At 44.5% G+C, this 211,709-nt stretch overlaps 3 protein-coding genes across 3 annotated transcripts; 1 reads left to right on the top strand and 2 right to left on the bottom strand.

The window, feature by feature from the left end:
• Window positions 1–13,495: 13,495 nt before the first annotated feature.
• LOC309562348 (interferon-induced very large GTPase 1-like) lies at window positions 13,496–176,881 on the bottom strand (the record flags this gene model as incomplete). The annotated part of the gene is made up of 2 exons (XM_082266496.1): window positions 13,496–13,558; window positions 169,417–176,881. The coding sequence occupies one exon, from the start codon at window positions 176,879–176,881 to the stop codon at window positions 169,691–169,693; it is 7,191 nt and encodes a 2,396-aa protein (XP_082122622.1). The 3' UTR covers window positions 13,496–13,558; window positions 169,417–169,690.
• LOC309562347 (interferon-induced very large GTPase 1-like) lies at window positions 13,720–21,034 on the bottom strand. Its single transcript, XM_082266495.1, has one exon. The coding sequence runs from the start codon at window positions 21,019–21,021 to the stop codon at window positions 13,825–13,827; it is 7,197 nt and encodes a 2,398-aa protein (XP_082122621.1). The 5' UTR covers window positions 21,022–21,034; the 3' UTR covers window positions 13,720–13,824.
• On the top strand, window positions 35,273–36,625 carry LOC309562141 (putative nuclease HARBI1; the record flags this gene model as incomplete). The annotated part of the gene is made up of 2 exons (XM_082266267.1): window positions 35,273–35,694; window positions 35,803–36,625. The coding sequence occupies 2 exons, from the start codon at window positions 35,273–35,275 to the stop codon at window positions 36,623–36,625; spliced, it is 1,245 nt and encodes a 414-aa protein (XP_082122393.1).
• Window positions 176,882–211,709: the final 34,828 nt, after the last annotated feature.

The raw sequence follows: 211,709 nt of genomic DNA, 5'->3' as shown, positions 1-211,709 counted from the left end.
TTGGGTAGAATGCAGATGGATTAGAATGCCTGACTAGTTTTTACTGCTGTCTGTGTTCCCCGTTAGAGAGATTCACCCTCTCTATTTGTCCTGTTTACGATTATCATTTAAAGTGAAAGTAAAATAAAATCCTACATTTTGGGTTGGCCCCAGAATAGTAATAGAGTGAAAAGCTTCCAATGGTGACCTGGGGGACCCCAAGGAATTCCCTTAATTTGCAGGGATTCCCTATAACTTCCTGTCTTGTCTATGGAACAGAAAGTGAAGGTAAATCTCTCCATTTGGACAAAATGAACCAACAGGGTATACAACCCTCCCTTTCTCTATTCGAAGAAAAAAAAGTTTTGTCTATACTACTTAACCTGTTTTTTCTTTTTTTTTCACACATGTACCAGTCTTTATTTTTGGCAATAAGATTACTTAACAACCCCCCCCCCCCCCAGAACATTATATATTTTCTGAAAGCAGAGGCCCTGTAGAAAAAAAAAAAAGATGATTGCAAATGTTTATGTCACATGATATTACCGCAACTGTTTATTAAACGCAAATTCTCAGGAAAAACTATAATAAAAAGCGCTTCGCAAACTGTCAGCGCTATATAAATACTGTATAATAATAATAAACTGTCAGCGCTATATAAATACTGTATAATAATAATAATAAAATGAATTTCAGTGCAAATGCACACAATATAATACTAATTTTTAGTAAAATATAAAAGATGAGGTTGTGTCGAGAAAATAGATACCAAGCATGCCAAGCCTTAAGATTGCTTGCGCCTGTGATATTGCAAAAAACTACAGTACCCAAAAATCTCCATTGATGATGCTTTAAAAACCTTTCAAGCTCATCAGTTTACAGTTTTTTTTTTTTTTTTTTATTTAATATCTTTTTATTCAGAAAAAAGAACATAGTATTACAACGATATACAGTCATATAAACACTGAAAATAACAGTTTTTGAGAGTACAAGGTGACACAATTATGAGTCAGAACACCAGGATCACACAATCTATCTATAAAGGTATGGATGTGACGTTGTTTACTCGCCTGAGACCGAATCATGTAAGACATCAGTTCATCAGTTCAGCGTTAGCCAGGAGCTCTTGTGTTAGAACTACTGTTCTCACTCTGACGTTTGCGACAATACGTCACAAGTGTGGGGCGACCTTTCTTTACATATGCGTGTACACCCTGGGCTTGCGGTTGTGTACAGTATGTGTGCGGGGCAATGGGGGTTATGGCTATTTTCAAACTTTATTTAATACCCTGTAATATAATTAATTTTTTACTGTTTTTCATTTATTTATTTCTACTTGATTGCTATCACAGGGATTCATAAACACCTATGTGATAGCATTGGGCAGGTGACAAATACTCTTATTGAGACATTAGGGGGTCTGAAAGACCCCAATGTCCCCCCTACCTTTCACACTTTCCAACAGATCTGCTCAGTTACTGCCTGGCCAAAACAAAAATCGCAACCAAAAAAAAAAGGTCACACACACATATTTTGTTGGCTTTGATTACGGCATGCATTCGCTGTGGCATTGTTTCGATAAGCTTCTGCAATGTCACGAGATTAATTTCCGTCCAGTGTTGCAATAATTTTTCACCAAGATCTTGTATTGTTGATAGGAGAGTCTGACCACTGTGCAAAGCCTTCTCCAGCACATCCCTAAGATTCTCAATGGGGTAAGTTCTGGACTCTGTGGTGGCCAATCCATGTGTGAAAATGATGTCTCATGCTCCCTGAACCACTCTTTCACAATTTGAGCCCGAAGAATCCTGGCATTGTCATCTTGGAATATGCCCATGCCACCAGGGAAGAAAAAATCCATTGATGGAATAACCTGGTCATTCAGTATATTCAGTAGTCACCTGACCGCATTTTTTGGGCACATGCAGTAACGATCCAATAGGATCGTTACTGCATGCTTAGTTTAGTTAGCTGCTTAGGTAATTCCAGGTGTCAAACTTTTTTTTGGCCAGGTAGTGTATGTCCCATGTTGTACTGGGTATGGCTTTACTGGTCAGGAAATTATAGATCTGATACCGAAAGTGACAAAATCATCCACATGTCCAGTTTCTTGTTTACATGTGAGATTGAGGCATGGATATACCCCGCTCTGACACCGCTCTCCATCCTGAAGCCAGCAGATTCGGTGCTGGGCTCCCAGTATGAACCACAGGGGAAGGGGCACCGCCTGCTCTGGGAAAGTGATCGGCGGTTATACACCTACTTTGAAAACCGGAGCCAGCTAAACAAAACAGACAGCTGCAGTAGCAGCCATCAGATGGTGATCAACAGTTCACTCTTTGGACTTTTGTCGTACATCTAAAGAGCTGATCTAGTTATTGTGGACCCAGCATCAAAAATAGTTTTCATGTTACAGTTCAAAATGTATTCAGGCATTATCAAAGATCATGTGGTTGCAACATGGTGGGTCACCATTTTCAGGGTTTAAACAGGTGGTTAGAAAGAGACACACCGCCTCATTACTGCCTGTCAAATGCAGAGGGGTGGCAAGGGCTGTCACACATATGAATAAGCCTGGTCCAAGCGCACTGCTAGTGTTATGTCCCTGGAATGTTTTGCAACAATTTCCGATTAAGGTCAAAGGATGGGCTTCTGAGTTATTGCTAAAAAAAACTTGCTACACCTGATGGGGAGCAGGAAAACTCTCTCTTTCATCCAGTATGGACCTCACTACCTTGGTGAACCTAAATATGTACACCTAAGCAAGCCAGCAACGAGAAACCCTGGTTACAGTGTTAAGCGAAAATAGGCTTATTACCAGTGACATTTTCCATTTTCAAATATATACACAGATAAAAATAAAATTCAATTCTCTGGGTGAACTTTGAGACTAAAGCCCCGTACACACGTACCGAATGTCGGCCTAATGATCGGCCGCCTTTTCTCTGGTGCTGTCCTGTCGGCTGAAAAGTGCTAAAGACTGCACACGAATTTTGTGGGCCAACAACAGTCGACTGCAGAAGTGATGTCATGTGATGGTTAACTTTCCGTGTCTTTTTTTCTTCTCTGAGCATGCCCAGTCTTGCTCATCTGCTGTTAGTCGGCCGAATTCTGTACTGACTGGCGAACAATCGGCCGTTCTGGTGACGGCCAACAAAAATTTTATAGCCTGCACACCCGATTCTGTTCGGCCGAAAAGTCGCTGTCGATTGTCGGAAGCATCATACTAACAAGCCGACAATCGGCCGAGCGTTCGGCAGCCGAATATTTACGGCCGACAATTGCTACGTGTGTACGGGCCTTAAGAAACTGTTTGGGGAAGTTGAAATGAATTGTACATTTTCTGGTTTCCTATTTTATCCATTAAAATTGACAAAAACTCCTAAACCGCATTATTATATTTCACCACATGAGGTCACTGTTACATCAATAAACAGTATGTCAAGCATTTATTCTAACCTTTATTGATTTGATCGCTATCTATGTGAAGGAGGCCTTAGATTTACCCTCTTTCCTATCCTGTGAAATATGGTTTCATTCAGTTCTTCAAAACTTTCTCTGTCCTTATATTTCCAGAGGATCGGATTTACTATTTAGACACTCATGAAACAAAACATTGAATCACAAACATTTGAACATCCAAAAGGTCACTTTATAGCCTGATTTTCTGAATGTATTCAGCTGGATATATATTGTACAGTTGACTTATCTTACTTTGACCTGCTCCCTACCCATGTGTCTGGTAGGTGGGCTTTAACACTGAAATGCCACACATATGCGTCCATGAAGAATGGGTTTCTGTGCCGAGAGCGCACTCATCTGCCAAGAGGATAGAGTTTTCTGTGATGTTTTTTCTATCCAACGTTCTAGGCGTTTTGCTCTGTTTTTACCCAAAATGTATGATTGACATCCCATGTGAATATATCATCGGCAGCGCTGACTTTTGTCCTTAAAGCGTTTGTTACCCCAACACTTCTTTGATTTCAGACCTCTATGGGTTGATCATTTTAATTGCTATTAAACTATGTGGCATGCTTTCGTTCCTAACACACTACCCAGTCCATATCATATATATGTCATATATATAGTATCTCACATAAGTTAGTACACCCCTCACATTTTTGTAAATATTTTATTATATCTTTTCATGTGACAACACTGAAGAAATGACACTTTGCTACAATGTAAAGTAGTGAGTGTACAGCTTGTATAACAGTGTAAATTTGCTGTCCCCCTCAAAATAACCCAACACACAGCCATTAATGTCTAAACCGCTGGCAACAAAAGTGAGTACACCCCTAAGTGAAAATGTACAATTCGGGCCCAAAGTGTCAATATTTTGTGTGGCCACCATTATTTTCCAGCACTGCCTTAACCCTCTTGGGCATGGAGTACACCAAAGCTTCACAGGTTGCCACTGGAGTCCTCTTCCACTCCTCCATGATGACATCACAGAGCTGGTTAATGTCAGAGACCTTGCGCTCCTCCACCTTACATTTGAGGATGCTCAACAGATGCTCAATAGGGTTTAGGTCTGGAGACATGCTTGGCCAGTCCATCACCTTTACCCTCAGCTTCTTTAGCAAGGCAGGGGTCGTCTTGGAGGTGTGTTTGGGGTCATTATCATGTTGGAATACTGCCCTGCAGGCCAGTATCTGAAGGGAGGGGATCATTCTCTGCTTCAGTATGTCACAGTACATGTTGGCATTCATGGTTCCTTCAATGAACTGTAGCTCCCCAGTGCAGGGAGCACTCATGCAGCCCCACACCATGACACTTCCACCACCATCCTTGACTGTAGGCAGTGCTGTATCTTGGCCTAGGCCAACAAGGCCCAGGCCTAGGGCGGCACTTTGCAGGGGAACAGCAAAAAAGCTGCACCCTGCAAGGAAAAAAAAACAGCCTTCTCCTGGCTCCCACATGAAAAGGGTCTCCAGTAGCTTGCGCTACTCTTTTATTATAGTGCCAGTATTATGGGGCAAATTGGCCGGAGGGCAGGGTCCAGGAGGCAAATCAGTCTGGCAGCCCCATAAAGCGGTCACACTGCTACCTGCTGGTATGATACCGGCCGGTGAGGACATTCGGACAGACCGCAGGTGGCCGACCACACTTAATACAACTGGCCCGACGGCCGCCAATGCTAATAAGTGTGGCACTGCAGCCTAATGCTCCGCCTACCATCCTCCGCCCCCAGGTATGGCAGGCATCATGTCATTTACAATTTCTTAAAACATCCTTGTCCTTGAGCGAGAATACTGAATTGCATCATATAAAATTAAGACTTTTAATTGTATATGATGGCAATAATATTTAGGACCTGCTCACCTCATATGTGCTATCCCAATATGTCACTGGATTAGTAAGATTACTCCAATCTTATAAGAACTTGTGTTTGCTGCCACTGATTATTTCACTTATTTGCATATTGACTATGGACTCCCTATTTATTACACAAATAAGTGAAATAATACGATGATTACAATCATTGGCAGCAAACACAAGTCCAAATATCTTAAAAAAAAGGAGTAATCTTACTAATCCAGTAACATAAGGCTGTACTAATGGGCACTGATAAGACTGCACTGATGATCACCGATGAGGTGGCACTGATAAGCTGCACTGATGGGGGCTACACTGATAAGGCAGCACTGATATGCTGCACTGATGGGCACTGATATGCTGCACTGATGGGCACTAATATGCTGCTCTGATGGCCACTGATGAGGCGGTAATGGTGGATACTGATAAATTGCACTGATGGGCACTGATGAGGCTGCACTGATGGGCATGAGGCGGCACTGATAAGCTTCACTCATGGGGCTGCACTAATATGCTGCTCTGATGGGCACTGATCTGTTGCACTGATGGGCACTAATAGGCCGCACTGATGGCCACTGATGAGGCGGCACTGATGAGGCTGCACTGATGGCCACTGATGAGGCGGAGCTGATAAGCTGCACTGATGGGGATGCACTGATGGGCTGCACTAATGGGCATTGATGGAGCTATACTGATGGCCACTGATGAGGCCACACTGATATGCTGCACTGATGACGGTGCACTGATGGGCAGCAATGAGGCTGCACCGATGGGTGCTGATGAGGCTGGACTTTTGGGAACTGATGAGGCTGCACTGATGGGCACTGATAGTCTGTAGTTGTGGTCTGTGGTTAACAGATGACAGGGCGGGTCATAGACAGGAAGGGGTGTGGCCTTTACAGGAAGGGGTGGGTCATATTTAAATTAGGGGGTGCCCAAGTTTATTCAGGCCTAGGGCAGCACAAAGCCTAAATACACCACTGACTGTAGGCAAGACACACTTGACTTTGTAGTCTTCGTCTGGTTGCCGCCACACATGCTTGACACCATCTGCACCAAATAGGTTTATCTTGGTCTCATTGGACTACAGGACATGATTCCAATAATCCATGTCCTTGGTCTGCTTGTCTTCAGCAAACTGTTTTCAGGCTTTCTTGTACATCATCTTTAGAAGAGGCTTCCTTCTGGGAAGACAGTCATGCAGACCAATTTGATGCAGTATGCAGAGTATGGTCTGAGCACTGACAGGCTGACCCCCCACCCCTTCAACCTCTGCAGCAATGCTATTTTCCAAAGACAACCTCTGGATATGATGTGGAGCATGTGCACTCAACTTCTTTGGTTGACCATGGCGAGGCCTGTTCTGAGTGGAACCTCTCCTGTTAAACCGCTGTATGGTCTTGGCCAACGTGCTGCAGCTCAGTTTCAGGGTCTTGGTATTCCTCTTATAGCCTAGGCCATCTTCATGTAGAGCAACAATTCTTTTTTTCAGATCCTCAGAGAGTTCTTTGATATGAAGTGCCATGTTGAACTTCCAGGACCAGTATGAGGGAGTAATTGGCCATACACACTATAAGATTTTCTGAAGACATTTTCCTTTAGATTTACCAAAACCATATAATATGAGGTCAAGCCTAAACACTTTCAATTTGTATGCAATCTGGCAGGCCCTTGCACTACATAGAAAAGGTAAATCTGAAGGAAATCTAACCACAAAAGTTGGATAATGTGTATCCAGCTTAAGAGTCATCATAACATCAAATTTAACACACCTGCTCCCCATTCACACCTGAGACCTTGTAACACTAACGAGTCACTTGACACAAGGGATGGAAAATGGCTATTTGGGCCCAATTTGGACATTTCCACTTAGGGGTGTACTCACTTTTGGTGCCAGCGGTTTAGACATTAATGGCTGAGTGTTGAGTTATTTTGAGGGGACAGCAAATTTACACTGTTATACAAGCTGTCACTCTGTACTTGACATTGTAGCAAAGTGTAATTTCTTCAGTGTTGTCACATGAAAAGATATAGTAAAATATTTATGTAGCACCCTCCTAGATAGGTGCTAGGAAGCAGAATAGTTTGCTCTGCCTGCTTAATATGGGAGCAGCAGGCAAATCATAGTCTGCTCCATCTGCTTATCAGGGGAGCCTTTGTAACTATCCCAATGGGTTGGCACCAACAGTGGTGCATCCTGGGATATGTTATAAAAGCCAAGGGCACATGTGACAGGGTGTCTTTGGGTGAGAAGCCAGGTCCCAGAAGGAGGGTGACAGCTGTCCCCCCTCCTGTGTTTAATTTGGAATGTTGGATGAGAAGGCCGCACCCCCCAACCCCCCCCCCCCCCCCGTGGGGAGGGTCTTCTCATCAGAAATAAGTTAGACATGTGGTTCTCAGGTATATACATGCAGAAGTGTCTAATCTTTCTCTTCAGGTTGTTCATAACTGCTAGAGATAGTTAGTCAGGGTAATGTGTTTACCCACCAGAGCAAAATTTTGCTTGGTGGGGGGTGCATTGCTTTAAATGCACCCAAAAAAATTGTATTGTATTTGTACAGACCAAATGCTTATATTTTTCTACGTAATTTATGTACATTTGTTTTTCCCTTCCCCCTCTCGAGGTTTGTGGGATACTCCGCGGGTTTTGTCCAGTAGGGACTTTTTGTAGGGGGTGGCTGCCCCAGAGCCAATGGGGACATGGCTCATTTTGGTGGGGGTGGATGTAGCACCCTCCTAGATAGGTGCTAGGAAGCCAAATAGTTTGCTCTGCCTGCTTAACAGGGAAGCAGCAGGCAAATTATAGTCTGCTCCATCTGCTTATCAGGGGAGCCTGATCAGTAGTTATGCCTGTTGCATGTGTCCATGTGTGATTCATCTGGGCTGAGGGAGTGCCCCCACTGTATCCAATAGGGGAGCCTGTTGGACAGGGGAGGAAACCCAGCCAGTGACACACAGGCTTTGTAACTATCCCAGTGGGTTGGCACAAACAGTGGTGCATCCTGGACTATGTTATAAAAGCCAAGGGCACATGTTACAGGGTGTCTTTTGGGTGGGAAGCCAGGTCCCAGGAGGAGGGTGATGGCTGTATCTCCTCCTGTCTGTATGGAAGGTGGTCATAGGCGGTCGGCCTAGTGAGCCAGAAGTGTGGTGCTGAGTCAGGAGGTCCAGTGGATGCTGACAAGTGGACTTGGAGGCAGAGCAACCTTGGGAAAACAGTGTCTGTGAGTACCGGAATGCTTGTCAGGGGTCTGCCCAGGAAGGGGACCACTCCAGTGGAGAGTCAGTGGACAGGAGCTAGCACACACAGCAATTGAGAAAGGGGGTGCCAAGTTAGGACCCTGAAGAGAAACTATAACAGGATCATATTCTTTATCTTCACTTCAGTGGCAAGGTGAAGCAGCAGCCTTGCCGCACACTACAGCTAGTTGTCCTCAGATTTGTGCATAGTTCATAGTCGGAGTATCCCACTCATCCCTTCTCCTATGCCAGTTCTAAATAAAACACAAAAACAAAATCCCCTGGACTGTTCATTGTCTGAGCCAAGCATCTAAAGTTATACATTTTCATAGACTGTTGCTACGGGTAACCCAGGGGAATCCAGAAAGTGCAATTCTCTGCAGTCCTCTAGGGGGCAGTGCTACATTTACAAAAATGTGAGGGGTGTACTCACTTTTTGTGAGATACTGTACATAAGTATATATATATATATATATATATATATATATACACACACACACACACACACTGCTTATACACACACGTACAGAAATTCACACATGTATATAAGAATCTAGGCAAATGTTTTGTAACTTCTTGTACACCAATTAAAGGAACCCCCCTTAACAACAGGAATGAAGTATCGACTGTAAAAATGAACCCCATACAAGTCCCTGAAGTCTACATAGAAACGATACAAAGGGAATTATAATTGCAGTGTCAACCAGCAATTCAAAATGACAACACCTAAATCAAAAGGATAGAATTATATGTAATATGTAAAAGGGTGTTGCAAGGAGGTGAGGTGCTGGAGGAGCCTGGCAGAGTACGGATTTGTCCTCTGTCATTAACTCCTGGTAGCCATAATTTTGAAGCCTGTTCAGTGGCAATTCTAGGGAGGCCAGTGCCTATTAGTATTAGAGTTTTAAATGGCCATTTTGACACAGCAGTGATAGAGGTATAACAGGCCACATCATTTTAGAGAAAGTGGGAGGGAGTAGGGGCAGCACAATGGTCCCACAATAGCCATGAGTAGGCCTTAAGTGGGTTCCCCTTGGGGTGTGTGAGCTATTTCCCTGCTGTACACAACTGACATATACGCTAAAAACTTTGAATAGAAAGGGCTGGGGTTTGGGTTTCCCATGACAGAAAGAGTTTGGAGTTAAGGAGACTCCTGAGTGCGTGCTTCTGTTGGGTTACAACTAGGCCTCAGGCCTGAACAGCACAGGACAGCTAGGGCAGCACCATTTATAACACATCTACAGGATGTCTACTACTGCTGGATGTCTGGATGTAATAATTGTTGCAGTTTAGGTAGAGTTTAAAAAAGATAAAGAGGAGACTTTATATATGCCAGTGAGAACAATTCATAAACCTTGCTGTATAAAATTACAACATTTTATTGTTTTATATAGTAAAAACACCACACTTTAAAAAACATTTTTACAGAAACCTTCAAATAGTTTAGAGCTTGTGAGTTTTATAAATACATGCAATAGTTCATAGATGATCTACGCGTTTTGCGGGAGCGCTCTCTTCTTTAGAACCTTGTATATATTGTAAATACTCTACGTATAAAGCTCTAACTATAAACGAAAGAGGAAAAAAAAAAAAAGACAAGAATCAATATGAACATTATATATGAAACAGAAACAGATTTCTCTTTTATACATATTGTTCATATTGATTCTTGTCTTTTTTTCCTTTTCGATCATAGTTAGAGCTTTATACGTATTTACAATATACACAAGGTCCTGAAGAAACGAGCGCTCCTGCAAAACGCGTAGATCATCTATGAATGAATGCATGTATTTATAAAACTCACAAGCTCTAAACTAGGGGTCTTCAAACTACGGCCCTCCAGTTGTTCGGGAACTACAATTCCCATCATGCCAAGTCATGTCTGTGAATTTCAGAGTTTTACAATGCCTCATGGGATGTGCAGTTCCGCAACAGCTGAAGGGCCGTAGTTTAAGGATCCCTGCTATAAACTATTTGAAGGTTTCTGTAAAAATGTTTTTTTTAAACTGTGGTGTTTTAACTATATGAAACAATAACATGTTCTAAATTTTATACAGCAAGGTTTATGAATTGTTCTCACTGGCATATATAAAATCCCCTCTTTATCTTTTTTTAAACTCTACCTATACATATATATATGGGATGATGCCAATGTAAACTCAATCAAAAGGTGGATGCATGACATGTCACTTCTGCACTTACTAGAAATTGTTGGAGTTTCTCATACCTTACCTTAGGAACTTTGCACTGCCATATCTATGGTCTTTGTAACACCATGGCTTTGGAACCGTTACGTAAAAAAAAAAAAAGTTTTATTATCTTGCTACTCAAGTTTACCTCAAGTAAAGAAGAATAAAATGATAATGCCTCTGAGTCGTGTGCACCAAATGTAAATTGAGCACATCAACTTAATGTTTGCAAGCAGTCAGGCAACAAGTGTAAGTCTTATGCCCCGTACACACGTGCAGATTGTCGGCCAAAAAGATTCGGCCGACGACCGATCGGCCGATTGTAGGCTTGTTAGTATGATGCTTCCGACAGCCGACAGCGCACTTTCGGCCGAACAGAATCTGTCGTGCAACCATTAAAATTTTTGTATGCCGACACCAGAGCGGCCGATTGTTCGCCAGTCAATACAGAATTCGGCCGACAGACAGCAGATTTGCAAGACTGGGCATGCTCAGAAAAGAAAAAACACAGGGAAAGTTAACCATCACATGACATCACTTCTGCAGTCAGCTGTAGTCGGCGGACAAAATTCTTGTGCAGTCTTTTGCACTTTTCAACAGACACTACAGCCCGGGGACAAAAGACGGCCGATCGTTCGGCCGACGATCTGCACGTGTGTAAGAGGCATTACAATATGCTGGACTGATTGAGGCCACATAGGAGAAGTTAGGTTTAGCCAATACCTGGGGAATCTCCTGATAGCATCTGGTTCAAGAAAGAAGTGCTGGTGGCCAGTTATAGTGGGTCACGTGTCATTCATGACCGGTAGGGTTCCTCTAGTGCACCAGCTGTTTTTTCTGCGGACCTTGTCTTCCTGGCCCCAAGCATTAAATGTGACCACTCAAGAACTGAGCCTGAGCAGAGGCCTCTGAATGGAATGTATGAAGTACCATCTAGGCCAACAACCCAGATGATTATTTTTGTGATATATGACATATTCAATTTTTATTTTTTTATCTGGGTGTTGTCTTTTTGAATGACCACTGTTCACTGCAATTACATTGCGGACTTAAGGTTTAAGCTAGGTATGTCTACTTGGTATATATGAGATGTTACATTTTTGTTGTACCTAAAAAAAGGATCATGGGTCTGAAACTGTTGTACATTTATGTGATGCAAGATTGCTGAATACATTTACAAGGTGCTGAAAAACGATTGTCTATATTCTCTTATAAAAGAGGAGTTTGGGTTTGCTTCATTACTCTGTTGCCTGCAATATAGTGAATATACTCTGTTTATTTATATATATATATATATATATATATATATATATATATTTTTTTTTTTTTATATTCTGTACACATTTTATTTTTTGTGAGATAATACTGCATACTAAATACATGTTGATCCTGCCAGTTCCCATGTTGCAAGGCTTTCTTTACTCTTTTTACCAGGCTAACCAGAATGCATACCTTTGGCAACATAGGGAGTTTGCATTGCCTTGACTGTATCGAATGTTGTTAATCAATACATTATTGAAATTACTTTCCAAGTGACATTTGTATTAGGCTCTTCCCAACAACACACACAGGAGATCTCCATCTGTGTTTAGCTGTTTGACTGGAGTTCAGCATAAAACAGCTTAAAGAAAATTAAATAGAAGTAATCTAACACATAAAAAAAATAAAAAATAAATAAAAAGATTTTTGAGTTGTCCAAATGTATAAACTAGGGACAAGGAGGAGGAAGCAAAAAGTATCCAGGGATAAATATTTACAACCTGGGGCTGGAAGAATAACCTGGAAGCATCTGCTCTATGTATTGTAGGTCAGTGACTCACAAAGTACTAAAGAAAATGTATATTTATGGGACTGCCGTTGTTGGACTCTCCTCCTGAAAATACTAATTCACAGGATGTCATTGTTATCCATTGGCTTTAGTACTTTCCAAGAAACTGACCCACAATGAGTTCAGTCTGACTTTTCTGATCTGTTTGCTTGTTAAAAAGTCAATGGGGCTGATTTACTAAATGCAAATAGTCCTTTCACTTTGCAAGGGAATTTCCTCTGAGATTAGTAAATATGATGAAATTCTCTTTGCAAAATACCCAACTATGTGCAAGGAAATAAAAAAAAAAAAAAAACCATGATTGGATGATAGGAGTCAGCAGAGTTTCCCCTTATTTGCTTAAGCTAAGGCAAAGTTCCTTCACAAAATGACAATTCTCTTGCAAAGTAAACAGCCTATTTCATTTTAGTAAGCCAAACCCTAGGATCACAAAGCACTGAAGCCAGAGACAACCAGGCAACTAGCATTTTCAGAAGAAAGTCAGCAGTAGCGGTCTATATTTCTTTCAATATAGGTTCCTGTATAGCCATTGTCAATGAAGTAATAAACCCTTTCTGTGTCAGGTTTGCAATGGCAGCCTTTATATTTGCATTTATAAACAAGCCTTATAGTGTAAAAGCTCTTTTTCTAAATAAAGACAAAGACGGACATATGATTATTTGATATATATTTTTGTGCAAGTTATTACAGATCAATTAAACAAAGAAAAAAAAGGAGTATATAGGTCCACACTGATTTTGTTCTTTAAACTACTTAAAGCTAAAGTTTAGGATTGAATATTTTTGCATTGATACATTGGCCCAGATTAGATTGATTGGATGAGTTGGAGGGGTGACAATACTAACATTAGACCAAGGTAACTATGCAAAAAATAAAAATAAAAAGCATTCCTAAACAGCAGCTTTAATCAAAATGTTCTTCCTGAATAGTAAGATGATTTCCAGGTTTAAATATTCAGAACTGTTTTTGGTGGCAAATTATTTTTTTTCCAGACATTTTTCCACTGTGCAGAGTTGTATGTGAGTGGTAGTGAGCCGGAAACATCTTCTACAGTGTCATTCTGTACACTAATAGATCTACTGCTTTTCTCAGGTCTTCAGCCATCTTCAGACCAACTATCATGACCATTTCTATCTTTCTCCGTATATACAATCCATCTAATCAACTATTTAGGCTGCCTTTAAAACTTTCTGAGAGGTTTAACATAAAGTAAATCTCTTGATTGTCAGAAATGTCCATCCCATGTGTCAGGATAATTTTTACTGAAATTTACATCTTTTTGTTAAGCTCCTCGATTGCTTCCTGTTTTGTTATATTATTCCACGCAGATGGAATTGTCCCCCGCCCTGTAAATTTTAGGTTGTAATGGCTTTCAAAGCCACGTCGAAAGAAAGAAGTCACCCATTTCCAATAAGACAATGATGAGCTGTCTGGAGTAATAGACCAGGTATTGTAAGGATATCCACCATCTTTGTATGTTTTGTAATAAATATGTCTGTCTCCACCAAGCACATAACATATATCTGTACTAGATACAAGACTAGAACAGATTTCTATAGAAAAGTGATTTGTGTTTATCCATCTACCACCCTCCATAGCACGAGGGCGATGGTATTGAACACTGTGGTCTCCATCATGCTCAGGTAAAGTATTTGTACATACAGCCCCACAGAATGGACACTGTGCCCAGCACCCAGAAAACTGCTCAGATAGATTTTCATGAATCACTTCTACAAGATGGGTAGGGTCGCATTTGGAAAATATATCTTTGAGATTTTTCAACACAGTGTTCAGAGCTTTTGTCATTGCCTCCTTCAAAAAATCTATATCCGTTATATTCTGATATTTCACACTCTTGAGATCATTACTTGACAGCTTCAAATGACTTCCAAGCTGAGAGCAGAAAGTATCCAGCCATTCACTGATATCACCCCGTTTGTCATTGACTATATTAGTTGATTTGTTGATGGCCTTTAAAACAATGTTCTCAAATTCATCCAGTTTAGTGTTTAGAATTTCTGATATGTTCTTCTTGTCTTTACAATATTGTTCAACACACTTTTGAATAAAGTCAGTAATTGCAGATTTTGGATCATTGATATAATCTATAAAGTGCTGAAAATTTTCTTTCTCTGCCAGTGACCTGAGCAGACAGAATTCTAGTTTTGATCTGTTTCCATTCAAAGCTTGATGGTTACTCTTTACCTCCCCAGCCAAGTCTATTGCAGATTTCTCATCAACACCTTGCTGGATGACCTCTTCCAATTTAGTACACAGGAAATCTGCCAATGTTGTGATTTGTTTTTTCCCCTCACAGGAGATTTTAAAACTTTGCCAAAATTCATTTCTCTTACTTCCTAGGTAGACAAAGGGGTCATTAGCTTTTCTAAAAGCTTCAGAAATCCTGTGAAATTTGCGGGCTGCTTTCTGACACAAGAACAGTGATGCATAAACAGTAAATTTCTTCTTGAATTTATACTTTTCTAGCTGGTTGACTTCAGATGTTATTATATTCAGAAGTTCATGGAAGTACACATACTGATAATCACATTTTTCCTGCTGCTTTTTTTCTATGTATTCATCTATTCTCTTGTTTAGAATCTGTATTGTATGTTCTATTGCTTTTTTTTCATCATCTGTGAGCTTTTTTTGACTCCCATAAAACGTATGTTCGGTTGAAATATATTTAGAGAATTCTTGTAGTAAGTCAGTCCACTGATAAGACCGATGGATTGTTTCAGCAATATTGGGTTCATTATTAAAACGTTCAATAAAAATATTCTGTAAATCGTTTTGAATTGTTGGCGGTTTGCAAGTGTCTGTTTCTGCAGTGACTTTAGTGATCAGAGAATTCCACATTTTGTTGAATTTTTCTCCCAATTCCTCTTCAGTGACATTTTTTCCCTGCAAAGACAGGGCTAATTTCTTGCTCTCGGCTAACATTTCATCTTCATATTTCTCACTCAGTTTGTTTATAGTGTTTATGTTGTTCTTTGATCTAATCGACACATTGGCCTTTTTATGGATCTCGTCTATCAATTCATCTTTGACTGCAGCCACTCTCTTTTCTATGTTTACTCTCCATTGAACTAATATCTCTCTGTCCTTTTCACCATCAAAAAATGCCTTAAGCTCTTCTAGGACAGCACTGTGGATTTCTTCAAACTGCTTGTTTAGAGCCATTTTATCAACCTGCTTTATTTCATCCTTGTAAATCTGGTTGCTGATTGTTCTTTGAAGGGTCAACATGTGTTCCCTTAATTTCCATGTCCACTGACTGTATTTTACCTCCACCTTGTTATATGCAGCAATTTCAACTGAATTTTTGAAGCTGAATACAAAATTCTCATTGAGTAATGCATTCCACAAATCGTTTATTCGAGTTTTGAATGTAGAAATAGTTAAAATATTGTGTTGGCTTTCCTGTTTTCCTGATTCAAGTATGACCCGTCTTAGCATTTGAACATTCTGACTGTAATCTGGATTTGGGGGAGCCATGGGAGGATTACCTTCCCAGAGGTGGGCAAAGTAGTGAATATGTGTGTTTACATCAAATTTAATGACCTCGCTGAAACACGTGACATCACACTGCTCTTGCTGGGCAGCACACAATGTCATTTCATCCAGTTTTTCCTGAAACCGTCTCCTTCCCTCCATCTTTTTCTCTTTGGCTGTTATTTCTCCAACATTTTGATGAACAAATACACAACTGGGTTGTAGATTGACTTTCTTCATCCTCAAAAATGCTTGAACAGCAATCTGTAGGATGTCTTGCATTTCAGAAGGATTTTCCCCAAAAATGTTGATTAATGTCAAGTTACCCAAGCCAATAACAAACGTAGCAAGTTCATTGTCATGATTAAGTGCTGTTTTTTGTGAGCGCTCAACAGCTTTAAGTCCTTCTGTATCTATGACAAGCACATAGTCAAAGTTCATTTCCTGTCTGAGTTCTTTGTCAACCTCCAAAAGCTGCATAAATGCTCCTCTTGTACATCTGCCAGCGCTCACCGCAAACTGAAGACCAAACATAGCATTGAGTAAAGTGGACTTTCCGGTACTCTGTAAACCTAATACAGAGAGAACATACAGCTTTTTGTCTCCTAAAATTTTAATCAGCTCATCCAGAATGCCTCCAATCCACGTCACTGGTAAATGTGAAGCATCACCATCCACCAGCTCAACCGGATACCCTGAGACCATGAGATTAGCAGCAACTTTTGGTAAAGTGAAAGAAAATGTATCTTTTTTTGAAAAAGTTTCTAAAGCTTCATATATTTGCCCGATTTCTCTTAGAATGTGTTCAAGGCCAAAAGTTGAGACTTTAATTTCAACTGATAATTTCTCTAATTCACTCGTCAATTTTTCTATAGTCTGTTTAATTTTCAATTCCTTTTCCTCTTTTATTTTTGACCATTTATTGTGGTATTCCTGGTAGAGCACTGAAAGAGTTTTGGAAGACAGATCATCCAAATACATTTTAAACCAATGAAAGAAGTACATTTGTAAATCTTGGCTATTTGATTGTAGAATCTGCAGGAAAGATCTCATGAAGTCATTAAGGGAAAATGCCAGTTTAAGTTGTTTATTCCTTATATCCTGTTTTTTAGACTCAATGTTACTCCGATGATGCTCAATACTCATGTTACTTGTTTGCTTCAATCTAGTCAATTCTTTATCTTTCTCGCACCAATTATTCCAGAGATCTCCTTGTAAAGGCAGAAATTCCTTTTTCATGGCTGATACATTTTTTACTTTTAAGAATGACAGTAAAACCTCTGCTTGTTCCTTTCCCTTTTTGCACGGTTCTTTGTCTTCATCCACTACAAATCCATGTTTCCTGGCATTACTGGCACATGTGTCAAGTGAATATCTTTCCTTTGAAATAGCCAACAAAGATTGTATAGTTTTTGATATCTGTTGCAACATTTCTGCTTCATTTCGGTTTTTTATACCAATTTGTACTTTGGTTCCCCTATATGGAGGACTCTTCTCTTTGTCTGCACGCAGGCAAATTAGTGATTTTGAAGATTTTAATAGCCACTGTAACAGATCTTTTCCTTTTGCATCCAATTCAGTGAATAGAATGACAATGACTGAGGAAACTTCTTCTAAGAATTTCACTTGCTGGTCATGTTCCCTGGCATCACCATGTAGATTGGTGAATGCAATGCAGTCATCAAATGTGTCATCCTCTTTTCCACCTGGACAATACCAGGCAATCTCTGTCACTCCATTCATTAGAAAAGCATTTTGTGTGCCTCCTCTGCAATGTCTATGATATAATATATCATGCCTCTGTTTACTAATCAACCAGTTCATTACCTGTGATTTAGAGGTAGAAGATGGACCAAGGCGAAGGAAGGATATGATGGGAACCTCTGTTTCCTTAATGAACTTGTCAAAAGATATGCCACTTTTATTTTTCCACTTCTTTTTAACTTCCTGAAAAGCCCAAAGTGGGAACTCTATAGAACTTGTACTGGGAAGAGTTACCAAAAGTGGAAGAGCAAACTGACAAAATGAAAGTTTTGTGTAAAGATACTGTCTCATGAAATCATTAGCGCAATGGAAAATTGACATTTGGACATCCATTGGGTGAACAGGTTGTTCGCTGATTGGATTTTGCTGATCCAAATCTTCATTTTCATCATCTAGAAGTTGTTCTAAAAGATCATTTGTGTCCATGTTTTCTTCTTCTTGAATGCTCCTCACCTCTGCATGGACAGGTCCACTTTTCCATTCACACTGCACATATCTTGCACGATAGTCCAACATAAGTAATTTCTGCAGAAAATTAAGGGGAAGTTGTTTTTCTTCAGAAATGTGTTCTTCAACCAAAGAAGGCTGACAAATCTTATGAAAATCTGCATTCTTCATTTTTTGTGGGTAATATTTCTCAAGGTCCAGTCTCTTCAGCAGTAAATAAAAGTCTTTGTCTATGCTGCTGTAATCAGTTGTTATATCATTTTTAGTAGATGTTTTTTCTTCCTTGTACATATTATTCAGCTCAGTGGCAATCCTATTTTTTTCCAGTTCTATGTCTGTTGATTCCCCATAGCTAAATGCTCTGAGGTCTTTTTCTATTTTGTACCATTCATGTTCTGAATATTGTTTAATTATTTTATCAACATCAGGAGAAATAACTCCTGCCATGTGTTGCTTCATAAAATGTAGATGTTTTTTTTTCTGATCTAGAGACATTTCTTGGTATTCACCTACAGATGTCAGACCTGTGTACAGGACAAAAGCTTGAGCCCGATCAGTGCACTGACTTCTTATGCTTGTGTACTCCTTATAGGTTTCTTGCATCTGATGTTTTAGAAACTCTATTTCTTTGTATCCTAAAAGATTTTTAAAGTTGTAGTTTTGAATACAGTACCCAGAGTTGTTGGCAATACAAAGGAACAGTAATTCAGTGTCCATTTGATTGGTTTTCCTTAGGGAGCTTAGAAAGGAATGCAATGAAAGACTAATCTTCATTGTAGCTTTAATCTTTGCCTGACGTTGATCATCGCTGGATGAGTTTATATTGGTAGTAACTTGCAGAACTTCATCCAAAGAATTCTCTAAAATACCAAGAAACTCTTCAAAATCAGACACAATAACTCTCTCAAGCTCATCCTTGTCTGAGTCATATATCCATTTCATAATACGTGAAGCATTGGGAAAGTTTTCAATGGAATAAATGTGAGGCTCCACTAAAGATTTCATTAAAGTTTTTATAAGATTTGTGTCTTCTGTAGAATTGTCTTTGTATTTGTCAACAATACTTTCTAAAAATGCTTGCAGGTTTTTATCTGACAGACACATAATTTTCCAAGCACTGTAACTTCCTGATGTTTTACAGAGTTCTACTTTAAAGTCATTTAGGTCTTGTAAGTGTTTTTCTGCTTTATTCACATCCCAGAACTCCACACCCTGCAAAAATTTGTTTGCTTTTTCTAGAGCAATTGGTAAATTTTCTCCAATCATTTCTGTGGTGAGACCGGTTTCTGACCTGTAATGGTCAATCAAACATGAAGCAAGTTTTAAATTATCTGTAAACTCCTCCTTGTGATTTTCCAAAATAATCTTCCATACTGGTATCAGCTGAAATCCACGATCAATGACACTCCAGGTTTTGTTATTGGTTATTAAACCAGATTTCCACTGTGGGACAGAATCCGCCTCTGATGGGCCTCCAGTTTTAGTAACTGACAATTGAACATCTTTGTGAAGGCTGGATGTTTCTGAATTATGCACAGATCCCTGTGTATTTGTTTTTCCCCCCTCAATATGTCCTCCAGATCCAGCAAAACTGACACCCACATACATATTCAGTGATTCAGATGTCATCTTTTTTGCTTCTTCCATCTTGCTGCTCTCTACTCCTTCCATGGATGCCTTCCACCAGATTATCCCACCAAAATGTATTGGTCCAAGATTAGCATGTGAGCCAAACCTCTGGAAAAACTCTGAGCATTTTGTTGACAATATGGGTGAATTTGAATCAATTCTTAATAACTTTTCTATCTCTTGTAATGCATTTAGAGCAGAGGGAGAAAGTCTCAGCTGATCCCTTTTGAAGTAACATGATGCTAAAGGAATGTAATTATATCTGGTGGTGCAAATGTAGCTATGCTGAACTGACTGCTTGCTTGTGTGCTCAGACTCTTCAGATTTGTTATAGTTAAAACCAATATTTAGACCAAATCCCATGATACCTACAGAAATCGAACTACCTAAACTTAACCCGATTTTCTCAACTGTTTTATGAAAATCTGATTCTGCTTTCTGAGAGGTAAATTCTTTTTGCTCAAAAACAGGACTTTGTTCTGGTCCAACAAGTTTGAAGCCCTCTGGAATACACAGAAGTGGTTCACGTTTCTTAAACAGATCTTCTGCATTTTTGGTTTGGAAAATTCCTTCTAGTGCTAGGCCTCCAGATGAATGTTGGAGGACTTCTTCATCGATTACGTTTTCTTTTTTTGAATATGATTCCTCTCTGAGGTTAATCTGCATTTCAAAGTAATTTACAAGATCCAACAATGATTTCTCAGGGAATGCAGAGTATTCAGAAGGAACCCCCAGAATTGTCCACATTTCTTTTTCACAGTCTTTAACAAAGCCATCATTTCGACTTTTCCCTTCAGATGTCATTTTTTTTAACTCTGCTATTAGATTATGTGCTTGTTTATTTTTCTCCTTTATGCATTGGTTTCTCTTTTCTTGCACTTCAGCAATATTTACACTGCTGTCAGGTATATTAAACAATTTATGTAATGCCTTCTTTTCCCAGGGATGGCGAACCTTTTTCTCTATCACAGAGCATTCTTCAGGCTGAGTATAGTTTAATGATCGAATATTTCGTATGCCCAGACATTCTTCTATGATGGAAAGCCAGTACTCAGGATCCAAACCAGTCTCCTCCAATTTATTTTTAAGATCAGTATTGGCAGAGCAGCCATTGGATCCATGATCTGACATCTCTATAAATACAATAAAAAATATTTTAGGTAAATCAATTTCAGTTTAAATAAGTACACATTTCATATGTTAGAATAATTTGTCAATAAATTTAATTATTGGGTAAATTCACTCTTTTTTTAATCATTTTTTTAATATCTTTCCAAAATGCCCAATCATGAAAATACAGTACATCCAATAACTAAAGGAACCTTTTCATAAAAAATGAAAAGGTGATCTAAATCCAAAAGGCAGAGGTTACGGTAAGGTAAGTATAAATCTAACTTTTGATTTACTGGTATATTTTGGAACTACTAATATTAGATTATTTTTAAAGGGGGAGGAGGATCTGACAGTATCAGAGAACTTTTCGTTTTATTGCAAGGTCCATTTTAAATATATCTTAAAGCAGATCAAGGTCAAAATGTAAAATCATATACTCATTTCAAAATTATATTTTAATTAATTCAAGCCCACGTCTATTACTCTGAAAGATACTTTAAGTGGTTCTAAAGGCTGAAGGTTTTTACTTTCCCTCAACCTCCCCTAAAACGTATGTGAGCCCGATCTTGATCCTGCGAAGTACACGAGAGCAGGCTCTCTGCCTCCTCATTGGCTCAGATAGAGCAGTAGGAGCCACTGGCTTGTAAAAACAGAATAAAGAGGGGAAAAGACAGTGCCTGTCTAAGCATATTAACCATAGGAAATTCAGTAAAAAAAAACCCAAAAAATAAACACAGTATTGCACTCACATACACATAGATAAAACACAGCATATCAATATGTTAAGTGGAGATATCAATGGATGTCATCTTCTTAAGAATGCTATGATGGATATAAAACAATAAGAAAGAGGAGCGAGGGGAAGCACACCACTCTGTATAGTATTAATGAAAGGCAATGTACAAAAAAATAGGAGATGCACTCACATGAAGATAGTGTAACACTGACATTACTCAATGTGGCCTTCTGATAATTCCCAATAGAGATGTACGGAGGGTGGATACCTGGGTAGCAAGCAATTGTGCTGCAAGTAAAAATTACTTGCTAAGCTATTGCTAGACTTGTCAGGCTTCACAAGTGTGTTGCATTGCATGACTTCAGATCAACTTTCTTTGCAAACATTTTGCAAGTCTGATGGAGTTCTGGTTCAGTTATTTTGTGCAATAGTCATCCTACCATAGGGGTCACTGTGACTGAATTTTCATGCTGTAGACTTGCAGAGCACTTGCTCTAGACTCACCAATGCAACTTTGCTCTTGCTAGAGACTTTCCACGTAAATCTGCTACAAATTAGAAAAGTGTCAACTAGAACTTATGCTACAAGTGCTCTGCAAGTGTACAACTTGCCAGTAAAAATGTGCAGCAAGTTTACAGACCTACAATTCAATAGTAATGTACCGAACTGTTCGCCGGCGGACAGTTCCCGGCGAACTTAGCATGTTTGCGTTCGCCGCTACGGGCGAACATATGCGATGTTCGGTCCGCCTCCTATACATCATCATTGAGGCAAACTTTGACCCTGAACCTCACAGTCAGCAGACACATTCCAGGCCAATCAGCATACCTCCCTCCCACACCCTCCCACCTCCTATAAATAAGCAAGGGCAGCATCCATCTTAGATCATTTCAGTGTGTTACTGAGAGCAGGGAAAGTGCTGCTGCTGCTGCTGCTGCTGCTGTTATAGCTAGGGACAGTTATAGCTAGGGCTGGTATTTGAGTATGTTTTATATATATATATATATATATATATATATATATATATATCTATTGTGCACTGCAGTTACCTGCCCGCTGTGTGTGAGAGGCCACAGACACACCACAGACTGTACTGTGTGCACACCACACTCATTTCGGGTCGCACAGGCACAGTACCTTTTTTCCTCTGTCATAATTGCAGTGAGTGCTGTGTCAGGTCCACAGAGTGTACTGTACCCACTGCAGTGCACTGCCCACCACTAATATATATACGGTGGCACAGCATCTTGTTGCAAATTGAAAAAAATATATAATTTTTATTATTGCAGTTGCCTGGGCTGCCAGTGACTGTCAGGTCCACAGAGTGTACTGTGCCCACTGCAGTGCCACTGCGTGCCCACCCACCACTGATATATATACGGTGGCACAGCAGCTTGCAAATTAAAAATATATATATTTTTTTATAATTGCAGTTGCCTGGGTGCCAGTGACTGTCAGGTCCACAGAGTGTACTGTGCCCACTGCAGTGCCACTGCCCACTCACCACTGATATATACGGTGGCAGGCATGACTTTTTTTGGATTAGTGTCTGGGGGGGTCTAAAAAGCGTACCTGTGAAGTTTCAGCTCTGTAGCATGTCCAGAACCAGAGAAAAAAAAGATCATATAGGTGTAAAAGGGGTTCCCACCATCCCTGCTCTACTGAAAAATTATCTTTTTTTCTGGTTCTGGACATGCTACAGAGCTGAAAATTCACAGGTACACTTTTTAGACCCCCCAGAAACTCAATTAAACACACAAAAAAAAGTTCTTAAAAATTGTCATTTTTGATAGACAATTATTGAAAAAGTAAAAAAAAAAAAAACTTAAAAAAAAAAATTCTTTGGATTTAGTGTCTGGGGGGTCTAAAAGGTGTACCTGTGAAGTTTCAGCTCTGTAGCATGCCCAGAACCAGAAAAAAAGATCATATAGTTACAAAAAGGAGGGTTCCCACCATCCCTGCTCTACTGAAAAATTATCTTTTTTTCTGGTTCTGGACACTTTTTATACCCCCCCCCCCCAGACACTAAATCACACACAAAAAAAAACTTCTTAAAAATTGTCATTTTTGATAGAGAGCCAATTATTGAAAAAATTAAAAAAAAAAAAAAAACTTAAAAAAAAAAAATTTCTTTGGATTTATTGTCTGGGGGGTCTAAAAAGTGTACCTGTGAAGTTTCAGCTCTGTAGCATGTCCAGAACCAGAAGAAAAATTTGAATTTGGGCTAGGGTTAGGGCTATGGTTAGGGTCAGGGCTAAGGTTAGGGTAATTTTTAGTGCTTAGGGTTAGAGGGTTAGGGTTAGAGGGGTAGGGTTACTAACTCTAACCCTAAGTATCTCACCGTAACCCTAACCCTATCGACCTAACACTAAACCTAACCCTAACCCTCTAACCATAACCCTAACCCTCTAACCTTAACCCTAACCCTCTAAGCCTAGCCATAAAAATAACCCTAAACCTAACCCTAGCCCTAACCCTAATCCTAACCCTAGCCCTAACCCTAACCCTAGCCCTAACCCTAATTCGTAATTTGTTTCTGGTTCCGGACATGCTACAGAGCTGAAACTTCACAGGTACACTTTTTAGACCCCCCAGACGCTAAATCCAAAGAAATTTTTTTTTTTTTTATTTTTTTTTTTAATTTTTCCAATAATTGTCTCTCTATCAAAAAATGACAATTTTTAAGAACTTTTGTGTGATTCAGTGTCTGGGGGTCTAAAAAGTGTACCTGTGAAGTTTCAGCTCTGTAGCATGTCCAGAACCAGAAAAAAAATTAGTTAGGGTTAGGGTTAGGGTTAGGGCTAGGGTTAGGGTTATTTTTAGTGCTTAGGGTTAGATGGTTAGGGTTAGAGGCGTAGGGGTAGGGTTACTAACTCTAACCCTAAGTATCTCACCGTAACCCTAACCCTAGCCCCGAACACTAAACCTAACCCTTAAAGCCCAGTTCCTGTCCCATTTTGGTCGGTTCTGGTCTGTTTGCGGTTGTTTGCGGTGCGTTAAACGGGGAGTTTGGTCTGTCTCTGTGAAGCGGGCGTAACCCTTACACTACCTGATCGATACAACATCATACCTGATCGTATACACACACTGGATGTTTTAAAGCACGTTATTCCAAACAATTTAGGAATGTTAGGTGATTTATGCCCTTTATGGAATAAAACCCGACTCTGCGTCAACTATGTAATTTTCCATGGGAGTTTTGCCATGGATCCCCCTCCGGCATGCCACAGTCTAGGTGTTAGTCCCCTTGAAACAACTTTTACATCACTATTGTGGCCAGAAAGAGTCCCTGTGGGTTTTAAAATTCGCCTGCCTATTGAGGTCTATAATTTTAGGTTTGCGACATCACTACAATTCAACACTGCCACAAATTTGTGGCAAGTTATCCCTGCTATCTGGGTAGGGAGCTGCTCCTGGTTGATGGTCTCATCAGTGAATATAAAAATACAGTGTCAAAAACCTAAAACCAAAGGGAGAGTGGGCTGCTCTAAGTGTAGTATTATTTAGTATATAAAAAGATAAAGGATAAAATTTAGTAAGTAATAGGCAATGTACCAAAATTTTTAAATCGGTGGCATTATATTATTGGTTCCAATGGATAGTCAGTCCTGAATGATCATAGGTGAATAAGTGTGTAAACAAGCACTAGCATTCTCTCATAGGTTGAGAATCAGGAAAACTCACACTGGTGTGTATGATTGGAGGCCACTGTGGAGCGCGGGAAGCAAGATCACTGGCCAGAGGGCCGGCTGTCATGACATTTTGGGCGTGAGTGGAAGAAGCTACATGTTTCGGAGCACAGTCTCCTTTGTCAAGCATGCCCACTACAGTGTAAGCGAGTAATATATAGGGGAGGTGGGAGGAGTGTATGGGTGGGAGGAAGCACAGAGGGAAGGGACTACAGGAGGAGCCAGAAGCTAGATAGACAAGTGGCATACAATAAAGCATTGTGCACACAATAAAAAGCAGTGCATAAATAAATGTATATCTTTAAAAGGATAACATAATGGCAAATAATGAAGTGAAAAACATACAAGAAAGCATGCAAAACAATAATAGGCAGTGCATGTTTAGAATATTCAATATTAGAACAAAGCAGCACTTAGCGGAGCAGGCAGTTAGCAACAAAGTAAACAATCAAACCCTTAGTTTAAGCGCCGGTTCACATTACCGTGACGCTACTTCGGGTGGCGACCTCTGAGCGGCCGCCACGGACTTCATAACATTGAAGTCTATGGCGGTCGCCTCCTGGTCGCCCCAAAGAAGCTCCGGACCCTTTTTCTAGGTCGGAGCGACTTGTGTCGCTCCTATTAGAACGGGTCCGCAGCTTCCCTATGGGAGGCGACCTGCGGCGACCTGTGAGGCGACCAGGTCGCCTCACAGGTCGCCCTAGTGTGAACCGAGCCTTAGTCATAAAACAAATGGTGCAGCACCTCATGTAAACAATCCTATACAAACAAAAGATTATAAATTAAATATATTACCTAAACAGTGATTGTAACTCATCTCTGTGCATGCAAAAAAACTGAAATCAAAGCAATTAAAATGTCAGTTTTATCTGTCCCTTAAAAATACCTCCTTGTCTTCCACCTTAGTAAAGTGACTGTACCACATGCAAATATACCCTTTAGTGCCACTACTCCTCCACCAATGGATAATATGAAAACGTATATAAAAAAAAATATAAAGCTCCAGGTGAAATATCTATTGTTTCGTCATGCCATCCGGGCTTCCGAGTTTGGGACTTCAGAGGTCACGGAATCCACAATGGAAGATTTATTATCATATTCAGAACTCACCAAATTGGTAATAACATTTTATAGTCATCTTCAATAGGCGGGGACTAACCCATTTCTGAATTCCTATAGCAAGTGGCTGTTGTTGCTGCCTGGGCATTTCGAGGAGGGTTGATGTTTGTTTTCAGGATGTGATTAGTACTGCAGATCAATTAATAAATTTAAGTTTATTCATCATCTACACTATAACCCAGCCAAACTGGCTCGTATGGAATTTGGATCTGCTGCTGTTTGTTCTCGATGTGGACTCGCTGGGGTGGATCTGCTCCATATGTTTTGGAACTGTCTGGGACTAACTTCTGGCAGGATTTATTTTGTTTTTCTTTTAACATAAGATTATTCTTCCAATACCTCGGACCACGGAAGTTGAACGTTTAGTAAAAGATCTGTATGCTATAATACAAAAATATAAATCAACAGATATGTAAAAGATGTAAAAAATACTGTTAAGAATACTCAGACTAGTATAGTTCAGCACTTAGTCACATCCAGCAGCGCCCAATATGTCAAAACATATATAAGATCATATAGTCCTCATAAATGAGTAAAAAAATGTCTTTTAGCTTGATCAATGTTCATAACACAGCCAGACAATCCATATATTAGTGATCCCCGGTGTTTTGATGTATGTAATCCGGTATCAACCTTCACCACACCATACGTGACCCCCTGAAGAGTGGGCACTCACCAGAAACACTATAAAGATACGCCTGTAAGCATTGGTTGCTTGAACCCTTGACACTCCTGGATATCTCCGCCAGTACCAGATGACCTCCACATGCGTGCTCCAATTAAGGATCAGATCGTGTCATGAAAATAAAGATGGAGGCACAATAGTGTGATACCGTTTCAAAATTTATTGAACAAACCACTCCAAAGTGAACCCCCCAAATCCAATATGCTTACATTAAAAACAATTCTTTCAAGCACAAATGATAGTAACCCACTGGTTATGGCCAGCTCACCGCTGCTGCATGGTTATTTTCCAGCTTCCTCTATAGGTGAGATCTGGACCCCAGCCACGACTCTGTAGGGTTACCAAGGAAACAGCATGCCTGTGTTCTGACGCGTTTCGTCTGTTTTGACTTCTACTGAGGACTCAGGCATACTGTATACTGTTCCCAATTTATATACAAGGCAATTAGGACTGTTTCCGCCGCATTAAGTGGCGCTCCTCCCCCTAGGAGGAGCTCAAAACGCCGCAATTGCCGCCAATCTATCTACTTCCGGTATTCGCGATACCAGAAGTGACGTCAAACGTAAACAAAACCCTTTGGCCGGATGTCCAAGCATAATTTCTGGCGATACTATTTCCGCTATTACCGCTGTAACCACTTCCGGAGTGCTCACCCCGGATGTTGTTCCCTAATGGGACGGTACAGAACGGTAAATGTAGGCATGGTAATATTGTACCTTCCGCGGCTGGAAACTGCAGTTTGCATATTATTAATGCCCGCAATGCTTTTTAATGATCATTCTCACCGGGGGACAGTCCTAATTACCTGACCATATGAAAATACTTGTGCAATATTAAACTCATATATGCATTCAGTTTTCACTGGTATACTTCCACATCGTCCAGGAATATAATTTATATACATTTCAATGTCCCACATAAATAACTATGTACGGCAAAATCAATATATTAAAACCGCAATTCTGCTTGATTCTAAAAACACCAATTGCACATAAATAAAATTACATCAAATTACCTAAAAATATTAAAAAATATTAAAAATTATTAAAAAATACCAGAGATATAAGAGGTGTTATACCGCTTGATAAAACAATATAAATCACTCAATAAAATATTAAAAGTGGCGAGGATAAATGTATATTGTGCTAGTTAAGATAATCATAAAAATGGAGGAGGGGAAGGAAAAAAGCCCCTCAATAATTACTTAAAAAACAATTTAAATCCAAGTCCACGTTTAAACCATTCGGTGTTAAGCCATTGGTCCGGTATATCCATTCTGTCTCTTTCTTGGATAATTCTCTAACCCTGTTGGCACCATGCCAGGAGTGGGGCATTTTTTCAATCCCCCAAAACTTTAGTCCCAATGGGTCCCTCATATGTTTATCCCTAAAGTGTAAGGGGACACTGTGTTCTCTAAAACCTATACTAATGTTGTAGATATGTACTGCAATCCTTACACCAAGTTTCCTCTTTGTGCGGCCAATATAACCCATGCCGTATACAACATATGTAGACATGCACGTTATTTTTTCTTAATTTCAAAGGTCCTGCCATTGGCATTGGATGTTAAAGAAGTTAGTCCCTTAAAGTGCGTATTTACTTGCCGACGCGCTTTGCAGCGTCTACAGGCATAGAAGCCTGGGGTGTTCTAGAACATCTGAGGAGCCTTCGGCAAATCCAAAACTTTTTTCACGATTCGATCCCCAATGCTAGGTGCTTTACGATAAATAAAAATCGGGTTAGAGGGTAAAAAAGGTCCCAAGATTTTGTCCATTTTTAAAATGTTCCAATGTGCCTTAAAAACTTCTTTGAACTCCCGGTATTGTACATTATAATCTGTGATAAAACCCCATTGATGTCTGTCATTAATAACCTTTTCTTTGGTGGCCAGACACTCACTTTGGGGAATATCCAATACTTCCCGAATGGTTTTGTCTAGATGTCGTGCCTCGTAACCCTTCTCCAAGAATTTATCTTTAATAAAGGTTGATTGAGTCAAGAAATCCTCATCCTGTGTACAATTTTGGCGGATTCTAAGCATTTGTCCCTTTGGTATGTTTCTCAGCCACGTGGGATGGTGTCCACTTTGTATGGGTAGGTATCCGTTACGGTCTGTTGGTTTAAAGTATGCTTTCGTGTTGATTTTACCATCCACTAAAGACACACTAACATCAAGATAATTGATAGTGTCTCTGCTCCAAGTGAACTCCAATTTAATGTTCTGTGTGTTTGTGTTCAACTCATTCATGTAAGTCAGCAGAGATACTTCATCACCCGCCCAGAAAAAACATGTCATCGATATATCTTTTATATAATAACAACAACTCCTTCCTATGTCCAGCGTGGATCCTTCTATCTTCCCATTCTCCCATGAATAGATTGGCAATCAAGGGTGCAAACTTCGCTCCCATTGCAACTCCCCGTTTCTGTATATAAAGTTGGCCGCCATACCAAAAATAATTATGTGATAAACAATACTCTAAAACCATTCCTAAAAATTTCTTCTGTACATGAGGTAGATCAGTTCTCTGGCTCAAGGCCCAGTTTAATGATAAAATGGCATCTTCGTGCTGTATAATTGTGTATAGTGAAGACACATCTGCGGTAACTAAAAAAATATCATTCGTGTTTGGCAGGATCAAATCTTTTAAAGTGCATAAGAAGTCTTTAGTGTCTCTTAGGTATGCCCTCATTTGTGTTACACTCTTTTGTAAAAAGTGGTCCAAATATTCACCCGCCCTTGTTGTTACAGAACCTATGCTGTTCACTATAGGTCTGGCAGGGGGGTGAACTTGGTCCTTATGGACCTTGGGCAGTGTGTAGATAGTAGGGATGCGGCTGAAGCTCGGGACGAGATACTTCATCTCTTTCTTTGTAATTATTCTCTTACTGAAACCCAATTCCATCAAATTGTTCAAATCTTTTCTGTATGATAGAGTGGGATCCTGCTCCAGTTTGCCATATACTTCAGTATCCCCCAACATGTCCATCAATTGATTATGGTAGTAATTTTTATCCAAAATTACTACTCCTCCTCCCTTGTCAGCTGGCCGGATTATTACCTCTTTCTTTTTTTCTAGAGACTGTATTCCTTCTTGTATATACCTAGGGTTGGCGTTTTTGATAGGTTTGATCTTATCCAGGTCCTTGATTAATAGTTGCTTGAAAACATCGATAGTATGGTTCGATGTTTGGAGTGGGTTGAACAGGGAGTTATTTTTTAAACCACTATTCACTCCCACCGTACTGGATCTATTCACTACGTTAGATGTTCTATTCTGTGCTGGATTGGTATTTAAAAAGTACCTTTTCATATTGACTTTTCTAATGTATTTTTGTATGTCCATATAGACATTAAATTTGTTCACCGGTTTTTTAACACAGCATTTCAAGCCAGCATTCAGAATATTTATTTCTTTTTGATTGAGTTCAATTCCTGCCAAATTGTAGATCCCTTTCATTCCACTTCGCGTCTTCTTTTTCTGGACCCTTCGTCCTCCTCTACATCCTCTGTACGTTGATAACCCATTAGGTTGTTTCTCAATCCTTGTTGATATTGATGGTCCATCTCCTCTCTCGGTCCCCTGGGGTTGTTCCAATGTTTCCCTCTCCCTGGTCTCCGACCTCTTCCTCTGCCTCTTCCCCTCCAACCTCTCCATAAAAAAGGCTGCTGTTGATTCATTGCAGTATTCTCATCCGTTCTCAAAGGTTCAAATCTGTTGTATGTTTGAGGCCTCTGTGCTGCTTGCGCATATGATTGGTATGTATGGTTATCATTTACTCTACCCATTGCTTGGGGAGGGGGATTAGGTCTTCTCATAGGAGTTAAAGGAGTGGGAGCATTACCCGTTTGCTTAGGATTATCCTTCTTTCCTTTACCTTGGGCTAATTGCCACGCGTTTCCACCCGATGTGTATCCTTGGGTAGTATTGTTGTTATTACTTGTAGAGGGCTCTGCCTCTCTTCGTTGGGAGAATGTACTCGGATCCTGTATTCTTTCTTGTGATGGTATTTGCCATAAATAAATTTGATTCTGCCTAAAGTCATTCATGTCATGATGATACTTTTTGACTTTTTTCTTTTGTGTGTCCATATCTACCTTCTCCAAACGCTTTTTGATGTCCGCATTAAATTTAATAAGTAATGGGGAGTCTTTATGTTCTTCAAGTTCCTTCTGTATCTCTGATATTTTTTTCTCTAAAAGTATCATTTTTCTCCTTTTTCTTTTTAAAACCAATTCCTGAAGTTTAAGTCCTGCTTGATTAAAAAATTCTGTCCATTCACTGGTTGAGACATCATCATCGAGGCCGTCTTGAGGGGTGACCTCCCATCTAAGACTCCTCATAATTATTTTGTCTTTAGCATATTGCTCAAATGTATTGATGTCCCACCATGTTCTGACTTGTTTTTCGAGCGTATTGGCCAAATTATTTAAAATGCCTGATATGTCTATTGTGGTTTATTGTACCTCTAGATCTCCAAATATATTTTTCAGATCTATTTTTCTGTTTTTGAGGTATTGCACTCCCTCCATAGCTGCTAGGTGTAAGCAAATGTACTAAATGTAAGAAAAGTGGTTGAAACAAAGAGAGAAGATTCCAAACACTCGCCCAGCGCTTCTTATTAAAAGGGATAAAACCACACAATAGAAATAAAAGTATAAAACCACATAAAATTTGCTGATCGCAGCCGCTGTAATAAAAAGCAATATGTAAAAGATGTAAAAAATACTGTAAAGAATACTCAGACTAGTATAGTTCAGCACTTAGTCACATTCAGCAGCGCCCAATATGTCAAAACATATATAAGATCATATAGTCCTCATAAATGAGTAAAAAAATGTCTTTTAGCTTGATCAATGTTCATAACACAGCCAGACAATCCATATATTAGTGATCCCCGGTGTTTTGATGTATGTAATCCGGTATCAACCTTCACCACTCCATACGTGACCCCCTGAAGAGTGGGCACTCACCAGAAACACTATAAAGATACGCCTGTAAGCATTGGTTGCTTGAACCCTTGACACTCCTGGATATCTCCACCAGTACCAGATGACCTCCACATGCGTGCTCCAATTAAGGATCAGATCGTGTCATGAAAATAAAGATGGGGGCACAATAGTGTGATACCGTTTCAAAATTTATTGAACAAACCACTCCAAAGTGAACCCCCCAAATCCAATATGCTTACATTAAAAACAATTCTTTCAAGCACAAATGATAGTAACCCACTGGTTATGGCCAGCTCACCGCTGCTGCATGGTTATTTTCCAGCTTCCTCTATAGGTGAGATCCGGACCCCAGCCACGACTCTGTAGGGTTACCAAGGAAACAGCATGCCTGTGTTCTGACGCGTTTGGTCTGTTTTGACTTCTACTGAGGACTCAGGCATACTGTATACTGTTCCCAATTTATATACAAGGCAATTAGGACTGTTTCCGCCGCATTAAGTGGCGCTCCTCCCCCTAGGAGGAGCTCAAAACGCCGCAATTGCCGCCAATCTATCTACTTCCGGTATTCGCGATACCGGAAGTGACGTCAAAGGTAAACAAAACCCTTTGGCCGGATGTCCAAGCGTCATTTCCGGCGGTACTATTTCCGCTATTACCGCTGTAACCACTTCCGGAGTGCTCACCCCGGATGTTGTTCCCTAATGGGACGGTACAGATCAGTAAATGTAGGCATGGTAATATTGTACCTTCCGCGGCTGGAAACTGCAGTTTGCATATTATTAATGCCCGCAATGCTTTTTAATGATCATTCTCACCGGGGGACAGTCCTAATTACCTGACCATATGAAAATACATGTGCAATATTAAACTCATATATGCATTCAGTTTTCACTGGTATACTTCCACATCGTCCAGGAATATAATTTATATACATTTCAATGTCCCACATAAATAACTATGTACGGCAAAATCAATATATTAAAACCGCAATTCTGCTTGATTCTAAAAACACCAATTGCACATAAATAAAATTACATCAAATTACCTAAAAATATTAAAAAATATTAAAAATTATTAAAAAATACCAGAGATATAAGAGGTGTTAAGAAGTGTTATACCGCTTGATAAAACAATATAAATGACTTAATAAAATATTAAAAGTGGCGAGGATAAATGTATATTGTGCTAGTTAAGATAATCATAAAAATGGAGGGTGGGAAGGAAAAAAGCCCCTCAATAATTACTTAAAAAACAATTTAAATCCAAGTCCACGTTTAAACCATTCGGTGTTAAGGCATTGGTCCGGTATATCCATTCTGTCTCTTTCTTGGATAATTCTCTAACCCTGTTGGCACCACGCCAGGAGTGGGGCATTTTTTCAATCCCCCAAAACTTTAGTCCCGATGGGTCCCTCATATGTTTATCCCTAAAGTGTAAGGGGACACTGTGTTCTCTAAAACCTATACTAATGTTGTAGATATGTTCTGCAATCCTTACACCAAGTTTCCTCTTTGTGCGGCCAATATAAATCATAGATATATACTTTTATATCTATTGTGTGGTTTTATCCCTTTTAATAAGAAGCGCTGGGCAAGTGTTTGGAATCTTCTCTCTTTGTTTCAACCACTTTTCTTACATAAATCAACAGATGTAGCACCCTCACAAGTAGGTGCTAGGTAAACTATAGAGGGGCCTTGTCTGCTTATCAGATAGGCCTCGATTGTTTAGATAGGCTGTCATGTGTTCCCAGGTGTATCTGTTGAGCTTGGGGAGTCTCCCCACTGTGTCCAATAAGGGCTCCCGTTGGACAGTGGAGGAAACCTGACCAATAGAACAGCAGGGCTTGTATCTATCCCAGAGGGCGAAATATGCCGCAAAGCATCCTGGGAGGGGATATAAGTCTGAGGGGAGCACATGACAGGGCATCTTTGGCGGGAAGCAGAGTCCCAGGAGAAGGGTTACGGATGTCTCTCCTCCTGTCAGCGTGAGGAAGGAGTCCTGGGCGGTCGGCCTAGAGGACAACAGGTTGAGCTGGGCTGCAGAAAGAGATCCAGTGTGCTGAGGACCAAGTGGAGTTGTTGGGGCAGACGTTTCCAGGAAAGCAGTGTCGTGAGTACTGTAAACTGCCCAGGGGTCTGCCTAGGATAGGGGACCACTCCGGAAGGTCAGAGGGATCCAGGAGCCAGCTAGCCAGTAAAGGGGGCTTAGAAAGGGGGTGCCAGAGTCTAAGCCCTGAAGAGTTAAGAGTTGCAACAGTGATTACATGTAGCTACCTCAGCCAGGAGGGCTAAATGGAGCAGTACAAAAGACATTGTGTCACCAGGGAGTGTCAAAGTCAGTCAAGTGTTAACAGACAGCAAGTCAGCGTTAACTAGTGCCAGCTGGTGTTGACTGGCATTCAGCCAGCATCAAGTCAGCATCAAGAGGCATTTTTCTCAGTTGTCCTATTACTTTCTGAATAGTTGAGCCAGAGGAGTACCCCACTCATTCCCTTCTCCCATCCAAGTTCCTAAATAAATAAATACAAAACCCAAAGATGCTAGACTGTTTCTTGTCTCAGTGCTCACACTTGGAGAACATGCTTAAATGTGCTGTTATTTCTAGCGGTAACCCTGGCGGACCCACATCCAGCAACTTGGCTGGGAATTCTGCTACACAAAAAATGTATAAAAATACTGCATAGACTATCAAAGAAAGAGGATAGTCTATACCTATTCGATCGATCCAAAAAGAGGAAAATAAATTACCTTAGCATTAACCCAGCAAGATTTGTTTGGTGAGTAATGCCCAGTACACACGATCCGAAAATCGGGCGACGTTCCATCCGTTTTTTTTCGGATTCTAGCAGCTCTCAATAATATTCGCTAAACGGGAGAGGTTACTCACGATACGAATTTTCTCGGACGATAATTCTTAGCTTCCGGTATGCGTAACCACGCTGTAGCGTGTGAGAGGAAATGATGTAATGTGCGTGTGACCCCTCTAACCACGCCTTGAGTGCCTTCGTGACGAGCTGTTCAGATTGTTCGTGTGTTGCCGCGTTATTTCACTCGTTCCCTCGCACGTTCTGTCTGATACCTGCAAAGATGGAGGATACCAGCCTTCCAGTTGCTATGCTAGGCGTTCTGGCTATCCAGAACGTTCTCAAGCAAAAACAACAGAGAAGACGAAGATCGTGGAGTAAGGAATGGCTCCTCAACCGTTCTAAGTACTCACACATGCATCTCATCCGTGAGATTCAGGAGAACAATCCGGATGATTTCCGCAATTATTTAAGAATGGATGATGACTGCTTCCAGCATCTCCTGTCATCTGTCACTCCCCGGATACAGAAGCAGGACACAAACATGCGTGAGTCAATCAGTGCAGAACAAAGGCTGATAGCCACCCTGCGGTATCTGGCAACAGGAAGAAGCTTGCAGGACTTGAAATTCACAACTGGAATATCCCCGCAGGCCCTTGGAAAGATCATTCCTGAGACCTGCAAGGCGCTGATTACTGCTCTACAGTAGGAATACATAAAGGTAATTTTTCTAATTACTCTCAGATATTACCAATACCAACTGCAATTTTCTAAAATAATAGTTGTTAACCATTTTCTGTCGGCAGCGCACAGATTTATATATTTTTTCTATTTGTTTTTACAGTTCCCCGAGAACACAGAGGAATGGTTGGAGGTGGCCAAAAACTTTAATGAAATGTGGAACTTCCCAAACTGTGGAGGTGCGATAGATGGGAAGCATGTACGCATTACCCCACCTGCCAACTCCGGATCTTATTACTATAATTACAAGGGATTCTTTAGTATTATCATGATGGCAGTTGTGAACGCTAACTACGAATTCCTATACTTAGATATAGGTACAAATGGGCGCCACTCAGATGCCAGTGTTATTGAGCAAACCGAGTTCTATAAGCGCCTCCAGGACGAGACACTGAATTTACCAACAAATGCTCAGAATGTGGAAGGTCTCAATTTCGTTTTCATAGCGGACGATGCGTTTGCATTAGGAGAACATTTGATGAAACCTTTCCCCATGCGTGGCTTGACCACAGAGCAGAGGATCTACAACTATAGGCTGTCACGTGCACGCAGGGTTGTAGAAAATGCGTTTGGAATACTGGCCAACAGATTCCGCATTTTTCAAACTGCCATTAACTTGGCAATGTATAAAGTGGATACTGTTGTTTTGGCATGTTGTGTCCTTCATAACTACCTCCGCCGCCATGTACAGGGGTATGCTGCATCAGCACCAGATCGGGAAGGTGATAGATCTGGAATATCCAACCGCGAGGAAGGGCAGGAGTGCCTTGCTGGACTGACTTCTGTGGACCGAGTGCCTTCCAGGCTACCAACCCAAAGTGCTCGGCAAAGCAGGCTGGATTACCTGGCATATTTCAATGGAATCGGTGCAGTGAGCTGGCAGAATGACATGTAGAATGCTATACTGTATGTGTCAGAAAACATCTTTGCTACATGGTCCATTTAAGTTTGTACAGCTGTTATGTTATCATATGTGATCTTGTACTTGCCTGTTTTGAATCAATTTCTTGCATGTTGAAAAATAAAAGGGTGAAAGAAACTGCTCAAGTGTCTTTTCCATAGCGGGTACTTATGAGAAGTGACATTCGCATATACCACATTTCAATGACAAAGGTGTTTTATTGAAGTGAGGAATCATTGCATTTTTGAACCACTTTTATTCAAACACTTTTTTAAAAAAATAAAGGTTACATACATTATGTTCTTGCTCTGATTCTTTTCCAAAAAAAAAAATTTAAATAACATTATTCAAAAAAGTCAACATTGCACTATTTAGGTGTGGCTGTACATAGCATACTGAACTGTCAGGAGGTACACGATTGATGTCATATGCTTCGATTCATAGAATTGTGTTACAGCCATCTAGTTTAGTTTGATCAAACATTATCATTAATACACAGGACATGATATGGTCCCAAATGTAAATAACACACTTGTGCATTGGGAGTGTAGGCCACAGACGGTGCAATTGTGTCTATCCTACAAAATGAAAAATCGTATGAATGCACAATCCTCACAGACTGTTGCATCGTTGTGTTCTACTGGAGGGAGGAGCGGGAATGCCATTCCTGCCACCGGGAGAACAAACAGGTATTATTGATAGAAGCTCTCTCCGCTGGCAATAGTTTAAATGAAAAAAACTGACAGGCTGGTTGTACCCAAGCTCATCAATTGACCAACTTGCGTGCAATCAGACTACCCATAAATGATTTTACGATTGTTTGGTCTCTGCTGAACAGAGATAAAATGTAAACACACAATGTCCAGCTAAATGTAGACTTGAAAAAAGTCTGTCAAGGTAGGCAAATGGTGCTCAGTCAAGACCCCGTTCACACTGGGGCGACCTGTGAGGTGACCTGGTCGCCTCACAGGTCGCCTTCCATAGAGAAGCTGCGGACCCGTTCTAATAGGAGCGACAAAAGTCGCTCCGTCAGGGTCCGGAGCTTCTTTGGGGAGACCCGGAGCGACCGGCATAGACTTCAATGATATGAAGTCTGTGCCGGCCGCCCCGAGGTTCGTGGCGCTCGCACCGCGGAGGTCGCCTGGGGAAGTCGGATCGCCCCAGTGTGAACGGGGTCTCATTACAGTTGCACCTGCAAACCTCCCACCGACCTACCCAAAAAAAAATATAACAAAAAGAACATATTTTCTGGTGAAAAGCCAATCTCCATTGTTCGATATTTATATGTGCACAACATAAGGATCAACCACATATGGAGGGCAGTATTGCAAGGAGACCTTGTGCCTCTTCAACATTATTATTTGAAATAACAACATTATAACCTTAATGTTTTTGCACAACTTAAACATGAATTTAAAACGATATCATGTAAACTTTTAACTCCTCCCACCCCCCTTCAAGCTCCTATGTCGGCTGCCTTGTATGCCTACAATTTTGCAAAAATATCAATCGTATTTTGCAGTAAACACAATATAGAATTAGTTGCTTCCTGAATCTGGTGAACTTGATTGCAGCAGTGAAGCAAATCAGCAGACAGACGGGCAATAGTTGTTTGATTCAAACTGTGCTCTGTGTAGGAAGTAATACTAATTAATGGCCATAATATGCTTGATAGAACATAACAAACAGAAACAAGACATGATCATGTGACTTACGGGAGGATGATGCAGGCTCTGCAATGTCCACATGTGTTGGCTTCATGACATCTGTACCCACAATCTCCAAAGTGTCTTCATACAGGTTATCCATTTTGCTGTCATAACTGGTCCTTTCTTGAACCTCCATATGCTCTTCTGGTGTAGCATCTGCATTTCCAAATATAAGTTAATATGACAATATTACAATATCATCCATGTGAATACATTGTGGTTGTATAGGTACAGTTTAATAAAAAAATAATTAAAATACCAACCTTTAACACAAGACTCTGGCGTGCTTGGATCTACCATCGTTATGCCACTGTCCACATCGGTGTGGTCACCTGTTGATTTTGCATAGCTGGAATCACCCTCATGTAGTCTTCTTTTCTTGTGTTTTTTCTCTTTAAGAAATAAAACATAGGTTTAGCATTTTTCTAATGTGAATAAAAATATGTGGATATATGCTAGGGTACCTACTTTTAGTTTTGCAAATATTCACTTCTGTCTGCTTGTCATCATTTTCACATGTCTGGTTAGGATTGCTTCTTTTTTGCCTCTCCCTCTGTTTGGCTTTATCTTTATTTCCTGTAAGAATAAAAAAAAATAAAAATTTAGAGGTCATACATGTATAGACACAATACAGCATTTGCTGCAATCCAGTGTTTTTTAACATTAGATCCTACTAAAATGTATACTCACGTTTTTGGATAGTGAGATGGATTTGATCCAAATGATCATGTTCACGTAGTTTTAAATCGGACCATCTCTTCCTAACTTGATCCTTTGATCTCTCTACTCCATGCTTCTTTCTAAGGTATTCCAAAACTTTGTCCAAAATGGCATCTTTCCTGCTGTTGGGCCTCTCATATAATTGGAGCTTACAGTCATAATCATGCTTCTCCAGCAGATACACAAGATCGATCATCTCATCTCTGGACATAGCTGTTGCCTTTATCTTCCTCCCATATGTCCCTTTGCCCTTTGGTCTGGGCCCTTCTTCGTTCTCCTCTGCCATTTCGTGCACCTGCTGCCTTCCTACAGTGTCGCAGACAGATACTACGCACACAGAAATCGCTGCGTGAGTCAAAAAAGGAGGCGGAGCAACGTGCGTGCGCATGCTCACTACCGTACACGGCAGACCCGAACGATCTACCCTGATTGATCTGCTACATTATCGATCTGAACCTCGAACGAAGTAAGTGAACCTTTTTCATATGCTAATATTTCATATTGTATGTTGCCACACTGGCGTTGCTACTGCAGCTAGTAGACCTCAACGTCCGAAGTAACGGAATTTTTCATATGCAAATCTTTCATATTGTATGTTGTCACACTGGCGTTGCTACTGCAGCTAGTAGACCTCAACGTCCGAAGTAACGGAATTTTTCATATGCAAATCTTTCATATTGTATGTTGCCACACTGGCGTTGCTACTGCAGCTAGTAGGCCTCAACGTCCGAAGTAACGGAATTTTTCATATGCAAATCTTTCATATTGTATGTTGCCACACTGGCGTTGCTACTGCAGCTAGTAGGCCTCAACGTCCGAAGTAACGGAATTTTTCATATGCAAATCTTTCATATTGTATGTTGCCACACTGGCGTTGCTACTGCAGCTAGTAGACATCAACGTCCGAAGTAACGGAATTTTTCATATGCAAATCTTTCATATTGTATGTTGCCACACTGGCGTTGCTACTGCAGCTAGTAGGCCTCACGAATTATCTTTGTCTATTGGTCAGGATTTCTATACTCTGGTTTATGTTTAATGCTTCACCATAAGTTTGCATTGTTTGCATTGTACTTCAGTATCCGCCAACATGCTGTCTGAACAATTTAAATTTTATTTTGCAGTTACAATGACAGACAAGTTCACGAATCCTGAATTTCTGCAAAGATTCATCGAGATGTACAGGCAAATGCCTTGCCTTTGGCAAGTGAAGTCCAAGGACTATTCTGACCGAAATAAAAGGAATGACGCCCTCAATAAATTGGCAGAACTTTGCAAAGAAGTTTGCCCTAATCCAAACCCACTATATGTGCGTAATAAAATCTCCAATTTAAGAACTGTCTTTAAAAAGGAGCTAAATAAAGTTCGGGCATCCCAGAAGTCAGGAGCAGGAGCTTCTGACGTGTACGTTCCACAGCTGTGGTATTACGAAAGTCTTATGTTCTTGACCGAACAAGTGGATGCTCGAGCTTCCCTTTGCACCCTTTCCAACCCTTCCCCAGCCTCTGTAGAGTCGCCTACATCGGACGTTGAGTTTGATATTTCACAGGACATTCCACCCTCTCAGGTAAGTGATGGATAGTTTGGTAGTTTTGCCTTGTATGACATGCCTTTTTCAGAGGAGTATTTTTGAAATAGTTTACTTACATTTTATGGCCTGCATAATTTTTTAGGTACAAAGATGGGAATATTTGGGGTATTTAATGTTCTGATAATGGTCTTCTTTTATAATTATAGGAACCTGAGGATTTAATCCCTACGACTCCATTAGCACCACCAACATTGAAGCGAAAAACAAGGGGTCGCCTGGAGGATGCCACATCATTTTTTTTAACCAAAGCGACGTCAGCTCTACAAAAAAAGCAGGATGACCATGATGGCTTTGGGATCATAACCGCAAACAAATTGCGGAAAATGACTGATGAACAACGTAATTTGGCAGAGAGCTTGTTGCTTCAGGTTCTACAAAGGGGTGTTAGTGGTACATTGGGTGTCAAAACACATTTGGCAGACGATCCGGTCTCTACACCTCCACCACAGCCATTGCAACCATGTTCTCCAAGCATGCCATCCCATCCCATGCCATCCCATGCCATCCCATCCCATGCCAACCCATCCCATGCCATCCCATCCCATGCCATTCCATCAGCGGCCAACAAGTTGGCAATACCCATCTTTGGAAAGCCAACATTCCACCTGGTCGCAAGACTACACTTTTACACCATTGTAATTATTTCTAATTTATTTCAATGAGTTCTGTTTTATTGCACTTTACTAATGCACATTGTTTGGTTATACAGTAATGCTTTGTTAAATTTTTATTCAATATTAAATACATTTTTTCGTTAATAAAGATGTCTGCTTCTTTTGAATAAAATTTATAATATTCAGTACTGACACACCATAGAACATACAACATCATTAACATCTTTAACATAGAACATAGAGGAATCCACCATATATATATATATATATATATATATATTCGTAGGTATATGTGTGTGTATATATATATATATATATACACACACATATACAAATACACATACAATATACATATATATATATATATATATATATATACATACACATACACGTATACACACATATATATATATATATATATATATATATATATATACACATATACATATATATATATATATATATATATATATATATATACATATACACACACATACATATATGTATATATACATATACCTACATAGGCATATATATATGTATAATATAAAATAAGATATAGTATATATATATATATATATATATATATATATAAACACTCAAAACTACATATGTATATATATATATATATATATATATATATATGTGCATATGTATATATATATAGACATATACACATTCAAAGAAAAGAAAACTTCCTATTTCTCTTCTTTCTGTGGTTTACTTCCGGGTCGTTCTTTCGTTTCCGCTCATGCGCTGTCTACTGCTCACCATTTTTTTCGGACGAACAACATACTGATAATACGATTATCGTACGATGTGTTATAATACGATCAAAATTTTTATGCTTGCACGACCGGATAATATCGGGCGTACTGTCGTGATCGCCTCTCGTAAGCTGTGTACTAACGATCAGATTATCGTCCGATCTTTTCGCAAGCGGTTTTTTTCGCCCAATTTTCGGATCGTGTGTACGGGGCATTAGTGTCCAAAATATTAGAGAAAACCTCTGGGTTAGAATCCCAGAAAGAGATATGTAGCAAAGGCAGAAGTACATCTGTCCCTTTGGTGTAACCAAAAGGAAAGAAAAGACAAAAAAAGGGCTTTTTTTCATCTGTATGGACACTAAATTCAAAAGATTGCTATTTGGATCGTTCAAAACAAAGCACAAAGTCAAAAATACCTGTATTTCACACAGCCGTATATATTCCTTCCTTTCCACAAGAGGAATGAAAATGCCTGTGTGTAAAGAGCATATATAAGGGAGGAGATCCTCCCATTTTGAGTCGGAACAACTAATCAGAGAAGTTTAGCTCAGTGATTGTCAACTATTGCCTTATTTCGGAGGCAAACGCCTCCGACTGTCTCCCGCACTGTTACCTTGACAACCCCTGACGCTATACGTTACATCCGGGAGCGTCGGATGTCGGGAGATGGGCGTAAGTGCTAGAGGAGCAAACATCCGCCCACACCACACAGTGTCCCACCTGTAGGAGCAATGGAAAGCGCCGTGGCCCACCCAATGGGCGATAGCGAACGACAGGGGAAGTGGCCATAAAGGAAGAGGGAAAGAAAGAGGGATAGAGTGCACTGACACAGAAACCCAACTGAATGAAACCAGAGGAAGATGCCAGATGGGAGGCAGCACCAACCTAGGCTAAGTGCCCCAACCAGAAAGGAAGGGGCTACATGTGCCTGGTGAGATCTAATTGAGCTCTGGCACCTGTAAATTAATTCCCACAGGACCAGAAGAAAATTAGCCACAAAAATATCAAAAAAAAAAAAAAAAAAAAAAAAAAAAAGGTTCTGTATACATCTTTGCATCAACATTTTCTGCCACATCTCTTTGGTATCGTAACATCCCTTTCCCCGATTGTCAATCCCATTTGGGATTTTTTCAGTTTCTTTGTTTGTGTTTATGAAAAGAAAGAAATCTAAATAAACACCTCCAAATAAAAAAAAGCTCCAGCGAGTAAAATATGAGTATTTCTGTGATGTAAAAAAATTAGGCAAAGATAATTCATTTCAGGACTTTTTCCACCTTTAATGTGACCTATACAGTGCCTTGCGAAAGTATTCGCCCCCCTTGAACTTTGCAACCTTTTGCCACATTTCAGGCTTCAAACATTAAGATATAAAACTGAAATTTTTTGTGAAGAATCAACAACAACTGGGACACAATCATGAAGTGGAACGAAATTTATTGGATATTTCAAACTTTGTTAACAAATAAAAAACTGAAAAATTGGGCGGGCAAAAATGATTCAGCCCCCTTAAGTTAATACTTTGTAGCGCCACCTTTTGCTGCGATTACAGCTGTAAGTCGCTTGGGGTATGTCTCTATCAGTTTTGCACATCGAGAGACTGAAATTTTTGCCCATTCCTCCTTGCAAAACAGCTCAAGGTCAGTGAGGTTGGATGGAGAGTGTTTGTGAACAGCAGTTTTCAGTTCTTTCCACAGATTCTCGATTGGATTCAGGTCTGGACTTTGACTTGGCCATTCTAACACCTGGCTATGTTTATTTGTGAACCATTCCATTGTAGATTTTGCTTTACGTTTTGGATCATTGTCTTGTTGGAAGACAAATCTCCGTCCCAGTCTCAGGTCTTTTGCAGACTCCATCAGGTTTTCTTCCAGAATGGTCCTGTATTTGGCTCTATCCATCTTCCCATCAATTTTAACCATCTTCCCTGTCCCTGCTGAAGAAAATCAGGCCCAAACCATGATGCTGCCACCACCATGTTTGACAGTGGGGATGGTGTGTTCAGGGTGATGAGCTGTGTTACTTTTATGCCAAACATAAAGTTTTGCATTGTTGCCAAAATGTTCGATCTGACCAGAGCACCTTCTTCCACATGTTTGGTGTGTCTCCCAGGTGGCTTGTGGCAAACTTTAAACTACACTTTTTATGGATATCTTTAAGAAATGGCTTTCTTCTTGCCACTCTTCCATAAAGGTCAGATTTGTGCAGTATACGACTGATTGTTGTCCTATGGACCCCACCTCAGCTGTAGATCTCTGCAGTTCATCCAGAGTGATCATGGGCCTGTTGGCTGCATCTCTGATCAGTCTTCTCCTTGTATGAGCTGAAAGTTTAGAGGGACAGCCAGATCTTCGTAGATTTGCAGTGGTCTGATACTCCTTCCATTTCAATATTATCGCTTGCACAGTGCTCCTTGGGATGTTTAAAGCTTGGGAAATCTTTTTGTATCCAAATCCAGCTTTAAACTTCTCCACAACAGTATCTCGGACCTGCCTGGTGTGTTCCTTGTTCTTCATGATGCTCTCTGCACAGTGCAGGTGCATTTATACGGAGACTTGATTACACACAGGTGAATTCTATTTATCATCATTAGTCATTTAGGTCAACATTGGATCATTCAGAGATCCTCACTGAACTTCTGGAGAGAGTTTGCTGCACTGAAAGTAAAGGGGCTGAATAATTTTGCACGCCCAATTTTTCAGTTTTTTTGTTATTTGCTAACAAAGTTTGAAATATCCAATAAATTTCGTTCAACTTCATGATTGTGTCCCACTTGTTGTTGATTCTTCACAAAAAATTACAGTTTTATATCTTTATGTTTGAAGCCTGAAATGTGGCAAAAGGTCGCAAAGTTCAAGGGAGCCGAATACTTTCGCAAGGCACTGTAAACTGTACAACTCAATTGAAAAACAAACTGAAAAAATCCCTTCTAGAGGCAAACCATGAGAAAGCCTTGAGGAAATGTAAAGTCTTGCACTACTCCGAAGGCAGTAAGGCTGGCAAATTTTTAGCCAACTATCTCAGACAAAGCTAAACAAAAACAAATCTAAGTTGGCTTTCATTCTCGACCCTGAAACACGAATCAAAGTATTTCATCCTAAGCATATTGCTAATGCTTTCCAAAAATATTATAGGGATCTCTACAACCTGGCTAATGATACATCTATTTCCCTTCCATCTGTATCCAAGGAAGAAGTGGAAAATCTCAATTCCCCTATCACGGAAGATGAGATTCTAGCTGTTAATAAATCATTACCAGGTGCTGACGGGTTTACAGCTGAGTATTACAAAACTTAAAATGATGTTTTAACACCCCATTTCACTACATTGTTTAACCTAGCTGCCTCCGCAGAGTCTTTCCCTTCAGAAATATTACAAGCCACGATAGTAACTCTGCCTAAGCCTGGGAAGACTCTGGATTGCCCACAAAACTTTTACCTCATATCATTATTAAATTCAGATCTCGAAATGTATGCCAAATAATAGCTAACAGACTAGCAAAAACTACCTCAAACCTAGTCAAGGCAGACCAGGTCGGATTCGTGCAGGGTTAGACAGGCACTTAATGGCACTCGTTGCATACTTAATCTCCTATGTATAATTGAAATGCGAAAAATGCCGTCAGTGTTTTTAGCTATTGAGACTGAAAAGGCATTTGATCGGGTGCATTGGGGCTACCTACAAGCTACCCTGCACAGATTCAGGCCTTATGGCTTTGTCCTGTTAGCAATATTTGCACTTTATTCCACACCCTCTGCAAACATCTTTACATCCAATGTACTATCCGACTCTTTTCTGATCTTTTTTGATCATCCAAATCCTGACAGCAGCTCATATGACTATTGCATCACATTGGAAGACAAATAAAGCACCTAATGTCTAATGAAGTCATGAAGGGTGCAGACAAGTCATCAAATGGGTTGCTAGCATACAATTCAGATGCGGTCCAAAGATTTGATAATAATTGGAAAAGTTGGACAAGTTTATTCCCTTTAAGGGACACATATTCTAGTGTAAAATACAAATATTGATATGGGTTAGTTCGGTTTGGCCCTCTAGATTCCCTTTCTACTTTTCAATATGTTTTTTGAAATTCCAAAAACAAAGATATCATAACAAGTGTAGTATCAGTCTGCAAGGACTGGACAAAAACTTATTAAAGAGACCGAAACTTAAACCTAACACGTAGGTCAAATAACTATAAATAAACAGATGACAATCGGATTACAATAATATCCTAGTAAAGGTCAAAGACTTTCCTTATGAAATTTAAAATGGAGAGGGTTAACGACCCGAAGAGGGAAGTTGTGAAAATGGCCAAGGCCTAACCAACCCGACGTGGGTCCACCATGCCACCCCTATGGGTTCACACTGTGGACTAGGATACCCCATTAGGGATAATCGTAGACCATGACTGTGTCACTTCTCCCAACCCTGTCTAGAACCTTGAGTCTGGCACGCCAGGGATCAGGGAAAAGCATACAAGACAAAGAGAGGAAATAGATGTCTATAACCTGTATTTCATCTCAGCAGGATCTTGTGTTTATTTGTCCAAGACAATTGTAATCAGACCAGAATGTATCACCTACTGTTCACTACATTTTAAAAAGTGGGAAACAACAAAAAATATAGGCCTTCTTCACCATTAGGAGTAATGTGAAGAAACGGAGGGAAAACTAAGAGGAAAGACAAGAAATAAGAGGGGAAGAGGTCAGGAAAGGGCAAGGGGAAAGACATGACTTCCAGCTAGATCCATTTAGAGGGATGCATGACCCAGGTATGGACCTTAATAGGAAGTGCCCAGAGTTCCCAGATTGCATTAAACAGATGAACTCTATCTTTAAGCTTAGCTACAATTTGTTCCTGGGACATGATCCCGATTTTCCGCTTTGCTGTTAAATTGAGACTGAGGGTTTCCTCTAGGCACCTGCATTTGTATTTTTACCACCCAGAAATGTAAAAAAGATCAGGGTCTGAGTGTATTAAGGAATTTTGTCCACCCTGTTATTCAAGAGGACAATTATGGGGTCCTGAGAAACAGTTACCCATGTAACTTTCAGTAATATTTGGAAGAACTTGTTCAAATAATTTCTAATACAGGGACAGATCCACCATGTATGATACATGGAACCAACAAGATTGCACCCTCTGAAGCACAAGGGGGAAGCATCTGGGTAGATCCTGGCTAATCTCATGGGAACATAGTACTATCTAGTGAGGTTTTTGACATTTGCTTCTGTTAGAGAGATATTCGTGATACCTTTAAAGAAGTGTCGGAAAGACTAAAACCACTTGTCCGGATCTAAATATATTTCCAAATAAGACTCCCAGGATTGAGCGTAGGAAGGTATGTCCACTTTGTCTGCCAGGGAAGAATAAATAATAGAGATGCCTATCTTTTGATCCATGATATTGGATCACCATTGTTCATAAACTGTAGGGTTAGGGGGCATGTTTGTCCAACCAGACAGAGTGTAGGAAGTGTGTAATTTGGGAGACTGCATTTCTAGTTTACTAATATAATACCCTAAAGAGAAAGGACATGTATAGGTAAAGAAGAGACCTATTCTGAATAGTCATTTAATCACTCACCATTGGAATGCTAGAATGTTCATGCCAGGGGGAATGCCGGATTATAAAAATGTATGGCAGAGGGGCCTTGTGCTAGAGGTTAGTGAGGCCTGTTTGTGTTAAATATCACAAAGTGCCAGAGAGTGGGATGGAGTGGGTGCCAAGACAGTGGGTCTCAGTTTAGGAGGGCCTCACCGAAGGAAGTCAATCGTATGAAGAGGAATTGCCTGTCTCTCTATATAAACCCAATCAGGTTTGGGGCCCCTGGAGTATACTATAGAAATTTGGGTCATTAGCGTGGCCTGCTAGTATCACCACAAATTGGGAAGTCCCAATCCGCCTTGACTTTTCAGGTGAAAGAGAACTTCTTTAGCACAGCAATGGGCCTTTTTCCCACAGAGAAAGGTAATCATTTTAGAACCTTGTAAAGTATAATTTTTTTAATAGGTATGCAGAGGGAGTGAAAAAGGTATAATAGGCATGGCAGCAATGTCATCTTAACAGAGTTGATCCTACCCAGCCAGGATAAATCACACTTCAACCAAATTTTTAAGTCCTCTTCTAATTTTCGAAACATGGGAGGATAATTAGCTGCGTTTAGGTTGCCTATATTGTTAGATAATTTGATTCCTAAATATGGAATAGAGTCATAGGCCCAGGAAAATGGAAAGTAATGGTTTAGTTGGTCTATGTGTTTAGGAGGGACTGATAAGTTTAAAGCAACAGATTTGGAGACATTCACTTTAGGACCTGAGATGGAGCCAAAGTCTTGAAGTAGTTGAATAACATTGGGGATGGATATCAAAGAAGAGGTAATAAAGAGCAGCAAGTCATCCTGGAACAACGCACATTTGTGCTCCTAAGGTCCACAGAGGACCTAATGGAGACAGCTAAAGTTTCAATAGCAATCGCAAATATTAGCGGAGATAGAGGCAGCCCTGTCTAGTTCCTTTTTTTTTTTAAATAAAAATTTTGTTAAAAATGTCTGAGTAATGACCCATCAAGCAAATTTGTGCACTAGGAGTAGAGTATATTGAATGGATGATTCCCAAGAATTTAAGGTTAAAACCCAACCTCTCCAATATTTCAAAAAGGTAAGGCCAGGAGACAGAGTCAAAGGCCTTCTGAAGATCTATGGATAGCAAAAAGCCTTCCTGTGGGACCCCTCCATCCCAGTGGGAGTGAAGTAGAGAAATTACATCTATGGCTCTCCTAATCTAATGTCTGGGCCTTGTATCCCCGGGATGAAACCCATCTGATCTTTATAAATATATTTAGCAATAAAGCTCGATACTCTCATTGTGAGGACTTTTGTCATAATGTTGAGATCATTGTTAATAAGGGTAATCAGACGGTAGTTACTGACATCACTCACATCTTTCCCTGGTTTGGAAATAACGGAGACAAAAGCTGAGTTTACATCAATGCCCAGGGGAGCTCCATCCCAGAGAGAATTAAAGAACCGTGCCATAAAGGGGGCCAGGGAGGGACCAAACATCTTATAATAACAGACTGAAAAACCATCAGGACCTGGAGATGAGCCTGGTCTGAGTGATTTAATGACCTCCAAGACCTCCTCCGGCGAGATGGGATTCTCAAGAAGTTCCCTGTGCTTGCGTGTGATTTTAGGGAGAAGTAGGTCCCTGAGAAAAGCCTCCATTTTATGAGCAGAGGTGGGGGGGGGGGGTGGTATGGTCATTATATAATCTTGAGTAGAAAGCCTGAAAGGTTTCCATGATCTGAATGGGATTTTGGGTCAGGTCATCTGAGGCTGTGCAAATTTTGGGGGAAGGATAAGGTACGTGGTTTAGGGCTAAGTTTAGCTGCTAGTTTAGAGCAAATCCTATCTTTTTGTGAATAGAACTTGGCACCTAATAAATTAAAAAGAAATACTACCTAAAGGCTAGATACATACCCTCCCAACACCCCAAAGAACTCCTCTTGATATTGTTCCCACCCAAGAATGCTTGTCTTAGAGAAACATGTTATTCCACACTAAGGAATTTACCTCTTTCATGAATAGGATTGGCAGGTAAATTCTTGGTTTCCTCGAATACAACATACATCGAAAATGCCCCATTTTGCTAACAGACGGGAGATGGCAGAGCATGGAGATCCTCCCTTTTCTTCTTTTTTCTATTTTTTTCTGTTTCCTTTCCTCTCCCTTCTCCCCTTGTATTCCCTCCACCTCCCCCAACCCACCGCTTCTTAACCCACATATCCTTTAGCTTCATTACCTAATCACCACATATACCATACAGAGACAACTGCAGCTCTCGACAATATTCATAACAGCCCATGAGAACTTTAGCAGTTTGCAATAGTTTGTAGTTTGCAGAAGCATATTGCTACTCCTCTTGTTTTATTCTCAGCATTAGCTAGGAAGAATTGAGGGTAACTCTGATGGATAAATGAGGGATTTTAGGAGATCGGGAAGTTAGTCTCTCGTAAAAGTACTATGCCTGTCTTTAGGGTGTGATATAGTTGGAGTATTTTCCGTCTTTTTACCTAGGCATTAAGCCCCTGAATGTTATGGGAGATAATCTATAATTTCAGATTGTGAAATGTAGAGACATGGATCAGAGGATGGGGCAACGCAGGAGAGGGTGACATCTCACCTTCCTAGGACAAATCCCTTGGCAGAGTGATACCTCCACAGCGTCCTTAGTTTTACAGTCCTATGAATTGATGAGGAAGGAACTCCTGGAAGACCTTGAGAGGGGGGATTGGAAGGAGAAGCAGGAGGGAAACAGAAAGAAAAAAAAGAAGAGGGAGAACAAGGGAGAAAAACATTAGTGCACAGATAAAACCATAAATCCCAGAACCTGCCCAGGTTAGGAAGGGACCATCCACTTCCCACTTCAAACCCTGAGAAGGGTGGTATCCCTACAATAGGGGGACATTAATCTGACCCTGAGAGGAAAACATAAGCCCCTCAGAGACAGATAGAGGTGCATTGCAACTGCAACAGTCGCCCTGCCCTAAAAGATAACAAATAACAAAATATAAACAGAACCCTGTCCCTACAGTTAGGTTGAACATGGAGCCCAAACAGCACTCTCCACGTGGCTACCCAACACCAATGGACGACCCCATAAAACAAGGGGCCCCTTGCTACCGGCCGGGAGCGACCCGGGGAGAACTGCGAAGGCCCAACAAAAGAATTTGTTTAATCTATACATCAGATTCAGAAACTCCCCTTAACCTAGAAAGGAACCCCAGGCAATACTGTAAGAGAGATTCTAGTTTTTTTTTTTAATTAAATGTTATTGAATTTCAATCTGAGTTTTACAAACATATAAAAAAGAAAAGAGAGAAAAAAGATTTTTTCCCAATAATACACATTTTCAATATGCTTCACAAATAAACCCATCCCATCTCCCCCCCCCCCCTTCTCCCTCCCTCCCCCACTACTTCCTTATTATCTCCTTAAAGCTACTTCTACTTCTCTCCCAATTTATACATTTTTTTTTATGTTTTTAATAATGGTTGGATATTTTAATCTAAACTCCTTTCTCTGTAATTCTCCAATATTTAGGAGTATTACCTTCAACTATTCCAATTTTTCCTACATTCCTTAGTTACATCCTTAGTGGCTAGATATTAATTTCAGCTTAGTTGCTAGTTTTTTTTAAATTCCGCCCATTTTCCCCATTTTTTTTAATTATGTACAGTGGGTATTCCTCTTGTCTACTACTGGCATACTCCATATTATACACATAGTTTATTCTACTACACCATTCTATTCGATTTGGGCTTTCTACTTCCCCCATTTTCTAGGGATTGTTCCCTTTGCTGAGTTTAGTAAAGTTGGAACCAGGGTCTTTCTATATTGTTTTAGTGAAAGTGTTGTTTTGTAAAATAAGCAGACCCAGGGGTCATTAGGAATGACCACTTCTGTAATTTCACCGATGATTTGTCGCACCTTTATCCAATATTCCCTGATCTTGGGACAATCCCACCAAATGTGATACATTGACCCGATACCTCCACATTCCCTCCAACATTTGTTTTATCTGGTTGGTATTTATATGCTAGTACAGGTGTAATATACCATCTTGTCAAACATTTATAGTTCATTTCTATGGTACGTATATCAATAGCCGTGCAACTTATAGCCCTTAATACTGCGTATGATTCTTTTTTTGACAATTGTGAACCAATCTCTTTCTCCCATTTTGCAATAAATGGAGGTCTCTCCTGGCTCTGACCCTCAGTTAACATTTTGTATATTTGTGATATTCCATGTTTTAATCTAATAGTTGTGTTAAATAATTTTTCAATAGCATTTAGTGTTGTCTCCGATCTTATCGGCTGTGGTAAAGACTTCACAAAGTGGCTGAACTGGAGATACCTCCATTCATTCAGTTTCATATCATTAATTATTTAGTTTTAACTCTTGAAGTGACCTAATATCCCCCTTGTGAACAATATCTTTTAGTTGTGTGTTTCCTATCCAATTTCTGAATTTCCCCTTATTACCCAGTGGAAAATATTTTGTGCCTTTTAGTGAGATCAACGGGGAGTTGTATCCCCATTTTAACTGTTTATTAACCCTATCCCATATTTTATACACCACTCTTGTCAATTCATGTGTTCCTTGTGATTCTCTAAATTTTGGTGGAATCCATATTGTTTTGTGTAATTGTGTGTTATTCTGTGGACATTCAATTTCCATCTTTTCCCTACTATCCCTTTTGTCCATTTAATCATTTGTGAAATAATCACTGCCCTATAGTACCTTTCAATATCTGGTGCTGCCAACCCTCCCTGCGTCTTATCCCTTGTGAGAATCGCATATTGTACTCTGGGTTTTTTCCGTTGCCATATATATTTTAGTACCATGGTTTTTATAGTTCTAAAGAAGGAGGATGGTATGTCTATTGGTAGAATTGAAAACTTATATAGAATCTTGGGCAACAGAAACATCTTGACAACATTTATTCTTCCAACCCATGAGATTTGATTATTGGATCTTCTCCCTATATCTGTTTTTATTTAATTTAATAAGGGTATATAGTTAGTCTGATATAACTTTTCTATTTTCTAATCTGACCCTGAGAGGAAAACATAAGCCCCTCCGAGACAGATAGAGGTGCATTGCAACCGCAACAGTCGCCCTGCCCTAAAAGATAACAAATAACAAAATATAAACAGAACCCTGTTCCTACGGTTCGGTTGAACATGGAGCCCAAAAAGCAGCCCCCACGTGGGCGACCCCATAAAACAAGGGGCCCCTTGCTACCGGCCGGGAGCGACCCGGGGACAACTGCGAAGGCCCAACGAAATAATTTGTTTAATCTATACATCCGACTCAGAAGCTAACCTAGAAGGGAACCACAGGCAATACTGTAAGAGAGATTCTAGTTATTCAGTGGCAACATACAAGTGATATTCGAATGGATAGTATGGGGAAACCAAGCCCCATTTGTTGCAAAATGTGAAAAATTATCAACCGGTAAAATGTGTATATCAGTGGGCCCAAGACAATCCCCATCCTCCAGAGGAGCCTCTCCGGGATCATGAAATTAAACCTGGGTGGAACACAAAAGGAAAAAGTTAGTCAATCGTGAAGGGGGGAAAAATCCCCTAAAGTTCAGTTCCAGAGATGGCAAAACAGCACGGCAGTGTCCTCAGCCTGGATGTCTGCAAGTCCCTTGACTTCTTTGATTGTTGTTTCTGCCAGAGAGGAGTGAGGGGGTAAGGTGGAGAGGGCCTTTTTGTAGATGAAGAGCCTCTGTTAGTAGAAGGTAGGGGAATCTCTTGGGTGATCAGCCCCAGGTGTAGGAGCAAACGCTCGCCTTCCGAAAAGGATGAGAAGCCATACGCCTTATTCCAGTAAGAGAAATTCAGGATTCGCTTGTTCGCGTTCGCCACGGCGGGCGAACATATGCAATGTTTGGTCCGCCCCTATACATCATCATTGAGCAAACTTTGACCCTGTACCTCACAGTCAGCAGACATATTCCAGCCAATCAGCATACCCTCCCTCCCAGACCATCCCACCTCTTATAAAAAAGCAAGGACAGCATCCATCTTAGATTCATTCTGAAGCTGCAGTGTTAGTTAGAGCAGGGAGAGTGCTGCTGCTGAATTAATAGGGATTGGGAAATCGTTAGCTAGGCCAGTGTTCTGTGTCCACTCCGGTCCTCAAAGACTCATCTGCTGTAAGGACAGCGTCCTCACAGCACCCCAAAAAGCCCTTTTTAGGGCTGGTACATCAGTCTGCTTCTATTTTTTTTTAATATATATATATATATATATATATATATATATATATTGCAGTTGCCTGCCCGTGTGAGAGGCCACGGGCCCACAGACTGTACTGTGTGCACACCACTCATATCGGGTGGCACAGTACCTTGCAGATAAAAAATTCATTTAATTTTTCCTCTGTAATATAATTGCAGTTGCCTGCCAGTGAGTGTCAGGCCCACAGACTGTATTGTGCCCATTGCCCACCACTCATATAAGGTGGCACATTACCTTGCAGATAAAAAATGAATTACATTTTTTCTCTGTAACATAATTGCAGTTGCCTGCCAGTGATTGTCAGGCCCACAGACTGTACTGTGCCCACTGCCCACCACTCATATAGGGTGGCACAGCACCTTGCAGATAAAAAAATTCATTTAATTTTTCCTCTGTAATATAATTACAGTTGCCTGCCAGTGAGTGTCAGGCCCACAGACTGTACTGTGCCCACTGCCCACCACTCATATACCACTCATATAGGGTGGCACAGCACCTTGCAGATAAAAAATTCATTACATTTTTCCTCTGTAATATAATTGCAGTTGCCTGCTAGTAAGTGTAAGGCCCACAGACTGTACTGTGCCCACTGCCCACCACTCATATAGGGTGGCACAGCACCTTGCAGATAAAAAATTAATTTAATTTTTTCTCTGTAATATAATTGCAGTTGCCTGCCAGTGAGTGTCAGGCCCACAGACTGTACTGTGCCCACTGCCCACCAATCATATAGGGTGGCACAGCACCTTGCAGATAAAAAATTCATTACATTTTTTCTCTGTAATATAATTGCAGTTGCCTGCCAGTGAGTGTCAGGCCCACAGACTGTACTGTGCCCACTGCCCACCACTCATATAGGGTGGCACACCACCTTGCAGATAAAAAATGCATTTAATTTTTCCTCTGTAATATAATTGCAGTTGCCCGCCAGTGAGTGTAAGGCCCACAGACTGTACTGTGCCCACTGCCCACCACTCATATAGGGTGGCACAGCACCTTGCAGATAAAAAATTCATTTAATTTTTTCTCTGTAATATAATTGCAGTTGCCTGCCAGTGAGTGTCAGGCCCACAGACTGTACTGTGCCCACTGTCCACCACTCATATAGGGTGGCCCAGCACCTTGCAGATAAAAAAATGCATTTAATTTTTTCTCTGTAATATAATTGCAGTTGCCTGCCAGTAAGTGTCAGGCCCACCGACTGTACTGTGCCCTCTTCCCACCAATCATATAGGGTGGCACAGCACCTTGCAGATAAAAAATTCATTAAATTTTTTCTCTGTAATATAATTGCAGTTGCCTGCCAGTGAGTGTCAGGCCCACAGACTGTACTGTGCCCACTGCCCACCACTCATATAGGGTGGTACAGCACCTTGCAGATAAAAAATTAATTTAATTTTTTCTCTGTAATATAATTGCAGTTGCCTGCCAGTGAGTGTCAGGCCCACAGACTGTACTGTGTCCACTGCCCACCACTCATATAGGGTGGCACAGCACCTTGCAGATAAAAAATCCATTACATTTTTTCTCTGTAATATAATTGCAGTTGCCTGCCAGTGAGTGTCAGGCCCACAGACTGTACTGTGCCCACTGTCCACCACTCATATAGGGTGGCCCAGCACCTTGCAGATAAAAAAATGCATTAAATTTTTTCTCTGTAATATAATTGCAGTTGCCTGCCAGTGAGTGTCAGGCCCACAGACTGTACTGTGCCCACTGCCCACAACTCATATAGGGTGGCACAGCACCTTGCACGCATAGTACCACTAATCTAAAAAAAAAATGACAGGCAGAGGCAGGCCACCCCGCAGGGGCCGTCGTGGTCATGGTGCTGTGATTTCCTTTGGCCCTAGAATAATGCCCAGTGTTCAGAGGCCACGTACCCTGAACTCGAAAAATTCTGAGGACATAGTTGACTGGCTTACACAGGACTTCTTCTACAGCTTCCGCTTGGAACCTTGACGCACCATCCTCCTCCAGCTCAGCTTCGGGCACCTCTCAAGTTACCACTCACCCGCCTGCCGCCACCACCAACACTAGCACCACAGCTGCTTCACTTGATCTGTCAGAGGAGTTATTTACACATCAGTTAGAAGAAATAAATGATGTGCAACCATTATTGCCAGAGGATGTAGATAACAGGGATATGTCTCAGTCAGGCAGCATTACACACATGGACGTACAGTGTGATGATGATGATGATGTTGTACCCGCTTCTGCTTCCTTTGCTGAGTTGTCAAATACAAGTGAAGCGGTTGATGATGACAATGTGTCTGTGGATGTCTCGTGGGTGCCCGCTCGAAGAGAAAAAGAACAGGGGGAAAGTTCAGATGGGGAGACAGATAGGAGGAGGAGATGAGTTGGATGCAGGTGGAGGTCGTCGCAAGGAGCTAGTGGCACAGTCAGACAGCATGTATAGGCGCCCGGGGTCAGCCAGACAGCACGCCAATTAACGCACGCTGTTGCCACCACCAGAATACCGTCATTGCGAAGCAGTGTGGCATTTTTTTGTGTGTCTGCCTCTGATAACAGCGATGCCATTCGCAACCTGTGCCAAAAGAAACTCGTGGGAAGTCCAACACCCACCTAGGTACAACTGCTTTGCGAAGGCACATGATCTCACATCACAAATGCCTATGGGATCAACACATGATGAGTACAAGCAGCACACTAACTCAAAGCCACCATCCTCCTCCTGGTCCAGCATCTTCAGCCACGACAACCACTGCTGTCCTCCTTGCCCCCTCTCAACCACCCGCCACTCCGCCACTCCGCCTCTCACCTTAGCAGTTCTAGCTCAGCTGCCCACAGTCAGGTGTCTGTCAAGGAAATGTTTGAGCGTAAGAAGCCAATGTCACAGAGTCACCCCCTTGCCCGGCGTCTGACAGCTGGCTTTTCGGAACTCTTAGCCCACCAGCTTCTACCATACAAGCTGGTGGAGTCTAATGCCTTCAAAAAATTTGTAGCTATTGGGACACCGCAGTGGAAGGTACCCGGTCGAAAAAAAATTTCACAAAAGGCAATCCCCAACCTGTAATTTATTGTGGAAAAGGAAGTCATGGCATGTCTGTGTAAGATTCTGGTACCTTCGGTACCCTTCCAGCCCAATTCTTCCGCATATAGCTACCTGTCCCTTTAAATCTCGTGACGTCATCACTAGGCGCCGCTCTGAGCGGCTATTTCAATCGCCGGTTTTCACTCACAAGGTGTTCGTACAAACCGCTTGTTACACAGCCTTGTCTGACGCTGCCGAAGCCTCCAGCTATTTCCTGTATCTCGCTACGGATCCTGTATCTCGCTACCGATCCTTCTCCTCATTACCGGACCCCTCATCTCTCTAAAACCAACTAGTGATAAGTACCCCACAGGGGATTCCTTCCTATCAACTTGCACTATCTACTCTTGTATACTAAAGACTGTTGCCATCTATGCATTACTATTTCTATCATCTGCACTGTTACATAGATTGCTAGCTCTTAAGTCTACTACCATCTATATCCTTGCACTGAGTTAGCAATTCCTGTACACTTCATCTGCTGTCCCCTACCACCTGTTAATTGTACATGATTGCTAACCTATCTGCATACTATCTATCACCATCTGCTAACACTCCTGAACATTACTATTGAGTGCCTATCATTGCTATCACTACTCACGCCTGTCCTTTCAGCACATCACCTCTATACTATCGTATACAACCTATCACTCCAGGAACATCTTAACTGAGTGCCTGTATATTTGCATGCTGAGGCAGGCTGGGCCACAATGATGAGTCTGGAGAGTTGGATATGGTGATTCAACACATCTCTGCACGACTACTGAGTGGAAATTCTGCAGCTGCATATCCATTTCACTAAACAAACGCCGGAGCGTTACAGATTGTACGAACCCGAAAAAAAAAAAATGGATTCAGCAGAATTAGCCACTCATGTGTTACAACTAACACAAAAGGTAGATGCACTAATCCTTTCCCTTACCGAAGTGAAAAATGAAAATCAGACTTTGAGACAGCAGATAGCCCGTGTTTCACGGCTCACTGCTGTTCAACCTCGTGAGCCCAAAATAAACCCTCCTCTAGTGTTTACAGGTGATCGAAAAAAATTTAGTGAATTTAAAAACGCATGTCAATTGCTTTTTAATCTAAAACCTCGTACTTACATTACAGACCAAATTAAAGTCTGCACCACTATCTCATATTTGTCGGGTGATCCACGGGCTTGGGCAGGCTCTCTCTTTGAGAAAAATGACCCCCTTCTTAACTCCTATCCTTTATTTTTAGCAGAACTCTCTAGCCTATATGAAGACCCAAATAGGCAGAGTACTGCTGACAGCCAATTGAGGGCTTTAAAACAAGGAAGGAGACCTGTTGAAGACTTCGTAGCAGAGTTCAAAAGATGGACCCTTGATTCAGGGTGGAATGATGCATCTTTGCGAACCCAATTCAGTCTCGGGTTATCAGAAGCCGTTAAAGACGAGCTCGCCCGAGCGGATTTACCTGGCACTTCGGATGCCTTAATACAACTCAGCATCAATATTGACAGGCGACTGCGAGAAAGAAAGGCTGAGAAAATGGGAGTACCATTATCCAATCCTTCTCGGGTTTCGCCCGTTGACCCTACTCCTATGGAGGTAGGAACCATACGCCCACCATTATCGTCTACTGAACGAGCCAGGAGAAGATCTGAAAATCTCTGCATGTACTGCGCCTCCCCGGATCATTTGATAAGTGTCTGTCCCCTTGTCCGCAAAAAAAAGGGTGAGTGTTCACATGTCTTGCTGGGGGGGATTAACGACTTCTTTCTCTAATGCCTATCTTTTTATTCATTTGACCTTACAGTGGGACCACAATAGGATCACCACCAAGGCTATGATCGACACAGGATCTTGTGGGAACTACATTGACACTAGTTTTGTTGCTTTAAATAAAATACCTATTATTTCAAAATCTAAACCTGTCTCTGTTAGTTTTATTAACGGTATTCCATTATCTTCTGGTCCAATTACCAATCAGACACAAGCACTCCTTGCTACTGCTAACGAGTCTCATGCTGAGACCACCACTTTTGATGTATTACCTTCACCCCATTTTCCCATTATTTTGGGACTTCCCTGGTTACACATACATCAACCAATCATTGATTGGAAAACACGGACTTTAACCTTCCCCTCTCACTATTGCGAGACCACGTGTAACCTTCAATCACAAAAAAAAATCCTGTCCATGGTGTCAGATGAAATTTCACCACCACCATGTTATCAGGATCTATCAGAAGTCTTCCTTGAGAAAAATACTCAAGTATTGCCTCCCCATAGGGACTACGATTGTTCTATTGATCTACTCCCTAATAGTAAACTACCTTTTGGTCATGTTTATCCTCTTTCTCAGGATGAACTTTCTCATCTCAAGGAATAATTGGATGAGAATTTAGCGAAAGGGTTTATTAGACCCTCTACTTCTTCCACAGCTGCAGGACTTTTCTTTGTCCGCAATAAGGATTTAAGTCTCAGGCCTATTATTGACTATAGGCAATTAAATACTATTACGATAAAGGATCGCTATCCTTTACCTCTCATTCCCGAACTCATTGAACAAGTGCGCGGAGCTACCTACTTTTCAAAATTGGACCTAAAAGGGGCATACAACCTTATCCGAATCCGTAATGGGGATGAGTGGAAGACAGCATTCAGAACCAGATACGGATTATTCGAATATCTAGTGATGCCTTTCGGGTTGTGTAATGCTCCCGCAGCATTTCAACGATTCATAAATGACATCTTCAGAGACTTACTTGATGTTTGTGTTGTGGTATATCTGGATGATATACTCATTTATTCTCAGTCCTTGTCCGAACATGTAAGACATGTAAGACTTGTGCTATCCAGATTACTCGCACACAACTTATACGTAAAATTAAAAAAATGCCTATTTCATAAGGAAGAAGTATTATTCCTAGGATACATCATATCTAAGAACGGTATCAAGATGGATATGAGCAAGATATCATGTATACTGGATTGGCCTGTACCAACAACTCGTAAGGCATTACAACGATTCCTTGGATTTTCAAACTTCTATAGGAAGTTCATCAAGAACTTCTCTTCTATTGTGAGACCACTCACACAACTTACAAGTGTAAAGAAACCATTCAAATGGTCTGAAGAAGCAAATAAAGCTTTCCACTTGTTAAAATCAAGTTTCACTTCTGCTCCCATACTACGCCATCCAGACCCATCCCTTCAATACATCCTGGAGGTAGATGCGTCAAATATGGCTGTAGGAGCAGTTCTTTCCCAACGACCAACGGATACTTCACCACTCCACCCAGTTGCCTTTTTCTCTAAATCATTAAGTAGCCCAGAGGTGAATTACCCAGTGGGTGAAAAAGAGTTGCTTGCCATAAAATTGGCACTAGAAAATTGGCGACATTTACTTGAAGGTACTCGATTGCCAATACTCATATATACAGATCATAAGAATCTCCAATACCTTCAGACCAACAAGACTCTTTCCCACCGGCAGGTACCTTGGTCATTATTCTTCCTAAGATTCAACTTCCTAGTGACCTACACGCCTGCAGACAAAAACAAAAAAGCGGATGCGCTATCACGGCTAACCGAAGATAACTGCGCCGAAATCCCTTCACTTCCTATAATACCCCATGACCGTATTATTGGTGTTGTTCGTTCCTTGAAGGAAGAGATTCTGCACAGTATAGGACTGGATTCACCCCCACCACAACTAAGTGCTGATGCAGAGGGCTTTGTCATGGTCTTACCTTCTTGCTGTTCTCCTTCGTTTGACATGTGCTGGCGGCCATCTTGGTTTCTGGGTTTCTTGTAGCCTCCCACCCTGCGGCTCCTCCTTCCCACTGGGAGGAGCTGGATGCCTAGCTCTTATATATAGGAGGTCTGTGGCTTCAGTTCCCTGCTTGGTCCTCCTGTGTTCACATGCTTCTAAGACTGCTGCTGCTTCTGGGTCCTGTTCCTGGCTTCGTCTGACTACCCTGCTGGTTCCTGATCCTGGCCTCGTCTGACTACCCTGCTGGTTCCTGATCCTGGCTTCGTCTGACTACCCTGCTGGTTCCTGATCCTGGCTTCGTCTGACTACCCTGCTGCTTCCTGACCCCTGGCTTCGCAAAAGACTCTGCATCTGTTTCGCCTTCCGTTTGGACTTTTGCTTTACAGCTTGTTTTCAATAAAGCTTTCTTATTTTCACTTATCTGTTGTTGTACGTCTGGTTCATGGTTCCGTGACATTAGGACCAAGCCATGAATTCTGACGGTACAGGGCCATCCTCGCTACCCACGCTGGTTGCCAGACTTGATCAGCAGGATCACCTGTTGGGTCGGTTCGCCGTGGCGTTGCAAACCCTGCTTGAACGCACGGTACCACAGGCCATGAATTCTGACGGTACAGGGCCATCCTCACTACCCTCGCTGGTTGCCAGACTTGATCAGCAGGATCACCTGTTGGGTCAGTTCGCCGTGGCGTTGCAAACCCTGCTTGAACGCATGGCTCATTTCGCTCCCGTTGCCGATGGGTCGGTTGTCGCTCCTGGGCCCGCTCCTACTGCCGCTCCGGTTGTTGCGCCAGAGTCTACCCCGACACCTGTTGTTGCACCTGCGGTGTTTCGGGGTATGTCCGGTTCTGCCCCCCTTCCACAGCGCTTTGGGGGAGAGCCAACTCAGTGCCGAGGTTTCGTGCCGAGGTTTCCTTAACCAGGTGGGCATTTATTTCGAGTTGCTGCCACATGCCTTTCCTACTGAGAGATCAAAGGTGGGCTTCTTAATCTCGCTGCTCTCGGACAAGGCCTTGGCCTGGGCCAGCCCTTTATGGGAGAACAACAATCCGGTGGTTGCCGAGTTTTCCGGTTTTGTTGCTTCTCTTCGGAAGGTATTCGATGTGCCGGCTCGTGCTGCCTCTGCTGCGAAGCTCCTTATGTCCATCAGACAGGGTTCACGATCCGTAGCTGAATACGCCATTGAGTTTCGTACCCTGGCAGCAGAGGTGGGCTGGAATAATGAGGCTCTGGTCGCTGCTTTCTCTCATGGTCTCTCGGATGCCTTGAAGGATGAGGTTGCAGCTAAGGACCTACCAGTGGAGCTCGAGTCTCTTATTTCTTTCCTGATTTTGATTGACACCAGACTCAGGAAGAGACCTTCCTTTAAGGAGAGTCTGCGGAGGCCTCCTAACAGATTGGCGCCTACCTTTGTTGTCCCACCCGTGCCTCCCTCTCCTCCCACGCCTCCTGGGGATGACCTGTCTGGGGGTGAACCCATGCAGCTGGGGTTTGCTCGCCTGTCCGAGGGGGAGAGGGTACTCCGGAGACGCGAGGGCCGATGCATGTACTGTGGTCTCGGTGGGCATTTTCGGTTGGCATGTCCGAACCGTCCGGGAAACGCTCGCACCTGAGATCCTGTCGGGGGCAGATCTTGGGTGGAGTCTCCTCGTCCCCGGTTTCCCGTGTTGACAAACCACTGATCACTGTTGTCCTCTCCTGGGTCGGGGGCTCGGTGACGACCCAGGCGTTGGTGGACTCTGGTGCTGGTGGTTTGTTCATTGATAGTGTGTTCGCTGCCGCCAATTCCATTCCTCTGCAGGCTCGAGGTTCTCCTCTGGCTCTTGAGGCGATAGACGGCAGACCCCTTCTGCCGCCACACGTGACTCATGAGACCCTTCCAGTGGGGTTAGCCATTGGTGCCGTCCACAGAGAGTCGGTCTGCTTCCAGGTTATTTCGTCCCCACACTACTCGGTGGTCTTGGGGTACCCCTGGCTCCAGAAGCATAATCCGATTTTCGATTGGAGATCAGCCGAGATCCTCTCGTGGTCACCGCAGTGTGGGGCTAGTTGCATCCATGGGCCTGTCAAGTTGCTGTGTACTTCCTCGGACTCTCTGTTGCCCCCTGAATACGAGGAGTACCGGGATGTATTCGATAAGGTGCGCGCGGTTGCCCTACCTCCGCACCGCCCATACGATTGTGCCATCGAGTTACAATCTGGTGCCGTTCCTCCTCGTGGCAAAGTCTATCCACTGTCGGTAGCGGAGAATGAGGCCATGGAGGAGTACGTGAGGGAGGCGCTTTCACGCGGACACATTCGCAAATCCTCGTCCCCGGCAGGGGCTGGATTTTTCTTTGTGAAAAAGAAGGGCGGTGAGTTGAGGCCTTGCATCGATTACAGGGGTCTCAATCGCATCACGATCAAGAACGCTTACCCGATACCCTTGATTTCCGAGCTGTTCGATCGCCTTAAAGGGGCTACGGTCTTTACCAAACTCGACCTGAGGGCGGCATATAACCTCGTAAGGATCAAGGCGGGCGATGAGTGGAAGACCGCGTTTAACACCAGGACCGGTCATTATGAATCCTTGGTTATGCCCTTTGGGCTGTGCAATGCGCCCGCAGTCTTTCAGGAATTCATCAACGATGTTTTCCGTGACCTGTTGCAGCAGTGTGTGGTGGTCTATTTGGATGACATCTTGGTATATTCTGAGTCCATGGAGACCCACATTCTGGATGTCAAACGAGTGTTGCAACGGTTACGAGAGAACAAGCTGTTCGGTAAGCTTGAGAAATGCGAATTTCACCGATCCCAGGTAACCTTCTTAGGTTACATCATTTCCGCTGAGGGGTTCTCCATGGATCCTGAGAAGGTTTCGGCTGTCTTACAGTGGCCCCAGCCCAGTGGTCTTCGCTCCCTGCAGCGCTTTTTGGGCTTCGCCAATTATTATCGGAAGTTCATCAGGGACTTTTCCATGCTAGCCAAGCCTCTCACGGATCTGACCAGGAAGGGCAGTAATTCCCAGGTCTGGCCGCCCGAGGCCATCCGAGCTTTTGAGGCTCTAAAGTCCGCCTTTGTGTCAGCTCTGATTCTGTCGCATCCCAACCCTGGGTTGCCCTTTGTCCTCGAGGTGGACGCGTCTGAGACGGGAGTAGGCGCCCTTCTGTCTCAGCGTAGAACACCAGCGTAGAACTTCCTTGTGGGTTTTACTCCCGGAAACTGTCTTCCGCGGAGTGCAACTACCAGATTGGCGACAGGGAGTTATTGGCCATCGTGCAGGCTCTTAAAGAATGGAGGCACTTGCTCGAGGGTTCGGTGGTTCCGGTCCTCATCCTGACGGACCACAAGAATCTGACCTACCTCTCTGAGGCCAAGAGATTGACACCACGTCAGGCCAGATGGGCTCTGTTCTTGTCACGTTTTAATTACGTGGTCTCCTACCTACCTGGTTCCAAGAACATCAGGGCGGATGCCTTATCACGGCAGTACTCCGACCTGTCCAGGGAGGAGTCGATTCCGACTTCGGTCATACCTCCGAATCAGATCCTGGCCGCCATTCGCACCAGCCTGACCTCTCCCCTGGGTGAGCAGATTTTGGCGGCTCAATCTGGTGCTCCCTCTGGGAGACCCAACGGCAGATGTTTTGTGCCTGAGGAGTTGCGCACTCGGTTGTTGCGAACCTACCATAACTCCAAGACCGCGGGGCATCCTGGAAAGAATCAGCTGTCCTGGGCTGTTTCACGTCTGTTCTGGTGGCCTTCCCTACGTTCCGACATCGCCGCATATGTAGCGGCATGCTCCGTTTGTGCCCAGAGTAAGTCTCCTCGGCACCTTCCGTTGGGCCTTCTGCAACCCTTAGCCATCGGGGAGCGCCCATGGTCACACCTGGGGATGGATTTCATTGTGGACTTCCCTGCATCCCGAGGCCATACGGTCATTCTCATGATTGTGGATCGGTTTTCCAAAATGTGCCACTGTGTTCCTCTCAAGAAGTTACCCTCTGCAGGGAGGTCTTCCGGTTGCACGGTTTGCCCAAGGAGATTGTGTCGGATCGGGGGAGTCAGTTTGTGTCCAGGTTCTGGCGCGCCTTTTGCTCCCAGTTGGGGATTCATCTCTCCTTCTCCTCGGCCTACCACCCTCAGTCCAATGGGGCCGCAGAACGATCCAATCAGGCCTTGGAGCAATTCCTTCGTTGCTATGTCTCCGATCACCAAGACAATTGGGTTGACCTCCTGCCTTGGGCTGAGTTTGCCAGGAACACGGCGGTGAACTCTTCCTCTGGGACGTCTCCCTTCATGGCCAACTATGGGTTCCAACCTGCCGTGTTACCGGAGGTATTCTCTCCCCAGGATATTCCGGCTGTGGAGGATCACCTTTCCGTCCTACGTGCTTCTTGGGTACAGATCCAGAGGTCCCTTGAGGTCTCTGCGCAGCGCCAGAGACTCCAGGCTGATCGCAGACGAGCGCCTGCTCCTTCCTACCAGGCCGGAGACCGTGTATGGTTGTCCACCCGCAACCTCAACCTTCAAGTGCCCACTCCCAAGCTGGCGCCTCGCTTTGTTGGTCCCTTCCGAGTGCTTCGCAAGGTAAACCCGGTAGCCTATGCCCTTGCGCTTCCTCCTGGCATGCGGATCTCCAACGTGTTTCATGTCTCCCTGTTGAAGCCACTGGTGTGTAATCGTTTCACTTCCTCGGTTCCTCGGCCTCGTCCGGTCCGAGTGGGCAATCGTGAGGAGTATGAGGTGAGCAATATCCTGGACTCACGCCTGGTCCGGGGTCGGGTGCAGTTTTTGGTTCATTGGCGTGGTTATGGTCCAGAGGAGCGTTCCTGGGTTCCCTCCGCAGATGTCCATGCTCCTGCCTTGCTCCGAGCCTTCCACGCACGCTTCCCTCAGAAACCGTTCTTTACTCCGCGGAGGAGGGGCCGTTGAGGGGGAGGTACTGTCATGGTCTTACCTTCTTGCTGTTCTCCTTCGTTTGACATGTGCTGGCGGCCATCTTGGTTTCTGGGTTTCTTGTAGCCTCCCACCCTGCGGCTCCTCCTTCCCACTGGGAGGAGCTGGATGCCTAGCTCTTATATATAGGAGGTCTGTGGCTTCAGTTCCCTGCTTGGTCCTCCTGTGTTCACATGCTTCTAAGACTGCTGCTGCTTCTGGGTCCTGTTCCTGGCTTCGTCTGACTACCCTGCTGGTTCCTGATCCTGGCCTCGTCTGACTACCCTGCTGGTTCCTGATCCTGGCTTCGTCTGACTACCCTGCTGGTTCCTGATCCTGGCTTCGTCTGACTACCCTGCTGCTTCCTGACCCCTGGCTTCGCAAAAAACTCTGCATCTGTTTCGCCTTCCGTTTGGACTTTTGCTTTACAGCTTGTTTTCAATAAAGCTTTCTTATTTTCACTTATCTGTTGTTGTACGTCTGGTTCATGGTTCCGTGACAGGCTTCCTCTACTTTAACGACAAACTCTACATACCTCCTGGTATGCGTACAATGATCTTGGAATTATCACATGACGTACCTATGGCAGGACATATGGGTATGACCAAGACATTCAATTTGCTCACCAGGCAATTTTGGTGGCCTGATATGAAGACGTCTGTACAAAAATTTGTTTCCTCATGTGACATCTGTGCAAGGTCCAAAATTGACACTACAAAACCATCTGGTCTACTTTGCAGTCTACCAATACCCAAAGTTCCATGGGAAGTTGTGTCCTTAGACTTTATAGTAGAATTACCACCTTCCAAAGGATTTACTACCATTCTAGTGTCAGTGCACCATCTGACAAAGATGGCACATTTCATTTCTATTCGCAGACTACCTTCATCTAAGGAAACAGCGGAATTACTAGTGAAACATGTGTTCAAGCTACATGGTATTCCAAAGACTCTTTTATCTGACCGAGGTTCACAGTTCATCTCCAAGTTTTGGCAAGCTCTATGTCATATACTACGAATTGAGCGAAAACTTACTTCTCCCTACCACCCTCAGACCAATGGACAAACTGAAAGAGTCAACCAGTGCATTGAACAATATTTGCGTTGCTACACCTCATACCTACAGGATGATTGGGTGGACCTCCTCCCTCTGGCAGAATTTGCTTACAATAACGCAACCCACAGTACTACTAAGCAAAGTCCATTCTACCTAAACTATGGGTTTCATCCCACACTTCTTCCACCACGCATCCTGCCATCAAGTAACCCAGTAGCCTCTGACTATCTTACCCAAATAGAAGACTCTCTGGGTTTACTTAACACCACCATCTCTCATGCCCATAGCCAACAAAAAAGGTGCTACGACCTCCGTAGAAGACCTTCTCTTCAATATGCTATTGGGGATCTCGTTTGGCTATCTACGAAAAACTTAAGGTTAAAGATCCCCAGTAAAAAGCTTGGGCCTTTGTTTCTAGGACCTTTCCCAATTGAGAAGCTCATTGGGAGAGCTGCAGTTCAACTCACCTTACCGGCAGATCTTAAAATACACCCCATCTTTCACGTGTCGCTACTGAAACCACATGTTCCCAACCAAGGAATAAGACCTACCATCTCGCCTCCACCTCCAGTACAAGTTGAGGGCGGAGAAGAATTTGAGATTAAGGAGATTTTGGATTCTCGTATCCACAGAGGGAAACTCCAATATCTCATAAGATGGAAAAACTATGGACCCCAAGACGACACCTGGTTGGATACTTCTGACGTGCACGCTCCCAGGCTTATACGAAGGTTCCACTCCAAATACCCGGAGAGACCAGTGCTATAGGCCTTCCGGAGCCGGCCTTAAGGGGGGGGGGGGTACTGTAAGATTCTGGTACCTTCGGTACCCTTCCAGCCCAATTCTTCCGAATATAGCTACCTGTCCCTTTAAATCTCGTGACGTCATCACTAGCGCCGCTCTGAGCGGCTATTTCAATCGCCGGTTTTCACTCACAAGGTGTTCGTACAAACCGCTTGTTACACAGCCTTGTCTGACGCTGCCGAAGCCTCCAGCTATTTCCTGTATCTTGCTACGGATCCTGTATCTCGCTACCGATCCTTCTCCTCATTACCGGACCCCTCATCTCTCTAAAACCAACTAGTGATAAGTACCCCGCAGGGGATTCCTTCCTATCAACTTGCACTATCTACTCTTGTATACTAAAGACTGTTGCCATCTATGCATTACTATTTCTATCATCTGCACTGTTACATAGATTGCTAGCTCTTAAGTCTACTACCATCTATATCCTTGCACTGAGTTAGCAATTCCTGTACACTTCATCTGCTGTCCCCTACCACCTGTTAATTGTACATGATTGCTAACCTATCTGCATACTATCTATCACCATCTGCTAACACTCCTGAACATTACTATTGAGTGCCTATCATTGCTATCACTACTCACGCCTGTCCTTTCAGCACATCACCTCTATACTATCGTATACAACCTATCACTCCAGGAACATCTTAACTGAGTGCCTGTATATTTGCATGCTGAGGCAGGCTGGGCCACAATGATGAGTCTGGAGAGTTGGATATGGTGATTCAACACATCTCTGCACGACTACTGAGTGGAAATTCTGCAGCTGCATATCCATTTCACTAAACAAACGCCGGAGCGTTACAGTCTGGCACACAGTGTTGGGGCAAGGGTCCATCTGACCACTGATACCTGGTCTGCAAAGCACGGTCAGGGCAGGTATATCATGTACACTGCGCATTGGGTAAACCTGCTGACGGCTGCCAAGCACGGAATGCGTGGCTCTGCAGAGGAGTTCATGACACCGCCAAGACTTGCAGGCAGGCCTGCTGCCACCTCCTCTACTCCTCCTACTCCATCCTCTTCGCTAACCTCCTCGGCTGAGTCCTCTTCTGCTGCTGCGTCTTGCTCCACATCAACTGCACCCCCCCAGCTCCCCAGGGGCTATTCCACATCCCGGATACGACAGTGTCACGCCGTCTTGGGGTTGACTTGCCTGAAAGCAGAGAGTCACACCGGACCAGCACTCCTGTCCGCCCTGAATGCACATGTGGATCAGTGGCTGAACCCGTACCACCTGGAGATTGGCAAAGTGGTGTGTGACAACGGAAGCAATTTATTGGTGGCATTGGTAAGTTGACACATGTGCCGTGCAATGCACATGTGTTGAATATGATCGTACAATGCTTTGTGCATAAGTACCTAGACTTACAGGACGTCCTCAAGCAGGCCAGGAAGGTGTGTGGCTATTCTAGGCGTTCCTACACGGCCATGGCGCACTTTTCCGCGGCGAAACAACATGCCAGTGAGGCGCTTGATTTGCGACAGCCCGTCACGTTGGAATTCAACACTCCTAATGTTCAACCGCCTGCTCCAACAAGAAAAAGCCGTCAATGAGTATTTGTATGACCGGGGTGCTAGGACAGCCTCTGCAGAGCTGGGTATTTTTTTGCCACGTTACTGGACGCTCATGCCCTGTATGCTCATGCGTCCATTTGAGGGGGTGACCAACCTAGTCAGTCGCACCGAAGGCACCATCAGCGACATCATCCCATTTGTTTTCTTCTGGAGCATGCCCTGCGAAGAGTGCTGGATTAGGCTGTAGATGAGCGTGAAGAGGAAGAGTTGTGGTCACCATCACCACCAGAAACAGTATTATCGCTTGCTGGACCTGTGGCAACGCTGGAAGAGGAGTCTGAGGAAGAGGAGTCAGAGGAGGAATGTGGCTTTGAGGAGGAGGAAGACCAACCACAGCAGGCATCCCAGGGTGCTCGTTGTCACCTATCTGGTACCCGTGGTGTTGTACGTGGCTGGGGGGAAGAACAGACCTTCAATGAGATCAGTGAGGACGAGGAATGGGAAATGAGTAGCTCGGCATCCAACCTTGTGCAAATGTTGAGGGACCCTCGTATAAAAAGGCTGAAGGAGAACGACCTGTACTTGGTGGCCATGCTACTAGACCCCCGGTATAGGAAGAAAGTGGCTGAAATGTTACAGAATTACCGGCAGTCGGAAAGGATGCAGCAGTTCCAAAACAAGTTAAAAAGTATGCTAGTAGACAGCGTATAAGGGTGATGTCACAGCACAATGGGAATCTAACAGTGGAAGAGGTGAAAGTAATCCTCCTCCTACCACGACCACGCAGGCAATGATAGGACGCTTTACAGACGTGTTGTTGATGGAGGACATGCAGAGATTTTTAAGTCCTACGCATCGCCACAGCCCTTCGGGGTCCACCCTCAGAGAACGACTCGACCGACAGGTAGCAGACTACCTCTCCTTAACTGCAGGTATTGACACTCTTGAGGAGCGATGAACCCCTTTAATACTGGGTGTCACGATTCGACCATGCCCACGGCGACTAGCTAACCGAGACGTGGTAAACCGTGACTGGGGAGTATAAGGGGATAACGGAATAAAGAAATTTTCTACTACGTAATAAGATTGGCTGTGACACTTTCACAGCCTGCACTGCCTTTTGGTCACCACTAGAGGGAGACTCCACTCCAGTCCAGCTGGCTGACCACACACAGGCAGATACAAATCTTACATACAATCTGGTGCACTCTAAGGGTTGGGGAGCAGTCTAGCAATTACCACACACTACTAGGATTCCTCCAGCTAACCAACAAGCCAGAACCGCTGTGTTAATCACTCTTCCCACTGTCCCCACACCCACACACTACAAACGATAGCCTGCCACCACCCAACAGTTTGTCCGCAGACTGGTCTGCTGGGACACCACACACACGCAGATCTCCGTCTGGTGTACAATCTGCATGCAATCTGCCAACACACAGTGCAATTGCATACAGATTGGCATGTAGCGTAGATCAAGCAATTTAGGTACTAAAATGCAAAAAATCTCTCTAGAGGTATGAGTCCTAGCTTAGTACACAGAAGTCACTTATTAATTTTACAATTTAATATCCCGAAAGTGGGCAGTGCATAAAAAATATATACAAAGCAAAAGCAGTTACAACAAATACACAGAAGATAAAAAGACACACAATTGGCAATTTGCTATGAAAAAAAAAAGGAATAAAACAGAAATAAACTTTACCGAAGCTTATCCCGTTGGCAGAAGCATACCAGAAATCGTGCGGGAACTCCCCAGTTCAGAACTGGCTTCAAGGAAGAACAATGTGCAAATCTCTGGTTTCCCAATATATTGGAATATAGATGTGGGCTGGACTTTAGCCCTTGGCCAATCAACCCCAGGGGGGTTGTCCCCAGCTCAGCCCACAGAATGTTCTGTGTTCTGAATTGACCAAAGTTGAATTGGCCCAGAACGGCGCTGACTGCTGGGTCACGGATAGGAATTCTGACACCAGCGCATCGGTCTGATCGCGACAGTACCAAACACTGCCTGCCTGCCGCAATCAGGCGCCATATAACGGTTTTGTGCAATTCTCTAGGATTCAACACATGCTACAGACACAGACTCACATGTACTTGTAGCCCAATACGTAATCTATAAGAAGGAATTATTTTCATCTCTCTGCCACTAATATTTTAACTTTTATGAGAGATAAAATACATTCCTTTGATCTGATGATAGTAATACATGCTTGTAGACTGTTTGGAGCCTATGGCCGCCCCCTGCTGATTTCCGCAGCCAAGGTGACCAGCAGTCTTCTTTGAAGCTTCCCGGAAGGTGACAGCTTTTGTCCATTCGTATGGGAGGCTTCATTGGCATATAGGTGTCAACTCTATCTTAGGATGGCCCCTGTCTTTTCAGATACTAATAACAGGACACGTGTGTGTGTGTGTGTGTGACTGATACTAAATGAATTAACTCAAAATGACACTACATCTACAATTCACTATATATTTCTACAGATCACTCACTTCATATTTTGCTAACGCAAAGCTATTCTATATCTGACATTTATGTTACATCTCCCCTCTTCTAGATGACGCACAGCTGAGCCTAGACGGGTCAGCTAACGAGTCTACATGGAAGGTTCCCTAGGTTGGGGGGTGAGGGTTTCCCCTGCTGAAGCTTGGCACCGCTGACATTTCAGCCTGTCCCCTTGCAGATAGGATAGGGCTACCACACCCCTCTCTGATGGATCCTAACAGGTCTGGATCTGGATTGGCCAGCAGATCACCCTGTGTATGCACTTCATCCACTGGCCACTAACTACCTACTGAAAGGGTACAAGTGAATTTGTCATTGTGCGCTGTCATCATTCTCAGCCATTGGCTCCGGTCATCTGGTGGTGCTCTATTAGCTACCACACCCAGATGTTTGAGCCTGGCATAAGGCCGTTCCTGGGTGATCTGGACCCGGTTCCATGACCCGGGTACCAGAGCCTCCACCCTCTGACCTATCTCCCACACTTCTGCTCTGTCCTCCTCAGCCGAACGCCTGTCAGTGCAACACCTGAGTTCCTTGGGGCTAACATCAAATTTATCAACCGGTAGGTACTCAGTGTTGTCAGCTGCAGTTGCTGAGGTAGGCCCTGATGGAGCCAGATTTGCCCCATCACCCTGTAGTTTTCCCTCTGCAACACACAGCAACGAGTCCGCAATGGCAGAACTCGCAACTGTGGTGACAGAGGAGGTCACAGGAGACTGGACTCTGCAACCTGACCCAAGTCACAAACTTCTACTCTGGCCTTGGCCACACATTTGTTGGCACAACAACTAATTTCCTCCAGGCTGGCATCAAATGTATCAGCCTCTAGAAACTCAGTAAATAGTAGATAAATAGTTGCGCTAAGTATAGATCATTACATAAAAGTCTTAAAACATATCAAACAGCAGCTACACTAACCATATACTGACAATATGTGGGAATGATAAAAGATGAAAATATGTAGCGCTAAAACAAAATGTTAAAAAAAGTCCATAAACAGTTCATATAAAATTCCAGAGATCCCAGTGAGAAAGATGCACAGCAACCAATACTGAGTGAACCAGTGAAGTAGATCCGCCACCATGTAAAGTGCCAAAACACGCTTACCAGACAGATATAACAAGCAGGCATTCAAGCTATAGCTTAGCAAAGCTGCAGATCCCTGTCTCAGGGTCTTCATCTCAATCCAGCTCTCAGAGGGAAATCTCATGTATATATACCAAACGTCACATCAAATCAGGAACCACGCATAGAAAGAAGATATAACTCCTCATAGTGTAGTATGTAGTCATTTGACATTTATTTAAGCAAATAAGAATACAACTCACATTGAACAGGGGGTATCGGAGCGTATAAATGCCAACCTGCGTGGTTCTGGATCTAACCGACAAGATGGCCGCGGTTGTTCTCTACTGCGCATGAGCGTCCAGGCATCCAATCAGGAGTGTCCCAACGCGTTTCGTCATACGCAAATGACGTCTTCAGGGGCGTGGCCACGCTACTGTTAGGTGCCTTAATATAGCCAGAGGACAAAGGGGATTGGCCGGAACAATCCAGGAAGTGAGAGTTGCAACCAAATGCGCTCCACTAACCGGAAGAAAACAGAGCATTACCAACCAACGGAAAAAAGTTTTTTTGTTTAGGTTATAAAATTTTGTAAATAGATATGTTTTTTCCTGCACTGATGAGCACTGATGATGCCGCACTGACAGGCACTGATGAGGAGACACTGATGGGGTGGCACTGATGGGGTGGCACTGATGGGGTGGCACTGATATGCAGCACTGATGGGCACTGATAGGTAGCACTGATATGCAGCACTGATGGGCACTGATATGTGGCACTGATAGATAGCACTGATATGCAGCATTGGTGGGCACTGATAGGCAGCGCTGATGGGCACTGATAGGCAGCACTGATGGGCACTGATTGGCGGCACTGATGGGCACTGATGGGCAATGATAGGTGGCACTGTTGGGCGGCAATGATCGGCACTGATCGGCACTGATGGGGGGCATTGATCGGCACTGATGGGGGGCACTGATGGGCACTGATGGGGGGCACTGGTGGGCAGTAATGGGCACTGGTGGGCGGCACTGATAGATGGCAATAACGGCACTGGTGGGCAGCACTGATAGATGGCATTGGTGGGCAACACTGATAGGGAGGGCACTGGGGGGCTCTCTGAGCCCTGCTTGCCATCCCTGGTGGCCATGGTGGGCATCCCTGGTGGTCATGGGTGGGCATCCCTGGTGGCTTAGTGGCACCGCTCCCCCCCCAAGGCTGTACTGGTAATCAATCATCTGATTACCAGCACAGACCCCCCCCTGTGATCAGTGAGTAATTAGAAATACTCACTGATCACCCCAGCAGCAGCACCGATCCTCTTCTCTTCTCCTCACTGACAGGATCTGTCAGGAGGAGAAGAGATCGAAGCCGTTACAACGGCTCTATTTACATTACATGACGGCTGTGATTGGACACAGCCGTCATGTGATCAGGAGGGCCAATCACAGGGCCCTCCTGCCGAATGATGTTGCTCTGTGTCCGAGGGACACAGGCACATCGAGATCGCGCCGCTGCGCGTGCCCGCGGCGGCGCGATCTCTCTCCTTCTGAAGGACGTTCCGGAACGTATATTTACAATGGCCCGGGTGGGAGGTGGTTAAAAAGCAATATAGATGTCTAATATAACATTTAAAATCAACCATAGAGGATTATACAAATGCAAACACAGTATATATGATTATAAAAGACCCTAAAAACCAATATAAAAGGCCAGATAAACAGGAGATATAAAAAGAGAATAAAATATAATAAAAAAAATATAATAATATAATAATAGGTTTGAACCTTTATCTAGGGATATTGATGAACCAGAAACATATATGACTGGGTATCCTTTAGAGCGCGAGAGATTTGACCCTAATGATGGTGGTTGGGTGCAACCTTCCCACCATAATAACTATCAGGGACCCCCTCCCCCTAATTATGGTCATGTTAGCTATAATTATGGTCCCTCAAACTCTGATCCTTATGCTCATGGTGGGGCCAACAATTCTAACTATAATCAGTTTTTTCGCAAGGACACCCCCAAAGGGAAACGGGGAAAAATGTAAAAGAGGGACTAGAGGGGGGAGGAGGGTCAGAAAGAAAAAGGAGGCGATTCTGAAAGATGCCGGCCTTTTTAACCTGAGCTCTGCCCCCATTTCTAATGAAGCTAAATATGTCCTAAATCACGGATTGAAGTATGCACCACCAAAATCTCTTAGCAAATTTGATACTTTCATTGACCTGCAGAAATTTGTCAGGAAAATGAATATCAAAAGATATTTATTAACGAATCCTATCAATCCCAGAACGGATTATGTCATGGATGTTAAAACCACATCCTTTTCCAATGCCTCCACCTTTAACCCTCCAGGCCCAGTGGCTCCCTCTCTCACTGTGTTCAAAGAGTTGGTGGCCAAGGATATTGACTCCTTAAAAGTCAAGAATCCTGGGGCTAATCTTATGTTCAAAAAGGGTTTGAGACGCCTTAAAGAGAGAGATGATATCACTGTAAGGCCTGCAGATAAGGGGGGAGGCATTGTAATTTTGAACTCTACGGCCTATAACAAAGAGATGTGTAGATTATTGGCTGATCGCAATACGTATGAAGTCTTGCCAGGGAATCCCATGGTTAAATATAAAAACGAATTAACCACTCTGATTAACTATCGGTTTCTAAAGAAACTGCTTACAGAGAAGGAGAAACTTTTTCTGGTTCCTTCAACACCCAGGATACCAATGGCATACTATTTGCCTAAGGTCCATAAGGACCCGATTAACCAACCCGGGAGACCTATTATTAGCGATATTGATTCCGTTACCTCCCGGGTGGGTAAATATATAGACAATTTTTTACAGCCTTTAGTGGCCAAGACTCCCTCTTTTTTACGGGACTCCATGCAGGTCATAAACGAGTTGAATAACATCAGCTGGAAAAATTTGTATATCTTGGCCACTGCTGATGTCTCATCGTTATATACGATCATTTCTCACCAAGATGGGAGGGATGCAGTGGAACATTATTTAAAACAAGATATTAGATTTGGCCTGCAACGAGACTTTTTAATGCCCCTCCTCGACTTTGCGATGGGTCACAACTATTTTTGGTTTGACAAGACTTTTTATCGTCAGAGTCGAGGAGTGGCAATGAGCGCAAAATTTGCGCCCAGTATGGCCAACCTATTTATGGCCAAGTGGGAGGAGGATGTCGTTGTTGGTATGCCTGGGCCGGAGCTGGTGCTCTGGTGTAGGTACATGGACGACATCCTCCTCCTTTGGGATGGCGATCAATCATCCTTGGAGCTTTTCATGGCCTCTTTAAATGCGAACAATAAAGGCATTGTGCTCACCTTTGAGTGGAGCAGAGGGGAGATTCATTTTCTTGATTTAAATATTAGAGTGGTTGATGGGAAACTAGTCACCTCTACCTTTTTCAAGACTACTGACAGTAACGGATTTATTGACAATACCAGCTGTCACCATCCATCGTGGCTACGATCCGTTCCTGTCAGTCAGTTCTTAACATTAAGGCGTAACTGCTCTAGAAAAGAGGATTTTCTTAAGGAGGCTTCCTCTCTGAAACTAAATTTTTTGGAGAAAGGCTATAGGGAGTCAGATCTGGATGCAGCTTTATCACGCGCAAATTTACAAAGTAGAGAGGACTTATTGATTCCTGAAGTAAGATCAAAGGATGACACTTTTCAATATGCGTTTTTCTCCACCTACTCTACACAGCACGTTTCAGTTAAAAACATTTTACGCAGACACTGGCACGTGTTGAAGAATGATGGGGTTTTAGGCCCTATCCTACCTGAATTGCCACCTGTGATCTTTAGGGGAGTGCCCCCTTTAAGGTTGCAGGTGGCACCGAATATTCAGAACCTTCCTAAACTGGTTTCATTTTTTCAGGATATGAGTGGGTTCTTCCCGTGCAAGTCCTGTAGGGTCTGCAAACTGAATGTGGTGGGCAGAAGGAAAAGTGAGGAATTTGGGACTTACGTTAACAAGCATACTCATAAGATCAAACCCTTCATCACCTGTGCCTCCAGGTAGGTGGTGTACCTCATTAGGTGCCCCTGTGGTTTGGAGTACGTGGGACGTACCACGAGGATGCTTAAGGTACGTTTAAATGAGCATATTACCAACATTTTAAATGGCTTCCCAAAGCACAGTGTCTCCCGTCATTATGACACCTACCATAATAGGGATCCTACAGGCACTTTATTTTTAGGGATTCACAAGTACACAGCAAATTGGAGGGGCAATAATCTCACTAGGGGTGTGTCCAGGCTGGAGACAGCCTGGATTTATAAATTAAACTCTTATACACCACACGGGTTGAACGTGGAGTGGGATACAAATGCTTTTATAGCCAATTCTTAGGTTCCCCCCTCCTTTATTTTTTCTCTTTTTATATCTCCTGTTTATCTGGCCTTTTATATTGATTTTTAGGGTCTTTTATAATCATATATACTGTGTTTGCATTTGTATAATCCTCTATGGTTGATTTTAAATGTTGTATTAGATATCTATATTGCTTTTTAATAATATCATATGTGTGATTTTATCTTTTTGTGCAATTTTACTAGTGAAGATGTGGTTTCCGTTTTTAGGCACAAGATGGCGCTAGTTTTACATACTGCGTATCTCTGAGTTCTTACATATATTTATATAAATACCTTTTATCTTTTGGACAGCCCTCTATAATAATGATTGCGCTGCCTCGATGCCGATTTTATTGTTGGCTTAATTTATGTGTATTTATTTATAATATGAGATATAAACATTTCCGGCCCGTTGGTTGGTAATGCTCTGTTTTCTTCCGGTTAGTGGAGCACATTTGGTTGCGACTCTCACTTCCGGGGATTGTTTCGGCCAATCCCCTTTGTCCTCTGACTATATTAAGGCACCTAACAGTAGCGTGGCCACGCCCCTGAAGATGTCATTTGCGTATGACGAAACGCATTGGGACGCTCCCGATTGGATGCCTGGACGCCATGCGCAGTAGAGGACAACCGCGGCCATCTTGTCGGTTAGATCCGGAACCACGCAGGTTGGCATTTACACTCTCCGATACCCCCTGTTCAATGTGAGTTGTATTCTTATTTGCTTAAATAAATGTCAAATGACTACATACTACACTATGAGGAGTTATATCTTCTTTCTATGAGTGGTTCCTGATTTGATGTGACGTTTGGTATATATACATGAGATTTCCCTCTGAGAGCTGGATTGAGATGAAGACCCTGAGACAGGGATCTGCAGCTTTGCTAAGCTATAGCTTGAATGCCTGCTTGTTATATCCGTCTGGTAAGCGTGTTTTGGCACTTGTAAGATTCTGGTACCTTCGGTACCCTTCCAGCCCATTTCTTCCGCATATAGCTACCTGTCCCTTTAAATCTCATGACGTCATCACTAGGCGCCGCTCTGAGCGGCTATTTCAATCGCCGGCTTTCACTCACAAGGTGTTCGTGCAAACCGCTTGTTACACAGCCTTGTCTGACGCTGCCGAAGCCTCCAGCTATTTCCTGTATCTCGCTACTGATCCTGTATCTCGCTACCTGATCCTTATCCTCATTACCGGACCCCTCATCTCTCTAAACCAACTAGTGATAAGTACCCCACAGGGGATTCCTCCCTATCAACTTGCACTATCTACTCTTGCATACTAAAGACTGTTGCTATCTATGCATTACTATTTCTATCATCTGCACTGTTACATAGATTGCTAGCTCTTGAGTCTACTACCATCTATATCCTTGCACTGAGTTAACAATTCCTGTACACTTCATCTGCTGTCCCCTACCACCTGTTATTTGTACATGATTGCTAACCTATCTGCATACTATCTATCACCATCTGCTAACACTCCTGAACATTACTATTGAGTGCCTATCATTGCTATCACTACTCACGCCTGTCCTTTCAGCACATCACCTCTATACTATCGTATACAACCTATCACTCCAGGAACATCTTATCTGAGTGCCTGTATATTTGCATGCTGAGGCAGGCTGGGCCACAATGATGAGTCTGGAGAGTTGGATATGGTGATTCAACACATCTCTGCACGACTACTGAGTGGAAATTCTGCAGCTGCAAATCCAGTTCACTAAACAAACGCCGGAGCGTTACAGTTTTGGCATTTTACTTGGTGGCGGATCTACTTCACTGGTTCACTCAGTATTGGTTGCTGTGCATCTTTCTCACTGGGATCTCTAGAAACTCAGTCAGATTGGGTCAGATTTAAACCCTCCCTCGGTGGTCCTTTCTCTGTGATGCACAGCCAAGAATCCACAATGGAAGTACTCGTAGCTGCGATGACAGATGAGCAGACCACAGAAGACTTTTCCCCACACAGGGCTACAGGCACCCCTTGCTTGACCTTACTAGGAGATGCTGAAACACAAGTTGCCTTTTCACCAGGTGCTCCAGAGCATTCCCTTTCTTCACAAACAGTTACAGTATTAAAAACCTGCTCCCAGGACACCTTCATCTTGCCATCCCCGGCTGGCGGTCTTTCAGCCAGACCCCTGAACTCCTCCAGGCTGATGTCAACTTTAACAGCCTTGGGGGGCTGTCTGCCACAGATGACAGGGAGACAACAGGGTGAGGAGACCTCAGGCCCGCCAGACCAAGTAAACAAGGGTCTGAACTAGTTGGATCAGGCCCTTCCACAGACAGTTCCTCTGTAGCAGTGGGCAGGGACCATTTGGGGGCCAACTGGTGGGCCCCGGGAGTCACCATTGCAGCAGAGGTAAGGTCTGCATTGCACAGATCATGACATTTCACATCACATAAAACATTATTAGGTTTAGAGTCCATCACGTCTATAAGTTCTATTCCAGGCCTTGGCTCTGGAGACCCACTAGGGCTAGGGCCTTGCGCACAGTCATTAGCCCCTTGACCCTCCCCAGAGTTCCCATTGTGCACTGAGTCACCCAACAGTACTTTACATGAATCCGGGGCTTCAGGTGGAGATTCAGGTTCCCGGGGGGCTGAATTTGGCTCATAATGGGCTACCAACCATCCCAGGTCAGTGCCCAATAACACATTTGAGGGAATAGCGTCTGTTACCCCCACTTCTCTCATTCCTTTTCCTGCTCCCCAGTCTAGATAAACCCATGCTGTGGCTATGACTGGGTTGACACCCCCAACACCTTTTACAGTCATAGTCTTACCAGAGGTGAGGTCCTCAGGTTTCAGCATTCCAGGGCGCACTAATGTCACTTCTGCTCCAATGTCCCTTAGGCCAGTGGTAACTTTGTCACCCACAGTGACAGGCTGCAGATTATGAGAGAGCCCCCCTGCATTCCTGGAAGCACACAAGACAGCAGGCTCTGTGCTGATTTGCTGGGTAGATGGAGCAGCCTTCTTTCTCTCAGGACAGGACATGCTGAGGTGACAAATCTGGTTGCAGACAAAACATTTCCGGGCATCCACACCTGTTGGCTTGGCTCCTGGAGGTCCGAGGGGCTTGGCCCTCTGGCTTTCCCAAGAAGAGGGTACATCTGCTTTCCCTCCTTTCCCGCTGGGTGCAGTATTCCTCCTGGTGTCTGACATTCTGTTAGCCGCATAGGTATCGGTTATTTCCGCTGCTTGATCCGCCGTCTTGGGATCTCGGTCCAGCACAAATTGCCGGACCTCCAAAGGACATGTATGTAGGAACTGGTCCTTAATCATTAGCTCCTGCAAGGCGTCAAAGGTGCTTGCAGACAGTCCCTTTAGCCACTGCCGGAAAGCAGTGCGCAGACTACAAACAAGATCCCCATAGCTGTCATTAGGACTTCGATGCAATGTCCTGAAATGCTTGCGGTACACCTCTGGCGTGAGTTGGTACCGTTTAACAATGGCTTGCTTAATGGCCTCATAGTCCCTTCCTTGACTCTCTGGAAGACTCACAAGAACATCCAGGGCCTTGCCTCTCAGCCCTGGTGTGAGGTACTGGGCCCATTGCTCCTTGGGCAGGCAGTAACGATGACAAGTCCTTTCAAATCCCTGTAAGAAAGTGTCCATATCGCCATCTTTGTCCATGGTTGGGAATTTGTCCTGGGGAATTTTGCGTATTCGTTCTTCCCTGGACTTAGCGTTGCCAGCAGGCCTGTTCTGCTGCAGCTGAAGTTTTGCTAGCTCCAGCTGATGCTTCCATTCTGCTTCCTTATTTGCTGCTTCCTGCTCTGCTCGCTTATTTGCTACTTCCTGCTCTGCTTGTCGGCGCCGCAGAATGAACTCAACACGTAATGAGTCACTGACTGGGCCTAGCAGTTGTAGATTAGCCTGCAAGGATGATGACTGGACCTCTAGTTGTTCCTCCTGGACATCATTATGATCAACATCCGCTGGTGGGGAGGACTGCTGCTCCTCTGGGGCGTCATGAGTCCCATCCGATGACCCCATAGCAGAGGCTCGCTCCTTCTTGTCTTTCTCAGCCAGGGCGCATATCATCTGATCCTTCATCTGGCCCCGTGTGGTCGGGATGCCTCTGGTCTCACACAGATTCAGCAGGTCATCTCGGCTTTGCTTCAGGTAGCTGATCACCGTCTCAGCCATTTTGCCAAAATAAAAGATAGAAAAGAAAAACAAGAGGGGGTGGGGTGCAAATAGTCAAGCGTGTCTTCAACAAAACAAAAATTATGCACTGAGTGAGCTTCTGTAGGTCAGTTGCTTCTAACAAGCTTCCAACCTTTAGGACATGGGTTAAACAAATAAACCATGCACTAATGTACTAAGCAGATCCCACCGCTGCCACCAATCTGTCACGATTCGACCACGCCCACGGCGACTAGCTAACCGAGACGTGGAAAAACGTGACTGGGGAGTATAAGGGGATAACGGAATAAAGAAAATTCATACTAAGTAATAGGATTGGCTGTGACACTTTCAAAGCCTGCACTGCCTTTGGTCACCACTAGAGGGATACTCCACTCCAATCCATCTGGCTGACCACACACAGGCAGATACAAATCTTACAAACAATCTGGTGCACTGTAAGGGTTGGGGAGAAGTCTAGCAATTACCACACACTACTAGGATTCCTCCAGCTAACCTACAAGCCTGAACTGCTGTGTTAATCACTCTTCCCACTGTCCCCACACCCACACACTACAAACGATAGCCTGCCACCACGCAACAGTTTGTCCGCAGACTTGTCTGCTGGGACACCACACACACGCAGATCTCCGTCTGGTGTACAATCTGCATGCAATCTGCCAACACACAGTGCAATTGCATACAGATTGGCATGTAGCGTAGATCAAGCAATTTAGGCACTAAAATGCAAAAAATCTCTCTAGAGGTATGAGTCCTAGCTTAGTACACAGAAGTCACTTATTAATTTTACAATTTAATATCCCGAAAGTGGGCAGTGCATAAAAAATGTATACAAAGCAAAAGCAGTTACAACAAATACACAGAAGATAAAAAGACACACAATTGGCAATTTGCTATGAAAATAAAAAGGAATAAAACAGAAATAAACTTTACCGAAGCTTATCCCGTTGCTTATACCCGAAGCTTATACCAGAAATCAAGCGGGAACTCCCCAGTTCAGAACTGGCTTCAAGGAAGAACAATGTGCAAATCTCTGGTTTCCCAATTTATTGGAATATTGATGTGGGCTGGACTTTAGCCCTTGGCCAATCAACCCCAGGGGGGTTGTCCCCGGCTCAGCCCACAGGATGTTCTGTGTTCTGAATTGACCAAAGTTGAATTGGCCCAGAACGGCGCTGACTTCTGGGTCACGGATAGGAATTCTGACACCAGCGCATCGGTCTGATCGCGACAGTACCAAACACTGCCTGCCTGCCGCAATCAGGCGCCATATAACGGTTTTGTGCAATTCTCTAGGATTCAACACACGCTACAGACACAGACTCACATGTACTTGTAGCCCAATACGTAAGCTATAAGAAGGAATTATTTTCATCTCTCTGCCACTAATATTTTAACTTTTATGAGAGATAAAATACATTCCTTTGATCTGATGATAGTAATACACGCTTGTAGACTGTTTGGAGCCTATGGCCGCCCCCTGCTGATTTCCACAGCCAAGGTGACCAGCAGTCTTCTTTGAAGCTTCCCGGAAGGTGACAGCTTTTGTCCATTCGTATAGGAGGCTTCATTGGCATGTAGGTGTCAACTCTATCTTAGGATGGCCCCTGTCTTTTCAGATGCTAATAACAGGACATGTGTGTGTGTGACTGATACTAAATGAATTAACTCAAAATGACACTACATCTACAATTCACTACATATTTCTACAGATCACTTATTTCTTATTTCGCTAATGCAAAGCTATATATCTGACATTTATGTTACACTGGGTGTGCAGGCTTGTTCTGTGGCCTGAGCTATCCCAATTTGCAATAGAACTTCTGGCCTGCCCCGCTTCAAGTGTCCTGTCAGAAAGGACCTTCAGCGCAGCAGGAGGTATTGTCACTGAGAAGAGAAGTCGTCTAGGTCAAAAAAGTCTAGATTACCTCACCTTTATTAAGATGAATGAGGCATGGATCCAGAAGGGACTAACAGTGGTGGATGCATTTGACTAAAAAAGGCCGATGAGATGCTTTGGGCTAAAAATGGTCCACACGCTGTATTTAATCTCTGCATGCCGAATGACTTGCTTGACTTCTCCGCCACCAACTAGGGTTCAAGCCGCAATGTTTTAGTGCACTTTCTGCCTGGAAAACATTGCTGCAACAATACCTAATTTTTCGGGCATGTGTACATGCCTAATTTTTCTGGCCTCTGGTGCTGCACTGTGGCTGCAAAAACAAAACAAAAAAACGGCACATACATGTGTCAATTCCCCTTCGTGATCGTTACCTTGTTGTGGTGAAGGGGCTTGCGTATCACAATGAAGCGATCACCTCTATGAGTGTGTTGGCAATGTTGGCACACCCCAGATGATAAGGTCGTTGCTTCATTGTGAACAGACCAAAAGTGATCGGCTGGATAATTTTTCATAGAAAAAACATTAATTTTCTTTGTGATCATCTAAGGTGATCATTAAAGCCTACTAGGCCAACAATGGGCCCACACTGCAGAATCATTGTTTTCTGGGTCACTTAACTGTCACTGAACTACCTCAGCACGACCATAGGCTTTGAAAAACCGCCATCGCCTGCAATCTCCCAAACGTGCGCACGAGCACAGTCATCACTAAACCAAGATTGACGCATAGAGGAATGAAATTTATGTCATGATTGTTTCAACCATTGACAACTCTTTGCGGTTGTCTAAAATCTATTCGATACACGTCCCCTGATAGGGGACGTAACAGGGATTAAACTGATAAGAATAGTACTACTTAACACACCACTCATATAGGATGGCACAGTACATTGCATGGCACACACGCAGTGCCCCAAATTGGAAGTAAGAGGACCGACCAACCATCTTTTTCCATCTCCCGGTTCCTAAAATCTATTCGATACACGTCCCTTGATAGGGGACATAACAGGGATTAAACTGATAAGAATAGTACTACCTAACACACCACTCATATAGGATGGCACAGTACATTGCACGGCACACATGCAGTGCCCCAAATTGGAAGTAAGAGGACCGACCAACCAACTTTTTCCATCTCCCGGTTCCTAAAATCTATTCGATACACATCCCCTGATAGGGGACGTAACAGGGATTAAACTGATAAGAATATGGAGAAAATGGGGTTTTTATAGCCCTACATTTTCTCTATGGGATGGGAGCAGGTTTAATATTTAAATTAAGTAGTCCTATCATACTGTGTGGTAAACGTTAGGATGAACTTTTGACCTGGGTCAGGTCAGTTTCAAACTTCCCGCCCAGAATCAGTAGGTCTCTGGGCAGATTTTATGTTTTTCATGTTTTCCCGCTCTTGGGAGCAGTATCTCCAGGCAGATCAGCGCGTGGAGCTAGATTCCCGCCTGAATCTTCCCGCTTCTGAGGGCTAACCAGCCTCAGCCAGTCTCAATTCGGGGCTATTTAAGGGTGACTGCGGGGCTCCGAGTCACTTTCATCACCTCAGGAGCTTCAGGAGCGTTTCTCTCCTCAGGTCTGACCACCTCTCTCCGGCTTGAAGACCGTCTGCCTGAGTTCGGCTCTACCCCTGTCTTCCAATGAGCCTACTGCGAAAAATCATTGAGCGTGCCGGTGAAGCTGGGGGCGATGCCTGGCTGAGGCACTGCTTGGACTTACCTGCGTCTGAGGTCCCGGTGGCGGCGGGGGTCGAGCCCGCAGAGCGGTATGGACGGAATCCCTCGGCGGAGCTGAGCGGGACGGCATCGGAAGTGGATGGACGTCATGAAGAATCGTCACGCCCGGCGGATCGGGCGGAAGTCGGTGGTGCCACTTCGGGCATGCGTAGTTCCCGGGTCATCGGTCATGGCAGGTACGGAGGCCGGTCCGGCCAAAAGAAGACGGACGCCCAGGAAGAGCTTCCCTTCGCCTTCTCCCCCCAGCACTTCCGGGTCATCACACCGCAAATTGTCCGGCAAGAAGAGGAATGGAGGGACCGAAGCCAGCACATCGAGGAGCGCGGCTAGCAGACCGAGCGGGAGGTCGGAGGTCGACACGCCGGGAGCCCCGTCAGGAATCCACCATCCCCCTGGGCTCAGGGTTTCAAGGAGGGATCCGGAGTCTGCTGTCAGCACTGAAGCCGCCGCTGCTATCCACAGGGCAACCCCATCGGAGGTCACCGATCAACAACCTGCCTCTGCTCTGCCTGTCTGGGGTGAGTCATCAACTCCAGCAATGTCAGGAATGTTAGCTATAATGTCAAGAATGTGTGAAGAATTCAAATCGGTATCTGACCATTTGAAAAGCTTCACTGTTCCTTCTGCTACCAATGTCTGGACAGCGCCATCTAGTGGCGCTTTACCAGAATGTCATTCTATTGAAAATAACCCTTTTTTGATAGCTCAATCGCAGAACCTCCCAGAGACTAGTCTTAGGGAAGCCATAGTTTGTGAAATTTCACCCTTAGGTTATCATTTATCCGAGGCTGTAAAGAGAAGATTTGGTCTGGAGTTTACATAGACATGTTATCTCTTTTACCCTCGGCGAGAGAGTTCGTATCCAAACCTGAAAAAAAGAACGATGAGGAGGAAAGGAGACGCCCTATCACTAAATCGTTCAATAATTGGCTTCAAGCATTTTTGATTTTTTCAAGCGTTTTGTGCGAAAAACACCCGAACAAGAGCGTGGGCCTATTTCAACATATTGAGGTGATTTTGGAGGCTTACAAAAATTTCGGTGGGGTGGCATGGTTTAGCTACGATGTCGCTTTTCGGCAAAAGCTGGCTGTGCAGCCTTCACTGAAATGGGGGGGGTAAAGGATGTAGGATTGTGGCTGGATTTATTTCTCCCCCAGCGGTCCTTTCCCCCCAAACAGCCTACTACGGTCCAACAATCAGGAAATCAATCTTTTAGAAAAGGCTTATGCTTTAACTTTAACGAGTCCCAGTGCAAGTGGCCAGGCTCGTGTAAGTTTAAACACGAATGCGCTTTTTGCTCAGGCACACACCCAGTTTTTAAGTGCTTCAAAAGGATGGGAAGCTCACAACAACCGGGGAATTTTCAAAAAGGCCCACACCCCAGTGAGGTTTCCAGAAATGCTCCCCTGGCTGCTCCAGTACCCAGACAGGGAGAAAGCACTAATGTTAATTGAAGGTTTCCGTTTCGGCTTCCTTTTACCACCATTTCGGGGACTGGGTTGTACCATACACAGAAATTTGAAGTCTGTTTTTGGACTACAGGATATAGTAGAAGAAAAAATTTCTAGTGAGTTAAGGGAAGGCAGATTTGAGGGTCCATTTGTAGAACCTCCTTTTAAAAATTTTAGAGTATTCCCACTGGGAATTGTCCAAAAAAAGGAGCCGAACACCTACAGGTTGATTCATCACCTGTCCTACCCAAAGGATGGCTCTCTTAATGATGACATAGATGAACATTTAGCGTCTGTCCGTTACGCAACTTTTGAAGACGCGCTAGAGAGACTTCGTTGGGCAGGACAGGGGGCGCTTCTGGCGAAGGCAGACATAAAGTCTGCTTTTCGCTTATTACCTATTCATCCTTGCTCTTTCAATTCATTGGGTTTTTATTTTAATGAACGTTTTTATTTTGACAAATGCCTCCCAATGGGCTGTTCACTATCTTGTTTTTATTTCGAGACTTTTTCCACATTTTTGGAATGGGTGGTATCTCAGATCTCTGGATCTCATCTGGTGGTTCACTACCTAGATGACTTTTTGTTTATGGGTTCCGCCTCTTCCAACACTTGTGCGTTGTTATTGAAGGTATTCATGCAGGTTTGTGATCATTTTGGAGTTCCCTTAGCCGGGGAAAAGACTGTTTTTCCATCCAGTCGCATAGTGTTTTTAGGTATCATCATAGACGCTGATCGGATGGAATTCCAGCTACCCGAAGAAAAGATTGAAAAACTTCGCAGAGCTTTGTTGTGGGTAATTCGTCGCAGAAAGGTTTGTTTGAAAGAACTGCAATCGTTATTAGGCTTGTTGGCATTCGCATCCAGAGTGATTCCTATGGGAAAGATCTTCTCTAGGCGAATATATGCAGCGATTGCAGGGCTTAAATCCCCTTTATCTCATGTCAAGATTTCTGAAGAAATGAAGGAGGATTTTTTAGTTTGGCTGCAATTTCTTCTCTACTTTAACGGGTCAACGGTCTGGCAGGAAAGGTTTATTTTGGATAAAGATTTCCTGTTTTACACCGATGCGGCAGGTTCCAAGGGTTTTGCCGCAATCTGGCAGAACCGCTGGTGCGCTTCTGGTTGGTACGACAGGTGGAAGGCGTTAGGTTTTACCCACAACATCGTCTTATTGGAGTTATTTCCTATAGTGGTGGCCCTTGAACTGTGGGGCCATCACTTTAGGAATAGGCGTTTAATGGTGAGGACGGACAATAAGGGCGTGCTTTTCGCCATAAATTGTCTTTCCTCTAAGTCACCTCCGGTCACCATTATGCTCCGGTATCTGGTAGCAAAATGTTTCTTTTTTAACATTTGGCTAAAAGCTTCTTTCGTACCTGGAAAAGACAACACTCTAGCTGACTGTCTGTCTCGTTTCCAGATGGAAAAATTTTTTCTTTTGCTACCAGAGGCAGACCCAGCCGGACACCTCTGCCCCGATCATCTCTGGAAGTTGATTTAACAGCTATTTTGGTCAACATTGATAAATCGCTGGCTCCATCGACATTGGCCGGATACCGATCGGCCTGGTTGTTGTGGCTACAACATCTGAATTCCTTAGGCTTACCGGAGGACTCCTTCTCTGAAATATTGGTATTGTCTTTAAATTCCCTCTTTAAACAACATTTGTCGTAGTCTCACGTGAACAAATTATTAGCTGGAGTGTCCTTTTTCAACAAACTGCAAAATCATCCTGGTTGTTTTTCTTTCTTTTCCGTGCACCAGGCCTTGAAAGGTTATAAAAAGGAACATTTCAGGCCTGATGGTAGGAAACCCATTTCTCTAGAATTACTAGTCTCTTTATGCTCAGCTCTAGACGGGGTTTGTTTCTCGAGATGCGAGGCTCATTTGTTTAGAGCCGCTTTTTCGGTGATGTTTTTCGGTGCCCTCAGAATCTCAGAGCTAATTCCTGATAGGCGTTTGGGTTTTCATGGTCTGAGATTTCAGGACATAAAAATTTTTGCTTCCAGCGTCAGCATTTTTTTAGCTCACTCAAAAACTGATCAATTAGGGGTTGGGTCAAGTATAATTTTGCACCAGTTCAAGAATGCGTCAGTCTGTCCGGTTTTACTGCTTTCCAATTTTGTAGCAGTTAGACCCGCCCAGAGTGAAGTTTTATTCATTCACAAAGCTGGTAAGCCCCTCTCTCGGTATCAGTTCTCCTGTGTCCTAAAAATGTGTTTGAAATCTTTGGGTTTAAGTCCCGATAACGTATCTACTCATTCTTTCCGTATAGGGGCTGCCACGGAAGCAGCCAAGTTGGGTCTGGGAGGGGACTCAGTCAAAAAGATTGGGAGATGGTCGTCCGACAGTTTTAAGTCATATATCCGCCTTAACTCTTCTATTTGATTCTAGGCAACAAGATCTCTGTATGGATCCTCGGACACTCTTATATACATTGGGCCTATCAACGAGCTATGAAGAGGGTTTACACGGAGAATCTAGGATTGGACAGGAGAAAGTACCAGGTTTGGTGGTTCAGTAAGCGGGGTATGGTCTGGTCGGAATTGGTTCCGGCAGTGGATATTTTAATCTTACAGTTGCCTGCTCCCGAGATACTAATCGTACATCTTGGGGGAAATGATTTGGGAAAACAAAAAACGTTAGATTTACTCTTTAGAATAAGGGACGATTTGGGTCTCATTCAGACTAAGTTACCTAATACTGTTCTTGTTTTTTCAGAGGTGATTCCGCAACTGGTATTTTTTAAATACCAGGGTCTGAGGCCTTTGGAAAAAATGAGGAAACGCCTAAATAGGGGGCTAGCCAAACTTCTGAAGGAATTGGGTGTCATTTCTTTTAGACATTCAGAGCTTGAGGGCGGTTTAGAGGGGCTCTATTGGAAAGATGGGGTTCACCTCTCAGAAATCGGTTTGGACATTCTCAACAACAACTTAGGTTTTGGTATTGAACAGGCCGCGCGTTGGGTTGGTGGTGACAGGCGCAAAGGTGCTGCCTGTCCGGTGGAAAATGTTAATTTTAAAAAAAATTAAAAAAGATATTTGGTAATAAAATTATATTGTAATGTTATTTATTGTCAGCCCGAGCCGTGGTGGCTGGGCTGGTTGTGGACGTTTTTAAAGTGAATTTTTAAACAAAGTCTAAAGTATGTTTTTATTAAAGTCGTGTTAAAAGTCAATAATAAAAAACCAGCCGCGGCCTTTGTCCAAACCTTTTTCTTGTCTGGTGTTATTTATTTATTTATAAATATTTATAATAAATTATAGGTTTATTTATCTTAAGTTAAGAAAAGGGACATCCTGCTTCCCATTCCCATATGGAGAAAATGGGGTTTTTATAGCCCTACATTTTCTCTATGGGATGGGAGCAGGTTTAATATTTAAATTAAGTAGTCCTATCATACTGTGTGGTAAACGTTAGGATGAACTTTTGACCTGGGTCAGGTCAGTTTCAAACTTCCCGCCCAGAATCAGTAGGTCTCTGGGCAGATTTTATGTTTTTCATGTTTTCCCGCTCTTGGGAGCAGTATCTCCAGGCAGATCAGCGCGTGGAGCTAGATTCCCGCCTGAATCTTCCCGCTTCTGAGGGCTAACCAGCCTCAGCCAGTCTCAATTCGGGGCTATTTAAGGGTGACTGCGGGGCTCCGAGTCACTTTCATCACCTCAGGAGCTTCAGGAGCGTTTCTCTCCCCACCCCCCCCCCCCAAAAAAAAAAAAAAAGGAGTTTTATATAACTAGTTTGTCGCGGCCGGTTATAAATTGTTTGACTTATGGCTATCGCCTTAGCTAAAGTGCTTCGGTGGATGTAATTGTTTTATGTTGACTGAATAGTGAGTTGTTGGAAAATGTTAATTTTAAAAAAAATTAAAAAAGATATTTGGTAATAAAATTATATTGTAATGTTATTTATTGTCAGCCCGAGCCGTGGTGGCTGGGCTGGTTCTGGACGTTTTTAAAGTGAATTTTTAAACAAAGTCTAAAGTATGTTTTTATTAAAGTCGTGTTAAAAGTCAATAATAAAAAACCAGCCGCGGCCTTTGTCCAAACCTTTTTCTTGTCTGGTGTTATTTATTTATTTATAAATATTTATAATAAATTATAGGTTTATTTATCTTAAGTTAAGAAAAGGGACATCCTGCTTCCCATTCCCATAGCACTACTTAACACACCACTCCTATAGGATGGCACAGTACATTGCACGCGCAGTGCCCCAAATTGGAAGTAAGAGGACCGACCAACCACCTTTTTACATCTCCCGGTTCCTAAAATCTATTTCATACATGTCCCCTTATAGGGGACGTAACAAGGATTAAACGGATAAGAATAGTACTACTTAACACACCACCATATAGGATGGCACAGTACATTGCACGGTGCACGCGCAGTGCCCTAAATTGGAAGTAAAAGGACCGACCAACCATCTTTTTTCATCTCCCGGTTCCTAAAATCTATTCGATACACGTCCCCTGATAGGGGACGTAACAGGGATTAAACTAAGAATAGTACTACTTAACACACCACTCATATAGGATGGCACAGTACATTGCACGCGCAGTGCCCCAAATTGGAAGTAAGAGGACCGACCAACCATCTTTTTCCATCTCCCGAATACTAAAATCTATTCCATACACCGGCTCCTGATAGAGGACAAAAAAGAGATTAAACTGGTAAGAACAGATTTTTTTAATTTAAAAAAAAAAAGAGGACAGCCTCTGCGGAGCTGGGTATTTTTTGGCCGCGTTACTGAACGCTCATGCACAATGGCTGTAGGCTCATGCGTCCTTTTGCGGAGGTGACAAACCTGGTCAGTCAAACCCAAGGCAACATCATTGAGCTCATCCCATATGTGTTTTTTCTGGAGCATGCGCTGTGAAGAATGCTGGATCGGGCCGTAGATGAGCATGAAGAGGAAGAGTTGTGGTCACCATCACCACCAGAAGCAGCCTTGTCATCGTCGATTGCTGGAACTGCGGCAATGCAGAGAGAGTAGGCTGAAGAAGAGGAGTCAGAGGAGGAAGGTGGCTTTGAGGAGGTGGAAGACCAACCACAGCAGGCGTCCCAGGGGGCTCGTTGTCACCTTTCGGGGATCCTTGGTGTTGTACGTGGCTGCGTGGAGGAAGAGACCTTTAATGACGTCAGTGAGGACAAGGAACAGGACATGGCTAGCTTGGTATCCAACCTTGTGCAAATGAGGAGTTTGCGGTTGTGCAAATGGACTGTTTGCGGTTGTTTGCGGTGCGTAAAACGGGGAGTTTGGTCTGTCAGAGTTTTGTCTAACACTGTGAAGCGGGGGTAATCCTTGCACTACCTGATCGATAACAACATCATACCTGATCGTATACACACACTGGATGTTTTAAAGCACGTTATTCCAAACAATTTAGGAATGTTAGGTGATTTATGCCCTTTATGGATTAAAACCCAACTCTGCGTCAACTACGTAATTTTCCATGGGAGTTTTGCCATGGATCCCCCTCCGGCATGCCACAGTCCAGGTGTTAGTCCCCTTGAAACAACTTTTCCATCACTATTGTGGCCAGAAAGAGTCCCTGTGGGTTTTAAAATTCGCCTGCCTATTGAAGTCTATGGCGGTTCGCCCGGTTGGCCCGTTCGCGAACATTTGCGGAAGTTTGCGTTCGCCGTTCGCGAACGGAAAATTTTATGTTCGCCACCTCTCTAATTGTATGTCGTTTTACAGTTTTACGGTGCTCATGATGCTTATGGTTTACGGTACTCAAGGTGTTAAAGAGATTAACGTTGGTGGTGTTCAACCCTCCTGCACACCTTTGATGCAAAAGAATAAAAGTACTCCACCCGTCAGAAGCTCTCCTCTCGTTATTTACTCAAAGCCAAAGGGGCCGCTAGACCCTATGTCCTCCCAATCAAGGATTCTTTGTACTTTTATTAATACTATACTGACAGTGGTGTGTTTCCCTTCTCTCTTATTTCTTTATATCCATCAGAGTATTCTTAAAAAGCTGACATCCATTGACATCTCCATTGAACATATTGATACGCTGTGTTTTATCCATGTCTATTTAAATGTAATACTTATCATCCAGTTTTTTTAATTGATTTTCCTATCACTACTATGGTTAGGCAGTGCTGCTCTCCATCCCCGTTTTCGGTTTTTACATGACCCTTTCTGGGGAAACTCCAGAACTTACTTGAAGGAGAGACTGCTGATATTGTAACAGTGTATTCCCTCTATTGGATCCATTATATTATATGGACTCTCATGAACATTGTCTTGAGATTTATTACTATAAAAATCACCACTATCATGACAATTGCCCCTTGTCCCTTTACCTCTGAGGGTTGTATACTGGTCTTGCTCCCTTTGCGCTGGTTTTCAAGTATATTCCCTTGCAGGGCCATATTTGATATTGCTTTTCATCACAGAGCCATTGGCTTCTGCTGCTGTCTATCACAGCCAGTGAGGAGAAAGCAGGGGAAGGGCCGAGCTGCGCTCTCTGCACACACAAGTGCCCCCCATAGCAAGCGGCAGGGGGAAGGAGCCAGGAGCTCCAGCTAGGGATCCAAGAAGAGGAGGATCGGGGCTACTCTGTGAAAAGCCATTGCACAGAGAAGGTAAGTAAAACATGTTTGTTATTTTTTTTTAAATATCTACTGTGCCTTTAGTATCACTTTAAGTTTGTAAACGTACTTTGTAAAGATCCCCACAAATTTACTTCCTTGAATTATGTGACACGTATGTCCTGAGGGGAGGAGTTTTAGGAGGTAAACTGAGTACAGAAATCACTTTTTGCAGGCAGCAAGGTACCATAGGTTATATAGTTCCTAGAAATGCAGGGAATCCAGGAAGTTGTGGGAAGGGATGGCCAGCAGATGGGCAGAACAAAAGGAGGTTTTTCAAGTAAGCTTAAATTGGATTGTCAAAAAAAACTATTGTTTTTATTCTTATTATAATGCTGATGTTATAAAATGAATGTATGCTGTGACCATACCACCACTCTCAGTGAGTCAAAGCTAGAATTCTCCAGTATGCAGTAAGCCAATTGTAGCTCTAGCTGTGACTCTACGGTGTTCTAGTTGGACCATTGCAGAGAGACTGCTGCTTATACACAAATAGAAACAGTCTTCTATACAGCTTACTGCTGGGGGAGTTGGAAGTGGTACTGGGAAGCAGCTATAATATTTATAACAGTAGGACAATAACAATTAAAGTGATTGTTAAGCCACTACTATAAAATAATCAAATCCACTCTGTAATATAACACGAAGTGCTCTTGTGCCTGTCTCATAGAAAAAATAAGCTGATCTGTACCTATATCAGAGCACCTTCTGGCACTAAGCTGATTCCTCAGCTCTCTTCTCTGCCCGGCTGACAGCTCCAGTGGACGGGGCCGAGCACTGCAGCTGACATCAGCCGGGGAGGAGGGAAAGAGAGGGTAACAGAGGAGAGAGAGAGCCGAGCGGTCACGTGATTACTGGGAGCCGCTTTGATATAAGTACAGATCGCCATATTTTTTCTTTAAGACAGGAGCACTTATGCCTCGTTTCCACTGAGTGGTACAGTTCGGTTCAGTACGGTACGGAACGGTACACCTTGCGTTTCCACCGCCAATAGTACCCTTTCATGATAGGCGTGGTGTAGCCGGAAAGCAGTGATCGACGTCACTTGATAGGCGTGGTGTATGCCGGAAGGAGAGTAGTGAACTCTCGCGCGAAGCACAACAAACAACAATGGAGGAAGTAATGCAGATTTTGTTCCTGCTTCTTGGCATGTGGCTGTTTGTCACAAGAAGGAGACAGCGTTCGCTTGAGCAAAGGCTGCAGGCTGCAAGGAAAAACACAGCTGAAAAATATATGAAAATATTACTGAGCTGGGACGAGACTGACAACCAAGAAAGATAAGCAAGACAAAAACGACGGCACAGGAGGGTAAGCTGTTGTGTCCTGTTAAGCAACCCTACAGTCTCAGCACCATGCACTGTCTTGATATCATAAATCCCTCACATAAAGTCTGCATGTATTTGCTGTATTCACATGAATTACTGCCGGTAATTGCTAATATTTCCCATACCTGGTAGTTGCATTTATTTAAAGGACCTGAACACACCCTCATTCACTACTACAGTGTGTATTAACCGCTTGCCGACTGCGCACAGTATATTTACTGCGGCAGTCGGCCCCGGCCAGGCAGAGTGACGTAGGTCTACGTCGCTCGCCTGTCACTCCTTCCAGAGCCAATAGCGGGCGGGCACGCGCCCGCTGAGGCGCGCGCCCGCCTCGGCTCGTTCACGGAGGAGTGCGGGAGTGTGACTGGCGGACCCGATGTCCGCCGGTCACACTACGATCGCCGGTACAGCGGGAGAAAGACAGAGCGGCTTGTGTAAACAAGCCACCTGTCAGTTCTCCCTGTGTAAAAGTGAAGATCAAACAGTTCTACTATGTAGAACTGTTGATCTTTGTTTTTACACTAGTAGACCTGTCCCTGCACAGTTAGAATCACGCCCCTAGGACACACTTAACCCCTCCCTGTCCAATACTGTTAACCCCTTCCCTGCCAGTGTCATTTTTGCAGTAACAGTGCATATATATAGCACTGATTACTGCAGTAATGTCACTGGTACCCCCAAAAGTGTCAAAAATGTCAGTCAAGGGTCCGATCTGTCCGCCGCAATGTCGCAGTACCGCAAAAAAAATCGCAGATCGCCGCCATTACTCGTTAAAAAAAAAAACACCAAAAATGACAAAAATCTTTCCCTTTGTTAGTAAACGCGATAACTTTTGCGCAAACCAATCAAAATACGCTTTTTGCGATTTTTTTTACCAAACATAGGTAGCGTAAAACAAATTGGCCGAAAATTTTAAAAAATTTTGATTTTTACATTTTTTTTTGGGGGAATTTCATATAAAAAAAAGTGAAAAATATTGTTGTTTTTGCAAAAATTACGCTCTTTTTTTGTTTATAGCGCGTGATCAAAAAATCGCACAGGTGATCAAATACCACCAAAAGAAAGCTCTGTTTGTGGGAAAAAAAGGACGTGAAATTCGTTTAGGTACAGCGTCGCACGACCGCGCGATTGTCCGTTAAAGTCACGCAGTAAAAAATCGCAAAATAACCCCTGGTCTTTTAGCAGGAAAATCCTCCGGTGGTAAAGTGGTTAAATGTTTGCAATGTATTTTTTTTTTCAGATAATCAATCTGTTGCAAAATCGGCACCACAGACCAACCATTTGGACATTCAACCGATCAGATGAATGGTGGGATGTGATCATTCCAGGATTCACACACACACACAGTGGGTGCACAACTTCAGGATGTCTGAAGAAACATTTCTGTTTCTTTGTACCAAGCTGTATCCAGCAATGGAAAAACAGGATACAAACTTCAGAGTGTGTGTTCCCCTAAAGAAAAGAGTTGCAATTGCACTATGGAAGCTGGCAACCAACAGTGACTACACAAGTATTGGCCTTTTTTTTGGTGTCAGCAAAACAACAGTGTGTCGGTGTGTACAGGAATTCTGCGAGGCCGTCTGCTCTTTGTTAGTTTCCAAACAGATTTGTTTCCCTGGCCAGCAAAAGCTTAATGGCAGACTACTTTGCAGTGGCGGCCGGTCTATAGGGGGTGCAGGGGGGCCGCCCCCCCCAATCAGCATCTATCAGCATCTTCAAGGAAAAAAAAAATTACCATTTAAAGCCCACTAGGGGCGCCGGACCTATTGAAGTCTATGGGGGGGGGGGTGGGGTTGGGCATCCCACGTGCTGCCAGGCAGAGGTGCCGATTGGCAGCCGTTGTGGGTGTCATCTGGGCGCAGAGCAATGAGCCCCGATACTCCCACTTCTACACTCCTAGTCCTGTGATTGGTCCAGACTCCAGCCTGGACCAATCATTCAGGACTCCCATCTGACGTCGTTGTGGGGGCGCTGCGTGCGTCAGTCACTCTGACGCACTCACCTTCCCGGTTCCCGCCCGCTGTCAGACTCAGCGAGGAGGAACAGCCACGAGACGTCTCAGCCAGAAGCAGGTAAGGGAAGAAGCCGCCCGCTACTTACAGTCTCCTCTGCCGCCGGCCGCCACTGATCTTGGATCCCTCGAGGCCGCTGGTCACGGAGCTTCTAGGCAGCAGGTGACAGGTCCTTACAGCGCCATCGCCAGGCCACCGCGGCTTCTTCACTTACCTGCTCCTCCTCGCTGAGTCTGACGGCGGGTGGGAAGTGAGTCACTTCCCACCCGCCGTCAGACTCAACGAGGAGGAGCAGGTAAATGAAGAAGCCGCAGTGGCCTGGCGGTGGAGCTGTAAGGACCTGTCACCTGCTGCCTAGGAGCTCCGTGACCAGCGGCCTCAAGGGATCCAAGATGGCGCCGCCATGCCCGTCCACCTCTGGAGCCACTGAAACTGGGTCCCAGCCAGCATACGGTACGCACCTCTCCTCCCTGGGGCCCCCTTCCCCAATAGTCTCCCCGGAACTGCCGCTAGCTGACTCCCCTGCAGCCACATCCAGCCAGCCGCCTCATCCACCGGCCTCTGAGTGGCGAGAGATTTTGTCCCGCATACCTACAAAGCAGGAGTCGGACTTCACTGACATGGCAGCCTCCATTGTGAACTCCCTCTCCCAAGTGAAGAAGCCGCCCGCTACTCAGTCTCCTCTGCCGCCACGCGCCACTGATGGGGACATGCTGGTCACTGCATTTATGGGGACATGCTGGTCACTACATTTATGGGGACATGCTGGTCACTGCATTGATGGGGACATGCTGGTCATTGCATTGATGGGGACATGCTGGTCACTGGCACTGCATTGATGGGGACATGCTGGTCACTGCATTGATGGGGAAATGCTGGTCACTGCATTGATGGGGACATGCTGGTCACTGCATTGATGGGGACATGCTGGTCAATGCATTGATGGGGACATGCTGGTCACTGCATTGATGGGGGCATGCTGGTCACTGCATTGATGGGGGCACGATGTAGTAACTCTGCATTGAATGGGGGCACGCTGTAGTAACTCTGCATTGAAGGGGGGCACACTATACTTTGATTACTGAAGGCCCCTTTCACACTTTTGTGATCTCAAAGTCACGCAATTTTTTGCCGCGTTTTTTGCCACAAAGCAATGCCTATTAGATTTTGTCTGTTTGTGCCCCCCCCCCCCCCCCCCCCAGAATTTTGAGCACCAGCCGCCACTGCTACTTTGAGAATCGATGGGGACTTCCTCTGTGTGTTGGTGCCATTGATGGGTGTCACATACCCATTATTGCCCCAAAGGAGTACCACTGTGATTACTTCAATAGAAAAGCCTGGCATTCCATCATCCTGCAAGGAGTTGTAGATGGGAAAGGATTGTTTTGGAGTGTATATGCAGGAATGGCTGGGAGGTGTCCTGAGACTGTCCACATTGTGGGAGTTAGTGGAGCGAGGATGCCTTTACCCAGCTTGCACCAGGAACATCGGTGGCGTGAATGCTGGCTATTATGTGCTGGGAGACTCTGCCAATCCTTTGCTGAATTGGCTCCTAAAACCATTTCCCGACAATGGCCGACTGAAAGAAGAACAACTGACCTACAACAAGAAAGTGTGCAGGGCTCGGGTGGTGGTAGAAAATGCTTTTGGGAGGCTTAAGGGCAGGTGGCGGTGCCTTATGAAGAGGAATGACAGTGACATTGAACGGGTGAAATCCATAGTGTTGACTTGTTGGGCTCTGCACAATATTTGTGAAAGTCATGGAGAGGATTACCAACATGAATGGAATACACCTGTAGCAGCAGAGCCTGTTGTGTCACTGGCACAGGATGCAGAAGAGGAGAGCAGAGATGTACGAGAGGGTCTGATACGTTATTTGAACAATTAATTTCTATTTTGTCTGCAGTTCTAGCAAGGGCACAGTGTAAATGCTAGGTTATGTTTTGATTTTGTAAATATTGAATATGCAAGGTGAAGCATAATCTCCCAAAAGGATTTTTTTTAAATAAAGAGAGCAAACAAAGGTCCATACTCTCTGGCATCGTTAAAGGATTATTTCCTTTTCAGTTCTTTTCCTGATAATTTACTCAACCCCATGTCATCAAAAATGTTCATGTCTGTCTTTCCTCATGCAATAAGAAATTATGGTTTTTGATGAAAACATTCCAGGATTATTCTCCATATGGTGGACTTCAACTGGCCCCAAATTGTTGAGGGTAAAAGTGTAGCTTCAAAGCGCTTTAAATGATACCAGATGAGGGTCTTGTATAGTGAAACGTTCAGCCATTTAATAAAAAAAAAAAAAAAAAACAACAGTTCATGCTTTATAAACACAAATGATCGCCTTGCAAGTGCTTACACTTTCTGTATTCTTCAAAAAGTAATGTCCTACACCTTCCGTATTCTACTTTTGAACAAACTGGAACTGTCACTACGTTCATTTCTTAAGTAGAATAGGAAAGGCGTAGGACATACAGCGTAAACTTTTTGAAGAATACGTAAATGTGTTTATTTGCGGAAATACTTACAAAGGCGATCATTTGTTTATATGAAGCATATACAATTTTTGGAGAAAATGAACAATCATTTCACTAGATAAAATTATTCCTCGTCTGGGATAGTTTAAAGCCCTTTGAAGCTGCACTGAAACTATACTTTTTTTAGATCTTCAACAATTATGAGACCAGTGAAGTCCACCATATGGAGAATAATCCAGGAATTTTTTAAAGAAAAACCTTAATTTTTTTTTTGACGGAAGAAAGAAAGAAAGAAAGAAAGAAACATCTTGAATGACATGGGATTAAATTTATCATAAAAATTGTATTTGAAAGTGGACTAATCCTTTAACAGCTAACGTCAGTAACGTAAACAGAATGACATCAATTTGTAGAATGGGTACGTAAAGAACCCTGAGAGACAGCCAAAGAACACATGACGCATGGTAATGGAAAAAATGATTTAATTTCATTTGAAAAAAGTCAAACAAGTGCTTTATTCAACGAGTTGTGTAACAACAGGAAAGAAGTTGGAAAAAAGTTGTGCAAAAAAATAGTGTTGAGTGTCAAACAAGTGTGCTGGGTGCAAAGCACTAGTGGCTGGATGGAGGCACAGGATCACGACAGCTGCACAACACCTGCACCAGCTGACTGAGTGTGCCAATGAAGGCCTTATTGAAGCTTGCAGTCTGCTCAATGTGTTGCATAGTGATTTCAGCCTCATGCCGCCTTGCATCACAGGCATCCTCCAGCATCATCTCAAAGAGTCTGTCACGACGGTCCTCCATCCTCTCTAAACATTCCTGATGCCTCTCATCAGCTGCCTGCATCTCCACCAGGGCTGCAACAACATCCTGCTGCCCCCTTTTTCTCCTGCCTAGAATGCAGAAAAGACTGCAATGTTTGAAGAATTTTTGCCCTTGTGATTAAACTTATGCAGATATATGTATGAGGGAGACATTAGTAGTACAATGCAATATCCTGATTAGTGTATTACTATTAATCCAAAATAAAAAACATTGTACAATTCAGTGTGTGACTTTTCACTCTGGTTTTCAGGTCTTACTGATGAGTGTACACCGGGCTGCTCTCTCAGATGATGGCGCAGATTCTGGTAGTGTCGTTGTACAGTTGAACTCATACTTGCAGTTGAACTCGAACTTGCAGGCGAGTTCTTAGTGAACAGTCCCTCTGTGGTTTCATCCTGACTGATAGGGTCCTCAACTGAAAAGTTACAAGTCATGTAAGTACACTGTAACAATAGGTTTAAGACATACCATACTATACATACAACTATGAACTTGCCAGCAGACTCCATCATTGACTCCAGCAGAGAGGTGGCCATATCCATGCCGTCCCTTCTTCCCAAATTGGCGGGTCTGTGTCCATAGATAGCGTCCAACATATCGAACCCTTTCCAGGTCTTTCTGTTTAGGCCACTCCGGCTGTTGTGGTCTTTCACCTTACGGTATTTGCTCCTTAGCTTCTTGCATTTAATGCGGCACTGCTCGGGTGTCAGAAACATGCTGGAACACCTTCTCGTTTCTCACCATTCCATCGAGTTCCCTTTGCACCCTTTCCTCGCTGATGATACCCAGGAAGATCTGCACCTCCTGTGTCGACCAAGTTTCCCTGCGCACCAACATTTTTTGTTGCTTCCGTAAACACAATATGAATGCCGCCCACAGAAGTGATGATTCTCTGTCAACCAATCAATGTTCTGCAGAGTGTAGCTCCACCCTGTTGGTACGGTACTAATGTGCTTGGTACCCCAACAAAAGGTTCCCAAAATAGTGGTACAGGATGGTTCGGAATTAGGGTACAATTCACAATTAAAAACGGCAAAAATTGCGTACCGTACCGAACCAAACCGTACCGCTCAGTGGAAATGAGCCATTAGTGTTATATTAGAGTGGATGGGATTGTTTTATAATAAATATGAGACTAGCAGGAGTGGAGGGGCGAGTGCTGACACAGCAGACAGGCAGGCTGGGAGGGGGGAGGAGGACACAGGAGACAGAGAGGAGAGCTGCGGATGACAGAGGCGTGTACACTGACCACGTTGTCAGGGCTCAGCAACCATTATATACCGTGGTTAGTGTACAGAGGGGAGGGTAGAAACTGGCAGGATCAGCCAGGTTTTTTAGGTGATGGGGGGGGGGGGGGCAAATGACACAGCACAAGCACTGTGCTGTATAACATGCTTTAAGGAAACAGTATCTGTTTTGTTTTTTGTTTTTTTGTTTTTTGGGGTAAGAGACGCTTTAAGCTTTCTGCTCACCATTCCATCTCTATTTAGTTGGACAATAAAGTGTTACTAAACCCAGGACTCTGCATTCACTATATTTGGTTTCCCACAGTACACAGAACATGGAAATGCAATTATTTTAGTAACTGTAAACTGCTAAATACATTTTCTCATCAGCAGTATATAGCAGTCTTGTGACTCCTATCAGTGTCTGGCCGAGCACTGATTAAAGCTTTTAGGAGGAGTTTTCATTCTACTCTGACTGTGCTATGAGGCTGCAGGAGCCCTGGCCCTCTGTCTGGACAGTGCTGATCACAAGCACCCTTTCAAGAGAAAAACTTTTTTTTTTTTTTTTAGCAATACACACAAAACTGAGCATGTGTTGGGAACTGTGGAAGAAGGGGAGGATCAGAGAAGACTGGATCAAACAGCCTTTTTACACAATGTGCAGTAGTAACCCCTTAGGTTCCACAGTGAGTATAACAAGCATGCTTTACAGCATATACAGATTTTACTGTTGTGGGTTTAGTAACACTTTAAAGCAAACTGTACTGGGCATTCCTGCCCCTATTGACAACAGTGTAAAGGGTTCTTCCAACTTTACATGTTACTGGGGAACTCTTTTTGCCACTGACACAATGCTGGGAACATAAAAAAATTTGATAATTGGGGATTTTACTGCAAATTCTATCCATTTAAAACCAGGAATATTCCCAGGAAACCTAGAGACACAGTTGCTAACTATACTACTGCATGAATGGCCCTATAGTAGGGTCAGCGCAGGATTATGAACAATATTTTCAACTACAGTCAATTAAGAGTACGTATACGAATTCCCTGGGTTTACAGCAGTTATAAAGTAAATTTAAAAAGTGGGTATACTTACCTGCTCTGTGCAGTGGTATTGCACAGAGCCATCCCTTACCTCCTCTTGTCCCCCGCCAGTGATGTCTGCTCCTCCTCTCCTGCATGTGCCCCCATAACAACCTGTGTGCTATGGAGACACACATGTAGGTGCACTTCCAACCCAGACTGTGTGCGTCCATAGAAATACACAGTATGGCTCAGCCACGCTCCCCCCCCCCCCCCACTCCCACCTGTGGCTCCTGCTGCTTTCAGTGTAGCCTGTGAGACTAGGAAGAGGGAAGAGAAGAGCTGCTGCTAAACACAGCATGGATTGATTGATGACTCAGGTAAGTGGGGTGAGTTCTTATTTACTTTAATGCAAAGAATGCGTTAAAAAAAAAAAAAAAAGTTTGACTTTGGAACCACTTTAAATGACAATCACAGCATACACTTTGATTTTATAACATCAGCATTGTAATAACAATACAAACAATACTTATATGAGACAATCCAATATAGGCTTTGTTGAAAAGTCTCCTGATGTTGTGAGTGCTGCTTGTCTGATGCCCATCTATTTCCACACCTTCCTGGATTCTCTGCATGCTTTGCAGCTTCTCCTCCGCTATGAACTTTCAATTCTAAGGACTACATTAGACCAGGGGCGGATCCAGAGTCTAGTCTCGGGAGGGGGCAATGCCAGAAAATAAGTTGTTGCTTACAGAACTGTATTGCAATACGAACTGCACTCCTGTGATCCATAGAAGTACAGACAAATGAGCTTTCTCGGTACTTCTCGCTAAAAGTGGAAATGGCTTAAAGGGGGGAGATTAAACAGAATCTGTGCCTACTCGCTGTATACACTGCACACACATACCAAAATCCTTCTACCACAAAATACTCCTAAACACTGTGCCACAGGTAATCGTTTTATAGACACATATAAACCTCAGAATGAACGATAATTTTCCAAAAATTAAACGTTTCCATTACATATGCTTTGCTGCACACAGAAATTGATCACTGAGCCTACCTTAAAGAAGATCTTCATTAAAACCTGCAACTGTTGGGACAATAAACACCTTGGTCAGGGCTATGTAATGTACAACATACTGTGTAGAGTGCAGGGGTCAGAAGGAGTAAGTAACATACAAAACATCATAATGTATAGAGTATAGGGGCCATGAGTAAAGCTCGCCATACTTGATTCAGAATTTTTCATTCAGCCAGCCAGCTGAACACAATAAACTGAATACATTTCCCCATCCACACATTCAAGGTGAATGGGGAAATCCTCCCTGTTGTGTCTGTATATTCTGACAGCAGGATTCCCCATTGTCAGAATACACTGATCAGCATTGCAGTCACTGGCTGCATGGCTGACCGAATACTGCAGGACTTTTTATCAGAAGCCAGTCTATCAGACAAAACAACAGATAGAGTGCTGCAGTCAGGACAAGCCCCCTTGTTTACATGAATGTCCCCCCTTACATCATAAATCCACATTCCCCCTCTTTATTAGAATCCTCCTCCTTACGTCAAAGACCCCCTGTCCGTCTGCCCCCTTATGTCCCCAGATCCCCCCCCCCCTTACATCAGGGTCCCCAGAGTCACCCTCCCCCTTAATCCAGGGTCTCCAGAGCCATCCCATTTACATTAAGGTCCCCTGAGCCACCCCCCCTTACATTAGGGTCCTCTGAGTTACCCTCCAATGCATCAGGGTCCCCAGAGCCCTCTATTTATTACATCAGGGTCCCCAGAGCCTCCCTGCTTACATATGGGTCCCCGGAGCCTCCCTCCTTACATCAGGGTCCCCAGAGAGTGCCCACTTACATATGGGTACTCAGAGCTCCCCTCCTTACATCAGTGTCTCCAGAACCCTCCTCCTTACACCAGGGTCCCCAGAGTTTCTCCTTGTTACATCAAGGTCCTTAGAGAGCCCCCCTCCTTACATCAGGAACCCCAGAGCCCCCCACCTTACATCAGGGTCCCAAGAGCCCTCCTTGTTACATTAGGGTCCCCAGAGAGCCCCCTACCCTTACATCAGTGTCCCCAGAGAGCCCCCTCACTTACATATGGTTCCCTAGAGCCCCCCTCATTACATCAAGGTCCCCAGGGAGCCCCCCCTTACATCAGGGTCCCCAGAGAGCCCCCCTTACATCAGTGTCCCCAGAGAGCCCTCCCCACCTAAATCAGGGTCCTCAGAGCCCTGCTCATTACATCAGGGTCCCCGGAGATCCCCCTTATGTAAGAGTCCCCAAAGAGCCCCCCCACTTACATCACGGTCACCAGAGAGCCCCCCAATACATCAGGGATCCCAGAGAGCTCCCCCTCACATCAGGGTCCCCAGAGAGCCCTCCTTGTTACATTAGGGTCCCCAGAGAGCCCCCTACCCTTACATCAGTGTCCCCAGAGAGCTCCCTCACTTACATATGGTTCCCTAGAGCCCCCCTCATTACATCAAGGTCCCCAGGGAGCCCCCCTTACATCAGGGTCCCCAGAGAGCCCCCCTTACATCAGTGTCCCCAGAGAGACCCCCCCACCTAAATCAGGGTCCTCAGAGCCCCGCTCATTACATCAGGGTCCCCGGAGATCCCCCTTATGTAAGAGTCCCCAAAGAGCCACCCCACTTACATCACGGTCACCAGAGAGCCCCCCGATACATCAGGGATCCCAGAGAGCTCCCCCTCACATCAGGATCCCCAGAGAGCCCCCTCCTTATATCAGGGTCCCCAGAGAGGCCACTCCTTACATCAGGGTCCCCAGAGAGTCCCCCCTTACATCAGGTTTCCCAGAGGGCTCCCCCTGACATCAGGGTCCCCAGAGAGCCCCCTCCTTACATCAGGGTCCCCAGAGAGCTCCCCCCTTACATCAGGGTGCCCAGAGAGCCCCCTCCTTACATTAGGGTCCCCAGAGAGCCCCCTCCTTAAATCAGGGTACCCAGAGAGCTCCCCCCTCACATTAGGGTCCCCAGAGGGTCCCTTCCTTACATCAGGGTCCCCATAGAGCTCCCCCTCACATCAGGGTCCCAAGAGAGCTCCCCCCTCACATCAGGGTCCCCAGAGAGCTCCCCCTCACATCAGGGTCCCCAGAGAGCTCCCCCTCCCATCAGGGTCTCCAGAGGGTCCCTTCCTTACATCAGGGTCCCCAGAGAGCTCCTCCTCACATCAGGGTCCCCAGAGAGACCCCTCCTTACATCAGGATCCCCAGAGAGCTCCCCCTTACATCAGGGTCCCCAGAGAGCCCTCCTCTTATATCAGGGTCCCCAGAGAGCTCCCCCTCACATCAGGGTCCCCAGAGGGTCCCTTCCTTACATCAAGGTCCCCAGAAAGCCCCCTCACATCAGGGTCCCCAGAGGGTCCCTTCCTTACATCAGGGTTCCCAGAGGGTCCCCCCTCACATCTGGATCCCCAGAGAGCCCCCTCCTTACATCAGGGTCCCCAGAAAGCGCCCTCCTAACTTCAAGGTCCCCAGAGAGCTCCCCCTCACATCAGGGTCCCCAGACCTGCTCCTCCTCTAACATTAAATATGAGCCTCCAGATTCAATTGTACTCTTATAGGCTGACACTCAGAAACCCTGTGCTGGCCTGGCCTGGAGTAGCTTGAGGGAGGAGGTGGGTGGAGCCAACACTCCACTAGGCACGTGGCAGAGGAGGAAGAAGGCTCTGCTGTGAATGCTGGGGCCTCGCTCTCCTCCTCCTCAGGTGACGTCACGGTTTGCTAGATGCCAGGCTGCGATAGCAACCAGTGCACAGTATAGGCCAGCGGTGCGGCGGAGGTACTACAACTACAGAGGCTCTCGGCTCCACCGCCGCTGCTGGCCTGGGACTCGGACACTGGGAGACTGGTCTGGACTGGAGTTGGTAATATTTTGGGGGGGGGGGGCGCAATTGACCCATTGCCCCCCCCCCCCCCTGGATCTGCCACTGCATTAGACTGCATGGATTCAGAGGCATAACTAGTACCTTTAGGGCCCTGGTGCAAGAAACCATGAAGGGCCCCCCTGACCCTTCTCCCATTGGTCCCGGGGCCCTTTCTGACAGTCCCGGGGCCCTTCACACTGATCCTAGGCCCTTTACTCCAGTTATAGGGCCCTTTATTACAGTCCTGCAGTGGGACCCTTTCACATGTTTTGCAGTGGGTCTCCTTCGTGTCATCTTGCCCCCCCCCCCCCCCATGGTGGCAGAAAGCAAGAGATATGTTACCAGCACACCAGGGAACGTCATATAAGGGTCCAGCGCAGTAACCGAACAACCAGGGTTGCAAAGGTTGCACTTGTGACCAGGCCCTGGTGTTCCACCACTGTGTGGGTTCCCAACTTCCTCTTGATGTCCTAGCCCTGCAATTGACATGGCAAGTTCAGTGTCTCTGTCTCTAGGGCAGTGGCGGCAGCACATTAAGACCCAGTGCCAGTTACATTATGGGGCTGAAGGGCGCATGTGTGGGAGGGACAGTACTGTTGGTTGTAGACAGCTGAGCCCCCGCTGGTCGCCTAGCAGTGGTGACATCACATAACATTCTCTGTTGACATGCCAATGAGGATGCGGTCTGGACGATGCTCCTAAACGGATCTAATATGTGTGCATAAACACAGTATTTATTAGAATCAAAAGTTCAACCAAATATATATTAAAAATATGTTTAGCAGCCATGTGGGCTCCATGCCAGTAAGGTGGGGGCTCTGATGAAACAACTATCATATTTAATATTAGATCTGATTAGGACCATCGCCAAGATCACATCCCAGTCAGCACATCAACAGAGAAGGCTATGCAGGGTCACCACTGCTAGGTGAAGATCAGGGAGCTCAGCTGTCAACCAAAAGTGCCGGCCTTCCAGTGCATGTGCCCATCAACTCCATAATGTAACCATCATTGCGTCCTAATGCACTGCCAACACTGCTATGGAGACAAGAACGCTGGACTGGCGCTGTCAAAAGCAGGGGCAGGGCAGGACAACAAAAGGAGGCTGGGAACCCCCAACGTGGCGAAATGCAAGGGCCCATTCACACGTGTGACCCTGGGAGTTCCGCCACTGTCCCAGTGGGAGGATTCCCCTGCCCAACTTGAATGTGTAGATGGGAAAATTGGATCATATTATTTTTTTTCTGTTTGAATGAAAATAAATAAATGAATGTATGGGCTGTCTAAGTGCTAAATGGAACTGAGCATGTTTGTGAAGTTCTTGGAAGAACAGAGAGGGGGAGGGAGACAGATGGGGAGAGAAGGGAGGGAGTAAGGGACAGTTCAGTGATCACAGTGTACTGCAGTGCTCAGTGTTCACCCACCCGAGGGCTGAGGCTGAGATCTGATGGCTCAGGCAGCGGCATCATTCATATTTCCCACCCACACATCTGCTTTCTGTCAGAAACAGCTGCACGTCAGGGATAGGACAGACATAGGGGAACAGGGGCGGGAGGAGGAGCAGGCTGTACTCCTCTCTCCTCTCCTGTCCATAAAGGGAGGGGGGAGTGTGTTCACTGGGCTGCAGCCACAGGTACCTACATTTACAGACCCATTCTCCTGTCCAGCTGTTTTTAAAAACTGTCCCCACAGTAATGTACGGTTCGCAAAACTGCTTTGGGGCCCCCCCACGGTATTGGAACACTGGTAGTTCCACTAATGCATCGATTCCTGTAATGACTCCGCCTCCTGAAACTTCTCTCAGCTCCTTTGTAGTTTAGAAGGCAGGCTCTGTAAATTTGTGACAAACAGCAATGTCTGCTTACAGGGCATAGTGACTACATGTCACAGAATCCAAGGAAGAAAATATGTAGGGATCTTCACAAAGTATGTTTCTAAACTGCAAGACTATTCAGAATAATAGGAGTCGGTCAGATATTGTGGAAATGAATCTATGATTTTACATTTTGAACCATAGATAGACTTTAGAGCAGAGCTCAGAGCAAGTTAATAATAGGCTGAAGTACTGAAAAATATAAATTAAAAGGATAGGTTCACCTTCTATAACTATATTCAGAGTGAAACTGGTAATATGGCACTGATGCAGCAGCCCTGACACCCCCCATCCCCACCCCTCCCCCGAGTCGCTGTTGCGACAGCAGGCCACTGATCTTCTCCCAGCACCCGCTGTCACAATTTAAAACAAATGGGCCATGCAGAGCTCCGCCCACCCAGCAGCATCATTCATTCACAGAGTTCTGCGAATAGGGGAACTACAACTAATGACATCCATTGTGGCTGACAGCTTGTAGTTCTGAATTAACTACCAGGGCACTGACGAGCACTCTAGGTAGTGCTTTGATTCTTTCTGTCAGTGTAGCTGTCTGTTTGTACCTCATAGGTAGGCAGGCAGTTATTGAATGACAGTCTGCAGGAGCCTGAGGTTGCACCAGTGAACTGCTGATCATAGGTGCAATGCTTTCCAGGCTCCTAAAAAATACAATAATAAATGCAATAATTAATAAATGCAAAAGATGTGCATTTATTTTATTTTTTTTTTACAAAGGTGAAGCTACCTAACCTTTAAAACATCAGAAAACATGTAAGAAAGCATTAGAATTATCCTGCTCCCTTCTGTCCACTATGGACATTATGAAATATGGCAGATGAAAAACAGTTCTAGTGTTTACCAATAGGAATAGGCCAAACAGCCCCCTGTTTGGTTTGCAGCAGTACTCCCGAACAGGGGAAATGTTCTAACTCGAACAGCGAATCCTATTGAAGTCTATGGGAAAACAGGAAAAATCAAAAGTGCCCATTTTGAAGGCTTATATGCAAGTAATTGGCCATAAAAGGGGTATGGGGGTCTGGATACTGCCCTGGGTGGACATGTATCAATAACATTTAAATTTATTTATGATAAATTCCTTTAAACATAGTGCCTGTAAAGTGGGCCATCTGTAGCATGCATTAAACATATTACAGAAAAAAATTAATTTATCAAGAAAAAAAAAAAAGAGTCAAATTCCATGATTTCCAAAATGACGGTTACAATTCCTGGCACCTGGCTATTAAGGAATAAAGAAAAAAATGGCATGCGCCCCCCCCCCCCTCCCCAGTCTAAACCAGGCTCTTATCTGGGCATGCAGCCTGGCAGGTCAGGAAAGGTGGGGGGAGGGAGGGAGCGCCCCCCCCCCCCCACACCTACTGAACCATACCAGGCCACATGTCCTCAACATGGGTGGTGGGTGCTTTGGTGCAGGAGGCCTCTTCCCGACAACCCTTGGTAAAGAAATCTTCCAGATTATGATAAGCCCCCCACCCACAGACCCCGACAACCACAGCCCTCCCTGCCCCAAAGCATCCACCCCCCCAAGTTGAGGGCATGTGGCCTGGTATGGTTCAGGAGGGGGAGCAAAAAGGGCTGCTTTTTTTTTTTTTACATTTTGGCATGGGATTCCCTTCCAGATCCATACCAGACCGAAGGGTCTAGTATGAACTGGGTGTGGGGCACGCCATTTTTTTTTTCTTTTCTTTTTTTCCTTTTCATTATTCAGCTGTCAGCGGGGAAACCCATTGACTGCTGATGACTCATCGGTTGTTAAGGACGGCACGGTCAGCTTCCCGGCCCCCGCTCCTTAACAACCAACTTACTCTGCACCCTGAGTGGACAAAGGTTTGCCCAGTCAGGGAGCAGAATATACTGTGCAGTACTCAGAGTATTGCAGGGTGTTCATCGGGGCGAACAACCTGCCAATGCGGCAAATGTTCGCCCATCCCTAATCACCAATTATGTTGGATGAAATCTCCTTTCTCTGCCACTGTGAATCCACCCGACCTGCTTTTCTTTGATAAAATTGGCCAGTAAGGTTTGAACTATGCCCCCCACCGCAAGTTGTTTAATTCTCCTAAGCTCCACCCACTTATGTGGCACACATCCTTTTGTTTATGTGCCCACCTCCCCCTCCCTTCCATGACTGATGACCACCTGCAAGTAGCATTCCCCAGATTAATGGGCACCTCCCATACCGATGACCTCCTTCAAACAATAGTCTTCAGGGAATGTCCTCACCTGTTACATACTGTATATAGTTACACAGAAATTTCTCCATAGTGCGGAGACACAGCTGTCATCCGCCTGCTCAGCTGGGGATCGGCGGATCGATCCCCGCTGAGAAAAACGGAGTCCACCTGACGGACTCCGTGTGTGAAAGGGGCCTAAGGTTGAGTCAGAGCTTCGGTTCACTTGCTCGTCAGCCGACTCGAAAGTAGTTTCGAAATGAACCGATTCACTTAAAAGAATCAAACTTCCCATCTCTAGTAATGACCCAGAAGCTTAATGTTCCAGAGTATTTATGCATACTTCCAGCAAGGCCCTGCTCCTTGGGATTGGCCAGGGCTGCATAAATATTCATGCTCCCATCAGCATAGCTCCACACCTACAGTATGTTCCAGAGAATTCTATAGCTCTCTGGAAGTGACAAACCTAACTAATCAATTTCAGCTCCACTGAACACAGTGAGACAAGCTGTACTGAACTTTACTAATCCTAGCACCTATCTAGGAGGGTGTTACACAAGAAAAAAAAACAGAATTTTTGTAAAATCTTACCTGTAAAATTCCTTTCTCTGAGTCCTCCGACAGTCGCTGCCTCTTCATATTCGTCACATATGGGGTATTAGACTTTGCTCCGAAGGAGTAGCTAGGCAACAGAATATGTTAACATTAAAGCTTTTAACATATCCCACCCTCAAGGGGTGGTCCCCTCAGTCAATACCCTCCTACTTCCTGCAACCATATCTCAGTTTCAGTGGAATAGCAGTAGAGTATACAACCAAACCCCAAAAGAGGGGCGGGGGCGGCGACTGTCGGAGGACTCAGAGAAAGGAATTTTACAGGTAAGATTTTACAAAAATTCAGTTTTCTCTTACGTCCTCCGACAGTCGCCGCCTCTTCATATTCGTCTTTAGTCAATACCCTCCTACTTCCTGCAACCATATCTCAGTTTCAGTGGAATAGCAGTAGAGTATACAACCAAACCCCAAAAGAGGGGCGGGGGCGGCGACTGTCGGAGGACTCAGAGAAAGGAATTTTACAGGTAAGATTTTACAAAAATTCCGTTTTCTCTTACGTCCTCCGACAGTCGCCGCCTCTTCATATTCGTCACATATGGGGACGTCCCAAAGCAGTGCAAACATGAGGGGTGGGAAACGCATCCGCGCCGAAAGGCAACGCAGTCAAGTCATCAAAGAAAGGAACCTTACCAAAGGAAGGAAACCAGCTGGGCTACAGGAAAAATAATTGCTCAACAGGAGCAACAACCCAGGAAAAGACAAAGAACCAGGGGATAAAAAACTTATCCCAACAGCCAGAGGTCCCCAACAAGGGACCCTAGGGAATTGCCGCACTAAGAACCTTGCGGCCAAAAGAAGCATCCGCCGATGCCTGAACATCTACTTTGTAGAATTTTGTGAAAGTGTGTACGGTCGACCAGGTCGCCGCCCTACACACCTGGGCTACAGAAGCCCCATGACGACAGGCCCAAGACGTACTCAGAGATCTAGTAGAGTGCGCCTTCACAGGCACAGGGGGAACCTTCCCCTGCAAGGCATACGCCTGTTCAATGGTCTGCCTGATCCATTTGGCGATGGTAGAAGCCGACGCCGCCATGCCCTTCCGAGGACCCTCTGGAAGAACAAACAAGGAGTCAGTCTTTCGAAAAGACTCAGTCGATTTAAGGTAAACCCTTATCGCCCAAACAACATCCAAAGAATGTAGTCTCACCTCCTTTGGATGTTTAGGCTTCGCGCACAGCGAAGGCAAGACAATATCCTCATTAAGATGGAATTCCGAAACTCGCTTCGGAAGAAAAGAAGGATTAGGTCGCAAGACCACCTTATCCAAATGAACAACCAGATACGGAGACTTGCAGGACAAAGCCGCCAGCTCCGACACTCTGCGAGCCGAAGTGATCGCAACCAAAAAGGCGACCTTTTTGGACAACATAGACAACGAGATCTCCCTGATCTGTTCAAAAGGAGCACGTTGTAACACAGATAGAACGAGATTCAAGTCCCAAGGGGGCAGAGGATCCCTCCTAGGAGGAACCAGATGCCGCACTCCCTGAACAAAAGTGCCAACCAAGGAGTTGGAAGCCACGGGACGTTGAAACCGAACGGCCAGCGCAGACACCTGACCCTTTATCGCAGCCAGCGCCAAACGCTGATCGACACCTGTTTGAAGGAAGGACAGCACTCAGGAAACTGAGTACGTGCGGGGTGAAAACCCCCTGGACTCACACCAGGCAAAATAGGCCTTCCAAGTACGGTAGTAAACCTTCCCCGAGGAAGACTTCCTCGCGTTGATCAAGGTATGAACGACCTCTGGGGAGAGACCCTTCTCCTTCAGGACCTCGGTCTCAACAGCCAGGCCGTCAAAGCCAGCGACTGTAAAGCAGGATGGTATATCGGCCCTTGAGACAGGAAATCGTCTCGAAGAGGCAGACGCCACGGGGCGTCGACCGCCAGATTCACGAGGTCTGCGCACCAGGACCGGCGAGGCCAGTCCAGTGCCACAAGAATCACCGTGCTGCGTTCCGAGTGTAACCTGCGAAGGAACCTGGACAGCAACTGAATCGGTGGAAACGCGTACATCAGCTTGTACTGATGCCACGGGGCCACTAACGCGTCCAACGCGTCTGCCCGAGGGTCGCGCGTCCTTGCCACGAACCTTCTCACCTTGTTGTTGAGACGAGACGCGAACAGGTCCACATCTGGAAGACCCCACTTCGCGCACAACATCTGTAAGACAGCCGGGTGGAGAGACCATTCCCCCTGATCCAGGGTCTGGCGACTCAGATAGTCCGCCTGCCAGTTCTCCACCCCCGGAATGTGCACCGCCGTTATCGCCGGGACATGAGTCTCGGCCCAAGACAGAATGTCGGCCACTTCTCGAGCCGCTCGGGCACTCCTGGTGCCCCCTTGGTGGTTGATGTAGGCCACCGCCGTGGCATTGTCCGTCTGCACCCAAACCGGGCAGCCCTGCAGCCGGTCCGTCCAGCGATGAAGACAGAGATTTATCGCACGCAATTCCAGAATGTTGATCGGAAGGGAGGACTCCCCCTCCGACCAAGTTCCCTGGGCGGACAGAACGCCCAGAACACCACCCCAGCCCGTCAGGCTGGCATCCGTGGTGATCACCGTCCACGAGATAGGACGAAATGACTTGCCCCCGGACACCATCGGGGACTGGAGCCACCACAGAAGGTCTCTTCTGGTGCGATGACTCAACGAGATTTGAAGATCCGGAGATTGAGGACGCCCGTCCCACATGGACAGGATCTCCGCTTGGAGACCCCCGCGTGTGAAACTAGGCGAAGGAAATCGCCTCGAAGGCCGAGACCATCAATCCCAGACATCTCATGCACGTCCGCAGAGACGAGTGCGGAACGTCCCTGAGGGACCTGACTTCCTCTTGAAGAGTTCTGAGTTTGTCTTCCGGCAGGAAGACCTTCGCCTGCACCGAGTCCAGGATCATTCCCAGGTAGGGAAGACGAACCGACGGACTCAGTGTGGACTTTGGAAAATTTATCGTCCAACCAAACTCCTGCAGAGTTTGCATCGTGACAGACAGGTCCTTCTCCAGACCCTGGCTGGTCGCAGACCGAACCAGAATGTCGTCCAGATACCCCAGGACAGAAATGCCCTGGGCTCTCAATAATGCCAGAACCGGTGCAAGCACCTTGGTGAAAACCCGCGGAGCCGAGGCGAGACCAAAAGGCAACGCCACGAACTGGTAGTGATCCTCCGCAATGGCGAATCAAAGGTACCTCTGGTGACCCTCGAAAATGGGGATGTGAAGATACGCATCCTTCAAATCGATGGAGGCCATGAATTCCCCCGAAACCAGGGCAGCCACCACCGACCGCAGGGATTCCATGCGGAACTTGCGAACCCGCCCAGAGCGGTTCAGAGCCTTCAAGTCCAGAATTGGACGAACCTTGCCCTCCTTCCTGGGCACGGTGAACAGATTGGAATAAAACCCCCGAAATCTGTCCCGATGAGGCACCGGAACCACCACTCCCTGAGCCCTCAGGTCCCGCACCGCCAGGTGCAGGTCCCGTAAACGCTCTGGAGACAGTTGAAGATTTGAGGGAAAAAATCTGCTCTCCGGCCGAGAGAGAAACTCGATCTTGCAACCAGATCGAACGATCTCCTGAACCCATCTGTCCCGCACGCGGGCCAACCAGGGTTGAAGAAAACCGAGCAAGCGTCCCCCCACCCCAAAACTGGGTGAGGGCGCCCCTTCAGGCCGCACTGTTATGGGCTGCGGATCCGGATTGACCGGACTTCTGTTTCCCAGACCAGGGCTTCTTCTGAGAGCCTTGACCTTTGAACGGTTTGCCCTTGTAGTGCGACCGAAAGGCACGAAAGGACCCCTGAGGGGGCCGAAAATTAGCATGCTTCTTCCCAGAAGCCCCCTTAGCCTTGGGGAAATGGGGCAAGAGAGTGCTCTTACCTCCGGTGATCCCCTTAATCAATACATCCAAGGACTCCCCAAAAAGGCGAGACCCATCATAAGGCAGATTGGCTAAGGTCTTACGTGAAGATTGGTCCACCGACCAACATTTCAACCAAACCAGGCGGCGAGACAACACCGCCACGCTGTGCACACGTGCAGCCAACGGGACTAAGTCCAAGTCCGCATCACACAGATACATACATGACCCACCATATCCAGGGTCGCCGGCGAGGCCGAATCGGCCACTAGGACGCGCCTAAGCATCTGCGTCCAACTTGCGACAGCCTGGGCCGCCATGAGAGAGGCAAACAGAGCCTTAAGCATAGAACCCGTAACAGAATAAGTATGACGGGCAAGAGACTCCAATCTCCTATCCATGGCATCACGGAACACAGGGGAATCCTCTGCAGGAATCGCAGTGGATTTGTTTAAAACCGCAATTGCGTGATCCACTGGGGGTGGCACACACCACCTTTCATCAGTGGAAGGCGAGAAAGGATAACGCAGCTTGAACCTACTTGGTACAGCAAAAGGTTTGCGTAGATTGCGCCATTGTTCCTTAACAGCGCGCTGAAAATCATCATTGCAGGGAAAAACCTGCGGCGTCCTGCGTTTTCTCTGCGTCCCATAAGCCGCCAAGGCAGCGGGGGGACACACTTCATCCTGCAAACGCAGCGTTTGTTTTATGGAAGCAATCAATTCATCCATGATTGCAAGCTCTTCAGGCGAGCCAGGGGGAGAATTATCAACCCCTTCAACTTCAGCCTCCACCTCGGACCCCACTAGATCCAGGGAGGAGCGGGACCCCGATAAGGAGGCCCCCGCCATAACAGCCCCATCACCTTCACCCTCAGAATCAGAGGAAAGATAAACTCTGGGTCTCTTAGTAGATTGAGCAGCCACCAGCATCTGCACCTGAGCAGCAAGGCCAGCCACAATAGTGGCTAAATCCCCCCCTGGGGGGGAAACAGCGGTCCCCTGGCTTTCCACCAAGGCGGTAGGAAATTTGCCCTCCTGAGAATCCATTGCCTCAATATCAAATGCCGGACAATAAAGGGTTAACTGCCCCTTTAACAAGCGCGGCGAGCGCAGCCCACCGCACCACACACAAGCACAATGAGACCCCCACAGGGACAATAAAACTGACACAGGCAATGGATAAGAAGGATATAACCTGAGGAGACCCTCGCCGCTGCTGCTGCCTCGATCGGTGTATCCTGGAGAAGAGGAAGTGATGCGGCCAGGGCGCTCTATTAAAGCCTATGGGAGGCTACAAGAAAATGGCCGCCATGCATGTAGAACATGCGGCCGGAGCGAGTGTAGGCAAAATGGCGCCGTTTGGCGCCGAAACCGCCGCTCCACAGTACAGTAATGCACACATGTTATCTATGTATAAAAAAACATATTAGATCGCCGCAGCGATCGCTGTATAGTGCCCAAACATGCCACAAAACATGCCCCACAGCACACAGCTTCTCACACTGACAAGGCTGACACACACAGTGTCACACAGCTCCCCCCCCCCCTTGCAGCCCACAGCATGCAGCCGAGTGATAGGGAGACAAACAGTGAGAACAGAGGCAGGTTACACAGTCCCAGACTGACACCCCCCCAGACAGACAGGTCCCCACATAGATACACTTACCTCACAATGGCGTGGGGGACCCGCACAGGCGAACAAGCCGCTGCACATGAGGCAGGGAGAGTCGCATACAAGACGCACAGAATGGGGGTTAAGAAACCGCACAGCGTCCAGTGAGGTAGCCACCTCACCAATCATCCCTGCACCGAACAGGGATGGGTTGTTCACTGTGCCAGGAGCGTTACCTGGCTGAACGCTCGATGGCAGGCTGGGAAGCCACTGACCCACGACCTGCGACCAGGGGGATCAGCCCGAGACCCAGCCCGCATGATCCTCTTCATCCGAAGAACTAACTAATGCTGACAAAAAGAACAGCTAAGTAAAGGTAGAGAGAAAACTCAAACAAAAAATCAAAAAAGAAGAAAGAGTCTGGGGCACAAAGCCCCAGCACAGAGAGAGCCAGCCACTCCTGACAAGCTAGACATTGAAACTGAGATATGGTTGCAGGAAGTAGGAGGGTATTGACTGAGGGGACCACCCCTTGAGGGTGGGATATGTTAAAAGCTTTAATGTTAACATATTCTGTTGCCTAGCTACTCCTTCGGAGCAAAGTCTAATACCCCATATGTGACGAATATGAAGAGGCGGCGACTGTCGGAGGACGTAAGAGAAAATAGCATTTTTGCTTGCACATGATTGGATAATGGAAGTCAGTAGAGCTTTCCCTCATTTACTATACTTTTGAGCAAGTGCACTTACAAAGTGCACAGTCTATTTGCCTTTAGCAAATCAACCCCACATGTTATGAATGGGATTTCATCACAGTCTAGGAACACACAAAAACCTACTTGTATGGCTATTTGAACACGAGAGCTGACAAACCTAAAGTATATCTATTTATGCATTTATTTTTTACTTTTATTAGTGAATGATTGGAACTCCTGTGAGGTGTTTTCTTTCTCTTGTCCCATTGGGAAGATTTTAATTTATATCCCATCATGGAGACACAACAAGAAATGGGAGAAAAATCTCTCTTTATGGTGGAGAAATCTCTCTCAGGGTAAATTTTACAGCAGGTGCAGTAAGACTGTGTTGGGAAGTTATCTCAGCACAGTACCCATACAGAGCCTCAGGGCCGGCGCCAGCAATAGGCAGGTTAGGCAGCTGCCTAGGGCGCCAGGGTGGGAGGGTGGCAAAATCGCGGTCCATAGCCACTCGCTGGGATTTGAATCCCAGCAGTGGCTTGGATTGATGGTAGCATGGGGGGGGTATCACCTGGGACTATGGCTGCGCAAACTTTAGAAGGGCACCGTCATTCTTGAGTGTGCTGCCTCAAGCCCAGTCAGTATTGTGCGGCCTTCAGCAGCCGCGCCCATGTGGAAGATGAACATCAAGGGCATTTGGGAGCCCAGGAAAAGAGCTTCACAGCCTTCTTCAGCCCTGAAGAGGCGTGCAGAAGCATCTGCAGAGTCCCAAAGCCTGGACTCCATCTCTTCATCCTTCTCTCTGCTGTGCTCCAGCATCAGCAGTAAGGCCCGGAGGACAAGGACAAGTGGGAGGCACAAGCTGCCAGGGAGCTGCTGGAAAGAGCAGCAGAGCACCTCCCGGATCAAGAAGGTATTGGGCATTATACACAGACACAGACCTACCTGCAGATACAGACTGGGATAGGGGGGGGGCTTAGAGGAGGGACTGCAGATAGGGACAGGGTTAGGGGTCTCTCTCTCATCTTTCCACCCTCTCTGTCAGCCCCCACCATCTTTGTCAGCTCTCCTCCCTCTCTGTCAGCCCCCCATCTCTGTCAGCACCCTCTCCCTCTTTCAGCCCCTTTCTCTATCCGCCACCCTCCATCTGAGCCCCCCTGTGTCTCTCTCAGCCGCCCTCTCTCAGCTCCCCTCTCTTTCAGCCACCCTCTATCTGAGCCCCCCTGTGTCTCTCTCAGCTGCCCTCTCTCTCAGCCCACCCTCTGTCCACCACCCTCTGTCCACCACCCTTTCTCTATGCCCCCCTCTCTCACTCAGCCCCCTTTGTCTCTCTCAGCCCCCCTCTCTCTCAGCCCCCCTCTCTCTCAACCACCCTCTCTCTCTCTCTGCCACCCTCTCTCTCAGCTCCCCTCCCTCTCTCAGCCATCCTCTCTCTCAGCCCCCTCTCTGTCCACCACCCTCTCAGAGTCCCTCCCTGTCTCTAAAGCCCCTCCCTCTCTCTGTCAGCCCCCCTCTCTCTCTCTCAACTCCCCCTCTGTCCATCACTCTCTCTCTGAGCCCCCCGGTCTCTCTCTCTCAGCCCCCCCTCTGTCCACCAACCTCTCTCTCAGCCCCCCTCTCTCTCAACTCCCCTCTCCGAGCCCCCTTGTGTCTCTCTAAGCCCCCCTCTCGGTCTGCCACCCTCTATCTGAGGCCCCCTCTCTCTCAGTCCCATCCTCTGTCCACCACCTTCTCTCTGAGCCCCCTTGTCTCTCAGCCCCACCCTCTGTTTACCACCCTCCCTCTGTGCCCCTTTCTTTCTCGCTCAGTCACCCTCTCTCTCAGCCCCAACGGTCTCTCAGCCCCAACTCTCTCTCTGCCCCAACTCCCTGTCAGCCACTCCTCCCTGTCAGCCACCCCTCTCTCTGTCTCGGCCACCCCTCTCTCTCTCTCTCAGCCACCCCCTCTCTCTTACCCTCTCTCTAGTAGAGATGTAGTGCTCTGCAGTGTGTAGAGGAGTATCTAGAGGTGTAATCAGGGTAGGGGTATCTAGGGAGATGTGATCAGGGTGGGATGGGTTATCTAGGGGTGTGATCAGAGTGGGGGGGTATCTGGTGGTGTAATTAGTGTAGGGGTATCTGGGAGTGTAATCAGTGTAGGGGTGTCTGGGGGAGTAATCAGTGTAGGGGTATCTGGAAAAGTGTGAGATCAGAGTGGGGGGTATCTGGGGTAGTAATCAGTGTAGGGGTATCTGGGAGTGTAATCAGTGTAGATGTATCTGGGGGTGTAATTAGTGTAGGGGTGTCTGGAAAAGAGTGAGATCAGAGTGGGAGCTATCTGGGGTAGTAATCAGTGTAGGAGTATTTGGAGAGGTGTGATCAGAGTGGGTGGGTTATCTAGGTGTATGATCAGAGTGGGGGGTATCTGGGGGGTGTAATTAGTGTAGGGGTATCTGAGAAGCTGTAATTAGGGTGGGGGGGTTATCTAGGGGCTGTTATCAGAGTGGGGGTATCTGGGGGTGTAATCAGGGTAGGCACAAATGGGGAGGTGTGATCAGTGTGCGGTGGATTATCTAGGAGTATGATCAGAGTAGGGGGTATCTGGCAGTGTAATCAGTGTATGGGGATATGGGGAGGTTTGATCAGGGTGGGGGGAGGGGGGGTTATCTTGGGCTGTGATCAGGGCAGGGGATATCTGGGGGTGTAATCAGTGAGGGGTATCTGAGGAAGTGTGGTCCGCATGGAGGGTAATCTAGGGATGTGATCAGAGTGGGGGAAATCTGGGGGTGTAATCAGGATAGGGGTATCTGGGGAGGTGGGATCAGGGTGGGGGGTATATAGGGGTATATTTAGGGTGGGGGAATCTGGGGAGGTGTGGTCAAAGTGGGAGTATCTGGGGGGTGTGATCTGGCAGTTTGCCTATGGGGGAACCCAGCCATTGGACGTTTTAGTTGGCCTCAGCTGCAGTGAGGGGAACCGAGGAATGTATAACCACACCCCCTCATTACACTGCCATTTGGTGGAAATTCAGCATAGCTCCATTTTCAATGGTTTGTGACCTCCTTCACATTGTGCCTCATCACATTACAGGCACGATGTGGTGAAGGAGGTACCATCTTGGTGTTAGACAGGGAGTAGCAAGAGGACAGTGTGGATGGGTTGGGGGGGGGGGGGGGCGACAAAATGCATCTTCACCTATTTAGTCAAAAATCCTTGCACTAGCCCTGCAGACCCACCACAAAGACAAGACAAAATGCCTTGTCTCCTATCCGGCTGATTCACACCAATGCACTGCGGTGGTGTGCTTTGAAAAATGTATGGCATATAGTACTTTTTTCGGTACAGTGCAGTGTGAGGCAACCCACCGCTCTGTACTACTTGGCAGTCAATAGAACTTAATCAAATTTCACTGTGTGACATCTCAATAAAGTTTGTTAAAAATAAAATGAATAGTGCGATATTCTGCAATTGGCACATCAGCACTGCTGTCATCCCACTGCATCCCATTTCTGTGTTGTAATGCACTGACTGGTGAGAATGTACCATTATACCATTACACTGATGTCCCTACTTTCCCCTCACCTCCTCTTCTGATGACAAATGTAAATGTTAGGTTTCCCATCATTTTTTGTTCTAACCTTTCCAGCTATATCCAAAACTAACAAAGAAAGTTTTGGCAAGAGATCATTTTTAACCCTCAGCAATTTAAAGCGACATTTAAAGAGTTGGTCAAAATAAAACAGCAATATACAGTATATAAAGCAAATCTATACTTTTATAATTGTCAATAAGATTTCTTACCTTGCTCCCTAATTGTATGTTTAGTGCAGAGTCCTGCTATGCTAAGCCCTTTTATACGTTCTGGGGCTATAGTTTCCATTTCTATTTTTAATATGTGAAGTCAGGCCTTTTTTCCAGAAAGCCATTCACTAAAGTTCCAGTGCTGACACTGCAGTAATCACACTACACAAAAGTTCAGACTGACCAATGGTGCTGCTGCTTGGAAACTACTGATACCAGCATGTAGGGCTGCAACTAATGATTAATTTGTCTGTCGACTAATCTAACGATTATTTTTATTTTTTATTTTTTTTTGCTTAATCTAGTGTTCTTTCTTTGATTAGTTAAATAATCCTTTGAATAACTTTACAAAAAAATGATACGTACAACTTCTAATATAATATTTCAACTTTTATTAATTTTTTTTCAAAAAATACTTCAATGTGGTTGAAGTTTTTACAGTGTACAAAAATGAAGTGGCAAAAATAAAATGTAAACAACACTTTAGCATCAGGCACGAATAATGCAATTAATTCAGAACCAAAAGCATTCAAAATGCCATATAAATTCTAAAAAAGCACTGCTCAACACTATGTGTGCAAAAATACAAGAGAGACACATAAACTGCCAAACACTTTAGAGCATCAGGCATGAAAATGCCATATCTGCCTAACACTTTAACTTCTTTAAACTACAAGTCAGCTCTCTGCCTTCAGGTAATCTTTTGCTGTATTGGCCATTATTTTTGGCCATTATTTTTGCACAGTGTTGAGCAGTGCTTTTGTTGGACTTGGCTCCTTTAAAACTAGGTTACTTTTTAGGTATGTTTTACATTTACACATATACAGTGTTATTGTTGACCAGTATTTTTTTGGTGTGTTACTTGTACACAACACTTTATGGCATCATCAGGCATGAATAATTATTCCATATAAAATAAATTCTGCCTAACACTTTGCAAAAGATGCATTCTGAAGGCAATGCATTATGTGGTGGTTAACCACCTCAATACTGGGCACTTAAACCCCCTTCCTTCCCAGACCAATTTTCAGCTTTTAGCGCTGTTGCATTTTGAATGACAATTGCGCGGTCATGCAACACTGTACCTAAACCAAATTTATGTCATTTTTTCCCACAAATAGAGCTTTCTTTTGGTGGTATTTGATCACTGCCAGGTTTTTTCTTTTTTGGTGCACAAATAAAAAAAGACCGAAAAGTTTGAAAAAAAAAAAGTTTTTTTGTTTAGGTTATAAAATTTTGTAAATAGATACGTTTTTTCCTGCACTGACAGGCACTGATGAGGAGACACTGATGGGGTGGCACTGATGGGGTGGCACTGATATGCAGCACTGATGGGCACTGATATGTGGCACTGATAGATAGCACTGATATGCAGCATTGGTGGGCACTGATAGGCAGCGCTGATGGGCACTGATAGGCAGCACTGATGGGCACTGATTGGCGGCACTGATGGGCACTGATGGGTGGCACTGATGGGCGGCACTGATCGGCACTGATGGGGGGCACTGATGGGCACTGATAGGCAGCACTGGTGGGCAATAATGGGCATTGGTGGGCGGCACTGATAGATGGCAATAACGGGCACTGGTGGGCAGCACTGATAGGGGGGCACCACTGGCAGGCTCTCTGAGCCCTGTTTGCCATCCCTGGTGGCCATGGTGGGCATCCCTGGTGGTCATGGGTGAGCATCCCTGGTGGCTCTAGTGGCATCCCCTCCCCCCAGGGCTGCACTGGTAATCAATCATCTGATTACCAGCACAGACCCCCCCGTGATCAGTGAGTAATTAGAAATACTCACTGATCACCCCGGCTGCAGAATCGATCCTCTCCTTCTCCTCACACTGACAGGATCTGTCAGGAGGAGAAGAGATCGAAGCCGTTACAACGGCTGTATTGACATTACATGACGGCTGTGATTGGTCACAGCCGTCATGTGATCAGGAGGGCCAATCACAGGGCCCTCCTGCCGAGTCTTGTTGCTCTGTGTCCTAGGGACACAGGCACATCGAGATCGCGCCGCTGCGCGTGCCCGCGGCGCGTGCCCGCGGCGGCGCGATCTCTCTCCTTCTGAAGGATGTTCCGGAACGTCCATTCAGAAGGACGAGACTCCCACCCGGCAGTATATGTACTATGGCCTGGCTGGGAGGTGGTTAAAGTAGTAAACCTTACTACTTTAAACCACATAATAATGGTCAACAAAAACACTATGATGTAAATGTAAAACATACCTAAAAACTAACATAGTTTTAAAGGAGCCAAGTCCAACAAAAAGCAAGCACCGCTCAACACTGTGCAAATTATAATGGCCAATACTGAGGAATGATTACCTGAAGGCAGCCATCTTGTAGTTTAAAGAAGTCCAACATTATAAATACAAGCCAAGAGTGCAACAGGTACAGGTTGGGGGCCTGTATCTATATAGCATTGCAATGGAGGAAGGTTAACATATCGACATGACGAAGCGTGCGTCACGCACGCAAGCGCGTTGACGTCACACGCCGGCCGCACGTCACCCGGAAGAGCCACCGATGCGTTCCAGCTCCCGCCAACGGCGATGTTACCTTACCACATACGGAACACGCTGCCTCCTCGTGGCACGCCGGAGCTGAACCCTAATATCGGGCCTTCATCCAAACAACACCCGAAGAGGATCAACAGAAGCCCCTCCATCAGAGGCCATATGTGCACGGTGAGCCAAAGCCATTGAATGATAGGGGATAGAGAAAAGGCAGTGAACACCTGGCTGTACTGGGCACATAGCATACTCAATGCAACCAAGTGAACGGCCATCGTTTGGCCAATGGCAAATTCTACCAATAGTGAATACAGCCTAATCATGGTGTGAGCCCGCGCAGTTATCAAGCTATACTGCGTCTCTCCCCAGCTCCCGCACTCACATCCATAAGACAAGGAGAGACTCCCTGTTGCAGGGTGACAAATGTCAGTCGGATATTGCTACTCCAAATCCCAGAGGGCTTAAACCTCACCCCTCCAAGGACATCAGCTACTGTCCATTTTGTAGGACTGGCTTTATACATAGCCCATCCAACTTGGTACGCAGACATTCCTCCAGACACCCTCCCCCCCCCACAGTGGAGTTGCACTGGAAACCAAGAGCTAAAATGCAATCCAGCTATTAATGAGCAGAAGTGTCATGGTTTAGCCTGTGTCTGAATAGTCTACAAGTACTTCCTATCTACATGATTGTCTGCTACGCTGACTCCAGAATCATTTCCATACTGGTTTAGAAGTCCAAGGTTGACTAGATGGGAGCATATTATATGATGTCCATGGTCCCTTTGAATTTTTGGTGAAGCTTTATTGGTCATTAATTACACCAGGTACTATTACCAAATTGTGGCATGCCGACCAGCAGACCCATGAGCCAGCAGCATTCACAAATTCCGTCATAGGAATGTATGCGGCACGCTCAGGTATCTGCTGGTCAGATCTTCTGGTATGAATGTGTGGCCGGCCTTGTGAGTGTGAGTCATTGTTTTTATGTGTCTTGCGTGTTGTTGGTTGTTAACCTTTGTACCTTTCAATATTTGCATACTGTTCCCCAATGTTGGGGTATTCTTAGACAATGTGTCAACTGATCTTCAATAAAGTTTTTTTGAAAACTCTCATAAAGTTGGTCTGAGCATCCCTTTCTGCAGCCGTTCTAAGGGGTACACTATGGCCCCTTGTATTTTTCTTTTATAACATATCGACATGCTCTGAAGTTGGGCTTGCTCTTTTTTAAGTAACAATGTTGCCAGCAACTGAGAAAAGCCTTTCAGATGGGGTTGATGTTGCAGGCGCAGACAAGTAACTCTTTGCCAGCATGGCCAAGATGGGAAACCTCCCTTCATTTTCCTTCCACCATTTCAGTGGATTTTCTTCCTTTGGAATGGCCTGCTCACTAAAGTACATGTGTATCTCATTCCTCACAAGTTCACTGTGAATTTCTTGATCTTGGATATGACCAGTGTTATCCTCACCATTACTGTGGTGTTCATCTGAATCTGAACCAAGCAAACAGTCCAACATAGACACTTGCCTCTTTTCTGAAAATGTCATGTCTGCACTGGCTGACTGAACCTGTTCCTCACATTGACGTTGACGTGTTTGCTCTTCCTCATATCTTCTTTTCTCTTCAAGAGCAAGAGCTTGGACCTTGAGGTGAACTTTTAAACTATCCTCTGCTGCCAGGAATTTTAGTTTGCGGAATCTGGGGTCCAGGGCTGCTGCAATAAGACATTCTCCACTGTCATCTCTGAATTAAGTTTCCCACTCCCATCGTGAGGTCATCTCCTGTGCAGCAACACTTTGGAAAGCCTTGACTGCCGCTGTCTCGCAAATTGTGCTCTGAATGGATTTCTGGAGGCCTTTTACCAAAGGAGGTAGAGCGGAACCAGTCACATAGGACTCTCCACTCAAGAAAACAGTAGCACACTCAAAAGGCTTCAGGACTTGTTCCACTTCCTCAAGTAAGCTCCACTGATCATGTTTTAAATCCAGGAAGCGCTTCCCTCGTGGTGTGACATCAGGATCGGAAAGTGTTGCAGTGACGGGCTACCTCTGTTCAAGCAGACGACTGATCATGTGTAAAGTACTGTTCCATCTTACGGATAGATCATTTATTAGTGCATGATCAGGGGTACCCATTTGTTGTTGATTTGCTTTAAGCTTTGTAGTGGCCAGCTCACTTTTTTTTAAATGTTCCACAAGGCACTTCACATCCCTCATTGTCTTGCTGATCTGAGGATCCCTCAGGGCATGGTTGACAACTAACTGCAATGTATGACCAGCACACCTGAGAGAAGTCTTCATTAATGAAGTGGCATGTGACACCCAAGTATGCCTCTGTGGCAATACTGGTCCATGCGTCTGTGGTGAGAGCTATTTTCGATTTCACATCTTTGAGTGACGCTTTCAATCTTTCAAAATTCTCCTCATATTTCTTCTCCATCAGCTTAGTGAAATGGGACCTGGAGGGAAGTGTGTATCCTGGGTAAAATGTGCTGATCATCTCACGAAATCCTTGACCGTCTACAATAGAAAGAGGTCTCATATCTTTCACAATCATGTTGAGTATGATATTGGTAAGTGTAATGGCCATTTGGGGTGTGCAAGTGACATCTTTTTATGAAAGAAGAAATCTTGTACACAGCTTTACCTCTTCCTGAGAAAAACAACAAACACAATAATAATAATAATAATTAATATTAAATAATAATAATTAATAACATTACCAATTTACACATGAAATCTATGAATGCTCAGCCTCAATGCTAACATTAATACTCTATTTCAAAGAGGGTGGTAAATCTGCATAATATTTTAAATGAAGTGAACTGAATGTGATAAATAATTATGTTTTGATTACTTTGATTTATTACAATATTAATTGTTTGAGATATCCATGCTTCCATGGCCAATGATGTAATTATTGCATAATGCTGCAGTGCAGTCAGTGCAAATGTTGTTGCTCTCTGCGTATTTTGGAAAAAAATCATGGCATCTCAGGTGTGCTGGTCAGATCATTACACTTGTCAATCATGCCCTGAGGGATTCCCAGATCAGCAAGACAGACAGGGCTGCAAAGTGCCTTGCACATTTAAAAAAACGTGAGCTGGCCACTACAAACAAAGCCTAAAGCCCTGGCCCGGCCTGAGCAATGATCATAATTATTACCTAGCAGCTAGCATCAAATTGTAATTATTGAATGTAAATACTACTTACAAAGATGGCTTATCCTTTTGAGGTCGGAGAGCGCCGGGATGATTTCTTCTGAGGTGCTTGTGCATAGCAGTTGTACTGCCGTGGTACGCCATTTCAGTTTTGCAAAGGGAACAAAGGACCATTTTATCTGGCCTCTGTTGAAAGAATTCCCATACCCTTGATGATCGCGATCGTGGTCTCGCCGATTTTTGAGGTAGACTGGAACTTTCTCCCACAGGAGCAGAAGCCGCTATTTACACGCACGCGAGTGGTGTGACGTCACGTGTGACGCGTCAACGCCTTTCACGCACGTCAACGCATTTCCGTAGTCGACCTAATCGATTATGTCGACGCGTCGTTGCAGCCCTACCAGCATGAACGTTTTGCAAAAAGAAGAAAAAGCAGCACTATCCAAAGGTTGGTGTATTAAATGCTAGGAGAACAGCCCATGGAAGATAGTCATGTTTATTGTGAAAAACATATAAAATGAATTGGTAAATATCAATAAAAATCATTCCAAACTGGTATCCATCCAGGCTGTGTCCACTGGTGGTGGGCGGTAAAGACCTGCAGAGCCACTGGGTGAGGAGTCCAATCCCCAGGTTGAGATAAAGGGAGCCCCAGCCAAATGGTAAAGCCTGGGAGCATGCGTGTGAAACATGTCGTCACGGCAACCTGTTCCTACATGCATTTCAAGCTGGTTCCTTATCCAGTGTTGTCAATTCTGGCTCAGGCCATCCCGTTTCGCTCTGCATATTGAACACCGGCTGCTCCGGCGCTGCTCCCAGGCTTTACCATTTAGCTGGGGCTCCCTTCATCTCAAACTGTGGATTGGACTTCTCACCCAGTGGCTCTGCAGGTCGTTCCGCCCACCACCAGCGGACACAGCCCAGATGGATACCGGTTTGGAATGATTTTTACTGATATTTACCAATTCATTTTATATGTTTTTCACAATAAACATTACTATCTTCCATGGGCTGTTCTCCTAGCATTTAATACACCAACCTTTGGAAAGCGCTGCTTTTTCTTCTTTTTGCAAAACATTTCCCATAAAGCACAATGGTTAGAAATCATAGGGAGGGGGCTGGGGGAAAAGCAACATTTTTTCTTTGGCAAACTTTAACTATTTGCCTACTGGGCCAGTTCTGACACTTCTTACATATATGTAAAAATATGAATTTTTTGCTAGAAAATTAGTGCTCTTTCACACGGAGCGGACCGCATTGCGATCCGCTCCGGCACTTTTTTTTTCACGAAGCGGATGACACTTGTGTCATCCGCTCCGTATGTCCGCATATCATCCCATCCGTTTGCGGATGATATACGGACATAATGTATGTCTATGGGCATTGTGGATGTCAGCGGATGACACAAGTGTTTTTTAAACGGAACAAAAATAGGGTTCTGTTCTGTTCCAAAAAAACGGAACAGAACTGAAAGGATGAAAATCGGATGTCAGCGGATGGTCATCCGCCGACATCCGCAATGCCATTGACATACATTATGTCCGTATATCATCCGCAAAAAAATAGGATGATTTACGGACATGCGGAACACCCGTGTGAAAGGGCCCTTACTTTGAACCCTCAAACAATATATATATTTCTTTTAAAGCGGAACTTTATCCATAACAAGATGATAAAAAAAATGTTCTTTAACAAAGAACATACATTCCATTTAAATAGTTATGCTACCAAAATTAGTGTGTTCTGTAAATTGACTCCAGCATTGCTACTTTTTTTCTTGCTGGAGGCCACCATTTTGCTAAAGCCCAGAGTCTCTAAGCAGCAGTAAATCTTTAAGCTGTTAGCAGATCGTCTTCTACATTTTAGGCGCAGTGCCAAAAAATAGAGAAAAACTGAGTATGTGCAAAGCAGGGTGAGACAGCGTATTACTGGATGTTAAGCTCTTCACGCTGGCCACACACATATGCAGCCTCTCAGCGTGTGGGCTTTCATGCTATGCAGATCCATATATACGGCTCTATGTAAACCACTTACTGTGCTGAGAGCATGCTCTCTGCACGCTCCCAGCACGGTACCTAGAGATTACTGGAAAGCTCCCGGTGCATACTAGCAATTGGGAGCTTTTGATCATCTGACCACTGTGACAACCAATCACATGACCCAAATGCCCACCCCTCCCTCCTGGCTTTTAGAACCCTTAAAGGGCTAGGAGGCGGTTAAAATGTCACCTTTGAAAAATATTAGGTACTATATTTTGTCTTCATTTCACGGGGTGTACAATTTTGAGTCTTAACATATATGGTATCTATTTACTCAACACAACCACATCTTTTATATTTTACCAAAAAAGTAGGTAATATACTGTATTGTGTACTCTGTTCTGAAAATATGCCTTTGAGGAGCGACTGAACAAAAATCCTGAGATAAAAATTGCAATGGGCTACATTTTAATTGCCAGGGCCCCCAGATTTGAGAAAATATATATTTTGTGGGGTTTAAAGCAATTTCTGGCAAAAAAAACGTGTGCGAAAAATGTAAAGTGTGTGAAAAATTAAAAAATTGCTCAAATTAGATCAACAATTTTTTTAACAATATATATATATATGATGAAGAAAAAAGGTGCGCGGACCAATGTGAATATGTGTAAAAGCTGCACTGTGATAAAAATGAATGGGTAAAGAAATGTAACGTGTAAATTACTAAAGGGCGCTAATACATTAACAAATGAACAATAACTTATTATCCATATGTGAAAAAAGATCCAAATAAAACAACAAATTGAATAAAAGTCTTTTTCATCTGGAAGGGGGTGTTCTCAAGGTGATACGTGCAGGAAAACCAGCTGATGGATGATGAGTGTATATGGAATGGGTGAATTAACCTCTTACCAAAAAACAATCCAAAAACTTGACTTTAAGCAAAACTGCAATCTTGTGGTGACACCCATTGATGTGAATGGACTCTTACCACAATTGAGGGAGAATGGATGGCAAAAGTGTTCTGCATTGGTTGCAGAAAAAAGTTGGTTATATAGAGGGGGAATGATGCACAAGGTAACACATAAATGATGTGATAATAGGTCAATTTATTATGATAATATTGTGTGGAATGCACACTGTGCAGTATAATGGCGCTTTTCCACTGCATGGAACCGAACGGTTCGGCACGCTTTTGTGCTTTTCCACTGCTGGTACCGCATGGTATAATGTCGGAACGGTTCGGTACGGTACGGCGGCGCTTTTCCACTGCATGGAACCGAACGGTATGGTACGGTACGGCTCTGAAAAAACAGTACCTACTCGATTGTGGTTCCAACAGGTACCAAACTGGTACCGTATCCCACAATCCTTTGCATGCAGTCACTACTAGCCACTGATTGGCCAGAGAATCCCACCCACCCCGTTGTTATCCCACCCACTTAACTTTAGTACTACTTTAGTGGAAAAGCAAACCTATACCGTACCGTACCGAAACAGTTCCAACACCGTACCATGCGGTACCAGCAGTGGAAAAGCAAACCGGGCCAAGCAGGGCCGAGTAGAGCCGAGCCGGTACTTGCAGCGGAAAAGTGCAATAAGTCATGATGTTTCAGCGATAGACAGAAAACAAGATGGACAACATGTAACAAAAATACTAAAACCGGCCGGTACAAAAAAAATTACTTATCAGGGTGAAAAATAGGGTATGTGGGAAGTTCACATGGAGTGTCTCAATATTGAGCTTATTCCTCTCACATAATTGTGTATGGCCTGATAAGTTCCTTGTGGAAGCTCGGGTGCGACGGGGGGAGCGATATCACTCAATGTATGGTGCAGAGGGGCTGATCCGGTAAGACAGGGGTTAATTGGAGAGGAGTTTGATCCGGATGGAGGATATGCTGGAGGGATAGTTAATCCTTTTGCATATTCCTCTGCATTGCCTACCAGGGCTGGGCTGTATAGCAGTTGAGTGTCCTGGTATGTGGGGAATGCCTAGAGGGTGTATGCATGCATTGCGGCGACAGTAAGCAGCTGAGTGGCTGGTGTGTATGCAATTGCACTGGTATGATGCCAGGGTTTCTGGGGGACTTTGTAAGGTACAATGGTCCTGCTGACAGTATAGCTTATACTCAGTGTATGTACCTGTAAGTTCTGGCTGTGTCTTCGCCAGTGGCGGCTGGTGCTCAAAATTTTTGGGGGGGCGCAAAAAGAAAAATGTAATAGGTATTGCTTCGCATCAAAAAACGCAGTAAAAAATTGCGTGACTTTGAAGTCATGGTACAGGCATGGCACAGGTGATGGTATAGGCATGGCATAGGTGATGGTACAGGCATGGCACAGGTGATGGTACAGGCATGGCATAGGTGATGGTACAGGCATGGCACAGGTGATGGTACAGGCATGGCACAGATATGGTATAGGCATGGCACAGATATGGTATAGGCATGTCACAGGTCATGGTACAGGAGATGGTATATGCCCCCTTTCAATGCAGTGACCAGCGTACATGCCCCCTTTCAATGCAGAGACCAGTGTACATGCCCCCTTCAATGCAGAGTTCAGCGTGCGTGCCCCGTTCAATGCAATGAACATTGTGCTGTGCCCCCTTCAATGCAATAAACACTGTGCTATGCCCCCTTCAATGCAATAAACACTGTGCTGTGCCCCCACAATGCAGAGTTCAGCGTGCATGCCCCCTTCAATGCAACTGTGCTGTGCCCCCTTCAATGCAATGAACAATGTGCTGTGCCCCCTTCAATGCAATAAACACTGTGCTGTGCCCCCTTCAATGCAATAAACACTGTGCTATGCCCCCTTCAATGCAATGAACACTGTGCTGTGCCCCAACAATGCAGAGTTCAGCGTGCATGCCCCCTTCAATGCAACACTGTGCTGTGCCCCCTTCAATGCAATAAACACTGTGCTGTGCCCCCTTCAATGCAATAAACACTGTGCTGTGCCCCCTTCAATGCAATAAACACTGTGCTGTGCCCCCTTCAATGCAATGAACACTGTGCTATGCCCCCTTCAATGCAATGAACACTGTGCTGTGCCCCAACAATGCAGAGTTCAGCGTGCATGCCCCCTTCAATGCAACTGTGCTGTGCCCCCTTCAATGCAATGAACAATGTGCTGTGCCCCCTTCAATGCAATAAACACTGTGCTGTGCCCCCTTCAATGCAATAAACACTGTGCTATGCCCCCTTCAATGCAATGAACACTGTGCTGTGCCCCAACAATGCAGAGTTCAGCGTGCATGCCCCCTTCAATGCAACACTGTGCTGTGCCCCCTTCAATGCAATAAACACTGTGCTGTGCCCCCTTCAATGCAATAAACACTGTGCTGTGCCCCCTTCAATGCAATAAACACTGTGCTGTGCCCCCTTCAATGCAATAAACACTGTGCTATGCCCCCTTCAATGCAATGAACACTGTGCTGTGCCCCAACAATGCAGAGTTCAGCGTGCATGCCCCCTTCAATGCAACACTGTGCTGTGCCCCCTTCAATGCAATAAACACTGTGCTGTGCCCCCTTCAATGCAATAAACACTGTGCTGTGCCCCCTTCAATGCAATAAACACTGTGCTGTGCCCCCTTCAATGCAATGAACACTGTGCTGTGCCCCCACAATGCAATGAACACTGTGCTGTGCCCCCTTCAATGCAATAAACACTGTGCTGTGCCCCCTTCAATGCAATAAACACTGTGCTGTGCCCCCTTCAATGCAATAAACACTGTGCCCCCTTCAATGCAATGAACTCTGTGCTGTGCCCCAACAATGCAGAGTTCAGGGTGCATGCCCCCTTCAATGCAACTGTGCTGTGCCCCCTTCAATGCAATAAACACTGTGCAGAGTTCAGCGTGCGTGCCCCCTTCAATGCAACTGTTCCGTGCCCCCATCAATGCAGAGTTCAGCGTGCGAGCCCCTTTCAATGATTGCAGAGTGCCAGCGTGCGTGCTCCCTTCAAACTTACCTGGCGGCGGGGCGGCTCAGCTTCTCCCTCGTCTCGGCGGCGGGAACCAGCGGGCGGCCTGCTCCCTTCAAACTTACCTGGCGGCGGCGCGGCTCAGCTTCTTCCTCCTCTTCTGCGGCGGGTCCTTCACCCTCGTCTCGGCGGCAGGAACCGGCGGGCGGCCTCTCCTTTTCTCTGAGCGGCGGTGACGGTGAGTGACTGACGCACGCACCGGCACCACCCCCATTGCGACGTCAGCGATATCCTGGATGATGATTGGTCCAGGCTGTAGACTGGACCAATCACAGCCAGGATATCAGAAAGTGGGGGTGTCCAACCGCAAAGACTTGCGCCCAGGATACCCCCCTACCCCCCAGAAGGCAGCCACTTCTGGGATGTAACCCCACCCCCCCACCCCCCCCAGCCACCAGTTCCTTCAGGCAAGGCCGGCGAACCCATTTTTTTTTTTGAACAACTTTATTTGTTAGTTTTGTTTTTTTTTTTTTTCTTTTTTTTTTCTTTTTTTTTAGGGGTAGGGGGGCGGCGCCCTGACGCCCCCTATGCACGGGCCGCCACTGGTCTTCGCCCCGCAAAAAGTACCTGTCCTGTCGGATGTCCTGTGCTTGTCTGCTTACTGAGCTGCTGCTGCTGCTGTCTGCCGCTCTCCTTCCCTTTCTTACGGTCGGTGTCCTCCTGACTCGGCTGTCTCGGTCTGTGATAGCCATGCGCTCCTTTCCCTCACATCCGCCATCCACTACAGGAGTGTAGTGTGTGTATGGCCGGGCTGATGACGTCAACTAGTTTCGCTGGGCGTGGCGTAGCTTCGTCTGGACATCAGCTGATGGATGATGAGTGTATATGGAATGGGTGAATTAACCTCTTACCAAAAAACAATCCAAAAACGTGACTTTAAACGAAAGCTGCAATCTTGTGGTGACACCCAGTGATGTTAATGGGCTCTTACCACAATTGAGGGAGAATGGAGCATGTACTGTGGTACCAAGGAATCCAGTGGATCAGACAAGGTTGATGGGGTTTGGAGGCTTCCACAGATGGGAATACCGACAAGAGGACCGCAATAAAAAGAGGAAGGGACTAATAGTGTATTACCCACAGTTTATTACATAAATAACAGTAAAAACACTTACAGACATCCGATGTTGTTAACAGCAAATGCTCACAGAAAAGTTGTGGTCGCCTGCAGTGCGATCCGGGACCTGTAGCAGCAGGGCTGGCTCCCCCGACGCGTTTCTACTGATGAGTCGGCTTCTGGGATTGGAGCTGGAAGCCGCGCTGCTATTCTCCCTCCTTAAGTAACTTTGCAATGGAGACTTGCGGGGCGGCTGCGGCGGGGACCCGGAAGTGCGCTGACGCACTTCCGGTGTTTGACCTTCGTGTACCAGCGGTCATCTCAAGGCAAGGATGCACTTCCTGTGACGCCAGTGTAAACCGGAAGTAGAATAGCTACCTTTCCGGTGTCCTGACATGCTCCTAAAGAGAGCGAACTGGGAGGTGCATCTGTATGTGGCAATACAGAAAGGCTCTTTGAAAAGAAGTAAACACAGGAACCTCCCGTTAACAATGTGCATTGTCTATTGTTTTTTAAAATGATGTATAAAACCAATAATAATATTAAAAATTCATCTTGAGGTTAAAAAAACCAATCTTAATGAATGTGCTTACCAAAACAAATGAGAAATGAAAATAAAATAAAGAAAGAAAATAAAAATGAGAATAATAAAAATGAATAATGATAAAAAAATAAAAATAAATATAAATAATGATGAAAATAAAAATAAAAATAAAAACTAAATAAAACTAAAAAGGAAAATGAACTGAAAAAGAAGAAAGGAAAAATAATAAAGAAAATGAAAAAATAATAAAATGAAATAAAATAAGATAAAACAAACAAAAAATAAAAATAAAAATAAAAGAATAAAAATTGAAAATACAAAAAATTTAAAATGAAAGAAAATAAAAATTAAAGTGAAAATGGAAGAATAAAAAGGAATGGAATTGTTAAAAATGTAAAACCTCTAAAAGTTAAACTAAAATCAAGTAGCCACACAAGATAAAACATGTTAATGTCTCACTCGGGCCAAAAAGAAACAAAAGTCTTCATTCATTGCCATATGTCCATAATTAAAATTAAACAGTAAAATCATATTTACTTGATTTGTCCAATGTGAAAAAGGGGGAATGGTGTCACATAAGGGAATATAAATAGTGACCAAGGATACAGCATGGTTGAATGGCACCTGAAATGTAAAACTACTGGTTGTTGATACGGGCATTTATATCCCATTCCACATTCATACCCCAAGGTTGATAACACTTTAATTTGTGTATCCAGAATGTCTCTCTTCTGGAGATATTTGGCTTCATGTTACTCCCTCTCCAATGGGGAGAGTAACTCTCAATCACAGTAACTTTCAACTTAGGAAAGAATTCCAGCAAGGGCATAGACCTGTCCCTATAAAAGGGTCAAGACTACGTCCCTACAAGAAGAAAAGGGGGTTTAAATGTGCCTCTACAAACAGTCAAAGTATGCACATGTTCATGTAACATAGCAACGGTACACAATTGTTTTTTTTTTAAAAATTCATAAATCTTTATTAATACATAGTAAAAACAAAAAGTATATCACTCTAATAGATTGAACAGTCAATACATAGTGACAGGATTAGTACAAATACAGATAGAAAATGCTGGAGCTACGCGTTTCGCATTATGCGCTTCCTCAGGGTCCAGCAAAGGAAAGTATGTAAACAGAGATTCAGTCTTTAATAATCTAAAGGTACATAAAACAGTTATTAGATTTGTGAATATACACATATGTCTTATAACATTTTTATTATTCTCAGTTTGTTATTTGCAGCTATCAATTGTATGTTACTTACATTATTATCTTAACCTTGAACACATCAGTTTTACTCTAATTATTTAACAATTATATAAGTAGATCAAAAGATAGATTTTCCATAAGTATAGCTGGTTAGTATATTGGTTCCTATATTATAGATTCCTTTAGATAAAAAGGAGGAAGAGAAAAACCATTTCTGTTTAACAAACTCTTTTATGCTTTGCTTGTCAGAAAGACAAGGAACTAAATCCCACACACTGAAAAGGAAGAGTAGAAAAGGGTGGGAAAGAGGGAAAAGAGAAAAGGGATGAATATGAGAGAACAATGATAGAAAAGGGGGGAAATGATGTAGAGTGTGAATTACCACGTAGCCCACAGGGGGGGCAGTGATAAGGATAGGCTAGTTCACCCGAGTATAGTAGCTCAGGGGACAGTCCATCCATAGAGGAGGCATGGAGGAGACCAAAAAAGATAAATGGTATATATAAAGAGGTATATTCACTTTATTATAAACTAAAAATATGACATACTAAGGCATTAAATTGTCTTACCCCAATTTAGACGTCACAATGAATAGAGTTGAATATACTTGTTTAATTTAAAATCATGTTGTATGAAAGGGGGAGCCAGAAGCCCCTAAAATCAGCAGAAAGAAAAAAAATGAATTTATATGTATGTATGGTTACTCCTTATTTGATTATTTTAATAAGGGAGATGGTGATTTGTAAGAATAGGTACTTACCAGGGACTCATTCTCTAGAATTTGTGTGTTAGGTGGTGTAAACGTCAAGCAAGACGTACATCTATTTAAGTAGAGAGGGGGTTAGACATTGGAATCCCCTTCAAAGATGTGCACCAATATTAAGTGAGAAAGGGTTAAATAGAGAGTCCCCTTTAAAACTTGGGGATCAGTGTGGTGCTGGAAGTATAAAAACTAAGTATGAGAGAGTCACTGGATGCTTTAGACAAATTGGATCCAGCCCCGAATCTGAAAAGATATATAAAGATAATGGACCGTTGGTAAAGGGCTGAGCCTGACAAAAAGGAAAAGTGAGGAGCTGAGTCTATAATTAAAACACTTACCATCTGAAGCAATTCAGAAAACCCACGGGGAGTATGACACTCAGCCTAGGCAGCCTGTAAGTGTGAGCTTACTAAGCTGTCCGGTATATATACTAACCACTCTGTATCTGGTCTCCTCCTCCTCCCGGTCTCACGCCCCCCACATCCGCCCGCCATAGCGTCCACGTGTAGACGCCGCGGGAGGATGTTCCCGCATACCGGAAGTGAGCATCACTTCCGGTTCCGGGACCGGAAGTGACGATCTGCCATAACGTAATCCACCATTCAGACAAATTAAAGCCAATAGAAACTGATTAACACTGTCAAAAATGGTAATATTATACGTGCATAAAAAGCAGGAATATATCTTAACATTCAATATGGCATGTATGAAAAACATCTGAATATAACTATTTATTCCCTATTTGAATCAATTCAAACCTGCATTTAAGCCATATAAGAGGAGAAATTATCCATAAATGTACCAACAAACAGTTTTACTCAGAAAAGACATTAGCAAATCTGCTTATATGGTCTGGTCATGTGGAGCAGTGAATAATTAAGATTTATAAGAAGAAGAATAAAAAGAATATATAATTTGGCAACCGATATGCAGGACAATGGACCACGCGGTAAACAGACCTACAGCAATGAAAAAAAGGGGGGGGGGAAAGGATAAGGGGGGGAGAGGAAAGAGAAAAAAAAAAAAAAAAAAATTTTTAAAAATTATTTTGTTTAACTTGAAAATTATATAAAAAAGTAAATCCAAATGAGTTAATCTCTTCAATATCATATTGGAGAGTCTAAGAGGGTATTAGTCTGCCAAAAAGGGGGCAAAGCTCAGGTGTTCATTCAGTCCTGGGAGGGTGCAAGCATTTAAAGAGAAAATCCAACGTGCTTCCCTTTGTAGAATTAAGTTGTCAAAAGGTCCCCCTCTGGGTCCAGGATGGATCCTATCTAGGGCGAAAAATTTGAATTTTGGACATTTATATCTATGCGTTTGAGCTATGTGTCTTGCTATGGGACTTTCTAAGTCTCCACCCCTTATGTATGATACATGGTCCTTGATTCTCTCCCAGAAATGTCGTTTGGTTTTGCCCACATAAAAAGCGGGACATTCACATTTCCAAATATAGACAATACCTATAGTTTGGCATGTCACAAAATGTTTGAGAACAAATGGGCGTCCATTTGGCAACGTTTGTTGAGGCTTGCTAGCAATGAATTTACAATAACCACATAGTCCACAAGGAAAAGTACCTTGGGGTAGTTTGATACAGGGGTCTGCCCTTTTGTCTCTCTGGTAGTGGCTGGCAGTCACCATATCTCGAATAGATTTATTTCTCCTAAAAATCACACTCGGTCTAGTATCCACAAAGTTACTGAGGATTTTATCCTCTGCCAAGAGATGCCAATGTTTGGCTATAATACTTTTTAGTTGGTTGGATTGAGAACAATATCTCGTGATCATTTTAGTTGAGTTTTGAGAGTTTTGGCATTCTCCTTAAAAAAAGGAGAAGGTCTCTAGGGCTGTCTTTTGCTTTTTTGTATGCTTTTTTAGTGCTTTTCCTACTATATCCCCTCTGTAGGAATCTTTTTTGTAATTCTAAAGCTTCTTTTTCAAATTCAGTCTCTTCCGAACAGTTTCTACGAATCCTATAATACTGTCCTATTGGTATTCCTTGAATTACATGTCTTGGGTGACTGCTATCTGCATGTAATAACGCATTTGTTGCAGTTGGTTTTCTATAGAGTGTGGTTGAAAGTGTATTATCCATGCTTCTATAGATCTCGAGATCTAAAAAAGGAATCCTAGATCTATCAAAAACATAGGTGAAGTGCAAGTTGAAGTCATTTACATTCAGAATATCTATGAATTCCTTTAGGGTGTCGAGAGGACCCGACCATAGGATGAATATGTCGTCGATATATCTTTTCCAGATCTCTATATATGCCAGATATACTGATATAGATTCTTGGGCAAAGAGCCATCGTTCCCACCCCCCCAGGTACAGGTTGGCATAAGATGGGGCACATTTGGTCCCCATCGCCACCCCCTGTACCTGGAGGTAGTGGGAACCATCAAACACAAACACGTTATGTGTCAAGATAAAAAATAATAAGTCAGAAACAAACTTATTTAACCTTCTATGGTCAAGTCCTCTCTCATCCAAAAAGGATTCAATAACTTCCACACCTCGAGAGTGTGGAATATTTGAGTATAGGGACTCAACATCTATAGATACCAGATAGGTCTCCTCTTCGATCTGTATATTTTCAATCGTTAATAGCATATGCATAGTATCTTTTAGATACGAGGGTAACGACTCTACATGTGGGCGAAGGTATGCATCTACATACGAACTAGCATTCTGTGTAAGACTATTGATGCCCGAGACTATAGGACGACCGGGGGGATTGGTGTGATTTTTATGCATTTTTGGAAGTGCATAAAATGTGGGCGTTGTGGGTTCTTTAATAATCAAAAATTCCATCAAATCCTTGGTTATAATTCCCCACTGGTGGTATTGATCTAGGAGTTTTAGGAATTCTCTTTGATTTTTAAGTAACTGTAAACTGCTTACTCTTGAATACCAGGCTCTATTATCAAGAATATTGTTGCACATTTCTGTGTATTGTACTTGATTTAGAATGACAACATTTCCGCCTTTGTCCGCAGACTTAATCACAATATCTTTGCGTTCTTGTAAGTTACGTAGAGCCTGGTATTCAGTTTCGGACAGGTTACTAGAGTTTTTTCGTATGTTCATTTGTTTAATATCCTTTGTTACCATATGGATAAAAAGATCAACTTTAGGATTGGTTTGACTCGGGAAACGTTTAGACTTTTTTTTAAAAGTTTGTACTGATTGTTGTGTTGTTCCTACCGAGGTCGAGGGTGGGCTGGGTCCGGGTGTAGTCGGACCCGACTCATCCTCAAGCTCGGTCAGGATTTTAAGCATCTTATAATCCTTTTTGGACCAATCACGCCAGGTTTGAAGAAGACCACCCATGGGGGCTTCTTTTTGCTTGATTTTAGGGCCCTCAATTAGGGACCTAAAATTAAGCTTTCGTGCAAAAAGATTAACATCTTTTATAAATTCAAAACGGTCTATGTCTTTTGCCGGACAGAAATTAAGCCCTAGACCAAGTATTTTAATTTCCTCTTCATTTAATTGAACACCAGAGATGTTAATGACTTGTAGAGAATTTGTTTCTTGGTTTAGTTTTTCTCTTCTGTTGTGGATATTTTTAGAGGGCCTAGAAGTCCTAGTGTCATTTGTTCTAAAAAAGCATTGTCCTGAGTATTAGGGGAATTTCTTTTTGGGATAGTTCCACAGTGTGTTCCTTGGGCATTTGCTGATGATGTGCTGGATCCACTTGCCATTGGGTTTGATGGTGATTGATTTTGAGTTTTGGGTCCAAGTTTTAAAGCCTTGGCTGTTTGTGTAGTCTGAAAATTATGCTGTGTTCCCATAGGGGTATCCCTTTCATCATCTTTTCTTTTTTCCTGTCTAATTCTATTAGATCTCTCTTGGCGAGCATTCCAAAAGTTGGAAGATGTGGAGGATGCAGCTGATGAGTCAGACCAGTTGCCATCCTCTCTATTCTGTTCATTTTGTGGTCTAGACCTGTATGTTTTATTAGTATTCCTTTCCCATTTATAGGCTCTTCCTGTCCTAAATGCCATTTGGTCACGATTCATTTTTTTGTCTTTTCTTTTAATAATTTCTCCACTAAATTTTTCCACTGCATGTTTAATTTCAAGATTTTTTTCCTTAAAAATGGGTTTATTTTGGAATGCCGCTAGTTGGTTTACAATTTCTACTATTTCTTTGTCTAAAATGAGTGCTTCTGCCTCGTAATAGCTTTTTAGAATCTTCATCATTTCAATTGAGCATTGTGTGAGATTATCTTCCCATTTATTTTTTAATTCTGTTGAAACTGAGTGAATTGTTGGAAATATTTGTATACGTAACCCAATAGGTATAATTTTGGTGTCTATATATTGTTGGAAATAAGTGGCATGCCAGAAGAAAGTTGTCTTACGTATTAGAAGTTGTCTTAAACGAGTTGTGATTTGCGAGATTTCGGAGTCCTCCTTATTTGAGCCGCGAATTTCAGTCTGTATTTGTAGCATGTAATTGGACCAGAGATTTCCCAGATAGTCAGCCATTTCAGTCACTGTCAGAGAGACAAAAGGACAGACCCAAACACACAAATAATAAAAAAAAAAAAAAAAAAAAAAAGGGGAAAGGGGGGAGGAAGGGAAAAGAAGAGAGGGGAAAAGAGGGGGGAGGTTAGGGGATGTGAGATGGTGGGAGGAGAAAAAGCGTTGTGGGATTCAAATTCAGTAGATATTCTTTAACAAACACTATTGTAATATCTAGTTCAGTATATCATACATATTACTTTTATGCGAATTATACTCTCAAAAGTATTACATTAAACATATGCATAGATTTGGCTTGTTAATGATTAATTTAATATATTTAATTAAATAGAGCGACCCTTAAATAGATCCCCCCTTCCAGAGGAGTTGGGGATTTGACTCCCCTCGAAGAACAACAGACAGTATGGATGGAAGGGGGGATTGGGGTCTTTTTAATCAGAGATTATAATGGCACCTGCCCCCATATGCAAACAATGGAAAGAATTCCAGCAAGGGCATAGACCTGTCCCTATAAAAGGGTCAAGACTACGTCCCTACAAGAAGAAAAGGGGGTTTAAATGTGCCTCTACAAACAGTCAAAGTATGCACATGTTCATGTAACATAGCAACGGTACACAATTGTTTTTTTTTAAAAAATTCATAAATCTTTATTAATACATAGTAAAAACAAAAAGTATATCACTCTAATAGATTGAACAGTCAATACATAGTGACAGGATTAGTACAAATACAGATAGAAAATGCTGGAGCTACGCGTTTCGCATTATGCGCTTCCTCAGGGTCCAGCAAAGGAAAGTATGTAAACAGAGATTCAGTCTTTAATAATCTAAAGGTACATAAAACAGTTATTAGATTTGTGAATATACACATATGTCTTATAACATTTTTATTATTCTCAGTTTGTTATTTGCAGCTATCAATTGTATGTTACTTACATTATTATCTTAACCTTGAACACATCAGTTTTACTCTAATTATTTAACAATTATATAAGTAGATCAAAAGATAGATTTTCCATAAGTATAGCTGGTTAGTATATTGGTTCCTATATTATAGATTCCTTTAGATAAAAAGGAGGAAGAGAAAAACCATTTCTGTTTAACAAACTCTTTTATGCTTTGCTTGTCAGAAAGACAAGGAACTAAATCCCACACACTGAAAAGGAAGAGTAGAAAACCCTTTCTCACTTAATATTGGTGCACATCTTTGAAGGGGATTCCAATGTCTAATCCCCTCTCTACTTAAATAGATGTACGTCTTGCTTGACGTTTACACCACCTAACACACAAATTCTAGAGAATGAGTCCCTGGTAAGTACCTATTCTTACAAATCACCATCTCCCTTATTAAAATAATCAAATAAGGAGTAACCATACATACATATAAATTCATTTTTTTTCTTTCTGCTGATTTTAGGGGCTTCTGGCTCCCCCTTTCATACAACATGATTTTAAATTAAACAAGTATATTCAACTCTATTCATTGTGACGTCTAAATTGGGGTAAGACAATTTAATGCCTTAGTATGTCATATTTTTAGTTTATAATAAAGTGAATATACCTCTTTATATATACCATTTATCTTTTTTGGTCTCCTCCATGCCTCCTCTATGGATGGACTGTCCCCTGAGCTACTATACTCGGGTGAACTAGCCTATCCTTATCACTGCCCCCCCTGTGGGCTACGTGGTAATTCACACTCTACATCATTTCCCCCCTTTTCTATCATTGTTCTCTCATATTCATCCCTTTTCTCTTTTCCCTCTTTCCCACCCTTTTCTACTCTTCCTTTTCAGTGTGTGGGATTTAGTTCCTTGTCTTTCTGACAAGCAAAGCATAAAAGAGTTTGTTAAACAGAAATGGTTTTTCTCTTCCTCCTTTTTATCTAAAGGAATCTATAATATAGGAACCAATATACTAACCAGCTATACTTATGGAAAATCTATCTTTTGATCTACTTATATAATTGTTAAATAATTAGAGTAAAACTGATGTGTTCAAGGTTAAGATAATAATGTAAGTAACATACAATTGATAGCTGCAAATAACAAACTGAGAATAATAAAAATGTTATAAGACATATGTGTATATTCACAAATCTAATAACTGTTTTATGTACCTTTAGATTATTAAAGACTGAATCTCTGTTTACATACTTTCCTTTGCTGGACCCTGAGGAAGCGCATAATGCGAAACGCGTAGCTCCAGCATTTTCTATCTGTATTTGTACTAATCCTGTCACTATGTATTGACTGTTCAATCTATTAGAGTGATATACTTTTTGTTTTTACTATGTATTAATAAAGATTTATGAATTTTTTAAAAAAAAACAATTGTGTACCGTTGCTATGTTACATGAACATGTGCATACTTTGACTGTTTGTAGAGGCACATTTAAACCCCCTTTTCTTCTTGTAGGGACGTAGTCTTGACCCTTTTATAGGGACAGGTCTATGCCCTTGCTGGAATTCTTTCCATTGTTTGCATATGGGGGCAGGTGCCATTATAATCTCTGATTAAAAAGACCCCAATCCCCCCTTCCATCCATACTGTCTGTTAACTTTCAACTTAGAATAACTCCTCCGATGGCATCTATCATGATGAGCCGAGAGACTGTGTCCTGGAAAACCTTGTTGTATTTTTGTGAGGTGTTCACCTATTCTGATGCTTGAAGTCCTGATGGTCCTCCCTACGTATTGTAGGCCACAGCCACAGGTCAAGAGGTAAACATCCCCCTTGGTATGACATGTGATAAAATTCTTGATGTCATAATTTTTCTTGGCCACGGTAGAGCTAAAGGTTTTGGTCCTCTGTGTATTTAATTCCCTACATACACAACATTTTCTACATGGGAAAAAGCCTTTAAGATTTGCAAACATTCTTGGGACTGAGGGTTTCTCCACTGGAGTAGGAGCTATAAAGTCCTTCAAGTTCCTGGCCCTCTTAAAAATGATTGGAGGCTTATCAGGAAGTGTGGGACCTAGAACTTTGTCCCCTCTCAGCATGTCCCAATATTTTCGGAAGGTGCGATTAATCCACCCGTAACCATTAGAAAATATGGTTACAAAGGCGTATTCAAATTTGGATAAAGCACCTTCTTTTTTCTGTTTAGGAACCACGAGATCTTTCTGTAGCAAAGCACTAACATGAGAGATGTCTTGGTCCAGAGTCTCTCTCTTAAAGCCTTTTTCCAAGAATCTGTCTTTCAGGACCTCACATTGTATCTTAAAATCTTGTGGGTCTGTACAGTTACAACGGATCCGTCTAAATTGGCTCTTGGGTACCGATGATAGCCACCTCGGGTGATGGCAGCTATCTAGGGAGATTAACCCGTTCTTGTCGGTGGGTTTAAAAAATGTCTTGGTATAAAACCTTGACCCTTTCCTGTATATAACTAGGTCAAGAAAATTAATGGAAACGTCACTGTACTGATACGTAAGGCGAATGCCCCAATCGTTACAGTTCAGTCGATCCATGAATGCCTGGAATGAGGTAATGTCACCTATCCACAATAGTAAGACATCATCTATATGTCTTCTCCAAAGGAAGATATTAGATTCTTTATTGGTATAGATGTTTCTATCCTTCCATAACGCCATAAACAGATTGGCGAGGCTGGGAGCAAATTTTGCCCCCATAGCCACGCCAGTCTTCTGTAGGTAGAAATTCCCCCCGTAATAGAAATAGTTGTGTTCCATTCTGAACTGTAACAATTCAAGAATGAACGACTTCTGTTTAAGGGGGAGGTCGTAACTGTAGTCAAGGAAGGTGCTTACTGCCTCATATCCCATGTGATGGGGTATGATGGTATACAGGGATGATACATCCGCTGTAACCATTAGCAAGTCACCTTCCACTTCCAATTCAGTGAGATCCTGAATACATTGAGATGTATCTTTAAGGAACGCAGGGGTCTGTTGCACAAGTGGTTGGAGAAAGTGGTCCACATATTTTCCTATCCTCGAGGTAATCGAATCTATACCACTTAATATCGGTCGGCCTGGAGGTTTGACCAAGCTCTTGTGGAACTTAGGTAAGTAGTAGATTAAAGGTATTCTCGGAGCTAGTGGGACTAAATGTTCTTTTTCCTTTTTGTTTAGAATACCCTCTTCATAGCCTCTACAAATTAAACGTTCAAGTTTTCTTTTGTAAAGGTTTGTTGGATCATTCTGAAGAATTTGATACGTATTAGCATCAGACAGAAGTCGATCCATCTCTTCTACATAATCCTCTTTATTAAGCAACACAACACCCCCTCCCTTGTCAGCTGGGCGTATGATCAAATCTTTACGCTCACAGAGGGACTTGACTCCTGTCATAAGATCTTTTTGAGGGCGGTGTTGAAATTTAGCTTCATCCAGATCCTTCAGAAACAAGTCCTTGAAGACTGTGATGTTGCTGCTTTTCACTCCTTGAGGGTTAAAAAGTGACGCATTCCTTAGATTAGAGTGTATATACGGGGAAACTTTGTAACTAGTATAGTTTCTTTCCTTTGCATTAGACAGAAAATGCCTTTTAATATTTAGTTTTCTAATAAATTTGTGCACATCAATAAATGTGTCAAATTTACTAATAGCTCTCTTGGGTGCATATTTGAGGCCCTTATCTAAGGTATGTTGTTCCGAATCCGTTAACGTGACTCCGCTGAGGTTAAAGATGCCCTGCCCTTTCATCTTTTCCTTTTTCCGGGAGTCACCTCCTCTGCACCCCCTTGTTTTTTTCTTTTTCCCTTGTTGTGGCCTTTCCCTAAAAACCCCTTGGTTTTTGGCTAATAGGTGTATTGGCTTGATAATTCTGATGATGTTCATATTCATCATCTTCACTCTCCTCTGTATCACAATATAGAGATTCATATCTATTTTGTGAGGCTACCTGTCTGGGGTCTTGATGATAGGAAGGTCCAAGGTAATTACCTTCATAATCCAAAGACGGTCTTCTTGGTGATTTATATGCAGGTGAGTCATGATGTCTATTGGTGGGTTTAGATATATACATAGTGTGACAGGAAGTCAGGTAAATCTGTGGATGTAGTCACAGACAGGAGATATATTTCCACCTGGTGTAGAGAGTTCACCAATTACTATAGGGTGTCGGCTGCAGAGCTAGCCAGCAGGAAGTTGAAAACCATTCAGCTGTTCAGAATGAGAAAATGAAGGCCTTTATAATTTGTCCAGAGGAAGTCTAAGTATTGCTGCCTCCTGTCGCCGTGTGGGCTGGGAGAGGAGGACAGTCAGATGTGTGCCCCTGAAAGCTGTGTGAGCATGGGGAAGACCTCCGGAAGCGATGTGAAGCTGAGGAGGGTAACAAGTGTGAAGACTACTCGAGGTGAGGTCTTGGATCGTTTCTAGGTGAAAAGAAACCAATGCACATTTCCTGTGTGAAGGGGAAATTAATTAAGACTGAAGACTACTCAAGGTGAGGTCTTGAACTATTTCTATGTGGAAGAAATAAAGGCACTGTGTTCAATGTGAAGAGGAAAAGGGACATGTTCAATGTGAAGAGGAAAAGGGACATGTTCAATGTGAAGAGATAAAACATGGACTATGGAGAGTCTGCTGTGTGATCAGCCAAGTCTACCCAACAGTAGGTTGGGGACAGACTTCATAAGATAGGTTCCAGTGTGTAAAGGTAGCCGCCCACAGTGGCAAGGATTTATTTTATTTATGTTTATTTTGAATTATGCTGTTTTTGAGGCTTACACTTGTGTGAAGAAAATTGCATGAATAAACCAAAGTGTTGTTTGCAACCCCTTCTCGGCTGTCTCCCTGTGTACCGAACCCCCCCAAGGGGTCATCCACGCCTACCACCGAGCTAATCAATCCCACATAAGCATGAAAAAAAGTCATATTGATATTTCTTTATTCTTATATTTTAATGGGCTGTGACAATTCCAGGGCTGGTGCAAGACTATTTTGCGCCCCCCCAGTCACATGAATATTGATATTTCTTTATTCTTATATTTTAATGGGCTGTGACAATTCCAGGGCCGGTGCCAGACTATTTTGAAAATAAAAAATTCCCTGTATTGGTGGTTTCACTGGAAGGACAAATGTCCTTGTGTCCGTGTTCTCACTGGAAGAAAAACATTTTCCCTGCGTCCATCCATGGGCATCCGCACAACTTTTTTCAGGGGGGGCATTATTTTAGGGTCACCCATGCTCCTTTTTGATGATGTCATAGATGGGAGGGGCTTGTTAGTGTTGAGGGCTTTTAACTGTTTGTGTGTAACTTTATTTTTACACTATTTTTACATTTTTTTTCAGAAACTTTTTTTTATCACATGTGGGACGAAAAGTCCCCTATGTGATGCATTTTGTTGGTGACAGGTCCTCTTAAATACAACATCAGGGGTCTAAAAGAGTCCTGAAGTTTAACCTGCCCTCCACTGAAGCCAATGGAGTGCCAATTACGCACCAGTATGGGAAATTACCTTTTACATGTCGCTTTTGGGTCATCAAACAGGAAGGGGAGATCAGCAAACGGGCGTTCGCTGATCTCCCTTCCCTCCACCTGTTGGTACCTGCCATGCCAGTCCCAGGTCTGCAAATGGGTACATGGAGCCCAGGAAACATGGCTGAGGTGCGTGTGTGTGGAGAGGAGGTGGCTGGCACTAACAGGGGTGTGTGGAAGTGGTCTGGTGGCTACACTGCTGATGGATTGTTTCCACATGACAGGCAACACTTGGCTTATCAGGTTTATACATAGTAAGTGAGATGCTTTCTTTTAGGTCTTGTTTTCATTTATGTTTTCAGGGCAGTAAAATGCATGGCTGAGCCACATTTATCACAACTCAACCACTCCCCCTTATGCTACAAAGGCACTGCCACCATAGTATGCAGTACGGCAGTGGCGGCTGAGGGTCAACATCGACTTAACAGGGGGCCGGGCCGGTACAGGAGGACCGATTGTTCTTGCTTATCAGCGGCCCTGGGTGGGTGACTTGCATGCATGGTGACAAGAGTAGGCGACTGATAGGCAGGTGCAATGGCAAAAGCAGGTGAGTGGTGTGCAGGAACAGGGATAAAAGCAATATAAGGGGGTAGTGGAAATGAGGTACAGTGATGAGATCAGGACAAGAATTGGAGTCTGGTGAGGTGGTGGAGGGATGATCATGACCAGGATGGGAAGGTTGCAGGCTTGATACAGACAATGAGGGACATATCTTTTCATACCACCCTCCCTCCCATCTCTTTCACTTTCTACTGTATGGTAGTGAAAGAGTGGTGATGGGAGGGAGGGAGGGTGGTATAAAAAGATGGTAGTAAGATTGAGGCCGGGCAGGGGCAGCAAATGTGCAGGTGCACGTGCAGCATTGAGAGCAAAGTCTCCTGACTCCAGCCCCCTCATCATACCATACAGGGTTAATGTTCCTGCATGGTATGTGATGAGGCTGAAAAATAGGGAGTGTTTTGGCGCTCTCAGGTGGTGCTGTCAATGGGGTGGCTGCAAAATGTGGACAGGTTTCAGGGTAAAACCAAAAAGAAGCACCAACACATGGGAGATATATCATTAAGAGCCTGGGCACAAGGGGTGGATTTAAAGTCCGTGTGCAAGTTCCTAGACAGACAGTCATGGTGTGCTCTCTTCAAATCCAGAGGGGAGGGGGGAGAGAGAGTAATCCGAGGTTGACCCTGGGATGGATGGATGGATGGATGGAGGGGTTGTCACTCAGGGCAGCTGACCGGAGGAGTGAAGCAGCTCTGTATCAGAAATATTGAAGAGAGGAAAGCGCCTCTTGAGTGTTGTAAATGATTTAATGACAAAAATGATAGTAGTGACTCACATTAAGGTACTCGTTATCGTGTGTGGCGTTGTGCTCCGGAGGCTGGATGTCTGCTCAGTTCAAGTCGGTCTAATCGTCTGGGTGGGCTCTGGAGGCTTGCTCTGCCGAAATCCTGGGTAGACTCGGTGGAGGAACTTGGAGGAGCTCAAACAGCGGCCGGCAGCGTCTGACGTCACATGTGCAGAGAAGGGCAGTGAGGGCAAACCGGGCTTCACAATGCGTTTCGGAAAGGAGTGCGCATGCCCGAACCTGGCATCGACGTATGCTCCGAAATTCGGCAGAGCAAGCCTCCAGAGCCCACCCGGACGATTAGACTGACTTGAACTGAGCAGACATTCAGCCTCCGGAGCACAACGCCACACACAATAACGAGTACCTTAATGTGAGTCACTACTATCATTTTTGCCATTAAATCATTTACAACACTCAAGAGGCGCTTTCCTCTCTTCTATATTTGTGATGAGGCTGAGGTTTTGGTGGAGGAAGAGAGCAGTGAAGCTGGCTGGAGCCCGGAAACAGGTAGGTTAAAGAGGCTATTCTCCCCCCATCCCCCGCGCACACACACACACATACACTGCAAGATTGGACTTTATTTTCATTTCCTGGAGTTGAGCTGTATCATGGCACCACATCCTTTGCTGGTAACGCTCAAATTACTGAATGTGTTTAGGAATATACTGGGATTTTTCAAGTGCTACATGGATATATTCTACATACACATATAATATTAAAAAGAATGATTTTGTGAAATGCATTTATGTAGCATATGAAAAGTCCCAGTATATTTCTAACACATACAGTCATTTTACTTTCACCTTCACCATACCTGTCCTGCTGAGGTACAGGGAAAGTTTACAGCACGGATTTGTACATTGTGAAAAGCAGAACAAGTGTGACTCACAGGAGAAGAATGCCGTCTGCCATCATCCTGCTGTTATCTTCCTTAAGCCGGGAGGAGAGCTCTGATGTTCACGGTGCTGGGTGGTAGGAAGCTGGTAGTGGGGTACAGGGGGGATGAAGATGACAGGGGGTGGGATGGAAGGAAGCTGACAGTGGGGTACAGGGGGGATGAAGATGACAGGGGGTGGGATGGTAGGAAGATGACAGGGGGATGAAGATGACAGGGGGTGGGATGGTAGGAAGATGACAGGGGGGATGAAGATGACAGGGGGGATGAAGATGACATGGGGGTGGGATGGTAGGAAGATGACAGGGAGGATAAAGATGACACGGGGTGGGATGGTAGGAAGATGACAGGGGGGATGAAGATGACAGGGGGTGGGATGTTGGGAAGATGATAGAGGATGAAGATGACAGGGGGTGGGATGGTAGGAAGATGACAGGGAGGATGAAGATGACACGGGGTGGGATGGTGGGAAGATGATGGGGGATGACAATGACAGGGGGTGGGATGGTAGGAAGATGACAGGGGGAATGAAGATGACAGGGGGTGGGATGGTGGGAAGATGACAGGGGGGTGAAGATGACAGGGGGTGGGATGGTAGGAAGATGACAGGGGGATGAAGATGACAGGGGGGTGAAGATGACAGGGGGTGGGATGGTGGGAAGATGACAGGGGGGATGAAGATGACAGGGGATGGGATGGTGGGAATATGACAGGGGGATGAAGATGACAGGGGGTGGGATGGTAGGAAGATTACAGGGGGATGAAGATTACAGGGGGATGAAGATGACATGGGGTGGGATGGGGGGAAGCTGATGGGGGATGAAGATGACAGGGACAGATGAAGATGACAGGTGGTGGGATGGTAGGAAGATGACAGGGGGTGGGGTGGTAGGAAGCTGACAGGGGGGATGAAGATGACAGGGGGTGGGATGGGGGGAAGCTGATGGGGGATGAAAATGACAGGGTGTGGGATGGTAGGAAGATGACAGGGGGATGAAGATGACAGGGGGTGGGATGGTGGGAAGATGACAGGGGGATGAAGATGACAGGGGGTGGGATGGTGGGAAGATGACAGGGGGGATAAAGATGACAGGGGGTGGGATGGTGGGAAGCTGATGGGGGATGAAGATGACAGGGGGTGAAGACAACAGGGGGTGGGATGGTAGGAAGATGACAGGGGGGATGAAGATGACAGGGGGTGGGATGGTGGGAACATGACGGGGGGGTGAAGATGACAGGGGGTGAAATGGTAGTAAGATGACAGGAGGATGAAGATGACAGGGGGGTGAAGATGACAAGGGGTGGGATGGTGGGAAGATGACAGGGGGTGGGATGGTAGGAAGATGACAGAGGGGTGAAGATGACAGGGGGTGGGATGGTGGGAAGATGACAGGGGGGGATGAAGATGAAAGGGGGTGTGATGGTAGGAAGATGACAGGGGGATGAAGATGACAGGGGGTGATGGTAGGAAGATGACAGGGGGATGAAGATGACAGGGGGTGAAGATGACAGGGGGTGGGATGGTGGGAAGATGACATGGGGATGAAGATGACAGGGGGGATGAAGATGACACGGGGTGGGATGGTAGGACGATGACAGAGGGGATGAAGATGACAAGGGGTGGGATGGTAGGAAGATGACAGGGGGGATGAAGATGACAGGGGGATGAAGATGACAGGGGGTGGGATGGTAGGAAGATTACAGGGGGGGATGAAGATGACAGTGGGTGGGGTGGTAGGAAGATGACAGGGGGGATGAAGATGACAGGGGGATGAAGATGACAGGGGGTGGGATGGTAGGAAGATGACAGGGGGGATGAAGATGACAGGGGTTGGGGTGGTAGGAAGATGACAGGGGGGATGAAGATGGCAGGGGGATGAAGATGACAGGGGGTGGGATGGTGGGAAGCTGATGGGGGATGAAGATGACAGGGGGTGGGATGGTAGGAAGATGACAGGGGGGATGAAGATGACAGGGGTGGGATGGTAGGAAGATGACAGGGGGATGAAGATGTCAGGGGGTGATGGTAGGAAGATGACAGGGGAATGAAGATGACAAGGGGTGAAGATGACAGGGGGTGGGATGGTGGGAAGATGACAGGGGATGAAGATGACAGGGGGATGAAGATGTTATGGGGTGGGATGGTAGGAAGATGACAGGGGGTGGGATGGTAGGAAGATGACAGGGGGTATGAAGATGACAGGGGGGATGAAGATGACAGGGGATGGGATGGTAGGAAGATGACAGGGGGGATGAAGATGTCAGGTTGTGGGGTGGGGTGGTAGGAAGATGACATACACCCCCCCCCCACCCAGCTTCACACACCCCTCCATCTGCATAGTCCCCCCCCCCAGCTTCACACACCCCTCCATCTCCATACACCCCACCCCCCAGCTTCACACACCCGTCAATCTCCATACACCCCCCACCTCCACCCCCCTAGCACCATACACCCCCCTAGCTCCATACACTCCCCCCCCCCGCAAGTTAATATTAGTCATAATCATCACAGACCTCAGATCAGAGTGGCGCTGTTGCAGCGAGTGAAGAGCTTCTGCCCGCCTCTCTCCTCTGTGTACAGGAAACACACAGGAAGGGGGAGGAGAGGGTTCAGTGCTCTCTGCTCTGCACTGACACAGGCAGCTGGGGAGAACCATGTTCAAACTTTTGACTTCTTTCTTTAATAACTACATAACACAGTACTTGTACTTTTACTTTCAGTACTTGAGTAGCAATTTTTTTAAAAAAACTACTGGCACTTTTACTTTCAGTACTTGAGTAGCAAAATTTAAAAAAAAAACTACTTGCAATACTTAAGTACAAAAAATGTTGAATACTTTAATACTACTCAAGTCACTTTTTGATAGAGCACATACACTTCTACTCAAGTCACTTTTTGATCGAGCACTTGTACTTTTACTCAAGTATGGGTTTCGAGTACTTTATACAACTCTGAACTATATAGATCAGACCAAAATGAGGGACAAATGAGGAGGAAAGAGGGACAGAGGGACTTTGTTCCAAATCAGGGACAGTTCCTCAAAATTAGGGACAGTTGGGAGATGTGACTTTAACCTGAGGACATACGGGTATAGCCTAAGGGAGTCAATAGGTTAATATTTTGTGGCCCTTGTTATGGGTAAGAGAGTTTAAATAGATAGGAGAGGAGATGGTATTCATCATTTTATTGAATGGCCTTTATTGTTGAATAAGCTCCATAAAGTTGGGTTGTGTACTCTCTAATGTTCGTTAAGAATATCATGTAGAATCATGTAGAATCATAAAGGTAGAATCATGTAGAATCATACAGGCGCAATGTTATAAAATCCATTATTCCTAATAAACTCATTTCCATCTTATCTGAATACATTTTCATTTAAAATGACCACATGTGAACTATTGTACTGATCACGTCCTCACACTGGGAGATTTATTGTACAATCCAACACCAATTAATGAGCAGTATTATTTCTTTAATGTGTGTATCATTGTGTTCTCCACCCATATTAAATATATATATATATATATACATATATATATATATATATATATATATATATATATATATATATATATAGATTATTTAGTATACTTAGAACAGAAGGAGCTATATATATATATATATATATATATATATATATATATATATATATATTTTTTTTTTTATTTAGTATACTTAGAACAGAAGGAGCTATATATATGGGGGGGGGGGGGAGGGGATTGTAGTGTGTTGGGGGGAGGGGATAGTAGTGTGTTGGGGAAGGGAGGAGATTGTAGTGTATGGGGAGGGGATTGTAGTGTATGGGGAAGGGAGGGGATTGTAGTGTATGGGGGAGGGAGGGGATTGTAGTGTGGGGGGGGGGAGGGAGGGGATTGTAGTGTATGGGGGGAGGGGATTGTAGTGTATGGGGGAGGGAGGGGATTGTAGTGTATGGGGGGACAGAGGGGATTGAAGTGTATGGGGGGGGGGATTATAGTGTATGGGGGAGGGGTTCTACAGTGCATGTGGGATGGGTTCTACAGTGTATGGGGGAGGGAGGGCATTGAAGCGTGGGTGGGGGGAGGGAGGGGATTGTAGTGGGGGGAAGGGAGGGGATTGTAGTGTGTTGGGGGGAGGGGATTGTAGTGTGTTGGGGAAGGGAGGGGATTGTAGTGTATGGGGAGGGGATTGTAGTGTATGGGGAAGGGAGGGGATTGTAGTGTGGGGGGGAGGGAGGGGATTGTAGTGTGGGGGAGGAAGAAGTTTGTAGTGGGGGGGAGGGAGGGGATTGTAGTGTATGAGGGGGGAGGAAGGGGATTGTAGTGTATGGGAGGGGGGGATTGTACTGTATGGGGGTGAGGGGATTATAGTGTATGGGGGGAGGGGATTATAGTGTATGGGGGAGGGGATTATAGTGTATGGGGGAGGGGGGATTATAGTGTATGGGGAGGGAGGGGATTGTAGTGTATGGGGGAGGGAGGGAGTTGTAGTGTGGGGGGGGAGAGAGCGGATTGTAGTGTATGGGGGGATTGTAGTGTATGGGGGAGGGAGGGGATTGTAGTGTATGGGGAAGGGAGGGGATTGTAGTGTATGTGGGAGGGAGGGGATTGTAGTGTATGGAGGGATTAAACGATAAATGTCGTGTTGGAGATTGGTGTGGGGGAGGGGAGATGTGAGGGTGGGAAATCAGAGAGGAGGGGGGAGGGGAGCTCCTCACACACACAGAACAGTGGATCATCCAATAGGAAAAGACCCCCAAATCCACCACCACCTCCCCTCCCGGGAAAATTGCTGTCACAGGCGAACCAATGGTGCTGGAGACCCCAAAATTGTACAGCAGGTGACCAAGACGCTCTCCTACAGCTGATAAAAATGTGTGGTTTCGGAGATGAAAGGGCACGGAGCAGTGACCCCGAGAACCAAGCCACCCCCGCCATAGACTCCAATGTTAAACCTGGTCACCTCGCGGTTAGGTCACGGTCCCTTTGGGGAGGGGATTGTAGCGTGGGGGGGAGGGACGGGATTGTAGTGGGGGGGGGAGGGGATTGTAGTGTATGGGGAGGGGATTGTAGTGTATGGGGAAGGGAGGGGATTGTAGTGTATAAGGAAGGAAGGGGATTGTAGTGTATGGGGGAGGGAGGGGATTGTAGTGTGGGGGGGAGGGAGGGGATAGTAGTGTATGGGGGAAGGGGATTGTAGTGTATGTGGGGACGGAGGGGATTGTAGTGTATGGGGGGGAGATTATAGTGTATGGGGGAGGGGTTCTACAGTATATGGGGGAGGAGTTCTACAGTGTATGGGGGAGGGAGGGGATTGAAGCGTGGGGGGGGGAGAGGGAGAGGATTGTAGCGTGGGGGGAGGGGATTGTAGTGGGGGAAGGAGGGAGGGGATTGTAGTATGTTGGGGGAGGGGATTGTAGTGTATGGGGAGGGGATTGTAGTGTATGGGGAAGGGAGGGGACTGTAGTATATGTGGAAGGGAGGGGATTGTAGTGTATGTGGAAGGGAGGGGATTGTAGTGTATGGGGGGAGGGAGGGGATTTTAGTGTATGGGGGAGGGAGGGGATTGTAGTGTATGGGGGGATGGAGGGGATTGTAGTGTATGGGGGGGATTATAGTGTATGGGGGAGGGGTTCTACAGTGTATGGGGAAGGGGTTCTACAGTGTATGAGGGAGGGAGGGGATTGAAGTGTGGGGGGAGGGAGGGGATTGTAGTGTGGGGGGAGGGAGGGAATTGTAGTGTGTTGGGGGGAGGGGATTGTAGTGTGTTGGGGAAGGGAGGGGATTGTAGTGTATGGGGAGGGGATTGTAGTATATGGGGAAGAGAGGGGATTGTAGTGTGGGGGGGGAGGGGATTGTAGTGTGGGGGAGGGAGGGGATTGTAGTGTATGGGGGGACGGATGGGATTGTAGTGTATGGGGGGGAGATTATAGTGTATGGGGGAGGGGTTCTACAGTGTATGGGGGAGGGGTTCTACAATGTATGGGGGAGGGTGGGGATTGAAGCGTGGGGGGAGGGAGGGGATTGTAGAGTGGAGGGAGGGAGGGGATTGTAGTGTGTTGGGGTTGGAGGGGATGGTAGTGTATGGGGAGGGGATTGTAGTGTATGGGGAAGGGAGGGGATTGTAGTGTATGGGGGAGGGAGGGGATTGTAGTATGGGGGAGGGGGGGTTGTAGTGTATGGGGGGAGGGGATTGTAGTGTATGGAGGGGATTGTAGTGTATAGGGGGGGAGATTATAGTGTATGGGGGAGGGGTTCTACAGTGTATGGGGGAGGGGTTCTACAGTGTATGGGGGAGGGAGGGGATTGTAGCGTGGGGGGGAGGGAGGGGATTGTAGTGGGGGAGGGAGGGGATTGTAGTGTGTTGGGGGAAGTGATTGTAGTGTGTTGGGGAAGGGAGGGGATTGTAGTGTATGGGGAGGTGATTGTAGTGTATGGGGAAGGGAGGGGATTGTAGTGTATAGGGAGGGAAGGGAATTGTGGTGTGGGGGGAGGGAGAGAGGGAGGAGATTGTTGTGGGGGGAGGGGATTGTAGTGTGGGGGGAGGGAGGGGATTGTAGTGTATGGGGGGAGGGAGGGGATTGTAGTGTATGGGGGGAGGGGATTGTAGTTTATGGGGGGATTGTAGTGTATGGGGGGAGGGGATTGTAGTGTATGGGGGGAGGGGATTATAGTGTATGGGGGGGAGGGGAATATAGTGTATGGGGGAGGGAGGGGATTGTAGTGTATGGGGGATGGAAGGGATTGTAGTGTATGGGGGGGGGATTATAGTGTATGGGGGAGGGAGGGGATTGAAGCGTGGGGGGGAGGGAATTGTAGTGTGGGGGGAGGGAGGGGATTGTAGTGGGGGGAGGGAGGGGATTGTAGTTTGTTGGGGCGAGGGGATTGTAGTGTGTTGGGGAAGGGAGGGGATTGTAGTGTATGGGGAAGGGAGGGGATTGTAGTGTATAGGGAGGGAAGGGAATTGTAGTGTGGGGGGAGGGAGGGGATTGTAGTGTGGGGGGAGGGAGGGGATTGTAGTGTATGGGGGGAGGGGATTGTAGTTTATAGGGGAGGGGATTGTAGTGTATGGGGGGAGGGTATTGTAGTGTATGGGGGGGGGAGGGGATTATAATGTATGGGGGAGGGAGGGGATTGTAGTGTATGGGGGAGGGAGGGGATTGTAGTGTATGGGGGAGGGTGGGGATTGTGAGGGGGGGTAGAGGGGATTGTAGTGTATGGGGGGAGGGGATTGTAGTGTATGAGGGAGGGAGGGGATTGTAGTGTATGGGGGAGGGAGGGGATTGTAGTGAATGGGGAGGGGATTGTAGCGTATGGGGGGATTGAACGATAAATGTCGGGTTGGAGATTGGTGTGGGGCAGGGGAGATGTGAGGGTGGGAAATCAGAGAGGAGGGGGGAGGGGAGCTCCTCGCACACACAGAACAGTGGATCATCCAATAGGAAAAGACCCCCAAATCCACCACCACCTCCCCTCCCGGGAAAATTGCTGTCACAGGCGAACCAAAGGTGCTGGAGACCCCAAAATTGTACCGCAGGTGGCCAAGACGCTCTGGGATGAAAGGGCGCGGAGCAGTGACCCCGAGAACCGGGCCGTGACCTAACCGCGAGGTGACCAGGTTTAACATTGGAGTCTATGGCGGGGGAGGCCCGGTTCTCGAGGTCACTGCTCCGCGCCCTTTTAAACCCCAAATTTTTCTCAGCTGTAGGGGAGTGTCTTGGCCACCTGCGGTACAATTTTGGGGTCTCCAGCACCTTTGGTTCACCCGCGACAGCAATTTTCCCGCGGCAGTGTTCTCTGCGTCCCAACGGCTGTTCGTTCGGCACATGTGCAGTAGCGCATTTCCACGGACACAGGGAAAAGCGGACGCAGGGACACTTGGGTTTTATTAATATATATATATATATATATATATATATATATATATATATATATCTATATATATATATATATACATTTTAATGTGTTGATTAGAAGTGTTTGGTCAACTGGAGAGGGATACAAACGTGCGCTGATTATTTTATTTTATGCAGAGGGGATATGATAGAAACTTTTAAATACATAAAGGGAATCAACTCGGTAAAGGAGGAGAGCATATTTAAAAGAAGAAAAACTACCACAAGAGGACACAGTTTTAAATTAGAGGGACAAAGGTTTAAAAGTAATATGAGGAAGTATTACTTTACTGAGAGAGTAGTGGATGCATGGAATAACCTTCCTGCAGAAGTGGTAGCTGCAAATACAGTGAAGGAGTTTAAGCATGCATGGGATAGGCATAAGGCTATCCTTCATATAAGATAGGGCCAGGGACTATTCATAGGATTCAGATATATTGGGCAGACTAGATGGGCCAAATGGTTCTTATCTGCCGACACATTCTATGTTTCTATGTTTATGTTACATCTCAGAAAATGACTTACTGGACTGACTAGAAAAAAGTTTATTACATCAGACATGTATAGAAAAAACACTAACTGACTGTCACTTGCAACAATAGTGACACTAATACAGTGATCAGATATAACTGTACACTGTATTAATGACACTGGCTAGGAAGGGGTTAACATCAAGGAGCAATCAAGTGATTAACTGTGTGCCTAACAAGTATGTAATATGTGCCAGTTTTTCTAAACACAGTCAGATTGCTGATCTGTGTACAGTGCCCTATGTGTTTGTAAACACAGGACTGTGCTGTGCTTGGCTACAGCCTGGTGGCGCTCAGCGGCACTGTTGCTGGAGAGGAAGTCCAGAGGAAAAAAGTTTCTCTATGGTTTCCTGGGTCACTGGGGAAGCTATCCTACTGGATGCTGCCGCCCCATGTGACTCAGCCAGCCAATTCGGGTCAAGCAGAGCCTCTTTAGGGCCCTGGCTCCTGAGTCTTGGGGCACATTTTGCAAGTGGACATAGTAGGGATAGGTACCACATCTGTCAAGGACAGTACTAGTGTAAGTGAAAAATTCCTGATGAGGAGGGAAAGCGTAGGGTCACTACTTCTCTGGACATTGAGCACTAGATGGCCAGGCTACATTCTGCCCCTCTCAACAGACGCTGTCATTCTGGCTGAAATCTACTCCTGTCCTGCTACTGGATCCGTGAGTGTACCCGGCTTGGTGGCCTTTCCACCGGGTTTATTGTAATCTGTTACTGCATTACTTAGTTGTAATTGCACCTGCCCGTGTAAGTTATTGCCTCCACACCACACTGAACTCTACCTACAAGCCAATCAGCAGGTCTCAGCCATGAATCACTGACCTGATGACAAAATCCCACTGTAGCCTGTGATAGCACGGGCTAGCAAGGGTCATGCGCATGCATGCCCTAACCTGGAACAGGCTGGATGTGTACATATACGTGATTCAGCCTGCCTGTGCAGCCCATCCACTGTAAATGAACTGTGGGTGGGCAAGAACTGGTAAACATACCTCACTTGGGGGTGTGGCTTGGACATGGCCGCGTGAGGAGGCAAGACTCCAGAGCTCCTCGCAGACTGCAGCTGAATCAACGCATAGCGGGGGATCTTCGGCTAATCCACAGTACCCATCATGATGTCCCAGTGCCGGAGAGCCTCCTCGCAGCCGCGGGGGTAAGTAAAACATGGTCAGGGCTTCCTAAACTCTTTTTTTTCTGTGGCGGCGGATTCCTGGAGGTTAAAGGAGAACCTTTTGGATGATCTGGGGGTGGTTTCAGGGATTAGGGAGACTCTATCCCAATATTTTGCGGAGAATGCTAATGGGGAGGTCAGTGATGGTATTCTGTGGGAAGGTCATAAGGCTGTAGTGCGAGGCTCCCTTATTGCTTGGGGCACTAAATTAAAGAAGGAGAGGCAGGCAGATTTCCAGGGAGTATTTAGGGCTTTGCAGCAGGCAGAGCTGTGTCACAAACAAATGTCAGACCCCGAGGCGTTTCGCCGCCTGACAGAATTACGTGCGTTTTTTTTCCAAACTTTTGGACTGATGAATTTACCGACAGTTACGCTATGTGGCTCATAAGTATTATGAGCATGGTAACAAGTTTGGCAGGATGCTAGCGAGGGTGCTTCGTAAACATCATGCCAGTAGTCATGTTCACAAACTGCACTCTCCGTACAGCATACTTCGAAAATTGCTTTGCTGTTTTGCAACTATTATGCAGCCCTGTACAACCTGGACTCTGCCTCCTCTCATACAAATGTAACACTTAAGCGATCCTAATTGAGGCCTATCTTTCCTCTTCAGGTCTTCCCAACCTATCCTCTGAGCAGCATGCTGGATTGGAGCTCCCTATATCCATAAGGGAATTGTTGGCCACTGTAAAGTCCCTCCCTGACAGGAAAAGCCCAGGACCCGATGGCTTTATGAAGGCTTACTATTTAAAGTTCTTCCCAATGTAATCCATGCCTATCAGACAGGCTTTATCATAGGTTGTGAGGCTAGGGATAATTCTATTAGGCCTATCCAGCTCATTCACTGGGCGCTTACGCAGGACCACTTGCCTCCTTACCTGATACTATCTACCGACAGGGAGAAGGCGTTTGATCGCGTCAACTTGGACTTCCTTAACGCAGTGCTGGTGAGGTTGGGTCTAGGCCAACATATGTTGCACTGGATCTCAGCGTTATACACGTCCCCTACTGCTCAGGTTAGAGTGAACGGCTGCCTTTCCTTGGTGTTCTACATATGGAATGGTATGAGACAGGGGTGTCCCCTTTCACTCCTCCTGTTCACACTGGTCTTGGAACCGCTGCTGCAGAAGATCTAACCTGAACACTAGGGGAGTTCCTGTGGGTTCTATGGAACACAAGCTCTCAGCGTATGCAGACGTCCTTTTCCATTCTATTTATTGCATTTTATTTATTGTATTTATATTTTAAACTGAATGGATGTTTTGCAAGATGAGGGTTTACAATCACTTACATGTACATTTACTTTGGACTTCGCGCCATACCTCGTTTAAATATATATAAAAAAAACATAACTGAATATTTGAGAGAATATCTTGGGGAGAGCCCTTTATAATATGTGGGGGCCCATTATGAATATGTTTTTGATTGTTATACACCAGGGGATTCTATTCATTTGTGTGGGAGGTGGGCCTAGTGGACGCATGCTGATCCACAGGGAATGTCCCGCTCTGGCCCACGTCGTTCAAAAAAATCCACGACAGCCTTAAGAAGCAAATGTGTGATGCACTTCCGGTGTCCGCAGTATCCTTCTTCCTGTGCGCGCACAGGAAGTGACCTCACACAAGAAGTCCGTCCCAGTACTTCCTGTTATGAAGAGTAAACATCCGGATCAAAGTCCGTGACGCCACCATAAGCAGCACGATCGCCACCCATGTACTGGGGACCGATCCGGCCGCCACAGGAAGTCGGGATCTGGACTAACTAGTACTGTACATACAAATAAAAGGTCATATATGAAATGGCCATTACAATTCCGTACGGTACAAAATTAAAATAAAATGCCGCAATGCTTCCCAGCTAAATGCAGCCGTTATACAATAAAACAATGTAAAACCCTGCCATCAATGTAGGCAGGTAGATAAATTTTACACAATATTAAATAATATTTGAATCACATGTTTAAAATAATAAAATCAATAAAATATTACCTCAAATTAAACATGATTTGGGCAATAGGTAAAAGAAGAAAAAGAAAGCCAATAAATAAATGACCTGCCTGTTACCAGAACAAGATGTGTCACTAAGTGTAAAGAGGAAAAGGGAGCAAAGATTTGGCGGATCTCTAAACCATTCACCTATTATTAATGAATGAGTTAATGTCAAGATCTACATTATGTCCTAGGGGGCGGGAGCTCTTCAGCTGGTAAATCCAGAAGGTTTCCCTTCTGGATATAGTCCTTCTCAAATCGCTGCCTCGCCAGTGGGGAGTATATTTCTCTATTACTACCACCTCTAAATCATGATGTTTTTTGTGGTGGTATATAGCACAATGTTGGGATAAGCTGTGACCTGGAAACTCTTTCCTTATGTTTGCCAGGTGTTCACAAACGCGGATACTAGCTGTCCTGATGGTCCTGCCTACATATTGTTTTTTGCAGCTGCAGGTCACAAGGTAAATGACCCCTTTAGTATGGCAGGTAATGAAGTCTTTTATGGGAAAACTTTCTCCAGTGACAGTTGATGTGAAGGAATTGGTCCTTCTGGTCTTAGCACTTCGACAGAGATTGCAATTTTTACATGGATAATACCCCTTGAGGTTGGGAAAGAGGATTGGGGTTACAGGTGGTTCTACATATGTCCGAGCTATAGTCTCCTTCAGGTTTTTGGCTTTCCTGAAGATCATCTGCGGACCCGTAGGGAGGACTGGACCTAATACTTTATCCTGCCTTAATATGTTCCAATGTTTACGAAAAACATGGTTCATCCATCTGTAGTTGCCCGAGAACTGCGTGATGAAAGCAAAGTCAAAACTTTTCTTAGTTGTTCCTTCATCGCGTTGAACGGTCAGTTCTACTTGTGTGCAATCTTCTAACTCCTTCATCTCTCTGTCCAATGTAATGGGATCATAGCCCTTCTCTGTGAAGCGTTGTTTTAGAATTTCTGCTTGAGTGTGATAGTCAGAACGTTCTGTACAATTCCTTCGTATCCGCCTGAATTGCCCTCTGGAAATAGACTTTAGCCATGCTGGATGATGGCAACTATCGAGTGAGATAAACCCGTTCTTATCTGTGGGTTTGTGGTAGGCACTTGTTACGAATCCATTCCCTCTTCTTGAGATGACTAAATCAAGGTAATGTACTGACACAGTACTCCAGGAATAGGTAAACCTAATGCCCCAACTGTTTTGGTTAAGATGGACCATAAACTTGTGTAAACTAGTGTAGCACTACCCCCGTGGGGGTTGCTGAAGTTAAGGATCCCCTACTCCCGCACAGCCAAGCACACTGAATCTTCACAGGAACTCAGAGTCAGAGAACAATCCAGAGCTTTGTTTTTGTTGTTTATTAGGGGTTTAACAACTTGGATAGGGATGGGAGATTATGGGGTGCCCACTTAACTTGAAAAAGATCTTCAGGGACAGCTTCCTATATACAGTCTCTTATATACAGATTCCTATATACAGCTCCCACTTCTTTAGCCTTACACCTGCAAACACTTTGTTCCTTTCTTCCTCTGCCCAGCTCCTGCTAGTTCACTCCTGAAGGAGCTGACAGGCCTATTGTCAGTCAAGTCCTTTTAAAAGTAGCACAATTAAAGTGAATCAGCTCCCCTTGTGGCCACTGATGTAACGCTGAGCGCTCCGGTCCCTGCTTCTGGACCGGAGCGCTCGCAGCGTTCGTTCCAGATCCACTCACCTGTGCCCGCTCCGGCTCCCTCCACCGCTCCCCGCTCACATGGTTCCCGGAGCGCGCGCCCCTGCACCATAGGGCGAGCGCGCGCAGGTCGTTTGAAATTTAAGGGGCCTGTGCACCAGTAATTGGTGTCTGGTCCAAACCTCCCTTCCTGTTTCCTGTGACCTGTTTCCTGTTACCTGTGACCTGTGACCTGTTTCCTGTTTCCTGTGACCTGTTTCCTGTGACCTGTTTCCTGTTTCCTGTTTCCTATATAAGTGACCTGCCCCTTCCAGCCATTGCCGGATCTTTGTTGCCTTGTTGCCTTAGTGAAAGCGTTATTTGTGTAATCCTTTGCCTGTTGCCGAACCCTTTGCTAACGACTATCGCCTCTGAACCTGTGCTGCCTGCCCTGACCTTTGCTACGTCTGACTACGCCTCTGCCTGTCCCTTTTGTACTACGCCTATATCAGCAGTCGGTGAGGTTGAGCCGCTACCAGAGGACACGACCTGGTAGTTACCGCCGCAGCAAGCCCATCCCGCCTTGTGGCGGGCTCTGGTGAAAACCAGTAACTACTTAGAACCGATCCTCCGGTACGGTCCACACCAATCCCTCACTGACACAGCGGATCCACTCCCTGCACCGCTCCTGCTACCAGTCCGGACCCTGACAGTAAGATCCGGCCATGGATCCCGCTGATGTGCCTCTGCCTAGTATCGCGGACCTTACTACAGTTGTGGCCCAGCAGTCGCAGCAGATCGCTCAGCAAGGTCAACAGCTGGCACAGTTGACCGCCATGCTGCAGCAGCTTCTTCCAGCACAGCAGCAGCCGCCTCCACCGCCTGCACCTGCTTCACCACCGCAGCCTGTGGCCGCCGCCACTTCTAGAGTCCGTCTGTCCATGCCGGCCAAGTACGACGGTGATCCAAAGTTGTGCCGCGGATTCTTATCCCAATGCTCCCTTCACCTGGAGATGTCGGCTGACCTGTTCCCCTCGGAGCGAGCCAAGGTGGCATTTGTCGTTAGCCTGCTTTCGGGGAAGGCCCTGGCCTGGGCTACACCACTTTGGGACCGCAACGATCCTGCCACTGCCAGTGTCCAGAGTTTCTTTGTGGAATTCCGGAGTGTTTTTGAGGAGCCAGCCCGGGCTGCCTCAGCAGAGACTGCGTTATTGAACTTGTCCCAGGGGAGTTCCTCTGTCGGAGACTATGCTATCCGTTTCCGCACCCTGGCTTCAGAACTCTCCTGGAATAACGAGGCGCTCTGTGCTACCTTTAAGAAAGGCTTGTCCAGCGCCATAAAGGACGTCCTGGCCGCACGAGAAGTCCGTACCAACCTGAGTGACCTCATCCATTTGGCCAACAGGATTGACCTGCGTTTTGCTGAGCGACGAGAGGAACTGCTACAGGAAAAGGGAAGTGCTCGTCCCAGACGCTTTCCTCGTCTGGCGCCTATCTTCCAGCCTCCACTGCAACCCTCTTCTGGGCCTCCCGCCGAGGAAGCCATGCAGGTGGATCGGTCTCGCCTGACCACGCAAGAAAGGAACCGCCGTAGAGATGAGAACCTCTGTTTGTACTGTGCCAGTACTGAGCACTTTGTAAAGGACTGTCCTCTCCGTCCACCGCGTCAGGGAAACGCTCGCACCTAGTCAACGTGGGAGAGGCGTTGCTAGGTGTGAATACCTCCTCTCCACGCATTACGGTACCCGTGCGGATTTCCGTGTCCGCCAAGATCTCCTTTGCTGCCTCTGCCTTTCTGGATTCCCGGTTCAGCCGGTAACTTCATCGACGCCTCGCTGGTGAACAAGTTCCACATCCCTGTGGTTCGTTTACTGAAGCCCATCTTCATCTCCACAGTTAATGGAAAGAGACTCGACGGTATGGTGCAGTTCCGTACAGAACCCCTCCAGATGGACATCGAAGTCCTGCATTCTGAGCGATTGGAGTTTTTTGTGTTACCCCATTGCACCTCAGAACTCCTCTTGGGTCTGCCCTGGCTCCAGCGCCATTGTCCCGTTCTGGATTGGACCTCCGGAGAGGTTCGAAGCTGGGGTTCGGCTTGTTTCGGCAGATGTCTCAAGTCGGTACGAGTCAAGTCTGCACCTGTTATTTCTCCTCCTCCCGGTCTGCCTGAACCATATGCGGATTTTCCAGACGTTTTTTGCAAGAAACAGGCGGAGGTGTTGCCTCCACATAGGCCATATGACTGCCCCATTGACTTGCAACCTGGCACTACGCCGCCTAGGGGAAGAATCTATCCTCTCTCCCCTCCAGAGACTCTAGCCATGTCAGAGTATATCCAGGAGAACCTGCAGAGAGGGTTTATCAGGAAATCCTCTTCTCCTGCCGGAGCAGGATTCTTCTTTGTTGCGAAGAAGGACGGTACCCTTAGGCCTTGCATAGACTTTCGGGGTCTCAACAGCATTACTGTAAAGAACCGTTACCCTCTTCCCCTGATTACGGAACTCTTTGACCGGTTACAAGGCGCCAAGTACTTCACCAAGTTGGATCTCAGAGGGGCCTATAACCTTATTCGCATCCGAGAGGGTGACGAGTGGAAGACGGCTTTTAACACCTGAGACGGGCATTTTGAGTACTTAGTCATGCCTTTCGGGCTCTGTAACGCTCCAGCGGTCTTCCAGGAGTTCGTTAACGACATTTTCCGAGACCTGCTCTATACCTGTGTCGTGGTCTATTTGGATGACATCCTCATCTTCTCTACTAACTTGGATCAACACCGTGCTCATGTCCGCTTAGTACTCTCCCGTCTCAGAAAGAACCGTCTCTACGCTAAATTTGAAAAGTGTTTGTTCGACCGTACCAGCCTTCCCTTCCTGGGCTACATCATTTCTGCCAAGGGACTACAAATGGATCCTGCCAAACTGTCTGCCATCCTGGACTGGCCTCGTCCCTCTGGCCTTAAGGCCATCCAGCGATTCCTCGGATTCGCAAACTATTATAGACAGTTAATCCCGCATTACTCCACCCTTGTGGCACCAATTGTAGCCCTAACCAAGAAGGGGGCTAACCCGAAATCTTGGCCGCCCCAGGCCGAGAAGGCCTTCAGCGCTCTTAAGTCTGCCTTTGCCACCGCCCCAGTTCTGTCCAGACCGGATCCTACTAAGCCGTTCTACCTGGAAGTAGACGCTTCCTCTGTTGGTGCTGGTGCTTTGCTCATGCAAAAGACTACGAGAGGCAAGTCGGTTACTTGCGGGTTTTTCTCTAAGACTTTCTCTCCCGCTGAAAGAAATTATTCTATTGGGGATAGAGAATTACTCGCCATCAAGCTGGCCTTGGAAGAGTGGCGGCATTTACTGGAAGGATCGGTACATCCCGTGAACATCTACACGGATCATAAAAATTTATCTTACCTCCAGTCTGCTCAGAGACTAAATCCCCGCCAAGCTCGCTGGTCTCTATTTTTTGCCAGATTTAACTTCCGGATCCACTTTCGTCCAGCGAGCAAGAACCTCAGGGCCGATGCCCTCTCTCGTTCGTCTGATGTCACAGGAGAGGAAGTCAAGCCACAGCACATTGTGCCCCCGGAATGTCTGGTCACCGTGGCACCTATAGACTTGCGTTACCTCCCTCCCGGAAAGACCTATGTTTCTCCCCGTCTTCGCCTAAAGGTTCTTAAGTGGGGACATTCTTCTCTTCTCGCAGGACATCCTGGCGTCCGAAAGACTCTACAACTTATCTCCAGGAGATATTGGTGGCCATCCTTGGAGAAGGACATCTCTGAATTTGTACAGTCCTGCTCTGTATGTGCCAGAGACAAAACCCCTCGCCAAAGACCCGCCGGCTTTCTCCAGCCACTTCCCATACCAGAGACCCCCTGGTCCAATATCGCGATGGACTTTGTTACGGACCTACCACCATCTCACGGGAAAACTATAATTTGGGTCGTCGTAGATCGCTTCTCGAAGATGGCGCACTTCATCCCGTTGCCAGCCTTACCATCCGCACCTCAGTTGGCCAAGCATTTCCTCCGAGACATCTTCCGGTTACACGGCCTGCCTTCACATATTGTCTCCGATAGAGGAGTCCAGTTTGTGTCCAAGTTCTGGAGGGCTCTCTGTGGACGGCTTAAAATCAAGCTGGATTTCTCTTCTTCATACCACCCCCAAACCAACGGACAAGTAGAGCGGGTCAATCAAATCTTGGGCAACTACCTTCGCCACTTCGTTTCCTCCCGTCAAGACGATTGGGTCGACCTCCTCCCTTGGGCAGAGTTCTCCTATAACCACAAAGAGTCTTCCGCCACCAACAAGTCTCCCTTCTTCGTGGTTTACGGTCGTCATCCTCTGCCTCCTCTGCCGTTATCCTCCTCCTCCAGTGTACCTGCAGTGGATGACCTGGTGCAAGACTTTTCTGCCATCTGGCGTGAGACGCGCCTGTCCCTCTTACAGGCCTCATCCCGCATGAAAATCCAAGCGGACAAGAAACGTCGGTCTCCTCCTGTCCTGGTTCCTGGGGACAGAGTTTGGCTCTCCTCCAAGTACGTCCGCTTCAGGGTTCCTAGTTACAAGCTTGGTCCTCGTTATTTGGGACCCTACAAGGTCAAGAAGAGGATCAATCCTGTGTGTTACCAACTCCATCTCCCTCCCTCCCTTAAAATTCCCAACTGTTTTCATGTCTCCCTCCTCAAGCCTGCGGTCTTTAATCGCTTTTCCCCCAAGAATCTTCCTCCCACGCCTGTATCCGGTACCTCGGATGTCTTCTCCGTTCAGGAGATATTGGCCTCTAAATTGGTCAGGGGGAGAAGATATTTTTTGGTGGACTGGGAGGGCTGCGGTCCTGAAGAGAGATCCTGGGAGCCAGAGGAGAATATCTTGGACCGTAACCTCATCCTCAGGTTTCTGGGTACCAAAAAGAGGGGGAGACCAAAGGGGGGAGGGTACTGTAACGCTGAGCGCTCCGGTCCCTGCTTCTGGACCGGAGCGCTCGCAGCGTTCGTTCCAGATCCACTCACCTGTGCCCGCTCCGGCTCCCTCCACCGCTCCCCGCTCACATGGTTCCCGGAGCGCGCGCCCCTGCACCATAGGGCGAGCGCACGCAGGTCGTTTGAAATTTAAGGGGCCTGTGCACCAGTAATTGGTGTCTGGTCCAAACCTCCCTTCCTGTTTCCTGTGACCTGTTTCCTGTTACCTGTGACCTGTGACCTGTTTCCTGTTTCCTGTGACCTGTTTCCTGTGACCTGTTTCCTGTTTCCTGTTTCCTATATAAGTGACCTGCCCCTTCCAGCCATTGCCGGATCTTTGTTGCCTTGTTGCCTTAGTGAAAGCGTTATTTGTGTAATCCTTTGCCTGTTGCCGAACCCTTTGCTAACGACTATCGCCTCTGAACCTGTGCTGCCTGCCCTGACCTTTGCTACGTCTGACTACGCCTCTGCCTGTCCCTTTTGTACTACGCCTATATCAGCAGTCGGTGAGGTTGAGCCGCTACCAGAGGACACGACCTGGTAGTTACCGCCGCAGCAAGCCCATCCCGCCTTGCGGCGGGCTCTGGTGAAAACCAGTAACTACTTAGAACCGATCCTCCGGTACGGTCCACGCCAATCCCTCACTGACACAGCGGATCCACTCCCTGCACCGCTCCTGCTACCAGTCCGGACCCTGACAACTGATCTTAGGCACCACTACTTCAGGCAATGCCAGTCCACCTGGCTGCATCTTTCACTAGCCCTCCTGGCTGACTCTCTACACCAGCCTGCCCAATTTGTTCTTCCTTGGCCCTTCGGGCTGACTCTCAGGAAATCTCCCAGGGAAAGTATAGAAGATTTAAGCACACTGCTGTCTTCATGGGAGACTTTGTCCCCACAGTGTTGCACTACTCACTTTGTCCTCTCTTGCTCCCATGCCTCCAGGAAAGCTTCTTCCATTTGTGTTTTTGGCAGGATCCTTCCAGCACCTGAGCCCAGGCCCAAGGCAGGTCACCCCCCCCCCAGACTAGGGGGTACTTCTCACGGGCCACCAAGTCTCCTTAACACCGAATGTCCATCTTCTACCCGACTGTCCCTGCTGGCATGGCCCATGTCTATTTAAGGAATCGTCTCAGCCCCGTGCTGGCCTGCCTCTGGGGATTGGCCCCACAAATATTCATGGCAGCCCCTCCTAACCCCCACCTTCTAGTTCTAGAATATTCTCAAACCTTCTAGACCAGGGAGAGGTACCAGAGAGAGCTGCCAAGAGGAGTCACCCAGCCCTGGCCTCAAATAACCCTGACCCAATTCCACAAATCTGGTTATTCCTGGCCAGCAATATGCTTTTCTCCTACACTTACTTCTAGCACACGCTAGAGGGTGCTACACTAGGGATAAGTAGGCAGAAAGAGAAGAATATCTAGGGATAAGAGCATCTGCTCTTTGTATTTATTCTAGGTCTGTTATTCACAAAATACTAAAATAAACTTATATTTTTGGGGCTGCCATTTTTTACCTCTCCTCCTGAAAATACTAATTCACTGGCTGTCATTGTTATCCATTGGCTTCAATACTTTCTAAGAAACTGACACACAATGGTTTCACGAGGGAAAACTTCAGTCTGACTTTCCTGATCTGTTTTCTTGTTAGGTCAGTGGGGTTAATTTACTAAATGCAAAAAGGCTGTTGAATTTGCAAGGGAAATTCCTCTTAGCTTAGTAAATGTGATGAAATTCCCTTTGCAAAGAATACCCACTCATGTGCAAGGAAATTAAAAACACGTGATTGGACAATAGGAGTCAGCACCTCATTCGCTAAGCTAAGGTAAAATTCCTTTACAAAATGACAATTCCCTTGCAAAGTGAAAAGCCTGTTTCCCTTTAGTAAACCAACCCCAGGGTTTTAAAGTATTGAAGCAAGAGTCAACCAGGCAACTAACATTTTCAGAAGAAGGTCGGCAATAGCAGTCTCTGTATTTCTTTCAATATAGGGTTCCTAAAAAGCCAAGGTCAGCCAGGAAATAAGCATTTTTCTAAGGCAGGTTTGCAAGGGCAGCCTTTATATTTTCATTTATAAACAAGCTTTATAATGGAAAAACTGCAGAATAAATGTTTTAAAAATAAAGACAAAGATAACACACATATGATTATTTGGTATATATTTTTGTGCATGTTAATACAGATCAAAGAAAAAAGAAGCATAAGTATATACTGTAGGTCCACACAGTTTTTCTTCCTTCAATTACCTAAAGCCAAAGTTCGGGTATGAATATTTTTTGCATAGATACATTGACCCAGCTTAGAATGATTGGATGAGGTGGAGTGGTGGTATCACAATCCCCACCTCATCCAATCAGAGAACACTTTGCATTAATTGAGAAAATGCAAAGTGTTCTCTGAGTGAGCTGTGACGAGCGAGTGACCTCCTGTGTTCACTAAGCAGCAGTGCAGCAATTCAGCACAGGACCCAGAAGCTAGCGGCAATCACTGTAGTAGTGGGGATTATTACAAAGATTTTTAGCTTTCTTTGGAATCACCCAGGTATGACACACGCATACTTACACTGGACCAATGTAACTATGTAAAAATACCCATACCTAAAGTACAGCTTTAATCAAAATGTTCTTCTTAATTATTAAGATGATTTTCAGATTTAAATCTTCAGAATTGTTTTTGGTGGCCATTTTTTTCACTGTGCAGAGTTGTATGTGAGCGGTAGTGAGCTGGAAATATCTTCTGTAGATGTCATTCTGTACACTAATAGATAAGCTGCTTTTCACAGGTCTTCCTTCACCTTCAGAACAAGGATCATGACCGTATCCAATTCTCTGCATATGTACAATCCATCTAAAAATAAATCTTCCATTTAGGTTGCCTTTAAACTTTCCTAAGGGTTAAATATAAAGTATGTCTTTAGGTTCTTAGAAATGTCCATCCAATGTGTCAGGATAATTTTATTATAGAAATTTACGAATTTTTTATAAGTTCCTCAATTGCTTCATTTTTTGTTATATTAGCCCACTCAGATGGAATAGCCCCAAGGCCTGTGAATTTTAGGTTGTGATAGTTTTCAAAGTCACATTGGAAGAAACAAGTCACCCATTTCCAGTAAGACAATGATGTGTTGTCTGGAGTAATAGACCAGGTATTGTAAGGATGTCCAGCACTTCTGTATGATCTGTAAAGATATCGGTCATCACCACATTTAAAATGTAGATCACTGGACACAACACTGGTGCAGATATTAAGACAAAACTGATTTGTGCCTTCATATCTCCAACTCTTTAGAGCAGCAGGACGATGGAATGTAACACTGTGATCTCCATCATGCCCGGGTAAAGTATTTGTACATACAGCACTACAGAATGGACACTGTGCCCAGCACCTAGCAAACTGCTCAGATAGATTTTCATGAATCATTTTTACAAGATGGGTAAGATCGCATTTAGAAAATAAATCTTTGAGGTTTTTCAACACAGTTTTCAGAGCTTTTGTCATTGCCTCCTTCAAAAAATTTGTATCCTTTATATTCTGATATTTCACACTTTTGAGATCATTACTTGACAGCTTCAAATCACTTCCAAGCTGAGAGCAGAAAGTATCCAGCCATTCACTGATATCACCCTGTTTGTCATTGACTATTTTAGTTGATTTGTTGATGGCCTTTAATATAATATTCTCAAATTCATCCAGCTTAGTGTTTAGAATTTCTGATATGTTCTTCTTGTCTTTACAATATTGTTCAACACACTTTTGAATAAAATCAGCACTTGCAGATTGTGGATCATTAATATAGTCTTTATACTGCTGAAAGTTTTCCTCCTCTGCCAGTGACTTGAGCAGACAGAACTCTAGTTTTGATCTGTTTCCATTCAAGGCTTGATGGTTACTCTTTACCTCCCCAGCTAAGTGTATTGCAGATTTCTCATAGACACCTTCCTGGACGGCCTCTTCCAATTTGGTACACAGGAAATCTGCCAATGTTGTGATTTGTTTTTTTCCCTCACAGGAGATTTGAAAACTTTTCCAAAATTCATTTTTCTTACTTCCCAGGTAAACAAGGGGGTCATTCGCTTTTCTAAAAGCTTCAGAAATCGTGTGAAATCTGCAGGCTGCTTCCTGACACAAGAACAGTGATGCGTACAATGTAAACTCCTTTCTAAATTTAAATGTTTCTAGAGTGATGTTTATTTCAGATATTATAATATTCAGAAGTTCATGGAAGAAAACACTCTGATAATCTATTTTTTTCTCCATTTTTTCATTCATGTATTTATCCATTCTCTTGTTTAGAATTGGTATTATACGTTTTATTGTTTTCTGATCATCATCAGAAAGATTTTTATTCCACGATAGAAATTTTCGTTTGCTTGCAACATATTTAGTGAATTCTTGTAGTAAGTTCTTCCATTGGAAAGAATCCTTAATTGTATCAGCTATATTGGGTTCATTTTTGAAGTGTTCAAGTAACACATTTTGTAAATCGCATTTGATTTGTGGTGGTTCGGGAGTAAATGTTTCCTCCCTTACCGTAATGATCAAAGAATTCCACAGTGTGTTGAATTTTTCTTTCAATTCCTCTTCAGTGGTATTTTTTCCCTGCAAAGATAGGGCCAGTTTCTTGCTTTCAGCTAACATTTTATCTTCATATTTCTCACTCAGTTGGTTTATGGTTTTATTGTTGTTATTTGATTTAATGAGCTCTTTGGATTTTTTATGGATCTCTTCTATCAATTCATTTCTGACTGCATTCACTTTTATTTCAGTTTTTGCTCTCCATTGAGTTAACACCTCTCTGTCCCTATCACCATCAAAAAATGCCTTAAGCTCTCCTAGGACTGTGCTGTATATTTCTTCAAACTGCTTTTCTAAAGACATCTTATCAACCTGCTTTAGTTCATCTTTGTAAATTTGATTGCAGAATTTAATTTGAAGCGTCAACATGTGTTCCCTTAATTTCCATGTCCACTGACAGTATTTTTCTTCCAGTTTTTTGTATGCAGCAATTTCAAGTGAATTTTTGAAGCTGAATACAAAATTCTCATTAAGCAACGCGTTCCACAAATCATTTATTCGAGTTTTGAATGCAGAGATATTCAAAACATTGCGTTGCCCTTCCTGTTTTCCTGATTCTAGTATGATCCGTCTTAGCATTTGAACATTCTGACTGTAACTTGGATTTGGTGGAGCCATGGGAGGGTCACCTTCCCAGAGGTGGGCAAAGTAATGAATATGTGTGTTTACATCAAACTTGATGACCTCGTTGAAACATGTGACATCACACTGCTCTTGCTGTGCCGCACACAATGTCATTTCATCTAGTTTTTCTTGAAGCCGTCTCCTTCCTTCCATGTTTTTCTCTTTGGCTGTTATTTCCCCAACATTTTGATGAACAAATACACAACTGGGTTGTAGATTGACTTTCTTCATCCTCAAAAATGCTTGAACAGCAATCTGTAGGATGTCTTGCATTTCAGAAGGATTTTCCCCAAATATGTTGATCAATGTCAGGTTACCCAGGCCAATTACAAAAGTAGCCAGTTCATTGTCATGATTAAGTGTAGTTTTTTTTGAGAGCTCAACAGCTTTAAGTCCTTCTGTATCCACGACTAGCACATAGTCAAAGTTCATTTCCTGTCTGAGTTCTTTTTCAACCTCTAAAAGCTGCATAAATGCTCCTCTAGTACACCTGCCAGCGCTCACCGCAAACTGAAGACCAAACATAGCATTGAGTAAAGTGGACTTTCCAGTACTCTGTATACCTAATACAGAGAGGACATACAGCTTTTTATCTCCCAATATTTTAATCAGTTCATCCAGAATGGCTCCAATCCATCTCAGTGGTACGTGTGCAGCATCACCATCCATCAGCTCAATTGGATGCCCTGAGACCATGAGATTGGCTGCAATTTTTGGCAATTTGAAAAAATGTGTATTCTTTTTAGTACACGTTTCTGAAGCTTCATATATCTGTCCAATTTCTCTTAGAATGTGTTCAAGGCCAAAAGTTGAGACTTCAATTTCAACTGATAATTTCTCTAATATTTTCTCCATTGTCTCTATATTCTGTTTATTTTTATCTTTTATTTCCTTTTCCTTTTTTATTTCGGACCACTTATCGTGGTATTTCTGGTGGAGCCCTGAAAGAGTTTTTGAAGACAGATCATCTAAACACATGCTAAACCACCGGAGAAAGTACATTTTTGAGACCTGATTGTCTGAATGTAGATTTTTCAGGAAATTACTCATGAAGGGATTAAGGGGAGATGACCTTTCACGTTGTGTAATTCTTATTGTCTTCTTTTCAGACTCAATGTTGCTCCGCTGTTGTTCAATACTCATGTTATTATTTTGTTTTAGTCGGGTCACTTCTTTGTCGTACTTGCACCAATTTTTCCAGAGATCTCCTTGTAAAGGCAGAAATTCATTCTTCATGGTTGATACGTTTTTTTCTCTTAACAATGATAGTAAATCCTCTGCTTGTTCCCTTCCCTGTTTGCACTGTTCTTTGTCTTCATCCACTACAAATCCATATTTCCTGGCAATACTGGCACATGTGTCAAGTGAATATTTTTCCTTTGAAATAGCCAACAAAGATTGTATAGTTCTTGATATTTGTTGTAACAATTCTGCTTCATTTCGTTTTTTTATACCTATTTGTACTTTGAGTCCCTTACTTAGAAGAAGCTTTTCTTTGTCTGCACGCAGGCAAATTAGTGATTTTGAGGATTTAAATAGCCACTGTAGCAGTTCTTTCCCTTTTGTATCCAACTCAGTGAATAGAATGACAATGACTGAGGAAATTTCTTCTAAGAATTTAACTTGCTGATCATGTTCTGTGGCATCACCATGTAGATTGGTGAATGCAATGCAGTCATCAAATGTGTCATCCTCTTTTCCACCTGGAAAATACCAGGCAATCTCTGTCACTCCATTCATCAGAAAACCATTGTGTGTGCTTCCTCTGCAATGTCTATGAAAGAAGATATCATGCCTTTGTTTACTAATAAGCCAGTTCATTAACTGTGATTTAGAGGTAGAAGATGAACCAAGGCGAATGAAGGATATGATGGGAACCTCTGTTTTCTTAATGAACTTGTCATTAGGTTCTCCACCTTTATTTTTCCACTTCTTTTTAATATCCTGAAAAGCCCAAAGTGGGAACTCTATAGTACTTGTATTAGGAAGAGTTACCAAAATTGGAAGAGCAAACTGACAAAAGGAAAGTTTTGTGTAAAGATACTGTCTCATGAAATCATTAGCACAATGAAATACTGACATTTGGACATCCATTGGGTGAATAGAATTTTTCTGCTCCAAATCTTCATTTTCATCAACATCTAGAAATTCTAAAAGATCAGTTGTGTCCATGTTGTCTTCTTCTTGTATGCTCCCCACCTTTGCATGGACGGGTTCACTATTGCATTCACACTGCACATATCTTGCACGATAGTCCAACATAAGTAATTTCTGCAGAAAATGGAGAGGAAGTTGTTTTTCTTCAGAAAACCTTTCTTCAACCAGTGAAGGCTGATAAATCTTATGAAAATCAGCATTCTTCATTTTTTGTGGGTAAAATTTCTCAAGGTCCATTCTCTCCAGCAATAGTAAAAAGTCTTTGTCCATGCTGCTGTAATCAGTTGCTGTATCATTTTTAGCAGATGTTTTTTGCCCCTTGCATATATTATTCAACTCAGTGGCAATCTCATTTTTTTTCAATTCTATGTTTGATGATTCCCCATAGCTAAATGCTCTGAGGTCTTCTTCGATTGTGTACCATTCACGATGTTCTGCATATTGTTCAATAATTTTATCGACATCAGGAGAAATGTGTCCTGCCATGTGTTTCTTCATAAAATGTAGACGTTCATTTTTTTTTTCCAGAGACATTTCTTGGTATTCACCTGCAGATGTCAGGCCTGTGTACAGGACAAATGCTTGAGCCCGATCAGTGCACTGATTTCTGATGCTTGTATACTTCCTATAGGTTTCTTGCATCTGATATTTTAGAAACTTTATTTCCTGGTATCCTAAATTATTTTTAAAGTTGTAGTTTTGAACACAGTATCCAGAGTTGTTGGCAATACAGAGCAGCAGTAATTCTGTGTCTATTTTATTAGTTTTCCTTAGAGTGATTAGAAAGGAATACAATGAACGACTAATGTTCATTGTAACTTTAATCTTTGCTTGAGGTTGATCATCACTGGATGAGTTTATTTTGACAGTATCTTGCACAACTTCATCCATAGAATTCTTTAAAATACCAATAAGCTCTTCAAAATCAGATACAGTAATTCTATCAAGCTCATCCTTGTCAGAATCATATATCCATCTCATAATACGTGAAGCATTGGGAAAGTTTTCAATGGAATAAATGTAAGGATCCACTAAAGATTTTAATAAAGTTTTTATAAGATTTGTGTCTTCTGTAGATTTGTCTTTGTATTCATCAACAATACTTTCTAAAAATGCTTGCAGGTTTTTATCTGACAGACAAATAATTTTCCAAGCACTGTAACTTCCTGATGTTTTACAAAGTTCCACTTTAAAGTCATTTAAGTCTTGTAAGTGTTTTTCTGCATTATTCACATCCCAGAACGTCACACCCTGCAAGAATAAATTTGCTTTTTCTAAAGCATTTGGTACATTTTCGCCAATCATCGCTTCTGTGGTGAGACCTGTCTCTGACCTGTAATGGTCAATCAAACATGAAGCAAGTTTTAAATTATCTGTAAAGTCATTCTTGTGATTGTCCACAATAATCTTCCATACTGGTATCAGCTGAAATCCACGATCTATGACACTCCAGGTTTTGTTACTGGTTATTAAACCAGATTTCCACTGTGGGAGAGAATCCGCCTCTGATGGGCCTCCAGTTTTAGTAACTGACAATTGAACATCTTTGTGAAGGCTGGATGTTTGTGAAAAATGCACAGATCCCTGTGTATTTGTTTTTGCCCAGTCAATGTCTCCTCCAGATCCAGCATAACTGACACCCACATACATATTCAGTGATTCAGATGTCATCTTTTTTGCTTCTTCCATCTTGCTGCTGTCTACTCCTTCCATGGATGCCTTCCACCAGAGTATCCCACCAAAATGTATTGGTCCAAGATTAGCATGTGAGCCAAACCTCTGGAAAAACTCTGAGCATTTTGTTGACAATATGGGTGAATTTGAATCAATGCTTAATAACTTTTCTATCTCCTGTAATGCATTTAATGCAGAGGGAGAAAGTCTCAGCTGATCCTTTTTGAAGTAACATGATGCTAAAGGAATGTAATTATATCTGGTGGTGCAAATGTAGCCATCCTGAACTGACTGCTTGCTTGTGTGCTCAGACTCTACAGAATTGCTATAGTTAGAACTACTTTTTAGACCAAATCCCATGAAGCCTGCAGTAATGAAGCTACCTAAACTTAACCCAATTTTCTCAACTGTTTTACAAAAAATTGATTCTGTTTTCTGAGAGGTAAATTCTTTTTGCTCAAAAACAGGACTTTGTTCTGGTCCAACAAGTTTTAAGCCCTCTGGGATACACAGAAGTGATTCACGTTTCCTAAACATATCTTCTGCATTTTTGGTTTGGAAAATCCCCTCTAGTGCTAGGCCACCAGATGAATGTTGGAGGACTTCTTCATCGATTAAGTTTTCTTTTTTTGAATATGACTCTTCTCTGAGGTTAATCTGCTTTTCAAAGTAATTTATACTATCCGACAATGATTTCTCAGGGAATGCAGAGTATTCAGAAGGAATCCCCAGACTTGTCCACATTTCTTTTTCATGCTCTTTAACAAAGCCATCATTTCGACTTTTCCCTTCAGATGTCATTTTTTTTAGCTCTGCAATAGAATTATGTGCTTGTTTGTTTTTCTCCTTTTTGCATTGGTTTCTCTTTTCTTGCACTTCAGCAATATTTACACAGCTGTAAGGTATATTAAACAATTTATGTAATGCCTTCTTTTCCCAGGGGTGGCGAACCTTTTTCTCTATCAAAGAGTAGTCTTCAGGCTCAGTATACTTTAATGATTTAATATTTCGTATGCCCAAACATTCTTCTATGATCGAAAGCCAGTATTCAGGATCCAAACCAGTCTCCTCCAATTTATTTTTAAGATCAGTATTGGCAGAGTAGCCATTGGATCCATGATCTGACATCTCTATAAATACAATAAAAAATATTTTAGGTAAATCAATTTCAGTTTAAATCTATACACATTTCATATGTTAGAATCATTTGTCAATAAATTGAATTACTGGGTAAATTCACCCTTTTTTTAATCCTTTTTTTAATTTTTTTTCCAAAATGCCCAATCATGAAAATACAGTACATCCAATTATAACTAAAGGCACCTTTTCATAAAAAATGAAAAGGTGTTCTAACTCCAACAGGCAGAGGTTAAGGTAAGGTAAGTATAAATATAACTTTTGTTTTACTGGTATATTTTGGAACTACTAATATGAGATTATTTTTAAAGGGGGAGGAGGAACAGAAAATATCAGTGGACTTTGTTTTATTGCAAGGTCCAATTTAAATATTTCTTAAAGCAGATCAATGGTCAAAATGTAAAATCATATACTCATTTCTAAATTATATTTTAATTAATTCAAGCCGACACCTCCAAGTGCTGTGGATTCGGGCGCAAAGCAGGATTTGGGACCTTTTTGTCCCTAATCTCCTTCCATCCCTCCCTGGGATATCGCACTGTCCCAGCCGCAGCGGTGGTTTCACTTACTTCCGCTGCGGTCTTGCGGACATGCGCAGTTTGTCACGCCCGCGCCGGAGGTGACACGGGACGCCTTTACGGCGTCTCACTTCTGGTGGGATCACTCCCATTTATACCCCACAAGGCATGGACACTAACACAAGCGGCTACTCAGCCGCAGAAGTTCGCGTCCAAGCCCATGCTGCCTTAGAACACCACACAGGTAAGAACACTCCTGGATCTTTGATGGAACTAAATTTTTACCTTGTCCTGTCTCAGCACACTTTATTGGGGATTCATCCAGCTACACAGATGGGCTCCCTATGCATTCAGGGGGATCCTATACATACCCTTCTCTCTGGGATTGCCTTTGGGATTTCTAGGTACTATCCTCAGCCAGTTTAACTGTTGCCATTTACCCTATTGGTATACTGATGTATTAGCCCTTTTAGCCACCAACTATTATGCCTAATCTGGCACAGACTACGTTACTTTTTAAAGATTGCTCATTAATTATTACTTTGGCTATTTATTTATATCCTCAATGGGCTCCATCAAACCTAGGGCGACTGGCGGTATACTCTATCTTCCGTTTTTCCGTTTTCTCATATATAATAATTACTTTCTTCTAAATTTTGGGCTTCCCCTCATTATGATTATATATATATATATATATATATATATATATATATATATATATATATATATATATATATATATATATATATATATATATATATATCTTGTCCCTTTTAAGAAATTTATGGTTACTATTATCTACTAGCCCAAACTGCATGGTACGTCCACCATCAATATATCCTGCTGGATATATACCCCCTCTGTTGGCTACTATTACCCCTACCTGGTTACCACATGGGTTTGGTCCGGTCCACAATGCCCTTGTGGCATATTTGACTCTGCACAGGGTCAAATTTGGAGATTTATCTGCCTTGGACGATATGGCTAGTTTGAAATCACAGATATCAAAGTTGACTGTCTCTTGTTGAAAGGTGAGCACAGTAATATCATTGAGTGTCTATGCTCTATATGACACCAGACATGCACACTCTAGATTCATCTAGGTGTTTATTAGTGAAAAAATGTTTTCTATACCTGCTCATATAAATCTTTTTTGTATGTTATAAAGGATACCAATCAACCATAATGGTTCCTGATGAAGCCACTTTTCACCTAATTGGCGAAACGAGTCGAACCTTATGAATTAATATGATTGTCCTTTCGCTAATCCTTTGATATGCTGTATCAGATGTAATGTATTGTATATATTTTTCTATCATGTTTTAATTCATTTAAATAAAGATTTTTTAAATAAAGATTTTTTGAATGTTTTACATTCTATGTTGTGCTCTCTGACTACCAAACCATATCCATTAAAATACAATGGTTACTAATCCACTGTAATCCCCTGGTCCTCTATTAACGATACAGTGTGATTATCTATATACTTATGCTGTTCAAGCCCACGCCTATTACTCTGAAGCATACTTAAAGTGGTTCTAAAGGCTGAAGGGTTTTACTTTCCCTCAACCTCCCCTAAAATGTATGTGAGCCCGATCTCGATCCAGCGATGTGCACGAGAGCAGTGGCTCGCCTGACTCTCTCCCTCCTCATTGGCTCAGACACAGCAGTGAGAGCCATTGGCTTGTAAAAACAGAAAAGAGGAGGGGAAGAGACAGTGCCACTGTCTAAGAATAGTAGCCATAGGAAATTCAGGGGAAAAAAAAAAAAGTATTACACTCACATACACATAGATAAAACACAGTATATTCATATGTTCAGTGGAGAATCAATCAATGTCACCTTCTTAAGAATACTATGATGGATATAAAACAATAAGAAAGAGGAGAGAGGGGAAGCACACCACTCTGTGTAGTATTAATAAAAGGCAATGAAGATAGTGTAACACTGACATTACTCAATGTGGCCTTCTGATAATTCCCAATAGAGATGTAAGGAGGGGGGATAACAGGGTAGCAAGCAATAGTGCTGCAAGTAAAAATGACTTGCTAAGCTATTGCTAGACTTGCAAGGCTTCACAAGTTTGTTGCACAATTGCAGCAAGTCCGCATTGCATGTCTCCAGATCAACTTTCTTTGCAAACATTCTGCAAGTCTGCTGCAGGTTCTGGTTCACTTATGTTGTGCAATAGTCATCCTACCATATGGGTCACGGCGGCTTAATTTTCATGCTGTAGACTTGCAGAGCACTTGCTCTAGACTCACCAATGCAATTTTGCTTTTGCTAGAGACTTTCCATGTAAATCTGCTAGAAATTAGAAAAGTGTCAACTAGAACTTATGCTACAAGTGCTCTGCAAGTGTACAACTTGCCAGTAAAAATGTGCAGCAAGTTAACAGACCTACAATTTAATAGAGATGTCCCGAACTGTTCGCCGGCGGACAGTTCCCGGCGAACACCGCTTGTTTGCGTCCGCCGCTGCCGGCGAACATATGCGATGTTCGGTCCGCCCCCTATACTTTATCATTGAGGCAAACTTTGACCCTGTACCTCACAGTCAGCAGACACATTCCAGATAATCAGCATACCCTCCCTCCCACACCCTCCCACCTCCTATAAAAAAGCAAGGGCAGCATCCATCTTAGATCATTCTGAAGCAGTGTGTTGGTGAGAGAAGGGAGAGTGCTGCTGCTGCTGTTAATAGGGACAGTTGTTAGTCAGTGTTCTCGGTCTTGTTAGTCAGTGTTCTCGGTCCACTCCTGCTGTAAGGACAGCATCCTGACAGCACCCCAAAAAGCCCTTTTTAAGGCTGGTATTTCAGTAAAAAAAATTTTGGGATATATATATATATATATATATATATATATATATATCTATATCTATTGTGCAGTTGCCTGCCCGCCGTGTGTGAGATGCCACAGACCCACCACAGACTGTACTGTGTGCACACCACACTCATATCGGGTGGCACAGTACCTTGCAGTTTAAAAAATAATTTTTTTTTTCCTCTGTCATAATTGCAGTTGCCTGCCGGCTGCCAGTGAGTGTCAGGTCCACAGACTGTACTGTGCCCACTGCCCAACACTCATATAGGGTGGCACAGCACCTTGCACGCATAGTACCACAAATCTAAATAAAAATGACAGGCAGAGGCAGGCCACCCCGCAGGGGCCGTCGTGGTCGTGTTGCTGTGATTTCCTTTGGCCCTAGAATAATGCCCAGTGTTCAGAAGCCACGTACCCTGAACTCAAAAAATTCTGAGGACATAGTTGACTGGCTTACACAGGACACCCAATTTTCTACAGCTTCCGCTCGGAACCTTGATGCACCATCCTCCTCCAGCTCAGCTTCGGGCACCTCTCAATTTACCACTCGCCCGCCCGCCGGCACCACCACCAACACTAGCACCACAGCCGCTTCACTTGATCTGTCAGAGGAGTTATTTACACATCAGTTGGAAGAAATAAGTGATGCGCAACCATTAGTGCAAGAGGATGTAGATAACAGGGATATGTCTCAGTCAGGCAGCATTCTACACATGGACGCACATTGTGATGATGATGATGATTTTGTACCTGCTGCTGCTGCCTTTGCTGAGTTGTCAAGTGAAGCGGCTGATGATGACGATGTGTCCGTGGATGTCACCTGGGTGCCTGCTCGAAGAGAAGAAGAAGAGGGGGAAAGTTCAGATGGGGAGACAGAGAGGAGGAGGAGACGAGTTGGAAGCAGGGGGAGGTCATCGCAAGGAGCTAGTGGCACAGTCAGACAGCATGTATCGGCACCCAGGGTAAGCCAGACAGCACGCCCATCAACGCAAGCTGTTGCCACCACCAGAATGCCGTTATTGCAAAGCTCAGCAGTGTGGCATTTTTTTTGTGTGTCTGCCTCTGATAGCAGCGATGCCATTTGCAACCTGTGCCAAAAGAAACTGAGTCGTGGGAAGTCCAACACCCACCTAGGTACAACTGCTTTGCGAAGGCACATGATCTCACATCACAAACGCCTATGGGATCAACACATGAGTACAAGCAGCACACAAACTCAAAGCCACCATCCTCCTCCTGGTCCAGCATCTTCAGCCACGTCAACCATTGCTGTCCTCCTTGCCCCCTATCAACAACCCGCCACTCCGCCTCTCACCTTCAGCAGCTCCTGCTCATCTGCCCACAGTCAGGTGTCTGTCAAGGAAATGTTTGAGCGTAAGAAGCCAATGTCACAGAGTCACCCCCTTGGCTGGCGTCTGACAGCTGGCTTGTCGGAACTCTTAGCCCGCCAGCTTTTACCATACAAGCTGGTGGAGTCTGAGGCCTTCAAAAAATTTGTCGCTATTGGGACACCGCAGTGGAAGGTACCCGGCCAAAATTTCTTTTCACAAAAGGCAATCCCCAACCTGTACTCTATTGTGGAAAAGGAAGTCATGTCATGTCTGGCACACAGTGTTGGGGCAAGGGTCCATCTGACCACTGATACCTGGTCTGCAAAGCACGGTCAGGGCAGGTTTATCACTTACACTGCGCATTGGGTAAACCTGCTGGCGGCTGCCAAGCATGGAATGGGTGGCTCTGCTGCAGAGGAGTTGGTGACACCGCCACGACTTGCAGGCAGGCCTGCTGCCACCTCCTCTACTCCTCCTACTCCATCCTCTTTGCTAACCTCCTCGACTGAGTCCTCTTCTGCTGTTGCGTCTTGCTCCACACCAACTGCACCCCCCCAGCTCCCCAGGGGCTATTCCACATGCCGGATACGACAGTGTCACGCCGTCTTGAGGTTGACTTGCCTGAAAGCAGAGAGTCACACCGGACCAGCACTACTGTCCGCCTTGAAGGCACAGGTGGATCAGTGGCTGACCCCGCACCAACTGGAGATCGGCAAAGTGGTGTGTGACAACGGAAGCAATTTGTTGGCGGCATTGAATTTGGGCAAGTTGACACATGTAGCCTGCATGGCACATGTGTTGAATCTGATTGTACAACGCTTTGTGCAGAAGTACCCAGGCTTACAGGACGTCCTCAAGCAGGCCAGGAAGGTGTGTGGCCATTTCAGGCGTTCCTACACGGCCATGGCGCACTTTTCAGATATTCAGCGGCGAAACAACATGCCAGTGAGGTGCTTGATTTGCGACAGCCCGACACCTTGGAATTCAACACTCCTAATGTCTTCGACCGCCTGCTCCAACAAGAAAAAGTTGTCAACGAGTATTTGTATGACCGGGGTGCTAGGACAGCCTCTACGGAGCTGGGTATTTTTTTGCCACGTTACTGGAGGCTCATGCGCAATGCCTGTAGGCTCATGCGTCCTTTTGCGGAGGTGACAAACCTAGTCAGTCGCACCGAAGGCACCATCAGCGACATCATCCCATATGTTTTCTTCCTGGAGCGTGCCCTGCGAAGAGTGCTGGATCAGGCCGTAGATGAGCATGAAGAGGAAGAGGAAGAGTTGTGGTCACCATCACCACCAGAAACAACCTTATCATCGCTTGCTGGACCTGCGGCAACGCTGGAAGAGGAGTCTGAGGAAGAGGAGTCAGAGGAGGAATGTGGCTTTGAGGAGGAGGAACACCAACCACAGCAGGCATCCCAGGGTGCTCGTTGTCACCTATCTGGTACCCGTGGTGTTGTACATGGCTGGGGGGAAGAACAGACCTTCAATGAGATGAGGTCGAGGAATTGGACATGAGTAGCTCGGCAAACAACCTTGTGCAAATGGGGTCTTTTATGCTGTCATGCCTGTTGAGGGACCCTCATATAAAAAGGCTGAAGGAGAACGACCTGTACTGGGTGGCCACACTACTAGAGCCCCGGTATAAGCAGAAAGTGTCTGATATGTTACCGAATTACCAGCAGTCGCAAAGGATGCAGCAGTTACAAAACAAGTTAAAAAGTATGCTTTACACAGCCTATAAGGGTGATGTCACAGCACAACAGGAATCTAACAGGGGAAGAGGTGAAAGTAATCCTCCTCCTACCATGACCACGCCGGCAAGGACAGGACGCTTTACAGACGTGTTGTTGATGGAGGACATGCGGAGCTTTTTAAGTCCTACGCATCGCCACAACCCTTCGGGGTCCACCCTCAGAGAACGACTCAACCGACAGGTAGCAGACTACCTTGCCTTAACTGCAGATATCGACACTCTGAGGAGCGATGAACCCCTTGACTACTGGGTGTGCAGGCTTGACCTGTGGCCTGAGCTATCCCAATTTGCAATAGAACTTCTGGCCTGCCCCGCTTCAAGTGTCCTGTCAGAAAGGACCTTCAGCGCAGCAGGAGGTATTGTCACTGAGAAGAGAAGTCGCCTAGGTCAAAAAAGTCTAGATTACCTCACCTTTTATTAAGATGAATGAGGCATGGATCCCAAAGGGACTGACAGTGGGGGATGCATTTGACAAAAAAAGGCCTGATGAGATGCCTTGGGCTAAAAATGGTCCACACGCTGCTGTATTTAATCTCTGCATGCCGAATGACTTACGTGACTTCTCCGCCACCAACTACTGTTCAAGCCGCAATGTTTTAGTGCACTTTCTGCCTGGAAGAAAACCTCAATTTTTCCAGCCGCTGCTACAGCGGCTGCAACAATACCTACTTTTTCAGGCATGTGTACATGCCTAATTTTTCTGGCCCCTGGTGCTACACTGTGGCTGCAAAAAACAAAACACAAAAAAAAAAGGCACATACATGTGTCAATTCCCCTTCGTGATCGTTACTTTGTTGTGGTGAAGGGGCTTGCGTATCACAATGAAGCGATCACCTCTAGGAGTGTGTTGGCAATGTTGGCACACCCCAGATGATAAGGTCGTTGCTTCATTGTGAACAGACCAAAAGCGATCCGCTGGAAAATTTTTCATAGAAAAAACATTCATTTTCTTTATGATCATCTTGGGTGATAATTAAAGCCTACTAGGCCAACAATGGGCCCACACTGCAGAATCATTGTTTTCTGGGCCACTTAATTGTCACTGAACTACCTCAGCATGACCATAGGCTTTGAAAAACCGTCATCGCCTGCAATCTCCCAAACGTGCGCATGAGCACAGTCATCACTACAGCAAGATTGACGCATAGAGGAATAAAATTTACCAGTATGTCATGAGTCAACTCATGTGTCAACTATTGACAACTCTTTGCGGTTGTCTAAAATCTATTCGATACACATCCCCTGATATGGGACGTAACAGGGATTAAACTGATAAGAATAGTACTACTTAACACACCACTCATATAGGATGGCACAGTACATTGCACGGCGCACGCGCCGTGCCCAATATTGGAAGTAAGAGGACAGACCAACCATCTTTTTCCATCTCCCGGTTCCTAAAATCTATTCCATATACCGGCCCCTGATAGGGGACGTAACGTAACAGGGATTAAACTGATAAGAACAGATTTTTTTAATTTAAAAAAAAAAAAGAGGACAACCTTTGCGGAGCTGGGTATTTTTTGACCGCGTTACTGAATGCTCATGCACAATGGCTGTAGGCTCATGCGTCCTTTTGCGGAGGTGACAAACCTGGTCAGTCAAACCCAAGGCAACATCATCAACCTCATCCCATATGCGTTTTTTCTGGAGCGTGCCCTGCGAAGAGTGCTGGATCAGGCCGTAGATGAGCATTAAGAGGAAGAGTTGTGGTCCCCATCACCACCAGAAGCAGCCTTGTCGTTGTCGATTGCTGGACCTGTGGCAACACAGAGAGAGGAGTCTGAAGAAGAGAAGTCAGAGGAGGAAGGTGGCTTTGAGGAGGTGGAAGACCAACCACAGCAGGCGTCCCAGGGGGCTTGTTGTCACCTTTCGGGGACCCTTGGTGTTGTACGTGGCTGGGTGGAGGAAGAGACCTTCAATGACGTCAGTGAGGACAAGGAACGGGACATGGCTAGCTTGGTATCCAACCTTGTGCAAATGGGGAGTTTGCGGTTGTGCAAATGGACTGACTGTTAAACGGGGAGTTTGGTCTGTCAGAGTTTGGTCTGTCACTGTGAAGCGGGCGTAACCCTTACACTACCTGATTGATACAACATCATACCTGATCGTATACACACACTGGATGTTTTAAAGCACGTTATTCCAAAAAATTTAGGAATGTTAGGTGATTTATGCCCTTTATGGATTAAAACCTGACTCTGCGTCAACTACGTAATTTTCCATGGGAGTTTTGCCATGTATCCCCCTCCGGCATGCCACAGTCCAGGTGTTAGTCCCCTTGAAACAACTTTTCCATCACTATTGTGGCCAGAAAGAGTCCCTGTGGGTTTTAAAATTCGCCTGCCTATTGAAGTCTATGGCGGTTCGCCCGTTCGCGAACATTTGCGGAGGTTCGCGTTCGCTGTTCGCGAATGGCAAATTTTAGGTTCGCGACATCTCTACAATTCAACACTGCCACAAATTTGTGGCAATTTATCCTTGTTATCTGGGTAGGAAGCTGCTCCTGGTTGATGGTCTCATCAGTGAATATAAAACTACAGTGTCAAAAACCTAAAACCAAAGAGAGAGTGGGCTGCTCTAAGTGTAGTATTATTTATTATATAAAAAGATTAAGGATAAAAATGCACTAAAATTTAGTAAGTAAAGCAATAGGCAATATACCAAAAACTTCCAGCCGGTGGCATTATATATATACAGTATATTATTGGTTCCAATGGATAGTCAGTCCTGAATGATCATAGGTGAATATGTGTGCAAAAAAGCACTATAGTCTCTCATAGGATGAGAATCAGGAAAAATCACACTGGTGTGTGTAATTGGAGGCTATTGTGGAGCGCGGGAAGCAAGATCACTGGCCAGAGGGCCGGCTGTCATGACATTACACTTTGGGCGTGAGTGGAAGAAGCTACATGTTTCGGAGCACAGTCCTTTGTTAAGCATGCCCACTACAGTGTAAGCGAGCAATATATAGGGGAGGGGGGAGGAGTGTATGGGTGGGAGGCAGCACAGAAGGAAGGGACTACAGGAGGAGCCAGAAGCTAGATAGACAAGTGGCAAACAATAAAGCATTGTGCACACAATAAAAAGCAGTGCATAAATAAATGTATATCTTTAAAAAGGATAACATAATGGCAAATAATGAAATGAAAAACATACAAGAAAGCGTTGTGCAACACAATAATAGGCAGTGCATGATTAGAATATTCAATATAAGAACAAGTCCGCCCTTGGCGGAGCAGGCAGCTAGCAACAAGGTAAACAATCGAACCCTTAGTGTAAATCATAAAACAAATGATGCAGCACCTCATTTAAACAATCCTATACTAACAAAAGCTTATAAATGAAATATATTTCTTAAACAGTGATTGTAACTCATCTCTGTGCATGCAAAAAAACTGAAATCAATAAAGCAATTAAAATGTCAGTCTTATCTGTGCCTTAATAATACCTCCGCGACTTCCACCTTAGTAAAGTGACTGTACCACATGCAGATATACCCTTTAGTGCCACTACTCCACCACCAATATGAACTCACCAGTCACTAAGCTGCAGGTAAACGCAGCAAAGACAGCATGTGATTATAAATCAGTTCCAAGCTCTCTATGGCAATCACTAGAAGTTTTCAATCCTCACCATCAGGGGGCGGCCTTCAGGGCAGAATGCTGTATAAAAAAATAGCTTACCTTACAGAGCCACAAAGATATTGTATATAGTGTATATTTATAAAAAAAAAAAAAAGATTATACAAATCAGATGAATCACAAAAATGCCACAGAAATCAATCCAACATTGACAAACAGAGAATTGGCCGAACTCGCTGGTATGGCTGTCGTCTTGACAATTGGAAACGGCAGTAAAGCGTTATCAAGTAGGCTCTACCCAACATCATTTCCCTTAACAAAGATTGGCAATATCCAATCAAAACATGTTGGTATAGGCAGGAGGCAATGTCACCAATACAGGGTCATTGCTGTGAAGTGTGCATTGTCATCAGAGTTTTTTTTCTACTGCATGCATGCTGGTTGCCAGTGGCCAGGGGGCCCAGCCTGTTTGTGTTAAGTTGACTAGTGTTCCCTTCCCTTGCCCTGCTTCCTGTCATTAGGCACACACATGCTTGCACTGCATTAGCAACACTGAAGCAACACAGCGCAAGAAGCAACATGCAGCTATAATATAGTGTGAGTTTATTGTTTTATTGTCATACACATGGGTGTCCGTATGTAGGGGCAGGGGGGGGGGGGCAAATGCCCCCCCTGGAATCTAAACTTCCCTCTTCAAGTGGTTGTTAAGCCACTTTATACCATCCTGTCTGGTCTGTTTAATAATCCTGTGTGCCTGTGTTTTAAAAAAATAAGCCGTTCTTTACCAGTTTTCAGAGGGCCGAGTGCCGCTCACATGAATCGTCGGCTGTCTCCTCTCCCCGTCTGACAGCTGCCTGCAGCGGACGGGACCGAAGATTCCTCACCGATGTCAATCGGGAGGGGGAGAGGAGGAGAGAGGCGGCTGGTCACGTGAGCGGCAAGTGGCGCTCTGAAAACTTGTAAAGAATGGCTTACGGTATTATTATAAAAAACAGCCACGGGAGCACACAGGTTTATTAAAACAGACTGCAGACAGGATATGAAACTTTAAATTAAATTACAGCAGCAGGAGGAGAGGGGGAGGGGGGCACTGACACAGGAGCAGACAGGCAGGGAGGGGAGGGGGAAGAGAGGACAGAGGAGGACAGAAGGGCTGCGGATTATGGAGGCACCTAAACTGACCACAGTGTCAGGGCTCATCAGCCATGGTATACGGTGGTCAGTTTACAGAGGGGAGGACATAGCCAGGCAGGATCAGCCAGGTATTTTAGGCGATAGAAGGGGCCAAATTACACAGCAAAGCACTGTGCTGTATAACATGTTTTAAGGGAACACGATCAATTTTTTTTATTTTTTTAGGTTAAAAAATGCTTTAAAAATAAATGCTTCTGTTTTCTCTTTAAAAATAAATACTCCAAATAGGTATAATGACTAAGCCCCTCCACTTCATGAGATTGTTGAAAAGGGGTGGAGCATGGGTGACCTTAAAATTATGCCCCCCCCCCTGAAAAAAGTTCTGCGGACGCCCATGGTCATACATGTTATTTTTTTATTTTATATTTATTTTTGCACAAATTATTTTGTGTGAGTGTAGTATAGTGTTTGGATTTGTGCTGCTTTTGGATGATTTAGTCTCCTAGCTGGCTGACTCACAGATCTTTTTAACCACTAGTTCCTTTCCTTTTTGAGCTTGAGTTACAATTGTTGTTACTACAGTATTGTTGAGTTACAATCACTGTTTAAAAAAAATTTATTCAATTTAAAATCCATTGTTTGTATATGATTGTTTACATGAGGAGCTGCAACATTTACATAATTAGAACAAATATACTGTACAGTAACTCTAAAAAGACAACATCATGGCAAATAATGAACTCATTTTAATAATAATACCAAATGTTAAAAGTATAAATAGCTGCCGAAATAGCCATAAAAAAACAATAATGGATAATATGAAAACGTATAAACAAATAAAAGGCTCCAGATTAAATATCTTTTGTTTCGTCATGCCATCCGGGCGGAGTTTGGGACTTTGACTTTGACTCCCCAATGGAAGATTTATTATTATATCCAGAACTCACCAAATTGGTAACAACATTTTATAGTCATCTTTAGAGTTGAGCGGACACCTGGAGGTCCGTGTTCGGCAGGTTCGGCCGAACTTTAAAAAAAAGTCCGGGTCCGTGTCCCGGACTTTTGCCGAACTTTTCCCGGACACCGAACCCCATTGAAGTCAATGGGGACCCGAACTTTCAGGCACTAAAATGGCTCTAAAACACAAATGGAAAGGGCTAGAGTGCTGCAAATGGCAGCAAAACGTAATTAAGAGCATGGCAAGTGCTCTGCAAACAAATGTGGATAGGGAAATAACTTAAAACAACAAAAAAAACCCAGAAAAATAAAACAATGTTCTTCATCTCTGAAGGACGAGGCCCATATGGAGTAGGAGGGAGGTTGAGGTGGCGGTGGATGTGGCGGTCTCATAGGCGTGCGCACAGGGTGTGCCGGATGTGCCTGGGCACACCCTAATCACCTAGGACACATAGCATTATCGCTCTGTTTGCCAGTGAGGAGATGAGAAAGATCTCCCTCGGACCTGCTCTGCTCTATTTCTCTTTGCCAGCAGGGAGAGTAATGTATCGGGGCCATGTACATGTAGGCAAACACATGCATGTGTATTTAAACTTTGGGGTGCACACCCTAATGCAATAGGCTGCGCACACCTATGGGCGGTGTAGGTGGAAGCGGCGGTGGAGGAGGACCAGGGCCGGATTAAGAGCATCATGGGCTTGGTGCTGATGATTTTGAAGGGCCTTAAGGGCCGTGCCTTGGCATGCACCCAGAGGAGGAAGGGTGCAGCCATGCATGCCTAATTCAACATGGGATGCTGTCTCTGAAGCCCATAAACACATATATGCATCGGCAACTGTCCCTCCTTGTCCGGCCTTCGTGCTGTGTGGGGAGGTTCTGAGGGAGCTGCCTGGGGAAGCGAGCATAGAAGCCAGACTTCTGTGTTTACAAGTGACAGAAGAGCGGTAACAGTGAATATGGCCAACCCGGGGCCTATATAAAGGTAGGGGCCTGGAGCTGCAGCTCCAATAGCCCCTACGTTAATCTGGCCCTGAGGAGGACGAGGTAGCCAACACTGCTTCTTTTCAGAAATTTTAAATGAGAGTACACCCCAAAAGAGTGAGAAAGAGCAAAAATAGAACAATGGCTGGGTAAGGTCGGTATCCATCGCTATTCTGCACAAGGTACGGAAAAGTCCAGTGGGATCCATGCCTGGTTCATTTTAATGAACGTGAGCTTGTCCACATTGTCTCTGGACAGGCGGCTGCGCTTGTCTGTGATAACGCCCCCAGCCGTGCTAAATACCCGTTCAGATAATACACTGGCTGCAGGGCACGCCAGCACCTCCAAGGCGTAAAGGGCAAGCTCAGGCCATGTGCCCAACTTGGAGACCCAGAAGTTGAAGGGGGCAGACCCCTCATTCAGTACGTCTAGGCGTGTGCACACATACTACTCCACCATGTTGGTGAAATGCTGCCTCCTGCTAAGACGTTCCATATGAGCTGCTGGTGCTGCTGTTTGTTGTGGCGTGCTGACAAAGCTTTTCCACATTTCGGCCATGCTAACCCTGCCTTCTGAGGTGCTGGCGGTGCCCTGGTTGCGTTGGCGACCTCTTCCTCCTCCTACTCCTCCTCCTCCTCTGCCTTGTGCTTCCACTGTGGCCCCGCTGTCAGGTGGGAATGCCAGCAGCATCGCGTCTACCAGCGTGCGCTTGTACTCGCGCATCTTGCGATCGCGCTCCAGTGAGTGAATTAAGGACGGTACGTTGTCCTTGTAATGGGGATCCAGCAGCGTGGCCACCCAGTAATCAGCACAAGTTAGAATGTGGGCAACTCGGCGGTCATTGTGGAGACACTGCAGCATGTAATCGCTCATGTGTGCCAGGCTGCCCAGAGGCAACGAAAGGCTGTCCTCTGTGGGAGGTGTATCGTCCGTGTCCTCTGTATCCCCCCAGCCACGCACCAGTGATGGCCATGAGCTGGCCTGGGTGCCACCCTGCTGTGAACATGGTTCCATCTCCTCCTCCAGCTCCTCCTCCTCATCCTCCTCATCCTCCAGAACTGTGCCCCTGCTGGACAATTGTGTCCCTGGCGTTTGTGTGTGCAGGAACCCACCCTCGGAGCCCCTTGCGAATGACTGCCCTGAAAGCCTTGGAAATGTTACCTCTTCATCCTCCTCCTCCTCCTCATCCTGTGCCACATCCTCTTCCATCATCGCCCGAATTGTTTTTTCAAGGAGGCATAGAAGTGGGATAGTTAAGCTGAGAACGGCGTCATCGGCACTGGCCATGTTGGTGGAGTACTCAAAACAGCGCACACAGGTCTCGCATGGAGGCCCAGTTATTGGTGGTGAAGTGGTGCTGTTCCGCAGAGCGACTCACGCGTGCGTGCTGCAGCTGAAACTCCACTATGGCCTGCTGCTGCTCGCACAGTCTTTGCAGCATGTGCAAGGTGGAGTTCCACTTTGTGGGCACATCACATATGAGGCGGTGAGCGGGAAGGCCGAAGTTACGCTGCAGCGCTGACAGGCGAGCAGCAGCAGGGTGAGAACGCCGAAAGTACGCACAGACGGCTCGCACTTTCTGTAGCAGCTCTGACATATCGGGGTAGTTTTTAAGGAACCTCTGCACCACCAAATTCAGCACATGCGCCAGGCAAGGGATGGGTGTCAAACCGGCTAGGCCCAGAGCTGCTATGAGATTTCGCCCGTTATCGCACACCACCAGGCCGGGCTTGAGGCTCGCTGGCAGCAACCACTCATTTGTCTGCTGTTCCATGCTCCTCCACAACTCCTGCGCGGTGTGTGGTTTTTCCCCCAAACAGGCAAGTTTTAAAACTGCCTGCTGTCGTTTACCCCTGGCCGTGCTGAAGTTGGTGGTGAAGCTGTCCGGATGAGGAGGCGGTAGAGGATGAGGAAGCGGAGTAGGAGGAGTTAGGAACAGGAGGCAAACTGAAGCGCCCTGCAATCCTCGGTGGTGGAAGGACATGCGCCAAATTGCTATCCGCCTCAGGCCCATCCGCCACTGCATTTACCCAGTGTGCCGTTAGGGAGATATAACGCCCCTGACCGTGCTTACTGGTCCACGTATCGGTAGTTAGGTGGACCTTGCCACAAATGGCGTTGCGCAGTGCACACCTGATTTTTTCCCCCACTTGGTTGTGCAGGTAAGGGATGGCTTGCCTGGAAAAGTAGTGGCGGCTGGGCACGACGTACTGTGGGACAGCCACCGACATAAGGTTTTTAAAACTGTGCGTCTCCACCAGACGGAATGACAGCATTTCAAAGGCCAAGTATTTTGAAATGCTGGCATTCAGGGCCAGGGATCGCGGGTGGGTAGGGGGGTACTTCTTCCTCTCAAGTGTTTGGGAGATGGAAAGCTGAACGCTTCCACGGGACATTGTGGAGATGGTTGGTGACCCAGGTGGTGGTGTTGCTGACAGATCCTCTGTTTGCGGGGTGGCAGGTGCCGGTATCACTACAGATGTGGCTGGAGCGGCCGAGACTGCAGCAGAAGAGGAAGCAGGATGAGCCAGAGACGTTTCTTGGTTTTGAAGGTGTCTACTCCACTGCAGCTCGTGCATGGCACTTAGATGCCTGATCATGCAGGTTGTGCTCAGGTTGAGAAGGTTTATGCCTCGCTTCAGGCTCTGATTGCACAGGGTGCAAACCACTCATGTCCTGTCATCAGTACATTTTCTAAAGAACTTCCACACTAGAGAACTCCTTTGAGCTGACTTTGGTGCGCTCTTTCCCTTGCTGCGTTGGGCAGTAGCAGGCGTAGTGTCTAGGGCACGGCCGCTCCGCTTCTGCACCCTCTTCTGCTGTGCTGGTGGCTCTGTGCGACCACCGCCTCTTCCTCCAAACTACTCAGGTCACCTGCATGACGTTCATTCCATGTGGGGTCGAGGACCTCATCGTCCTCCACATCATCTTCCACCCAGTCTTCACCCCTGCCCTCCTTGTCGGTCTCCACAATTCTGAACGCCGCAGCAGTTGGCACCTGCGTTTCGTCATCATCGGAGACGTGCTGCGATGGTCCTTGCATGTACTCATCTTGAGAAATAAGTGGTTGGGCATCGCTGCACTCAATCTCTTCCACTTCTGGGGCAGGGCTAGGTGGATGGCCCTGGGAAACCCTGCTGACAGAGTCCTCAAAAAGAACAAGAGACTGCTGTATGGCTTGGGGCTCAGACTGCTTGCCTGATTTGCAAAGGGGTGAGGTGAAAGACAGTTGGACATCGGCTGCAGGTGCCAACTCTGACCTTTCTGCAGTAGACTGGGTGGGAGACAATGTGAAGGAACTGGAGCCAGTGTCAGCAGCAAACCAATCTACTATCGCCTCTCTGTGTTCTGGCCTCAACACTTCTAGAGGCGTATGATGCCCTACCAAATACTGATGCAGGTTCTGTCGCCTACTAACACTTGAGGAAGGTGTTTCACTTGTGCGTGTAGCTGGCACAGATCGACCACGTCCTCTCCTTGCAACAGGAGCTCTACCAGCAGCACCACGACCCAGGCCACTGCCCCTTTTTGACGGTCTCCTTATATTTCTGTAATTTAAGATCTTGCCCTAGAAAAGTGCTTATTGAATAGCGGAACAAAACAACAACAGTATGGCATGGGTGTATCTCACAGTCAAATATGCAAACTATGCCGCAATTTAATGTTTTTTACCCCAAAAGGGTGTATATTGAATAGCGGAATAGGATAAAAAATGGTGTATCTCACACGTACAAACACAGACTAGGCCCTGATTAAAATTTTTTGTACCTTAAAGGGAGAATGAGGAAGATTAGTAGGAGGAGTTGGGAACAGGAGGCAAACTGAAGCGCCCTGCAATCCTTGGCGGGGGAAGGAGATGCGCCAAACAAATTTAAAAGGTGTATCTCACACGTACCGATACAGACTATGCCGTAATTTAAATTTTTTACACTCCAAAAGGGTGTATATTGAATAGCGGAATAGGAAAAATTTTATAATACGGTGTATCTCACACGTACAAACACAAACTAGGCCCCGATTACAATTTTTTGTACCCTAAAGGCAGGATGAGGAGTAGGAGGAGTTCGGAACAGGCAGGAGGCAGACTGAAGCACCCTCAAATCCTCGGCAGTATGAGATGCGCCCCAAAAATTGGAAAGGTGTATCTCACACGTACCGACACAGACTATCCCGCAATTTAATTGTTTATACCCAAAGGTTTTGATTAAATAGCGGAATAGAAAATATGATCAAAAAAAGTGTATGTATCTCACACGTACAGAACCACACTAGGCCCCAATTACTATTGTTTGTACCCCTAAAAGGCTGGATGAGGAGTAGGAGGAGTTTGGAACAGGCAGCACCCTCAAATCTTCAGAAGTATGAGATGAACCCCAAAAACTTGGAAAGGTGGATCTCACACGTACCAACACAGACTATACCGCAATTTAACTGTTCCCCAAAGGTTTTTATTGAATAGCGGAATAGAAAATATGATCAAAAAAAGTGTATGTATCTCACACGGACAAAACCACACTAGGCCCCGATTACTTTTGTTTGTACCCCTAAAAGGCTGGATGAGGAGTAGGAGGAGTTTGGAACAGGCAGCACCCTCAAATCTTCAGAAGTATGAGATGAACCCCAAAAACTTGGAAAGGTGGATCTCACACATACCAACACAGACTATACCGCAATTTAACTGTTCCCCAAAGGTTTTTATTGAATAGCGGAATAGAAAATATAATCAAAAAAAGTGTATGTATCTCACACGTACAAAACCACACTAGGCCCCAATTACTATTGTTTGTACCCCTAAAAGGCTGGATGGGGAGTAGGAGGAGTTTGTAACAGGCAGCACCCTCAAATCTTCAGAAGTATGAGATGAACCCCAAAAACCCCAAATATCATTCAGCTCTGCTGCAGGCCACAATTTAATTTTTTTTAACCCAAGGCTGTATATTGAATAGTGGAATAGAAAAAAGTGTATGATTTTTGAAACCACTCAATAATAGCAGCACATGTGAACTGAACACTGAACACAGCAGTGTATGATCAGTCAGCACAGCACAGCTGAAGGAAAAATGCTGCACACAGTGACTGATAGAAAAATACTTTTCTCCCTCCTCCTCAGTGGGCAAAAAAAATTGTGTTCACTGCACCCCACACACAGCAAAATCGATGTGGACCACTGACACCTTCCTATCTCCAGCCTCTCCCTAAATGGATTGATAAGATCGTAGATCGGTCACTGAAAACCTCTCCCACACAGCAAAATCGATCGTAGAACACTGACCCTAAAAATCAGCAGCAGCCTCTCCCTAAAAGGATTGATAAGATCGTAGATCGGTCACTGAAAACCCCTCCCACACAGCAAAATCGATCGTAGAAAACTGACCCTAAAAATCAGCAGCAGCCTCTCCCTAAAAGGATTGATAAGATCATAGATCGGTCACTGAAAACCCCTCCCACACAGCAAAATCGATCGTAGAAAACTGACCCTAAAAATCAGCAGCCTCGCCCTAAAATGCCTACAACTTGCCCTGCCTAACACACTCCGACCTGTCCCTCAATTCTATCCGGACACAAATGTTTTTTTTTGCCTGTCTGTCCCTAATCAGCAGCCAGCACGTATGATGTGTGCTCTGTCCCTGAACTAACACAGCAGAATGACGCAGCGGCGCTGCCTCGGACTTAAAAAGACTTGGTCACATGCTTCAGATGGCCAATCACAGCTACTAATACATTTGTAGGCATGGCTGGGATGGCTTAAGGCACACCAGTTAAACGTTTGTTGATTGGCTGTTGAAAGCCCGCCATGAAAAGCGTGCCAATGCATGCAAAACCCGGAAATAAAACGACCGAACACGGCTTTTTACCCGAACATACAGTAAAGTTTTCGGGTCCGTGTTCGGGTAACAAAAATCCAATTATTCGGTATGAACACGAATAATACAGTCCGTGTTCGCTCAACCCTAGTCATCTTCAATTGGCGAGGACTAACCCATTTCTAAATTCCTATAGCAAGTGGCTGTTGCTGCCTGGGCTTTCTGAGGAGGATTGATGTGTGTTTTCAGGATGTGATTTGTACTGCAGATCAGTTAATTAAATATTAGTTTATTCATCATCTACACTATAACCCAGCCAAACTGTCTTGTATGGAATTTGGACATGCTGCTGTTTGTTCTCGATGTGGACTCGCTGGGGTGGATCTGCTCCATATGTTTTGGAACTGTCCAGGACTAATGGTCTTCTGGCAGGATTTATTTTGTATTTCTTTTAACATAACATTATTCTTCCAATACCTCGGACCCCGGAAGTTGAACTTTTAGGCATACTGAATGACTTTGCTCCTAAGACTCATGCTAGTATTTAGTTACGTATGTTATAATTCTATGCACATAAAGTGATCTTGTTACACTGGAAAGACGCTGCTCCACTCACAGCTCAAACTTTGTACCGTATTGTGAATGGGGATCTACACAAATGTATTTTGATATAGAAGGGTAGGATGTGCCCTAAGAAATTTACTAAAGTATGGAAACCATTGTTAGATGTCTCTGAGTCAGTTTAAGGCAAAGTCTTGTCCTCACAACTGTCATCTTCAGTTTAGCCTTTAGCTTTTCCTGGGAAGTAAACATTACCTGGGCTAGCTATTTCAACTCTCTATTCCTGGTTATTCAGGGGATTACAGCACTGATGTATGTGTTGTGTGAGTGTGTGTGCGTGTTTGTGTGCGTGTGTGTGTATGTCTGGACTTCCTTTTGGCATTCTTGCCATCTATAATTTCTAGAAACTGGTATTAACACCATCCCCCCCCCCCAATTTTTTTCTTTGGGAGTGTGTGGGCTTGTGGATGGGTTTTAATACTTAGGTTTACCCCTATATGCTACTGTGTATATATAGATATGCATATTGGTTGTATTTACCAACTCTATCTTCAATGGTGCCTTTGTTTATTGTTTCTTTGTTTGTGGAAAAAGAATGCTCAGTTCCACTCCATATTACAAAATGTAGTATCTATCCCAAAACTTGAATATGGAAAAAAATCCCCAAATGGGATTGACAATCAGGAAAAGGGATGTTACGATACCAAAGAGATGTGATAGAAAATATTGATGCAAAGATGTATAAAAAATTGTTATATTTTATTAATTCAGAGTAAAAGATTTGTATGCTACAGTAGCATCATAGAATCATCATTGTTGGGGCGTGGCTTGGCGCTGATCGTGGATGGCCGCCTAATTTCCTAGCTCCCGGCCGGCTCAAGAGAAATTAGCCTCAAGAAGAGCGATCTTTCCCCTGTCACACACCCTGGAAGGATGAGTAGATCCAGCACCCATTCCTCCCCCTCCCGATCCCGCTCGCCGAGAGATTTGACGCCCGGACGCACCCGCAGCATACCGGACCTATTCCGCCAGCCGCAGACACTACGCGAGGCCCCGGCTCCAGATCGGGCCTACGCGGATGTGACCCGAGGAACCCCCTCTCCCCCCAATACAAGAGAGCAAGCATCACCTGCACCCTCAGCCATGGACACCCAGGCACCGACTAATACCCCTCCTCCTCCGCCACCTTATGTCACCCTCCCGGATCTCCGAGCCATCGCAGACGAGCTGAAGGCCTCCCTAGCCATGGCAGTGATTGAATTAAAAGGTGAAATATCCTCTATCAATCTAAGAGTGACAGAGGTTGAAGAAAAAGTCTCAGTGCAAGAAGGATCCATTCAAACCCTGACCGACACGATGCATTCCCATGATGCACAATTCAGAGACATGCAGAGACAACTGGAGGACCTCGACAACAGAGGGCGGCGCCATAACTTAAGGGTAAGAGGCCTCCCGAGTCGGTAGATCAAACCCAAATCACGAGAGCCACCGCCGCCATCTTTAATGATGTCCTGGGAAGACCTCCTGAAACCCCTATTGAATTCGAGCGTCTTCACAGAGCCCTAAGACCCAAACCAAGGGACGCTGACCCCCCAAGAGACATCATCTGCTGCGTGATCAATTTCAAACTAAAGGAAGACGTCCTTAGGAGGACAAGAGATAGACGCTCTCTCCTGTACCACGGCACGGAAATAAAGATTTTCCAGGATCTTTCTCCGATAACCCTGCAACGCAGAAGAGACCTACGGCCTTTACTGGACTCTCTAAGATCTAGAAATATCCAGTACCGTTGGAAATTCCCGTTCTGCCTGTCCGCTTCGGCAAACGGACGTACAGCCAACCTCAGGGTTCCGGAGGAACTTGCAAATTTTTGTAGTAAGCTGAACATACCGTTCATTGATCTGCCCGATTGGTACAGACCTCTCAGCACTCAAAGGCTACGAAGAGCGACCTCAATGGATGCAGTTCCTGAGAGGGATGACTTCCTCATTAGACGTACCAGAGCTTCATCACCGGGCAACGAATCTTCCAACCGCCAAAGGAGCCAAGTTTTCCTGAGCCCCACGGCTTCCCCAGTGCATCGTCGACCAAGACAAGAGTAAAGCACCGCTACCTGATTTGATGGGCCCTCCAGTACCTTTCTTCGCCCCACCTTAACTTTTCTCATACTTTTCCGCTTTCTCCAACTATCCATGTGCACATTCCCTATCCCCCCCCCGTTTGCTCTTCCCAACAGATTTTGCTTAACACAGGAACGGAGGTCTAGATCTACACCAGTGGAACCACCTGGACCTACAACTTCCAGACGCTTACATCTCATGACCGTAACCAAGGATGGGTAATGTACTTTGCACCACACGATCAAACTCAGCAAATGGACTTACCCATCATCCTACTCTGTAATCCACACAACAGAGACTGCCACGCCTCCATCCACCCTATTTTAGAATAATTTTCTAGTCCCCTTTTCTTTTTTTTTTCCTATAGTGTTAGGGATCTATGTATTAAGTCTTGGAGGATCAATTTATTTTCTTACTCGATACACTCGTACTATACCCTGGTAGATGTATACCCTGCTATTAGATCCTATTTTCAGAGTGTGTTCCATGGGAGAGAGAGGGGAAGGTTAAAAAAAAAAAAAAAAAAAAAACCCAAAAAACAAAAGAGGAGACCCTCAAAATGATGAGGGAACGGACATCATGAACAAACTACACATACACCTTTCAAATTGCCCCGACCTATGTTAGATTGGTGTCCTTATACAAATTCTCTTGGGTTATTATGCCCCTTACACGTAACACTCATGGTTTTAATCCCAAAAGCCCATCTATATTTTCTCCTAAGCAGCAAGGACCGGGCCACACCATTCCCCTCTCTCTCTCTCTCACTCGCCCAACCCACGAATTTGGGGATATTCCCACAATGCCTCCTCTTAGTACTCTCGATATAGATTATCTCATTGTATTTCAATGGGACAGGAAAAAGAAAGAGGGAAGATAAATATATATTTCAGGGCATCACTGTGTATTCAATTTTTTAATATTAAAAGGTTGTTGCCACCCTACCTCTACCTCTTATCGATACCTCACTCTCAAGTCCCATTTTAAACGTACAATGTTACCTCCTACCCATATGACTCCTACACCTTTCCTTACCCTCACCCTACGGGATTGTTTAAACAGGGATGGCCCCATGGCTAACCCCATTCTCTTTTCCAACCCCTCTACTCCTGATATCACAAAAGATCTTTAATTTCTCCTTCTCCCTTTCCTCTCGGGCCGGCCGGCTCATGACTCCTTCGTTTTTAGTTTACCTCGACCATTTGCCAACCACCTACCCCACAAGACAGACAGAGTCGACCCGATCGTCTCACCTGTCACCACTTCCGATATCTGTATATACGGATAGGTGTGACTGTTCTTCACACTCTATATTTCGGTTTTCCCCCTCCACCTAACTACTCCTCCCCTCTCCCCCTTCCCCTCTGACCTCCCTTCCCGCCCTCATCTCTCTCCCCCCCGCCCCCTGCCCCCATCGGTCTCTGCCGCCTAGTCACACTAAGCCTTCTATAATAGACCTCACCCACAAATCTCCTAAGTAGTAGCTACCTAATCCAACTTCATGATGACTTATCCCCAAACTCCCCCCAGCTCCCTCCAAGTTAAGGTTGTATCACTAAATGTAAAAGGTTTAAACATTCCCGAAAAACGCAGCCAAGTTCTCGAAATTATGCACAAAGCTAAGGCGGATATTATATACCTTCAAGAGACTCACTTTCATTCACAAAACACCCCGAAACTTCGCAATTTCCGATACCCAACAGGTTACTTAGCCACCAATCCTTTAGGGAAAACAAAGGGAGTAGCAATCCTCATATCTCAAAACCTTGATTGGAAATGCACTGACTCCCTTATTGACCCTGACGGACGATACGTTATTCTGAAAGGATTCTTAGCTCAGAAACCCGTCACCCTAGCTAACATATATTCCCCGAACACTGCACAGGTACCGTTTTTTAGAAAAATTTCTTCCATACTCGCTGAACACCAACAGGGCATTACAATCCTGGGAGGTGACTTCAATGTAGCTCTATATCCTATCCTAGACTCATCCTCAGGCACTTCATCCCTCCCGTACAGAGCCCTCAAACAAATTCGTCAATCCCTCCAAGACCTACTCCTACACGACACATGGCGTACGTTAAACCCCTCCACAAAAGACTTCACATTTTTCTCCCCTCCCCACCAAAGATATTCCAGGCTAGACTACATCTTCCTATCACAAAAAGACTTACCCCTGATCAAGAAGGCCACAATTGAATCAATGCTACTCTCCGATCACCACCCAGTCTCCCTGACAATTTCAATCCCCGGAGAATTCTCGTATAATAAGTTCTGGAGACTAGACTCATCCCTTCTCACCCACGAACCCGACATCCAATATTTACGGAAAAAGATTACGGAATATTTTTCTGAAAATACCACTAGTGATGTCTCTCCCATCACGATATGGGAAGCACATAAATGCGCACTGAGAGGAGTCCTTATTTCCCTCAAATCCTCAAAGAAGAAAGAACACCAAGCACGTACTCAAGCAATAATTAACAAAATCCAAAATCTAGAAAAAACTCACAAAAGCACCAGAGCACATCTCACTTACCTTGAACTTACACATAACAGACAACTCTTGCTAGACGAGCTTCACATCAAGATTAAACGTAAATTTATACTCCAACAAAAATTGTTCTATGAGTTCGGGAACAAATCTAGTAAATTTCTTGCTAAAGCCCTCCAAGAAAAAAGAGCGAAGTCCTCCATACATTCGATCAAAGATACCCTAGGAAACATCTTTGTCAAAACCCCAGACATCGCAACCCAATTTGAGAAGTACTACACCCAACTCTACAATCTAGATCACTCACTCCCGATTCAAACCCAGAACTCTCTCATTCAAGACTTCCTACAGAAATCCTGTACCAAAACCCTTAACTCCCAATCCCAGAACTTGGAACAGCCCCTGTCGGCATAAGAGCTCAAATTAGCCATTTCTCAACTAAAAGCGGGCAAAAGCCCAGGCCCAGATGGTCTCACAGCCCCATATTACAAAACCTTCTCAGACCTTCTAGCCTCTCCGTTACTAGAAGCCTTTAACTCGCTGGCCTCTCCTCCTTATCCACATCACAGACTGCTCGACGCCCATATATCAGTAATACCAAAGGAGAATAAAGATTCAACCTCAGTAATTAATTATAGACCCATCTCTCTACTCAATGTAGACATCAAACTTTTTGCCAAAATCATTGCAAATAGATTACTGCCCCTAGTCCCGATATTAATAAACAAAGGCCAGGTGGGATTCGTCCCCGGCCGCGAAGCTCGTGACAACACGGTAAAAGCTATCAATATCCATCACTGGATGACCTCTCACAAAATGAAGGGCTTTATGCTTTCCCTCAACGCCGAAAAGGCGTTTGATAGGCTCGACTGGAATTACATGAGAAGGGTCCTGCAACATATTGGTATACCGGATCGACTACTCACTCTAATTTTGTCTCTATATTCCACGCCTACGGCATGTGTCAGAGTCAATGGGAGCCTATCAGACACCTTCACCATAGGAAACGGGACCAGGCAGGGATGCCCCCTATCCCCAATTCTTTTTGTTCTTACCTTAGAACCTTTTTTGCGTACACTTGACCTAAACCCAAACATTTCTGGGATAACCATCTCCCATCGTACTTATAAGATAGCGGCATTTGCCGACGACATATTACTGTTTCTCAGTGACCCTCTCCTCTCCATCCCGTCACTTTTGCAGGAATTCAAACTTTTCCAGAAATTGTCTAATTTTAAAATAAATTTCTCAAAGTCAAACGCCCTCAACATTACCTTACCCAAAAGAATAGTAGACCAGTGTAAGTCTAACTTTCCATTCCAATGGGCCCAATCCTCCATCAAGTACCTAGGCATTCACCTCACGAACAATCTAAACGAACTGTTCTCCACCAACTTTCTTCCAGTGCTACAAACAATCAAAGATGACATCAAGAAATGGTCCAGACCACATTTTTCTTGGTTTGGGCGAGCTGCCATCCTTAAAATGAATGTCTTACCACGTTTGTTATTCCTCCTGCAAGCTATCCCCATTAAAATCCCAAAATCCTTCTTTAACTCGTTTAAATCTCTGTGTTCCAAATTTCTTTGGTGTCAAAAGAAACCCAGGCTTTCTTTTGCATTACTTTCCAAACCCAAATTAGATGGAGGTATTGGTCTACCAGATTTACAAAAATATTACTGGGCTTGCCACCTAACTAGAACTTTGGATTGGTTCCTCCACGAACCTAATAAGGACTGGGTGTCACTTGAAAAAGCCTTCTGCAATATTCCCCTCAAGACCTTACTATGGCTTAATACTGAGTATACACCTCTGTCCGTAAAGAATCATCCCCTCTTGAATACCACCCTAGCCTCCTTTAGGGATGCCTGCAAACAAACATCTATCTCTTCAAACCCAGGCCCCCTGACCCCAATTAAATACAACCCAGATTTTCCTCCGGGCATGTCCCCTTCCTTCCTACGAGAATTCTGGAACGATGACTCCATCGGAGCTTTCCGCTTCTTTGACAAAGGTTCCCTCTTAGAACATCCTCAGATTAAATCACCAACCACGTCCTCCCTAATACCCAATTGGACTTACTTCCAAATTAGACATTTTCTTAAATCTCTAAATCCTAACGGCGCCCTATCAAGAGACCTTACCCCATTCGAGAAACTTTGTTTATGCGATACATCACAACGCCACCTTATTTCGGTAACATACAATCTCCTAGCTTCTGAGACCCGAGAACACACCAACAAAGCTAAGCCCAGATGGGAATCAGACCTCGACCTCTCCTTTTCTGAAAAAGAATGGCAAAATCGTTGCCATATTGCCCATAAGAGTTCCCTCAATGTATCCACACAAGAAAATTGCTACAAGCTGCTGACTAGATGGTACAGAACCCCTGCTCTCCTACACAAATATAATTCAGACATCACTGATATTTGCTGGAGATGTCAATCTGATATAGGAACTCTCATCCATGTCTATTGGTCCTGCCCAAAAATACAACCGTTCTGGTTATCTATTCATGACATTATCACGAAGGACCTAAATATTGACATACCTTTTTCTCCTGCCCAATACCTACTAAACTACACTTGTATCCCACCACACCGGTACTGCAAATCTCTCACCCCACACCTACTCAATGCAGCCAAAGCATGCATACCAATCCATTGGAAATCGGACGTAATTCCACATAAACGGGAATGGCTTAACAAAATGGACAAAATTTCGAGATTAGAAGAACTAGTGGCGATCGCTCGAGATAGGACTATCTCCTATGCTCACACCTGGGCCCCTTGGAAATTATTTCGAGAACCCTAAGTCTCTACCCCATAATTGTCTCTCTCTCTCAAATACTTTGCCCCACACATCATGTGAATCTTTGGCTTCTCGCGCACATACCAAGATTGTTAGCATATCGGTGAGCTCCTCTCACCCCTAAACAAGGGCTGTGAGTGAGAGGGGTTTACAGAAAACAATGCGATAAGCCTAAAACGCCAATCCCTCATATTACCATCATTTATTACCGGTCTCCACAGCGTTCCTAACCCCCCAGACTTGCGAGGCGGAGGCCGATGACCCCTCACCCTTCTCTACCCTCTTCCCTTCCCTTCCTCCTTCCCCCCTTCATACCCCTCACCCCCTGATCTTTCCTTTTTCTTTTCCTTTTTTTTTTCCTTTTTTCTTTTTTTTTCTCACGAATTTAAGTAGGTGACCTCTCTTCCCCACATTGGACACCTCTTACCAGATCGTCTCACTCATAAATATTCGCACTGTCCCTTACTTTTCATATCAACCTTTCTATAACACTATAGTTGTTAACCTGCAACATACTCCCTGTGCCTTACTTTAAAGTCTCATATGCCGAGAGGCTACTACAATTCCATATTGTATCGTAATATGATTTGAATAATACTTCTAACTTTGTTACAAAGATGCCTCAAGTTGTCATTTGTTTTGAATCTCATTATTGACTCAGTTTTGAAGACCACTCCTGTTGAGTCTCTCGTCTGTTAAAAAGGTCGAACTTTTCGCTGCGTGTTTCGCATACACATTTTGTTTATGCATAGTTCTTTTTTGTAATGTTTCTCAAATACGCTATGCTGCTGTAAATTGAACGTACTGTTTATACGTTGTTTCTTGAGAGACTGTATGTATTCCTTACATTTCTATGATTGTTTTTTTTTTTCAATAAAAAATTTTTTGGAAAAAAAAAAAAATTGTTATATTTTATTAATTCAGAGTAAAAGATCTGTATGCTACAGTAACATCATAGAATCATCATAAAATACAAATAGTTACAGACAGTTCAAAGAATCATTTGATGTACAGCATAACATATGGACTCCAAAACCCCAACGCGTTTCAACCAAAAGTCTTCTTCTAGGGGTATACAAGTTCAGAGTTTTAACCATATTTGTATACGCAATAAAACAGGTAGGTAAAATACAAAAGGTGAAACAAGTTTTAAAGACAATGGAAAGTCATGAACAAGTCCAAAAGAGGAAACTTCTATATCAATTTTGATTTATAAAGATAAATAACAAAAACTTACATCATAATAAAGTACACAACGAAAGAAAAATCTCTTTAAAATCTGACGTGGCTGATATTCAATGATCCCTAGGGAGACATCCAAGCACCAAAGCCTTAATTAGAGCACACAAGGAACTAGAGGCATAGGTTGACAGTGTGGTCCTAATACAAAAATATAAAGCATAACAAAAAATCTAAAATGTATAAAAATACTGCATAGACTATCAAAGAAAGAGGATAGTCTATATCTATTCAATCAATCCTAAAGGAGAAAATAAATTACCTTAGTATTCACCCAGCAAGATTTGTTTGGTGAGTTAGTGTCCAAAATATTAGAGAAAACTTCTGGCTTAGAATCCCAGAAAGAGATATGTAGCAAAGGCAGAAGCACACCTGTTCCTTTGGTGTAACCAAAAGGAAAGAAAATAGAAAAAAAGTGCAGATATTTCAATCTGTATGGACATTAAATTCAAACAAATTGCTATTTGGATTGTTCAAAACAAAGCAGAAAGTCAAAATACCTTTATTTCCCACAGCCTTATATATTACTTCCTTTCCACAAGAGGAATGAAAATGCCTGTGTTTAAAGCGCATATATAAGGGAGGAGATCTTCCCATTGTGAGTCTGAACAACCAATCAGAGTAGTTAATTATTGCCTAATTCTGAGGCAAACGCCTCTAACTGTCCCCCCGCGCTGTTACCCTGACAACCCCTGACGATAAACATCACATCCGGGAGTGGCGTCGGATGTCAGGAGATGGGTGGAAGTGCTAGAGGAGCAAACATCCACCCACACCACACTGTGTCCCCCCCGGAAGGAGCAACGGAAAACGCCCAATGGGCGGTAGCGAACGACAGGGGAAGTGGCCATGATAGAAGAGGGCAAGAAAGAGGGATAGAGTGCGTCGACACAGAAACCCAACCAGATGAAACCATTCGTTGGACAGCGAGGATGCCAGATGGGAGGCAGCACCAGCCTGGGCTAAGTGCCCCAACCAGAAAGGAAGGGGCTACATGTGCCGGGTGGGATCTAATTGAGCTCTGGCACCTGGAAATGAATTCCCACAGGACCAGAAGAAAATTTGTCACAAAAAATATTAAAATAAACAAGTAAAAAAAAAAAGGTTCCACATACATCTTTGCATCAACATTTTCTGTCACATCTCTTTGGTATCGTAACGTCCCTTTCCCCAATTGTCAATCCCATTTGGGATTTTTTCTGTTTGTTTGTGTTTATGAGAAGAAAGAAATCTAAACACCTTTAAAAAAAAAAAGCTCCAGATGTGTAACGAGTAAAATATGAGTATATACAGTGGATATAAAAGGTCTACAAACCCCTGCTAAAATATCAGGTTTCTGTGATGTAAAAAAAATAAACAAAGATAATTCATTTCAGGACTTTTTCCACCTTTAATGTGACCTATAAATTGTACAACTCAATTGAAAAACAAACTGAAATTCCCTATTAGAGGCAAACCATGAGAAATCCTTGAGGAAATGTAAAGCCTTTCACTACTCCGAAGGCAATAAGGCTGGCAATTTTTTAGCCAACTATCTCAGACAAAGCTAGACAAAAACAAATCTAGGTAAATTCCCCTATCAAGGAAGATGAGATTCTAGCTGTTAATAAATCATTACCGAATAAGAAGTCACCAGGTGCTGACGGGTTTACAATTGAGTATTACAAAACTTAAAAGGATGTTTTAAAACCTCATTTGACTACATTGTTTAACCTTGCTGCCTCCGCAGCGTCTTTCCCTTCAGAAATGTTACAAGCCATGATAGTAAATCTGCCCAAGCCTGGGAAGACTCTGGATTGCCCACAAAACTTTCGCCCTATATCATTATTAAATTCAGATATCAAAATGTTTGCCAAATTAATAGCTAACACTAGCAAAAATTACATCAAACCTAGTCAAGGCAGACCAGGTCAGATTTGTGCAGGGTAGATAGGCACCCAATGGCACTCGTTGCATGCTTAATCTCCTATGTATAATCGAAATGCGAAAAATGCCGTAAGTGTTTTTAGCTCTCGATGCTGAAAAGGCATTCGATTGGGTGCATTGGGGCTACCTACAAGCTACCATGCACAGATTCAGCCTTTATAGCTTTGTCCGGTCAGCAATATCTGCACGTTATTCCACACCCTCTGCAAACATCTTTACATCCAATGTACTGACTCTTTTCAAATTTCAAATGGTACAAAGCAGAGGTGCCCCCTGTCTCCTCTAATATTTACGCTGGTAATGGAACCCCTTGCTGAAGCAATTAAGAACAATCAAGAAGTTTCAGGCATAAGGGTAGCAGGTCCTCAGCATAAAATTGGACTCTCAATCTCACCAATCCGATGTCTTCCTTGGCAGCAGTACAAAATATCATCTGTGAGTTCAGCAAGGTCTCCTATTACAAACTAAATACAACAAAGTCCACTGTCTTACCAATAAATATCTCAAAACCTTTACTATTGTCATTAAAATCACAATTCGACTACTCCTGGGTACAAAATAACTTGACCTATCTGGGTATAACCCTGACCCCTCGTTCAGTTAATACATAAATGGCCAATTTTCTCCCTCCAATCCTGACAGTTTCCCAAGACCTTCTGCACATTGCAAAATTTGGAATGAATTGGTTAGGCCGCATAGCTGCGTTCAAAATGCTAGAGCTCCCTAAGATTCTCTATCCCTATCAGAACTATCCCCATCACAATACCTCCTAGATTTTTCCACAGGACAAACTCTCTTCTTTTTTTTTTTTTTTGTTTTGCATACTTTTTAATTTCAATACATTTTTATTGAGAAAGCAAGATTACAAAACAGAGTAAGTCATTTGAAATCAACAGTATAATAACAAACAATGAATCTGAACAATCGGTAACATTCATAAGACATTTGTCCCCTAGTGCAAGAATTGAGTGGGATACCATGTTAGAACATAGCTTAGTATACCCAACCACTACCAATGTAGAAGCAAACATTCAACCTCCACCAAGGTGAGGCCCACCCGCGCACCTCTATCGGGAACCAGCTGTGCGCAGGGAGGGGAACCCCCAGGCCGGAGCGAGGATGAGGTTAGGCAGGGCCCATATGGCTTCCCACTACCCGATGAAGGTGACAAGCATATCTATACCCACCCCATGGTCAAGAAGCTCCAATCAGTATCAGGCAGCTATAGGATGGGGCTTGAGAAGAGAATGCCAACTAAGACCTATTAAGGTCCAACCAGGAAGTTACCGAAAAAAAGGAGGGAAGGGAAGAGAGGGATAGAGCAGAAAGAAGAAAGGGGAACAAGGGAATAGAATATTGTCCAGGGAGAACTCACTGCCACGAAAGCCTTCCAATGAGGGAGGCAGGGGCTCTGGTCTCTAGAGTGGGACTTTCACATAAATCGCCCATGGCTCCCATGTAGATTCAAACCTAGCTGTAGAATTTTCCAGTATACTAACCAGCTTCTCTTGGGTCATAATCCATGGAATTTTCCGTTTAGCCCTAGAGAAGGATACCGAGGGGCATTTCCAAGCCACCGCTATGGTTAATTTGGCCCCTGTTAATATAAAGTGAATAAGATGATGGTTAGATTTACTTGCTGGAAAATTCTGTACATTCAACAAAGCTACATGTGGGGTTTGTGGCAGACCCACACCAGTGAGTTTGCGAATAATATTAAAGACTTTGTTCCAAAATCCCCTAATCTTGGGGCATGACCACCAGGTATGTAACATATCACCCACCATATCACAGCCCCTAAAGCATAGTGGAGAGGCCGAGGAGAACATCCGTGAAATCCTTGACGGGACCAAATACTGCCGCATTTGAACCTTAAGATTGGCTTCGAACAGGGCCACATTTAGCACGACCCGGGAGGCTCTAGTAGAGGCAGGAAACCATTCCTCCACAGACCACTCACATGCAAGGGCAGTCTCCCATGCCTCCATATAGGCTGTTTTTGTGGATTTCGAGGCCAAGGAACTATATATTATCGTGATTCCGCCCTTCTTGTCTGATAACTCACCACACCAGGCTTCATAAGGGGAAATAGTGGTGGGGGGGGGGGGGGGGGGACTGGCTTGGTTATCCATAAAGAGTGTAAAAGCTGGGTTATACTTACTGATAACTCCTTTTCTAATAGTCTTCCAGGACAGCCCATGAGACGTTAGGCTCCTCCCCCAGGGACAGGAAACACATTCCAAAATTAAAATAAAAGGCGGTCCCTTAGTCCTCACCTTCAGTATTTCATGAGAACCACAGGACACCCTGTAAAACATATACATAGATATATAGACACATATCATACATTATACATAATACCAGATAGTTCGGGTGGGAATCCGGCTGTCCTGGAAGACTATTAGAAAAGGAGTTATCAGTAAGTATAACCCAGCTTTTCTCAAAGTCGTCTTCCAGGACAGCCCATGAGACGATGAGCAAGCACTTACCAGTCTAGGGAGGGACAACTGCCTGGAGCACCTTTCGACCAAACGCCTGTTCCTGAGAAGAGAGGAGGTCCAGGCGATAATGTCTAACAAAGGTCGAAAAGTTAGACCAGGTAGCTGCCTTACAGATTTGGTCTGGTGAGGCACCTGCCCTTTCAGCCCAAGACGTGGACAATGCTCTAGTAGAGTGTGCAGTAATGAAAGGTGGAGCCACCTTTTTCACTATATAGGCTTCTGTGATAGCCTGTTTGATCCATCTAGCTAAGGTTGCCTTAGAAGCTTTTTCCCCTTTATGGGAGCCGGAAAATTGTAAAAACAAAGTATCAGTCTTCCTGAAGGTTTTAGTCACCTCCAGGTATCTCAGGAGGGCTCTTCTGACATCCAAACAGCTAAATTCTTTCTCTTTATTGTTGTTCGGGAAATTGCAAAAGGAAGGAAGGACTATGTCCTGAGTCCTATGAAAAGAAGAGACCCTTTTTGGCAAAAATCCTGGATCTGTTTTTAGCACAATCCTGTCATCAAAAATCATAAGAAAAGGTTCTCTGATTGAGAGAGCCTGTAATTCGCTAACTCTTCTAGCTGAAGTTATAGCTACTAAAAATAAGGTTTTTAGGGTGAGCATTTTTACTGATAGGTCTACCAAGGGTTCAAACGGACTGGTAACCAAGGCCTGGAGTACCAGGGATAGATTCCAAGCTGGACACGTTTTAAGCACGGTTGGCTTTGTCCGGGCAATTGCTCTGAAAAAGGCATTCACATTTGGGTCTTCTCTAAGGGAAAACTGAAGAAAGACACTAAGGGCGGCAGCCTGTACCTTTAAAGTCCCTAAGGAGAGACCTTTGTCTATGCCTTCCTGAAAAAAATCCAAGATAGTTGGTATATCTGGGGAATGTCTCTGATTCTCCATCATCCAAAAATGAAATTTCTTCCAGATTTTAGCATACATTTTTCTAGTGACCGGCTTTCGACAGCTGGTCAATGTTTTGATGACTCTGTCTGAGAACCCCTGAGAGCCTAGTATTTGTTCCTCAGATACCAGGCCGTCAGGTTTAGGGTCCTGAGAAATGGATGGACCACCGGACCTTGTGTTAAGAGATCTGGTCTCCAAGGTAAGGTCATTGGAGGTTGCGCTGCCAACGCCTGAAGGCGTGCAAACCATGGCCTTTTGGGCCAGTATGGGGTTATCAGTATCATCTCTGTGTCTTCTAGGATGAATTTCTGAAGAACCTGTGGGATCAATCTGATCGGAGGAAAAGCGTAACAGAGTCTGACTTTCCAGGGGTGGGCGAAAGCGTCTATGCCTAACGCCTGATCCCCTTGAGTTATGGAAAATAATTTTTCTGTTTTCCTGTTTGCCTGGGAGGCAAATAGATCCACTACCGGTAGGCCCCATGAGGTTGTGATTTTGAGAAACACCTCTGGGTTGAGGGACCAATTGTCCTGGTTCATCTGGTGGCGGCTGAGATGGTCTGCCAGATAATTCTGCGTCCCTTTTAGGTGAATGGCCGAAATGGATGTTAGGTTCCGCTCGGCCCAGACAAAGATTTTCTGTGCAATGGTTTGTAGGCCCAGACTTCGAGTACCTCCCTGCTTGTTCAGGTACGCTACCGTTGCTATATTGTCTGACCTGATCTGTAGATGGCTCCCTTCTACCTCTACCTGAAAAAACTCCAAGGCCTTTTGGACCGCCATAAGCTCTTTTTGGTTTGATGAAGACTTCCTTTGTGCTGGGGACCATGTACCCTGCGCCCATCTGTCCTGCAGATATGCTCCCCATCCGGAAGCGCTTGCATCCGTGGTAATCCTCTGTGATACCTGGATGGTCCAGTTTAGCCCTCTTGATAGGTGAAGAGAGGATCTCCACCACCAAAGAGTCCTTTTTATCTTGGTGGGAATCCTTACTTTTTGTTCCAAGGAACTTGACTGCCCATCCCAATTCTGTAGAAAGAATTTTTGGAGTGGACGTTGTTGGAACCTTGCCCAGGGGACTGCTGGGAAACAGGAGGTCATCAAGCCTATCACTCTTGTGATATCCCTCAGAGAGACCCATAAGTTGGTCTGTAAAGAGGCAACCATCAGGTTCATTTTCTCCATCTTGCACTGAGGGAGGAAGATCATCTGATCCCGTGAGGAGATTTCGTAACCCAGGTAGGTCACTCTTTGTGAGGGTACCAGGCAAGACTTTTGTCTGTTGATTATCCAGCCTAGGGAAGTTAAGAATTCCTGAACTATGAGGAGGTCGGCTTCCAGTTTCTGGTATGATTCTGCCACTACCAAGATGTCGTCCAGGT

This window comes from Pelophylax lessonae (genome assembly GCF_965119305.1).
Source record: "Pelophylax lessonae genome assembly, chromosome: 8".
NCBI lineage: Eukaryota > Metazoa > Chordata > Amphibia > Anura > Ranidae > Pelophylax > Pelophylax lessonae.
The sequence above is the reverse complement of the archived record's forward strand: the minus strand, read 5'-3'. Positions and strand labels throughout refer to the sequence as shown.

Excerpts from the sequence above, each read along its gene's own strand:
- LOC309562347 (XM_082266495.1), bottom strand. The coding sequence starts at position 21,021 with ATGTCAGATCATGGATCCAATGGCTGCTCTGCCAATACTGATCTTAAA.